This window comes from Elephas maximus, chromosome 13 (assembly GCF_024166365.1).
Source record: "Elephas maximus indicus isolate mEleMax1 chromosome 13, mEleMax1 primary haplotype, whole genome shotgun sequence".
NCBI classification, from domain to species: Eukaryota; Metazoa; Chordata; class Mammalia; order Proboscidea; family Elephantidae; genus Elephas; species Elephas maximus.
Genome location: NC_064831.1, coordinates 59,470,146 through 59,747,299, shown reverse-complemented (window position 1 = coordinate 59,747,299; position 277,154 = coordinate 59,470,146). Strand labels below are relative to the sequence as shown.

At 45.8% G+C, this 277,154-nt stretch overlaps 3 protein-coding genes across 6 annotated transcripts; all 3 read right to left on the bottom strand.

Moving 5' to 3' along the window:
* Positions 1–100,548: 100,548 nt before the first annotated feature.
* Positions 100,549–102,836, bottom strand: RPLP1 (ribosomal protein lateral stalk subunit P1). The gene is made up of 4 exons (XM_049852554.1): positions 102,626–102,836; positions 102,016–102,090; positions 100,906–101,023; positions 100,549–100,667 (listed from the first exon to the last, which is right to left on the bottom strand). The coding sequence occupies exons 1-4, from the start codon at positions 102,695–102,697 to the stop codon at positions 100,588–100,590; spliced, it is 345 nt and encodes a 114-aa protein (XP_049708511.1). The 5' UTR covers positions 102,698–102,836; the 3' UTR covers positions 100,549–100,587.
* Positions 102,837–108,873: 6,037 nt separating this feature from the next.
* On the bottom strand, positions 108,874–138,994 carry KIF23 (kinesin family member 23). 4 transcript variants are annotated; one of them, XM_049906050.1, is made up of 24 exons: positions 138,827–138,994; positions 136,948–137,017; positions 135,726–135,854; positions 129,205–129,310; positions 128,856–128,992; positions 128,564–128,673; positions 127,959–128,129; positions 126,353–126,394; positions 125,530–125,642; positions 125,261–125,382; positions 123,841–123,943; positions 120,518–120,597; positions 120,311–120,430; positions 119,913–120,039; positions 119,445–119,603; positions 117,843–118,000; positions 116,795–116,968; positions 116,315–116,494; positions 115,729–116,040; positions 112,090–112,320; positions 111,076–111,158; positions 110,817–110,895; positions 110,108–110,178; positions 108,874–109,168 (listed from the first exon to the last, which is right to left on the bottom strand). In XM_049906050.1, exons 1-24 carry the CDS (start codon positions 138,835–138,837, stop codon positions 109,153–109,155), a joined length of 2,904 nt encoding a protein of 967 aa, XP_049762007.1. In that variant the 5' UTR covers positions 138,838–138,994; the 3' UTR covers positions 108,874–109,152. The 4 variants fall into 4 exon arrangements, with proteins under 4 accessions (XP_049762007.1, XP_049762006.1, XP_049762008.1 ...); XM_049906049.1 differs by having other exon boundaries at positions 108,875–109,168; positions 110,817–110,898; XM_049906051.1 differs by lacking the exon at positions 126,353–126,394 and having other exon boundaries at positions 108,876–109,168; positions 110,817–110,898.
* Positions 138,995–149,997: 11,003 nt separating this feature from the next.
* Positions 149,998–249,970, bottom strand: PAQR5 (progestin and adipoQ receptor family member 5). Its single transcript, XM_049906158.1, has 8 exons — positions 249,848–249,970; positions 203,385–203,549; positions 180,352–180,479; positions 174,196–174,401; positions 168,912–169,038; positions 160,263–160,359; positions 157,309–157,450; positions 149,998–154,053 (listed from the first exon to the last, which is right to left on the bottom strand). The coding sequence occupies exons 2-8, from the start codon at positions 203,433–203,435 to the stop codon at positions 153,812–153,814; spliced, it is 993 nt and encodes a 330-aa protein (XP_049762115.1). The 5' UTR covers positions 203,436–203,549; positions 249,848–249,970; the 3' UTR covers positions 149,998–153,811.
* Between the last annotated feature and the right edge of the window lie 27,184 nt (positions 249,971–277,154).

Here is a 277,154-nt window from a genome sequence, read left to right as displayed (position 1 = left end):
CACCTCCCACCTAGGCTGACAGACATCACCGCATGGAGGCCACACAACACTAGAAGGGCACCATGCTTCCCTGCCCTAAACTCTGGGTACTGGCCCAGCCCGCCACCAGGCTATTCCCCCAGGGGGCCATTACTATGTAAAAGATGGCACCCAGCAAAGGCTTCTGGGAGCCACCACCCACAGGTTCCAGGCTCCTCCTCTCAGACACCGTGCAGCTAGAGTCTGGCTTCAGTGAGACTCTAACCTGCTGGAGCTTTGCTCTGGAGAGTCGCCACGGCAACGAGAGGTTGGTCTCTGCAGCCGAGTGAGTCAGCAAATATTTATCCAGCACTGTGCTAGCAAATGTGGGGGAGATTGAGTGACTTTGCTGGACAGTCCAATTTTGAAACTTTTTTAGTAATGAATACCCTAATCACAAAGGAAAAAGTGTGTGTGTGCGTGTACACAAGACCCTATTTCTTTCCAGTCCTGAAAAGCCATGAAGAAAACCAAACCGTGTAGATTGACGTGCACAGACTTTGGTACCCCAGAGACTTTTGGGGTCAAATCCCAGCACCACCACTACTAGCCATGTGGCATTAGGCAAGCCACGCTCCTCTCTAGGCCTCAGTTTCCCCCTTTACAATACTAGAACACTTATCCCTGCCCACCTCCTAGGGCTCTTTAAGGATGAAATGAGCTAATGTATAACAAAGAGCTTTGTTGACTGTGCAAATGTTAGGTTGTTCTTTCAATAAACATTTATTAAGCATTTACTGTGAGCCAAACCCTGAGTTAGGCATTAAAAAAATAGAGCCTCTCAAATGTAAACGTCCTGGATTCATTGGGATTCGCCCCTTTTTCTCTTTTTAATTAAAATTCTAAAATTCACATAACGTAAAATTAACCATTTTAAAGTGAACAGTTGAGTGACATTTAGTACATTCACCATGTTGTACAACTGTCACCGCGATCCAGCTCCAAACATTCCCATCACCCGGAAAGGAAACCCCCTAGCCATTAAGCATCCCTCTTTTGTGTTTTTAAGGTGTTACTCTTTAGCTCTTGTTCTGTCCATCTAGGGGATTTCCTGGACTTGATAATATTCCAGTGTCCCACTGGTCACCTATGACTCCAAGCCAACCCCTGGATCCAAACTCAAGCTTCACAAGCTGAAACCCAGACTTCTCTGCCAGCCCTAGGGAAACCTAAGCCCCAAGCCTGCCATTTTTAATTACATCAGGGCTGGATGAGCAGGTAATGGCTGTGTAGCTCAGTAAATTACCTTTCATAAAGAGGGCATCGTGTTTGCTCACGTGCCCTTCTTTCCTGGAATCAGCTCTGTTTGCCAGCATCTCATCTTCCCAGCAGCCTGTGCGCCTGGCCAGCGTCCTCATTGCCACCTCCTCCGCTCAGGTGCAAGGGGAGGGGATGGTGTTCAGGCAAACATTGGACTTGGCCACGTTTGCTGTTCATATCAGGAACCCGATTGGTATTATTGATTGACAGATGCGGGTACCAACTGTTTAGAAGGCTGAGCCCCCTTGGATTGGGCTAGGTGTTTCGGCAAACAGCCTTAATACTGGGCAAACAGGCCCGTTGGAAGAAGTGCCCAGCATGTTAGCAGAGCAAACCAAGCACTGAGCAAACAGCTTAAAAGAATGTGGCCACCTCCACGTAACCTCAACCGAGGTATTGATCCCGCTGGAGGCAGGAGAGGGCCGAGCGGGGAACAGAGAGATACAAACCCCGGCAGAATGTAAATGTTATCTTTAAGCTGCGGCTGTCAGGGCCCTAATGGGCATCTGTTTGGAATTTGTCTTCTTGCAAATCTTTAAATCCAGGTCAGTACCACGCACAGAATTTAATAACAGCTTTTCAGAGGGATCGAGGCTTGAGACTGATTTCATTCCTCATAAGCCCAACTGGGACTTTCCGTTCTTTTTGGAGGCAGCTGCCTCGCAGGGAAACTTTCTGGGTACAAGTCCCAGGCTAGGAAACGGCGAATCTTCTGATATTGGTAGAAGGCTACAGGGAGGAAGAAGAAAATCCAGAAATAAAGGTGCTTTCTCTGACCTCTGAGCTGTGCGCGCAGGAGAGCTGGTCAAGTGGAAAGAATTCTGGAATTAGAGCCAAGAAACCTGAGTCTTGCTGCAGCTGTCAGCTCCAAGTGGCTGGGCCTCCCGTCTTCACCTCTCTGAGCCTCAGGCTGCTCATCTGTGAAGTGGAGAGAAAGCAGTCCCTGCCTTAGCCCTGTCAAAGGCTCGAGGCCAGACAAGCCCACTAAGGGTGGGACTGCAGGCAGTATACCTGGAATATATCATCCCTGTGGAAGGAGGTGGATGCTTGCTGGAAGACCCTTGAAGAATGCCCCTCCTGGGCCTGACACCCTCCAACACCATCACATTACAGTGGAAAGGACCAGCCGTGGCTATTACATGCCATCTAGGCAGGTGACTCCTTGGGTCTGGTTGTTCTTTCCCAGATGATTGACCAAAAGAAGCCAAACCCTTTGCCATCAAGTTGATTCTGACTCCTGGTGACCCCATGCGCTCTTGGTTTTCTTGGCTGTAATCTTTACAGAAGCAGGTCGCCAGGCCTGCCTTCCACAGTTGCCACTGGGTGGGTTGAAACTGCCAACTTTTAGGTTAGTTGTCGAGTGCCAACTCTTTGGATTACCCAGGGACCTAGATGATCAAAAGGGGGAAGGGTATACGTAATGTTTGCAGACTCCTTGAAAAGTTGTTGTTTGTCTAAAAACCATGTTTGCTTGCCTTTTAATATTTCTGTAAAAAAAAAAAAAGAGTTGAAAAAATACTTGTCCCTAGTGTTGCAAATAAGTAAGGTCTACAGCTTCTCCCCCAGAAAAGTCACAGAAAGGAACAGATCCCCTCCCTCACCTTTTCATGCCTTCCCTAGCTGGGACAGATGCCCTGTTGTACTAGTAGAGGCTGGGTGGTAGGAAGCAGGCACCTCAGCCACCCAGCCCCAAACATGAGGCGGCTGAGAACATTCTGGGTCCTGGCACATTTGGAAGACTGATTCCTAGCTTCATTAGAGGCTGTGAGCAGAGTGGATAACCCCAAGGCATTACATGGCCCTGCGTTTTATAAGAGACTAAATGAAGCTTTGGGGCATCTCTGCCCTCTGGCATTTGGTCTCACAGTGGTAAGAAGAATCAGTGAAGCTTGTGGCTCAGAGAAGGGGACATTCCTAGTTTTGATGTGTCTTAAAACAGGCACTTAATGAAGGATGTAGGCAAAGTGGTTAAGAGCTTGGGCTTCAGAGTGGAGCTGCCTGGGGTAAAAATCCCAGCTCTACCACTTGCTAGCTGTGTAGCTTTGGGAAAGCTACCTAACTTCTCTGAATTTCAACATTCCTCTCTGTAGAATGGAAGTAATAGCACATTCCTGAAGGGATTGTTGTAAGGATTAAACAAGCTACTACGACATGTTGACCCCTCAGTGGAGTGCCTCATCCATGGTATGCCCTCTGTAAGTGGTAGGGACTTATTCTTATTTCTGTGATTGGGGGGGGGGGTGGGGGGGACTGGACCCTAGTGAGAACAGCTGTCACTGCCATAGTGTGGCTGTGACTAAGGAGGATGCCCTCGTTCCCAACGATGAGGCCCACCAGCCTTCCCTAGAAAACCTTCCATTAGAAATTAGGTGAGCACTGGGATTTTATCCGCAAGTTTGGGAAGTTTGCTAGGCCCCTGTTGTTGCTTGAATTGGGTCCCGCAAAAATATACATTGAAGTGCTAACCCCCGGAACCTGTGCACGTGACCTTGTTTGGAAATAGGGTTTCTTAAGATGTCGTCAGTTACCATGAGGTTCTACTAGGGTAGGATGGGTTCTGATCCAATGTTGTTGTTAGTTGCTGTCCATTTGGCACCCAGCTCATGGCAGCCCCATGTACAGCTAGATCAGACCATTGTGCTCCATAGCATTTTTTTCATGGGCAGATTTTTTGAAAGTAGATCACCACACCTTTCTTCTTAGTCTGTCTTAGCCCAGAAGTTCCACTGAAACCAGTTCAGCGTCGTAGCAACACAGAAGCCTCCACTGACCGACAGGTAGTAGCTGCACTGGAGGTGCATTGGCCAGGAATCGAACCCACATCTCCCACACGGAAGGCAAGAATTCTACCACTAAACCATCGCTGTCCCCTAAATCCCATACGAATCGTGTCCTTATAAACGAGAAGAGGCACACAGGGAAGATAAGTATGTGAAGACACAGCATAAATAGGATGTAAACTGTAACTAACACGCACACCAGAAGATAAGCTAGATAACTGGGATCTTCTAAAAGTTAAACAAATAAGCTCGTCAAAAGACTTCACCAAAAGAGTAAAAAGAGAACCTACAGGCTGGGAGAAAATTTCTGGCTATGACATATCTGACAAACATTTAATCTCTCAAATCTATAGGAAGATCCAATACCTCTACAACAAAAAGACAAATAATCCAATTAATAAATTGGCAAAGGATATGAAAAGATGTTTCCTCAAAGAAGGCATTCAGACAGCTAACAGGCACATGAGGAAAGGCTAGGGACCGCTTGCCATTAGAGAAATGCAAATCAAAACTGCAATGAGATACCATCTCACCCCAACATTGCTGGCATGAATCAAAAAAACAGAAAATAACAAATGTTGGAGAGGCTGAGGGGAGACTGGTACTCTTAGGTACTGCTGGTGGGAATGCAAAATGGTGCAACCATTTCGGAAAATGATATAATGCTTCTTTAAAAAGCCAGAAATAGAAATACCATATGATCCAGCAATCCCACTCCTAAGAATATATCCTAGAGAAATAAAATCTGTCACATAAATAGACATATGCACACCCATGTTCATTGCAGCATTATTCACAATAGCAAAAAGACGGAAACAACCTAAATGCCCATCAACAGAAGAATGGATAAACCTTGGTACGTACACACTATGGAATATTACGCAACAATAAAGAACAATGATAAATCTGGGAGACATCTCATAACATGGATGAATCTGGAGGTCATTATGCTGAGTGAAATAAGTCAATCACAAAGGAACAAATACCGTATGAGACCACTATTACAAAAACTCATGAAAAGGTTTACACACAGAAAGAAACAATCTTTGATGGTTATGAAAGAGGAGAGGACTGGGGAGGGAAAAGCACTAAATAAACAATAGATAAGCAGTAACTTTGGTGAAGGGTATGACAGTACCCAATACTGGGGAAGCCAGCACAACTTGACCAAGGCAAGGTCATGGAAGCTTCATAAAAAACCCAGAACCCAGTGCCATCGAGTCAATTCCGACTCATAGTGACCCTATAGGACAGAGTAGAACTGCCCCATAGAGTTTCCAAGGAGTGCCTGGCGGATTCAAACTGCCGACCCTTTGGTTAGCAGCCGTGGCACTTAACCACTACTCCATCAGGGTTTCCAGAAGCTTCATAGACACATCCAAATGCCCTAAGGGACTGAATTACTGAGCTGAGGGCTGGGGACCATGGTCTCAGGGGCCATCTAGCTCAATTGGCATAATGTAGTTTATAAAAAAAACAATATTCTACATCCTACTTTGGTAAGTAGCGTCTGGGGTCTTAAAACCCTGTGAGTGGCCATCTAAGATATTCTACTGGTCCCACCCTTTCTGGAGCAAGGGAGAATGAAGAAAACCAAAGACACAAGGGAAAGATTAGTCCAAAGGACTAATGGACCACAATTACCATAGCCTCCACCAGGCTGAGTCCAGTACAATTAGATGGTGCCCAGCTACCACCACCAACTGCTCCAACAAGGGTCACAATAGAGGGTTCTGGACAGAGCTGGAGAAAAATGAAGAGCAAAATTCAAAGTCACACATGCAAAAAAAGACCAGACTTCCTGGTCCGAGAGAAACTGAAGAAACCCCAAGAGTATGGCTTCCGGACAGCTTTCTAACTCAGTACTGAAGTCACTCCTGAGGTTTGCCCTTCAGCCAAAGATTAGACAGGCACGTAAAACAAACAAGAGTACACATAGCTCAGCCGTGTACAAGAGACTAAAGGGGCACGGAGCCCAGGGGCAAGGACAAGAAGTCAGGAGGGGACAGAAAAGCTGGACTAACGGAAATGGGGAGCCCAAGGTCAAAAAGGGCAGAGTGTTGACACATCATGGGGTTGGCAACCAATGTCACAAAATAATACGTGTATTAATTGTTTAATGAGAAACTAATTTGCTCTATAAAGCATCATCTAAAGCACAATTAAAAGAAAGAAAGAAAATGGGCCCGGAAGTTCCAATATTGATGATCCTCCATAAGGAGAAGTCTCTTAGCCAAGGTCCTGCATTTGATGAGAGTCGGCCCCTCCCACTGCCCTGTGTTGCCCCACAGAGCACAGGCAAAGGCCCTGAGGTTCTAGGCTAGCTTTCCTTCCCTTCCAGCTCACTTCTCAGCTCCGGGGGACAGTAGCACATAGCTGCATTGCCATGAGCAAAAAAGCATCAAGTAAAAAGGGAGAAACTTGTTAAACAAACCACTGCTGTCTTCAAAAGTCAAGGAGGAGTGATCCCACTCCCGTGGAGGTAAGAAAATAAAACCCCCTGCTTACTCCACCCCTCCCACTCTTCCCTGATCATTCTAGAACTATGGACTTTATTCTCACTTCTGTTGGGCAAAGCTCTTCTTTCTCAGAAGAGAAGATACTCATTTGGTCTTGACCCACCTGGAGCAAAGAAGAATGAAGAATACCAAAGACACAAGGTAATTATGAGCCCAAGAGACAGAAAGAGCAGCATAAATCAGAGACTACATCGCCTGAGACCAGAAGAACTAGATGGTGCCCAGCTACAACTGATGGCTGCCCTGACAGGGGATACAACAGAGAATCCCTGATGGAGTGGGAGTGCAGCGGGATGCAGACCTCTGATTCTCGTAAAAAGACCAGACTTAATGGTCTGACTGAGACTAGAAGGGCCCCAGAGGTCATGGTCCCCAGACCTTCTGTTAGCCCAAGACTAGAACCATTCCCAAAACCAACTCTTCAGACAGGGACGGGACTGGACTGGACTATAAGATAGAAAATGATACTGGGGAGGAGTGAGCTTCTTGGCTCAAGTAGACACATGAGACTTACACAGGCAGCTCTGGTCTGGAGGAGAGATGAGAAGGCAGAGGGGGACAGAAACTGCCTGAATGGACACAGGGAATACAGGGTAGAGAGAAGGAGTGTGCTGTCTCATTAGGGGGAGAGCAACAAGGAGTACATAGCAAGGTGTATATAAATTTTTGTTTGAGACACTGACTTGATTTGTAAACTTTTAATTAAAACACAATAAAAATTTAAAAATTAAAAAAAAAAGAAGAAGAGAAGATGCTGGGCAGCTCTGCAGACCTGGTAGAGTTTCTAGTTGGGGCAGAAGTGGGTGCCTCAGTCATTGGACCAAGCAACCTTCTAGTGGAAAGGCTGGAAGCTAGAAACCCACCACCCAGGGACTGGAAAAGGAGTTTCTGGGAGTTTTGCCCAGAGTGGATTAAAGAGAGGATGGAGACAGTCCCGCCACCATCAGTTGCTGACCCCATGCGTGTCAGAGTAGAACTGCCTTCCATAGGGTTTGCAATGGTTGATCTTTTAGAAGCAGATCACCAGGTCTTTCTTCCAAGGCACTCCTGGGTGGATTCAAACCTCCAACCTTTTGGTTAGCAGCCACCCAGAGGTCCCTCTGAAGAAAAGCCTGGCGATCTACATCTGGGTGATCACAGCCATGAAAACCCTATGAAGCGCAAGTTCTACCATGCACACGTGGGGTCGCCATGAGTCAGAGTCAACTTGATGGCAACGGGTTTGGTTTTGGTTTGGAGACAACTCAGCCAGAGTGGGCTGAGGATCCCAGAACTCCTTACCTAGTGCCCATTTTGCCTCATCTGCAGAGACTACCACCTTTTGAAACCTTAAGTCATGAGTCAATGAAAGCATTGGGCCCTGATGCTGCTACCATTGGGTCTCCAAGCCATGCCACAGTCCTGCTTCTGAAAACGCAGGCTTGTTACACCGGAAAAGCAGCCCTCTCACATTCACACTTCTCACCCATCACTACACTCATAATTACCAACCGTTTACAGGAAAGACAATTAGACTGAGTCCCCTGCTAACAGAGGTTAATTATTACAAGCCAGGAAAACCAGGAGTTACTGTAAGGCTGGCCCCAACTACCTGGATGCATAGTAACTAGAGCTGCTTCTGAAAACACCCAGGTTAGGGCCGGGGTTTTCAGCTGAGAAGCACCAGCTAATTCCAGCGATGATGGGAGCCACACAGCTGCACCACTGATGAACTGTTGAAAAGGGCAAGTGATCCTGGGGATGCTCAATGAGGGATTCAGCCCGGAAAGATGCCTCTCCGTGCCCAGTGTCCAGCTCTGGCCCGTTCTGCTAAAATCACAGTGCTCTCTTAAACCACTAGACCTTCCAGGTAGATTTCAAAATATCTTCAGAACTTTGTACTTTGAAATGAGTAAATGCAAATATGCACCAAACATAGGATAGGCTCCACGGGTGGGCGAACTGTGCCGTTGCTCAGGGCCCACACTCAGAAGATCCTTTGATGGTTTGGTGCTCTGCTGTAACTCTCTTGAAATTCTTAATAATTTTTTGAGCAGTGGGCTTCAGCTAAAAGTTTTCATTTTGCCACAGTAAACCATTTGCCATTAAGGCGGTTTTGACTCGTGGCCACCCTGTGTGTGTCGGGGTAGAACTGTGCTCCATAGGGTTTTAACAGGCTGGTTTTCAGAAGCAGATCACCCGGGCTTTCCTCCGAGGCATCTCTGGGTGGATTAGAACCTCCAACGTCTTGGCTGGCAGCTGAGTGCATTAACATTTGCACCACTCAGGGATTCCTCATTTTGCACAGGGATCTGCCAATTATGTAGCCAGTCCTACACAGGACGCTAAAAGAAAGAAAAAGAAAAGAAGACAATGAGAAAAAATAAGACACAGGGATCCATACATTAAGCCCCTTTGCTCTCATTTGAGTTAAAACACCCCACTTGTCTAAAATTCTGAGCAAGGGAAAATCTGAGCTGCAGAACGGTGTTTCTGCTTTTTGTTTGAGGAATGAGTTTTATTGCATTAGTGATCTCTGTGAGTGGGTCTGATCCTCTGTTCTCTAAGCTAACTGCTCTCCTCCTGCCCAGCTGTTGCCAGAAAACACCTTTATGATCTGCTGTGTGGCAATCCACGGTCGGGGAGGGCCCCAGCTCTGCCTTGAGCTAGTAGAGAAGTCAAGGTCCCCTCCACAGTTTCCTCCTCCATAAAAAGAAAGGGGATGCGGGGTAGGCGTGGGAGAGTCTAGACCAGCCTTTCCCAGCCTGGCTCTCAGTTGCTCAAAAATGTTTGCCCACAAAAAAAGGTCTCTGTGGCAAAAACAAGTTTTGGAAACACTGTATCAAATAAAGTTAATTTTCTAAACTGCAGGACTTCTCCGAACCTTGAGAGGGTTGATGGGAATTATGAATCTCCAAGACAGGGTGTAGGACTTCCCAAGCTTAACTGACTATGAAAGATTCTAGATTCTAAGGACCTACCCACTCAGGGAGTATTTCCCCTTAGGCCGATGATGCTGGAACCCCAGGGCCGCACAGTTGCACAGGCCATCCGAGGCCCGAGGGGTCCTAGCAAAGTGTTCACATGGTCGTATGTGTAAAATTTGCAAAAGTAAGATATTGTTGCATCCATAATTTTAAAGGAGAGCCCCTAAAATTATATGGATGGTGAACCCCACAAAACGTGGATCCTCCTCAGCACTCTTTCCCACATCTAAAGGCCCCACCCTCCCATCATCCCAAGCATCTTAAAATGCACCCCATCCCCATTTAATAGAATTTAAAAGTGGCTGAGGCCTCAACTTCAAGAGCTGTGTTGACCTTGGCATTGCATCATTTGCTTAATAGACTTTTAAGGAAATATCCTTTCACGTTGGTTTGGCTCTGTGGCAGGACATGTTCAGTTTGGTGGCACCATTTTTGAAATTGCCAAGTTACCGTCATGTTTGTAGGCCCTGGGAAAGCGTGTGGGCCATGAGTCAACAGTATGGTGGACAAAACGGTGCTTCACTTACCAGTGTCTACGGCTTGAGAAATGCTGTCCTAGATTATTTTCATAGTCATTTCTCATTCATAGGAAAAATCAATTCAATGTCTAATTCAGACTAAAGAGAGATTGGAGTAGCGAGGAGAGACCTCTCTGAATTATGAAAATTGAATTTCTAAAGTTTTTAAGAAAGAGCAGGCTTTCTTGAACTAGGTTAACAAGGTGTTATCTAACAAGACCTTGGGGGGTCTGCTTTAAGTGTTTGGACAAGATTGTTGTGTAATTACCTTATCAACTCTATATATGTAAATGAAGGCTTTTAAAGTCCTTGAAAATTGCTCTTGCTCTGAAGTAATTTAACCATGTCCCCTGATGCTCTTCATTCTCTCTCACTTAAAGGTTTCTTTCCTTTTTCCTTCTTTGCTTATCTATTTATGGAAGTCCACCTCTTACAAAGCACTATGCCTAAGGATTGACATGTCATAAGGCCCCGCCCCTGCCCTCCATCAGCCTATTGTCTAAGGCAGAGGCCAGCAATTTCTTCCCTAAAGGGTCAGCTTTTAAATATTTTCAGCTTTGAAGACAATCTCTGTTGCAACAACCCAACTCTGCCCTTGTAGTATGAAAGCCGCCAGAGGCAAAGCATAAGGGAATGAGTGTTGTGTGTTCCGATAAAACTTTATTTACAAGATTACGTGGACCATAGCTTGCAAACCTCTGATTTAATGAGAGCTCCCTGAGTGGCACAAATAGTTTACACTCAACTACTGGCCTAAAGGAAACCCTGGTGACACAGTGGTTAAGAGTTTGGCTGCTAACCAAAAGGCTGGCAGTTCGAATCCACCAGGTACTCTTTGGAAACCCTATGGGGCAGTTACACTCTGTCCTACAGGGTCGCTATGAGTCCGAATCAACTTGACGGCAAGAGGTTTTGTTTTGGTTTTGGTTTACTAGCCCAAAGTGTGGAGGTTCGAACCCACCCAGTGGCACCGCAGAGAAAGGCCTGACGACCTGCTTCAGTCAAGATTACAGCCAAGAAAACCCAACGGAGCAGTTCTACTCTGTAACACATGGGGTTGCCCTGAGTCAGAATCAACTGGACAGCAACTGGTTTAGGTTAATTTTTCTTTTCTTTTTTTTTTTTTTTTTGCCGGGGGGGGGGTCTAATTAGAGAGACAGATGTATAAGGAATTTAGCGTACTAAAGGATAAACATAATTCTGTGCAATAGCAAACGTGCTAGCCAAGGGCTATGGATTGCAGAGGTGAGGGAAGAAGCAATTGATCCCCAGTTTTTTGTTTTTTTTTTTTTTTTTTAGGGAGAATAGAAGCTTCCTAGAAAAGACGTCTGAGTGGATGGAGTTATTGCCTCCTGGTTCAGGCCTTCATTGTTCCCCAGTTGCTTTGTTCTTCTCTGTGGTTCCTTCCCAGCAGTGCTGGGGACTTCTGAGACCCAGCATCTTCTTGTATCATTGATGGGGCTTAGCTAAAGTGGGAAAAGTCCCTGGGTGGCACAAATAGTTAAGCCTCTACTACTAGCTGGGAGGTTAGAGGTTCAAATCCACCCAGAGGCATCTCAGAAGACAGGCCTGGCAATCTGCTTGTGAAAGATCACAGCCCTGAAAACCCTATGGAGCAGTTCTACTCTGCACACACAGGGTCAGCAACTTTTATCAACAAGCTCAAATGGTTGTGTATATTCTGCCTGCAAAATCCCAAACTCTGAGTCAGCATCTAGTCAAATAATGCTAATACTGTAAGAGCAAAACTCTGACACAGGCACTCACTGGGGCTTCAGATAACCATTTCTTGTTTGGGAAATCACCGTGCCTTTGAGGGGATTAGACAATGTAATCTCCTCTAGCACGCAACCTCCGCTCTAACTCCTTTATTGTTCTTCCAGACACTTTCTCTTAGCATTCTTAATATCCAAGTGCCATTTACCTTATTGTGGGTTGTTTGCTCAGGGCTGGGCAAATAAAAGAACAAAGGAGGTTGCGAGCATCACCCACGCTCACAGTGAGCGTGCAGCCTTCTGCAACCCATCCCCTTAGCATGGGCCAAGGTTGCTTGAGGTGCCAGCTATAAAGATGGGGCAGAAGACAAGGTTCTTTCTGAAAGGCTCCTGATAATGCATCTCCCGCTCCACCAGGAACATGGAAAATGATGACACCCTGGCAATAGCCCCAGGTAAATGAATAACTCACCCAGTCTGTGGATGGAGCTGATAACTGCAATGCCCATAGATTGTTGGGGCAGAGGCCAAACCAAGGGATGGCTTAGGGGGGTGAGCTCCCCAGTCATCTCCACCAGCACTTCTTCAAAAAAAAAAAAAAAACTTAAGCCTCCCCAAATTAATATCCCAACTACACGTGAGCAAGGTGTGCTGGCTGTGTACCCAGACAAGCAGCATCCCAAAGTCCCTTCTCTAGAAGCACTCTGGAGCTCCCATTGCCCTGGGGTACACCCGATGGGGGACATTGCTCATGAACCCCCTCGCAACATTTGTATGACCCCCAGGAAGATGTTGCTGTTGTTAGCAGCCATTGAGTCGGCCTCTAACTCATGGTGGTGCCATTCACAAACAGGATTGAACTGCTGTGATTCACAGGGTTTTCACTGGCTAATTTTCCAGAAGTAGACTGCAGGCCTTTCTTCCTAGTCTGCCTTAGTCAGGAATTTCCGCTGAAACCTGTTCAGCATCATAGCCACGCACAAGCCTCCACCTGACAGACAAGTGGTGGCTGCACATGAGGTGTTTTGGTTGGGAGTTAAACCTGGGTCTCCCGCATGGAAGGTGAGAATTCTACCACAGAACCACCAATGTCTCCCTCACCCAGGAAGATACCAAAAAAAAAAAAAAAAAACCAAATCCATTGCCGTCGAGTCAATTCTGATGCATAGTGACAGCAGGAAGATAGAGGAGGACAAATCAGAGAGTGGCTGGACTCAAAACACACTTTTTCTTGGTATATAAATACAGTTAGCACCAGCCAGTGCCCTGTTCCTCCCCTTCTAAGCCTTTCAAGCTCTTCTTGACTTCTAGGAATGGGTACCAGCACCTGCCTACCTCAATTCCTTGCTCCCAGCTGACCTCCCAGCTGACCTCCCAGCCCCTGCTTCTGGTGTTTAAGTTCTCAGCTCCAGTGCTGGAGGCAGAGTGATTGGTCTGACAGAGCTGGTGGTGGGAATAGCTTCTGTTGGTTGACTGTTGGCTGGCTTATGTTACCTCCTTTAATTCTCATACACCCCTAAATTATGTGTGATGATCCCATTCTACAGATAAGGCCTCTGAGGATGGGGAGTTCCATGACATTCCCTAGGCCATCCTACAAAAACGTGGCAAACTGGAACTCAGCACGGGCCTGGTCTGAAAGCCATGCTCTTACCACTACCCCATTGGAAAGCTACAGAAGGTGTGTGTGGGTGTCCCTGAGAGAGAGAAGCAACTCGCATCTGGTAACCACTAATCTACTTTTTATCTCTATGTATTTGCCTAGTCTAGATATTTCATAGAAGTAGGGTCATACAATATTTGTCTTTTTGTGCCTGGCTTCTTTCACTCAGCAATGTTTTCGAGGTTCATCCATATTGTAGCATGTTTCAGAATCTGACTTCCCTTTATGACTGAATAATATTCCATTGTATGGCTCTAGCACATTTTGTTTATCCATTCATCTACTGATGGATACTTGGGTTGTTTCTGCCTTTGGGCATTGTGAGTCATGCTGCAATGCACATGGGTGCACAAGAAGGTATGTTTAACATGTGTTTTGAATGAGAGAACTTAGGAAGTAGGAGAGCATGAGGGGATAAATGGCTTGCTCAGAATGAGTGGAATGACATCCAGACCCATTCCAGGGAGGGACTCCTTTCTAGTCCCCACTTCTGCACACACATCCTTGAGCAGGCCAGAGGATACTAGCCTGAGGCTCTTGGGACACTTTCCACTTCTTGAGAAACCTCCTGAACATGGGGCTCCACCTTGGCAAAGACCAGGTGACAAAGCAGAGTTCAGACACTGTTGTCCAGAGGCCCCTCCATTCCCTGCATCTCCTTTCCACCACCTGGGCTCTTGGACTTATGTCCATGTCCCTATTCTTTGAAGACACCTTCTTGGATTAAGCCAGCCCCATCTCTGACCAACCCCTGCCCACATAACTGGTGGCCTCGCCAGTCTCCTCCTCTCTCCTGCGGCCTCTGAGACTTGGGGTTCTGAGCTGGAGGGCTACTCACAGTTCCAGGCTCAGAGCCAGGGTAGGCCGAATCTGTGCCTGGGCTGGGCCAGGCTGCATGTCCCATGGAGGCCAGAGAAGACATCTACATCTCCAAATGCTTCTTGATGCTACTGTGGGTCCACAAACCTCTCCTCCCAGAAGAACGCCGAGTGAGAGCCTCCAACTCTCTCCCTGCCACAGGCTGCAGAGGGGTCGGGGGTTATCATGATCAGGCACTCAGGGATCTGAGGAACATACTCAGGGAGGGGGTCTTTAGCATTTATTTGTAGATTGGGATTGTAACTGGACTTGGTCAGCGGGACCCCAATCACCCATAGCCGTTTTCCTTCGTGGCCTCTCTGTGCCTTGTCTCTGGCCTCTTTATCAGCTATCACCCACCACCCACTCACCTTCTCAAGGCCTGAGCAACACCTTCTGTGTCTTTGTAGTTTCTGCGGTCTCCACCTCCAGCCTGCAAATGGCCAACCCCAGTATCTTGGTTTCCTAGGGCTTCCACAGCTGGGGGCCTCAAAACAACAGAAATTTGTCATCTCACAGTTCTGAAGGCCAGAAGTCCAGACTCAAGATGTCAGCAGGGCCATGTTCTCTCTGAAGGCTCTAGGGGAGGATCATTCCTTGCCTCTTCCTAGTCTCTGACAACCCTTGGGTTCCCAGTCACATCACGCCAATCTCCACCTCTGTCTCTCTGTCTGTGCCTCTTCTCTTTTATAAGGGCACTACTCATATTGGATTAGGCCCACCTACTCAGTATAACCTCATGTTAACTTAATTGTAACATCTTCAAAGACCCTATTTCCAAGGTCATATTCACTGGTACAGGGGGTTAGCCATCAACACGTCTTTTGGGAGGGCACAATTCATTCCATGACACCCAGCCTTACCTCTCCCCCAAGGTATCATCTCATATTCTGCCTCTGATTACACCTGCCTCATTCTCTCTGATATCTTAATTCCAGCTCCCAAGAGATTGTGTCTGCTTGGCCCAGCTCATGTTTTCATGCTAAGCCACATCCTAGGTCCCTGGCTGGCCTGTGGACTGCCAGCCATGGGTCAGGTGCCCTGCTCTGCTCCCATCCTCTGGGGCTCAGGGGTGGATAAGCCACAAGGATACCAGGGGCAGGTCCTGATGACAGGCATTTTCCCTTGGAAGTGCCCAACAGACTTTCTAAGGCTTGGTTTGCCTGATGGAAAGCCCCAGCTCTGGCCCTCCTACACTATGAGGCCCAGGATAAGTTGCTAAAGCTCCCTGAGCTGCAGCTGTCTCATCAGCATATAAGGAATATACTGTACAAGCAGCCAGCCAGCTTCAGACCCAGGTGATACATAACCAAGAACGCAGCACATGGAACCCCAAGCTGGGTGGTCAGCATTCTGAAACGAAACCTCCCTGCCTTGATTGCTCTCTCACTTCCTCTCCACCTTCCCAGGGGTTACCCACCCTTCAAACTCCTGCTGGAGGCTACCTCTTCCAGGAAGTCTTCCTCAGTCACCCTAGCTTTCCTGGCCCCCTCTCATAACCCCTATCCTGCTTTTAGCCAGACTCCCACCGTAGAGTTTAATGGCACCCTGTCCAACTCCATGAACTCATTATTCCACATGTATTCATTATCTACCCAGACTATAAGCAGGCTGGTGGAAAACATGCCTTCACTTTTAACCCCCAAAGTGCATTGCACAGGACTAGATATACAGCAGGTACCCAATCAATACTTGCTGATATAAATTCCAAGGATATAAAAAGGGTCTAAGCCCAGCTTCCTCCTCTTTTAAAAGAAGGCATGGCCCTCAGTAAGTGCCTGCCTTGCACTGCACTATGTAAGGATTGTACATTTGCCAAAAGCTTGCAACATTCATTATCGCAATTAGCAACCCAGGGAAGTGGGTCGATTACTCCCACAATACAGATGTGGAAACTGAGGAAAATGAGTCAGGGAATTGCCTAAGAACACAGTGGCAGAGCCATAATTTGAACCCAGATCTTGTGACACCAAGCTCATGATTTTTTTCTATTACATGGGACTGTGACCCTTAAAAATTAAAAAGAGTTCAAGGAGTGGCAGGCAGCTTTGCTAGAAAGAAAACTCCAGTCATTGAGGAATATGCAACTTCTTTGCACCTGACTGCAGAGAGAGACCACAGAGAAGGTAAGCGTCCTCTAGACTTTAAGAAGTGGTGGGTTGGAGATAGAGGGAAGGAGAAATGGCGGGAGCAAAGACTTGAAGGAGAGCAAGCAGAAGGCATCTGAGGAAGATGGCAGGTGCTACTGCCTGGCTAGAGTTGGGAGCAAGAGGAGATGCAAGTAGAAGTCAAGGCCTAAAGGGAGTAGTCTGGGCTTGTTGTGGATTGACTTTGTCCCCCAAAAATACGTGTCGTAAATCCCAACCCCTGTAGTGGTTATAATCCCATTTGGGAATGAATGGTTTTCTTTGTTATGTTAATGAAAAGTATTACTCAATCTCTTTCGAAATATAAAAGCAACCAAGTGAGCAAGCAGAGATGTGGGAAGATTGATGCCATACCACTTAAAGGTCACCAAGGAGTTGAGAAAATGAAGCTGAAGAGACAATGACCTTCCCCCAGAGCCTACTGAAAAAGAAAGTCTTCCCCTAGAGCCGGCGGCCTGAATTTGGACTTCTTGCCTCGTAAACTATGAGAAAATAAATTCCTGTTAAAGCCATCCACTTTTCATATTTCTGCTAGAGCAGCACCAGATAGCTAAGACAAGATCCAAACTACAAAGGAGTCTTGACTCCCAAGCTGAGGAAGGAGTTGACAGTGGGAGCAGAGAGAGGAGGTGAAAGATGGGAGGTGGTTTGAGAGTGGCCACTCTGCAGGGCTCAGTGAAGGATCAGATGCGGAGGAGGGTAAGTAAGAATAAGCCAAGATCATTCAAACTCTAAGCCTGAGAGATTGCTAAAATGTAGGTGTCATTAACTGACATGGGGGTGGCATAAATTGGCACTGATTTTGACTGGGAAAGGAAACAGGCAGTAATACTGTTGGGGAAGTGCAAGAATATGTATTGTAAACCCTAACCTCTATGCCTGTGATTATAATTCCATTTGGGAATGGGTTGTCTTTGTTATGAGATAGGATTCCTGTAGAGTGTATCTTAAGTCAATCTCTTTTGAGATATAAAAGAGGTTTAACACAAGCTAGCATGTAGAAATGGAGAAAGAGAGATGTCACCCAGAAGCAGAAGCTCAGAAGAGACAAGAACCTTCCTCCAGAGCCAACAGAGAGAGAAAGCCTTCCCCTAGAGCCGGCACCCTAAATTTGGGCATCTAGCCTCCTAATCAGTGAGAAGATAAATTTTTGTTAAAGCCATCCACTTATAGTATTTCAGTTATCGCAGCACTGGATAACTACGGCAAAATCGGTACAGGAAGAGTGGGGTGCTGCTCTAACAAATACCTACAGTGTGGAAGTGGCTTTGGAATTGGGTAACGGGTGGAGGCTGGGGGAGTTTTAAGGTGCCTAATAGTAAAAGCCTAGATTGCCTTGAAGAGACTGTTGGTAGAATTACGGGCGTCAAAGGCAATTCTGGTGAGGGCTCAGAAGGATGTGAGGAGAGCTATAGAGAAAGTCTCTATCCCGTTAGAGAACACATACGGCAACAGTAACAGAACGTTGCTAGAAATGTAGATGTTAAATGTGCTTATGGCCAGGCTTTCAAAGAAAATGATGACCATGTGATTGGGCAATGGAAGAAGGCGATGCTTTTTATACAGTGCCAAAAAACTTGTCTGAATTATGTTCGAATGTTTGGTGGAAGGTAAAACTTGTAAGTGATGAACTTGGATATCTGGCTGATGAGATTTCTAAGCAAAATCTTAAAGGGGCTGCTTGGTTTCTCCTTGCCACTTACAGTAAAATGCAAAAGGAAAGAGATGGACTTAAAAATGAACTGTGTAAAATGAAAACAGGACTTAAAGATTTGGAAAATTCTGTTGTACAAGCTAAGGACACGTGTCCTAGAATGTTCACCAAGGACATGGCTACACAATCTTTTGTTAAAGAAATTAAGCCTGTGACTGATGAATCTAACCAACTACCACAGCAGAAAGCCCATCAGCTTAGACAAAGGGTCAGAGACAGAAGCAAAGGAAAGACAACTGTCTGCCTCTTGGAATTCTACAGGCAGGAAACAGGCCAAAGGAGCCACATCTGCTGTCCTCTAAGAAAAGAAAAGGACCATCCCTGGAGCAGTTCAGAGATCAGCAGAACTGTTGGAAGATGCATGGGAAGCTGGGCCTTCTCAGTTTCAAAGAGTAGGGCCATAGTCTCCTGGAAATCAAAGGGTAGAGCCACAGCCTCCTAGGTTTTAAAGAGTTGGATCTTCTCCAACTCAGCTCCGGAGTGTGAGGCTGCCGTTAAGGTGTGCCAGGGGATGGGGCCACCACCCAAAACTGAGTGGGTGATGCTGTCATGCCCAAGGGGCAGAAGAATGGGGATGGGGTTGCCACTCAGATGGACCAGGAAGTGGGGTTACCCAAAACCAAGAGAACAGAGTTGCCATCCCAGTGGATCTGAAAGGCAGAGCTGAAGCCCAGGGCTGAGGGGCCTCTACACAGAATCCAGAGAGCACAGCCAACACCCAGAGTCTGGAGGGCAGGGCCTTTGCCTAAATGGTTTCAGAGAAGAGATGGTTATTTGTCAGCCTTGAGAGCCAATGTAAATTATTCTGCTAGGTTTGGGACTTGCTTGATGCCTGTTATCCCTTCTTTTCCTCCTATTTTTCCCATTTTTAATGGAAATGTCTACCTTGTGCCTGTTCTACCATTGTACTTTGGAAACAGAAACCTTGTAGTCTAGACTTCACAGGTTCGTAGATGAAGAGTAATTTTGTCCCAGGATGGAATACGTCTCAGGTCTCATCTATATTTGAAGACCCTCAGTAAGATGGATTGACCCAGTGGCTGCAACAATGGGCTCGAGCATAACAACAATTGTGAGCATGGCACAGGATTGGGCAGTATTTCGCTCTGTGGTACACAGAGTTGCTATGAGTCAGAACTGACTCGATGGCACCTAACAACAACAACTACAACATATTTGATTTAGATGAGATTTTTGGATTTGGAGTTAAGACTTTTAGGATGATATGATGGAATGAATGTACTTTGCATGTGGCAAGAACATGAATTTTGGGGGGCCAAAGGGTAGAATGTCATAGATTGAACTGTGCCCCTCAAAAACATGTGTTGTAAATCCTAACCTCTATGCCTGTGGTGTAATTCCACTTAGGAATGGGTTGTCTTTGTTATGTTAATAAGGCAGAATTAGTGTAGGGTGTATCTTGAGTTGATCTCTTTTGAGATATAAAAGATTAAACACAAGCTCACAAGCAGAGATGGGGGTAGACATGCCAAGCCACATGAAGATTGCCCAGGAGCAGAAGCTCAGAAGAGACACAGACCTTTCTCCAGAGCCAACAGAGAGAGAAAGCCTTCCCCTAGAGCCGGCACCTTGAATTTGGACATCTAGCCTTCTAAACCGTGAGAAAATAAATTTGTTTGTTAAAGCCATCCACTTGTGGTATTTCTGTTATAGCAGCACTAGATAACTAAGACAATCACACCATGTCAAATTTAATAATACCCTGTCATTGTGCACGATCTCATTTTTCCACACGTGCTCATTATCTCCCCAGATTGGGAGCTAGCTAGCTGGAACAAATGTCTTCCATTTTGGCTTCCCCAGCGCCTTGCTCAGGGTTAACCAGGGCACCAATAACTACTGTTGTGGTTGCTGTTGGGTGCCACTGAGTCAATTCTGACTTACAGCAACCCCATGTGTTACAGAGTAGAACTGCCCCATAGGGTTTTCTTGGCTGTAATCTTTATGGAAGCAGATCGTCAGGGCTTTGTCCCACAGAGCCACTGGGTGGGTTCGAACAGTCAGCCTTTCTGTTAGCAGCTGTATGCTTAACCATTCCACCACCAGGCTCCTTCCAGTCATTACTAGTGGGTGTAAATTTTGAGAACATAAACCAAAAAATCAAACCCATTGCCATCAAGTTGATTCTGACTCTTAGTGATCCTACAGGACAGAGTAGAACATAAGTTGGTCTAAACCCCAGGGTCAGTGGAGGGGCATTTTAGAGAGGCAGATATCAAAGCAATATTGTCTCAAGAGCACTTCGCAAGGACAGCCAGAGGTACTCAACAGTGTCCAACAAGGAAACACTCTACCTCTAAGGTGGAGAGCTCCCTGTTGCTAGAGGTATTCAAGCAGAAACTAGACAACAAACTGTTAGTGGCTCCATGGAAGGCTTCTTTGCATTGTGAGGGATACCAGACAGAACAGCTCCTCCGGCCCCCTCCATGTCTCAGACGCTATGGCTCAAAAATGCTGTGAATTTGATCTCCAGCTTCATTGGCATATCCCATTCAGAAATAGCCAGACTGACTTAAAAAAGAAATCTCCGTACCTCCTTCTATTTCTTTCAAACCCTTTAAATGTCAAGTTCCAGACCACTGTGCTGTCTTGCCGGGTGGTTGCATACCAAACCCGTGAGCGCTGGGTTGAGAATAGCTTCGCGCGGCCGGCGTGGCCGGAGGAGGAGTCCGGCTTCGTGCGTTCCTAATGCTGGTCTATTTTTACAGCCGTGAGGCACGTCGCCTCCCCTCGCTGTTCACATCAATATCACACAGGGACGCTGACACAGGGCCATCTGTCCTCGCAGACGCCTTCTTTAGGAGGCGAGGCAGAGAGAACTGGAGGGGGATAGATATGCATATTTGTTCCAAGTCTGAAAATTGATTTGGGGAACGGTCTCAGCCAGACTTGAGCTGACCAGAGACGCTTTGTGCCAATCCCTATCAGGATAGCGTCTTATTTTTTTTACCTCCTCTGAAGCTCAGCCCACTCTGTAGGTCTGTCCAAACTCATGCGTTCACCTGTGGTGTGCCAGCTCTGGGTGACAATTCTTCCACCATATTTGGCCCTTCTGGAGCCGGTGCTGAAAGGCAGGGACTTGCTATTTGCCATAACAAAGAACCACAAAATGGGGGGCTTAAACAACAGGAATTCATTCTCTCATAGCTCTACAGGCCAGAAGCCTGAAATCAAGTTGTTGGCAGGGCTGCGCTCCCTCAGATTTCTCTAAGGGGGAACCCTTCCTTGCCTCTTCCAGCTTCTAGTAGCCCAGGTGTTCTTGGCTTGTGGCGTCATCACTCCAATCTCTGCCTCCGTCTCTGCATGGCCGTCTTTCCTCTGTGTCTGTCTTTGTGTCCTTGCCTCTTCCTATAAGGAAGTCAGTCATGTTGGATTTAGGCCCCGCCGACACCAGTACAATCGCCTCTTAACTCAGTTACCTCTGTAAAGACTGTTTCCAAATAAGGTCATGTTCACAGGTTTCAGGAGCTAGGACTCCAACACAATTGTGGGGAACACAGCTCAACCCACAACATCTGGAGAGTGAACAGTTGAGCACCTACAAATTGTCCAGTTTGTAGCACCTACAAATTGTCCAGTTACCAAAACTGTGAGTCAAACCAGATGGTGTTTCCCCTGAAGGAAGTACCCCCACAATGAGACGGGAAATGAGGGCAGACTTGGGGGCTAAGGAAGGAAGGGCTTCTTGTGTGCTGGAACAGAAACAAAGTGGGGGCAAGGAGGTGGGGGCTTTGGGGCAACAGGGCTGTGAACCCAGAACCTGGCCTGAGCCAGCCCTATGGGAGAGACTCACACTCTGGGGAAGGAAGTCTAGGAATGAATCTAAGGAAGAGCCACACTGGGAGTCCACCCATTTGGTGCTTGTTCTGGACTTTGGTTCCTAAAGTTTTTGGGGGTACACCACACTTTCCACCTGCCCCATCCCCCCACCCTCCACCCCCACATACTGCATACCACTTCTCTTTTGAGATCGATGCATTCCCATCCCTGGTGGTCCTGATGGACCTGTCAATCATGTGACTTTTCCTTCCCTTGTAATGGTCCAGTCCCAGGCCGAGCCAATCAGAATACTCCTCTGAAGCAGACTACAGGTTTAATTCCAGGAGGACAGATGATCCAGGTGTGGCCAATCAGAGGCTGCCCTGAGACATTTTTTGCCAGAGCTAAGAGGGCAGACCACCTCTCTCAACTGTTCTTGCTAAATTGAGAGGATATGAGTCTGAAATCACTAGTCACCATCTTGCCAGCCACATGGGAAGGACCTGCGTGAAGAATAAAGCCAACCAGCAACCACAGAAGCCAAAAAGAATAAGAGAGACCATCCTGATGGCTCTAGCTGACCTCCAGTTCCACCACGCTGAAGCCCAGCCCTGGACTGGCCATTTAAGCAACCAAATACATTCTTTTTTCCCTCCCTCTCAAACTAGTTTGACTCGAGCTTGCAACCAACCACTTTCTGACTGATTTGCACTTAAAACTCCCTTAACCAGGTGGGGCATTAAAGAATAGGGTTAGGGGTTTGTGGGATCACTGCACTCACTTATGACTATCCTCCAAACCCTGAGCTGGAATCTGTACTGGTGCCAGAGGCAGCCAGCAGGGTCCCTGGCCCAGCCCCAGGCCCCCATCTCAGACCTAACCAAAAGAACTACACTCTAGTGCCAGCAGCTAGAGCTAGTAGAGAGTGTGTGAGCCCACCCCAAGCCTCCCCCACCCCCTGCCCCCAGACTTCGGCAGTTCCTGACTTGGCAAGAGTCCCAGCAGCACTGCAGCTTCTAGACCAGTGAAGCATCTTCTGGCCTCAGGTGGCTGCCGCTTTGTTCCAGCTTCAGGCAGGGACGGATTACCCAATAAGCAAGGTGTGCACGGGCTTACTTGTGCTTACTTACTAACCTGTAGTGCAAAATTTCACCTGTTTTTCACCACATCAAAAATGTGAAAGTGTGCACTACAGACTAGTAAGCAAACACAATTAAACCCGTGCATACTTTCCTTACTGGTTAATTGCCCCTGGCTCCAGGAATACATTGGGTGGGACCCTTGTAAAGTTGGAGAATGTCTGGACATTTGAGAGAAAAGGGCTTGAGAGACAGACCAGGCTCCCAGGGAATCCAGGCATGTGGGGGCTTGAGCCCTCTTCTTGTGCCTGTTGCCTGAAGGAGCACTATTTATACCTTACACCATAAAGTCGGACACCCCAGGTCCACTAGACCACAGGAAGAGGTCCCACCTCCAGCCCAGGGAGCACACAGGCTATTGGGTGCATAGAGCTGACACCCATTGAGTGATTCCCATCCCATCACAAGGCAAATTTGGGGGAGGGCATTGAAAGCCACCAAAGACACACAGAGGAAGACAGCATGGTCCTGCCCTGGAGGAGCCGGTGGGTCCCAGTTAGAGGGCAAAAAGCTGTAGCCCAGCGTGACCTGGGGCACAGGGACGGCAGCATGGGGGGAGGGCACCAAGGGAGGGGAGGGAGAACAGAAATTTTAGGTTCAGAGAGAACTCAGTGGGAGGCCCCACTTGGCCCCTTACTGTAACTAGGAAATAACAACCTTCTGTGTCCGTTTGCTGATTTATAAAGTGGGGAGAATAGCCCACTTCACAGGGGTGTGATAGGGCAGTAGAAAATCACTGCCTTCGCTGCTGACACCGGAATCTCTCGTGGGAAAAATCTGTCTTGGTTGATGTGAAACCTTGGCAAGTGCTCTCATAGAAGTAGGGATGCCACATACGGTTGTGTGAGTTACTCACTGGACAAGGGCACCTGTCCAAGGGGATAAGCGGGGGCTAAAATGTAGCCTGCCCTGCACTCTCCAAGCCATGTGACCCAGTATAGGGCTGCACCCAGCCCTGATCCATTCCCACACAGCAGTGAAAGTAGAATTTCTCAATGTAAATCTGATTTCGCCCCTCCCTCCCCAACATTCTGTGGTTCCCCATTGCCCTAGAAAAAAGTCCAAACTATACCGCATGACTTTCAAGGCCTGCAGATCCAACCTCTGTTTGCCTCTCTAGCCCCCTTTCCAGTCATCTACTCCTTGAGCTCTGTTCTCTAGCTGATAATAAGCACAGCCAGGTTAGAACCCAGATTCACCCAACCCAAGTCCCTGCTCTCTGGGGTACAGGGTTAGAGGTGGCACTGGACTAGGGCACAGAGGACATTAGAAGTCAGAAGACTTGGTTCTAATACCGGCTGTGCCCTTACTAGCTTGGTGACCTTGGACAGGCCACATTCTAGCTTTGTAAACCATAAAGTCCAGTACAACCTTAGGATCATTAAGGGATACTGCAATGGGATTATATTACTGCTGTTACATGGGTGTGGGCTGTTCTGGTCCCTTTTTCTCTCAATGGGAACTCTGTTGTGCCTTCTGAATAAAACCTGTAAAATGAAGCGCAATTTGAAATGGAAAAATCCCTGGCCGGAGCAGCTCAATTTCACAAGGCCCAGGACATCAAAGCGGCCAAGGTACCTGGGGATTTCTCAAGCTCTCTGAATAAAATAGACATTCAACTCCAGTAGTTCATTTCCTTAACAAAGATTGGAACGAGCAGAGAAATGACACTGCAGGAATCTATTTTATAGTCGAAGATTGGAAAAATAAGAGGAAATAAATTTCCATCCCTTCAATCTGCAAATTGAGGCTGTTCAACCGCCTGGCCAAATGCAATCGCACATACGTCAGCATGTCACGTGGCCTGGCCAGGAGAGCAGAGCTCCCCTCCAGAGAAGGGGTCTACTCACCCAGGGGTCCCCAGGTTCTTGCTGGCCCAGCCAGGGGCCTAGGGTGCCCTTGACTTAAAGTGGACAGTCCCCCGAGATTTAGGATCTGAGACAGTCCTTTGGGATTTTTCTGGAAATAAGGACCACTGGCCCAAACAATCTCCCCCCAGTAACACTCAGTAGAGTCTGATATATCATTTTAGGTAGGCCTTAAACAGAGGGGAATCCACTCACCCCCTTCTTCCCCACCATTCAGATGGAGAATCAGCCATATAAAGAATAGCCAGCTCCATTACTGATTTAAGAACATACTGATTCTCCAAACCCTGCACATAACAATGCACGACAGCGCCCCATCCAGGCTGTATTTGGTATCTGCTGCTGCCTAACAGATTGCCTTAAAACTTAGTGGCATAAAACAACAGTTGTTATTGTTGAGTGCCGTAGAGTCAATTCCAACTCATAGCGACCCCATGTGACACAGCAGAACTGCCCCGGTAGGGTTTCCTAGGCTATAACTGTACGGGAGCAGATCACCAGGACTTTTCTCCCACAGAGCCTCTGGGTGGGTTCGAACTATTGACCTTCCGGTTAACAGCTGAGCAGTAAACACCCATTTTCTCAGTTTCTGTGGGTCAAGAGTTTGGGAGCAGTTTAGCTGGATGCTTCTGGCCCTCATGGCTTTGTAGTCAAGACGTCGGCTGGGGCTACAGTCATCTGCAGGTGTGACTGGGGCTGAGGATCCACTTCCAAGGCGGCTCCCTCACACAGATGGAGAGTTAGTGCTGGTTGTTGGCAGGAGGTCTGCTTTTCACCACTGCATGAATCTGCTGGAGAGTACTCACAACAAGGCAGCCGTTGTCCTCCAGAGTGAACGATCCAGGAGAAAGCAAGGCTATAATCTCACTTATCACCTCGCCTTGGACGTCACACTCAGTCCTTTCCACAACATCCTCCTGGTTACACAGGCCAGTCCTATCTATTGTGGGAGGGCGTGAGTTCTAGGAGGTGGGACTCACTTGGGCTGTCTTGGAGGCAGGGAATGACACAGTCTACAGCGCACAGAAATCCTCACCAGGATCCTAAGTTGACACATAGACCTTCACGGCAGCATGATTCCAAGTGGCAGGGAGGGGAGGTGCTCTGGGCAGAGGGCAGTGCGAGGGATACACACGGGGTGTTGTGCGGCAGGCAGAAGAGAGGGACCAGACACGCACAGGCAACACGTGTGGATCTTAAAAACATGGTGGCGTGTGAACAAAGTAAAAGACAGAAGGCGTTCCGTAACACTAATCCATTTATATCTATTAAAGATACACGCACATAAAACCGTAAACCGCATTCTGCAAGAACACATACAAAACAACAAGATACCTATTCTTACATGGTAAACGAATTAGAATGGCCGCCTGGATGGGTGGGGTGGGAATGAGCATTAAAAGAAATAAATAAGAAAAGAAAATAAATAAATAGGTACAGGGCCTTATAGAAGGAGTTACCTTCGAGTCAATTCCCACTCGTGTGTCAGAGTAGAACTGTGCTGCATAGGGTTTTCGATGACTTACTTTTCAGAAATAGATCACCAGGCCTTTCTTCCAAAGAGCCTCTGCGTGGGTTCAAACTTCCAAGCCTTGGCTAGTAGCCAGGTGCTTAACGATGTGCTCCACCACAGGGACGAGGGATAATAGAGCACCATGAACTGAGAAATAAATTAGCTCAGCCTCTGCGCCTGCGGCCCAAAACAGCACTTGTACAAGAAAACAGACAACTGGACCTGCAGCTGGGTCACCTAGGTGACACCACCTTGCACACAGCTTCCTTCAGGTGGTGGTTTTGTTGTTGCTCTTGTTTGCATCCAAACCCATCTCCAACCCACTTTCTCTCTAGAGTTCCAGACTCCATTCCCACCTGGGTATTCCACAAACTGAACTCATTGTTGTTATCAATTGAATTGATTACATTTTAATCCTAAACTCCTATTACCTGTGGTTATAATCCCATTTGCAGATGGGTTTCCTTTGTGAGGTTAATGAGGCAGTATCAGCATAGGGTGTGTCCTGAGTCAACCTCTTTTAAGATATAAAAGGAGCAGATTAAGGAAGCACAGATGGAGGAAAATAGATACCACACCACATGAGGTCTCCAAGAAACAGAAGCTGAAAAGAGACAAGGACCTTCCCTCCGAAGCCAACGGAGAAATAGCCTTCTCTTAGAGCCAGCGCCCTGAAATCTGACTCTAGCCTCATGAACTGTGAGAAAATAAATTTCTGTTTGTTAAAGTCACCCACTTGTGGTGTTTCTGTTATTGTAGCACTAGAGAACTAAGACAACTACACACCCTCTAAATCAGCTCTTTGCCTGCTGGCTGTGTCTCAAGTTAGGGCTCTACCATCCACCCAGCCACCCAGGTCAGGAACTGCACAATGCCATCCATCCTTCTGCCCTCTCCCTCAGCCCCAGCCTGAGACTGAGAGGTGCCTGGTAAACTCCAGTTCAAACCCTCATCTCCCCTTTTTAATAGGTGGAGCCTCTTGGTCTGCAAAGTGGGAAGCTGAATGCTACTTGCCTTTATATCAACTAAGACACTTTTGAGTTACAAGTAACAAACCAGCTCAAACTAGTTCCAGCAAAAACAAGCAAACCATTACCAGAGGCTGCAGGGGTGGGAGAGGGAGTTATTGCTTAAGGGATACCAAGTTTCTTTTGAGAGTAAGGAAAATTTTTAGGAAACAGATAGTGGTGATAGTTGTACAACATGGTGAATATAGTTAATGTCATTGAACTGCACACTTAAAAATGGTTAAAATGGCAACTTTTCTGATTTTACCACAAAAGGAAAACATGTCACCAAACCTGGTTTCTATCTCCAGGCTCAGCGTCACGTACTCATGGCTCTCAGAAAGGCTCTCCCCTTGTGGTGACAAGCTGCAGGCAGAAACTCCTCGTCTTGCATCCACTCAGCTTCAAATCCTTGAGGAAAAAGTAAGACCTTGTTCCCCAGCACCACGGCTCCAGCTGGATCATATGATCATCCCCAGCTGAACCAACCACCACGGCCAGGGAAATGTTCTGACTGGCCAGACCTGAGTCACATGTCACACTTCTGCACTGGGAATTGAGTTACCTCCACCAGAAGCACAGGAATGGAACCTAGGGGGAAAATGCTTGATGACCACCATGATGCCATGGGTGTCATGAGGGTGCAGTTAGATTTGTGTCTGGCCTGCAGAACATTCTCAGTAAGTATAGCTACCACCAACATTGGCATTATCATTACGGTATTAACCTTTGGGCATTTGAGCCTACTGATACCCTGAAAAGCTAGAAATTCCAAAAATTAACAGCACAAGCACCTGTAAACCCTTCCTATCCTTAAGAGTTTCCAGCAATATTAAATAATGGCCACTCACTACCACCCACGATTTTCTCCCCTTCCCTAAATCAAAAATCTTTTACATGTCACAACCTTCCAATGAGTTCATGCATTATTTGGCCACGGAGAGCATTTCAATTTTAATTCACGGTCTGTGGTATATATGGTGTACCACCTACTTTTTCCAGCTCTCAAGTTCTTTGGTAGTATACTTTTACCACTGAAAGTATTTGCTACCCTCCAGTGGGGACTTGTGTAATGGTGAAAGGTGAAAGAAAAGTTAATTGACGCAAAATAGCTGGAGTATGAAGCTTGCAAGCGAGGTAATGCAGCCAAGAAATGTGAGTGGGCAAAAATCTTGTCTATTTTGGCTTTTGTACCCCTAGATAAGCCATGAAAGTATATTTATGGTTTCCTGTGTGATAGTTAGTGAGCACTGCTGGGTTTAGTTTTGTTGTGTGTGTGTGTGTCATATTTGAACACCCAGAAGTTCCCCATGTAACCTAATGGAAGACATCACAAAAAAGTCAGCAACCAAGGTTCAGAGGTACGATGGGCAATTTCTAATTATGGGGTTAGAGACCCTCAAAAGTTCTGTCATAAGTATGTAGTACCCAAAAAACCAAACCTGCTGCCATCAAGTCGATTCTGACTCATGGTGACCCCATAGGATACAGTAGAACTACCCCACAGGGTTTCCAAGGAGTGGCTGGTGGATTCAAACTGCCCACATTTTGGTTAGCAGATGAGCTCTTAACCTCTACACCACCAGGGCTCCAACCATCTAGTACCAGATAATATTTCTCAAATACTCTATTACCAACCAAAAATTTAAACACATTCCCTGACTCAGCATGCTTCGGTTAATGAAAACATATGACATCGAAAAAAAAACTCATAGCAGAAAATAATTGGACCTTGAACGGGTTTTAAATTAAAAATATTTTATTCAAGTTAATCAAAATCTTCAGGAAAAGAAGAAACATTCCAGTTTGTGAGAACCCCTGCAGCTCTTACAGTTGGAGCCGCAGACACAAGCCAGGTCCAGGGCTTTACCCAGGGTCTTGTCCCATTCTGAAAATCTTTTCTATGTCAAAGAACTAAACATGAGCTGCTCGGAGACCGAGTGCCTGCCTACACTTCCTCTGAATCCCGTAAAACAGCCTCTTAGGGTGAAGACTTCTGAGTTGGTTGTCTGTCTGGCAGGCTGGCAGGCTGGCTGGTTGGCTGACCCACTGTCTGGCCATCGGCTGACTGACAGTGCAGCCTGGATTCTGGTGGTTGGCAGAATTCCCATCTGTCTGCACAGCCCACATCCCCTAGCCCTGCTGCCAACCAGGGCTTAGGCCCGGTCCATTAGAGACTCCATTTGTGCCATTAAAGGGAACTTCAGCAACAGCTGCCGGCAGCAGGTGCAAAGCCAAACAGAGCCAGGCTCTGGAGAGAAATCTTTTGCTTGTTCCAGCCAGCTGTAGAGAAGTGAGAGGAAAAGAAGTTCTTTCTGAAAGCCAGCACAGAACAGGGAAAGTTTGGTCCGGGCCATTTTCATCATGGAGTCAATCAGCTTGATGGGCCAGCTGGTTGTCCCCTCCACCTCCCTCCCTGTCACAGCAGAGCCTAGTGCCCCTCTGGACAGGGTCTGGGCTGGCCCCACCTGCTCCTCTCACTTCTAAGGAGCCCTGGCCCCACCTCCAAATTCAGACACAGCTCTTTTCCAGAGAGGGGAGGGGCCAGTGGGAGAGGAAGAAAGGAAGAACCACTGAGAGCCTCCATCTAAAAAAAAAAAAAAAAGGGCTAGCAAAATCCCCATCACAAGAACTTTTCGAAGAAATGCTCAGGCCCCACCCAGACCTCCTGAATCAGAACCTGCATTTTCATAAGGTGCCCAGGGGATCCAAGGGCATATTCAAGTCTGAGAAACACTGGTGTAGCTGCTTACTGTAAGGACTCTGGCACGCACTCGCATGTAGTGGGACAGAAGACCATTCCCCTAAAGCAGGGCTTCGAACAGTTTGATCCATCCCTGGCTGAGAATTGCATCTCCACCCCAGATATACTGAATCGGAATCTACAATTTAAACAGATCCCCAGGTGATTCAGGTCTTGTTAAAATCTAGATTCTGATTCAGTATATCTGGAGTGGAAATTCAAATTCTCAGCAGGGTTCAAACCAGAACGAACCAGTTAGAAGCCCTGCACTGAAGTGATCTAACATTCCTCTGCTGCTGTGTTGAAAATGGAAACCCTGATGCCATAGTGGTTAAGTGCTACGGCTGCTAACCAAAGGGTCGGCAGTTCGAATCCGCCAGGCGCTCCTTGGAAACTCTATGGGGCAGTTCTACTCTGTCCTATAGGGTCGCTATGAGTCAGAATCGACTCAACGACACTGGGTTTGGTTTTTGGTTTGTTGTCGAAAATGGAGCCCTGGTGGCACAGTTTGAATCTACCAGCTGCTCTTTGGAAATGCTATGCGGCAGTTCTACCCTGTACTATAGGGTCACTATGAGTTGGAATCGACTCAGTGACAACAGGTTTGGATTTTTGGTTTTGGTGTTGAAAATAAGGAGCCCTGGTGGTGCAGTGGGCAAAGCGATCCACTGCTAACCGAAAGGTCAGCAGTACCAAACCACCAGTGGCTCTGCAGGAGAAAGATGTGACAGTCTTTTCCAGTACAGATTTTGTTGTTGTTAGGTGTCATCAAGTCAGCTCTAATTCATAGCATCCCCATGCACAACAGAACGAAGCACTGCCCAGTCCTGTGCCATCCTCACCATCATTGCTATGCTGGAGCCCATTGTTGCAGCCACCGTGTCAATCCATCTCATTGAGGGTCTCCCTGTTTTTCGCTGACCCTCTACCAAGCATGATGTCCTTCAGGGACAGCCTAGGAAACCCTATGGGGCAGTTCTACTCTGTCCTATACAGTCACTATGAGTCAGAATCGACTCGACAGCAACAAGCTTAGTTTTTTTGGGTTTTGGTCCTGTCACTCCCTGCTCAGAGCCGCCAAGACTCCCCCATTGCCCATAGTAACAGGTCCAAGATCTGTAGCCTAAAGCTCAGTGCCTTTTCATTCAAACCCAAACGTATTTTTAATCTTATCTCCCACCTCTGCCTTCCAGATTAACCCCTTCCTGTGACCCGCCTGGGCCACATCCATTCCCAAGTCCAAACCACTAGCAACCCTACAACTGGGCAAAAGGAGCCCTGCTCTGGATCCCCCTCCTTTATTTGACACCATCAGCCCCTCCTCTGGCTGCGCCCCTCTCCCTGGAGGAAGGAGTCTATGAGGTCAAGGGGGACGTGCCCTCCTGGAGCCCACATACCCACCTCCAGACCATACCCCAATATCTGGAATCCTGGAACTCACTGCTCAAATGGCCCCAGCCCCCTTCCAGGGCCTGTGGAGGCCTCTGCCCCAGGCCAGTTCTGAGGGTCACAGGAGTCAGTGTGCACGCCCCCAGGCCAGCTACTTACAGGGACTGTGTTCAAAGCTTGGGTGTGTGGGCTTGGTGTCCACCTAGCATGGGATGGAGTTGCAGATGGGAGAAGGGGATGGACCATAAGATCTCCCTGCTGTGTCTCATCCAGTATAACATTCCAAGGATTCTAAATAGGAACCTGCCTTCCAGGTCATTATGAAGATATGTGTCCAGATAAGCTGATAAACCTATTTTATTATACAGAATGTGAGCATGAGTTATGACTTTTTAATATTTAGACATATGGTATGCGGCCTCCTTTGTGCTCCTGCCCAGGTCCCATGAATATCCTGGCTAGGCTGTGCAACATCTTTGACCTTGAAGTTCTCCCTGGAATGCTTCCCCCTCCTCCACTTGTTCTATCTGCACCTTAAATACATTCAGGGCCCACGTGGAGATCATCTGTCACTTTTCCCTGCTGTCAATTCCATCTCCTTTCAGCTGGTGCCTGAAAACTTTCTTTTCTGTGAGAAACCCATTCTCTGAGGTCTGGGTGGGGCTGAGCTCTTACAACGGAAATGCTACACCCCAGGAATGAGAGATGGGGCTCTCCAGGGCATCTTTCCAGACTGAGAATCAAGCCAGCATGGACAGAAGCAGAACATGGGGGTGGACCAGGAGGAAGACTAAGTCCAAAAAAACCCAGTGTGAGTCCCTGGATCCAGCCATGCCTGAACTGGTCACTGCTGGACTTCACAATTACCTAAGCCAATAAAAGCCTTTTTTTTTTTTTTTTTTTTAATTAAGCTGATTGGAGCTGGATTTCTGTCACTGACAATGAAAAGAGACTTCATACTAACTGTAATTCATAGAATCATAGGTGTCAGAGCCTGAGGGCCTTGGAAACCATCCAATCATCTTTCATTATTTGATGTGTGAGGAACCTGAGACTCAGAAAGATAAAATGGTTTTGTCACAAGTCACACTGTAAATTAGGGACAGAGCTGAGCCCTATCCCCCTGCATGTCACCTTCCTGGGGGCTCCCAAACCAGGCTTCAGGCCCTCTTCCCCTCAGCAGGATGTGGGAGCCCTGTTCAGGCACATCTTTGTTCCTTGTCCTCCATCTGTTTTATTAGCCTGCTGGTCCCCTGGGTGTAACCTCCAAATCTCCTGAGGGGAGAATGCCAGCCGTCGCCCATTCTGATACCCCAGTGGGCCTAGCACCACGCTTGGCACCTAGTAGGGCTGCTGAGTACATGCTAATTTGCCAAAGGCCTTGATGCCTGAGTGGCTAACCCCACCCTCCTTTTCCACTGAGACCTCTTCTCTGGGTTCACTTTGCTCGCAGCAAGCCTTTTTTATCCAAAAAGCTATTTCCCAGGACATTGTGAGGAACTGCAACCAGAGGGAGGAACAAGGACTACGATGTTGCCTTTTTTCTTTATTTCCTTTTGTTTTCCATTTTCTGCCTGCGGATTTTTCCCCCTTTTTCTTTAGCAGCCCAAGTTGCTAAACTGCACATCGCCAGCAACTCCTGCAAGCTTAGCCCTTAAGTGTTACATTTCTGTAACAGATACTCCATAAGCGGCACTTATCTTCGGAAGGGGGCTGGGAAAGCAAGCTAAAATTATATTTCCATTTCTGTGCCTATGTTTTTAAGCTGTTATTTTAGCATTTCTGACTAGTTCACAGTTGACACCTACTGATGGAAAATGAAATGAAACTCGGCCAAGAAGGAGTCTTCCCTCTCCTCCCCGGGGCTGAGAACGAGCTCCTTTTTATAACGAGACGCAGCTGTAGCCGAGCACAAAGACTCCCAGATTTGGAAATGCGGTGTCTGCAGCCCAATCCCAGCTTGGCCACAAATCAGCTCTTGGACCTTGGGTAAATCCTCTAACCCCTCCAAACCTTGTTTTTCTCATCTGTAGAATGGGGGTCATACCTGCCTGCATAATGAAAGAGCCCTGGTGATACAACGCGTAAGCATTCAGCCGCTAACCGAAAGGGTGGCGGCTCGAACCCACCTGGCAGTTCTGTGGAAGAAAGATCTAGTGATCTGCTTTCATAAAGATTATAGCCAAGATGATCCAATGGGACAGGTCTACTTTGTCACGTGAGATCTCTAGCAGTGAAAATCGACTCGACAGCACCTGACAACAACCTGCATGATAAGGTTACTGTGGACTGACTTGACATATACCAAGAATATGAATGTGTGCTATGAAAATGCTTGGCACGTAGTAGGTGCTCAATAAATGTTAGTTGTTTCTAGGTCTTGTTGTTAGCTGCCCTCAAACCAGCCTGACTGATGGCAGCTGCATATCCAACGGGATCGAGCAGTAAGTAGATCACCAAGCCTTTCTTACTGGTCTGGAAGTGCCGCTGACACCTGCTCACCGACATAGCCACACGCAAGCCTTCACTGACGGAGGGGTAGTATCTGAGATGAGGTACCTTGGGCCAGCACCCGAACCACTGATGCACTTTTTTTTTTTCTTAGCCATTTGGTATCCTTTGGATTGGTTTATGCTCCAGAGTGGTTAAGTGAGTGATTAAATTTGGGGATTAAGGAATCCCTGTTTTTCATGGGCAAGTTAATGGTCTATGCCCCAAATACAGGCTACCCTAAGAGCATGGGGTCAGCTTCAGTTATAACCCTTCAGCAGCTCCCTCATGTCCTGGGGATCCAGGCCAAACTCCGTAACACAACATGCAGCGTGAAGCAACTCACACCTTTCCCTCCTGCTTCACTTCCTGCCGCTTTTGCTCACACGCTTCCATCTGCCCGGTATGCCCTTTGGAGTCCGTCAGTCTGCCTAGCTCCCTTAAGAACAGCAAGACAGAGTTTTATTTCATCCTGCTTTGGAGTTTCCACACTGCCCTGCACCCCCCCCCATTAGGACCATCATCCAGGGTCTTGCTCGTGTCCTCCCCCAGGCTGTGTGTACCTCAGTGGTTGCTCGTGTCCTCCCCCAGGCTGTGTGTACCTCAGTGGTTGCTCGTGTCCTCCCCCAGGCTGTGTGTACCTCAGTGGTATGGATTTTGTCGTGTTCATCTTTTGTCCCTGCAGCTTAGAAAATATTTCTTCAAAGTATAAATGGATTAATCAACAAATGAGAAGTAAGAGAAAGATTCAATAATGTAAAGATAGCAATTCTCCTCCAATTAGGTTATCAACGTGATGCAATTCCAATTCACATTTTGATGAAGTTTGGTATGAAACCTGAAAAGCGAATTCTAAAATTTGTCTAAAGAATAAACTCATAAGAATAAACAAGCTTGAAAACCTGTTCTACTAGATATCAAAATGGGTGATAAAGCTTTATCAATTAAAACAGTTGACCCTCATAGGAGAATTGGCCAATTAATTGATAAACTTGAAGAGTCTAGCTATATCCCTGTGTATATACGTGAATTGGAGACATGCTAAATTTTGGAGCCTGTGGGTCTTGCAAGGGCTTAGAGTGGGGGCTGGGGTGCTAGGTAGAGGCAGCCAGAGGGCACCCTGAGCACCTCAGGGACAGAGAGAGAAGTTTCAGGAGACATGTGGGAAAGTGGTGAAGAAAAGCTTTCTGGGCTCAGATATTACCCAAACACACCCCAGACCCTAGGCCTCCCTCTGTTCAAGCTGCTGTCCAATCCCCACCAGGATCCCACCCATTCTTTAAAAGACAGCCAGCTTCACCACAACCTTCCCCCATCCCCAGCTGATGTATGTCCCACAGCCACAGCTCTACCAAGTCTCTGTCAGCCTGTGAGGAAGGCGCCTGTCCCCCATAGATGGAGAGCTTGGCAGCAGGAACGCGTCTTACCGCTCCGTAGCCCCATAAGGCTTAGCTTGGAGCCTGGGGCAGAGAAGGGACTTAAAAAATGTTTGCTGAAATAAAACTTCACTGAGCTCACAGTTTTCCCTGGGGGCCAGTCCTAGAGTCCCACTGAGAAGTGGAAAATTAATCTTATAAAGCTGTTTCGCTTGGGAGGAAGTGAAGGAAAGAGACAGGGGCTAAAAACACCCCACGGGGACCATGGGACCAGTGTCAGCTCAGAGTTTCGACACAGGAGATCAGGGGCGGCTCTCAGTTGGGAAGGGGGTAGCTCAGGACTTGTCTTGAGGCTGCATTTACTTAACGAGCTCACTGCTGGGCAGAGATGGCATGTTTACCTGGGGTAGCCTGGAGGGCAGCTGATGGAAACAGTGAGTAGGGTGGTTGTAAGCTGCTGCGAAGTCAGCCGAGATTCATGGTGACCCCTATCTGGTCCTGCACCATCCCCCTGAAGTGTTGTAGCCTGAACCGTTTTCTCCATAGGGTTTTCACTGGCTGATTTTCTGAAGTAGATCATCAGGCCTTTCTTCCTAGTTTGTCTGAGTCTAGAAAATCCACTGAAACCCCTTCGGCACCATAGCAGTACAAAAGTCTCTACTGACTGGTGGGTAATGGCTGCACATAAGGTTCACTGGCTGGGAATCGAACCCAGGTCTCCTGTATGGTAGGTGAAAATTCTACCACTGAACCTCCACTGCCTTGGCTATCCAGGTTAACCAGCCTGAAATACATCCCTTCCCCGCTAATTGAAACACAATCCTTTTCCTGGCAGGGTCCCTCACTTGATTTCAGGTAACAAGCATCACAGCCTGGATGGCAAACTGGGCCTAATCCCGGTCCCATCCACTCTGGGTGACCTTGGCAAACCACTTAACCCCCCGGGGCTCCCGTTTCCCCAGCTGTAAATTGAGCACAACCTCTGTGACGCCCTTCATGTGACACATCTCCAGCAAAGCCTGCGAACCCTGCAGCCCACCCCTCGCTCCTCCACGCTCCTCCTCAGGGGCACCGGCACAAAGGGGGCGATTGAGAGCGGGAGCCCTGGTCTGTGGTATCAGGGGCTGGGCTCAGTTCCCGGAGCAGCGCAGACTGCAGCGGGGGATTGTAGGGCAGCCTCCCGGGGGCCGCCGGGAGCGGCGCCGCCTGCCTGAGGAGGCCCCACTCCTGTCAGAATATTAACACCCTGGATGCATTTGTGTGTTACTCATGATTGCGACCACGGTTCCAAAAGGATTATGCAGCATGCATATTTATGAGACAAGCCCAGACAAAGACTACCACATTTTAAAAGATGCAATTATCTCTAAAAAGTTCAGCTTTATTTTCATGCTAATGAATACAATATTTTTAAGCAAACCTAATTGGTTTGCCTGGGCTCCCATAAAAGCTCTCGACTCATTAGAACTCCGAGGTCTCCTTCAAAAGGGGTTTCAGCGGGAGCTTGGGGGCTGAGGAGGGGGCTGGTGCTCAGGAAACACGTTTACAGAACTTTTCAGGCTGTGTGCTGCTGCCCATGGCACCCTCCCCTCCTCAGGCTCCTTGGCTGCTTGAATGGCGAGGCCTCTCAGGAGGGGCCACCCGGCGAGTCTGGGCCCTGGGAACGTAGGAGCATCTGGGGAAACTGAGGACTAAGGGAAACAACCTCCTTTCTCCCTGAGACGAAGAGACCAGTGTCGCTCCCCTTCACTACCACCCCACACCACTCACACACCACCGTCACCAAACCCCTGGCACCCTGGTAGATATTAGAATCCCACCCAGAAACAGGGTCTGTGCCTACCTGGCTAATAGCCAGGGCTTTGGGCTCGGAGCAGAGGGAAAGGGCTCCTTGGACCCAACCAGCTGCCACAGAGTTGACTCTACCTCCTGGCGACCCCATGTGTGTCAGAGTAGAACTGTAGTCCATAGGGTTTTCAATGGCTGATTTTTCAGAAGTAGATAGCCAGGCCTTTCTCCCAAGGTGCCTCTGGGTGGACTCAAACCTTCAACCTGAGGGTTAGCAGTCAAGTCCGTTAACCATTTGCACCACCCAGAAACTCCCCATTCTCAGAAAGTCCTGTGCTCTGACATCCAGTCATTTGTTTTGGCATCACTGGACTTTGGAATTTCACCTTCTACTTTTCAAATTTTCACATCTATTTTCTCATTACAGGCCCATTTGAAGTATGCGTTATTTTCGACATTTTACAACCGAGACAACAGAAGCCCAAAGCCCCAAAGTGAATTTGTGCCAGCCTGCAGGCCCCAGATGTCTTTCATAACAAGCTGGGTACAGGGCTTTCTGTGACGAGGTGCTGTTCTCTTTCCCACCTGAGCCCCTGCTCTGCTTTCCTTGATATCTCAGCCACCTCCCTGCAGTTTGAGCTGGGTGCTTTCCTTACATGTCTGCCTAGGTGCCCTGATTCTCAGCCGCAGGCCCCTGCGTACAGCTGTGCAAGCTGTGCACTGTGCAATGCCAGGGGGTGATGTAGTCTACTAATGGCACCTCCTGGAGTTAGGCAGCACTATGCCCGACTGAACATTCTTTCCTTCCACTGACCTCCCGTGGGGCCATTTGGGGAGCTTGGGCCTATTATTTGCCCAGGAAAGATTTGTGTATCCAACCTGTACTTTCTGCTTGAATAACTCCCTTTAACCACCTCCCCAGGGCTAAAATCCAGACACCTGGTGAAAAGACAGTGTTATTTCAGGAAAAAACCAACAGGCTCCAAAACCAAACCAAACCCATTGCCATCAAGTCAGTTCCCTGTAGGACACAGTAGAACTGCCTCATAGCGTTTCCAAGGCTGTAAATCTTTACAGAAGCAGACAGCCATATCTTTCTCCCACGGAGTGGCTGGTGGGTTTGAACTGCTGACCTTCTGGCTGGCAGCTGAGCACTTCAACCACTGCAGCACTAGGGCTTGTCCAACAGGCTCAGGGAGAAGTAATGAGGGGTTGAAGAGGGCAGAAACCAACAGAGAACACAGGCAACAGGTAAGCTCAGGCCTGGAAATGCCCCAGGCCTGGGGCTGCCAGCGAGTGGCTTTGTGCCTCCGTTTTCCCATTCGTAAACGAGGATGGTATCTGAGGTCTCATCCAGTGCAGGGTTCTGTAGCAGATTTTCTCAGAGAATCATTCAAAGAAACAATGATCTAAAACCGGAATCCAAATATAAAAGCTGAAGGAGAGAAAAAGTGCTGCCATCAAGCCGGCTCTGACTCATGGCCACCTTATGTACAACAGAACGAAACGTTGCCAGGTCCTGCATCACCCGCACAATTGCCGGCACGTCAGAGTTCATCGTTGTGGCTGTTGTGCCAATCCATCTCATTGAGGGTCTCCCACGTCCTAGCTGGCCCTCTGCTTCACCAAACATGATGTCCTCCTCCAGCAACTGATCCCTCCTGATGACATGTCCAATGCAAGGGAGTTGGACAATGTTCTGTTGTGATCACTAAGGTTTCATTGGCTGATTTTCAAAAGTAGATTACCAAGCCTTTCTTCCTAGTCTTCCCTAGTCTGGAAGCTCCTCTGAAACCTGTCCACCATGGGTGACCCTGCCAGTGTCAGAAATATTGGTGGCATAACTTCCAGCATCACAGCAATACACCAGCCACCACACTACAACAAACTAACAGATGGTTGGTAGAAAGCAGAAGGAGGGTTCTACAAGGTAACAGTGTGAGGTGTGATTACCTTACATATGTTCACCCCAACCCCTGACTCATGACACACCCTCAGAGTCACCTCTGGAGGCCAACAGGGAGAGGGCTTGGGGCCAGCAGAGCAGGCAGCAGTCAGGGAAGGCTTATAGAGGAAGAGGATTTTGAGCTGGGCTTTCAATGCCAAGTCAACAAATCAGAGCAGAGCAGGAAGGGTATTCCAGAAAGGTAGCATGGACCCCCAGCAGCCAGGCCGACAGAGAAGTCATGGTGAGCTGAGCGGCCAGGCAGGGGAGCAGGCCAGCTGCTGAGGAGGTTGGGGGAAAAAGAGAACAAAAATTAGGCCTCTGAGGGGTCTGCGGTTTCTAAAACGCCGTAGTCATAACCTCCCGTGAACCTCACAACCACCTGAGAAAAAGACTGTTTTTCCCATTTTACAGGTCAGCATAACTAAAGCCTGAAAAAGGTAAGTAGCTTGCCTGAGAACACACAGCGTGAGCTGGGTCTGGGGCCAGGTCTAAGATCTCAGTCTCCTGACCCAAGCCCCATTATCTTTTCACCAAAATCTGAGGCCAGGTTTACAGGGCCTTAAATAAGAAGATCGTGGTTTGGGATTATAATATATGGGCGATAGGGGGCCCCTGAAAGTCTTAGAGCAGTGGAATGACCCAGAAGACCCCACAGGTAAGCAGTGAGTTGGAAGGCAGGAAGGGTGGTGGGAGAGATGGAGACAGGGGCCCAGTTAGGAGGAATATTATTTTGAGTTTAGTGAAAGAGTAAATTCAAGGATCTCCATGTTTTGCCTGGAGAAGCTGAGCTGACATATTCTCTGCTGGGCCTTCAGTGGTCCCTAGGGAGATGGCCCAAAGGGCTTCAGGCACAAACCACTGACCCAGAGACATCACTACAGGGACCAGCCAAAGCTCAGTGCCAACCTACATTCTCACCCCCACGCCCCAGTCTTTACACCCGCCTAATTGGCTTAGATTTATCAAAGTAATTTTTAAGGGGGAATTTTATATGAAGGTAATTATGCTCAGCTGAACTAATTTTATTAAACAATGCTGTCTTAATGACAAACAAATCTGTTATTAATTTGCAACTCAGCAGCTATTTCATTCAATTTGCCTCGTCAGTAATGAGCCCTGTGGCCAGAAGCAGATAGAAGCCCCTCTCCAGGGAAGGCAGCCTGGCTGGGAGGCCAGACCTGGACCCTGGCCCCAGCTCTGCGTAACTTGGACCGGCCCTTCCCTCGCCAGGCTACTTCTCTCTGTAAAATGGAAGGCTTGGATTAGAAGTGCCCGGGGGAAATGCCCACTCTGCCACTTCAGGGGCTGAAACACTGAATGGACTTCTGGTACTTACTGTGTGCCTCAGTTTCCTCATCTGTAAAATGGGGACATCATAATGCTTTCTCCTAGGGTACTGGAGGACTAATTGAGTTAATACATGTAAAGTGCTTAACCCAGTGCCCAGCACATACAAAACATTGTACAAATGCCTTTTTTTTTTTTTAATTAATATTCCCTGGAGCAGGATGAGGGCTTTCAACAGGCGGGGAACCCAGGGCTCCCGCTTCTTCCAATCCCTACTGCCCTTTGAGTCTGGGTTTCCTCAGATCAGATCCTCTCCCCCAACCTGTAGACAGGCAAAAGACATCACTGTAGACAGCAGAAGGGACCAAGAGAATCAGATTCCAGCCCCTCCCCTGCCTTTGGGTGACTGCCTGGACCATGTCTCAGACGCCAGCTCTCCAAGGAGGTTCCACAGCACTGCCCTGCCTATGTCTCCACTGTCCTAGGGGACAGGCAGGATCACCGAGTGGCTCTCAAAGGTGCAGAGTGGGTCAGAATAACCTGGTTGGGGCTCATAGGGAAATGCTGATTCCTAGGCCCTGCTCCCAAGAGACCTGATTCCACAGATTTTGCCCTAGATCTATACATTCCGGGTACCTTTTGGGAAACCCCGGCCCTCTGGCAGTCCCTTGCATTTCTAAAGGACACCCTCATGTGCTGCCTCTGGTCTTACTGTGTCTGTATCACAGGGGAGAAAAGAATTTCACAAGGTAAACCAATTTACATAGTTAATGGTGAAAGGAAGCAAAAGCCCAGACCCACTGGCCGTCATCCTTTGGACTGCCTAGGGGAGGGCGGGGTGGGACAGTTTGTGCAGCCGTCAGTCACTTAGGGCCACACTGACATGGCGCCTTCTGCGTGCATCTGCCACACTGACCACTGTCTTGGCTGCCGAGAAGCCTGAGCCACTTAAGATTCAGCCTCTCAGTGAGTAGCTGTGAACACGCTGTCAGGGTGTGGTCACGGCAGACACTGGCCCAACCTGGGTAACAGGAGCCCCCAGGCCCACCACAGTGCCTGACGCTCTGTAAGTAGGTCCTCCTGAGAAGGCGTGGTTTGTCTCCTGAAGGCTGTCTTCAATCCCAACATTTAAAATGTGCGTTCACCAGTTAGCCCCTTAACAAGTCCAGAAACTTTTCCACAGAGCCAGCCCATGGAGTCCCTTTACCCGTCACCACAGGGACATTAATTCCAGTGAAGCACATAAGCTGAGGTAGAAAGAGTAACCTAGAACCCCCCAAGACTCCACCACATCTGAGAACAAGAAGCAAACCTGAAAAATTAGATCTGTGCCCACCGTCACCCTCAGAGAGGAGATGAACAGAGGGGTTGGTGACTAGCCCTCTAATATGTCCTCGGGGAGGCAGAGGAATATTACTCACACCCACACGTAAGCCAACATCCACTGCTTCCTTTGGCCTACTCCTCTGAGATGCCCACTCTCCCTCTTCTCTCTCCATCCCACCATCTAAACTCTACCTTTCCTTCCTGTGCAACTCAATCTCCACCTCCTCCTCCCAGAAGCCTTCATTGTGTTCCCCTGCATTTCTCAGCCTCCCTTTGAGTCGGATGGAGACCATGTGACCCATGCCAGCCAATGAAATGTGCCTGGTACTATCATGTGTCTCCTCCAGACTGAGCAGTAAAGAGCTGGTACGCCTCCTCCTTTGGTTACAAGTAACAGACTCCCTGACTAACATGAATTAAGGGCTCTTGTTATCTCATATAATTCCAATTACCAGGTGCTGCCAAGTCAATTCTGACTCATGACGACCCATGCATGTCACAGCAGAACTGTGCTCCATGGAGTTCTCAACGGCTGATCTTTTGGAAGTAGTTAAACAGACATTTCTTCTGAGGTGTCTCTGGGTGGACTCCAACCTTCAACTTTTCAGTTAGCAGCTGAGCATATTAACTGTTTGCACCACCCAGGGATTCCTCCCATGTAATAAGAAGTTCTAAAATAGGCAACCCCAGGGCATCTCACTAATATCAGGAACCCATGTTCTTTCTCACCTTCTGCTCCGTCAGATCCACCATGCCACCATGGTATACTCAGTCTCTCTATCTCATTGTTCCAAGATGGCTACATGATAGTGTACTTATCATCGATTACTATGTAACAAATTTCTCCAAAATTTAGTGGCTTAAAAAAACACTAAACATTATTATCTCACACAGTTTCTGTAGGTCAGGAATTCAGGGGCAGCTTGGCTGGGTGGTGCTGGCTTGAGGTCTCTCATGAGGTGGCAGCTAAGATGCTGACCAGAGCTGTGACTATGTGAAGGCTTAACAGGGCTGGAGAATGTGCTTCCAAGGTGGCTCACTCACACAGCTGGCACATGGGTGCTGGCTATTTGCAGGGGGCCTCAGTTCCTCCCCACATGAGTGTCTCCAGAGGCTGCTCACAACATGGAGGCTGGCTTCCCTCAGAGTGAGCCATCTATGAGAGCAAAGCTATTCTTGGATGTCACATACCTTCACTTCTGTCATAGTCTCTTCATTGGTATAGAGGCACTAAGTGTGGCCCACAGACAAGGGGAGGAGAATTAGACTCGACCTTTGGAAGGAAAGAGGGCCAAAAAATTGGTGGACATATTTTTAAAACTCCCACAAATAGTGCCCATCCTGGAAGAGAAGAAAGGAAGTAAACACTTTTTCCCCCATACCACTCTCTTTCATCAGGGAGCAGTTTTTTTCTCAGAAGTCCCTGACAATCTTTCCCTGTAATTGGCTACCCTGGAGTCACATGCTTACCCTAGACCAATCACTGGCAAAGGAAAGTGGAATTCCATGACTATTTTAGACCAATCATGAAACCTCCTCTAGGGCTGCCCACATTTCTGCCCAAACAATTTTGGTTCCCAGTAGCAAGGGAGTAGAGGAGAATGGCTGTTGAGAAGACAAGCAAGAATGTCTGCCATGTTTTTCTATTGATTGAGGAACTGGGGAAAATTAGACAGTGACGTGGTGGATAATGCACCAATAGGAAACCTGGTTGCTTTATTAACTTTTCCCATACCATCAATCTAACATGAATCAATAACAAGATCTGCTCTGAGAAAGAGGTTTGCTTACTTTGGCCTGAGTTTGTAACTCTTGGGTTTTAGACTCAGAGGACCTGGCTTAGAGTCTCTGCTGTACCCCATATAAACAGCGCAACCCTGAGCGAGTTCCATTATCCTCTTTTAGCCTCAGTTTTCAGATCTGTAAAAGGGGATAATAATAGCTACTTCACAGGGCTCAGACTAATTGAATGTGCTTTGTAATCTACCAAGTCTGTGCTCAGGTGCATTGTAATCAGAGCACCACTTGTCCTGGGTTTAGGTGGGAGGCCAGACACCGGCAGGGCCTTTGTGTCCATTCCTACATCCACTCTTTCTGCCCATGTCTGATTTCCAACCCGCAGTGCTTGGCCAGAAGAGAAGTGGGCACAGAGTCCAAATCCCCAGTATAGAGCCAGAGGTGCCGTTGTAAATGCCTCCAGCCTGGCGCCCCACCCAGCTCAGGAAGCCCCTTCCCCACCCTGCAGCCTGATTTAATATCAGCAGCTGATCTCATTGCTTCCATAGCAAGTTTAATTCGCTGGGAAAGTGAGTTGGTGAAGTTCTAATAACGCAGAGCTGCAAATAATACCGAAGAGAGTTTGCATTATGATAACTTTCCAATTAAAATTGATTAATGCAGGAGAAATGGCAGCAGCAGCGTCTAGACAACATATTACTAAGTCCTTGGAGAGGGCGATGGGAAGGCGTTGGGGGACCGAGGGGAAGCAAGATAAACAGGGGAACTTCATAAGGTGGAGGCACCCCTGTGTGGTGTGGTGTGGTGGGTGGTACCAGGCAGGGATTCCCTATCCCTGATGCCCCTTCTGTTACAGTGCTCCACTTCCCACCATTTGAGAATCCATCTTTTAGGTCTGAAAAGTCTTTTGGTCTCTTACTCCCCTTATTAAAATACAAATGGCACCTTTGGCTTCCGGGACAGGCCTTGGAGCTGGTCTAGCCTGCGGCCACCTGAGAGTACCATACAAGAGAGGGGAAGGCTCAGCTGAGGGTCAGGAGACCAAGATGATAGACCTGGCGTTGACACCTGGGTGGATGTGGCTGGGCTTCACTGCACATCTCAAAAACACTTCCTCTGGGTCTGAACCAGTCACCCTGAATCCTGACCACAGCTGAGTGACCCAAACAGCTACATCAAGAACCTGTGTCCCGGGAACCTGAACTTTGGACCTGAGAAATTCTGGGGTTGGGCACTGCTGGAGCTGGGGTGCATTCCTGTGGCGCTTCCAAGAAAGAAAGAGCCAAAACCTTGGTGGCTGCAGTTCTGGAGCTGCCCGGGCCCCACCCAAGTTCTGGGTCAAGTTAGCCAGCTCTCTTGCCATTCTGTGAGCTGCCCCAGGATCCGTGCTCCTCTTCTTTGCTGAAGCTAACTGGTCACTTTCTGCTGCCTGCCAACAAAGGAACTTTAACGAATGTATCAGTTTTCATCTGATAGGCCTCTCTAAGCCTGTTTTCTCTCCTGCGAGATGGGAATACAACTTACCTACCTGGTAGGGTGATTGTCACCTGTGTTGGTTAAACAATGTGTTAGGTCAGATCAACATTTAGGTCCCTCTCAGCTCTGAAGTTAGGAGATTTTAGGAGTGGGTCCTTGCAGGACTGGGGAGGAGGCTGGCTGGACCACAAGGGCTGGGAACCTGGGAGGCCCAAGGATCCTCAACTTTAGGGCATAACATGGACCCAGGGGGCAGATTAACCAGAAAGCAAGGTACACACTGGCTTGCTTGCATTTACCTACTAATCTGTAGTGAACGATTTCTCATGGGTTCCCTGCAATGCACTTCAGCACCAGCGTTGTGTCTGCTCCCAGCCTCCCCTCTGCCTGGGCAGGCTCTGATTTCTTGCAAAGCTCATTAGCCCCTAAGCAAGTCCCTCGAGGGTGAAGTGCCAGCCACATGCTACCCCCTCGCGGGCCTCAGTTTCTCATCACTTAAACAGGCAAAGAAAAAGGCCATGTGATCAAAAACAGCCACGTGTGCAGAATTTACAGTACAGCCACCCCCCAGTTTATCTCTTCCCTCCAGGATCCCACCATCTGCAGATGGATATTAAGCTACCATTGAAAACCAATGATCAGGGCGTGACAAGAAACTACGGGGAATAAAGATTGGCACTTCATGGATCAATACCCGTTGCCATCAAATCAATTCCAGCTCATAGTGACCTTACAGGACAGAGCAGAACTGCCCTCATAGGGTTTGCAAGGCTGTCATCTTCATGGAAGCAGACTGCCACGTCTCACTCCCACAGAGCGGCTGGTTAGGGTCAACCTTTTGATCAGAAGCTGAGCACTTACCCATCGCACCACCAGGCCTCCTTCACAGATCAATAACCCAGACCAAGCCCAGTGCCGTCGAGTCGATTCCAACTCATAGCGACCCTATAGGACAGAGTATAACGGCCCCACAGTTTCTAAGGAGCATCTGGCAGATTTGAACTGCTGACCCTTTGGTTAGCAGCTGTAGCACTTAACCACTACACCAGGGTTCCCCATGGATCAACAGCCACTCCAATTCACACCGTCTACACACACACAGTCAGAACTGGGTCCAGGGCCAGTCTTGAGGGGACGAAAGGAGAAGTTGTATTCCTTGCACACCTGCTATGGGTCAGGCATTATATTCTCCACAGCCTCCTTAGCTTCATGATTTCCAAGACAGGTATCATCAAGGTCCATTTTGCAGATGATGAAACTGAGGCTCACAGCACTTAGCTTGCCCAAGGTCAAGCAGGGTATAAGTATATGGTCTGTTTGAGCCCAAAGCCCTTTGCCTTCCCTCTTCACCAATGGTTTTCAAACTTTTTCTTTTTTTTTTTTTTTTAAGTAAAAACAGTGTTCTCAAATGCAGTCTCAGGCCCACTGTATGAAAACAGAGCTTTTTGGTTGAACTGCTTGGGGGCTGTATGGCGGGGGTGGAGAGGCACCCAGTCCTGCCCACCCAGCCTCTCTCAGCCCTCCCCTCTTCCGGAACAATCCCTTGGGCACAGACTTGGGACCCCACAGCACCCAGGGTGAGAACTGCTGCTTCTCTCCCAGGAAGGTGTTGTTGGAAGTCCTATGTCACACCAACAGTGCACTCCACTTCACCAGAAAGAAGGCACTTCAGGTTTGGGGATCTAGGTTGAAATTCTAGTTCCGCTGCGTATTAGCTGTGCACGTTTCTCCGCTGATCTGAGCCTGAGTTCCCCCGAGACACAATAGTCCAGCATGATCAAACAGAAAAAAAGTGAGGCACAGGTGTAATTGTAAATTTTCAAGGAGCCACATAAAAAAAAAGGTAAAAAGAAACAGGTGACATCGATTTAATAATATACCTTATTTAACCTAATACATCCCAAACATTATCATTTCAACATGCAATCAATATAAAATAATTATTTATAGGATAGTTTGCACTCTTTTGTGCTTTATCTTCAAAACTCAATGTGTATTTTATGCTTTCCGCACGTCTCAATTCAGACACTAAATTTTCACTGGAAAGACTTGACCTATATTTAGATTTCATAAATTTCATAGTTGAAGAAGTAGGCTCATATGCCCAAGTTGTCCCAAACATGCTTAGAAGTTTTCCAATAGCTGAATTAATAGTTTTTAAATAGAAATTAATTCAAATTAAATAGAATTAAAAATTCAGTTCCTCGGTCACTCTAGCCACATTTCACATGTTCAATAGTCTCGTGTGGCATTGGCTGCTGTACTGGACAGTGAGCTGTGCTCCCTTCCTTCCTGCTTTGGAAAGGAACACTTCAATGACTCATGTCCCCTCCTCAACCATTTCCAACTTTATAAAGGTCAAAATTAAAAAAAAAAAAAAAAAACTAGTTGCCATCAAGCCAATTCCAACTCATGCCGACCCCGTATGAGTCAGAGTAGAACTTGTTCCATAGGGTTTTTGATGGCTGATTTCCTGGAAGTAGATCACCAGGCCTTCCTTCCAAGGCATCTCAGAATGGATTCAAATCACCAACCTTTCAGTTAGTAGCTGAGCGCTTAATACTTTGCACCACCAAAGAACTCCCTTAAATTCACTGTAGGAAGGGATAGGAGAAAGATCTGGAAGCAAAGTCTTTGTGGGCTTACAGGTTTAGGGATGGTTTCCAACACACGCCTTCTGAGTTCTAACTTAGGGTGGTGGCCAGGCAGGTCCAGCTGAGCCTCCACTTTCGTTGCCAGGGGTGCCGACAGCTTCTTGAAGACCTTTGATTCCTTCTCCAGGAGCCTCTAGGGCTTTCTCTCACGCTGTTCAGGTTTCCAGCAAACACTGTTGTCACAGTCAGCCCTCGTGACCACACAGCACCTGAAGAATATTGCCGAATAGCATCTATACTTTTGGAGAATGAGTTTCTCCCTGCTTGTTTCTCAAGCTGAGTGGTGGGTATATGGTTTTGCGCGTCTACAATGCTCCACTAAATTTAATTCCCTCCAGCGATAATTAATGCGCAGCCTTCAGGCCCTTTTCCTGGGCTCCTAAGCCCATGGGGGCGCCACCTCCTTTCTGCACCCTGGGGGACGCCAGCTTCCCAGACATCACTCATGCTGCCTGGGAATGAGCAAGGGGGCGGGGAGCTCTCTGAGGATCCAGAGGGGCACCGGAACCGGAAGTCAGGCCCCTTAGGGAGGACAGGCTGCCTTATGATGCTCAGGGCCAGAATACGTCCCTCCCTGGGCCTCAGCTTCTTTCCCTGTAAAGGAAGCAGTAGGACCCGACGATCTCTAGGGCCCTTTGAGAGTAAGAGAAGTCAGAGGTTTTGCAGACTGAAGAGAAGGTGGCCGGGGTCGCTCGAGTCTGACCGGAAGTGAGGGTCACAGCCGAGGTGCACACCACTCACTGCCCTGCAGCATCTTAGCTTGCCAAAGGAAAACGCCCTCAATTTCCTGCTGCTTGTGACTCCTCAGGGAGCCCTGGTGGCCGGTGGTCAAAGCGCTGGCTGCTAACCAAAAGGTCAGTGGACCCACCAGCCTCTCCAGGGCAGAAGGATGTGGCAGTCTGCTTCCATAAAGATTTACAACCTTGGAAAACCTAGGGGGCAGCTCTACTCTGTCCTATGGGGTTGCTGTGAGTCGCAATCAACTAGATGGCAAAGGGTTTGGTTTTCGTGTGTGTGTGTGTGTGTGTGTGATTTCTCCAACCCCTGTGGCACTGCAACAATAAATTACTTTTACTGTAATGGTTATAAATATAAATCCTTGCTTTGCAGTTTGAAGTACTTTCTTTCACATTCATTTCTCATTTTACGAATGACAAAACCGAGTCCCAGAGACGTGGTCTTACTTGCCCCTAGCTAAACCTGGATTAAACTGAATCCCAGTTCAGCTACCCAAGAAGCTGTGTGGCAACCACTGAATAAGAAATGAGACAGAAAGAAAAAAAAAAAAAAAAACTTGAATCCTATATTATTTAATGTTCCACCAGGTCTAATGGAAATGTTTCCATCAAGAGGTAGACTCAGAATGTAGCAGAATATTGCACAAGTATTTACAAGTAGTACTCCTCTAGTTTTAAAAGGGAAGACCAGCCTTACCCTCTGCTTCTACCCCAGCCCTGTACCCTCTTTTGTTGCTCTGTGCCAAAGCAGTTAGCTGCCAAGAGATGCCAGGCTCACTCCTTCTGTAGCATCTCCCCCATCTGGCTGGTTCTTTTCCTGAGGCCACCCCCAACTTCCATCGTTCCTCTTCCATGTGGGATGCAGGAATCAAAAGACAACAGGTAAGGAATGTTGACAGTAAGTTTAAGTCCGAAAGTTATGAGGGAGAGAAAGATGGAGACAGAGCTAGTAAGAGATGGGTAAATAGAGAAACAGGAAGACAAAGAGTGACAGAGGCAAGACAGCGACAGGGACAGAGAGAATGAAAGAGAGAAGAGGTGAGGCCATCAGGAAAAACTGCCGCTCATTACAAGAAATTTATTACTGCTGTTTGGTCAGCATGTTGCCAGCTAAATTTAATATGGATCTATATACAAAGAAAATGCCTCGTTCTCCAAAATGAATATTTAATCATGCATGGGTCAGGCAATTTCACAGAAGTAATTAAAAGCAGTCTTTTGTTTATTGCTCAAAAATGATAGCGACCCGCTGACCGGAGCTGCAGACCCAGTGACATATTGAACACGTTACCTACTGACATATGTTATTAAAGAGGAATTAAGGAGTGTTTTCTTCACCTCCCCAAGGAAGCTAATCGCTCCTAAGCCCTCCTGTTTGCTCACATGCCGAGCTTAGCTCCAAGGGAGGCCACCTCCCAGATGAGGCCGGAGGGAAAACTAAGCCAGCGCCTCATGATCTACAACCTTCCCCCCAAAATCCATAAATTGAAACAGATGAGATGGCTATTCTCCTCTGATGAGATTTGTATTCTCTGTGGAGATTTCTCACAGAAACCCTGGTGGTGTGGTGGTTAAGTGCTACAGCTACTAACCAAAAGGTCAACAGTTCAAATCCACCAGGCACTCCTTGGAAACCCTATGGGGCAGTTCTAATCTGTCTTACAGGGTCGCTATGAGTCAGATTCAACTCGATGGCAACGGGTTTGGTTTTTCTTTTTTATCCTTTTACATCCAGCCAGTTGCAAAATCCTGTGAATTCTACTCCTGTGGCACTTGCCATGGCCACCCTGTTTCCTCTGTGTCATTGTTACTGTCTTGGCCCACTTCCCAACTGCCCCCTGAAGTCTTGTTCCTCCCCATTCCCTTCTACGGATGATCCTTCCTGGATCTGTGGATCAAAGTACTCCTTTACTCAAACACCTCCCATGGCTCCCCACTGCACCGCTTCTCGCCCTGGCATTCAAAGCTCTCGTTTGTCTGATCCCAACTGACCATTCTGCACCAGCCAGGTTTCTTGGTTGCCAGCAACAGAAAGTGACTTTGGCTGATTTAAGCTGGAAAGAATCTATTAGGAGGACCCTGGAGAGTTCATAAAGTCAATGAGAAGGCTGGCAGCCAGACTTTGGAGTCCGGGCAGCAAAGGGAGAGGCAGAGTTACACATGACAGGAAAGCGGTTCAGCCAGAATGCCACTGCTGGCACCTCCACGACTCACAGCCCCACAGCCTCCATGAATAACCTCTAAATGTCCCCACATCCTCATGTCAGCCTCCAGGCTCCCAAGCCTAGGTAGGAGTGCCCAACTGACCAAGCCTGGTCTTGTGCCTACATCCACATCACCACAGTCTGGGGAGAGGGCAGTCTGTTCCTCTTGGCCTCCGCAGCGAGAGCCAGAGCCCTCAGTTCCCAGACCTGCCCCACAGCTGAACCAGCATCTCCTCCATACCCCATCCCTGCCCAGTGCTCTCCCATCACTCCAGTGCTGCTCCTGCCCTATTGCCTTCGCCTTGCCCTCACCTCCCCATAACCAGCTGGGTCATCCTTCAAATGACCTGAGTGCCCTCTCTTATAGGAAGCCTTCCCTGATTACCTCTACCACCCCCAATCTGGTCTGAGACTATCTGGGCTTCTCAGGTGGCAGTGAGAGCTCTTCACCATGTAGTCAAGCTTTCGAGCTCCTGTGTGACCCTGCTCTTTGAAAACATGAGCCCGTAGAAGGCAGATTCTTCTCCTCTCCCCAGAGTCAAGCACAGAGCCAGCCTGGTGTGTGGAAAGATGCCTAAATGCAGCAGGGTCTGCAGAAGGAAGCTCTGCCCTGTGCTATGTGCTTGTGTCCACCTCCTGGCCACATCAGAGGCCAGCCCAAAATAGCGGTGAGACTGGCCGGGTGTTTTCCATACACACACTTACACTTACCCAGGGCTCTCAATTTCCTTGGCTCACGAGAATCACCAGGGAGCCTCCTTAAATGCTTGGGCCCTGCCTACAGAGATGCTGATGAATAGGTCTGGGGTGGGGCTTGGAATTTGCATTTTAATACATACCCCACCTGTGGTCTGGATGTAAGAAATCCACAAATCACATTCAAGAAACTACACTGGGTTGTCTTGACTCTTTCTACCTTTCACGGCCTCCCCCATCTACCCCTGGCTTCAGTTTCCCCCGTTTTCCACGAGGGTGGACACAGGGCTGGCTTCATGGGCGAGCAACACGTAGAGTCCACACAGGACTCCGTGCTCAGAACTCCATGTTTGGTTTAACATTTGGTTGCCATTGTCTCGAAATTGTTAAAAAAAAAAAAAAAATTTAAGAAGGGGCCTCGCATTTTCATTTTGCACCAGACCTCACAGATTATGTAGCTGGTCCTGGGTGGACAGCATCTGATGGACCCACTCACACCTCTGTGCGGGGGGTTAGTGTATTGCCACTCCTACCATGAAAGAGAAGACAAGGAAAGGGCAATGTTTAACCTACGTGGCTTTAGGCGCCAGTATCCAAAGGAATTTAGGGTGGGGCAACTTGAGATCACCCTCAAATGATAGCACATGGTAACCACTCAAGACTAAATCATGGTCTGACCACAGGGCTTTTCAGGAAAAAGCAAAATAAATTGAACCCACATGCCAGAATAAGCTCCTGACACCAGCAGCACCTCTCCAGACCCCTTAGCAGCCTGTTCTAAATCAATGAGTTATGTTAGCAATGACGACAACAACAAGGCAAAAGCCTATGTAGGAGGAGCGCTGCACTTGATAAGGACTTTTATATGCATATGTTTTTATTGAGGCATGAAGTGCATGCAAGAAGTGCACAGATTTTGCATGGACAGTTTGATAAATTTTTAACAGCTTTATTGACGTATAGGGAGCCCTGGTGGCACAGTGATTAAAGTGCTTGACTGCTAACCAAAAGGTCACTGGTTCGAGCCCACCAGCCACTCCAAGGGAGACAGATGTGGTGATTGACCTCCGTAAAGATTTACAGCCTTGGAAACGACTCTGTCCCATAGGGTTGCTATGAGTCAAAATTGACTCAACAGCAAAGTGGGTTTGGCATGGGTTTTGGTATTGAGATATAATTTGAGATATAATGTGCAACTCGCAATTTAAGGGTACAGTTCAATGGCTTTCAGTATATTCACAGAGTTGCGTAACTATCACCACAGTTTTAGAACATTCTCCTTACCCTAAAAAGAGACCCTATACTCCTTAGCGGTCACCCCCAGCCTTCAACTTTAAGCAACCACTAATCTACTTTCCATCTCTGTAGAGTTGCTTCTTCTGGACATTTCAGATAAATGGAATCATGCAATATGTGGTTCTTTGACACTCCTCCCTTTAAAAGATAGCACCTAATTCTTCTTCCTCGAATGTGGGCCAGGCTTGGGGACTCACTTCTAACAAGTGCATTGTGGAGGAAACAGTGGTGCGTGACTTCTAACCCCAAGTCATAAAGGACACCACCACTTCCACCTTGCTCTCTCCTGGGGCACTTGCTCTGAGGGAAGCCTGCTGCCATGTGCTGAGGACACTCCAGCAGCCTGTGGAGAGGCCCGCGTGGGGAGGAAGAGACCCCCTGCCAGTGGTGTGAACCATCCACCATGGAAGAGGATGCTCCAGCCCCAGTCAAGCCTTCAGAGATTGCAGCCCTGGACTGATACCTTGACTACAACCACATGAGAGACCCTGAGCCAGAACCACCCACTAAGCCACTCCAGGATTCCTGACTTATAGAAACTGTGGGAGATAATACATGTTCACTGTTGTTTTAAAGCATTAGGTTTCGGGGTAATCTGTTACACGGAACTATGTAAATAATATAGCCACCACTGTATTAAGGAGCCCTGGTAGCGAAATGGTTAAGCACTCAGCTGCTAACAAAAAGGTCGATGGTTCGAATCCGCCTAGCAGCTCCACAGGAGACAGACCTGGTGATCTACTCTTGTAAAGATTACAGTCTAGAAAACCCTGTGGGGCAGTTCTACCCTGTGGCATGAGATCTGTATGAATTTAAATCGACTTGATGGCACCTTGCAATAACAGTGTTATGTTAGTAGTGGTGGTAATAATAGTAGCTGAATCCTACCTGTTATCCTTCAAGACCAACCTCATGTTCCACTTCTCCAAAAAGCCATTCAATTCATGAAGCATTTATCAGGAATGGCAAGAGGCCCCATATAACTAAAGCAATGTTGAAAGAGAAGAACAAAGGTTAGCAGTTCGAATCCACCAGCCACTCCTCAGAAACCTTGCAGGGCAGTTCTACTCTGTCCTGTAGGATTACTATGAGTTGAAATCAACTCGACGGGAACAAGTTTGTTTTTTGTTTGTTTGTTTTAGTACAGCTACAGTAATCAAAACAGCCTGGTACTGGCATAACAATAGACACACAGGCCAATGGAATAGAATTGAGAGTCCAGAAATAAACCCGCACATCTGTGGTCAACTGATTTTTGACAAGGGTGTTAAGTCCTTTAGTGGGGAAAAAAGGGTCTCTTCAATAAATGGTGCAGAGAAAACTGGATTTCCACATGCAGAAAAATGAAATCAGATTCATGCCTCACGCCATAAACAAAAACATATTCAGAATGGATTAAAGACCTAAATGTGCTAACTAAAACCATAAAATTCCTAGAAGAGAGAGTAGGGCAACTCTGTCAGGCCTAGCTTTCAATAATAGATCATCTAATATAATAACGAAAGAAAGCATAAACAGCAAAAGACTAAATAAACAGGACCTCATAAAAATTAAAAACTGTTGTTGATCAAAACACCTAACCAAAAATGTGAAAAGACAAGCTACCAATTGGGAGAATATCTTTGGAAACCATGTATCTGTCAAGAATCTAATAATCAAAATACGTACAGAATTTTAACAACTTAACAAAAAGACAAATAAGTCAATCATAAAATGGGCAAAGGACTTGAATAGACATTTCGCCAAAGAGGACATTCAAGTGACCACCAAACATAAAATGCTCAGAGTCAATAGCCTTGAGAGAGTTGTAAGTCAAAAACCACAATGAGATAAACCATTTTACTCCCACTAGGGTGGTTAAGGAGTCCTGGTAGCACAGTGGTTAAGAGCTCAGCTGCTAACCAAAAGGTTGGCAGTTTGAATCCTCGGAAACCCTACAGGGCAGTTCTACCCTGTCATATAGGGTCGCTGTGAGTTGGAATCAACTTGATGGCAATGGGTATAGGATGGTTAAGCCCTGATGGCACAGGGTGAAAGCACTGAACTGCTAAATGAAAGGTCTGTGGTTCGAAACTACCAGTGGCTCTGCGGGCAAAAGACGTGGCAGTCTGCTTGCACAGAGATTGACAGCCTCGGAAACCCTATGGGGCTACTACGAGTAGGAATTGACTTGACGCCAGTGGGTTTGTTTTTTGTTTAGGATGGCTAAGATTAAAAAGAGAGAAGGAAAATAACATGTTGCCAAGGGTGCGGGGAAATTGGAACACTTATCCTTCCGGGTGAGAATGCAAAATGGTACAGCCATTGTTGAAAACAGAGTGGCTGTTCCTCGAAAAACTAAGAATAGAACTACCATATGACCTAGCAATTCCACTCCTGGGTATATACCCAAAAGACTTGAAGGCAGAGACTCAAAAAGAGACTTGTACACAAATGTTCATTGCAGCACTATTCCAAGAGCCAACAGGTGGAAACAATGTAATGCCCATGAACAGATGAATGGATAAATAAAATGTGGTACATATATATAACGGAATATTACTCAGCCAGTGGGAGAAATGAAGTCTTGATACATGCTATAGTATGAATGGAGCTTGAAGACATTATGCTGAGCAAAATAAGCCAGTCACAAAAGGACAAATAGTATATGACCTCAGTTATACAAAAAGACAAGAAAAGGCAAATGTGTGGTTACCAGGTGTAGGAGGGTGGGGGGAAAGGGGGTTAGCAGCAATAGAAAAATCACGTTGATTAAAGGTAGGGTTGCTCAGCCAATTATCATAACTGCTGTCAATAAGTTGTACACCTTTAAAAAGTCGAACTGGCAAAAGTCGTGTAATAGATATATTTACAATGACCAAAAAAGAGTACCTGCTGAGGCTGCTTATGTACAGTCAGACACCTATGGGATTTGGTTCTTTGGTTTGGAGATAAAGGGTCGTGATTTCATGGGACATCCCCGTTAATTGGCCTAATAATGTGTTTAATGCTTCTGTTCTCCCTGCTAGTTCACTGCATAGTGCCTGGGGTCTTAAAAGCTTGCAAGTGGCCATCCAAGGCACAACAATTGGTGTCTATTCATCTAAAGGAAGAAAGAGAGAAAGAGAGCCAGGAACAGGAGGAGGATATGGGATGTGTGGTTAATCGCCTCCATGAACAACTGCTTCCTTTGCCACGAGACCAGAAGAACTGGATGGTGCCCAGCTACCATTCCTGATCATTTTTATCAAAGATTCCATAGAAGAATTCTGATCAAAAGAGGGAAAATGCAGACTTTCGAATCATCATGGACTACAGACTTCCTGGAGCCATGAAGGCTGGATGTGCCCATGAACTTATTGCCCTGAGATAAACTTTAAACCTTAAACTAAAAATATACCCTAAAGTCATCTTAAAACTGAGCAATAGTTTAGTTTACTAGTAACAAAGTTCTGCCTTGAGCATTATGCTCTTTTAAGAGCTATCTGTCAAAAAAAAAATTTTTTTTTTTTTTTTTTTTTTTATGTGGGAACAAACTGACAACAGCAACTCAAAAGATTAGATAGGAACCTTGGGGGCAGTGAGTTTATGTTAATGACGGAGGAACAACTCAGAAAAAGAGGGTGCGAATGGTTGGACTGAAAGAATGTAACCAGTGTCACTGAATTGTGCGTGTAGAAACAGTTGAATTGGTGTATGTTTTGCTGTGTATATTCTCAACAACAATAAAATAAATAAAAATTAGAAAAAAAAAAAAGAAATATTTATCCAAAAAAAAAGAAGGTGCCAATGACTACAGTTTGTCCCCCAGTATCCAATTCCCCCCATTTCTAAACTTATAAAACGCCAAGTTTTATTTGGTCCCTGGGAATAGAAGCTATATTTCCCAGCCTCCTTTGCAGCTAGCTAAGTGTGGCCATGTAAGTAGTATGTACAGCTTCCAGAAAGTGTCCTTAATGGAAGGGGAAACCTTCACCTTCTTACTCACTGGAATGCAGAGATGGTGATTGGAGCAGCCATCCTGGGTTTTAAAGGGATCTTGGGAATGGAGACCCTGAACTGCAGAACAACGAAATAGAGGGAGCTTGGTCCCCCAAACCAGGGAATACCAATCCTGGGCCATGTATCTGCAGCCTTTTACACGGGCGAGAAATCAGCTTCCTTCTTTTTAAGCCACTGATACCTGAGTTCTGCCATGCACAGCAAAGCCTAATCATAAATGAAGGAGGAAAGGATGGGAAAGAAACCAAAGTTTACTATGCATGCACGCACCAAGCCATGTCACATTCATGATTTCACTGAAATTTATATTACATCCCCATGAGGGAAATATGATTATCCCCACATAGATGAGGAAACCAAGGCTCAGAGAGGTTGAATGACTTTCTCATAGAGACACAGCTAATAAGAAATAGAGTTGGAATTCAGAACTAGAAGTGATTTGATTCAAACCCGAGTTCATTCCCTGCACCCCATTTCGTTACTCAAGAGCCTAGGCTAAGTCTGGTTCCGTCTACACCCACCAGGCCGCCCTCTCCGCCCAACCATCCCGCACCCCACTTAACACTTAATCTTGTTGTTGATGGTTCTATTCCCTTTTTCCTCAATGACCCAAAATATCAGCTCCTTGAGGCCAGGACCTGTCTGAGGAGGCTTTGTTCCCCAGCTGTAGCCATTAAAAATCTAATGAAGACTTGTCGAATGATTGATTGACTTAAAAATCTGTGCCAAACACAAATAAAGATGAAAAGAAGGCTGGGCCGGGGCTGGCCTGCAATATTACTACTGCCCATGGGCACCCTGACAGAGGTTTCATCTTGCTGGCTCTTACACTTTCTTTTTTTTTTTTTTAAATATGTATTTTATTACATTTAGAAACAAAAAGAGAAACACAAAATTGCCTTTTATCGGCCAACAAAATGAGTACAGATTCCAAACCTCATTTCAGCGGAAGATCTTTATGGCGATATCTCCTGCTGACCAATTAAATCTAACAAGATGCCTTGGAACCAGCGTGGGTCAGGCAAGGGTGAAATACCAGGAGTCTGCAGAGTGAGTCTTTGAAAGGAGGCGGGGAGGACGCATACCCTGCCTGGGTTTCCAAGTTTCAGGTATAAATAGAAAGGCTGGAATGGTACTCAGGCCCAAAATGGAAGCTGGAGATGAAACGTCTCAGCCACAGAAGCCAAGATCACTGCGGTAACAGAGCCAACAGTCTGGTTTTCCAGAGCTGGCTTCGAGGCCACGTGGGGCCTGGCGGCCAGGACTTGTACAGGAAGAGGCAGAATCTATGACTGACAGGGACTATCTCAAGGTCAGGTAGGACCAACAGCTTCCAGACTCTCCCCTTTCACTGGAACTAGGGTGGCTGGGATTGGTTGCCTCTGTGACTCCGTTTCCCCATGTGTGAAATCACCATTGAACATAGAAAGTCAGATAGAAAGTTATTCAAAAAGTGTCTTTCGGTGCTAACTATGTTCAGCCACATAACTAGCCTGGGGGAAGAGACTTCACATCTCCATGCCTTAGTTTCTGTCCCTGTAAAATGGGGGTAATAATAGCAACTTGCAGAAGTATTTCAAAGATAGAAGGAGATTATGGGCCCTTATGCAGCTTCAAGTCGCTGAATTTCAGGCTTGTTGGTTCTCACCATAAACTCCCTTTTTCTAGAGGAAGTTTCAGGGACATGTGTCCTTTCTAACCAAATGGCCTAAACAATAGACAACAAAGAGTAAAGTGCTGTACATATCCAATAGTTTATGTCCTGTTATGGGAAGTGGTATACCAGTTATCACTGTATAAGCTTCAGGGGTGGGGACCAAGCAGGACATTGCAGTAACAGGGTAGAGGGCACGAGCACTCTGCAGGGAATTTGGTACATCACAGAAGCTTAAGTCCTGGGTACTGGAGGGGCCCTCACCCCGTAGCACCAGGTTCCAAGTGTGGGTCTAGCTGCCCTTCACAACCAGTCGCCTGGTCTCTCTGTTTCTTAGGAGGTAACACCCAATTGTACCTGGCATTCCTTGCTGATACCCAGTTTTGCACACCAGAGATGATGGTTTCTATTCTCTTCCCATTTCTCCTCCAGATGACATTCTTACTGGCCTCTGGGACTCCAGCAACACACCGGCTGTGTTTACAGTGCTTGTAATGGACAAAATTATAGGTGGCCATCCATGACCTGGGCCAACCCTCATACACACACACACACACACACGCAAATACCCTATCCACAGAGATGCAGGGATAATTAAACTAATTATTCAGAGGTTGAAATTAAGGCCCAGGGAAGGTAAGTGGCTTGTCAAAGTCAAATAGTTGGAAGTCAACAGAATTGTTGCTTTCTGTCACATACACCCCCACTCATGATGTGATCCTTATTCCATCACCCCAGGGCGTCCTCTGAGAAACTTTTACAAAGAGCCCTGGGTCTTCTCCTGGCTGATAGCAGAAAGCACAGAGCTAGTGATTTAATGAACATTCAGAATCAAGGAAGGGAGAGTGTTGACATGTCGTGGGGTTGGCAACCAATATCACAAAATAATATGTGTATTAATTGTTCAACGAGAAACTAATTTGCTGTGGAAACCTTCATCTAAAATACAATAAAAAAGAAAAAAGAAAGAAAGAAACATTCAGAAAATTTGGTCCTAAATATTTTTGGGTTTTTTGGTGGGATTTTTTTTCCGAGGGTGGGCCCTGGGGTTAGTCAGGGGTTCAACTCTCAATTCCTCAAATAAGTCATAGGGACAAGTGCTTAACCTGTTCTGGCTTCAGTCCTTCATCTACAAAAGGGAGATCGTAGGACTGCTGTGATGATTAATTGAAACGACTTGTTAACGGCACACAAAACCAAACCAAACCCACTGCTGTCCAGTCGATTCCGACTCATAGCGACCGCAAGGACAGAGGGGAACTGCCCCATAGGGATTCCAAGGCATTAGATCTTTATGGAAGCAGACTGACACATCTTTCTCCTGCAGAGAGGCTGGTGGGTTCGAATCATTCATCTTTCAGTTAGCAGCTGAGCACTTTAACCCCTGCACCACCAGGTCTCTCTAATGGTACACAGCGAGAGCCCAATTGCTGTCATTCTACACCCCCACCCGCACACCCATTCCACCCTGAAAGAATCGGCCTCTGATCTGTCTAAATCCCTTTAAGCCCCAGGGTTTGGTTCAAGGGCACCTTGCTTCTCTTGTGATCCCAGTCCACCTTGATTCCTTTCTTCCCAGGTTTCCTCTTATATTTCTGGTCTGCAACACATGGTTCAGGTGTTCTTTATTTGCCAAGTGTGTTTTGCTTTAATAACTAAGTTATAAGGTCCCATGAGAAAGGAGATGACATCTTTTCTTTAGATCAATTGCGCACGCTGGGTACACAGTAGATACTTAATAAATATATGATTCAGTCTTCTCCGTTTCTTGCCTTCATTGCATTTTTTTAGTTTCCTGGATTATATCATCACTGATGTGATATTGAATCAAATCCAACCTAGAAGAGCTTAATAGCAACCACAACCTTGAAGACTTTTTTGCACACACCTTCTTCTAGCTTGTGGCCGAGAATGCCAGATGTCCACCAAAATCCCTTCCCCTTCCACCAGGATAATAGCATTGTAGCCAAGCACATGGTTGCCTAGCTATGGACCACATGTCCCAGATGCCTTTGCACTAAGTGTAGCCACATGGCCGGTTCTTGTCAATGGAATCTGAGAAAAGACAGTGTGTGTCACTTCCTAGTCTCCTCCACACTCTCTCCTGCTCACAGGCTGGCATGGTGATGTCTAGAGTGTGCTTGGAAGCCACACGTTCAACAGTTGAGCTGCCATCAGACTGGGTCTCCACATGACCAGAAGAACAACCCACCAGTTTTGAATGCTCACCACGGAACTGTTACTCAAGAGCGGTATCAACCAAAAACCCACTGCCATTTAGTCGATTGCAACTCATAGTGACCCTATACAACAGAGTAGAACTGCCCCATGAAGTTTTCAAAGAGTGGCTGGTGGATTTGAACTGACAACCTTTTGATCAGCAGCCAAGCTCTTAACCACTGCCACCAAGGCTCCAAGAGTGATATATACACCTATATTCTTTAAGCCACTATTTTAGGGTCTGAGCCTACCCTAACTAATACTCAGGTCAGTCGTTAAAATGCTCAACAAAATCGGTACCAACCACCAAGCTCTGATACTGAGGCTTCTCCAATCAAAGACATGTTTATCTTCATTTCTTTTTTACTGTTACTTACTAATCACGATAGAATGCACCATGAAATTTACATTAAATACACGTGTTTTAAATTAACTTTTAAGTCCAAAAATTAGGGCCAGGTATATTTACTCCAGATTTTTTTTTTCTCTCTCTCTTTTTTTTTTCTTTTGGTGCTGACTTCCCCAGTATTGTGTGCCATCTTTCCCTTCACCAAAGTTACCATTTATCTGCTATTTAATTAGTGTCTTCCCCTCCCCACCCCTTCCCTCCCCTCCCACCCTTTCCTTCCCCTCCCATCCCTTCCCTCCCCTCCCTCATAACCATTTACTCCAGATTCAAGGCCAAGATTGGAGAACTAAGGAGTTTTAGTACAGAATTATATTTCCAAGTGGAAACGACTTTTTAAAGCTTTGGTACAGAATCTTGTCCAGGGCATCTTCCATAACTAAGTTATAGGTTCCATATCCTTATTTACCGTCCCAGAAAGCACCACTAAATCAATGAGGCTTGAGTCCCCTTGATAGAAACCATATTGCCTTTCCCCGGTATGTTATGACCTCATAAGTCATCAGTGATCCTTCCCTTTACTACAGGTTCTTTTCTGGCTGATGCCTCTCCAGCAAGGAGCTTTGTGGGGAGAAACCATGCCCTGTGTTTGTATTCAATAAAGTCTTGGGGCTCCTCCCTTTAGGGGAGAGAATATCTAAGAGTTTCAACCCATGCTTGTTTCTGCAGGTTAGTTGTTGCCCCAGACTTCTTGTCGTCCCCCCCATCCCCCTCCCCATCTGCCCTGTCCCAAAGCTGCTCTCAAGACTGCAGCCAGAGGGACCATCCTGAAACATACCATCAAGTGGCCAGCATAGTGCCAGGCTCCTAGTAGGTGCTCATTAAACATGTTCAGACTAAATTAGTGATTAAATTATGAATCAGTTGTTTATCAACAATAACCACAAGGATAACAGGCATGAGTTCTCTCTAAAATAGAGACTAATAATATGAAAGCTTGTTTTCCTTCTGACCAGCAGAAGACCCTCTTACCCTGAATTTTCTCATCTGAGGGTCATCTGCTGGTCAACAAGAAGACAGGCCTTCAGCTAGTCTCTAACTCCAAGCCCACTGCCCTTTCGACACTGCCCCAAAGGCTGGCCATTCTGTAAATACCTTTACATAAACTATTTGAGGAAGAGCCTGAGTGAGCCATCCCATAGCAGGAAGCTATATCATACTCAGCCGGCCATGTTGCCCCTCCAGGCCTCAGTGTCTCCGTCTGTAAGTAACACACTCTTCCAGCTCTAACACTGATTGAGTGTAAACCAGACATCCATCCTCTTGGCCTCCTTCCTTCCCCTTTCCCCCTCTCTCCCCTGCATCTGCCAGGCAGGCTGGGCTCACCTTTTGTCTGGGAAACAGCTGTCCCTGGGTTCCCTTCTAATATATTCAGTCCCGGTTCTTTCTGACTTACAAAGACCTGCCTGCCTCCCCTCCTAATGTCTGACTTACATTCTGTTCTATTCACTTCTTGGAGGAAGATGGTTCTCTCAAAGGGTCTGCTGCTGACTTACCTCCCCCTAGAATAAAAACTCTGTGGCCCACTCCAGGCAGGCCTCCTCCCTTGCTGAACTGACCAAGGCCAAGCCTTGCCCACAGAGCCCAGCTGGTCTGTGTTTGGGTGGAGGGCAGCTGAGCCCAGGGGGCAAGAAGGGACTGCCGTTAAACAGAGTGGTTTCATCATATCACTGGGATGAAGGGTCCGTAGCCAGTATAGAGTAGTATGGCCATGTTGTTGTTGTTAGCTGCCATCGAGTTGGCCCCTGACTCATGGGGACCCCATGAACAACAGAACAAGACACTGCCTGGTCCTGTTCCACCCCCTTGATCAGTTGGGGATCAGATCATTGCAGTCCACAGAGTTTTCATTGGCTGATTTTTCAGAAATGGGTGGCCAGGCCTTTCTTCTTAGTCCATCTTACTCAGGAAGCTCCACTGAAACTCATCCGGCATCACAGCAACACATCACACAAGGCTCCACTGACAGGCAGGCAGTGGCTGCTCATGGGTGTATTGATCAAGAATCGAACCCCGGTCTCCCAGTCTCCGCATGGAAGGTGAGAATTCTACCACCAAACCACCGAAGCAGTATGGCCATACCAAAAAAAAACCAAACCCGTTGCATCAAATCAAGTTGTTAAACTACTGAAATATTTCTATACCAGTTGGTAAATAGCCATTGCCCCCAGCGTCATCTCCAAGTCCCCCCACAGCCCCAGCTAGCCTGCTATGTCCCATCCAAAACCAAAAACCAAACCCAGTGCCGTCGAGTCAATTCCGACTCACAGTGACCCTATAGGACAGAGTAGAACAGCCCCATAGAGTTTCCGAGGAGCACCTGGCGGATTCAAAGTGCCGACCCTCTGGTTAGCAGCCGTAGCACTTAGCCGCTACGCCACCAGGGTTTCCCTATGTCCCATATCTCCCTGGAAATGGGGAGCTGTGAGGATAGGGACAATGCCCAGTCACCCACTGCCATCGAGTTGATTCTGACTCATATACGACAGAGTAGAACTACCCCGTAGGGTTTCCAAGGCCGCTTCTCTATAAGAAGGGGACTGCCACATCTTTCTCCTGCAAAGCAGCTGGTGAGTTCCAGCCACTGACCTTCCAGTTTGCAGCCGAGCGCTTAACCACTACACCACCAGAGCTCCCTGCAACAACACCCACTAGACTATTATTCTGGATTTCATGTTTGTAACATTTGTCGGCTTCTTTAATTTTTTATTTTATTATAATTTACTAAAACTACTCTTAATTAATTGCCATTGAATCAACTCCAACTCATAGTGACCCGTGTGTGTCAGAGTAGAACTGTGCTCCATAGGGTTTGAAGTGGATGAATTGGTTGGAAGTATATTGCCTGGCCTTTCTTCTGGGGCACCTCTGGGTGGATTTGAACCTCCAACCTTTCAATTAGCAGTTAAGTGTGTTAACCATTTGCACCACCCAGTGACTTATTATCTTATCCTGAATAAGTATTCACTTTACACTTAATTTTGTATTCATGGTCTGTATTGTTTTCCTTAAAGACAGCCACAAAGCTACATAGCCGTCAAGCCCTGCGAAGCCTGAACTCCCTGCCCCTGGTGATTACTGGCCCTGGGAGAGTGGACGATGGAGAGGTTCCCACACCTGGGGGCAGAGCATCCACCATACTCTCCCCCTTCCATCCACATGGTCAGCTCTGCCCTAGGAAGCTGTTTCCTAGATGATACTAGCTTAGACCTCATCTCTCCAGTTCCCAGATGGCGCCAGCACAGATGACAAAGCAAGCAGAACAAAAGAGAGGTGACAGGCAGAACTAGGGCAGTGGGTTTGGGGAAGTGACAAGGGGCTCGACAAGCTGTTGAGACCCCAAGCTCAGAGTGCCAGATGCAAACTGTCCAGCTAGCGTGTTTTGACAGCATCAAAAGAGTTGGTCCCTAAAAATAACCCACTGAGCACAGTGAGGTGTGTCTCACCCTGGACCAGACTCCGAGTGGGGCTCTGGGGGGAGCCCTGAGAAGAAGCTGCCCCCCAGGGCAACAGGAGCGGCATTCATCCTCAAAGATTGAGTCACCTAAGCAGCGACAACACCTGGAACGCAGGTAGACTTCCACCCGTCTGCACACTCGGAGCCCAGGGACCCAGGGACCCTTCAGATAGAGCAGCCTGGCCTCAAGTCCACACTACACAGGGCGCCATGTGCTTGACCTTTCTGCCCCAGTTCTTCCTGCAGCTGGGCTGAACATAATTGAGTCTGTGAACAAAGAAAGATGCCAGCTACATGAGACAGGAGAGGACTTTAATGTGGGACACCCAGGGGGCTCAGGGCAGGGAAGGGGTTATCACCCCTCCCCAGCAGGGCAACCCTCAGCCCAGTTGTCCTCTGGATGAAAATGAAAGAGACCAACTCAGTTATCTCAAAGGCCTTTTCTGCTTCAATTTTCTCTCACTAGGGAGATGCCACACCCTGCCCAGGGCCTTGCCCTCCCATGCTCCCTCCTAGGTTCCCAGCCCTTCATCCTCATACTCCAAACCCCCACCTCTAAATCCATAGTTAAAATGGGCCACAGCCCTGCCCATCTCAGGCTCTGCCCTGAGGAATGACAGCCAGAAATCCACTAAACTAATTACGGCATGAAAGGGGTGCAGGTCATCCTTTCTATTAGGTTTTGCAATTAAAAAGGAGGCAGCCAGCTTGGGAACAAGGATTATGTCTGCTTTCTTTCACCATTGAATTCCTAGCACCAAGCACAGGTCTGACACATTGTAGGTGCTCAGTACATATTTGTTGGTTGGATTGCTGGCTGGCTGGCTGGCTGGCTGGCTGGGTGGGTGGGTGGGTGGATGGGTGGATGGGTGGATGGGTGGATGGGTGGATGGGTGGATGGGTGGATGGGTGGATGGGTGGATGGGTGGATGGGTGGGTGGGTAGGTCAGAGAAAGAAAGGAAGGGAGGGGGAGGGAGGGAGGAAGGAAGGAAGGAAAGAAGGAAGAAGGGTAGGAAGTTGGATGGATGGGTGAGGGGGTGGGTGGGTTGGTAGAAGGAAGGAAAGAAGGATGGATGGATGAATGAGTGCATGGATGGACAGATGGACGGCAATCTCAATCACTGCAATGGACTGTGCAAGGCTGGGATGGGGAGGAACAGAAGAACTTAGGACCCTTCAATTTGTACTTTCCAGCAAAATGTCCACTCTGTCCCTGAATCGTAATGTAAGTATCTCACCGGTTAATTTTCAAGCCAGCTCTTTTCTATCCCAAAGGGTCCCTTTGCCTCAGAACCAGCAGGATGCCAACCCAGCACCCAAAATCAACGCAACACGAGTGGAGAGACTCAGCTGGCTGCATGCAGTGCATATTTTCTCAACCTTCTGGGGCTAAATATAAAGCAGTGAAAATGAAAAGGAGCTAGGGAGGGGAAGAAAGGACACATCGGGAGACTTAACTGGAAGGAGAAATCAAAGAGGGACCAGTCACCAGCTTATGTTTAGCAATAAGCAGGATAATCACAAAGGAAATTAAAAGCAAGTTTCCTTAAGGAGGAGAAGGGGGTGGGAACTATAATTGGTTCCCTCTGCTCTGATGTCCCGGCACCCGCCCTCCATCTGCACCCAGAGGAGACGGGATCGGAGGTCGGGGACTGATCCACCAAAACGCTTCAACTCTTCCCGGCAGTTTTGAAATGCAAACATGCTTGCGCGCACACACACACACACATACACACACACACGCAGTCCATCCATGTGATTTAAAATACTCAAAGCTTCTTAGGGGACTCTGAGCTTCTGTTCGGGTGATGGAAGAATTTGGGAACGTGGTAGTTGAACAACATAATGAACGTGTTTAATGTCACATGGGAAGAGTATTGAAATGGCAAATGTTCTGTTCTCTGTACATTTACCACAACAAAAGAAGGTGCACATACATTACTACTTCGTAAATTTGATTTAATATTTTGATATTTTAATACAATTGGATTTTTTAAGATTATATACACACATACATGCACATATATGCATACATGCCTATATACGCACACCTATATGCAGATATACACATATATGCATATGGGTATGCGTATATGCTATGTGTATGTATATATGTATATGCACATATGTATGTATGTGTGTGTATGTAGTTATGTGTATATATTTGTATGTATGTATGACAAATCTCAATATGGGGTTTGTCAGCAACCAACAACATTGACTGAATGTATTATATATGCATGTAGGTAATTTTTTTTTATATGTATTTAAATATGTAGGTATGTATGTATGACAATATGGGATTTATCAGCAACCAAAAAGATCTCTTGAAAGTGATGAAAAGCAAAAATGTCACTTTAAGGACTAAAGTGCACCTGACCCAAGCCATGGTGTTTTCAATCGCCTCATATGCATGTGAAAGCTGGACAGTGAACAAGGAAAACTGAAGAAGAATTGATTCCTTTGAATTATGGTGTTGATGAAGAACATTGAATATACCATGGACTGCCAGAGAAATGAACAAGTCTGTCTCAGGAGAAGTGCAGCCAGAATGTTCATTAGAAGCAAAGATGGCGAGACTTCATCTCCTGTACTTCGGACATGTTATCAGGAGGGACCAGTTCCCAGAGAAGGACATCATGCTTGGTAAAGTAGAGGGTCATCGAAAAAGAGGAAGACCCTCAACAAGATGGATTGATACAGTGGCTGCAACAATGGACACAAGCACAGCAACAATTGTGAGGATGGCGCAGAACCAGGCAGTGTTTCATTCTGTTGTACGTAGGGTTGCTATGAGTTGGAACTGCCTTGATGGCATTTAACAACAACAACATCGATGCCACTCATACAGGTGGACTCAGATGATTCAAATGTGAGAGTGAGATAGTGTCAGAGCCAGAGAGAGACAAAGAAAGAGACAGAAAGAGACAAGAGAGGCTACCTGGTTTCCTACCAGCTTCAGGGCCCTTGTGAAGTTGTCCTGCCTTTGTGTTCCATGACCCATCCCTCCATTCTTCCAATAAACTCGCCCTTTTGCTTTAGCCAGTTTCAATAGGTTTCTGTCACTGGCAACCAAAAGCGAGCTAGCCAAGACCCATTCCTTGACTTACCAGCTGTAGGACGGAAGGGTAGCAGTACTTAGGGGATTCCCCTAGTGAGGCCATGAAGAGGTAGGGAGGGTGCATGGAGCCTGCTGGGCTGTGGCAGTAGCTTTCAAACTATTTTCTTGGGGCTGTGAGGCTTATGGAGAGGACCCCAGGGGTCAATCCACGTTCTGTTCCAGCTAAGGCTTGGTTAGAACAAAAGTTCCCATGGCTTTCCTTCTTTTGAATCACCCCCGCCCCCCACCGTCCCGGACTACAGCAAAAGGCACTGGCAGGCAGTGGAGATTGGATGGTTTCTAGTTGTTCACTCTCTCTCATTCCACTTAAAGAAACAGAGAGGGAAACCGCATCTATTATTTTAAGCTAAGTCACAGGAGGCTTCATTTCAGGGTCAAGAGGAAGAAAGCCGCCATGTTGCACAACTCTGAGTGGTGTTATTCAGGCCATGGTCTGGTGAAGGGTACCCCTGGAGTTGCCTAGTGCTGGGGGCAGGACTGGGGACTGGCTCTTCCTTGTCTGTTTACCAGGAGACCCCCTGGGGGCCCGTACTCCCCAGCCCCCACCTTTTCCCCTGGGGAATGGGCAGAGGAAGAAGCAAGTTCTGACCCCGACAGGTCCCACTGGCAGGAATCTGCTTGTGCTAGACCTTTGCCAATGGGCTAGGGAAGGAAATAAGGAGCTGGAAGGCCAGGTGGGCAGCAAAAGATAGCATCACCAGCCTGGGACATGGAGAGCAAGGAAGAGCAAAGGCTTCGTCCTTGAAATGAAAGCCCTCACCACGGAGAGGTAATGCTAGATGCTACAGAGGCCCCGGAGGTTCCTCCACGTAGGCACTGTGAGCGGCATGGAGTACGAGAGCTTTCAGTCCTAGAGAGAACTCCCAGAGACTGCTAATCCAAGTACCCACTTCCCAGCAGAGGAGGCTGGAGGCCTTGTCCAAGACCACACAGTAAGTAACTTTTCATCTGGCCTTGTCTTAGGACAATGTCCCCCAAAACACCAGCTGGGTCTATCCCCAGGTTACTGAGCAAAGTGTCTGAGGACTCAGGCCCCTTCTTCTAAAGGATTGCAGGGTACATTCACCCCTCCCTTCGCCCCAACTTTCCCAGCTTCAGGAACCTGAGGTTTGCTGCCCAAGCCTGGTCCAGGACTTGGCAGCCATCTGGCCCTTAGGGCATTGTGCGACAGTGGGAAGAGCAGTCCCAAAGTATCTCTGACTTGGCTCCTCTGTGTGACCTCGAGGAAGTCGCTTGACCTCTGGTTCAAGGTCTCCTCATCTGTACAATGGGATAATACAATCTGTCTTGCCAGCATCTCAGACCATGAGGATTAAATAGGATGGTCTGGGGTTACTGCAACGAGGCAGGAAGCCCACACAGGTGTCAGAGATGGGCGGTGATTCCTACTACCTGGAGCAGAGCCCTGAGCCTCACCTGCCAGGTGAGGATTCCTGGTAACCCACTGACCTCTTACGGAATTCTCTTAGAACAATTTCCCTTTCCTGGCTCCAGGCACAGACCCTGCACACCAATATGCAGGACACCCCCATCTTGTGTTTATGGGAAAAGGGGGTCAGGGGCCATCTTAGCTAAGGCTTCCAACATGGAATCCCATACTGCCAGGGACCCACAAAACGTGGCCCTGGGACCTTGAGGCTATTACCAAGATTTCCAGAAGTCTGCTGGAAAGTATTTCCCCAGGTAAATTCAAGGGCCAATTTGCTCTGGGCTAGAATATTATTTCAGTGGAAGGTAGTACCCATTTTCTCATGTTGGCCAGAATCTCAGTTTGGGAATTGCAGATGTTTGAGAATTACAGGTATTTGGGAATTACAGGTGTAATACTGATTAATACTGATGTGCTCTCTAATTAACTATCATTTAATAAACGAAACTTGTTTGATAGGAAGACCTCTTTTCAAAAGTTACTATCCCCAACAATTCCACTTTTAGGTATTTCTACTAAGGAAATAATTATGAATATATGCAAAGATTTATGGACAAGAGTGCCCATCACTACATTGTGTTTAAAAGTTTTAAAAAGAGAGAGAGATCAACAATTATTTCAGGTCACAGTGCATTCAAATGATGAATTACATGCAATCATTAAAAATCACCTTGTAGGACCTTTAATGACACTGAGAGGTATTGTTGGCATATTGTTAAGTCAAAGAAAAAAGTTCCAAAACAGAACATATACTATGATTCCAATTTGTACATCAAAAAGAAAAATTATACCAGTGTTAACAACCGTTACTCAAAAGGAACTGTTTTTTTTTTTTTCTTCCTATACTTTTAAGTTTTCTACCAATAATATGTAGGATTTCCATAATAGGGGAAAAGAGTATAAATGTCATTTTGGGGATCTCTGAAAGGGTTCAGTGGTAGAATTCTCGCCTTCCATGTGGAAGACACAGGTTCGATTCCCAACCAAGGCACCTCATGAGCAGCTACCACCTGCCTGTCACTTGCTATGATGCTGAACAGATTCCAGCACAGCTTCCAGGCTAAGACTGACTATGAAAAAAGGCCTGGTGATCTATTTCTGAAAAATCAGCCAATGAAAACCCTGTGGATCACAACGGCCCAAATTGCAACTGATCATGGGGATGGCGCAGGACTGGGTAGTGTTTCCTTCCAAAAACTCAGCCATGAGTTAGGATCGCCATGGGTCAGGGGCTGATTCGACAGAAGCTAACAACGGCAAGAAAAAAATATCTAAAAGTTTTCTTGCAAGTTAAGAGTTTGCACTGCCAAGCCCTTCTACCCCACTTGTAACACAGTGGCTCACCAGGGTCTCCATCCCATACCCTCTCATTGCTCCAAGGGTTAGAGACTAGAAGGAGCTTGTGGTCCATTACCCACCAAGCCTGCCCTTCTGGGGATGGGAGGTAGGGACAGGGGAGGGTCAGCCACTCCTCTAGAGTAGAGGTCAGAGGAGCAGCCTGCTGGGCCCTATCCCTCCCTATGTGAGGTCAGAGACATGGCCCCACAGCCCACGCGAGTCTCTGGATGAATATGACAGCAACAACAACACCTAACATCTATTAAGCACTAACCTTGTATCGTTTAGGAAACCTGGTGGCACAGTGTTTAAGAGCTATGGCTGCTAACCAAAAGGTCGGCAGTTCAAATCCACCAGACACTTCTTGGAAACCCTGTGGGGCAGTTCTACTCTGTCCTATAGCGTTGCTATGAGTCGGAATTGACTTGATGGCGATGGGTTTGGTTTTTTTTTTTTTTTTAATACATCATTTAAGGAGCCCTGGTGAAACCCATGTGAAATTGTTTACTTCAGGTTAGTAAATTAGCACAAATAAGCCCATGCTTACCTTGCTAACTGGGTCATCCGTCCCTGTCAGGGACTGTAAATTTGAAAAGAGGCTTTGATTCAGTAGGAAGGTGCTGTGGGGTTGGGAGAGAGACAGATGCCAGCTATACCTGGAAGCAGAATCTCTGATGTGCTGAAAAAATGTGAAATTGTTCACCACAGATGATCAGGTAAGCAAGGTAAGCACCGGGCCTACCTTGCCAATTGGATAATCTGTCCTTGTTTCCCAGGTACTAGGGCTCAATTTCTGAAATTCAGTTGTGGGTAAGTGATCATTTTCTTTTTAATAAATAAAGCATCCACATACTTTATATATACTCTTTTATATATATGATTCATTTCATAATTCAAAGAAATGGATATAATTACATGGAATACAAAGAAAGAATATATATCAGTTAAGGAGCCCTGGTGGTGCAATGGTTAATTGCTCAGCTGCTAACCAAAATGTCGGTGGTTGGAACCCAGCAGCCTAAGACAGTCACCATTAGAATGAAGAAGTGGAGTGTGGTCTCTTCATCCACGGGAACAGCACGCAGCAGTTACAGGGAACCAGGTGTCGGCACGATGCCTCTCAAAGTTAGTCATTGAGCTTTAGAGATTCAACCTTGACAATTCTAGAATCCATTTGCTCCCCTCCGTCTCCCCGCCATTTCTCTTATCATTTGTGTTGGACGATGCAACAGACACCTAACCAGGCTCCCTGCTCCACACTGACCCTGAGAGCCACCCAGCAGCTGGAGGCTTCTATCTAAGGTACAAATCTGACCTTGTCTCTTGGCTCCTTAAAACCTCCACTGACTCTCGTTGCTGGCAAGACGAAGCCCCAGTGTCTTACCCAACCCTCATGATTCACCCCGCCAACACTTCCACCCAGCCTTGTGGGCTGTTGGTGGTCCCCAGACTTACCAGCTGTTCTGCCTTCATGCCTCTCTCACATGCTTGCTCCCTTGGCCTGGAGTGACCCTTTCATCTTCTCGACCCCCTCCCACACGCACCTCAGCAAAGTGGATCAGCCTGGCAAAGGTCCATACCAGCCTTTCAAGGCTCAGCTCAAAGATCATCTCCTCAGGGATCAAAACAGAGGGTCCTGGACAGAGCTGGAGAAAAATGTAGAACAAAATTCTAACTCACAAAAAAAGACCAGATTTACTGGCCTGACAGAAACTAGAGAAACCCCAAGAGTATGGCCCCTGGACACCCTTTTAGCTCAGTAATAAAGTCACTCCTGAGGTTCACCCTTCAGCCAAAGATTAGACAGGCCCATAAAACAAAACGAGACTAAATGGGCACATCAGCCCAGGGGCAAGGACTAGAAAGCAGGAGGAAACAGGACAGCTGGTAATGGGGAACCCAAGGTCGAGAAGAGTAAGTGTTGGCATGTGGGGATGGCAACCAATATCACAAAAAAAAAAAAAAATGGGTATTGTTTAATAAGAAACTAGTTTGCTGTGTAAACCTTCATCTAAAGTACAATAAAAAAAATCAACTCTCCCGTGAAGAATTTGCAAACTACCCCACACCCACCCACACCCCCACTATCCCGCTCCCCAATAAGGGGGAGCTGCCCTTGTTTTGCTTCCTCCTATGACCAGCCCCGCCTCACAGTTCCTCTTCTCTGGAGAAACATCACTTCCTTCAGCCGAAGCCCACCCTGAGCTGCCCATGGCACTGATCTCCTTCAGCTTTCCCATCAGCTGCTGTGCTCTGGATGCATGGATATGGGTGAGAGGCTGGTTCTCTCACCTAGATACTGCTGCTGCTTCCCGCCTTAACGACTGCATCACTTTCCATAGCTGTCTCCCTATTTCTTTCCTCCACATCCCTGCACTTCACCAAATGTGCTCAAAGATGCAGGAGACCAGACTGGTGGGGGTCATCACATGAGAGCTTCTGGGAGAAACCCAGCAGGCTTCGCCTCAGCAGTTGCCGTCAAGCCGACTCTGACTCACGGTGACCCCGTGTGTGTCAGAGCAGAGCTGCAACCCACAGGTTTCAAGGGCTGATTTTTCAGAAGTAGATCATCTGGCCTTTATTCAAGGCAACCCTGGGAGGACTCGAACCTCCGGTCTTTCCGTTAGCAACCAAGTGTGTTAACTGCTTGCCGCACCCAGGTTCTCCAGCTCCAACCTGGAAAGGCCAATTAGGCGGAAGCTCAGAGCCAAGCTCCCATGTCCTCCATCACTTTCCCACAGTGATGTCCCAGAGGTTCAAAGAGAATCATCTGAGGATGCAAAGAAGGTGCCATCACAGAGGGAGGAGGAGAACCAAGAGAGCAAGGTCACCCTGCTGACCAAGGAGGGAAGAGGGATGTCACTTGCTACAGAACGCTCTCATCGGGCGGGTCTGTGTGAAAGCCAGCACAAGGCCAGCCTTGCAGACAACGAATTAGAAGTATCATCCTCACCCCTGGACCTTACCCAAGTGACTTCAGGCCTATATCCTTGTACAACTTTAAAAAAAAAAAAAATCTTTATAACAAACAACTCTTTCCTATAGAAAGTTGATCCTATTAAGAGAAAGCCTTTGCCTGGCAAGCACAGTGACAGGTTTGTGTGTGCGTGTGCAGGCTGCAGCAGCAGAGCACTGAACTGCTCTGCAAACAGGAAAAGAATGTGGACATTCGAGGTGGGTGGGGGTGGGCACCAGCCATGGAGATGAGGAGAGATAGAAACCAGTACGGTGGTGGAAGGTTAGGCAGTGTGTGGGGCAAGGAGCAGAGTCAACGTGTTAAAGCAAGCAAGACCACTATGTGGGTCTAATCACTCGTCAGGTGATGCTTAGTGTGACCCCTCGCCCCAAATGGTTGGGAGGGTCCACCATGCTTACACATCTTCATGTGAGTGGGTCTTTTGAGTGCAGGACAAGAAAGGTGTGATGATTTCAGCTCTGGGTTACTGTGGAGCGAAGAAGAGTGTTCTGAGATCTGCGTCTTGAGAGCATGGGGTTCCTCAGGGGGCTGCAGAAATCTTCGCAGGGGCAGAGGGGGTTTGGGAGTCCCTGTGGCTTGGAATGGGGGCTCAGGCCATTCGTATCTAGATCTGAAGTGACCCCAGCTGATATGTGGGTTGTTCTTGTTGACTACACAGCATCCACACAATTAGAGAAAAACGTTGACCTCTCCAAAGTACGCCTCAAACCCTCTAAAGTATCATTTCCTGAAGAATACATGAATAACCCCTGGATGCCCTTTTAACTCAGTACTGAAGTCACTCCTGAGGTTCACTCTTCAGCCGATAAGCCCATAAAACAAAATGAGACTAAATGGGCACACCAGCCCAGGAGCAAGGACAGGAAGGTAGGAGGGGACAGGAAAGCTGGTAATGGGGAACCCAAGGTTGAGAAGGGGAGAGTGTTGACACGTCATAGGGTCGGCAAGCAATGTCTAGAAACAGTATGGGTATTAATCGTTTAATAAGAAAATAATGTGCTCTGTAAACCTTCATCTAAAGCACAATTTCAAAAAAAGAATATGTGAGTAAGTGCACCCATTTACCACATTGTCAAAACAAAAATCAAACCGGTTGCCATCGAGTCCATTCCAACTCACGGCAACCCCATGTGGACTCAGAGTAGAATTGTTCTCCGTAGGGTTTTCAATGGCTGAGATCACCAGGCCTTTCTCCCAAGGAGCCTCTGGGTGGATTCAAATCACTACTAACCAAGCCCTTAACCATGTGCACCACCCGGGGATTCCTACTGCGTCACATAGGGTGTGTAACATTCTCTTCCTTGTACTTGGCCATGGACCATCGTCACTCAGAGGTGGAAGAGTCCACAGAGATAATCCAGTTGAAAGCCCACTTACAGATAGGGTGTGGAAGTTCAGAGACAGAGAGTGACCTTCTCAAGACCACACAGCCCATTGGTGCAGAGCTGAGGCTCAAATCCAGACTTTCTGCCCCAATTTGGATTTCCCCGCCTCCCTAACGTGAGGCACAGCTGCTTATGAGTTAGGCTGAAGCCAATTTGGATTTGAGGCTATTTCATTAAAACACATCCTGGGAGTAAGAATATGGAGACAATGAGGCCTTGTTTCCAATGTAAATCTCCAAGGCCCAGGAACTCCAAACAAACACATTCCTGAATCTTTGCCACTGCATTTAAAACTAGGGTAGAAACGTCCTAAATGGGCTTTTTCTCTACAGATCAGAGAATTACAGAACATGAAGACTGCAAAAGATGGACTAGTGGGGTGCTTCCCTGCCCAAACTCCCCAGCACCTGAGAATCTGAATGCTTTTTCCATGCAGCTTAAATTTACATGGAAAGATAATAGATGGGTGTTTTTACTAGCTTCTTCAACCAACACAGTAAATATTTTTAAATCTCCTTCTCACTTCTTTTGTCAGAGAAAAACACCAATAGGCATTAAAATGAATAAGATTACATGTTTTGTAAAATATCTAATTTATTGAACTCATCAAGAATTCTTCAAGAATAGAAGAATGTTGGTAAATATTGAAGCTGGGTTCAGAGTACACGTTGCTGGGTGCCATCAAGTCAATTCTAACTCACAGTGACCCTATAGGATGTAGTAGAACTGCCCCATAAGGCTTCCAATGCTGTGAGTCTTTTGGAAGCAGATTGTCAGGTCTTTCTCCTGCAGAACCTCTAGGTGAGTTGGAGCTGCCAACATTTTGGTTAGCAACTGAGCACTTAACTGTTGTACCACCAGGGCTACTTGCTCTCATTTTAAAGATGCAGACATTGAGATTTGGGATGGGGTCCTGCGGGCACTGCCTAACCACGCCATAAACTGGTGGAGGCGGCAACTACATCTCATTGATCTTTGTCACATCCACCTTACACACATGCATGCACACGTACACAAGCACACACTCACGGCACTCAGAGTATGCTGCGAATCTCATACCGACCACACACGCTTCCAGGCTGTGAGGTTGCCGTCTGGGAAGCTCCCTGCCTCCAGGACAGTAGTGGGGACCCCCATAACACTGCATTCATCCTGCTCTTCTGCACTCGCCATGTGCTTTTAGGATTCCTGACTACGCATCTGTTCCCCCAGCTACTCTCCAAACTCTTTGAAGGCAAGGACGAGACTGGCCCTCTCTGGGTCCCACCCTACCAAATAGGTGCTCGGTAAATAAATGCCAGATGATGTAAAAGTTAAGCTGGTAGCATTGTGAGCTGGGAGTAGAGGTGGGGAGGAAGACGGGAAAGAAGGGAAGTGAGCTGGGGAATGGAGCCAGATTCATGCTCCTTATCTCCGCTGTGCTGCTAATTACCTGTGGGCCCTCAGTTTCTCCATCAACAAAATGAGAATAATAAACTTTACTCTGCGGAGTTGTGGCGAAGACAAAAGATGGCGGATGTGCAGTGCCTGATACATAAATTTAAAAAAACTTTGCTGTCAAGTCAGTTCCCGCTCATGGTGGCCCCATGGGTATCAGATTTGGACTGTGCTCCATAGGGTTTTCAACGGCTCATTGGTCAGAAGTAGACCCCCAAGCCTTTCTTACAAGGTGCCTCTGGGTGGATTTGAAACTCCAACCTTTCAGTTAGCAGCCAAGTGCATTGTAACAGTTTGCACTGACCAGGGATCCCTTCCTAGTGACCCTATAGGACAGAGTAGAACTGCCCCATAGGGTTTCCAAGGAGCACCCTGGTGGATTTGAACTGCTGACCTTTTTTGGTTAGCAGCCATAGCATTTAACCACTATGCCACCAGGGTTTCCCCCGGCACATAATAGGTGTTAAATAAAAGGCTGCTGTGACTATAATGATGATGCTGAGATGAAGACAACCGTGGTGATGACACCTGAAGGAGAGCTTCGGGCAGAGGCAAGTATTCTGAGCAGCTCCCCTTACCCCTCCCTCCAGTTCATTCAGCCTGCTTGGTGGGGGAGGGGAGGCGGGCCAGGTAACAAGAGAAAGGGTTACCATGCTGACTTTAGCCAAACATCTGAAATTCAGAATCTTTTAACAGAAGTGGGGGAAGAGAGGAAATTCACAGGTATTTAGTATTTTTATTTAATCCTCAGGTCAGCCTGTGAGCAGGGTGGTTTCATGCCCATGTCTCCAGGAAGGAACAGAGCACAGAGTGGTTAAGTCGCTCACCCAAGCTCGGTGCGGGGTATGTGTGTGTGTGTGTGTGTGTGTGTGTGTGTGAACTGTTGGGATTTCTGGCATTTGATGCAGGAGGTATTCCTGGGCTCCCAGATACTCTTCTTATTCTCTTTAACTCAAATCAAATCCTGGAAGCCCCTCCTAGCGCACTCTCTCTGGGGATCAGTCCCTGTGCCTTTGTTTAATGATCAACATGGTTCCAATGCAGGCTGGCCTGGTTCACCTTGACCTGGGCAGGCCTGTTTGGAAGGTGGGTAGAGGTACCAGAGCTACCTTCTCCCTTCCCTCTGACCAGTCAGAGGATGCCCTTCTCTCTCTTCTCCAGGCCTTGTGACTACCTGGAGCTCAACTCTGAATACTTGGCCCTAATAGATGTTTCCCTTCCCTTCCCCTTCGGGACTGTCTTAGTCTAGGTTCTGAGTTCTCTAGAGAAGCAAAGCCAGTGAAACACATATATAAATATATAGAGAAAGATTTACTTCGAGGAAATGACTCATGCAACTGTGGAGGCTAGCAAGTCCCCAATCCATGGGTCAGGTGGCAGGCTGGAGGCCTCTTCTGGCTCACAGGGTTGCAGGGGCTGGTGAATCCAAAATCTGCAGGTCAGATGGGTGGCTGGGAACCTCTGCAGGCTTACGTCCCAAGAACTAGACGTGAGGTGACAAGAAGAGTGCAGGGTCAAGAAAGAAGGAACTTTGCCAGAACACCCGTTTACGTACTGGAGGCAAGCCACACCCCCAAGTAAATTCCCATTTCAACTGATTGGCTGTTCACATTAGATCACCACTGAGAATCACAGCCTAGCCAGTTGACACATAACATTAACCATCGCAGGAACCCTTAAGCAAAGAGCTGAGAGGGGCTCAGAGAGCAGAGAAGGGGCTTGCCAGACACCATGAGGCAAGAGAAAGAGCAAACCAGATGCAAATCCCAGCTCCCTACTTACCCTCAGTGTGACACTTGGTTGAGTGACTTCACCTCTCTGAGCCTCAGTTTCCAACAAAATGAGAAAAACGGTGGCTGCCTCAAAGGCTGCTGGAGAGCCTTTAATACGACCCTGTGTAGAAAGTACCTGGCCTATAAAAATAGCAGACAATAAATGTAGGCTTCCTATCTGTCACCCCAGAGCCCCCCAAGCTTTGTCGCTGTGACCTCTGTCATTTTGCAGCACTGCCGATAGTGATTGATATTTCTCTATAAACTGACTCACTTTTAAAACTCAATTTCACTTCCACAAATAGAAAGGCAGCCTCACTGGAAAAGCATTTATTCATTTGTTTAATCAATATTTATTGAGTCTTCATTCTGCACCAGGCCCTGTTCTGGGTGCCAGGGACACAGCAGTGAACAAACAACCCTCACCCTGACCCACACACCCAGCAGGGAAGCAGACAGCAAGCAAAAAGCCAGGGAGTGGTATTAGGTAAAGATATGCACTGTGAAAGGAAATAAACCAAGATCCAGGGCTTGACAGAGATGTGGAGTGGGAACTCTGCTTCATTTTGTAGGGCCAACAGAAGCGGATTTAACCTGAAGCTAACAGAGGCCACCATCTAACCCAACAATCACACTCCCTGGTATATGCCCTAGAGAAATAAAAACTGAGGTTCACACAAAAACCTGTACACAATGTTCATAGCAGCTTTATTCACAACAGCCCCAAACTGGTTTGTGCTTGACTGCTAATCTAAAGGTCTGCAGTTTGAACCCACCCAGTGGCTCTGTGGAAGAAAAGTCCTGGAGATCTGCTTCCATTAAGATTACAGCCAAGAAAACCCTATGGTGCAGTTCTACTCGATAACACTCAGAATCACCATGAGTTGGGATTGAGTTGATGGCAACTAACAATAACATAGCCTAAGCTTCAGGGCTCTTCACTTGCTCAGACTCTTTCCTGTTTCCATCCTATGTACTTTCCTACTAAATTTTGTATTCACAATTCTGTGTTCTTTTTCCTAAAGAGACCTCTCAATAATTATATAAGCTCAGGTCCCACAAACCTGGCTCTGTCCCTGGTAGTCAGCAAAGGCCTCTCCGAGAAGATGACATTTCAGCAGAGACCTGAATATATAGAAAGTAACCATTAAAATGAGCAAAATCAAATTCTTAGACCTGAGGGAGGTGAAAAGATTCTGAAAAGGCTCTAATCTACCTGCTTTGTTGAATTGAAAGAATGCATTTGAAATTACATCTCAGGCCAGGTTTCCAAAGCAAATTGAGCATGAAGGTTTCTATATTTTCCCTAGACCTCCACCCCATCTGTTGGCTTAAGCCAGCCTGGGAGGCAGAGCAAGAAAGAGTGGGAAAGCCTGGAAGGATCAGAAGCATCAGTGGGTTTTGGGTGTCAGGGATTGGCTGGGGGCAGAGACCAGTGGGAGGAAGAACACCAGTAGGAGGATAGAGCCCAAACAGACAATATCAAGTGATGATGAGGATGTGGAGCTACTGAAACTCTCGTACACTGCTGATGGGAATGCAAAATGGTACAGCCACTTTGGAAAACAGTTTGGCAGTTTCTCGTAAACACATATTTACCATATGACTCAGCGATCACACCCCCTGATGTTTACCCAAGAGAAATGAAAACTTATGTTCATCTAAAAACCTGTAAAGGGATGTTCATAGCAGCTTTAGTCTTAATAGCCAAATACTGGGAACAGCCCAAATGTCCAATACCAGGCGAATGGGTGAACACATTGTGGTCTATCCCTACCAAGGAATATCCCTCATCAATTAAAAAAAAAAAAAAAAACTATTGAGACATACAACAACAAAGATGAATCTCACAGACATTACGCTGGGTGAGAGAAGCCAGCCACAGAAGAGTTTATCTGTAGGATGACATTCTAGTTATAGTAACAGGAAGCCATTTGGAGATGAGGGAGGGGGCATTGGCTGCAAAGGGCACAAGAGAACTTTCAGGGGAGATAGAAATGTTCCCTGCCTTGATTGTGATACATGCATTTGTAAAAACTCATTGAACTGTACACTTAAAATGGGTCCATATACCTTAATGGAGCTGATATTTAAAAAAAGCACACCACACCACATTGTCCACTGGAAAGATCCTCCTTGAGATCAATCATCCACCCCTTCATTTTACATGTCAAGAAACTAAGGCCCAGAGAGGGGAGTGACTTTCCCGGGTCACACAGTGAGTTAGGGCAATTGTATGAGTACCTAAAATTCCTAGAGTGCTTTCCCAAACCCCCTCTTACCTGGTGCTCGTTGTAGCTCTCTGAGGGAACACACAGCACTATCATTAGCCCCATGTTAGAGATGAGTACACTGAGACCCAGGATGCTGAAGAGGCTTGCCCGAGGTCACACAGCCAGCTTCACGATGACCTTCCCTGCCTTGGCAGCTGCTGGCAGAGCAGCAATGCAAACCTGGGTCCTGTTTTCAAAGCCCAGCTCTTCCCTCTTCCCCACACATCTTCCTCACACATTGAGGGGGTGTAAACTGGGAGACCCTCCTCTGAAGCCAGAGGACCCAGAGCCCAGCACGGAGGTGGGGAGAGCAGTGTGGAGCACTTGTGAGCTTGTGATTTGGGGCTAGGAGCTGCAGCAAGGAGGTGCTTCTGCTCCCGGGCAAAGTGCACAGCATGCTGGGAACAAGTGGTGGGAGACCGCCCTGGCTTTGCCCAGAAAGATCCTGTTTCCCTGGACGCTTTTTCCAGCAGAGCCTGCCAAAAGAGATTAAGATCACTAAGAGCAACACGATTTAGCTGAGAGGAAGACTAGTGGTTTCTGGGGTGTTTGTCTCCCCAAGAAAGGCAGTTTGTTTGGGATCCAACTCCAAGCCTTGGAGCTGAAACTGTGCCACAGCCCACTGGAGTTGACATGAGGGGACAGAAGGCACCTGAGGCAGGGAGAGGGCAGGGGGTCTGTGAAGGTTAAGGTTGTGTGTCAACTTGGCTGGGCTATGATTCTCAGTGGCTTGGCAGTTTTTTTTTTTTATGTAATGATGTAATTATCCTCCATCTTGTGATATAATGTAATTATCTCCATGACATGATCCGATGTAATGAGCCAATCAGTTGTAAGGGGAGTTTCCTCAGGGGTGTGTGTGGCCTGCAATCAATCCATATGGACGTTCTGACAAAGCTCACTGGCTTTTGCTCACTCAGATTCTATATCTGGCTCATCATCGTCTGACCTCCAGTTCTTGGGACCTGAACCAGCAGCTTGCCTACTGATCTTGGTATTCATTAGCCTCCATAGCCTGTGAGCCAGCAGCCTAACATCCGACCTGCTGATCTTGGGTTTGTCAGCCCCTGCAGCTACGTGCGTGAGTCAGGAGAAAGCCTCCAGCCTGGTGCCTGACCCACGGGCTTGGGACTTGCCAGCCTCTATAACCACATGAGCCATTTCCTTGAGATATATATATACACTTCACTGGTTTTGCTACTTTAGAGAAACTAGCCTAAGACAAGACCTCTGGCCAAACCTAACACAATTGAGACTTCCAGAGTCCTGAGAAAACGATGCCCCACGTAAGCCATGATTCCAGCACCTCTTGCCAAGGGTGACTCCATTACAAACCGTCCCTGGGCTTATTTGCTGTAGAGTGGGAAGGGGCATGCCCAGTAGGTGGAGGAAGGCTGGCTCCACAGGGTGGTAGTGACCAAGGAGGGAGAGAAGAGTCACCTCCAGAGGCACCCTGGAAGAAAGGCCATTGAAAAATCAGCCACTGAAAAACCCTGTGGAGCACAATTCTACTCTGATACACATGCGGTCACCATGAGTTGGAATCGAATTGAAGGCATCTATTATATCCCTTCCTGCCCACTTGTATTAATCAACTCTTGACACAATTTCAGACCCTCTTAGCTCGTTTCGTAACCCAGCTGGCCCTGCGGTGGCCAGTTCCACACAAGCTTTGCTCGGTGTGTGAAGGTGGTTCCTCCTCCCACACCTACAGCCTCTCTCATCCTGCTCTGAGGCTTTCCTGACTGAGAGGAAAGGCCACCCAGGAAGCCAGTTGGTACCCACGCCTATACAACATGGGGTAACCGCATAGGGAAACCCTGGATCAAAGGAGAATGGATAAAACTGGTCCCTTCTTCTCCAGCAGACAGTCCTGAGACTCCTTCCATAGGCTTCTCAGAAGGTCCCATGGAACGGAGCAGACAACTCCATCTTGCGTCCTCATATCAGTTACCCCCTTCCCTGTTCCACCCACCATCCCTCACTCAGGCTTCCTGGGAATCACATTCTTTTTTATTTTATTTTATTTATTTCTGGTGGCAATATATACAACCAAACATACACCCATTCATAATTTCTACATGAACAGTTCAGTAACGTTGGTGACATACTTCACATTGTCACCACACTATCTCTACCCATGTTGATTCATCACCACTAATTTAGGCTCTCCTCCCCTTAAAGTTCTCATCTGTGCTTTAGACTAATTGTTGTCAGTTTACACTTATAGAGATAATTCTTTACAAAAGGGCTATGCTCAGGCAAACATTCTTTATTAATTTGGCTAACACTATGGCTTAGTTTAACATTAGCTTCATGGGATGGTTTCAGTTCAAGGTTTAAAGATTATTTCTGGGCATTAGATTTTAAGGTTTTCTCACATTCAGTGGATCCAGTAAGTCTGGTTTCCACATGAGTTTGAAGTTCTGTTCCACACTTTTCCTCTGTTTGATCAGAATCCATCTATTGGGTCCTTGATCAAAACATTCGGTAATGGTAGCTGGGCCCTATCCATTTCTTCTGGTCTCATGGTAATGCAGGTGGAAGTTTATGGAGCCAATTAGTCCTACAGTCTGTTCTGGGAATCGTATTCTCAAAGAAAACTCCTGCTACATAAGCCATTGACCTGAGCTCTGCTTTGGGGGGCACCCAAGCTAAAATACCCCCCTTCAGGGTGAATCTGCAGTGCCGCCAGGATAGAGCTCCCCTGTGACCTCAGGCTTGGCTTTTCCCAACCTCCCAGCCTCCGCCTAGCTCACACACCCATGATTTGACCTTGCTCCAACACCAGGGTTGGTCCCCATGTTGAGTTCTGTGAATCGCCACTTGGTTGTGTTCACTAAGAACACCTGGGCCCTGCCTTTGCAAAGGCAGAGTCAACACGATATATTAGTTACTTACTTAGAGGTTGATTTGCTCAAGAGAAAAGTGGCCAATTCACCAAACCTGTCTGGTGGCCCAGATTTCCACGGGCTACTTCAAGCACCTGAGATCCTGGTGTGGAGCCCAGAGTCACCACCCAGGTGCCAGTGAATGCTGGCTCCCAGCCCAATTCTGACACAGCACTGGGTGACCCTGGACAAGTCCCCAAGCCTCTTTGTATCTTCCCAGTAAACTTAGGAAGGATGAGACATTCCCTAAGGTCCTCAGAGCTCTGGCCAGAGGACAGTGCTTTCTGCTGTGCTCAGACAAACCAGAGTTCAGACGTCCCTGCAGAATGCCCCCTGGTTACCATCCTGCCGCAGAGAACACGTGTATTGAGAGAGCTCAGTACGATACTTCTTGGCTGGTATTTACATAGGAGGAAAAAGTATGTTCATGTGTCCAAAATTCAATATAACATATTTCAACAAAACAATGTACAGGAAAAGAACATTCCCAATGCAATTAGTAAGGTGCCAGAATCAAGTTATAGGCATTTTGAAAAAACTGTGCCTCTTGGCTGCTGCTGGCACTCAGAGAGGCCAGATGACCGTGCACAGAGTAACTGCTTGTTAGAGTTCACATTGTTTGGTGACCAGGAACCAAAGCTTTAAGCATCTTACAATCTAACACGATCATTGTTACCTACATGAACATTTTACTGTATTTTAGTAGAGTTTAGGAAATTGGTTAAGGAATTTGGAGTTGAAAAGTAACAGTATAAATTTTCCCCTTTAAAAACAATGGGAATGCAATAAATAAAAGGCAATATGGCTCCGGAAGTGTCTTCACAGAGAACATCTCCTTTTCAGGAATAGACTGCTGACATTGAGCCAGAGGTGCGAGCCATCTTCCCCGTTTTCGTGGTAGGTGTATTGCTAGAACATGCAGGTACGTGCAAACCTTGCAAATATCCTTGGTGTTCATTACTTAAAGTGGAGTTACATTTTTAGCTCAGATAATCATCTACATCTATGTCCTGAGAAGTCGGAAAGCCGCATGGAATGAAAGACAGTTCTTCATGGTGAGATGGTGCCATGCGTCTAACATTCCTGGCTCCTCGCAAGCCCCCATCTCAACGGAGCAACAACCGGAAATACCCTCCATATTTTTACACGGCACCTGGGGGTATGACCCCCTTCATGGAGAAAACTGCTCTGGAGCCCGCGGTCACCACATAAACTTAGGTGGGTGGGGATGGGGCGTAGGAGCGGGGGTTTTTATTACCCATTGAAGTTTTCAAGGACCCCACCATTCTTTCCCTGGGCTTTTTTAAAACCCTTTCGTGCCCAGTGGTACCTAAGTACCTCTCTGGGGTTCATTGGTGAAGCTGCTGCATCACTGATAGTACCTGCTGCCACCAAGCAGGGACCCTTATAACTGTTTGAAACCAAAGGAACAAGCGTGTACCACAAATTACTGTTTTTACAGGGTACTCTATGAGGTGTCTGAATTTTGGGTAGGGAAAATAGATATTCTGACAATTTTTATTTGTTATACATATGAACCGATAGATTCTGGTGGGGACTCTGGTGTATAATTAGTACTTCATACACACCACTGAACACTTAGGATAGGCTTGTGGGAGGCAGACAAGGAAAAAATCCATTCCACATACCAAAAATTCAGAAGCACTCAGTGATTCGGCATGCTTCCATTAACAAAAACACGTGGTATCAACAAAAAATTCAAAGCAGAAAATAATTGAGTCACCAAAGGGTTAAAAATTTGAGCTATCATTCACATACCATAAAAACTCATCCCTTTAAAATGTTACAATTGAGTGGTTTTTATTATATTCACACAGTTCTGCAACCATCACCACTATCTAATTTTAGAACATCTTCATGACCCCCAAAAGAAAGCCCATACTCATTAGTAGTCACTCTCCAGTCCCCCCACCCCAGCCCCTGCAACCACTAACCTACTTTCTGTCTCTATGCGTTTACCTGTTCTGGACGTTCCATATAAATGGATACATGGCCTTTTATGTCTGGCTTCTTTGACTTAGCAATGTTTTCAAGGTTCATCTATGTTGTAGTGATGAACCAATACTTGATTCCTTTTTATGACTGAATAATATTCCATTAGATGAGTATACCATCATCCGTTTATCCACTCATCAGTTGATGGACATTTGTGTTATCCACTTTGTGGCTATTAGGGTTAATGATCATTTGTGTACATGTTTTTGTGTAGACATCTGTTTTTAATTCTCTTGGGTATATACCTAGGAATGGCATTGCTGGATCCTATGGTAACTCTATGTTTAAATTTTTGAGGAATCACCAGGCCATTTTCCAAAGTGGCTGAACTATTTTACAATCCCACCAGCAAAGTATGAGGGTTTCTCTACAGCCACGCCATCACTTGTTATTGTTTTTTTTTATTGTGGCCATCTCAGCAGGTGTGAAGTGATATCTCATTGTGGTTTGGTTTGCATTTCCCTAATGATTATTGAAAGCGCCCTGGTGGCACAGTGGGTAAGCGCTCAGCTACTAACGAAAGGTTGGTGGTTTGAACCCACCCAGTGGCTCCAAGAGAGAAAGACTTGGCAATCTACTCTGAAAAAAGATTATCTACTCCGTCTTATAGGGTCCCTATGAGTCAAAATCACTCAATGGCACCCAACAACTACTAGTGATGTTGAGTATATTTTTATGTGCTTATTGGCCATTTGTATATCTTCTTTGGAGAAATGTCTTTGCCCATCATTTAATTGGGATATTTGTCTTTTTATTGTTGAATTGTAAGAGTTCCTTATATATTTAGGACTTGTGACTTATCAAATATATGATCTGCAAGTATTTTCTCCCATTCTGTCAGTTGCCTTTTCACTTTGTTGATGGTGTCCTTCGAGGCATGAAAATTTTTAATTTTGATGAAATCCAATGTAACTATTTTTTCTTTGGGTGCTTGGGTTCCATGGGCTTTTGAACCAGTTGTTCATTTCCTCCCTGGGCTAGGCCAGGGAATGGAGGCTTCTGTGATTTGAATGGAGACAACAGCCTTCCAATTTCAAAGCCTTTGTGGGAATTCCATAAATAGAGTTGAATTTATCTGGATAAAAGCTCTATCCCTGTTTAAGTTCAAATTCCTTCAGAAGGGGCAGCATCAGCCTTATCATTCATTCACTAAAAAAACTTTAGTCAACTCTGACTCATGACAACCACATGTGTGTTAGAGTAGAACTGTGATCCATAGGGCTTTCAGTGGCTGATTTTTTAGAAACAGCTTGCCAGGCCTTTCTTCCAAGACCCCTCTGGGTGGACTGGAACCTCTAGCCTTTCAGTTAGCAGCCAAGTATGCTAACTGTTTGGACTAACCAGGGACTTCACCAGTCATTCATACCTTAGGGAAAACTACTCTATCAAGCCCTTTTCTAAGCATAGACCAGGCTGGGGGATTGGAAAGAATATGGGGAGCCTGAACCCTGGGGACTAAGAAATCTTGGGGGCACTACACAGGTAGAGGGACACAGGAGGGGCAAGCTGGACAGCGAGGAAGGCCAACGTCTCCTCTTTGGTGAAAGAAGCCAGCCCGAATGGTGTCTTCCACAGGCCTTAAGTGGGAGCACACCTGCTCGTACATCAGGCCTCACTTTGGTTTTAGGCAGTGGAGGGCCCTGAAAAATGTGTGTCTCCAGTATGGGGACAAATCCCTAGATTGCTGATGGTAGGCCGAGTGACAGGGAACTTGTTGCTTATCTCCTGCAGCCTCCCACCTCCCACCCCCCCACTGCAAATGGAGAAATCGAGGCCCAGAGAGGACAAGGCCTATATTCCAGGCAACACAGGCCTCAGCGAGGTTATAGCACACAAGGCACTGGGCTGGCTTCCCCCAACCTCAGCAAGCAGTGGGATCTGGAAATAAGCAGGGCCCTGGGGGCCCGGGCATAGGTCAGGCAGATTTGCTTGGGCAGAAAAAAGAGCTGCAGATAGGCCAATGAGCTGGAAGGTGAACCCCATTGTTATGGATTGAATTGCGTCCCCCCAAAATATGTGTTGTAAATCCTAACCCCTCTACCTGTAGTTATAATCCTGGTTGGAAATGGGTTTTCTTTGTTATGTTATTGAGATAGTATTAGTGTAGGGCGTGTTTTAAGTCAATCTCTTCTGAGATATATAAGTGATTAAACAAGCAAGCAAGCAGAGATGGACGAAGAGAGGTGCCAGACCACAGGAAGATCACCAGGAGCAGAAGCTCAGAGGAAACGAGGACCTTCCCCAGAGCTGAGAGACAGAGAAAGGCCCTGAATTCAGACTCCTGGCCTCCTAAACTGTGAGAAAATCAATTCCTGTTTGTTAAAGCCACCCCCTAGTGGTGTTATCATTATAGCAGTACTAGGAAGTTAAGACAAGTTAAGACACCCATCGAGGGGTCCTGGTGGGGCTCAGAGGAGCAGGAAGGCTCCAGACCCTGTAGGGCAGGGGGCTCACTTCCTTGGGGCTGGCCTGCCAATCTCATCTCTTAATGACAATAACTGCTGCCCTTCATTGAGTGCTCAGTACATACCAGGCACTCTGCTGAGAAACCTACATGCATTGACTCTCATAAGAGCCCTGAGAGTGATGATAATTTTTTTTGAGGAGGCCACTGAGGCTCCAAGAGGTTAAGTGACTTGCCCAGGGTCACATAGTTAGATAAAGCAGAGCAGGGTTTCAAATCCAAATCCACTGACTCCAAAGCCAGGGCTCATAGGTCCCGTACTGACCCTGATTTCTGGAGACCCCTCAGGGCTCTCTGCTCTCAGGTAAAATTTCCCTGGGTGGACGGGTGGGCTTTTGGCCAGGCTGGCCTAACCCAGGCTGAGCTTTGCTCAGAAGCCAGAGTCCTGGGCCTGTGTCCCTGGGAAAGCGCGTCTCTTGGCTGATGTCACAGCGCCCCCTGCTGCTCACTCCCACTCAGTCGACAAGATCGTTTGTGCTTCCCCATTAAAACGCAAGAGATCTCCCCATTACCTGAGACTCTGGACGTTCCCCGGATGAGAGCCCCACTCTCTCACTAACTCCCCTGTCCTCTTGAAAGCCCTTCTGGGCTTTTCCAGGAAGCAAAAAATAAAATAAAAGGGAGGGGCAAGAACGTTTATTCCTTGGTTTGTGCTCAAAGGGGCCTTAAAACTCACATCTTCCCACACTCCTTTCACGAAACAAGCAAGAGGAACTCTGGATTTTGTATCAGACACTGGAGGTCAACACCCAACTCCACTTCTTCATAGTCCTGCAGACTTGGGTAAACTGAGTCTCAAGTCCCTGGTCTGCAAAACGGAGGCCAAGTGCCTCCTTCTCTGCTAAGAAGATGAGATGGTGGACGTCTAGGGCCCAGCAAGGCTACCCAATAATTGAGCTCCTTGCCTTCCTGAGCCTCAGTTTCCTCATCTTCTGATGTTTATCGGGTGCTTACCTGGTGTAGTCACCTGGCCTTCACCTGCATTACCTGACTCAATTATCACAGTAATACAAGAGATGGCTACCAGCTTAAGATAGGGAAACTGAGGCTCAGAGGACTTAAGCAACCTGCTCAACGTCACGCAGCTGGCAAATGTAGAGCCAGGATTCCAACCCAGGCAGCCCAGCTCCACGTGCCGGGCTCTAACTACCATACCACAGTGCCTTCTGGTGCCAAGATGGACAGGACAGTGCCTTGTAAACTCTGAAATGCAGAGTGTGTACAGGGCTGGGAGACGTAAAGGATGAAGAAATGAGAAAAATCAGTACTTAGAAAAATGAGGCTACAATGGGAAGACTCCTGGGGCTTGGGTCCTTCTCAGCAAACTTCCTGAGTCAATGAACTTGGTCATTTGGACGGAGTCAGCTGTCAGCATGACTGGTGGGAAGGGTTTGCCCTTCTGGAAAGGGTGGCGTTTCCCAGCCTCACAGGAACTGAGAGAATACAAGGCATGGTGGGGCTGCGATGATAATGAATGTTAGCATTTATTGACAGTCTCTATAGGCCAGGCACAGTACTAGGGCTTTATATGGACAATCTTATGTAATCCCCCAATAGCCCTGTGGGGTAAAATTTGCCCCCTTTACACTTGAGGAAACTGGGCTTCTGAGAGATTAAGTGACTTTCCCAAGGTCTCACAGCAACTAAGAGGTGACATCAGGATTCAAACCCAGGCAGCCTGACTGGAACACTCTGCTATGTACCCAGGCTGCTCATAGTTTCACTGCCTCATGAATAAAGCCCCTGTAGGGGTCCTGCTGGTTCCTGCCATCTCCGTGGGGATGACCTCCCAGTAGTTCTCCCTGGTGACTCTGCTGTCAGCTGAAGGAAGAAGGAAGGAGAAAGCCGTCTTTGTCTCCAGCACCCACCCCACCAAAAAAAAAAAAAAAAACTGTCGTCTTTGAGTGGATTCTGACTTATAGTGGCCCTACCGGACATAATAGATCTGCCCCGTAGGGTTTCCAAGCAGTGCCTGGTGGATTGGAACTGCCGACCTTTTGATTAGCAGCTGAACTCTTAACCACTACGCCACCAGGGTTTCCCTCCAGCACCCAAAACCAAAAAATAAACCAAACCCACTGCCGTCGAGTCGATTCCGACTCATAGCAACCCTATAGGACAGAGTAGAACTGCCCTGTAGGGTTTCCAAGGAGCGCCTGGCAGATTCGAACTGCCGACCTTTTGGTTAGCAGCTGTAGCACTTAACCACTACGCCACCAAGGTTTCCCTCCAGCACCCAGGAGATGCCAAAAAGAGGATATCTGGAGAATAAACAAACTGGTCTTGTTCAAAGGATGGATTATCTGTGTCTCTGTCGCCCCCTCCTGCCCCATAGGAGAACTGCACAGGATCACAGTCCTTGGGGCAGCCACCAATGGAAGTCTCCATTTCAGAGTTGAAGAAAGGGGCCACAGGCAATGCTTCGCAAACCATTTGTGACCAAGGACAGGATGTTTTGTTTTTGTTTTCAACTTCCACTCTGTCATCGTGGACCAATACTTTTTATAAAATGCAAAAAAAAAAAAAAAAAAGAAAAATCAAATGCTTCTTGCATGATGCATCCATGTCAAATTGCTATAGAAGCTTCTATGTGTTCTCCATGGCTCTGGAGCCAGCCACCTCCAGGGGCTGCATCCCACCACCAGGCAGCTGTGGCCAAGCCGGCCGAGCCGCCAGCCTGGGCCCTCCTAGCACACCACATGGGGCCCACACACTACTCCAACATTTGGGGAACAGGGGGTGTAGGTGCTCCAAACGCAGAGCCAGGAGATGAGGGAGGCTTGGCAAAGGCACACACACAGTGGTCCAGCCCTGCCACATGCCCTTCAGTGTTTCCTTAACATCACCTCTGGAAGGTTCTCTCTCCCACCCGCCCCACTACCCCACCCCTGCTGAGAAGCCAAGTCACCATTCTCCACCATGGCAAGACCCCAGCCCATGCCTCACCCCCACTGCTGGACGTTTGATGTGTCCCAGGTGTGATGGCCAGCCCCTACCTTTCCACCAGGGACTTTCAGGGAGGTACCAAATCGACCACCTTTATGGCCATCAGACAAGAAGCCAGGCTGTGTTACCACTTAGCTGTGTGGTCATGGCACACTGCCTCCCCACTCTGCACTTCTCCTTCACAAATGCAAAAAGGAGGCAGGTGGATATTCTCTGAGGTCCCTTCTAAGTCTACCAGGCTGTGCTTCTCTGGGAAGATCCACTGCTCGCCCTCCAGTAGGGCAACAAGCCTAGCGCACAGGAGAAAAAGAGAGCCGAATGGAAAGGACGTTATTGTGTAATCCTGCAGGCTGCCCTCAGCACCTTTCCAAGGTCAAGGAGGATCCTTGGGCTGGAGAGACCAGAGGAGGCATCTGAGCAAGGAGGGCTTGGAGGGCGGGCAGAAAGGACACCATCAAGGGGAGAGGTGAGAGGGGCCAACTGAGTGAAGCCATCTGCTGGAACTGAAGGAGAATGTGAGGATAGTGAAAAGAGGCCCTCTGCACATTGACCAAGGCATTGGTGGTTCAGTGGCAAAAGTCTCGCCTTCCACGCGGGAGACCCGGGTTTGATTCCCAGCAAACGCGCCTCATGCACAGCCATCACCCATCTGTCACGGAAGCTTTCATGTTGCTGTGATACTGAACAGGTTTCAGTGGAACTTCCTAGTCCCTAAAACAGACTAGGAAGAAAGGCCTGACGATCCACTTCTGAAAATCAGCCAGTGAAAATCCTATGGATCACAATAGTCCCGTCAAGGGGATGGCACAGGACCAGGCAGCGTTTCGTGGTTCCTTTGGGCATGGGGTCGTCATGAGTCAGGGAGCGGACTCCAGGGCAGCTAACAACATCACCACATTGGTGGCCCCCACACAGGTGCACTCACCCTGTCTCTGGGCCCCCACCCTCGGCTCTAAGTGGGGGTGGGGGCCCAACTGCTGGGAAAAAAGCAAACAGCTTCTGAACAAGGAGAGACCGCTTTCCACCCCTTCCCAGCCAAGGTGAAGAGGCTGAGAGTTCGTTGACAGAGGAAAGAAGTAATCAATTTTTCATTCCCCAGTGAAGGAAGCAGAGTATCTCGGGATGTCAACAGTTCCCAGGCAACAAAGACAAACCAAATACACAGTCCCCTCACCTGAAAAGCTGTTTCCTCTACAAACATCAGCTGGGCTGGGAAGGCTGGGGAGGGCGGGGGGAGGCAGGTGAAACCACTTGGCAGCCACGCAGTCTGAGTCAGACATTGGGGGTTTGCGGTTGTCTGCAATGACCCTATTAGCAGATCTTGTCAGACTACGACTCAAGGCAAAGCTTGACTTTTGAGAGGGTTTGTGCACAAGATGTCAGAGCCAGGCCAGAGAGATCAGCTTGAGTAGTTTATTCATTCATTAATTCAAAAAATATGCTTAGCGTGTTTTCAGGACCTTGCTCAGGCCTGAGGCCACAACCCGAGTTTTAAGGAGGTCCCCGTCTAGCTGGGGGGCAAGCATGTAGGCAAGAAATGAGAAAAACACCGAGTCAGAGAGAGGAGTTACCTGTCCCAAGGCCAATTAGGGGCGTACTTGAACCCACAGCCCCAGGTTCTTTGCCGCAGGACTAAGCACCTAGAAATAGGTTCCAGAAGTGGCTGGTTCAGACAAAGTCTTGTCCAGAATTCACATGGGAGCCTTTCTAGAGTCTTTCAGCAGAAGTTTTCAGATACATGGTGCCCGGCTACCATTACTGAATGTTTTGATCAAAGCTTCCATAGCAGAATCATGATCAAAAGAGGGGAAATGCAGGACAGGATTTCAAATTCTCACGGAATCCAGATTTCCTGGAGCCATTGAGGCTGAAGAACTGCCAAAACTATTACTGTGAGAAAATTTTTAAAACTTAAACCAAAAATATCCCTGGATGCCTTCTTTAAACCAAACAACAGTTTAGCTTAGTGAAGAATGTCTGCCTTGAGCATTGTACTCTTTTAAGAACTATCTCTATGGGATCAAATTGACAATAGCAACTTGAAAGATAAGATAGGAACCTTAGGGGGCAGTGAGTTTATGTTAACTTGGGGGGGATAACTCAGAAAAGGAGGGTGAGTGGTTGCTTAATCAAAGAATGTAATCAATGTCCCTGAACTGTACATGTGGAAATTGTCAAATTGGTAGATGTTCTGTGGTGTATATTCTCAACAAGAAGAAATTAAATAATTCTTTTAAAAAATGTTAATCAATTTTAAAAAAAGTATTCAGATACCAAATCTAAAACCTAAAAGGAGATCATTATAATCTCTTATGGTGCATAGATTTTGTGATTTTCCACTCTCGGGTGATTTTAACCAAAACAGGAGGAACAGCCCTTCCTGCACACCCCTCCTGGCATGGCGTCAGGCCTCAGCGCTCCCAGCATGTCTCCTTGTGTTTGCTTTAACGTTTCCCAGTGAATGTCAATGGAGACTCAAGAATAAGTCAACATAGGTCCTCACAATAAATGCCAAGGCTTGTTAGCAGAGTAAACCGTGTGTTTAGCCTGTCTTAAAAGAATCTTTGCTGAGTAAACAGAAAGAAGGCTTTACTTGACAGCAAACAGAGCAAGGAGCTTAGGCATGGCTGATGCCAGGCTGGAAGGTGACTCCACAGGCATAGGCCTCAGGGTCTGTCTTCAGGGGCCCTGGGAGGGGAGCTGGGACTGTCATGTGTGAGCCAGAGGCGTCCTTACAAGCCCTTCATGCCAAGGTGAGAAAACCAGGGGCCAGAGAGGGCACAGGGCTCATTTAACATCACCCAGCCAGCTGAAGCAGAACCCAGCCCTCTCTTACCCAGCAGCCCCTGCTCTCCCAAGCAGACTTTTCTCTGGGTGAGGAGGCAAAACTCCACACTTGGGAAAATGCCTCAGAAAGTAGGACGTGGAATCCATCACATCTGCCCTGGGGTGTAAAGGGATGCCAGGAGAACGTTCATATTTAGAGAAGGCTACAAGGAAATGACGAAGTCCTGGGTGGTACGAATGGGTAACACGCTCAGTTGCTACCCAAAAGGTAGGAGGTTCAAGACCACCCAGAGGTGCCTCAGAGGAAAGGCCTGCAATCTACCTGTGAAAAATCAGCCACTGAAAACCCTGTGGAGCACAGTTCTCCTCTGACACACATGGGGCCGCCATGACTCGGAATCAACTCCACGGCAAATGGTTGGTTTGGTTAACAAGGAAGGAAGCAGGAACAGTGGCATTTCAGACAGCAGTGAGGAGGGTGTTCTCAGTCCAAACAGCTACCGAGTCTCCGTCCCTACATGTTACGATGGATTCAGTACTATCGTTAGTAGTAATGGGTAGGGAAACAAGCCTTCACGGCTTCTGAGCTTCTGACCACACCTTATAACTTCCTTGATGGCTTTATTTACACGAAGTTCTCATTTTTCCAAGTAAGCAAATATTATGGTCTGAAATCTTTGCTCCCTAAACTAGTCAGACTCAAAATCCCAAGTGCAACTACTGACTTAAAATCACCTCAAAGAGCTTTTTGCAATTAAAAAAAAAAAACTTCGACTATTCCACTTTTGATTTAATTTATGGACTCCTTGCCTCTTTCTCAAAAAGGATTTGCGGGCATAAATCAATGCACAAATATGAAGTAAAATCAATAAAAGAGCCACAGAAATTTTTAAAAAGAAAAGATCAGTACAAAGAACAGGAGGAGGAAGCAAATGCATTATCTATTTGGGTCAATTTAGTTGCTAAGACTGGTCATCACACCTGGCGCTCAGATATCTCGGCAGCCGAGGCAGGTGGACAGCGTGATAAGCTAGAGAGAGCATTCGCTATTATAAAGGAGGAGGGCTGCCAGTTCACTATTACGAAGGAGGAGGGCTGCCAGTTCACTATTACGAAGGAGGAGGGCTGCCAGTTCACTATTATGAAGGAGGAGGGCTACCAGTTCACTATTAGTATAAAGGAGGAGGGCTACCAGTTCACTATTATGAAGGAGGAGGGCTGCCAGTTCACTATTATGAAGGAGGAGGGCTGCCAGTTCACTATTAGTATAAAGGAGGAGGGCTACCAGTTCACTATTAGTATAAAGGAGGAGGGCTACCAGTTCACTATTAGTATAAAGGAGGAGGGCTACCAGTTCACTATTATGAAGGAGGAGGGCTGCCAGTTCACTATTATGAAGGAGGAGGGCTGCCAGTTCACTATTAGTATAAAGGAGGAGGGCTACCAGTTCACTATTATGAAGGAGGAGGGCTGCCAGTTCACTATTATGAAGGAGGAGGGCTGCCAGTTCACTATTAGTATAAAGGAGGAGGGCTACCAGTTCACTATTATGAAGGAGGAGGGCTGCCAGTTCACTATTATGAAGGAGGAGGGCTGCCAGTTCACTATTAGTATAAAGGAGGAGGGCTACCAGTTCACTATTATGAAGGAGGAGGGCTGCCAGTTCACTATTATGAAGGAGGAGGGCTGCCAGTTCACTATTAGTATAAAGGAGGAGGGCTACCAGTTCACTATTATGAAGGAGGAGGGCTGCCAGTTCACTATTATGAAGGAGGAGGGCTGCCAGTTCACTATTATGAAGGAGGAGGGCTGCCAGTTCACTATTAGTATAAAGGAGGAGGGCTACCAGTTCACTATTATGAAGGAGGAGGGCTGCCAGTTCACTATTATGAAGGAGGAGGGCTGCCAGTTCACTATTAGTATAAAGGAGGAGGGCTACCAGTTCACTATTAGTATAAAGGAGGAGGGCTACCAGTTCACTATTAGTATAAAGGAGGAGGGCTACCAGTTCACTATTATGAAGGAGGAGGGCTGCCAGTTCACTATTATGAAGGAGGAGGGCTGCCAGTTCACTATTATGAAGGAGGAGGGCTGCCAGTTCACTATTAGTATAAAGGAGGAGGGCTACCAGTTCACTATTAGTATAAAGGAGGAGGGCTACCAGTTCACTACTATAAAGGAGGAGGGCTACCAGTTCACTACTATAAAGGAGGAGGGCTGCCAGTTCACTATTAGTATAAAGGAGGAGGGCTACCAGTTCACTATTAGTATAAAGGAGGAGGGCTACCAGTTCTAGAAAGCATACACACTCTCCAAGGAGATGAGGCCCACTCATCCAATGAGCCATTTCCAAACTTGGCCACTATGGGGCAGCACTGAGCCAACATGTGGAAAAAAAATTCTCTTAAAAATTCCTTTTTAAAGCAAAGCCATCCAGCAGGTACGCAATTCTGGGGCTAAATTTTAAAGGAATTTTTCACATAAGGCCTTATTTAGGGGACAGTAATGACACAACACGGAGTCCCAGGGTGGCACAGAGCACTCGACTACAAGCTGAAAGGTTGGCTGTTCAAATCCACCCATAGGCGCCTCGGAAGAAGGCCTGGCAATTTGCTTCCAAAAGGTCACAGCCTTGAAAATTCTATGGAGTAGTTCTACTCTGCACACATGGGGTCGCCATGAGCTGGAACAGACTGGACGGCAACGGACAACAACAACGACTCAACAGGCTCCGCAAGCTTCACAGCAAAAGCAGAAGCGGTTTTCACGTGGCTGTTTCTTCCAACAACCCTGGAGAAGAGCCAGGGCATACCACGGTACCAGAGTGGCTCCGTGACGTTCTTCTTTGTTTTTGGACCAGAAATGAACTTGAGCATATTAAGAGGAAAAGTCAAGTGTGCCAAGTAAATTACACAGGAGGCAAGATCATATTAAAGTGCACTTGCTTTCCTCTTGGCTGGGTCACTGGTGAGCACACAAACATGTCTTTCCTTGCCAAGGCTGTGTGCTGACACGCTCACGCCGGGGCCAAGTAATTCCCCCACCCACCACTCTCCCATGAGAAGTCCGTTCATCCAGAGCCATTCCTACGTTTGGCCACTATGGGGCAGCACTGAGCCAACTTCTGGAAAACAAATTGTTAAAAAAAAAAAAATTCCTTTTTAAAGCAAAGCCATCCAGCATGTAGGTAATTCTACCAATCTACTAATTGCATTAATCTTGCAAATCCAATATCTGACCACCCCCATAAATATTTAAAGGATGTAAAAAAAAAAACAGCCCAAGAGTAGGGATTATTTCTGATTCCCTTTTTAATATTTTAAGCATCAATTCATCGTAAGATAAAACCCACTGTCGTCATCGTAAGATAGCAAAAAAAAAAAAAAAAAGCTAACATTTTTTGAATAGGCACTGTGCTAAGTGTCTTATATGTACCATCTCATTTAATGCTACAAGAATTCTATGGGGTAGGTATCAGATTACCCCCATAATGCATATGAAGAAACTGAGGCACAGAGAGGTTAAACAACTTGCCCCAAATCACACAGCCCTATTTAGTGGCAGAGTGGAATTTGAGTCAACTCAAGCAGTCTGACATCAGAGCATTTAACCCTGCATCCCAGAAGACCTATGGGATCTCACAGCCGGGAGAAGTATCTAGTCCACCAAAAAAAAAAAAAACCATTGCCATCAAGTCAATTCCAACTCATAGTGACCCTACAGGACAGAATAGAATTGCCCCGTTGATTTCCAAGGAGCACCTGGTGGATTTGAACTGCCGACCTTTTGGTTAGCAGCTGTAGCTCTTAACCACTATTCCACCAGGGTTTCTGCATTTAGTCCACAGTCCCTCCCAAAGCAGACAGTCTTCCCCATTCCAACCTCAGCCCAATGCCCAGCACAGTTTTTCCTTATTTTCCTTATTTTGAGTTAAAAACTATCTCACAATTGGTCAGAATTCTTCCTTCCAGTGCTACTTGGAATAGAGCCTCCATTCCATATTTTTGAAAAATTAAAACTAATGTTTTTTAATTCATAAAAGCAAAGCAGGTTCATGGTTTTTGAAAATTCAAGCACTATGGAAGTGGTAATTTGAGACGGAAAAATCTCTGTCTCCAATCCCTCTCCTCAGAGACAATCACTGTTAATTGTCACTTTTGAGTACTTCCTGATATTTGCCTTACACAGAAAAAACATATGCGAATTTTTCTTTTTTTTATCCATATGTTGCGTTAGCTGCCGTTGAGTTGGCTCTGACTTATGGCAACCCAATGTACAGCAGAACAAAATGTTGCTGGTCCTTCACCATCTTCATGATTGCTGGCATGCCCAAGTCCATGACTTCAGCCACTGTAATTTCGAGTGTCTTCCAGCCCTGGGGGCTCATCTTCCAGCACTATATTGGGCAATATTCTGGTGTATTCCATAAAGTTTTTGTTGGCTAACTTTCAGAAGTAGGTTCTCAGGCCTTTCTTCCTAGTCCGTCTTAGCCTGGAAGGTCTACTGAAACCAGCCCACCATGGGTTCCCTTCGGGTATTTGAAATACCACCAGTGGCATAGCTTCCAACGCCATGAAAACCTGTTGCCATCAAGTCGATTCCAACTCGTAATTCTATGAGTCCAGCACCACATCGACATGCAAATCCCCACAGTACAACAAACTGACAGGCCAGCTCTGCAAAGTCGTCTACAGCTTCCTTTTCCACTTAACAAACTATCTTGGATATCTTTCCATGGCAGTGCTCCCTGCTTGTGACTGCAGGAAAGCATCAACATTTCTGCAACCCACTTCCTATCATTCACTTTTTTTCTGTTACAATGTTTCAATAAAATTGTACATGTATTTATAGGACCCGCCAGCGAAATTCCTGAGTAGAAGGTAAAGGCTGTTTTAATTTTGAGATAAGAACAAATTACCTTCCTTAAAAGTTGTAGCAATGTGCATTCAAACCAACAGTCCATTCCCCATTGTTTTGTATATATGCCCTATTACCTAACTTTTTTAATCTTCCTCCAGCATGTGAAGAAAAGAATGTGAAGGCAATTATTAATTCACTCACTCATTAACATATTCATTCATTCTTTCAAGCAATGTTTATTATGCATCTTCCACATGTCAGGTACTGTGCTAGGAAACTAGTTGCCACGATCTGAACTTCTAATGCCCCAGCGACTAAATCTATTGTCCAACCCTCAAAAACACAGCCCTGTGGCAGGAACCGATTTACCAATCTGCCTTGCCCCGTTCCCCATGGTTAATGAAAGTGCTGGAATATCCTGACATACAGGTTTTTCACAACAGACTGGTTGCCTTAACCGACTAACCCAGAGGCTAAGAAACCAAGTAAACCATCCTTAAAACCTTTCATTAGTGGAACTGAGGCCAACGGACATGCGCAAGACTGAGGACTCGCGCGCGCCCCCAGTGGCCAATACGGTTCAGCGCAATCGAGTAGTTCTTGTTTCCTGGGCAACATTCAGCTACTAGCCCCGCCTCTCCCTCCGAGCGCGGACGTTGATTGGCGAGCGGCAGGCTGTGAAAACCTGAGCGCGGGCGTACAGCGTCCCTGCCAGTTAGGTGCTGGGTTTTCCGCGGCGTAGAAGCCCAGAAAACCATCCAGAAAGAAACCTGGTCTCAGGCTTCGAGTTTTCAGGCGTCTTCCCTCTCCTCCTAGGCGATGCACCTGACAGTAGAGGCCGCCGGGTCGCCTCGCGGTTGCTTCTGTCATTGCATCTAATTCCTAGTTGACCCCAAAGTCCTGGCTCGAGCATCTCCTGGAATCTTCACTGATGCGCGCTGAGGCTTATTCGACTCCCCGTTATGTCCGCGGGGGCCGGGTCCTGCCGCTTTAAAAAACCCTCCGCCCTCGAGTTGATCCCGACCCAGAGGACAGAACCGAGCTGCCTCCTAGGGTTTCCAAAGCTCTATGAAGGAGACTGTCACATCTCCCACACGACGCCTGGTGCATTCCAACCACCACCTCTGCTACCAGCCAAGCGCTTAACCGCTATGCCAGCAGGGTCCCCTCCCGTCGCTTTAGAATGAATGTGTGAGACCAGACCTGTGCCTCCCTCATCTTGGTGGGAGCTCTCACCGTAGGGCCTGAATATTTGTATCGGGAAAACCCGTAAGGTGCGTGATAACGCAATTACGACCGGGCTTGTGTTGGGTGGCAGGCTGTTTTACCATACGGTGGAAAGAGCATTTACCTGTCCAGAGACTTGGGTTCCAGTCATGGCTCTGCTCATCTTTGCTGCTGAGCAGTTTCTCCCGTCTGGGCCCTAGTTTCCTCACGTGTAAAATGGGAGTTGGACTCTGATAAACATACACTGATACCACAGCATACCAGACACTGTGTAGAAAGGTCAGATACCGATCAGAAAATCAGACAGCCCTGGCCCCTTACAAGTTGTTATGGAGTGGGAGACAAAATACAAAACAACCCATCAGACACGCAATTACACGTTTTTAAACAGATGGGACAAGGAGCGCTGTGCTGGGTGGGATTCCTGAGGTCTGAAGGAAGAATTAACCGCCGCAGGAGTCAGTGACTCAGGAGAGGCTACACAGCAAAGGTTTTCTAGAGTGACACACGCTTTTCAGAATGCTTCTTTATTAGACTTTTTAACACTGAAAGCAGTCAGAGAAGCGTCAGAAATTAATCAAGTACAACTTAGGAGACTCTTTGGAAGCCTGCTACTTCAGCAAGTACGTCAAGGCCCCCGGGCCTCTGCCCTAACATTAAATCCTGGATATTGTACATAACACAGGCACCAAGTGCACTGGCGTTTAGTGAAGACTGTAGATTAAAGCCAGTCAAGGTCTGAATTCTATTATGTTTCTCTTGCTCTGCTCAAACCTTTGTTCTTTCCTACTATCCCAACCAACCCTTAGATTTTCTGTCCCTCCCTTCCAGGACCCTGAAGGCCATTTAAGGAACTTGAAGCGGTTCAGCAGTGACCAGTGAGTCTTGCATGTCTTGGCATTTTATAAAGTGAATCAATTTCCATTCCATGCTATTAACTTCGTTAGTTTCTCAAAATACACATCTGAATTCTGCTTTTATCTCGTTGGTGCAGCTGAGAACTTAACTGAATCTTCCCCACTGCTTCAATATTGCTGTGAAAACCGAGCATTTGCTCACTAGGTATGAATTAAACCCTACGGATGCAGCAGCCACCAATCTACCAGAGGGTCCTCAGTCTGCAGATCCTTCCTCCCCCCAGCCCTGTCCTCAATACTGTAACTTGAGGAGATTGTGTTAAGATCTCCCATATGGGGATGGGGACAGGAAAAAAACCAGCTACTATGTCATGGCAAAAGAGGCAAGACCATCATTGCAGGCCACATTACCAAATAGCGGTAAGATCAACAGCAGCAAGGAGTTCAGGTTTTTATTGAACACGTTACAAAGGGGTTTAGTCAAAAAGACCAAAGCCCATGTCATCATCAGACTCTTCAGATTCCTCTTTCTTTGCTTCCACTTTCTTCTCCTCAGCTAAAACAGAAAAGAGTCAAAATCACATCTCAGTGTTTTAAGCTCTGGTGATTGTGCTCCAGACCCTTCAACTTACACAGCCAAAGTTACCCCCCGCCCCCCGCCACTGTACTCAGCACCACTGAGCAATGCCTCAGGTTTCAGGGTTTCCATACATCATCTCCCTGTAGCGATCTTCACCACATGACTATTTGTTGCTCTCCACTCTCCAAACAGGAAAACTTCAAAAGCTTCCTACCTGGGGCAGCAGCAGTGGAGGGGGCAGGTCCTCCGGCTGGTGCAGGGCCAGCTGCTGGGGCAGGTCCACCAGCCCCTACGTTGCAGATGAGGCTCCCAACGTTGACATTGGCCAGGGCCTGCGAGATGCACAGCATAGATAAAAACACACAGTTCTGTTCCTCTCATTGTATTACTCCACTGGCGGAAAAAAAATACTGTGTCTCCTCCCAACTTAAGAGTGGTCTATTCCCATTTTGTCTGCTAGTGAACACATTTCTAGTTTGACTTTTTATCATCAAGACTCACTTTCCCCTGCACAAAGCTCAGATTTAAATAAGCTGTTTTAACTTGTTGGCAGGGAATTCAAGTTTCCCCAAACACTCAAACCAGTACTCTTTCCACAGTACCATGTCTCCTCAATTTTCAAGTCACAATGCAAAGAATTAGGGGCCGTTATTACTTTCACCTGCCAGAGGTTAAGTGACCCCTACAATGGCAAGCAGCCACTGCCAAAGCACCTGGGGCAGGAACCCAGTCTCCACTAGTCTTTTATATCCCTAGCACAGTGTAAGTGGTCAATAAATCCTATTTCTGTTAAACCAAATACAGGGTCACTAGGAGTGAAACTGACTCGGACAGCGCTCATCATCACACTAGAAGGACTTGCCGAGAGTAACAGTGAGGACACATTTTAAAAAGAAATTACCTGGTTAAGTCTTGTTAACCCTGGTTTGAGAACAGTAGGGAAGAGAAACCAGAGTCTGAGATCAAGAGACAAAACCACACGAAGCACGATTAACTGAAACCTCAAGAGAATTATAAAGACAACACTGCAGTGAAAAAGGGGGCCTGCTGACATTTGGTGTGGAAGTCCCCTGGCATGTACATCCGCCCTAAGAAATTAGTAAACAATAGTCTTCCCCACGTTGCTTTAAGTCACTTACCCACCACTGCTGTCGAGTCGATTGCTACTCATAGCGACCCTATAGGACAGAGCAGAACTTCCCCATAGAGTTTCCAGGGAGCGCCTGGCGGATTTGAACTGCCGACCTCTTGGTTAGCAGCCGTAGCACTTAACCACTACGCCACCAGGGTTTCCTCTCAAGTCCCTCGGCCGCCATCATCTTACCTTTGCAAACAAGCCAGGCCAGAAAGGTTCCACGTTTACACCGGCCGCTTTAATGAGGGCATTGATCTTATCCTCCTAAAACAAACAAAATGCCAACCCGTCAGAGAACAAAATGTAGCTTTCGTGAACGTCTCAAAATACTGCAAATCACAAGACTCTTTAAACTCTGTACGATTTCGAGCAAGCGAAATGCACCTGCTCCGGCGAGCCAGGGACACTGCGACGCTGCCCAGCTCGCCGCCGCCACTGCACAGGCTGCGACCAGTAACCTGCCCGAGTCACACAGCTATTTCAAGTTACAAGAGACGGAGCGGAGCGCTCTCCACACCGCGCCGCCTCGCCGCAGGCGGACTACACGAGACCAAAGGGGTTCAAGGCCATCAAAGCTTTAAAAACCCACCGCGTCCCGGAACAAAACCCGGAGCGGACTCAACGCCAGGCGCCGCGGAAGGTTTGAAAGATTCTCAAGGGCAGCGAGCACGGCGGCCAGCGCAACCCAGACCCTGCGGGGCTCCCGCGTGCGCCCGCCCGCCCCGACGTCGCCCGGATGGGCCCGCCCGGTGGGACACGTGGGGAGCAGGCCGCCGCCGCCGCCCGGGCCCGCACTCACCGTCACGGTCACCTCGTCGTCGTACAGGATGAGGGCGGAGTAGATGCAGGCGAGCTCGGAGACCGAGGCCATGGCGCGGGAGTGCTGGGCTGGCGGGTGCCGGGCGCGGTGCTAGTCGCCGGATGAAGTGAGGGCCTCACCCCAACGCGGCCTTAGCTTCCTCGGAAGGACCGAGCACCTTAACGGCAGCTGAGGAAAGGGGTCCGCGCGCTTGCGCGCAGCGTCTTATAGCGGCCACGCGGACCAATCGGCGCGCGCACTTGGCGGAAGAGGCGGAGCGGGAACCGTCGGCGATGATGGCTCTAAAGCGCCTGCGCGCATCGCGTGACGCAGTTGGCGTGTTCGAACAGTTGTCAAGCGGGGGCGGGTACACACTCACTTCGTTTTGATAAAACTCAGGGCTTCTGAACGTTAAAAATATTTTCAGGGCGTCGTTCCCTAGGTAAATGGACTTCACCTCTATTGGTTTGACTTAACAAGAGCTACTGTAGCCCTTGTAACACTATTTAGATACTTATTTATGTCACCAGCCAGTCTCTTCCGGCAGATGGTGACCTCTGGGAAGGCAGGAGCTGTGTTACATCTTGGAAGCCCCAGTGGTTGCTCCGTGACTTTGTAAGTAAATATAGAAGGAAAGAAGAAGCTTCCAATTTAAGACAGCTGTAGCATTTGAGAGTCTACTTACTGTGTATTGATCCACACACTGGAAGGATTCATTTAATCCAGCAATAACAGAAAAGGTAGGTACTCTTTCCATTTTACAGCCGGAAAAAAAAAAAAATTTTAATTTTATTTTGGGGAAACTGCTTTTTTCAGTCAGTGCAATTATCTCGTAATCATCCCTGACCAAACTGTATCAGACTTCACCTCTTAGGATCCCGCTTGGGAAAATCCTAGCCAACAGTGGTAAATACCCCAAAATTTTAAATATATAACCTTTATGTTGCTACTGGAATGTGTCGCATGTTGGCACAATCACTTTGAAAAGCATATTGGCAAAACGTGATTAAAGTTGAAGATCAGCATAGCCGAATCTCAGCAATTCCAGTCCTAATATCTATCCTAGAGAAACTGTGGAGTGTATATATACACGGGGGTCCAAATACAAGGCTGTTTCCTGAGCACTATGTGCGTAAGTTAAATTGGAACTACTGTCTTTCAGCACGGTTATGGGTAAGTGTGGAATAGCATAAAGCAGTGAACATGAGATTTGTCAATATGGATAAATCTCAAAAACACAATTCAGTGAAAAAAAGCAAGTTGCACAAGGAATCCAAGTACTTAGGCTCCATCCATCCCTTAGCCATATGACCTAGAACAGAGTACTTTGCTTCTGTACAGTGCGAATAATGACGGCCCTCTTTGTCTTCCGCTGGCACAGATCAAATCAGATAATTACTGAAAAGTCCGGAAACTAAAACACTAAACATAAGGTATGATGGCCTCACTCCCACTCATTTTTCAGTTTGTCATACTGTGGGGGCTTGTGTGTTGCTGTGATGCATGAAGTTATGGCCCCAGTATTTCAAATACCAGCAGGGTCACCCATGGTGGAGAGGTTACAGTGGAGCTTCCAGACTAAGACATTAGGAAGAAGGACCTGGCGATCTACTTCTTGAAAAAAAACTGGCAGATGAAAATCTTATGAATAGCAGTGGATCGTTTTCTGATATAGTGCTCTAAGCTGAGCCTCTCAGATTGGAAGGCACTCAAAAATACAACTGGGGAAGAGCTGCCTCCTCAAAGTAGAGTCAGACCTGAATGATGTAGATGGAGTCAAGCTTTCAGGACCTTCATTTGCTGATGTGGCATGACTCAAAATGAAAAGAAACAGTTGCAAACATCCATTAGTAACTAGAATGTGGAATGTACAGCGTATGAATCCAGGAAAATTGGAACTTGTCAAAAATGAAATGGAACACTTGAAGATATTCTAGGAATCCCATACCCAGTGTCATCGAGTCGATTCTGACTCATAGCGACCCTAGGAATCAGTGAGCTTAAATGGACTGGTGTTGGCCGTTCTGAATCGAACAAGCATATCGTCTTCCTCTGGTGAGAATGACGAAGAGGGACAGCATTACATCCATTGTCAAGAAGAACATTTCAAGATACAGCTTGAAATACGGTGCTGTCAGTGATGGGATAATATCCATATGCCTACAAGGGAGAGCAGTTAATATGACTGTTACTCATATCTATGCACCAGCCACTAATGAAATTGATCAGACGTGCAATCAAGATGCATTGATAATTACCGACGATTGGAACACAAAAATTGGAAACAAAGATGAAGGATCCGGAGTTGGAAACTGGGCTTGGTGATAGAAACGATGATGGAGATCACATGATAGAATTTTGTAAGACCAACAACCTATTCACTGAAAATACTTTTCTTCAACAACATAAACAGCAGCCCTCAACATGAACCTCACCAGATGGAATACACAGGAATCAAATTGACTATATCTTTGGGAAGAGATGATGGAGCTCAATATCCCCCGTTAGAACAACACCGGGATTGACTGCAGAACAGACCATCAATTGCTCATATGCAAGTTGAACTTGAAGAAAATCAGAACAAGTCCACAAGACCCAAAGTATCACCCTGTGTATATCCCACCTGAATTTAGAGACCATCTCAAGTAGAAATTTGACACATTGAACGCTAATGATCAAAGACCAGAGGAGTTACAGGATGGCATGAAGAACATCAAACATGAAGAAAGCAAAAGGTCATTAAAAAGAAAAACCAAAACGAATGTCAGAAGAGACTATGAAACTTGCTCTTGAACACACAGTAGCTAAAGCAAATGGAAGAAATGAGAAGGTAAAAAAGCTGAACAGAAGATTTTGAAGGGCAGCTCAAGAAGACAAAGTATTAGAATGAAATATGCAAAGACCTGGAATTAGAAAACTAAAAGAGAACACACTCAGCATTTCCCAAGCTGAAAGAAGTGAAAATTCAAGCCTTGAGTAGCAGTATTTAAGGATTCTATGAGCAAAATATTGAACGATGCAGGAAAATGAAAGGAATACACGGTCACTATACCAAAAAGAATTGGTCTATGTTCACCCATTTTAGGAGGTAGCATATGAACAAGAGTTAGTGGTGCTGAAAGAAGTCCAAGCTGTACTGAAGGCATTGGCAAAGACAAGCTTTCAGAAATTGACAGAATACTAGTTTCAAAAACGAATGCAATGCTCACTTACCTACCATGAAATTTGGAAAACAGCTACTTGGCCAACTGACTGGAAGAGATCCATATTTGTGCCCATTCCGGAGAAAGGTGATCCAGCAGAATGCAGAGGTTATCGAACAGTATCATTAATATTACATCCAAGTAAAATTATGCTGAAGATAATTAACAGCTGCAGCAGTACATGACAGGGAACTGTCAGAAATTCAAGCTGGATTCAGAAGAGAATGTGGAATGAGGGATATATATCGTTGCTGATGTTAGATGGACCTTGCTTGAAAGCAGAGTACCAGAAGGATGTTTACCTGTGTTTTACTGACTATGCAAAGGCACGGGACTGTGTGGATCATAACAAATTATGGCTAACATTGCAAAGAATGGGAATTCTGCAACACTTAATTGCACTCATGAGGAACCTGTACATAGACCAAGAGGCAGCTGTTCGGACACAACAAGGGGACACTGCACGGTTTAAAGTCAGGAATGGCATGCGTCAGGGTTGTATCCTTTCACCATGCCTGTTCAGTCTGTATGCTGAGCAGGTATTCTGAGCTGGACTACATGAACAAGAATGCAGCATCAGGATTGGAGGAAGGCTAATTAACAACCTGTCATATGCAGATGACATAACTTTGCTTGCTGAAAGTGAAGAGGACTCGAAGCACTTACTGATGAAGATCAGAGACTACAGCATTCAGTATGGATTACACCTCACCATAAAGAAAACAAAAATTCTCACAACCGGACCAATAAGCAACATCATAATAAACAAACAATAAGTTGTCAAGAAATTTCATTTTATTTGGATCCAAAATCAATGCCCATTGGAAATAGCAGTCAAGAAATCAAACAATACATTGCATTGGGCAAATCTGCTGCAAAAGACCTTTTTAAAGTGTTAGAAAGCAAAGATGTTACTTTAAGGATTGGGTGTGCCTCACCCAAGCCTTGGTGTTTTCAGTCACCTCATATTCATGCAAAACCTGGAAAATGAATAAGGAAAACCAAAGAAGAATTGATCCCTTTGAATTACGGTCTTGGCGAAGAATGTTGAACATACCATGGCCTGCCAAAAGAACGAACAGATGTATCTTGGAAGAAGTACAGCCAGAATGCTCCTTAAAGGCAAGGATGGTGAGACTGTGTCTCACATACTTTGGATATGTTGTCAGGAGGGATCAATCCGTGGAGAAGGACATCATGCTTGGTAGAGGGTCATCAAAAAAGAGGAAGACCCTCAATGAGGTAGACTGACACAGTGGCTGCAACAATGGGCTCAAGCATAGCAACAATTTTGAGGACCAGGCAGTGTTTTGTTCTGTTGTGCATAGGATCACTACGAGTCAGAACCGACTTGATGGCACCTAACAACAACAATGTGAAGTTTATATATGTATTACTAGTTGATGTCAAGTAGATACCTACTCATGGTGCCCCGTGTGTTTGAGCGTGGAACTGTGCTCCGTGGAGTCTCAGAAGCAGATCGCCAGGCCTGTCCTCTGAGGTGGATTTGAACCGCCAACCTTTCAGTTAGTAGCTGAGCGCTTAATCGTTCACACCACCCAGGGACTCTTACATATGTACTATTATTATTGGAGCCCTGGTGGTGCCATAGTAATAATGATTTGACCAGACAGTCCTGTTTTGTAAAACATCAGAAATTGCCAACTAAAATTAACTAGGGCTAAGAAAATTCTAGACTATAGATGAGATATAGTCATTAGCATAGCAAAGTAAGTAAAAGGGCTTTGATGTCAGGCTTGTGCTTAAGTATCAGTTCCACCACTGACACCATTTCCAACTTTGGGGTCCTTGAGCAAATCCTAACTCAATTTCTTTACCTATAAATTATAGATACCTGTACAGGATTCCAGACACACAGTGAACACTCAGTAAACCACAGCTGTTCTTTAGGACTATTTGAGAAAAACGTTAATTGTCCATGCATTTCCCTTTACTTTTTGTAGCCCAAGGACTTAGTAGATTGAACATAGTATTCCTTAAAACATACTTCATCGCCCCAGATTCCTCTATCATAGTAAAAACTTACTGTGTATTAACATACGTATCTTTTCCAAAGAATAAGTAATATGCCATTTAAAAAATTATGAAATAACCCAGAAGTGGAGACTAAACCCTGCTGCACCTGCTGAAACAGGATTTAACCTTTATGGGGTGGGGTTGGGTGGCAGTCGGAAGTAGTCCAAACACACCTCTCAAGGATATTGCTTACTGTTACATGCTTAGTGAAAAATGTCGGTTTTGCCCTTTTCCTTAATCTCTAAATCTGCTTTTAGCCAAAACTAATACCACACCTTCAGCATTAATGAAAAGCTGATTTTAAAAGTATAATTTTAGTAAAAGAATAAACTCCACCTCAAGATCTCCAGATTTAATCAGAAAAAAAAATTCGGCGTCATCCGTACATGAATGAATGATTTCACTGTGCTTTCTGACCATACATTTTCTAATTTGTGTTATCCCCAAACCACATTTTTGTTTAAATGTCTAAAAGAGCATATTTAATATGTATATACTATTTTTGTCAAACAAATGACATTGTCCATTTAACGGCCAATTACTTCATACTTTTGCTGCTTGCTTTTCATTCATCCCACAGATACCGAGTGCCAGCTACGTGCAGAGGACTCCTCTGGGTGGTGGAGTAAGTGGTGAACGACCCCCATAACCCTCTAGTTCTTGGTGCTTTGTTGTTAACTCTTTTGGCGTGTCTAACTGTCAGAACTGTCAGAAAGTGAACATATACATGCAAAACTCAAAATAACGTCCTAAAATGGTCTTATGATTGGCCAGTCACTGACATCTTTATTCTGAAAGTTTGAATTGTTAAATATGTCTAAAGTGCATTCTTACAGCTAACCAATAGCAGCATTTGTTGTTTATAAAAACCTTAAATATTGAGACCAGAGCTGGAAAAGTCACAGTGAAAAATAAGGTGTGATCTAGATATATTCTTCTTGAATCACCCAAGACAAACACTTGCATGAATTAGTTTATATGCATACAAGAAATATACAAAAAAAATAGCATTATAAAAAAGTTCATACAGCAATGAGGAAATGGGGTCTCTGTCTCTCTTAATATTAAATACGGCAAGGCATATAATAGAAAAAGGTCGGTGAGTACTAGATGTCTTTGGAACCTAGGGGAAGCTTTGACGTAGGCCAGTGTGTGCTACATCCCTGGTCTGCGGTGCTCCACAAAGCTGGAGTTCCACAAGACGACTCAGAAGAGTGCTTTTGGCATGGCTTTGAAGAAATCACCAACACAAATAAAATGTTCTTTTGTTTCTGGGACTGTGTCAGCTTATGGCTTCTTGCGCCTGAAACATAAAAAGCAGCATTTGGTGATGAATGTTGCAATTACTGACGTGTTCATAAAACTGTATCTTTAGGAGAGCTTTGAGAATTCCTATTTTATCTTAAGGAAATTCACATCCTTCTGAGAGAGCAGGTAACTTGTAGTATAGGCTTATCTAGCATTAAATTTAATAGAAATCAGGACTTACCGTCTCTGTCTATCCTGTCTTTATGCTTTTCCAAATTCCCTCAGGAATGCGTGTGTTAAAAGTACACACATAGGCTTGTATAGGAGATATTTCAAAAGAAGGGCTTTTACTAAAATATGGAAAAATAGGCCAGACTCCGGAGTGTGTTTAATAAACCCTTTGCTGTCAAGTCGATCCCCCCTCACAGTGACCCTAATGGACAGAGGAGAACTGCCCCATAGAGTTTCCAAAGAGCGCCTGGTGGATTCAAACTGCCAACCTTTTGGTTAGCAGCCGTAGCTCTTAACCCTTCCGCCACCAGGGTTTCTGAGTGTCTTTAATAAGGGGGTAAAAAATGCGACTCCTTTGCCTACCATAAATTTCACCATTCGGCTTTATTTACTGTATTGAACATTTCTTGCTGTAACATGATCAAGAGACAGGTCAGGAAAGAATGAATGGCACTAAATTCCACAGTAGAGCCTTGAGCCTTCCTTCATTACAGGCGATCTCAGCTCAGCCTCTGCAGGCCTTCTGAGCGGGCCAAATATCAACACTGTCCATCACCTCCTGTTCTTATCACTCTAAATGCTTTTATCCAACCCTTCCGAGGCTCTCAGCACTGCTGCTGCCTACTGCTGTCTTCCCAGCTATCCCGAGGTGTAAACAGAAATCCCTTCTTTCCTCTTAAAAGCAAGTGGTTGGTAGGGAGAAGACGTGGTGGTGGGAACATAGAAGAGGGCAGACATACACAGCAAGGCTCCAGCTACTCACTTGGGTTGTGCGTGATGCTGATACCCAGGTCCCAGCTGAGATCCCGCTCTCATCTCCACAGCCACGGAACACTGACAGGAAAAACACAGAGAGGAAAAGATGGCTCTTCTCAGCTCTTTTTAAAGAAGAGGCTCAACCAAGATGAAAGCCAACCTTGCTTTCTATACTTCAGCGAAGATGCCTATGTTAAAACACCAGTCAGGTACTTGCAATTTGTTTCTGACAAAGGCCACATCCTGGTAACTTCTCTCATTTCAAACGAGAGGAAGGGGAGTTCTTGAGAACGTCACTGGCCAGGGCTGGAACTTGGCCTCCTCGCCCCCACAGCCCCCACCTTCCCATGCTTTTTGCACATGAATCTCTCATCAGGAACACCACAGTCACCAAGGGAATTCCCAGCAAGCTGCTTCTGAGACGATTCTCATCAATTTGATGTGAATTCTTGTTATTCTAGAGTGATACTCTCTGACTCAGCTCTGTGGCTCTGTCCCTGTGCACAAACACAGGCTTTGAACGGCAGAGCCCCATCATGGCCAGACCTAAACAAATACAAGGCATCTTCAAAAGTCTGGTAACTAACAAGCCTATAAGCTGCACGGCACCAAGAGACTGTACCTCAGCTTCTTCAAAGAGCATAATAAGCTATAGCTGTGGGGGTTAAAACATGACACCCCAATTTCTATGAAGCAGATATTTAATGTACCCCTACCCTTGTTTCTACATCGGTCCATTCGCACTCTGTACCATCTGGCTGGGCAGGTGCTTCTGTGGAAGATCTCCGCTTTCGACTACTGAAAAAGGGGAAACAATTATTTCTGCCTAGGAACAGGAAAAATATTAGAAGGTGGGAAATACTATCTACAGCCCTTTGGATAATGAATGATAAACGTTACAGGGTATTTTATACCTTAAGAGAGAGCAGCTAAGAAAACAACAGCACTGTAAAGACAGCTCTGATGATCACTCACCCACTTTGTGATTCTTGTTTTAAAGTCTCAATATCAGTAAACTGAACAGATTGTCCACCACCCCTTGTTTTATAAACATCACCCTAAAGCCAAGAGAAAAGGTCACTGTTACACTTTGATACATCCAAGTAATAAACACACATAAATATTTCAAATTGATCTCAAGGTCTGCTGTTTTATGGAAACTCCCACCCACAAAACCAGATGGTACTTGGGACTGATGAGGCTGTACTATGAAAATCCTTTAGAAATTTAAGTGTTTATCTCTTATTAAATAAGAGAAGTCAATACAATATAATCAGTAGCATTTATACTTGCAGGAAAAACAGTTCCTTTTTGGTCAGTCTATATTTTAAAAACTAAACTGTACTAAGGATCAAGAAATCTGCCAGAAGCTTCTAAAAGTCCTAAGGTATTGTATTCTCTGGGTGGTGCACCCCTATATTCACTGTCAGTACTGTAATGATAAGAACCGTCCTCTAAATTGAATTCGAGATGAAAAGCTCCCCACCTCCAAGTCTTGTGTTTGACTTCCCTGATTATTGACTTGTTGATCAAAAGAGCATTCTTCCAGCGACAGGCAAGTCTCCTGGGACAGCGCTTTGCATGGCTCAGTTCTGAGTCATTGTGACAGGTCACATATTAATGTGGGCATTGAACTGACGGTAGAATTAGGAGCTCTTTGCTTAGGTTTACTTTTCCAGACGGGGTTAAAACTAAATGTGCAGTAATTAGAGAGCCAGTGTATTAAAGATCTAGCTGAAGTTCCTCTCACAAACCTGAGAATGGAAACCCCATACAGAGGAAAACAAGCAGATTTCGTCCCAGTTTAGTAGATCACAACTTAAGCCACTGTTTTGGTTTACTGCTAATAAACAAAAGTTACATCAAATGCCCATTTATGTTGCAGCTGACACTGCCTAGTGTCAATGGAATAGTAGGGCAAATGCTTTGTATTTTTTTGGTTAGTTGACTTTTTATGTATTTTTTCCTCCTGTGTAAATTTGTTTTTACCTTAATTAGTTTAGTTTCAATCTCCCCATCGGAGGCTAGTTCCTGGTGGGTCAGCATGTACTTGTCACACTTAGCTAGAGCCTTTTCATTGGCAACAGATACTGTGATGGCATGAGGGACATGTGGCTGCATGACTGTTTCAGTTTGCACGTTAGAGGCAGGCTTATGATCTACCCATCTGTCCCCTGCAGAGCGTGATCGTCTGTGTCGGAGACGAACTGGTGGTGCGTTCTGATCAGATTGAAAGAGGAATCAAGAAACAAGCATAACCCAGAATTAGTTCAAGTGAATTGTTAGAAGTGCAGCAGGTTTGGCTGTATTAATTGATGACAACATCAAAACACATGTGCAAACATTTTCAAAAGCTAAATACGCTACTCAGGTAATTTAAATGTTCTCTTTGCGTTTGAGCACAAAAGCAACAAGTATCTTTTAATACCAGCTTGTATTTTATATATATATATATATACACGTATACATATATGTGTATATATATATATTTTTTCCTACCAAGGAGCTTCCCTTTCAAGACACAGAATGGAAGGAAAAATTCTAGTAATGCTGCTGAGTCTTTCCTGCGAAGGTGGTATTCAGGACAAATAATTCATTTTGCATCCTAAATCAAAAACCAACATTTGTTTCTGGTATTATGAGGCAATCTACTAAGTCCACAACTCTTTTAAAAGCTTCAATAAGATCCATAAAAGCCCTAAACTTATCACAGACCTCTAAACAAAAGACGATGACAATCCTTACACAAAGACAGGGACAAAAAATAATAAAAGCTGACTAGGCTAAATTTTTTTTTAGCTAAATAGTACAAAATACTAAAGAGCATAAGGTATACTAAGAACTCAATATATGAGACAATTACAAGAATATAAAGTGCTTCTGAGTACTTCAGTTAATTCTTAACATTTCAAAATAGAACATGAAAAGTTCAAGGTATAGTAATGGCTAAAACATAACTGAATTTTTCCCCTAAACATTTCATAAAGATTCCAAGGTCCCAGTGAAGAACGTAGTGTATCAGTCTCTCCCATGCAATAAAAAGCTAGCTGCTTCCAGTCAAATGTCATATAAATCTGGGAAACCCAAATGTAGCACATTCAAAAAAACCAAAGCAAACCCACTGCTGTCGAGTCAATTCCGACTCCTAGCGACCCTGTAGTTCAGAGTAGAACTGCCCCACAGAGTTCCCAAGGAGCGCCCGGTGGGTTCAAACTGCCGACCTTTTGGTTAGCAGCCGTAGCACTTAACCACTACGTCACTAGGGTTTCCTAGCACATTCAGCCTAAGAAAATATCTTTACATAGTTAATAATTTGAAGCAATTAGTTATCTTTGGAATATTGTGAACATCATCTGTTTATAAAACTGAAAATAAGTGAAAAGGTCTGTCACAGCTGAAATCCTTCAAAGTTGGGCAAGTATCAAGATTCATTTTCAAAATCCATACCTGGAGAACTGCAGCATTCCCCTCTATAATGACAAGATACAGATGAAGCACTAGTGACAGCTCAAATCGTTACACTGTAAAACACGGTCGGTCTAGTTTGCCACTAAAGATGGCTGAGCCTCATAGCAAGAAACTTTCCATTCTTAAAATGGTTCCATAAAAGCTGAAGAAAAAGTCTGGCTCTTGTGATCTAACATTTAGCAAAGGCAATTGTTTTCTTGAATACATTTAGGAATATATTCTGAAACCAGCTTCAAAGCACCATGCAGGGACTTTTCGGGAAGATGTCTTTACAGTCTACTAGTATTTATGAAATAAATGATGTTTCAAATTTCTTCTTCACTGAAGTATATAAATTCAGTCCACCCAGTGTAATTTTTGACAAAAAAAAACTGAGATGCTTATATGTTAGTCTTATAGTAACTTTTCTGCTGCACTTCTAAAGAGATTTTGATTTCGGGCGCGAAGTTAACAGATCTCCAGTAAATCCTCTTAGGTATTTCCTAGCCAAATTAACTGTTACATTACATTAGTGTTGACCAGACACAAGCAGGCCTGAAATAGTTCTCAGTCTGTAAACTTCATGAAATAAGGGGATTTACTGGAGTTGATCAGAAAGACCATTCACCATCATTTGTTCCCTAAAAAATGTTTGAGGCAAAATCAACACAGTGAAGTACTTAAGAGATTTTAGAATAATCTGTTGCCATGTTGCATATTTTAGCTTTCATCACCATCCCTTAATCAGGAGTGTGGGCCACATTTACAGGCCTGAATTATACAAGAAAATCTACAGCAAATATTTACTATAAGATTAATTTGTCTAGAGAAAAAAATTCTAGATGAGCTATGTTTTTACTAAATGTAAATTCACAGTATCAACTTGGTCCGTTTATTCAGATTCAAGGGAAAACTTTAATCCTTAACAACAAAAATGTAAGTGAATTTGTTTAAACACCCTTGAATGAGGCAGAGCCCTTATAAATTTGGATAAAGCAACTAAAACTGAGATTAGAAGCAATTTTTGGACATCCAAACCTTCAGTAGTTACAAAACAATAGGCCTGGCCTCTTAAAACAGTCAGTGTCATGAAAATTAAAAAAAAAAAAAAAAAAAGGTAAGGGGACGATTTTATACCAAGGAGATTAGAGACATAATGACCAAATGTAGTGCATACACCTTGATAGGATCACGGATTGAAAAAGGGAATTTGGGGGACAACGGGGAAAATGTAAATATGAACTGTATATAGAAGATACTTATGAACTGTCTTAAATGCTGTAAGGATAGTGGTTATGAAGGAAAATACCCTTACCCTTAAGACATGGGTGGTAAACAGTTTAGGGATTAAGTGTCATAAAGTCTATGATTTACTTTCAAAAGGTCCAAGGAAAAAATGTATATACAGCGATAAAGTGACAATTGGTAAATCTGCATAAGGGTCACATGTTACTGTAGTAGTTTTTCAACTGTGGGTTTGAAATTTGTCAAGATAAAAGACTGGGGACAAAATGATCACTGTGCAATAAAAGTGTACAAAGGAAAAAAAAAGACTGGGGACAACAGTTTAAAAAACAAAAGTTCAAGAACAGGAAAATAATTTGGAGAAGACAAAACCCGTTGACATTGTGTCAATTCTGACTCATAGCAACCCTACAGGACGGGGTAGAACTGCCCATAGGGTTTCCAAGGCTATAATCCTTGCGGAAGCACACTGCCACATCTTTCCCTGAGGAGCAGCCAGTGGCTTCCAACTGCTGACTTTTCGGTTAGTAGTTGAGCGCTTTGACCACTGATACCAGGGCTCCAATTTGGAGAAAGGGAACCAAAAGAAAAAATACTCAATGTGTACTCTGATTTTGATTCACTGATTTTGTGCACTACTCAGTAGCTTCTGCAGCGGAAAACCATATTGCCTTGGGACGTGCCAGATGGAGCTAAATTCACTGAATGCAAAAGGCATTATTTCTGTTCCCAAACACGTTTGTGCCTTCTCAGATGAAGAGCCAGGCCTCAATTTCAGGGTGACTTGATTCTTTGAAATTAAGATAAAGACTAGACCTTGTTTGTATTGGAGGCCCCCCCTCCCATCTTTCCGTTGAGCTTTCTGAACCAAGTTATAAAAAAACATAGTAGATAAAATCTGTTGCTTCAATGCTTTAAAACAACACTGGCACTAACCCTGCAGCAAGGATCCTCTTCTATTTCTATCTCCTTTCTGAATGTAGGAACCACCTCCCTGCCTTCAGTCCAGTACATCCCTCGCCTTCTGTCTGACACGATACAAGTTTTACTTTGTCCTGGCTCCTGCTGCCTACGCCTCGCAATAGATGTGACATTGAGAGGCGAGTTGTACGGAGGAATTTTCTGCTCCCATTCCGAAATACAGGAAGCTACAGAAATGCTGCTGCAAGAGTTAGAGCGCCTATGTAGTTGTGGCTGGCTCATGAGTTGCTGGCCGTTGGAAATCTGAGCAATATAGTTACTAGAAAGCTAAAAAAAGTGAAGAGAAATTAATGAACAAGGCTGAAAAACTGAGAAACAATTCATTACTTTTCTATAATTTTAGCAAGTGAAGACAACATTATAATTATACTAAATTATTCAATTTGTGCGCTAAATTTGTATTGTGCTAAGTTTAGAAATATTTAAAAATAAAAAGCTAATAAATAGTATAAAAATAAAAATTTATATCTGCACCGAAAGTCACTTAAGCAAAGCAGATTTTCTCTAGGACTAAGTTACCGCAAAGCAGCAAGTAACTTACGGGCACTGGCGATGGAGACACCGGTCTTTGTGTAACTTTTTCTCGGTCCCGCTCCCGAGAGGGTCTCTCTGGCTTTTCCGTTTTGGGTTCGGTAACAATAGCCTTCAGTTGTTTCAATTTCTCATCTTTGACCCAGAGTTTATTCTGCATCTCCAGCTGCTTGGCTGCTACTCGCCGCTCCTACAAGTGATCAGCACCAATTCATGCCCCAATTCAGTCACAGCAGACAAGGCCCGGGCTGCCCAGTCGCTGTATTCCTCAAACTGCCAGCTCTCCAGTCCTTCCCGAGAGCTAGCTGTGCTTCAGCATGCTGCCTAACCTCTCCTGGATTTTGAGGATCGTGAGATGAACTCGGTAGTGGCTATTACTGCTGGCACCATCAACACCCTACCCCAAGTATAAGGATTCAAGAATTTAAACTAACTACAATTTCGAATAAATCGTCCAACTCAGAGATAGACATACAAGAATGACACTTACGCATTCTTTCTCCCACTTCATTGTTGTTTCTGTCACCATGCCTTGCAACCTGGCCTCTAATCTGCGCTTGTCAGAAAACTGTCGCTGAAGTTTCTGATTCTGGGTTTCAAGTTCCTGCTGCAGATTGCGCTTATCTTCTTCATAAATAGTGGTCGTTTTCTCTAAAATCTCAATCTGCAAAGGTAGAGCGTTATGTTCCACAGCTGGTAGGTACACATTCTCTATAGCTATAACACAGCGTCTGTCTTAGTTTGCTTATACAAGCATAGGTCTCGGAAGAAAAAGCACGTTTTCTCCTCTAGCATTTCATCTGTATTTCCACCTCCATTCCTAGAAATAAGAACCTATTAGACAAGTTGCTCACTGGAAGACAGACTTGACTTTCCTCTAAAATTAAGGCCTAACATTTTAATTTTCTAGGTTATTTTCAGAATAGAGAAAACTGCATTGAGATTAGCTGTGAATGTGTACCCCAACCCCTGAATGACCCCCTGTAAACGAGAGAATGAGCCTGTGTTACACACGCTGCAACAGTCCCCGACGAAACAGTAGTTCCTTCTGCCGCACAGGAAGGGGTTAATCCTGAGTTTATGCTCTTTTACAATCTGATGTGGAAGCCCAAATACGGATCTAGTTAACATTCACTGAGTATCTGTCAGACCCAACACACTGTGCTGACACTGTTATTTCATTTAATCATTTATTTCATGTGATTATTTTAGAAAATATACCGAGGAAATATTTCTAATAAATCAACAAGCAAGCCATAATTAAAGGTGAAGTCTAGAAAGTCCTGTAGAAAGCTCGCTTGTTTGGGCTGGGGAGCATTCTCTTCAGTTGCTAACGTCTAACTCACAAAGCAGGCCTGTGTATTATCCCTGTTCTCCCTTTCCTGCTTTTCACACACATCTCCTCTTCTTTGGGATGGGATAAAGATGAGCAAATAACCAAGTGATGACTACAGTAAGCAGCAGTCAGAGACCACAGAGCAGCACAGGAGACCAGTGTTAAACGGCCAGCACATAGTTACAATAACGCCAAAACAAACCTTATATTCTAAAGTTTTGTTTTTCTTTTCCAGCCGTTCTAATTCCAATTTCTGTCCTGAGATCACCTTTTCTTTTTCATTTAGTTTTCCTTGAATGTAGTTTTCTTTATTTAAGACAGCATTGTCAAATTCTTGTAACAAAGCTTTAAAAGTAACAGCTGAAACAGAGGCACATGGGCAAAGTTTTACTCCAAATCCAAAATTACCAACAAAATAAATTTTTATTAGCAGATACTTTATAACCTATCATGGTGACCCCATGTGTGTCAGAGAGCTGCATTCCATAGGGTTTTCAATGGCTGTAATCTTAGGAAGCAGATCGCCAGGCCTTTTTTCAGAGGCACTTCTGGGCAAATGCAAACTTCCAGTGTTTCAGTTAGCAGCTGAGTGTTAACTATTTGCACCACCCCGGGAAGAGAGTTACAAACATGGAAAATAAGTTAGAATGAATTCTGAGGGGTTGGACTGCAGTTAGAGGTAGCTGTGTGAAGTCACAGGTAGATAAATCTGCTGCTGGGTGGCTTCATTAGCAGCCAAGTGCAAACCATTTGTGCTACTCAGGGACTTTATGGTGTCACTGTGAGTTGGAATTAACTCGAAGGCAACGGGTTTGGTTTTGGTTTTTGGCGTGTATGTATATACATGTGTATGTGTGTGTGTGTGTATAAAAAATATGGCCATTCAGCAAATCTCTATTTGAAAATCTGGCTATAATCAGAAAACAAATTTGAAAGGAAATCAGGGATTTGATTCTCAAGTCTACAAAAGAGACATTCAGTTTCGCTTCTTTTGGGGGATGGAGGGGAGCTAAGTCCTTCATTTTGCACTGTGGCCACCCCTTCCCATCCTGTATGACCCCTTTACTCCAGGCAGGACACCTGCTTCAGGACAACAGATGTCAGCTTAGAAACAGCACTAGATTTGGGATCAGACCAGAGCTCACCTCTAAGTTAGACCAGAGTTGAAATCCCTGGTATACCACTTACTAGTGATGTGACTCGGGGCAAATTATTTAATTTTTCTGAGTGTATTTCCTCATTTCAAAATGGGGGCTTAAGTACCACCCACCTCACAACTTTAAGATCAGAGTGCATTAGTGATGACAGGAATAGTAGGCACATTGACTGAGCACTTACTGTGTACCAGTTCTCAATGTTCTGCGTGATTTTCACACTTTATCTCATTTAGCCTCACAACCACCCCTGAGGTAGGAACACTTAATATTATCATTTTGCAGATAGGAAAAATAAGGAATATAGAGATTAAGTCATTTGCCCAAGGGCACAGTTATTAAGAGGTAATAGGTCAAGTGCCTTGCAAATATACAACTACTAGGAATTAAAAACAAAGTAGCTATTATTGGCAGTGCCCATGGGAGGGCACACACACACACCCTTTTTCTTTTGTGTTACCTTCCAGGAATACAAAAGGAGCTGTGGAAGATACCCCTCCTCAGTCTCCTGAAACATTGCCTTGAGCACTATAGAGTACAGAGACAGAATAACCCCTTCTTAAATACACACCCCACCACAGAACTGAGATTCACTGCAAAGCCCTTCAGTTTCTGAAGTGGAAATGATGACCAACAATTTTTGCTCTTACATTGTTTGTTAAACTCGTCAATCATTACTTGTCGTAGGTGATGTCGTTTCTCTAAGGCTTCAATCAGCCTGGGAAGTGTCTGCTCGTCGTTGATATCCAAAATTTCACAGGATGGTAAAGGCGGAAAACTCTGCAACACCACTTCTGTAGCCAGTGGTTCTGTATAGAATTATAAGAAGTTATAACAGTTACAAAAGCTACACAGTAGAGAAAGAGCTTATTTAAACAGGTTTAACACTGTTTTCCAAGCCCCAGCCCACGTAACCATGTAATTTCTTCTCACAATCACACCTCCAACAAAATGAGAGGCATCGTAAAGTATGTAACAAGAAAAATCTCATTTATACTTGGGTTCAAATTTTTTGCACTTGGTTCTTAAAAGGATTGAAGCAGACGGTTCTCTTATGTGGAAAAGACTTAAAAAAACGAGCCAGTCAATGGTCAAGTGATAATACCACTAAGTCATACCATCTCCAACTGGACCGCCCCGAGCCTGGTTTCTGAGTCGCCTCCCAGGGGTTAAGCCACAGATAGCCTTGTCTACTGGTCTTGCTACTTCAACTTCTTGGGTCACTTCTGCAAATCTCATTACTTGCTAAGATACAAAACAAATGGAATTTTTTTTAATGAAGTCTTGCTACTTCAACTTCTTGGGTCACTTCTGCAAATCTCATTACTTGCTAAGATACAAAACAAATGGAATTTTTAAAACATAAGCATATCCAAGTCCTTCTTCAGAAATGATCAGAAAAAGGAACATAGCTTGGGTGTAAGTTCACAGTTCAGAATGTCATTCTTTGTATCCAAATAACTGTTTTCCCTACAGAAACTATGATACTTTAGAGGACAAATAAATTTAAAATTACCAAGCTTTCTTCATAATCTTCAGCCTTTGGATTCACACACACAATCATGCGCACTTTCCCTTCCCCGTCAAAGTAGTTCTTGAACAGATGGGTTAACTTGGAATCTCGATATGGAACCATCTATAAATACATTCAAATCCAAACACATAAGGCAAAAAACGCACACAGATGAAACTATAGAAATGATTAAAGAAGACTGTTGTCTACCTTGTTAGTTCCATACATTTGGTTCTCTCTGAGGACTTCCATACATGTTCTCAGCGTCATCAGTGACTGATTAATGTTACCTGACAGAAACACATAGAAGACATTTGAAAACAACAATCTAGTAGTTAAGGTATGTTCTGTTTGCCTATAAAAGCTATACTTCATAAAACCATTAGGTGGAAATTACAATAACAGATTGTGGTAGCTCTATTTAAAGAGCTGTCCATGTGCGGCCCAGCTCTTTCAACAGCCGTATTTCAGGAGAAGTTTTTTTTTTTTTTTTGAGATTCTATTAAATGGATTCTTATCTGAATGAAATGTTAGACTTAATGATCAGTGAGATTTCTTCCAAATTCTAAGAAAGAGGATATTAGATGCAGATGTTTAATATCCTCATATTAAAATATTGTCTGAAATATGACCATTTCAGGCTAGCGTTGACTCCAAGAGAGATTGCCCTTCCGCCCCAGAGGGGTTACTGCTGTTTCTAACCATCAGGTATCTTAGGAACCAGCTAACTCCGTCCCATGGACATCTGAACAAGGATTTCTTAGGAACCCACCCAATGCCGTCGAGTCGAATCCGACTCATAGCGACCCTATAGGACAGAGTAGAACTGCCCCCACAGAGTTTCCAAGGACTGCCTGGTGGATTTGAACTGCCGACCCTTTGGTTAGCAGCCATAGCACTTAACCATTTCGCCACCAGGGGAGGCATGATTAATTCTAACCACTCTTGTTTGGATTTCTGAGCAAAGGCAAGTCTGACTAATCAGCCAATCCTCCAGTAATTACAAGGTCTCACCAGCGTAGACCCCCAAAATACTTAAGAATTTGTTTATTTTGGAACATTGATTAAGTCAGCTAACTCTACCATTGCTTTTATCCTTGGCCACCTCCCAAAATATAAAACTTATCTATACACCCCATAATATTTCCATGGCTCATGATTTCTGTTCCTTGGCCCAAACTCCCAGTGATTCTTTCCTCTCCCAGTGTGCTATCAGGAACCCATGTTCCTGTCAACAGATACCTCTACTTCCTCAACCCTCTCGCAGAATGATCCATTCACCTCCCTCCCTTAACGGCCAGGGGTCCTTAACCCAGGGTCTGTGTTGTCCATGGGTAGATTTCAGGGAGCCTGCATACTTGGATAGGGATATAAATTACATCTTTATTCTCTCTGACCCCTAACTTAAATTGAGCAGTTCCTTCAATTATGAACCCAGGCCAAAAAAAATCTACAGTAGTACCTGTGGTTCTGTCAACAGAAATTTTAGGCTTTTTAATAGCACATTCCAGTTTATTGCAGATATCTCAAGATAGCTATGTTCTTCCATACTTGAAAATTGTGTAATTGGACCTGCTGCAAGGCTATTCAAGCTCTTATTATAATACGCACATAAATTATTATAAAATGAGTTTTTTAATATTTTTAAAAAGTATTTCAGTATACATAATTGGTTGCCTTTGTAATTCTATGTATTTTATGCTACACGTGCAGAATTATTCCGAGAAGGACCCACAGGCTTCCTTCCTGCTTCCGTGGCACAAAAAAGGCTAAGAAGCTATGCAGCGTAACTGTGTCTCCCAGAAGTATAATGCTCCCCCCCCCCGCCCCCGCAGCCCTGTAGCCCTTTTGAGTGAGGCTGCTTGTTTTCTAAAGCCAGACATTCTACAAGGGTGGCGAGCACAGGGAGGCAAGCAGCCTTTTCCTGGTTCCTTGCTGTTGCCTTCAAATGTTCCTCCTACAAGCCAGCTCCCAGGTTAACCTGGTATCTGTCTATAAGGATTGTCACTTTACCATGCTGGCATCAGCAGGCCCTATCCTCATCAACTCCAGTATAAACCTTCATCTCCCTGTTCCACTTTAGATGCACAGCCATGCTCAGGCCCTGAACTGTATCGCTTAGAACCGCAGCACCTCTGCAAACCGAATGCCTGTCATCGCCCCAGTCCCAATCCATTCATTCTGGTTTTCTCACTCTAACTCCTGTCACACCTATCCTTCACCCATGGTAACACTGATAGTCCTTCCCATTTTCTCCCAAAAGCATCCTTCAGGCTTTTACTTCATTCTCAATCCAGCTAAACTTCATTTCTCATCAAGGTTAATCCTACCAAAGGCGCCTAAGTGAATTACTAAAAAAGCCTCCTAAACTGTTCTTCCATATCTCCTTACTTGTTCCTGGTAAATTCATGTTCTACACTGGCAAAATGATCTTCCTAAAAGACTAGTCCTCCTCTGATTTTAAAGGAAAGTTATTTAATATAGTAGAAAGACCAGCTTGAATTTGAACCCAGACTCCGGCCTTCGGAAAATTATTTAACCTCCCCCAACGAATTCCCTCATCTGAAAAATGGGGATGAATCAATCCTGAAAAGTCAGAACCAAGACATCAAGCCTATGCCTAGTACATACTATGATACACACTAGACCCTAGACCGTCAATAATAGGTAGCCACCATTATTCCTTCGAGATAAAATTCAAGGTCTTAATATGATAGACAAGGGTCTTTATAACCCTGCCTTATTCCCCTACCTGAGTGCTCACCCACATCTCAACCCACACCTCCACTTCGGCTAAGCTGAGCTGTCATACTCTCTAAGTGTCTTCCTCCCCTGGCAACGATGCTGCCCTTAAACCCATCCTTCTTCACATAGCTCCCTGCTACTCTAAGTGTCAACTCCATGAATGCTTCCAGGAACCCCCTCCCTAATCCCAGAGGAGATCAGACCACTCTATTCTACTCTCACAGTGCCCTGGGCTCTCTCACATCACATTCCACTAGTCTACTCACTGCCTATCTCTGTACTAGGCGGGGCTCTCAAGGCAAGGCTTCATCCTTTACATCTGTATTCTGGCACACAGTAGTATTCAATAAATGTTTGTTAACCTAAAATACAACATACATGGCTGAATCAAATCAAAGATTAAAAAAACATAGATTTTCTTCAGTTGGCTTTTGTGTGAAAAGATATTTTTCCCTATCTCCAAAAGCTGATTCTTACCACTATGAATATTTGAATAACTGCTAAGTCATTTAATTTCAAGGACTCAGTAGTGACCTATAATACTATCAAGAGATACTAACAGACTCTGTCAATATGAATATATATTTAGTCAATGTTCCTCATTCTTAAAAAAAATTAGATCAATACCAAAACAGTATTGCTAACGAAATAACATTGACCATTCAACTTAATCTCTAAATGATCTAACTGAAGACAATTATGTTTAAACTCCCTATCAATAAACAGATGAACTGGCACTGCAAATTTCCGACAGCTGCAGCAATAAATAAGTACTATGCTTTATTCACCGGCTTCCCGTAGTCTGTTCCCTTCTGCTTTTGTCCGGTTGGTTCTTTCACTTCCCGCAAGATCTACCAAGGACAATTGGCTTATAGTGATTTGTTCTTTTTCCTGAAAGAAGATCATAAAGCCAGTAACGTGGGTTATAACTTGTTTACAGTGTTTAAATAGATCCAGAGGAACAAATTATTAAATCACATGAATACAACATTTGTATAATACAAAATGCAGAGAGGCAAAGGATGAATGTTTTGAGGAGAGTTTGCTAAAAGTATAAATAAAACGCATGACATTAATGATCACATGTGTATTGCCTGGTCTTCTACATTGGACTGTAAGCTCCATGAGAGCAGGGACTGTATCTGCCTTCCTTACCACTTTATTTCCAGCTCCCTGCACAGTGCCTAGCACTTACCAGGAACTCAATAAATATTTGCTGAATAAACAGTCTAGAACAGCGATATCCTAAATTTTTCTATAACCAGTTTAATAATTTTATAACAATTTAATGATTTCGTAATACTCTTTATGATTTTTATAATGAATGAAAGTCAAGACGTTCATAAATGTTTTAATATTCGATGTGATTCAAACGAAATCAAGTGTATATGGAGGCTTGCGTTATAACCATGTTCTACCTACCATTTAAAAATACTGGCACTCAATTAACAACTGTGAATGCATTACCTCTTTTAAGGCTCACAACCTAGGGGGTAAGGTTCTGTTACAGGTAGGTCAGAACGTGAGTAAACGCACAGGAACCGGGACTTCTGGCAGTCCTCACTCCAGAAGCAGCATTGAAACTGGCACGCTGTACCCTCTCCTCTCGCCCTCTGTAAACCTGCACAACTACAGCTCCATGATGTAACTTGAATGGAATTACACTTCAATAGCTTGAAGTTATTAAGTGACTTATATTTGGCCTCCAATGCTATTACTAATTGGTGTAAGCCTTGTAGCATGACAAGGCCCAGCAGCAAGTAGTGATCAACAGATGGGCCCTCCCTCCTCCCCGCCACGGCCTATCAGCCAAAAAGACGAACAGTTTAGAACCCAGGCCACCTCTGGAACTCTATACCCTAGCAAGTTAATTGGTGACCTTTTAAAACCATTAACTGAGTTTCCTCTATAAAATGAGTCTACGGAGATAAAATAATGAATTACACATCCTTCTCCTTTTATCTCCTTTATTAAAGAGATTTATAAAGCTTCGTAAGCCTTTCTCACAGCAGAATGCCAGGTTCTGAGGTCTACTACCCTACTTCCTAAAACTACACTATTTCATAGTACAAACATACCAACAAAAAAAGTTACCACCTACACATACATTAATTCTAGAGCAATCTTTCCTGCAATGAAACCTCCCTGATTTAACTACAAAAATTAAGGATTCAGTTAGAACTAGAAAGACGTCACACACAACTGTACCTGTAGGACATTATCTCCGTCTGCGTCCAAGGGAGCCTGAACTAATCTAATGTTGAACACACTATGGGAACGGCTGGACTCACGATTCAAATGGGTGTTAGCAATACGCCTCTTCTTCTGGCCTGTGACAGAGAAACCACTGATCAACCCTGAGCTGAGGCATTTCACCATACATGCTTTCCATTCCTCAGAAAGGGCTGCTGTCGAATTGTAGTAGCATCTCAGAATTACATTTGTTATTTTAGATTTTTTGTAATTCTGTTTCTAACCTCTCCAGAACACTTCAAAAGCCTCCTCAGTAGATTTCACTTCAACTTCTGTACATCCTGCAACATACATGTTGTGGTTCTTATCTTCACGAAGCAATTTAGATTGTGGAGGTCTAAGAGAAAAAAAAAGTTAGCGTCCTAAATTATGAGATTCTAGTATCTTCACTTAACACAAGGACTAAAAGGACTAAAAAGAATGATCCATTCTTAAAATGAGACTAAGGTTAAGACAGACCCCAGAGAAGTGTTAAACTTTAATAAAATAAGAATACAGTCAAGATTAGTTACATAACAGGGTAACAGGAACCAATTTTATTTTAAAAGTTTGTTCTAACTCACAAAGCACATTAAACAACACTCACTAAACAACTAGAGACCAAAGCAGCATTACAGGAACACCACATGCACGGGTTACGAAGCAAAATCTAGCTTGTTTCCTAATTTTAAAAGATCAGCAGATAGAGCTGATTCTGACCTCCTCAGCAAAAGTAAAATAATGATAATAATAATTCGAAAGAATTTGGCATATACCAGGAATGGCAGTCCTTTTAAAGTGGCCTGTCAAGTTTTAGTCTGTGTGGTAGGATGAGGGTGGGAAAGGGTGCTGCTTGTTTGGCCTCAGATCTTGCAAATAGTGGAGGTAGGACATTTTCCAGCTGCCATCATAGATGCAGGCAAGATTTTTCAGGAAGCAAGGAGGGGCTTAGAGGAGGTAGCAGCCAGCCCACTGCCAATGACAGACAATCGACATGCAAACACGCTACAGATGCCAACTACTAGTATAACTGCACCCTTCTCCCTAAGAGCCAGCCCCATCACATACATAAAATCTGTGTTCCTCATGGGAATGCTGCCACTGTTCCACCTACCAAAGGAATAAGGTATAAGTTACTGTTTCTACAGTGGCCGCCTCACAGCAACACGTTCAGTGCAGCCCATGTGACAAGGAACTGCACCCTTGTAAGTTCATGCAGGGGGTTACCAGAAAGGTTACAAGGTGCCTAAGACACATTTGTCAGCCTTCCTTTTGTACAACTAAATGAAAACCATGAACGTCTCCTTTAAAATTAATCTCATTGAGTACAAACTAAACAAAAACTTGGCTCATGCACAGAAATAAAACCGGTTGGTAGCGATGAATGATATCAAATATTTAGAAAAATAAGTAAACACACACAAAGCCAGAGTCAACACAACTGATACTTTGAAAGTAATTGGTTGGATACAAAACCATTGTTTCATGAGTTCTGTGTCATGAATTTCTCTATAACCTTACCCAAGAATCTCTTTCTTAAATACCAGCATTCCAAGGGTACATAAAGATAGGTCGCTTCAGGATAAGTCCCTTTTGTTAAAGTTCTCATTTGCGGAAGGATTAAAGAGAGCAAAAGCACAAAAGGGAACAAAGTCATCCTTCATATAAACTTGTAATCTAAATACTATTAAATCTGGTTTACTTAGCAGTTTTGTAATCATTTCCCTAATTAATGCAAATGAAAATTCAGGGACTCAAGATAACTACACCAAAATGTGACTTAGTAAGAACCACAGAAATACTTTTATCAAGTGTGGCCTCAACCAGTCTTTAAATTGCTGAATGTAAATAGAAGTGAATATACCAACATCAGTTCTCAGTCTAACGGTTTTGTAAGTCCAGCTATTTCCCCAATAATGTTTCATTAGGCGTATACACAAAGTCAAATATAAGATACAGGTCAGCACATTATTTATGTGCTAATAGACCCTAGTGAAGACGGTATTTAAGATAACCTAAAACTCTGTCTTTAGAACACAGCCAGCAGCTAGGGAACAAGCTACTAGTACTAGACATAAGGTTCCTGAGTCAGCAGTGGCCCAAATGCAGATTTATAATTCCTGATGTCAGATATAGCTGGTCTTCAGTCCCAGCAGGGTGAGACCCTAAGAAATCTAGGGAGCAGTAATTTAACTCTGCCTCTCACAGGGGATCTGTGTTAGTTGTACAGACAACAGTTTTAGGCTCTATTATGTACAGATCACTGAGACGCAAGATGGTTACAGAGGCTACAAACTTCCAAAAGCTAGTGTCACGTTTTTCAAAGGTAGCCCTTTCATAGCTCATTCGTAGGGATGCTTTCTAATTCATTAAGATCCTTCTCAAAACATAGCCCAGGGCCACAGATTTTCAAGTTATTCCTAAGATGGATATTCGGATCACTTTTTTCCTTCAATGCCTTGTCCCACTGGTTCCCTAATACAGCTGCATGTATTTAGTTAAAAAGACACACTGAGCACCAACAACTACGTGATACACAAATATCATTTCATTCTGACAACAACCCTCAAAAGTAAACATCACCCCCTTTACAGATGAGGAAACAATGGCTCACTGAGATGAAATGACTTTCCGGAGGTTAATCAGCTAAGAAGGGGCTCTCTTCACTACTTACTTTGGCTTTATGGGATCAAATGGCACCTCTTCCAATAGATCATATATGTAATTATTATATATTTCAATATAAGAGACAAATACGCCATAAACACTGTCTTCATCAATTTCTTCTGCTTTGCAAAATTCTTGTACAGTTATCATATCTGCAAATTCTGGATCTATTTGTCGTCTGGAAAAAAAAAAGTCAAAAAAGTCTGATCTTTTACATTGTGAGTCAATATCAAAAGTAGATGATGACCCTATGGGGCATCTAAAAGATATAAACGATTTGCCATTACAAGCAGAAACGCACAAAGCAACTTTATTCACAGTCACCACCCCCAAGCAGCACGCTGTGTCCTCCCAGATACACAGCAGTCTTGGACACCCTGTCCCCACCCAGAGTGGCACCGTCTCTAACCAGTGATTGAATGGCAATGTGCTCCAAACCAAGAGAAAATACGAACAAATAAACTTAAGAACATTCTTCAGCTTTTACCGCACTAAAGTCAACTGTCAGACCAACATCTCTATTTATTGTTCACCATTTCCTATGCCCAAGGAAACTACCTGACAAAATCCTGTGCCCCTTAGGCCAATGTATATACAAATGTAAGTACTTACTTGCTAGATGGAGTCTTTGGGTTGGGCATGGCTTCCCTTTTCTGACGTTCTAATAAGGCATCAACCTCACACTGTATATCCATGCTATTCCTATCATTAGATTTAAAAACCTGAAGTGGGGCAAAAAGCAGACCAAGTTTCTTAGACTTTGACTTTAATAAGAAGCATATTTAACATTTAGTTTACAAAATGGATCCAGCGCTTTAGTTCTTTCTTAATACCATTGTATCCATAGGATTCTTAGTGCCTGTGCTGGTAAGTGAAATGGTCACAACACAAAATAATTACTTACATATCGTTTAGCTTGAAACAACCCTATACTGTTAAAGATCATGTCCAAACAACGAGGAAGCAGCCCTCCTTCCCCAGGTGAGCCAGTCATTGTGTGAGTTTTTCCACTTCCGGTAACACCGTATGTAAAAAGAAGACCTGCAATGTAGCCAGTCACAGTCAGTCAAATCTTAAAAGTTCTCCCCATATAGTTATTTCTTCATTGTATTAAAGACACTAAAAATTAACCAGCTCAAAAAAACAGGATTAATACCACCTTAACAGTTCTGAATTTAATGGCAAACATAAATCAGTCAAAAAGTTTTATCGGAAAGGGGGAAAAAATCCAACAAAAACTCCAAGAATCATACCATTTTTGCCATGAAGGAGGTCATCCACCAAGGGGTTAGCAACAACATCAAAGAGCTCCTTCTGGGTTGTGTGAGTACCAAATACTTGCTTAAATGAATACTGAGTCTGTGGAAAAGGAAAAAATGAAACTTGCATATATGGGATTCTGCTATATGTAAGTGAGAAATAATATTGGTTCCAACTTATTAAGAAAGTTCTTTATAAACATGTAAGAGCTAAACACACAAGCAATATGAATGCCTTTAAACTTGGAGCCCTTTGTTTCTTAACAACTCTCTAAAAAGTCATGACATACCTAAATTTTACCACTTACAAATTGGTAAGTATTTTCAGTGGCAACTATAGGGAATGTAGAAAATCTTAAGTCCACAAATGCTTCATAAACCAAGGCTGATTTTGTTTTAATGAAGTGATAAAGAACATCAAATGGTATCACAATGAGTCATAGTCCTAGATTTGTGAAAATCTTCAAGCATTATTTCACACACTATTTTACTTATTTTTCTTTATAAAGGCATCATTTAAAGTAGCATAGCAGGATAAAACCAAGTGTTTTGATGTACTGCATTTTAAAACCAGAAATAAGATGTTAATAATCTTACCTCTAAATTCTTATACAAAATAAATTCTGACTTTTAAGAAAGCAAGGCTACTTCAATTGTCAAATATTTTTCAAAATAAATTATAAAGTATAATTATACTGAAACTGCCTCTGAGGCTTCTCCCTGCTCCGCTGCAGTTACTCCACCTCGCAGCCCGTCAAACCTTGGTTTCTAACTGCAGTTTGGCCGGATCGCACGGCAGCCCTAACTGCCGTTTGAATTTGGCACCGGAATCCCACGTGTGGGCAAACCAGGATCTTGGCACATGCACAGGACCTGAAGAGCAGTGGCCCTGAACTTGACCCCGGACTTCAACATTGTTGAAGAGGAAAATGTTCTCCAGCACACTGCTGCACCCAAGCCCATTTGTAAAGCTAAAAATTCCCTTGCTTTACAAATGACCCAGCACCAGGATCTCCAAATATGGACATGGGAGGGATTGGGGTGTTGAATTTTGGGCGCAAATCCTGCCTCTTGGGGACTGGCAAGCATAAAAGCTCTAAGGTCCCCTGGGGCAGGGAGCGTGTGGTCTTTCAGCTGCTAGGCCCCAAGTTGCTCCTTGTTTTCGTAAACAATAAATTTCCACTTTGTTTCCCTTGTAACTGGTGGTGTGGCGCCCATCTTATTTCAATTTGCTAATAGGACAGGACAAGAACCCTCATTGGGTTAAAATACTACCAAAAACATTACCAAACTCCCATTTGGAAAATTAGATTGGGATTTTTTTTTTTTTTTTTTTTTTGTACTTTAGAAGAAGGTTTACAGAGCAAACTAAAAAACAAACTAGCTTCTCATTAAACAATACACATATTGTTTTGTGACACTGGTTGCCAACCCCACATGTTAACACTCCCCACTTCTCAACCTTGGTTTCCTATTAACAGCTTTCCTGTCCCCTTTTGCCTTCTTGTCCTTGCCCCTGGGCTGGTGTACCCCATCTTGTTTTGTTTTATGGGCCTGTCTTATCTTTGGCTGAAGGGTGAACCCTAGGAGTGACTTCATTACTGAGCTAAACGGGTGTCCAGGAGCCATACTCTTGGGGTTTCTCCAGTCTGTCAGAGCAGTAATTCTGGTCTTTTTTTTTTTTTTTTCTGAGCTAGAATTTTGTTCCACATTTTTCTCTAGCTCTGTCCAGGACCCTCTATTGTGATCCCCATCAGAGCAGTCGGTGGGTGGTAGCCAGGGCACCATCCAGTTGTGCTTGTGCTGGACTCAGTCTGGTGGAGGCTGTGGTAGTTGTGGTCCATTAGCATTTCTTTTAGTTAAATTAAAATGTCTTAATTGCCAAGGGAATGGGAGCCCTTTTATTTCTATTTTTGTTTTAATAGATTGTACATTGCAGTTATTTCTGCAGGTTTCTTGAATTTCCTGCAGTTTTTGTTTCATGAATTTCAATGCTAAGTTCTTTGGTGCGTGAGTATATAAAATTTAATATGGTTTATAGCTTTGTCAAATGTTCACCTTTATCCTGTTTAACATCCTTTACCTTAAAATCAAGCTGCTCTGATATTAATATCATGAACCTTTGTTTTAAAAATTGGCAGTTTTATCCCTCAAAAGGAGACATGTATAGACTAGTGCTTAAATATATAATAGTAATAACCAACACTTAGTTGGCACTTACTATGTCCCAGGCCCCTTCCTAAGCACGGCATTGAATCATTTAATTCTTACAACCTCTGATGTAAATACTACTAATTATTATCCTTATTTTATAAGGATAATAGAAGAAACAGGTTAAATAACTTGTCCAAGATAATATATCTACATCAGCTAGGCAAACTCCCACCTTTGTGAAAGTTTTTATTCTGATTCCATAAGGCAGCTTTACCGTTCACAAAAAAGAACAAAAAATCTTGGGATTAAAAGGATACACACAGAATGGTGCTGAGAGGTTGAATGGCTGACCTCCAAGTCCTCATGAACAAGCCCCCCCTTAACAGGTGAAGATAACTGAGGCCCCCTCAGAGGAGGAACCTGCCTGAGCCACAAGGTAAATGGTATTAATGCCATTTCCAGTCCAATGTATTTCATTATTATATAATCTTATATTTCCATTATACAATACTGCATTATTCCGTCAGTAGTAAGAATTCTTAATCTCCACCAAACCTATTCTAAATACTTGAAATTAATTCTAACAAGTAAAATTCAGTAAGTCAGTTTTCAACTATTTCACATCCTCAAAGCCCTGCTCCTCCGTGAATTCTTCCTGGACTATAATTTATTTATTTTCAATATATTTGTCCTATTTATTGAGCATCTGACAACCAGGACAGATAAGGTACATATCTTCTTGAAGATTACATTGTAATGGGAAAGAGAGACAAAATTACATTATAATGGGAGAGACAGTAAATGAGTAACTATAGATTGTGGTAAATGTGGAAATACTCAGGGTACAGACCAAGGGAGAAGAGAGGGCAGGGTGCTACTTCTCATAGGACAGACAGGACAGGCCTCTCTGAGGTAACAAGCTGAAACCTAAAGATGAGGAGCTATCCGTGCTAAGATCCAAGGGGAAGAGCAGGCCAGACAGAGCATTAAGTGCCAACACGACCCTGAGGCAGGATTCTGCCTTATCCAAGGAACTCAAAAGATTGGATGAGTCAGAGTGTGGACAGACAGGTGGATTATGCCTGCCTTTTTGCCCAGTTTAAAGACTTTATTGCTTGAAAGTTTTTAAATAGGAAAAAGATGAGATCTGACTTACATTTTTAAAAGATCACCCTGGCTGCTCCACGAAAATAGATTAAAGAAAGTGGATGGAAATGCTTCACAGTGGAAGCAGGCAGTCCAGGTAGGCGTCAGGTCTTGTCAGTGCTGCTCAAAGCAAAGTCAGCAAACCAGTGGCTGCCAACTGTTTTTTGTTACCAATGTTCGAAAAGATAATTACAGAAATCTAAGATTAAATGTGTGGAAACTTTTGTAGCCATTTGACATTGCTGCAACATCCGTGCTTTCCATCTCCCGGACAGATTATAAACAGGTTCAGTGTTGTCTAACTAGCATAGTTAGTTGTGGCAAACATTTATAAAAGCATCTGTCTGTAATCATAAAGAGGCTGTTCTTCCACCACAGATAGTTTGAGAAGCACTGGTCTCAGTGATGAATAGTGGAGCTCAGACTAAGATGGTGGCAGTGGAGATAGAAAGGACAGTTTCAAGATACATGGGAGTAGAACCGATAGGATCTGCTGATGAACTGGATATGAGCAGCAAGAGAAAGGCTGGAGCAAGGTTTCTGGCTTGAACAACTGGACAGATGTAAGAAGAGAAGACACAGGAAGAAGTGACTTAGAGGAAGAAATATCAAGAATTCCTTTTTGGAAACAGAAAATAACAAATGTTGGAGAGGCCGAAGGGAGATTGGAACCCCATATGCACTGCTGGTGGGAATGCAAAATGGTACAACCATTTTGGAAAATGACATGGCACTTCCTTCAAAAGCTGGAAAGAGAAATATCATATGATCCAGCAATCCCATTCCTAGAAACATAACCTAGAGAAATAAGAGCCATCATATGAATAAACATATGCACACCCATGTTCACTGCAGCACTGTTCACAATAGCAAAAAGATGGAATCAACGTAGGTGCCCATCAACAGATCAATGAATGGATAAACAAACTACGGTACATAGACACGATGGAATACTACATACACAATGATAAAAACCGATTCTGAGAAGCATCTCACAACATGGATTAATCTGGAGGGCATTACGCAGAGTGAAATAAATCAATCACAAAAGAACAAATATTGTATGACACCACTACTATAAAAACTCATGAAAAGATTTACACAGAAAAAGAAATAATCTTTGATGGTGACAAGGGAGGGAAGGGATAGGGATGGAAAAAAGCTAAATAGACAATAGATAAGTGATAGTTTAGGTGAAGGGTAAGACAGTACAGAGTACTGGGGAAGCCAGCACAACTTGACGAAGGCAAGGTTATGGAAGCTCCATGGACACATCCAAACTTCCTGAAGGACCAATTACTAGGCTGAAGGCTGTGGGGACCATGGGTCTCAGGGAACATCTAGCTCAATTGGCATAACAGAGTTTATAAAGAAAATGTTCTACATCCTACTTGGTGAGTAGCATTTGGGGTCTTAAAAGCTTGTGAGCAGCCATCTAAGATACTCCACTGGTCTCACCCCATCTGGAGCAAGGGAGAATGAAGAAAGCCAAAGACACAAGGGAAAGATTAATCCAAATGACTAATGGACCACAAGTACTACAGCCTCTACCAGACTGAATCCAGCACAACTAGATGGTGCCCGGCTAGCACCACAGACTGCTCTGACAGGATCCACAATAGACGGTCCAAGACAAAGCTGGAAAAAAAATGCAGAATAAAATTCCAACTCACAAAAAAAAAAAAGACCAGAGTTATTGGTCTGACAGAGACTCGAGAAACCCGAAGAGTATAGCCCCTGGACACACTTTATAGCTTAGTAATGAAGTCACTCCTGAGGTTCACCCTTCAGCCAAGGATTAGATAGGCCCCTAAAATAAAACAAGACTAAATGGGCACACCAGCCCAGGGGCAAGGATGAGAAGGCAGGAGGAGACAGGAAAGCTGGTTATGGTAAACCCAAGGTTGAGGAGAAGGGGAGTGTTGACATATCGTGGGGTTGGCAACCAATTTCGCAAAACAATATGTGTACTGATTGTTTAATGAGAAGCTAGCTTGTTCTGTAAACCTTCATCTAAAGTACAATTAAAAACAAAAACAAACAAAAAAAAGAACTCCTTTTTGGACTACGGCAAGCTACAGCTGCTAACCAAAAAAGGTCGGCAGTTCAAATCCATGAGCCACTCCTTACAAACCCTATGGAGCAGTTCTACTCTCTCCTGTAGGGTTCCTATGAGTCAGAATCGACTCCACGGCAACAGGTTTGTTTTTTTTGGTTATGTGACATCCAAGCAGTGATGACAAGTAAGTGGCTGGATATTGGAGATTAGAGCTAGAGAAAAGACTAAGACTAGAGATAAAAAATGTCATAGTTATTACCATATAATTGACCTTTAAAGCCATGGGGAAGTGTAGCTAGAGAAGAGAGCCCAGGATGAGTCCAAGTAGGTATTTAGAGGTTGGAAAAGGAAGAGGAAAAGGAAAAGGAAGCAGCAAAGGATGGCCAGTGAGAGAAGAGAACGTGGAGAGTTGGAAGTGGAGGCAGGAGACTGCTCCTGGAGGGAGGGTGCTGCTGAGAAACAGACCATAATGAGGACAAAGTGTACATCATATTTAGCAGCAAAGAGGCCTTCTGAAGAGCAATTTCACAGTGTGTGGGCAAAGGGGTAAAAGGAAGTTAGAAAATAGAGACAATAGCCCAAATCTCTACTTTCTGCATTCCCATACTTCACCCCTCTTCAGCACACCCACCTTTCTGCCTTATTTACATGACGGTTACTGGTTGACCATCTGTCCCCACGACTAAGCTGTAAGCTCCATAAAGACACTATGCCTTACTCCTTTTTAAAAATCTCCCTCTACCCTCCAGCCACTAGCTTAGTACAACATATCTGTTGAGCTGAATTGAGCTCACTTTGCTCAATTTTGCTAAAAATACTTAAGAGGTTGATACAAATATATAATGCCTATTAATAAATGTTATTTTAATCATGAAATTACATATATATAAGTGGCCTAGCACAATCATAAATCATTCCATAGTCAACTATTCCTGGTAGACATTCTAAAAAGCAATAAACCCCCAGTACAAGAAATTATCCTGTAAAAGCAATCCACTAACTCCAGTATACCAAAGATGTGTCTGTACATCCCATAAACCAAAAACACTTTAGATCTGGTGAATGTAGTGAATGAATTTTGTTCAGTTAAAAAATGGAAAAGTCATTCAGGAAGCAACATTTCAAGTAAAGACAACTTGGTTCCAATAGGAATTACCTCCTTATAGTCTCCATTTCGGTTTAGTCTATAACCCTCAGGAGTGTGAAGCTGAACGGTTGTGTTATTGATCACTTCTATGCAACACTCTTGATCAGGAAAGCTCAGTGGGCGCACCCTACAGTATACCTGAAAAGACAGGAAGGTACTTAAAGAATGAAGGCTGACTTCTGCCTTCTGATTTTTCATTTAAGCTGCCCATCCATTCACTCGACATTTGTTCTCCCAATTAAGACAGCTATGAAAACTCAAATCCACTACTCAAGATTGTCAAATGCAAACAGATACATTAGATATGACAGATTTAAAATGCACATAAAATTTGATAACAAAAGCATCAAATTACACAGCTTCTCTTCAGTATTATATTGTGTACAAATAATAAAGTTATTACTAATAACATAAGAGTCACTCTAAAAACCAACAAGCTATCACACAATGAGAATTATTTTAAAAGCTGTTAGAATTCTTCAGAACTGGATGCCAGCTAAAACTTGCCAGCGTAACCTAACACTTAATGCACCAATAAGTAAGTGCAAGATTTGAAATCTGTGGTCGCCTTGATCAGTGATCGGGCTGAGGAAGACTTACTCAGCTGCGTGTAAAGCATTGGTTCTCTCAGTTCCAATCCAGAGACAACCTCCAATGCCAGTGAGGGGTAGATTTAAAATACCTCAGACAGACTCCTCAGCAAACCAGCCCTCTTTTATTTGCCATTTGCTTTTAAAAGCAAGTTCCCAAGCCTGAAACTAGTGAAGTACTTGCTATTATGAGCAGGCAATACACTGAATTAAGCTATTCTAAGTCTTTATGAAATTTGGTCCAAGAAGCATGGAGTCTGGGCTTTCCTTATGAAGCCTTCCATCAGTTATTGTACGTAACACTAAAGATGGGAGACGTTCACCCAGGCAGAAAGATCCCCCCTATGGCAGGGCGCATGAACCAGGTTGAACAATATTTGTAATTATCTAATTCCTCAAATTATAATTATAGGAGGCATGCAATTGACAACTGAAGATTCCGTTTTATTGGACTAATGAATCTTACACAGAAACAAAATTTCACAGCTAGAACCCGCCTTACGCAATTTAACAATCTTTAAGCTAGCTAAATGTTTTTTGACTCCACTTCCATCTCTCTTCTCTCAGTCCTTCCCAAGTGTACCCCAGACAGAAAAGAACTGAAGAGAAAATACACACATAAATCCACAAAGCAACCTTACCCCAACTGGGTCTTTGAGATTCGTCTGGGATCCTTTCTTCACAAGAGGTTTCCTGGGTGTCTTAGTCCTCCTGATGGATCACAGATTAAAAAAAGTTTCAGTTCAACACTGACATACAAAAACCTCATCTTTAGTTTATACAAATACGACCTTCCTAGGGTTTATAAAATTATTCTGTAGCAGTTCCAAAACACTGTTCCCCCAAATACCATGAATAATAATAATAATAAATTCATGAGTAGGAGGGTGTTTGTGGCATGAGAAATCCAAAAATAATTAAAATTGGCTTAAAATACAGTTTTGGTACTTACTCTTTGATTAGTTCTATATTTCAAACAGCTTGCATACTTTGTTGAGCAACAGTTTTAGAGGTACTACAAATTTGAAAAATCTACGGTAATTGACCACACTTATGTGAGCATAAGGACACACTGCGCCAACAGCCATTGGCAAGGCAGAATGACAAGCAATTAACTTCAAAAAATTATAAAAATGCGGATAGAGAAATTCATTCTTTCATCAAGATTTATATCTCTACTTTCAAGGAACAACTGGTCATTGAATTCTCAAAACTATCACCCTTTATGACCAAACTGTGGTCCCAAACTGCAAATTTCTTGCTCTTAGAACTTGCATTAAAAAAAAAAGTGCCATAGGGACGATAGAAAAAAAGATTAATTGGATGTATTTCTCCATTTCTCTAGCATGCCAATTTTCCCCACGTTTATCTATCAGCTAGATGAAAATTTAACACCGAAATTAACTAAAATTTATGGACTTGGATTGTAGATTATTAAAAGATTTTTCTCAACATTTTCCCAGATGAAATGGAAGCAAACTAGAGTTATTATGAGCAAAATATTGTGGTAGGCTTATTTAAACTAAACATTTGATTTTGCTTTTTAAGATCTTGGCTTTGGTCTCTAAATAAAACAAGTTGCCTTCTGCAAACAGCTGGCTAAATGATGATTATAAACTCAACCCTCTTCCTTGCCCAAGTACTTCTTTAGGCAGTATCGTCAAGGAATTAAGTTTTCTAAAAATATTCTGTCACCTACTCAGTGAAGAATGTGGGCGTGGGTGTTTGTGTATGGGGGCGGGGGTTGTCTGCCGCCAAAAAGAGAGCAAAAGCAACTGGCCTCAGTCTAAGGTGCGGGTCCCGGCCTCACGGCCACGGTGCTAGGCTGCGAACAGCACGCAGTGCCCACGAAGGCCAGGGCTCTCTAGGGGCTGAGACCACCCAACCGGCCCCCGACTCCCGGAACACAACGCTCAGCTCGACGGTCGCCGGCAGACTCGCACTAACTGTGCACAAAGCGATCTGAAAGGGTGGGCACTAAGGAAGGAGAAATCCCCAAACCAAACCCGTTGCGGTCGAGTCGGTTCCGACTCATAGCGACCCTGTAGGACAGAGCAGAACCGCCTCAAAGGGTTTCCAAGGAGCACCCGGTGGATTCGAACTGCCGACCTCTTGGTTAGCAGCTGAGCTCTTAACCACTGCGCCACCCGGGCTCCATAGAAGGAGAAAAGGAACCTGAAAAAGGGTTGAGGGAGGCGGTTGCGAAGCCAGGTGGATGGCAAGTGGCTAAGGGGAACCGGAGTCACAGCCCAGAAGCCCCTGACTTCGGGCCGACCTTTCCGGGCCGCTGGAGGCCAGGGCGGGGCAGTGGGCGCCCGGCTCGGTTAAGGTGGGAGCCGGGGGGCGCCGAGGACCCGGCTCCGCGCCTGGCCCACACCCTGAGCGGCCCCACGTGGAGGCTCCCACTTTGGGGGTCGCGGACCCCGCCGCGGCGAGTGGGGACGCCGGCCCCTCACGCCCTCCCGGCCCCGGGCGCCCGCCCAGACCGCCCGCCCTCCCTGCTCCCCGGCCCCTACTCACGCCGGCTTCATGGCAGCAGGCTCCGTCCGGCCCCAACGCGCGCGCGGGTCGCCGGGCTCGATCGGGCGGGCTGGCGAAGACGGCGGGACGCGGGCCGAGCCGCGGGAATGAAGGGCCGGGTCAGTCGCGTCGCTCCGTCAGGCCCGTAAAGCCCAGGTAGGCTCGCGCCCGGCGCATTTCAAACGGGCCAATCAGCGCCCGGCCTCTGGTAAGGGGCGGGGCCTCCGAAGACCAGCAGCTCTGCCGGAAGTGGCGCTCGTTGCCTAGGCGACCGACGCTGAAGGGTGGAGAGGCGTCAGGGTTTCAGGGCTGGAGGGCTGGAGGAGAAACCTTAGATGTTAGGAAATCCAGCCGCTTCCATTTCCCGATGAGGAACCGAACAATTACTTTTCTACAGGAGAAGTCCAATGACAGGCCAATTCCGGGGTTGATTAGGAGATCAGCACCGCCGTTCCGGCCCAGGCGCGTCCTATTCTCGTGCTGTGCCCTCCTCAGTCTGAGGCCGCACTGCCTTCCAGGTCACCACAGCATCTTGGCTTCCTTTCTCTAATTCGCCCCCGGTTCTTCTTCTCTGGTTTCTCCAACTCTTTCCTATATATACATTATTTTATGAAATTCTGTATCGTATTTATGTGTATGCCCTGGGCATAAAGATGGGGGAAAAAATGGCTTCCTGCCCTTGAGCAACCTGCAGAGCCTGCTCTTTTCATAGATGAACTGACCCCATTTTCAACCTTTGTCCCTAAACTGCTGACTATCAAATACGCGCCCACATGTGTGCTGTCTTGGAACTCTAGTCGCTTCTCTTCAACTTCCTACAAGAACACTGCGCTCGTAAGGATATTAGTCTACCAGCTCCTCTCCAGCCGACTGTGACTCATGGCACTCCATGTGTGTCAGAAGGACTGAGTTCCACAGGATTTTCAATGGCAGATTTTTCAGTACATCGCCAAGCTTTTCTTTCTAGGGGCCTCTGGTGAAATAGAACCTCATACCTTCTGGGTAGCAGCTGAGAGCGTTAACCGTTTGGGGACATCACTGGTAAAGAGAAAAACAAAACCCGTTGCCACGGAGTCGATTCAGACTCATAGCGACCCTATAGGACAGAGTAGAACTACCCCATTGGCTTTCCACGGAGAGGCTGGTGGATTCAACCTGCAGACCTTCTGGTTAGCAGCCAAGCTCTTAACCACTGCGCCACCAGCGCTCCTCTGATAAAGATAGACGTAATTTAATATCCTTGGCCCCTCTTGTTGGACATTGAGGTGGTTCTGCTCTTTGCTATTACAAACATCTCTACAGCGAATAAGCTTGTAAATACATGATTTTATACAAGTAAATCTGTAGTGGAAATTCTTAGAAGCAGAATTGCTGAGTCAAAGAGCATATGTTTGTGCAGTGTTTCAAAGATATTGCCAAATTGTCCTCCATAAGGGTTGTCCAAAATGTACACTCCCACCAGCCATGTATGAGACTGCCTGCTTTTCCACAATTGTCAGACAACAAAGTGTTATCAAACTTTTCAGTAGATGTTAATCCCTAATATGTGAAAAAAATCACATTGGGGTTTAAATTTTCAATTCTCTTATGAGTTTGGGTGTCTAGTCATATGTTTGAGAGCAATTATGTTTTCTTCTCTGTGAACTGTATTTCTGCCCTTTCCCCCATTGTTCCACTGGGTTGTTTTGTTGTCCCGTTTTTTGTTGTTGTTCTGATTTGTAAAAGTTCTTCTTTGATCAAGGAAATTTGTCCTCATCCAAAATATGAGTTCAAATATTTTTCTAAGTCATATTTTGGTTTTTATTTTAATTTGGTTATGTTTTGTGACAGCTTAGAAAAAATGTTAGGGTAGCCAAATTTATCGGTCTTTTATTTTATGGCTTGGTTTTTGTGTCAGACAAGGAAAAGCCTTTCCCACTCCAAGATTATTATTTTTTTAATCTTCCATATTTTTCCCCAGTACTTTCATTGCTTTGTTTTTTATGTTTAAGTCTTTGTCCATTAGGAATTTATTTGTTGTCAGATGAGAGGGTGGGATCTGTATCATTTAGGAATTGGGCTTGACTGCTGGTTGTTATTACCTGCCGTCAAGCTGGCCCCCATTTCATGGCAAACCCTACGCGCAACAGAACAAAACACTGCCCAGGAGGCCTGTGCCATCCCCACAATCACTTGCAGATAGAACCTTTGTGACCCACAGGGTTTTTATTGGCTGGTTTTCAGAAGTAGATTGCCAAGCCTTTCTTCCTGGTCTGTCTTAGTCTGGAAGCTGCACTGAAACCTGTTCAGCAGCATAGTAACGCACCAGTCCCCACTAACAGGTGGTGGTGGCTGCACGTGAAGTAAAACTGGCCAAGAATTCTACCCCTAAACGAGTGCCCTCTGGCTGCTAATGAGTCACCTCCTAGTGGCTCCTTAGCCTGGCTTCTACTCACCAATATCACCACCTCTTTGATGCTAAATCTAATTGCTCCCTACCCTTATCTTACCTGACCTCTGAACACCACTAAAAGAGTGCCCATTCCTTTCTTCCCACGCCCTTGTTTTTTTCTCCTAGCTCTCTACCTCTCTTTCCCAGCCTCATTTGTGATTTTTCCCCCCTCACTTAAATGTTGTAGCTCAGGGCTTTGACCTGGTCACTAGCCATGGCCTGTCCCCAGGCAATTTCAGCCACTCCCATGGCTTCACATACCATTCACATTTGCTCTTCTGAGCTCCAGACCCATATATCCAACTGCCTTCTAGATGTTCCACTTGCCTGGCCCACAGGCACCTCAGATCTATCACATCCTAGTATCTTCCCCCGAAGAGACTAGGCTTCAGTGGATGGCATCACCATTCACCTGTTCAAACCAGAGTCTAAGGTACCATCTTAGATGTATCTTTTGTCTCTCCTGCTTTAACATTCAATGAGCAAATCCTGCCAATTCAACCTGCTAAGTAGCCTCCAGACATCTCCACTTAGCTGCATCCCCTTGGCCACTACTATCTCTGGCACAGATGCCTACAACACTGTTTTAACAGGCCTCCCAGATGCCACCCTCCAATCCATTCTCAATTTTGCAGCCAGCAGACCTCTAAATCACAACTATAATCATGTCGCTCCCCTGCATGAAACCCTGCAGTGGCTGCCCATCGCTCCAGACTCTCCACAGTGTTCTGTAGTCCTTCCTCTCCGGGCCCACCTGGCCCCTGCACCCCTCCAGCTGTGTTAACTACAGTGCCCCAGACACACTGGGCTCACACAGCCTTTCCCCTGCTGCCATACTCTCCTCTCTGCCTTCCTCTGACAATGCCTCTTTATCCTCAGTTCTCAGCAGATCCTTTGCCAGACCACCCTGCTCTGGGTGCTGGACCCCTGTTGTACGCCTAGGACCTCTGCTGTATGCCCCAGCCCCCTGCCTCCCCAAGTCACTGCACTCATTGATTTACTTCAGAGGTCATATCCCGATGTGCAACTTCAAAAAACCAAACTCACTGCCATGGAATCAACTCCAGCTCATTGCGACCCTGTAGGACAGGGCAGAACTGCACCATAGGGTTTCCAAGGCTGTAAATCTTTACAGAACCAGACTGCCACATCTTTCTCCCATGGAGAGGCTGGTGGGTTTGAACTGCCGGCCTTTTGGTTAGCAGCCGAGTGCTTGACTACTGAGCCACCAGGGCTCCTCATAGCGACCCTATAGGACAGGGTAGAGCTGCCCCATAGGGTTTTCAAGGAGCAGCTGGTGTATTCGAACTGCCAACCTTTTGGTTAGTAGCCTGGCTCCTAACCATTGTACCACCAGGGCTTCAATTTGCAGTAAGTATTTACTTATTCCTGTTCTCTCTCCTCTGTAGGATTGTAAGCTCCACAGACCAGGCCTGTTTGTTGACCAGCTTATCCCTACGGCCTCACTATATGTCACTGTTACATCCCCAGTGCCTAGCAGTATAGTTGCTCCGTAAACGTATTGAAGGAATGAGTGAATTCATCCCTTCCCTTCAGAGCACAGCCCAGTCGAGGACCCGATTACATTGCACCGACCCCAGCTTGTCTTCAGGACCATTTGTTCTTCCTCCCTGGCTTCTACCCAGTGGCCATGACGAGCTGCCTTCTAGTCACTTCTGGCTGTGGCGCCCCATGTGCGGTGGAGCAGAACTGTGCTCCGCGGGGGTCGACGGCTGGTTTTCAGACGTAGATCACCAGGACTTCCTTCGGAGGTGCCCCTGGGTAGACTTGAACACCCAGCCCTTCAGTTAGCAGTTGAGCACATTGACGTTTTGTATCACCTAGGGACTCCCCCTCATTTCCACCCATGTTAAAACTCTTAATTTTCTTAACCCATGCCCCATTGCTGTCGAGTCTATTTGGTTTGGAATTTTCTTAAAAATCCTAATTTTATTATATCACTTCTCTGTTCAAAAATGGTCAAGGGCTCCTCACAAACAGGTAAAGAATTTATATTTTCCCCAAACGAGTTAGCGATCCAAGCCGGGGATGAGGGCAGAAGAGGTGTGGGGAAAATACTGGAAGGTTGTTTTTAGTCAGGTGTATTGAGGTATAATTTACAATAGAGGGAAATGTAACCTTTTTAGGTGTTCAATGTGTTTTGACAAATGTATACTGTCCTATAATCACCACCACAATTAAATGTATGTTTTCATCACCCCAAAAAGTTTCTGTGTTCTGCCCCTTTGTAGTCAGTCATGCCTCCCTAACCCCAACCTTGGAAAACACTTATCTATTTTCCTTCCATATGGTTTTGCTTTTTCCAGAATGTCTCTTCTTTTACTCAGCAATCTCTGCTTTTGAGATTCGTCCATGTTGTCGCATGTTGTTATTGTTAGGCGCCGTCGAGTCGATTCCAACTCATAGCCATCCCATGTACAACAGAAGGAAGTACTGCCCAGTCCTGCGCCATCCTCACAACTGTTGCTCTGCTTGAGCCCATTGTTGCAGCCACTGTGTCAGTCCATCTCATTGAGGGTCTTCTTCTTTTTCACTGACCCTCCACTTTACTGAGCATGATGTCCTTCTCCAGGGACTGGCCCCTCCTGATAACACGTCCAAAGTACATGAGATGAAGTCTCACCGTCCTTTCTTCCAAGGAGCGTTCTGGCTGTACTTCTTTCAAGACAGATTTGTTCAGTCTTCCGGCAGTCCATGGCATATTCAGTGCTCTTCACCAACACTATTATTAAAAGGCCTCAATTCTTCTTCCGTCTTCCTTATTCATTGTCCAGCTTTGGCATGCATATGAGATGATTAAAAATACCATGGCTTGGGTCAGGCCTACCTTAGTCCTCAGGGTGACATCTTTACTTTGCAACGCTTTAAAGAGGTCTGTTGTAGCAGATTTGCCCAATGCAATCTGTCATCTGATTTCTTGACTGCTGCTTGCATGGGCGTTGTCTTCTTAGTCATCTAGTGCTGCTATAATAGAAATACCACAAACGGATATCTTTAACAAAGAGAAATTTTTTCTCTCACAGTCAAGTAGGCTACAAATCCAAATTCAGGGCTTCAGTTCCAGGGAAATGCTTTTTCTCTGTGTCGGCTCTGGAGGAAGGTCCTTGTCATCAATCTTCCCCTGGTCAAGGAGCTTCTCAGCACAGAGACTCTGAATCCAATGAACATGCTGTGCTCCTAGTGCTGCTTTCTTTATGTTACAAGGTCGCCATGTCTCTCTGCTCTCTTCTCTACTTTATATCTCAAAAGAGATTGCCTTAAGACACTGTCTAATCTTATAGATCTCATCAATATAACTGCGATTAATCCATCTCATTACATCATAGCGATAGGATTTACAACACATAGGGAAATCACATCAGATAACAGAACGGTAGACAATCATACAACACTGGGAATCATGACCTAGCCAAATTGACAGATATTTTGGGGGGACACAATTCAATCCATGACATTCTACCCTTTGGCCCCCCAAAACTTATGTTCTTGCCACATGTAAAACATATTCACCCCATTATATCATGGCAAAATCTTAATCAACTCCAAGTCCGAAATTCAAAAATTCTTCTTCATCTGTGAAATCTGGAATACAAATTACCTGCTTCCAAAGTACAAAGGCAGAACTAGCACAAGCTAGACATTTCCTTTACAAATGGGAGAAATTAGAGAGAAAGAAGGCACAACAGGCACCAAGCAAGTTGTTGTTAGGTGCCATCGAGTCAGTTCTGAGACATAGCACACTATGCACAACCGAACGAAACACTGACCAGTCCTGCGCCGTCCTCACAATTGTTGTTATGCTTGAGCCCATTGTTGCAGCCACTGTATCAATCCATCTCTTTAAGGGTCTTCCTCTATTTCAATGACCCTCTACTTTTACCGAGTATGATGTCCTTCTCCAGGAACTGATCCCTTCTGGTAACATGTCCGAAGTATGTGAGATGTAGTCTCGCCAACTTTGCTTTTAAGGAGCATTCTGGTTGTCCTTCTTCCAAGACAGATTTGCTCATTCTCTTGGCAGTCCATGGTATATTCAATATCCTTCACCAATGCCACAATTCAAAGGCGCCAGTTCTTCTTCAATCTTCCTTATTCATTGTCCAGCTTTCACACGCATATGAGGCGACTGAAAGCACCAAGGCTTGGGTCAGGCCCACTGCCATGGATTGAATTATGTCCCCCCAAAAATGTGTGTATCAACCTGGTTAGGTCGTGTACGGTTGTCCTCCATTTTGTGATTGTAATTTTATGCTGGGAGGATTAGGGTGGGGTTGTAACACCACTCTTACTCAGGTCACCTCCCTGATCCAAAGTAAAGGCAGTTTTCTTGGGGTGTGGCCTGCACCACCTTTTATCTCTCAAGAAATAAAAGGAAAGGGAAGCAAGCAGAGAGTTGGGGACCTCATACCACCAAGAAAGCTGCACCAGGAGCAGACTGCGTCCTTTGGACATCAGATCCCCCCTCCTGAGAAGCTCCTCAGCCAGGGGAAGATTGAGGACAAGGACCTTGCTCCAGAGCTGACAGAGACTGAAAGCCTTCCCCTGGAGCCGGTGCTCTAAATTTGGACTTGTAACCTACTAGACTGTGAGAAAATAAATTTGTTTTTGTTAAAGCCATCCACTTGTGGCATTTCTGTTATAGGAGCACTAGATGACTAAGACACTCACCTTAGTCCTCAGGGTGACATCTTTGCTTTTCAACACTTTAAACAGGTCTTTTGCCATCTATTTGCCCAATGCAACATGTCTTTTTATTTCTTGACTGCTGCTTCTGTGGGTATTGATTGTGGACCAAAGTAAAATGAAATCCTAGACAACCACAACCTTTTCTCCATTTATCTTGATATTGCTTATTGGTCCAACTGTGAGGATTTTAGTTTTCTTTATGTTGAGGTGCAATCCATACTGAAGGCTGTGATCTCTGATCTTCAGCAGTAAGTGCTTCAAGTCCTCTTCACTTCCAGCAGGCAAGGTTGTGTCACCTGCATAGTGCAGATCCTGGTGCCGAATTCTTCTTCATATAATTCAGCTTCTCAGATCATTTGCTCAGCACACAGATTGAATAAACATGATGAAAGGATGCAACCCTGACACGCACCTTTACTGACTTTAAACCGTGCATGTTGCTGCGTATGTAAATAATTCCCTGCCTTTCTACTGCTGAATACAGTTCCTAGCTACTGTGTGGGTGCCCCACAGTGCATTCATTTGCTAGTTGACATTTGTTGCTTCTGCTTTTTGGTGATTATGAAGAAAACTGGTATGAATATTTGCATAGAGGTCTTTGTGTGTGGACGCGTGATTTTATTTCTCTTGGGTGAGGTTGCCGATCTCGTGGTAAGGGTATACGTCTAGGAGAAGCTGCCACTTGTGACTAGGAGGACGTTATGTGAATCACCGAAGAAGAGCTGACACTACGCAGATTTGAAACCCTGAATTAACCCAAACATCCAGATGAGCAAGTCCAGCTGTGGGGGTTTAATAGCTGCCACTGATGAGAAACTGCTGAAGCCAAGCGTTTGAGGAAAAGTGGTGAGGTGGGGACAGGACTGCCTGGGAGTCAGGGCACACCCAACACCCCCACCTCCCCCCCACCCCACCCCCAGCCCTGCTGTTTGCTCCGTGGCCTGGGAAACTGTTTACATTCCAGGCCATGTGACTGTCTCCAGTTACCACCTGTAAGATGAATGTTGTAGTTAGGTGTCATAGAGTTGATTTTCAACCCATAGTGACCCTATGTGACAGAGTAGAAGCGCCCCGTAGGGTTTTTCTTGGCTGTAATCTTTACGGGAGCAGGTCACCAGGTCTTTCTCCCGCAGAGCCACTGGGTGGGTGGTTGGATGTTAATTAACGTGTTATATACTCAAAAACGTATAGCAGTGAGGATAGCAAGACATTGTCTCACATACTTTGGATATGTTATCAGAAGGGACCAGTCTCTGGAGAAGGACCTCATGCTTGGTAAAGTAGAGGGTCAGTGAAAAAAGATGGAGTCCCTCAATGAGATGGATTGACACAGTGGCTGCAACGATGGGCTTAAAAATAGCAACAATTGTGAGGATGACACAGGAAGGGCCAGTGTTTCATTCTGTTGTACATGGGGTGGATATGAATCATAAAGAAATAAAATGAACAAACTTGGGGGTGCGCTGCTGTAAAATTGGATACATAAGAAACAAATGATCTGACCCATATTTCAAATGAATACCGTACGCCCCCGGGGGTGGGGGGAGGTGCAGAGAGGGGATAACCAACCTAAGTAATTTAGACTATTTAGACAACATGCCCTCAGGCTCAAGACAAAAAGAACTTGAAACAGATATTGAATTCTAATTAGTAGGCTTTTTTGCCCAGGCATGGGTTAGTAATTCTTAAGCAATATTCTCTACATCCCAGGATTAAGTAAAAATGTTGTCAATAATGAGAGCCGGGTTTCCATGTGTGGGAGAAAGTAGTTACAAATACGGAAAATGGGAAGTATAGATGAAACCTGGGACGCTGGATTGCAATTAGAGGTATCAGCGTGAACTCGTGTTCAGAGATAGATACTCGTTGCTGTCGAATCAATTCCGACTCACAGCGGCGTATAAGACAGAACTGTTTCCTAGGCACGGCTGGTGGACTTGAACTGCCACCCTTTTGGTTAGCAGCCATGCTCTTAACCTCTGTGACACCAGGGCTCCAGATAGATAGATATAAGCATGGATGAAGATGTATGTGAATATATATATGCACTCTTAACATATATGTTCGTATGTACATACATGTTGTTGCTGTTAGTTACCATTGAGTTGGCTCCCACTCATGGCAACCCCACATACGACAGAATGCAAAGTTATCTGGTAATGCACTATCTTCAAAATCTTTGGTATGCTCCAGTCCATTGTTGTGGCCACTGTATATTTTGAGTGCTTTCTAACCTAGGGCGTTCATCTTCCAACAATATATTGGACAATATTCTGTGGTGAAATACAGGGTTTTCATTGGCTAATTTTTGGAAGTAGATCACTAGGCCTTTCTTCCAAGTCTGTCTTAGTCTGGAAGTTCCACTGAAATGTGTCCATCATGGGTAACCCTGCTGGTACATGAAATACCGGTGGCATAGCTTTCAGCATCATAGCAACACTTGAGCCACCACAGGACAAAAAACTGAAATAGGTACTTGAGTCCACACTGAGTGACATACATACACACATACACTCTTCCTTACAGTAGAAAGCCAACTCAAACATAGAAGAAATTATGAAATTAGAAAAAATTTGGCAGCCATCATAACCGATTCAGGTAAGAATTATCAATGGATACTAAAACTAGTGGGTGAAAGTTTGAGGAGCAAGGTATTTATACAATCTCAAAGTATCTTCCCACAACTTAATAATTACAAAAAGAATGATGGAAAACCCTGGCAGATACCAAATCAACAAAGCTGACATTGCTAATAATGGAACTAAGTGACGTCACGTACCTCCTGGTATCAGGCACTAAGACACCATCCCTTCCGTGACATTCCTTCCAAAAGTGTAATCTGAACCTAACCGTAAGCATCCCACACATCAAGGAACAGTCTATAAACTAGCTGGTCTATACTTTTCAAGAATGTTAATGTCATGAAGTACAAAGATTCAAAAACTGTTGCAGGTCAAAGGAGACTGTCTTAGTCTCTTGGTGCTGCTATAACAGAAATACCAGTGGGAGGCTTTAACTCAGAAATTTATTTTCTCGCAGTTTAGGAGGCTAGAAGTCCACGTTCAGGCACCTGCTCTGGTGTAAGGCTTTCTCCTTCTGTCAGCTCTGCGGGAAATCCTTACCCCTTCTCAACTTCTGTGCCGTGGTTCCTCGGCGATCTCCATGTGGCACGTACCTTCTCCTCCATTCATGCTTGCTCCTCTGTGCCTAATCTGCTCTTTTTGTATCCCAAAGGTGATTTTGCTTAAGACACACCCTACACTGATATGGTCTCATTAATATAACAAACCCTACTCCCAAATGGGATTACATCCACAAGTATAGGGGTTAAAAACAAAAAACCCAGTGCCGTCGGGTCGATCCCGACTCAGTTAGGAGTTACAATACCTATTTTAAAACCCAATACTGTTGAGTTGATTCCGGCTTATAGCGACCCTATACAACAGAGTAGAACTGCCCCATAGGGTTTCCAAGGAGCAGCTGGTGGATTTGAACTGCCAACGTTTTGGTTAGCAGCCAAACTCTTAACCACTATACCACCAGAGCTCCTTTACATATTTTGGCGGGGGAACAATACAATCCATAAAAAAGACTAATGAGGCCTGAAAAATGAATGCCATACATGATCCTGGTTTTTTTTGTTTGTTTGTTTTTTGCTATGTTGTTGTTGTGTGCCATTGAGTTGACTCCAACTCATAGCGATCCTATAGGACAGAGTATAACTGCCCCCATAAGGTTTCCAAGGCTGTAATCTTTACAGAAGCAGACTGCCATATCTTTCTCTCACACAGCAGCTGGTGGGTTCAAACTGCAGCAGCTGAGCACTTAACCACTGCATCACCAGGGCTCCTTGGCCTACACATATCAGGTATGAAATAAATGTTCATTGACTGATTAACGATGCACACTTGTACAGGAATCCATTTCTCATGGTGAATAAACGTGCTTCCAGTGTGGTAGGTGAAACAGAACCAAATTAAGTGAGAAACAGGAGAACATTATTACAATAAATAAATTTTATTTTTCTCACACGGTTCAAGAAAACCAAACATTAGTGAAACCTAGAAGAGCATCTCTGAGTTTGAAAATGGGTCTTTACCCTTTCATCCATATAGACTGTTGACTAGAAAATCAGAAACCAACATTCAACTAATATAAAGTGTTGTTATACAGTGTTAAGAGGTGTTTAATATTGAAAAGGGTACAATGGCTAAAATGTTTGAAACACAATAGATCCAAATGAAGAGTTTCCCCAACATCTGACACCACCATTCTACTCCACTCTTCCCTCCCCAGAAAGTTTCACAGAACAGCTTCCACAGACACACACACACACACACACAAACACACACACACCCCACTTTGAGAAAGACTGCAGTAGACTAAACAGTTAAATCACTTTGTACTCAAAAGACCCCCAACTTTAAAAAAAGGGGGGCTCAATATTAACAAATTCATTTCTTTGGAAAGAAGATAGAGAGTCTGTAAAAACAGCAATGGAAAATGGAACCCTTCAAAGAATTAAAGGGAGATAATGTTGGCCTGAATGGCCTCATTCAAACACACTCAAGTTTTTTTTTTAATGATAAAGGTATTTAATTATCTTACAAAACATAAAGTTTGAAGGTAGGTGGTTCCAGGGTTGGTTCAGTAGTTCAACAATGTCTTTCACACCAGGCTGTTCCCACTCTTTTGCTTTGCCATCCTCATCAGCTTGGCGTTTTTGGCCTTAGGCTTGTTGTCTCATGGTTGTAATATGGTTGCCTTGTTCCAAGCATCAGATTCTCAAATGGCAGAGTTCAAATACAGTAGCAAGTGGGAGGCCAGGCTGGGAGGAGACCATGTCCGCTGGGATGTTTGCCAGAACAAGTCACATGGCCACACCTAAATGCAAAGTAGGGGGTGGGAGTCGGGGCTGGAGATCCAGCACTTTCCACCAAATAACTCAAGACTATAAAAAAATTTATGGAGGAGATTAAAGTTTGTTGGACAATTAGACGTCTCCGTCACATAATACAATCAGTGGTCTAGTATAGATGCATACAGAAGACACAGCCAGTTAATTCTGCCTTGAAAACCAGTGGGAGATTTCGCAGAGGACACGATCTTTTAGCTGAGTCACCAGGTGAGAAATCCAGAGGAGATGGTGTGCAATGACACAGAGGGGTGGAAGAGCTTGTCAAATTATTGCGCAGTTTGTATTTTCTTTTTTTTTTCAGCTTTAAGTGAAAGTTTACAGCTCAAGTTAGTTTCTTATGCAAAAATTTATACACACATTGTTATGTGACCCTAGTTGCTCTCTCTATAATGCGACAGCACACTCCTCCTTTCCACCCCAGATTTCCCAAAACACACTCAAGTTCTATCATAACTATAATGTCTGGTAAAATCTGAGAGGAGTGTTTCTCAAGCAGGGGAAGGGGCAGTGGCGCATCCCATTAGAGTGTGCCTCCCCTCAAGGGTCCCTTTTGAGACCACGCCATGGGGAGCAATTTTTACCAATGGCAGCGTGGCCATGGCCATCTCCTCTTAGGTGTATTGAGACATTAAAAAAAAATTTTTTTTTGAGAACCACTGCATTAAAAGTCATCTTCCCAGTGAGGTCTTCAAATGACCTTTTTGACTTGGGCAAAAACTCTATCCACATTAGACTTTTGATGCCTATTACTTAATAATGATAATAGATTTGAACTCATTCGCATTTCACTTTAAATGCTTCCAAATCAGTGTACTGTAAACTGTTTTAAAATTTTAACTTGTGACGTTCTCTAAAAGTGTACAATGGGGCTAAAGTTTGCCAGCCTCATAAAAACATTACAGAATGCCTGATTGTTTTATTCTCTTGATTTAACATTTTATTTTCATCATGCAGCATGATGAAAAAGCAACATGAGCAAAGATTAAATCATCTAAATGTCCTTTAAATTAATCATCCATTATCTGTCAACTATTTAGCTAAACTGAGAACGTTATTTTATTACCTAGAAGTGAGAAAATATAATGGTGATTATGTCTTTGGCATTACAGAACAGGGTATTTAAGCTTGGTACATTTTTCACCATTAAACTGAAGTTACAGTAAGATGAAGTAGAAATCCACAGACCCTGGCTGGTGTATAATTCCACTAACAGTGTCAAATCGTTGTCCAAAAAAAAAAAAAAAACAAATTTTGTACTGCAGCTTGCAATTCATATACCCAAATTTACCAGCCCACATAGTTTTATTTTATCAGTCTGCTTTTCCTAGAGGAAGTAAGCAGATAATAAAACTAATGAACTCATATTTCTTGACCACTCTCATCTAATATAAATTGTTACTTCTCCTTGGAGGATTGGATGATGAGCTATTTATAAGGCCATTCCAGGGTCTGGGCTGGTTAATCGTAGAAGCAGTATTCCCAGATATGGGAGTGTTTCTGAGTCAGCACTGTGGGTCCTGCATTGTGACAGAGGGTTCCTAAGTCACTAGCAAGTGCAGATCAGGGGAAGGGGTGATGGGTCTCCATTAAAAATGGTTTGCCTCAGCATTTCTGTCCTCCCTGAAAACACCATGAAATACTGAACTTTAATTGGTAATGCAACAGATGAGAAAATACTTGGTGTTTCAGTACTATTCGCAGAAGAAGGCTTCTGAACATGAAGTGGGGATACAGCCTTGGGTGTTGAGTTGCTGAAACTTAGATGAATCAAAATAAAGCTGATAGGCCCAGTGCCTTCTGGAAGGCACACATTTCTTCACGTCTGGCCCCCCTATATTAAAACCACCAGGGGGACGTGGTCTAGTGTAGATTTCTCTAAGAATCTACATTTCAATCTATTGAAGCAGAGCCTCCTGGTTTGGCCCAGGTATCTGCATCTGTCACAAGTTCACCAGGTGTTTTTTATTCACAGTAAAGCCTGAAAATCACTACATTCGCCCATATCTCTGGCAAGGTCTTTAGCGTTCTCTTCACGTGAGTGCAAAGTTTGGCAGCTTATCTGAAATGCTGAAGCAATACCAAATATATGACACCCTCAGATATAGCACTTCCTTGGTTCCAAGGCGGCAGATGACCATAACAGTGAATATGAATTCAGCCAATCCCCACGGTAACGCATTTTTCCTGCACTGCATAATACTTTACAGCAGCAAACTGGAACCAAGAAACAGTCTAACAGAACATACAACACCCAGCTATTGGCTGTGGACTTCTAAGAAAAAACTTCTAAACTCCAAATCCTTAATAATGTGGGAACTTCCACTTTGAAAGCAGAATGAATTTGGGGGTGGAAAAACGGGGGCCTCTCCTATTTATTCCTTTCACTAGGTAAGGAAGAGAAGAAGACCCCTCCCCAAACCAGGTCTCCTCATTCCAGAATACCTCCCAGCTCAGGACCCCAGTCCCCAGGGCCCCCACTGACACAGGTCTCTCTCTCTCAGGTGCTCCCAGGGACCTGGCCTGCTCATTCTCCCCCCAAAGTAGCCGGCCAGCCACTGCCGAAGCTCTCAGGAGAAACTTTGCAACATGAGCTTGACCCAATGGAGCAAGTTCCATTTTCAAAGACTAATACGAAGCTACAGGGTGGTGTGCTTCATCCAACTGCGTTTCAACAGAATGGAAAAACATGTTTCAAATGAATTTAAAACTTAACACAATATTCATGATTTGCCTTAAGAACTTGTTCGAACCCGTATTCCCCTTTGAAAATCACACACAGAATCAGTGCACATGACATGAACTCACTCACTCACTCACTCACGGGAGCCAAGACACCAATAATTACGGATATTTTAGGCCATTGTACCAAGTACGATGGTTAGGATGTTGCAGTTTAATGGCATCTGGCACAAAAAGCTTATGGTCTGAATCATGTTTCTTTTTTATGTAATTCTGGCTCAGGAATCCGATATAGAGCAGCTGAGAAATAAAGTATGTTGCTGAGGCTGAAGATGATACACAGAAGCATGGCTCCAGTGATCTGGACCAAAGAAAGGGGCCTGGAGGAGGCCAGCAGCCATTCCTTCCTCAGGGTCTTGTCCAGAAGTATGGCTTCCATCTGCATGTGCGTGGCCAGGATCACACACACATGAAACAGCTGATGACTGTGACCTACAGCAAACACACAAAAGGCCAGTAGATCAGCCATAAAAAGGAACAAAGGACTAATACAAGCCACGGCATGTATGCTAAAAACATCATGCTAGGCAAAAGAAGCCAGACGCTGGGTCACATATTGGATGATTCCATTTATATGAACAGGCAAACCCATAGAGACAGAAAGTAGATTGGTGGTTGCCTCCGGCACGGAGTGGGAATGAGAATTAACAGTATATATGGACGGCAGAGGTCTTACTGGGATGGCGAAAATATTCTAAAACTGATTTATGGTGATGGTAGCACGATTTGGTACACTTAAACACTAAAAACAAGAACAAATCACTGACTGAATTGTCTACTTGAAATGGGAGAATTGTATGATATGTAAAACATGTTTCAAAAAAGTTATTTTAAAAATGTAATGTGAGAAAAATAAAAAGGCCATCAGAGCAAGCCAATTTCATTTTTAAAACAACTTAGCCACTGGTCCCATTCTGTAGATGAAAAAGGTAGGCACCATGTTCTGCGAAAGGCTATCCCTAGAGAGCCAGTGCGGATCAGCTCAGATCCCAACTTCAGTGTCAAAGGAGAAGCCAGCCTGATTGGCTGTTGGCCACTTACCTACTGCTGGTTAACCACAGACATGACCAGGAACCTTTCCTATACGATGGCATGCTGGACCCAGCTCACCTAGCGCCAACCCACAGTGGGTGGGAGCCTGAGAGAGAGTGGTAAGAGTGGGCAGGGACATGCTGATTTGGCAGTTGGTGAGAAAGAGAGTCCTGTGCCCAGGAAAGGGACCACTTTGGGAGACAACCTTCTGAAACTAGGACTAAGATGAGAAGACCACATGGGAATTGAGTAAGGATTCTCCTTCAGTTAAAAAAAAAAGGTCAGTATTATACCTCCAGGGCCTATGCCAGAGTAAGCACTCAATAAATGAGCCCAGGAATGGACCTGCCTGGCCACCTGCACTATGGAGCAGAAGCAGAGTCAGGAATAAGGGTATAGGAGGCTGAAAACTCTGCAGTGGATGTCTGATGAGTTCCTTATAGCAGGGAGCTCCCAGCATCTGGGTCTGTGCTCCCCAGGAAGAAGGTGTACCTGGATGTACCACCCCAACCTCACTCAAACTGTACTAATAGGCTGCATAAGATTCCCAGATCTGTGTGGGATGCAGCAACATGGTTTCTTGTCCAGCAAAGAGCTGTGTTCTCCAAGGGCACAGCCTCCAAGGATTGGCTGCATTTGCCAGTTGAGGCTCAAGCCTGCCTCCATTTGAGCAGGAGAGAAAAGAACAGGGAAGGCCGTAAGTATTGGATGTATCTGAAATGTGGCAGCAGCAGGAAGAGTGACTTCAGCAATCCTGCCTTACAGCAATAGAGAGGGGATTCCTGTGGGCCAACACCAGTCATTCCAGTGCTAGCACTTTCTACAGAGGCTCATGGACTAGCCTTGGAGAGGGAGTCCCATCGCCAGCCGACTAAGCCTACTGAAGAACTGAAAACCTCTTGTTAATGGCTTGTCTGATTCTGATGCTGTCTAGCAAATTGCCCCCCATAGGAGTGTTTTTCTGCTCTGTACCTGTAGGCCCAAGAGAAGGTGCTACAGGCAAATAAATGAAATGTTATTAAGAAGCCAGAGAGCTGGAAATAAGGCCCAGAACTAGTTTTCCTGCAGCCCCTCAAGACCTCATCCATGGCTACCTCTGCTTAACCAAAGCAGGTCTAGGGAGGAGGGTTTGGTGTTTTTTTTTTTTTTTTTTTATTGTATTTAAAGTGAAAGTTTCCATATTGAGTCAGTCTCTCATACAAAAATTTATATACACCTTGCTATATACTCCTAATTGCTCTCCCCCTAATGAGACAGCACACTCCTTCCCTCCACTCTATTTCCGTGTCCATTTGGCCAGCTTCTGACCCCCTCTGCCCTCTCATCTCCCCTCCAGACAGGAGATGCCTACATGGTCTCATGTGGGTACTTGAGCGAAGAAGCTCACTCCTCACCAGTATCATCTTCTATCCCATAGTCCAGTCCAAACCCTGGCTGAAGAGTTGGCCTTGGGAACTGGTTCCTGTCTTGGGCTAACGGAAGTTCTGGGGACCATGACCTCCAGGGTCCTCCTAGTCTCAGTCAGACCATTAAGTCTGGTCTGGTTTAGTGGGTTCTTGCTTCCTCCAATTCCCTCGCCTCTTGTCCTCCTTCCTTTCTGAAATCTGCCCTATAAGCATTTTGCTAGTTGAAACCCCTTCTGAAAGCAGAGAAGAAAGGGAGAAGACCCTAATCAGATCCAACAAAGCAAAGGTGGCCACAGTTCGTAGGAGGGGGAGGAGAAGGACAACCATGGACAAGATCGGTTTGGGGAGAGCCAAGGTTCCTGACCACCAGGTGGAGACAATGACTGACCCTTCAACTCCTAAAATAGCCTATCCTAGGAACATTCATCCCAAGACTCATCAGCATCACCCAAAGTGACCCTAGGGCGCCTTCTCCCCAGCCATCGCAGAGCCAGGGTTGGGAGTCATTCTGCAGATCCTTGGCCCACCTTCCCTAGATAAGGTGGCAAAGAACTCTGCCAGCAGGTGAAAACCCTGCAGCTCCTATCCCTTCCCTTGACCACATGCTTTTCAAACTTCAGGGAGCTCAGGTTCACCTGGAGAATCACGCAGGCTCTATGACTGTGGCCCCATCCCAGAGCTCCTGGTTCCAGAGTTCTGGAGTCGGGCATGAGGATCTGCACGTTTACCAAGTTCCCAGGTGATGCTGAGGCTGCTGGCCTGGATCCCACACCTGAGACCCACTGCTCTACCATAACCCTTGGCCCCTCGTGCCCACCATGAACAAGACAAAACAGACACGTTCCCCTCTTCTGCACAGCCCCTTGCTATCTGGTGCCCTTACTGCCATCTGCACCTGTCTTTCCTCAATGCTCATTTAACATGGTTTCATGCTGTAGGTAACAATGGGGCCACTCCTGGCCTCATACCCCATAGGAAGACTTTAGGGTGCTGGGCTGCATCTCTTCTCTGCCTTTCTCCATCCTACCTGGCAGCGCATCAGCTGCATACACCTTGGCTCTGTCACCTTATGGTGTCACTCCACCTTGGCCTGTGCCTGGAGAACTTGGTGAAAGGCTTAAAACATGTGTCTGGGACAGCATCTCTCCCTGCCCTGCCTACCTCTCTGCAGCTGGGTGTGGTGGTGTCAGGGATGGGACCTCTGTCCCCATTCAGCAGGGCCTGAGCAGCAGGACCACTATGCACTCACCGATGTAGTCGAAGCGTCCAGGAGCCAGGCGCTCGGGCAGATGTGCAGAGTAGAGGAACGAGGCCAGGAGGGTCATGGCCATGTGCTTCTGATGGTACATGCTGGCTTCGTTCTGTGCGCTCTCCCCTGGGAACAGGAACAGCTGCAGGTATTTAAAGAAACATCAGGTCTCAAGTGGAGGGCATGCCTTAGGAAGGCCATCTTTCTTCTCGTCACCTGTAGCTGAGACCATGGGGGACTCTGTCATCCACACATCTTGTACACATACATGGACTTCAAGGCCAAGGCCCTCACTTCCTAGGGTCTGGGGCTCGTACGAGGGAACTCTCAGGGAGCGTGTGGGCAGGTTTCTTATTCTGACTGTGACAGGCTGAGACCCAGGCATTGTATTTGAGTTTCCTCAGTACTCGCGGGCAGTCCTACTCCGTCCTACAGGGTCGCCATGAGTTGGAATCAACTTGACGGCAATGGCCTTATTATTTATTTATTTTTTTTTCAGTGTTCATGAGAGCCTTTTGGGTTATTTAATTACAAAAAAAAAGGAAGGAAAGAGGGAAGGGAAGGAAAGGGTTACAGAGAAGAAAGGAGCGGAGGGAAGAAAAACCCTATTACATGCACTGCCACCCTTCTTTCTTGTAATAAAATGTGAATGTGGTAAAAAGTGGTATATTTGGCATTTGGACTCACTTTTAACCAGCACATTCACAAGACCGATGCTCCTAACTAAGACTTTACCAAACAGTTGCCGTTGAGTTAATTCCAATGCATGGCAGTGCCAAGTGTGCAGAGTAGAACTGCGCTCCACAGGGTTTTCAAGGCTGTGACCTTTTGGAAGCAGATCACCAGGGTCTTTTTCCAAGATGCCTGCCTCTGAGTGGGTTCGAACTGCTAACCTTTCAGTTAGTAGCTGAGCACTTAACCCTTTGCACCACCTAGGGACTCCTAATTAAGACTATAAGGCCTAGAAACCCCTGGAAGGCCTCCTGAGACATCAAAAAGGATTAATTTCAGCCATTACACTGCGTTAACCTAAGTACGGTTTTTGTAATATTATTATTACAAACAACAATAATAGCTTCCACTGAGGGAGGATGCTAGGCCATGCCCTTCATTTGCATCACTTCCTTTGAGCCTCAACAATAACCACAAGGCAAACTCTAAAAAAAAAAAAAACCAAACTTGTTGCTGAGTCGATTGCAAATCACAGCCACCCCATATGACAAAGTACAACTGTCCCATAGGGTTTCCAAGGCTCTAATCTTTACAGACGGAGCCCTGGTGGCACAGTGGTTAAGCAGTTGGCTGCTAACCGAATGGTTGGCAGTTCAAACCCACTAGCTGCTCTGCGAGAGAAAGATGTGGCAGTCTGGTTCTGTTAAAAAAACAAAAAACCAAGCCCGTTGCTATGGAGTCAATTCTGACTCATAACGACCCTATAGAATAGAGTAGAATTGCCCCATAGGGTTCCCCAGGAGTGGCTAGTGAATTCGAACTGCCGCCTATTTGGTTGGCAGCCACAGCTCTTAACCACTGGGCCACCAGAGCCCCTCCTGCAAAGATTACAGCCTGGGAAACCCTATGGGACAGTTCTACTCTGTCCTATAGGGTCACTATGAGTAGGAATCAACTCACTGGCAATGGGTGATCTTTACAGGAGTAGACTGCCACATCTTTCTCCTGTGGAGCAGCTGGTGGCCGGTTAGCAGCCGAGCACTTAACTACTGTGCCACCAGGTCTCCTGGACAAACTCTAGTATCCCCATTTTGCAGGTGAGGAAACTGGTCCAAAGTGGCTAAGTGATTTGCAAACCACTAGTAAGTGGCCAAGTCTGGATCTGAATCCAGCAGGCTGGTTCCGGAGCCGTGCCAGTAACTCTATCTAGAATTAGCCCTCTCCTCCTCACTGTCTGGGCCAGTGCCCTGCAGCTGAGGGCCAGAAGTCCATGCAGCTTAGAATCATGCAGACTGAGTGCACAGGAGACCGGCTTGTTCTTTCTGCTGTGTTTTTCTGTGCTGGGCCTATGCCCTAGAGGAAGGAGTGGGGGAATGGGCTGCTTATCCCCATCTCTGGGTCCCCCCAGGCCTATGCAGCTGGGGGAGCCGGCTCAGTCTTCCCATCACTCCTTGGCTTGGCTATATGGACCTCACGGAGCAGACTTACTGGAAGGGGAGGAGAACTCCTTCTGAGCACTAGCTGTGTGCCAGGCACTGCTGAGCCCTTCAAATCTGTTGTTTTGCTTGATCCCCAGTACCCCCTATGAAGGGAGGGGTGCTAGCCTCATTTACAGATGAGGAAACAGGGGCTCAGAGAGGTTATGTACACTGCCTGAGGTCACAGAGCCAGTGAGCAGTGGGGCCAGGATTTGAACTCAGGTCCACGTGACTTGAGAGTGCATGGATTTGCCCCCTTCTTATTCTTCCTTCTACACCCTCTTCCTTCGTGTTCTTCATCTAACTCCTGTCCGTCCTTTAAGGCCTCCAGCCACAACCTTTTTCTTCAATAATGCATGCATTAGATGCTTACCCTGAGTCAGCTGCTTACATGTTAACACTTTTAATCCTCCCCACACCAGCTGAGAGGAGGTGTTATTATCATACCTATTTTGCAGATGAGGGAAATCAAGGCATAGAGATGGGAGATAACTTTCCCAAGAACTTGCAGCGAGTATTAGAGTCCCTCTCCTGAACCCCCAGCTGCCTCCCTTGCCCAGCCCTCCGTGATTGCTCCGGAGCCCCAGCCAGCACTGGCTTCCGGTGCATCTCGTTTTGTTTGTTGGGGCCTCTGTGGGTGCCATTTCTGCAGGTACCTTTACGGCAGCACCTTTGTCCTAATTCCTCTGTGTGTCTACAGCACCTAGCATGGTGCTTTCCCCCCCCAACCCCCACCCCTGCCCCAGGAACTCAGGAAAGAACTGGTTCCCTGGTGTCACCAGGGAGTGTAGCCAGGCCTCTTACCCTGTAGAAGATGGGGAAGGAGTCCCAGGTGTAGGGGTAAGCAAAGGCGAGGATACGAAGGATCTTACAGAGCCTGGGCTTCTGGATTTCAAGAAACCTAAAGGAAAGGGGGAAGAAATGAGAATGGAAAGAGTTTCAGCAGATTAAACACACACACACAATAAATACACTGTGTTACACAATACACAGTTGCACAGTGGAAATAACTGAGGGCCATTGTAATCAAAAAAGGACCAGTATTTTTGCATAACCTCCTGTGGCCAGCAGGTCTCTACCAGCCTTTCCAATTCTCCTGCCCCAATGGAAGGGACTCAACCCCAGACGTGAAAAGATTTCAGGGGACAACATTTCCTGACTCCACGAGAAGCAACAGTATCGGTGAAGCCAAGGAGGAGGCACTGGGCAGAAAGACCCTTCAAGGGCCAAGTTACTTGACTGCCAAGGAAACTTTTAACCATCCGATAAGCAATGGGACAAGGAGACGAGTAGGGCAGCAGGGTGGCCCCAAAGGCACAGACACCTCGGACTGGACAGAGCATGCTGTGAAAGTTAAGATGCACCTAACTAGTCAGAGCCTCCCAGGTATTTCTCAAGGAGAAGCTCCGGGATTCAACCAGGCATTTCGTTACTTTGAAAAGGTTCTGGGAACATTCAATACCTTCCACAGGCACGCTGTCCTAGGGAAATTGAGTGAATGTGAAGTCATTCTTTCTCTCCATCATGCCCCCCCCCCCACAAAAAAAGCCACCTTCAATCCAAAGACAGATGACGTCAACTTGAAAGGAGTGGTGCGACTATCTAGGAGAGAGGCCGGTTGTCCCAGATGGGACATGCCGGGGCCTCAGCTGGTCTGTGGAGATGGGGCAGTACAAATGGACACCGAGAGGACATGGGAGGGCCATGGAGGACTCAAACTGAAGAGTTGTCCACACAAAGCCACAGCCCTGAACCTGAGGCTCAGGTAAGGAAGTGCTCTAGTTGCCCAAACTTTACCACCTTGAAGTGGGCTGGTGTCTACTTCAATATGGCAGTGCATGGCAGGGGCCTGGGTCCCTGGCGCCCACAGGGCTGGAGGGCGAGCCCAGAGACTCCAGCAGCACAGGTTCCAAGTAATGCTAAGGTGCTAACGTTCTGGGAGAGGGGGACGCTGTTCAAAAGCAGCCAGTGGATGCAGGGGAAGCACTTAGGCCCCTCCCAGCCTCAACCTACAGGTCTGCCCCTCATGGAACATTCCCGTAGGGATGGGATCTGTGTCCTGTTGCCACCACTGTCCCCAGGCCCTCTGTCCCAGCCCACAAGTCTGCCCTTTCTCCCTTAAACATGACCTGCTGCTCCTCCCCAGCCCCGGCCCATTTCTCCGTGGCCAGGCTGCTCCTGTCTCCTACGTCAGTGCAGCCCCTTGACCATAAACACCGCAGGTGCACCACAGGCTGCACCTTCACCTCCAGGCAGTGAGAACTCCAGGGCAGGAGTGGTCTGCTCAGATCTGGATCGCCCCTGCCCCACTCAGACACCTGTCTAGCCCGTGGGCATTCTCCAGGCTGCTGTTGTCCATCCAGTCCCTGAGGCAGCAAGCACAGGCAGCCTGATGAAGAGCTGGGGTAATAGGCCACCACAGTGGGCCATGTGAAGCCCCCCAGCCTCCTCAAGCCCACCAGCATGTTCCTCCTCCTTCCCTGACCCAGCCTGGGAATCAGAGAAGCACAAGGCAGGCGCCAGCTGGATAAAGAAGAGGAAGTTCAAGGAGGAGGAGGAAGAGGAACAAGGGACCTTAATTCATCATCCCCTCAAACAAGAATCACAGCTGTGGACAAAACACAAACCCCAGAGTGGCGGGGCACCACAGAGCCATGATTTAGGTGACTCAGCATGGAGTGTTGGACCTGGAGGGACTGGGTTCCAATCCTGGCTCTGACATTCATGACTGTGTGACCTGGTAGGTCACGGAAGCTTTGTGAGGCTCAGAATCCGTGTATATACCACAGGGGTAATAACTGTACCTCCTCCCAGGCTGGTTGTAAGGACTGAATGAAATGATACTCACAAGGTGTTAGAACGTGCACAGCACAGAGTTAAAAAAAAAAAAAACAAACCCACTGCTGTCGGTCGAGTCTATTCTGACTCATAGCGACCCTATAGGACAGAGTAGAACTGCACCACAGGGTTTCCAAGGAGCACCTGGTGGATTTGAACTGCTGATCTCTTGGTTAGCAGCCATAGCACTTAACCACCACACCACCAGGGTCTCCACATAGAGAGTCCTTACTAAATGGTAGCTTTTTAAAAAACTAAGCGTTGTGAGGATCCATTTTCTCCCTCTCGCCACCCTGTAACTATGCTGGACCAGGAAATACAAACAGGAAGGAACAGACAGGTGCTGGGTGGTTTGCCTAGTGTCAGATGAGCTAATAAGAGGCAAAGCTAGGATTTAAACCCAGGCCTGCCTCACTCCAAGTTTCACGTTCTTTCCGGCCTTATCAGGCTGAGCAGCCTCAGACCACTGCCTTCATCCATCCATCCACGCCCACCTACCCCAGCAGCCCCTGCTCAGCCATGGCAGGCCCACTCCCTCCTTCCACATGTACTGCTGCCACCACCGCCTGCAATTTCCAGGTTAAAAGAGGCTCGTTAAAGCGTGCTCCTTCTGTGGCCACTTACACGGAGGCTGGCTCTGGCTGGTCAGGACCATCCCCCAAAGCATGGGTTTCCTGCAACTTGAGACAACATTCCGCCTGGCCTGATTAAGCGCTTCCCCAAGGGCAAACGGACCAGCCTCTCCACTGCAAAGCCGAGTCTATAGAGGAAAAAGGAGAAAAGGCAGACCAGGAGAGAGACAGCAACACAGAAAAAAAGGCAGAAGGGCCAGCAGCTAGAAAGGGGTCTCCCACTACTGAGGTGCAATTCTAAATCCAACCACAGGGTGTCGCCACAGCCAGCGATTCAGGGAGCGAAAGGCAGGAGCCACAGAAGCCTACAAAGCAGCCCCCCACCTCCTGCCCCCTAAGTCTCCAAAGCCCCCTGCTTATGGCAGTCCTTGCAGCCCCACACTGAGGGGCTACTTTGGGGGAGTGAGGCCTCCACTGCCCAGAAGGTTGGCGGGACACACTGGTTTCAGAAAACACCTTCATTCAGAGAGGGTCGATTCAACACTAGTCTGTCATAAAACCTTGCAAATCTTGTTGCAACAAACCTGGAAGGATTAGCGATTGGGATTCTGGAACTAGTGCTTGAAGCTAGTGGGTCTTTGGCTGTGACTCTGAAAAGTCTTCACTGCAGAGCCATGGAGGTGGGGGGTGGCTGGCTACAGATGTTTTGTTGTTGTGTGGATGGGTAGCTTCCTATTTTGGAGAATTGCAGAAACATGGCTATTTCCACATGCCTGCCCACAGCCCAGGCACTAGCAGCACCTTGCCATCTGGCCGAGCTCCCTGGCCTCAAGTTCTGTCCTAGAACCTTCTATGCCCAGCTCTGACCCTCCAAGCCCCCTTCCAGGTCTGCTCCGTGCCCCCCACTCTGAACCACCATGGCATTATCCCACAACACAGCTCATTCCTACCAGGAAGAAATTCATCTCTCTCCCTCACAGCGCTGAGCACAAGGCATTTCACTCAGCAAGTATTTGTCCAAAAAAATCAATGGTCGGATGCCTTGGATGGATGAGTGACTACAGGGAATTGTGACGTACAGCAGGCGCTAACTTTTCTAAAGGAGGTGAAGGCTCCTTCCTGGGCTTTGTGGGTGATCAACAGGGATGAGCAGGCTGGGGTCTCCCTCACCCTACCTTGTTCCAAGCACCACAGAGAGTCACGTAGCCTCTCGTGTCCCCTCTCAAATGCCCCAGAATGAGAGAGCAGTTTTCTGGAACACGTTCATATGAACTAAATTCCATGATACCAAAAACCAGTTGCCATGGAGTTGATTCCAACTCATGGCGACCTCGTGTATTACAGAGTAGAGCTGCTCCACAGGGTTTTCTTGGCTGTAATCTTTATGGAAGCAGATCACCAGTCTTCCGTGGTGCAGCTGGGTGGGTTCAAACTGCCAACCTTTAGGTTAGTAATGGAGTACAAACAGTGCCACCCAAGGTTCTACTGCATGGCCAGTGGCCATCAAGTTGACTCTGACTCATGGCAACCCAATGTGTGTCAGAGTAGAACTATGCTCCATACGGTTTTCAAATGGCTGATTTTTCAAAATAAATCACCAAGCCTTTGAGGTGCCTCTGGGTAGACTCCAACCTCTAAGCTTTTGATTACAGCCAAGTGCATTAACGGTTTGTACCACCCAAGCACTCCATTCCATGATAATAAGAACCAAGAGATCACTCAGGGGACTACAAAGTTTTGTATGTTGAGATTTACCTTAATGGTGTGTGTGGTAATAGAATGAGTGCAGTTACAAACATCATCTTCTGGTAAGCATTTCGAAAATTCATGGTCTCCTGTGCTCCGGGAAGGAGAAGGTTGTTCTCTGGCCTCTCTGGCCACACCAGGGCTGACAGAACAGGAGAGCGGGGTAGAGGTGGGGCTTGGAGGAGGAAGACGGCAAGGAGAGAGATCTTGGAGAAGACACTGAAGCGCTGCTTCCTCAGGTCTGAACGTGGTGCCTGGAGCACAGCAGCATACAGGGAATGTCAGGTGGGTGGATGGATGGAAGGAAGGAAAGAAGGGAGGGAGAAAAGAAGCAAGGAAGAAGGGAGGGAGGGAAGAAGGGAAAGAAAAGGAAAGAAGGAGGCAAGGAAGGCAGGAAGGGAGGGAAGGAAAGAAGAAAGGAAGCATGGATGGATAGATGGATGGATGGGTGAACAGATGGATGGATGGATGGATGGACGGACTGAGCCCAGAGAACATCATCTCAACAAGTGTGGACACAAGCTCAGAGGTGGCAGTGATTGGCCCAAGGCCATACAGCAAGTCTGAGTGGAGCAGGACTGAGACCTGGGACTTGAGTGGCCTATGCCCTCCTCCCCACCTGCTTCTCCTGCTCTTAATGGAGCCATTTACTCCAAGCATACAAGTCATCGTTCTTACTCCTCAAACCAAGGACAGGAAGTGAAAACAGACAGGACGGGCCTTGTAAGATTGGGGAAAACCACAAGCATGGGAAGGGAAGACAAGGTGAGAAGAGAACCAGAGGGGCCTGCAGAAGGGAACACCCCACCCTTCCTTTGGCGCTGAGAATATGGTGGTTACCCCTTCCTCCCTTCTGGTCCTGCACAGCCCCAGCCCTGCTTCTGCAGTTGTTAACACACCTAGAAGCCCCTTAAGGCATGGAAGCTGAGGCCATGGGACTTCCCTTCCTAGGAAGATTATTGTCCTTCAAGAGCAAAGGGCCAGCAGTCCCTGGTGGAGCACACAAGGTTCTTCAAATCCCCAACCTCCCTTCGCACCCTCTCTAGCCACTTTCCCCTTCCCCGCCTCACAGACTTTGACAACTATAACACTCCTTGCTGCTTCTCATCCCATCCCATCTTCTCCAGCCTCTCACCCTTGTCCAGACTGTTGGCTCTGCTAGAGTGGTCACCCTCAGTCATTCAGTACTCAGTCCCCGTATATCCAAGGAGGTATTATTTGGTATCATCATTAGTTAGGTTATACTCTGTTCACTCTAAAGAGAGTGATGGCTCCATCCTTGGCTTCCTGGGGGAGCTGTGATCTGCTTCTCCTGCTGCACTGGGTGCTCTGGGAGGGCAAGGGCTGCACTTCACTTCTGCTGAAATCTCCAGGTCTTAAAATGGCGCCTGGAGCACAGCAGCATTCAGGGAATGCCAGGTGGATGAGTGGGTGGGTGGATGGATGGAAGAAAGGAAGGGAGGAAGAAAGGATAAGTGATAGATGGATGGATGGATGAAAGGATGGATAGATGGAAGGAAAGGAGGATAAGAAGAAAGGAAGAATAGGTGGATGGATGGATGGATAGATAAAAGGATGAATGGAAATAAGGAAGGAAGGAAGGGAGGGAGGCAGGGAGGGAGGGAGGGAAGGGTAAAAAAGCCACAGATGTGCCTTATAAATAAAAAGAATCCATCACATTGACAAGACAGGGTTCCAAACATGGGCATTCAGAAGATTCCTGGCCAAGCTGCCTTGCCAGACAAGCTGACCCAAAGGCACCAAAAAGCCCATCCATTTTTTCTGAACAAGCAGGAAGGACTCCTGGCTAGAAGAAAACGATTCGCCCTGGTGGCTTATAGGTGATTCATGAAGCTTAACAACGACAAAAAGCAGCAAGTGTTCACGGGAAAGCGGTTCTGGGTCATTAACCCTGGGGACTGTTTCTTTCACACCCAGGAAGCCTTCCCTGCCCCCTCAGCCAGCAGAGCTCTCTTCCCTCTGATCCTACATTCCAAACACCTGAGCTAAGTGGCCCTGCAGGAGCCAACCACACAGGGACAATGACTGGTCCAATGAGCAGATCCAAGTGCCTGGACCACAGCCCAACCATGCACCCACACACCCAGGCCCACTGGGCTGTTTTTGCCTGCCTGTTGCCGTCAAGTTGATTCTAACTCATAGCAACCCTATAGGACAGAGTAGAACTGCCCCATAGGGTTTCCAAGGAGTACCTGATGGATGACAGCCACTGACCTTTTTATTAGCAGCTGAGCTCTTAACCACTGCACCACTGTGCTTCCTCCCTGGCAAATACACTCTTTCCTAATGTCCCAGTTGCTTTTTAGAGTAGATCTTTTAGAAAATTTATGCCCATATTCACAATTTATAAATAACAATACCTCAAAAAGGAAATGTACCCCTCTTATATTTCCTTTCTCAAAGAGAACCCATTGCCATCAAGTCAATTCCGACTTACGGCAACCCTATAGGACAGAGTAGAACTGCCCCATACAGTTCCAAGGAGCAGCTGGTGGATTCCAACCGCCAATCTTTTGGTCAGCAGCCGAGTTCTTAACCACTACACCACCACGGCTCCAAGCGGTTTTTAGCATAGTTATTTTTCTATGTGTGTTGGGCCTTCCCTCTCCATCATCGGTGTAGCCCTCACAGCCCCTGTGGAGCTTAACAAAGAGCTTTGAATTGCCAGAGTCCTTGAGGAGTTGGGGGAGAAGGAAAGAATAACCCTATGATGTCTGGTTTTAGCTTCCACTCTTGCTGGTCAACCCCACCTCCTTTCAGCTTTAGGGGAGCTTTACAATCCCCAGGAAAATGGAAGAGCGTGTTTACTCCCCACCCTACCCTCACTCCCAGGCATTTGCAAGGAACGAAGCAACACAAAAAATGGTGCTGAGACTGCACCTGGAGACAGAACTTCACACCACACTCCCAGCCTGTCTGGGATCGGGAAGCAGAAGGCAAGCTGGGGCAAGAATTCCTGACACTGTTTAAGAATCTAGCCTTCCCATTAAAAAAAAAAAAAATGCACCAGTTTGTCAAGTTTGTGGAACATTCCTGCTTCTCTCTTGGCCCTGCAAAATCTAAGTGTCACCAGAGAAAGCTGGAGCTGAAATCATTCTGGAGAAGTTGCAGGGGCATGCTCCTTCTTGCCCGTTTTTCCTGGAGGGTGGCATGGAGAATGGAGGATTGCAAGCAATAATGTGCTTTTGAGGCCTCCAGTGGTCCTAAGTAGGGAGATTCAAACAAGCCTCTTGGAATTGTGGCCCGGAGGTAGGCTGGGGATTGGGATGGGGGTACAACTCAGGTGTGACCTGCCACCAAAGGTCCTCACCCCAGAAAGTACCCAACACCTTAGTACCATCAAGGCAGCTGTCACTCCAACACAGCCATGTGTGAGGTTTTCTAAGTCATACAGAGAAATGGAACACTGGGCAATTCACCTTTACAAACCATGAAAAAGCCCAAATCTGTTGCATCGAGTCGATTCCGACTCATAGTGACCCTACAGAGCAGAGTAGAACTGCCTCATAGGGTTTCCAAGGAGCAGCTGGTGGATTTGAACTGCCAGCCTTGTGGTTAGCAGCTGCGCTCTTAACCACTGTGCCATGAACTGAATAAACTAGAGTTCGGATTCCTATAACAATGCCTCTTGTACTTACATTCCAGTGAGCTTTTTGAGTGAAAGGAAAAGACAGAGGGAATTAGAGCCAATGACCTAGGCGGGACTCCTGGCCATGCGGCTTCCCCTGGGAATGTGTCAGCCATTGTCCAGCATGTACGTGCAGAGGCAGGCCCCCAATGACTATTAATGGACCACCTATTTACAGGGTACCCCAGCCTGTGCTACGTGCTCTGGGTATATTACCTGTCCTCCTTACATTGCCTCAGAAGGTAGATGTGCTGCTCCCATTTTACAGATAAGCAAACTGAGGTTCAACAAGGATAAGTGAGCTGCCTAGCAATAGGGCCAGCTCCATAATTTGCGAGTCCAGTACAAAAGGAAAATGCCAGGACAAAAATTATTAAGACAGTGACAGCAGAGCGTTAAACCAGGAGCAGGGTCCTTCTGAGCATGGGTTCCTGTGTGCCTGGCTGCACAGGTCACACACCATGAAGCCAGCCCTGCCCAGCAACAGGAGATCCATCTGGAACTGAGTCCCAGGCTCCTGACTGCCCTTTCCACTGCTCCCTGCCTCGTGCTGAGCCGCCTCTCCCGCTGTTCCTTCCAACAGGCCATGCAGCTGCATGCTAGGTCCCCCCCCCCCCCCCCCCATCAGAGATCAGAGAGGCCAGGTACCTGGAGTAGCAGGAGAGGCCGGTGCTGATGATGGTGTTCAGCACAGCCAGGGCCACGTAGTAGTCATGGAAGGTGGTGCACACCAGCGTGTCGGGGAAGGTATATGCAGAGTAGGCAATGGCTGAGCCTGGGAAAGAAAGACCAGCCTTGGAAGAGGAGCTGGGACTCAGTACCACCTGGCCCCTCAGGAAGACTTTCCCAGCACCTGGCCCAGCCCTCACCACCCCCAGCACCTGGCCCAGCCCTCACCACCCCACAGACCCACAGCAGTCTTGCTTCTGCATCCCTGTTTGTGCCATTAGCTTCCCAGAACGTCCTCCCCTCTCTTCTCCACCTCCCTAAATCCTATCATGAGAACTTAACCATGGGCCCTGCATTGTCACAAGGGCTTTACAGATTTAACTCACAGACTCCACACATACAACAACCTTCTGGCAGATGTCCTGCACTAATCCTCACTTCACAGATGAGGAAACCGAGGCACAGAGAGGTTCAGTAACTCACCAGGGTCACACAGTTAGAAAGTAGCAGAGCCAAGCTTCAAACCCAGGCAGCTTAGGGTCAGAGTTTCAAGCTCTTAACCACAGGCTATCACTCTCGATTACGGCCCCAGTGTGCTTGGCTTTACTCTCAGAGTAGGGACTCTTCACCTGCCCCCAAAACAAAGGGGCTCCTTGTGGAAAGATCAATATTGGAGGCAGGGGGGCCCTTGCCATTGTGGGGCATATCACATATGGTAGGCTGGGTATAAGGAGTTTTGTTTTAGGTTGGGGGTTTGTGAGACAAGGTTACCTAAGAACATTCTAGAGACCTATTTGCTGAAGCTTCTGTTTGGAAGAACAGGGGAGATCACGGTTCTTTCCAAAGGGCTCAGGTGTACTTCACTTGGAGAGAGGGGCCAGGACCCAATGCTCTCTAGGTGCCCTTGCCTGCTGAGGTTCCCTCCAGGAGAGGAAGCCCAGTCCTGTCAGCCCAAAACCAAAAAATCCTATTGCCTCAGGTCGATTCTGATTCATAGCTACCCTATAAATGCTCCATACGATTTCCAAGGCTGTAATCTTTCCCAGAGCAGATTTTTCTCCTGCAGAGAGGCTGGTAGGTTCAAACCGCCGACCTTTCCGTTAGCAGGCAAACACTTAACCACTAAGGCACCGGGGCTCTTTCCTGTCAGACCAGAGTCACATGTTATCACAAGAAGATAAAGAACCCTGGAGTCCTAGCTCAAGGCTGAAACAGGCCTCGGGCCGGGACAGTTCAGCCTCTGCCTTTCATCCTATTTGTCAGCTGGAGTCTAGTGAAGGTGATGATGCCCCTGGGGCCACACAGGGAGAAGGGCTGCAGGCCGCCATACCTATACATGTTCTCCCTCTTCGGTTGGGAGCTGCCTTCAGGGAAGAGACTAGCTCTTCTCTCTGCCTGATGCCAGGACCTGGGAGCATTCACTGTGTATGCTGACTGGGAGCCAGCTATGGGCAAGGTGTATGCCAAGCTCTGTGGGTAATACAAGAGGAAGGGAGCCTCAGACCCTGCCAGGAACTGCAGCAGGAAGCAAAATGATCAGAGACTGGTGGGGGGGGGGAAGTGGCGGGCAGGAGGGTGAGGTGGGCTTTCAGGGCAGGTGGAGGACCAGGCACAGGAGCTGTTCTTGGAACCCAGCCCCAGAAGGACACCAGGACTCTAACAGGGGCAGGAGGGCAGGGGGACCTTCTAGGACACAAGCAGATGGGTGCTGGATTAAGGAAAGTAAACTTCCTCTTTCAGCAATAGGGAGCCACTGAGAGTCCTTGAGTGAGGGATTCATACGACCAACAGCTGGTAAATGTGCACAGGATGGTCTACAGGGAGGAAGAGCTGGAAACTGGGGAGGAATCTGGAGAAAATGCCATGCCGAAGGGATTAGGGGCTTGGACAAGGGTCGTAGGAGTAAGAATGGGAAGGGGAAGGAGGCTATAGAAGATGGAGCAAATGCAAATGTCAGAGGAAGAATCAGTAGGTGCTATGAACTGACTTGACAGACCCTCCTTGCTTTCATGTTTATTGAGTACTTCCCAAAGTCAAACACGGGGCTTCGGGCTGGAAAACCAAATAAACCAAAAACCAAACCAAACCCGTTGCCGTCGGGTTGCCTCCAACTCATAGAAACTCTGTAGTACAAAGGACTACCTCATAGGGTTTCCAAGGAGCAGCTGGTGGGTTCGAACTGCCAACCTTTTGGTTAGCAGCCGAGCTCTTAACATTTGTGCTACCAGGGCTGCAACAGGAAAGGCAGATCTCCTGTCCTCAGGGAGTGGTTCCCAGCAGGGGAGAGAAATGAAGGAGTCGCTGATAAAGGCGGGATCAGAGCTACCATGGAGGTGGATCCAGGCCTGGGGGCTTGGAGGAAGGTCCCAGAGCAGGGACCAATGAGGTTCCGGGGCTGAGCCTTGAAAGCCCTGCGGGGCGGAAGGACAGTATACAGGGTCCAGAGAAGGAGGATGCCATGTTGAGTGGAGACAATGGTGAGCTGAGTGAAGGTATGGGGCTGACAGTATGGATGGGTTCAAACTCTGGCTCTGCTGCGTGGCCCTGGGTAACTCATCTTCACCTCATTTGCTCACGGAGAACAGGGGTACGATAGTGGTGCCCACCTCAGGGGATGGCTGTCAGGGGAATGGCTGATTGAGCACCAGGCCCTGCCCTCATGCCTCACTAACATAAGCTCATTGAACTGCGCTAACAAGCCTATGGGGAAGAAATCGTGCCGATTTTACGGATCAGAGAATTGAGGCTTGGAGAGGATAAGAAATGTGCCCAAGAGCATACAACCATGAGGTGGCGGTGGCGGGATTTGAATCCAGGCAGTCTGGCTCCAGAATCTGGGCCCATCAGCACTGCATTATGCTGTCCTCAGTGACATATGTCACATGCTCCACAGGGTGCCTGCCACAGAGTGATTGCTTCAGAAATGTGTGCCCTTGTCATACATGGATCTGGGGCAGATGATGGAGGCCATGTAAGCAGCCAGGCGAAGGACCCTGGACTTCATCCTAGGCCGTGAGGAAGGAGCCTTGGAAGGCTCTAAGGGGAGGGGTGGCAAGGTGAGAATGTTGCAGAAACCTCCGTGGGTGGCTGCGTGGAATACAGGGAGGCAGAGAGGGGGGCTGCTGTAACAGCTCAGGTGAGAGGTAGGACCAGATTGGAGGACTCTGCATGAGTCTCAGCTGGACTTGAACCTGACTGGATAGAACCGTGGAAGTCAGGAAGGGTGGGGGAGGAGGAACTGGGTCTTGGAAGACCAGGTGGGAGGGAGAAGTGCTAGCCAGGAGGGACATCACAGGAGAAGGAGATGGGGGGCAGGGACTGGGAAGGTGCCAGCAGTCTTGGCCCACAGCTTGGACCTCAGGTGAGCCGGTTAAACTAGAGATGGGAGCTTGGGAGCACCTTGTCCAGAGGGTGGGCATGAAGGGGATCGCCTGGGGTAAGGAAGAGGTCCAAGGATGGATTCTCTACCCGCTCACCTATAAGGAACAGCAGAGGAAGGGGAACCAGCAGAGGACAATAAGTGAGGAGGGGCAGGAAGACGGCCAGAGGGCCAAAGAAAGAAAGGGTGTGGAGGAGGACTGAGGGGCCCCCACATCAAAGGCTGGCAGGTGATCCCAGAAGATGAGGCCAGAAAAGCCTGCATTGATCCTGATGGTGTAGGGGAGGCTGGGGCCTTGGCAAGCACCGTCTGAGTGAACGGTGGGGACCAGACAGCAGAGCAGTGGGAAGCGAGAAGTGAGGTGATAAGGACAGTGCAGTGCATGTGTGTATGTGTGTGTGTACATGCATGTGTCTGGAGGTGTGTATATGCATGTGCACATTGTCTATGTGTGTGTTGTGTGTGTACATGTGTGTGCCTGTGTGTATGTGTGTGTGTGTGTGTGTGACTTTCAAAACACTGTGAAGGAAGACAGAGAGGAGCAAATAGGATGGAGGTTGGGCCCTCCCCGTGGACAACCTCTTGGACGAGGGAAGGCGATGACTTGGCAGAACAAGGAGGAAGGAAGAGGCTAGAACTAGGGTGCCGGGGGATGGGAAGATGTCCAAAAGAGGGAGAAGAGAAGAGGAGGCGGGGTAAGGGGCATCACAGCTGGAGGAAAAGACAAGGAACTTGGAAATGTTAACACCCAGCTTTATCAGCTTTGGGCTCACCATTCAATTCCTGTGGGCCTTCACGCATCTCTCTTAATTCCTCTAAGCGTTGGGGCACTGCGTTCATGACCCCACCCTACATCTCTACTGGGCACGACAGGGACCTGCACTGAGCATCTGGAGTCAGTTCATCCTGGACTGTGAGAGCCGGCTGTTAAAGTCTCAGAAATCTTTCGAGCCAGTTATTAAAAAGCCATCCTCAGAACTTAAACTGCGTAAGCTTACATTAAGTAAATTACATTCACAAGAGAAGCCGTCAATTTGCTTCTACGATACGTACGGAAACCCTGGTGGCGCAGTGGTTAAGTGCTACGGCTGCTAACCAAGAGGTCGGCAGTTCAAATCTGTCAGGTGCTCCTTGGAAACTCTATGGGGCAGTTCTACTCTGTCCTATAGGGTTGCTATGAGTCGAAATCAACTTGACGGCGGTGGGTTTTTTTTTTTTTTTTAGTACCTGTAGAGTGGACTTACACAGTTGTGCATACATCTTCCCAACGCTCCACTCAATGATTTCCTATCAGTAGTTTCCAGCCAGCCAGGGTGGGAGTATTTACACCAGGGACATCAGCAAACACTGCAAATTGGGGCTCTCATCCCCAGGGGTTTTTAGTGCACTAGCTGGCCGTCTCCTGTTGTTATCAGTTGCCGTTAAGTTGATTTCTACTTATGGCAACCCCGTGTGTGCAGAGTAGAACTGCACTCCATAGGGTTTTCAAGGCTGACCTTTCGGAAGCAAACCATCAGGCCTTACTTCTGAGGTGCCACTGGGTGAGTTGGAACCACCAATCTACCTGACGGTAGTCCAGCGCCTGACCATTCACGCCACCCAGGGGCTCCAAATCACAGGGTTTTCACTGGCTAACTTTCAGAAGTAGATCACTAGGCCTTTCTTCCTAGTTTGTCTTAGTCTGGAAGCTCCAGTGGTGAGCCATTTACTAGCACATCTTTGGAGAAGTTTCTTACAAAACACTCATAAGGCACCTACCAGGAACACTGATATTTCCACGACTCTTCTGCAAACTCGTGAAAGCCTTATAGCGACCCCAGGTCATATGGGGGGAAGGGCCAAATGGCCCAGTCCAGGGGAGGGTGACAGCTGGGCCTCACGTACCCAGGCTGAAGAGGTTGACGGCGCCATAGTCCAGGAAGTAGCAGATGTGTCGGGCATTCTTGGACATAGAGCTGAAGGTGTGTGCACAGCTGGATGCAAAGGGGTACACGCAGCTGGTACCCATGTACACAAGCAGAGGCCAGGAGTAGCTGTCATTCTGGACATCCGTCACATACAGCACGGTCACAAACCTCCACGTGAAGAACCTAAAACAGAGCATGGCCCGGCTCACCCTCTGTGGCAGGGGGTTCTCTTATCTGCCTCTCTTCTGTCTTCCAAGCCCCTGGGATGACCAATCCCTACTTGTTCTCACTTCTGTGAAATGCCATGAGCTAGGCGAGGGGACGGGTCCTTTTTCACTTGGGAGGCAAGAGGTTGGGAATAGGCAGAAGGGACATAAAAGAGCCTTTAGGGTTTATCTCTTTCTTTCCCCTCTCCTCTTGCAGCATCTTGCCCAAGTGATTCTCCAGCCTCAGTGTGCATGCTTGCTTCCAAGGTAACTGTGGGCGTTGGAGAAAGTTCTCCCTCATTGAACTGGAATCTGTCTCCACTGATCAGCCCTAGATCTCCCTATTAGGACTACAGACAATAAGCCCATCAAGATTTTTAAGGCAGTCTTCACACACACTCCCTAAACTTGAACTTCGCATTAAATAACCCCAGTTCATTCGACCATTCTGCACATGATCAGGATCTGGACTCCTACCATCCTTGTGGTTTGGCTTTGTCCCCTCTAGCTTGCCTGTGTTCCATTTGCAGGAAGGCTCCTCGCACAGAAGCCATGCCCAAGTGGGGTCTTGAAAGTCTAGAGGCAACAGAACTATCTTCTCCCTCCTCTTCCACAGTCTTCCTCCACTAAGACTGCAATCGTTTTTCTGAGGGGCCGAGTCCCACGGCAGTCTCTGAGCCTTGCACAAATCTCCGGGCTCCATCACAGGCAGAGATATGGCACAGATCTGCATCAGACCTGTCTAACCTTTAACCCACGCCTGGAGGCCTGGCCTGTAGAGCTCCCCATTTCCACAAGCTGCTCCTAGCAAATGGCTTTCCCTCTCCCACTAACTCCTCCAGGGAAGGAGACTCCACGAAGCCTTTCCAGAAGGAACTTCAGGAGCATTGCTAAATTCTTCTGGCTACGCTAGAGGGCTTTTTCCTCCTGTCCCAGCAGAAATAAAGCTTACAGATCTCCTGCTTCTCAAAACATATTCCTTGGAGCAAACAGTCAACAACTACTTAAAACAAAGGTGAGAATGTAAGGGGGCAGGGAAACTAGATTAATGAAAATGGAACAACCAGAATAGAAATATTGAGAATGCTCACTTGTGAGGAATGCAACCAATGTCTGAACAATTTGTGTAGAAATTGTGGAATGGAAACCTAAACTGTTGAGTAAACCTTCACTGAAAACATAAATACTACGTAAAAACAAAAAAAATCCTTTTGTTAGCTCAAAATTATTCCTTGGTGGTATTGTTGGCTGCCATTGAATTGGTGCCCGATTCATGGCGACCCCATGCACAACAGAACGAAATGCTACCTGGTCTTGTGCCATCCCCCAAACTGGCTGCAGAACAGACCATTGTGATCCATAGGGTTTTTCAATGCACGAGCTAGTCATCTCCTGCTGTTAGTGGCCGTTAAGTTGATTTCAACTCGTGGCAACCCCGTGTGTGCAGAGTAGAACTGCACTCCACAGGGTTTTCAAGGCTGACCTTTCGGAAGCAGATCAGGCCTTACTTCTGAGGTGCCACTGGGTGAGTTGGAACCACCAATCTATCTGATGGTAGTCCAGCGCTTGACCATTCATGCCATCCAGGGACTCCAAATCATAGGGTTTTCATTGGCTAACTTTTGGAAGTAGATCACTAGGCCTTTCTTCCTAGTCTGTCTTAGTCTGGAAGCTCCGCTTAAAGCTAACCAGCATCATAACAACACACAATCCTCCATTGACAGGTGGGTGATACCTGAGTATGAGGTGAACTGGTCAGGAATCGAACCCGGGCCTTCTGCATGAAAGGTAAGAATTCTACCACCAAACCACTACTGCTCCACCCCCATTTCTTAAAAACCCAAAACCAAACTCGTTATTATCGAGTGGATTACAACTCATAGCGACCCTATAGAACAGAGTAGAAGTGCCCCACAGAGCTTCCAAGGCTGTAAACTTCACAGAAGTGGTCTGCCACGTCTTTCTCCCACAGGATTCAAACCACCCATCTTTTGGTTAGCCGTTAAGTGCTTTAACCACTGCACCGCTAGGGCTCCTTTCCCCATTTCCTTAGGGCACATTAATCCAGGCTTTCCCAAACCCTTCCTGCTACCCCCTGTTGCTCCACTGGAATCCTTCCTCAGAGCCTGCACAGAGTAGGGGTGCTGTGTGCAGTGAGTGTGCCTCGGCCAGGTCGAATGGGCTACAAAACAGCTACAAAATTCCCCCATAGGAATCCTCGCAGAGGAGCCCAAAGACTGCCACACAAGGATGGACAGGGCAGCCCTCTTTGTAGTGGCACAGAAATCCAAACAGCCTCAATCAACTCTGATTCATCCATAAAATGGAATACCATGCAGGCGTTCAAGTCTGAAAGAGGTGCAGGTGCTGCGTGAGCAAGGTCTCCATGCTCTACTGCAAAGGGACAGAGCACCGGGACAAAAGAACCAGGGGCTGGGGATACACATATGTCCTACGTGCTCACACACCTCCCAGCAGAGCTCTGGGAGATGGACGAGAAGTGGGTCAACCTATGGAGAACATGGCACCTGGGGAAGAAACTGACTCCGTTGCCTTTCACTATGCTATAATTTATTATCACGTATACTTTTTACAGAAGATTTCAAAGGGCAGCTCGAGAAGATAAGTAAAGTATTACAATGAAATGTGCAAAGACTTAGAGTTAGAAAACCAAAAGGGAAGAAGACGCTCGGCATTTCTCAAGCTGAAAAAACTGAAGAAAGAACTCAAGCCTTGAGTTGCAATAGTGAAGGATTCTATGGGCAAAATATTGAACGACACAGGAAGCATCAAAAGAAGATGGAAGGAATACAGAGTTACTGTAGCAAAAAGAATTGGTCAGCATTCAACCATTTCAGGAGATAGCATATGATCAAGAATCAATGGTATTAAAGGAAGAAGTCCAAGCTGCACTGAAGGCACTGGCAAAAAACAAGGCTTCAGGAATTGAATATCAGCCGAGGTGTTTCAACAAATAGATACAATGCTGGAGGCACTCACTCTTCTATGCCAAGAAATCTGGCAGACAGCTACCTGACCAACTGCCTGGAAGAGGTCTATATCTGTGCCAATTCCAAAGAAAGGTGATCCAAAAGAATGTGGAAAGTTATTAAACAATATTAATATCACATGCAAATAAAATTTTGCTGAGATCATTCAAAAGCGGTTGCAGTAATACATTGACAGGGAACTGCCAGTAATTCAAGCCGGATTCAGAAGAGGACATGGAACATGAAACATCATTGCTGATGTCAGATCTTGGCTGAAAGCAGAAAATACCAGAAAGATGTTTTATTGACTATGCAAAGGCATTTGAGTGTGTGCCATAACAAATTATGGATAACACTGCAAAGAATGGGAATTCCAGAACACTGAATTATGCTCATGAGGAACCCGTATATAGACGAAGAGCCAGTCGTTCCAGCAGAAAAAATTGTGGTTTAAAATCAGGAAAGGTGTGCGTCAGGGTTATATCCTTTCACCATACGTATTCAATCTGCATGCTGAGCAAATAATCCGAGAATATATACAGAAGAATGCGGCATCAGGATTAGAGGAAGACTCACTAACAACCTGTGTTATGCAGATGACACAACCTTGCTTTCAGAAAGGGAAGAGGACTTGAAGCACTTACTGATGAAGGTCAGAGACCACAGCCTTCAGTATGGATTATACCTCAATGTAAAGAAAACAAAAATCCTCACAACTGGACCAGTAAACAACATCATGATAAACGGAGAAAAGATTGAAGTTGCCAAGGATTTCATTTTACTTAGATCCACAGTCAATACCTATGGAAGCTGCAGTCAAGAAATCAAAAGATGCATTGCATTGGGCAAATCTGCTGCAAAAGATCTCTTTAAAGTTTTGAAAAGCCAAGGTGTCACCTTGAGGACTAAGATGTGCCTGACCCAAGCCATGGTGTTCTCAATCGCCTCATATGCATGGGAAAGCTGGACAATGAATAAGGAATACGGAAGAAGAATTAATGCCTTTTAATTATGGTGTTGGCGAAGAACATTGACTATGCCATGGACCGCCAGAACAATGAACAAGTCTGTCTTGGAAGAAATACAGCCAGAATGCTCCTTAGAAGTGAGGATGGGGAGACTTCATCTCATGAGTTTTGGATACATTACCAGGAGGAACCAGTCCCTGGAGAAGGACATTACACTTGGTAAAGCGGAGGATGGATGAAAGAGAGGAAGACCCTCAATGAGATGGATTGACACAGTGGCTGCAACAATGGGCTGTGAGGATGGCACAAGGCAGTGTGTTGTTCTATTTTACATAGGGTCATTATGAGTTGGAACCAACTCAACGGCACCTAACAACAACAACAACATACTTTTTACAAGGAGCACTAGTGGTTCAGTGGTTAAGACCTCGGCTCCTAACCGAAAGTTCGGTGGTGCAAACCCACCCAGCCGTTCCGTGGGAGGCAGTCTGCTTCTGTAAAGACTACAGACTTGGAAACCCAATGGGGCAGTTCTATTCTGTCCTATAGGGTCACTTTGAGTCCGGATTGACTCGACAGTAACGGGATACTTTTTACCAATGAGCCCAGGTGATGCGATGGTTAAGCACTCAGCTGCTAACCAAAAGGTTGGCAGTTGGAACCCACCCAGCGGTTCTGCAGGAGAAAGCCCTGGCAATCTGCTTCCATAAAGATTATAGCCTAGGAAACCCTAAAGGGCAGTTTTACTCTATAAAATTACATGGGTTGCTATGGGTCAAAATCAACTCAAAAGCACCTAATGACAATATACTTTTTGCCTAAGTGAAAAATTAAAGCAACATATTATAGTCACTTGGAGCAGGACTATGTTGCCACCCTTGAGTGGTCTGCAGACCTGGAGCTTGGGGCTACCACCTCATTACAGCTTGCATGGCTCTACCGTAAGCATGGGCTCTCTCTTCACTCCACTGGGGGGTTGCTGGAACCAAACGGCCTTCACTGTTTCCTTGCCCTTGGCCTGTCTTCTGACTTCAGGTCAGGTAAGCTGACCCCGCATGGAGCACTTGGGCCTTCCTGAGCACTATCTCCCCTCACAGTCCTCCCTGAGTCCCTCCTACTCTCCTAGATTCTCAGCACGATTGGAGCGGGAGTCCAGAGAGTAGCCTCTGACACAACGTGGTGGGTGATGTAAGCAAGTCACCCCTTCTTTAGGCCATATATATGTCAGCCAATGGTGGCCTGAATGGGAGAGTGACCTGGATGGCCTTTGAGGTCCTTCCAGCTCTGACACACTATGAGGTCTTTCCACGTTCTGACCTCATCTCCACTGTCCACTCAGTAAGCAAAGTTGTGAGGCATGTGAAATTGGTCTTCTCCCCGCCTTTCTCAGGGAGGCCTCTCTTCACCTTTGTGCAGCTCCTGTTGCTGTGTGAGTGCTTCCCAGAGCCTCCCTCTTAGCTGGCTTCCGCCTGAGAAAGTGCCTCCAGAACCATCATGGGGCGTCCACAGAGCCGTGCCTGACACCTTCACCCACATCCTCTCACACAACCCTCACAGTGCCCTGGGGAGGGGTGACAATCACTCTTGCCTTGCAGATGGGGACACGTGAAGCTCAGAGAGATGAAGTGACTTGCTCAGGTTGGAGCATTTTAACCAGGGCTTCTAGAAGACCCAGAAACCATCCAAGACTGAAGGAAATGAAAATATCACCCGATCAGGGACTGCAGTATGGGAGCAGGGCAAGTCTGGGGGGGCTATCAGGAGCTCATTGCAGTGACAGGCCCCAACATCTCCCACCTCCATCACACACACCCAGCTCCACCCCCATGCACTGGTTTTGGTGGGGGTGGGGGGAGGGCAAAATCCCAGCTCAGAGTCTCGGCCCTCCCTAACGCAGCGGTGTTTCAGAGAATCGCCAGTTTCTGAGGCTCCTGAATGAAACAGACTGGTCAAGGGGGCCCGGAGGTACCAGAAGGGCAGCAAGTGAGTCCAGATGTTGAGGGTCTCATTGGTCATCTGGAAAAGGCTGAGGAGGCAGGCAGCGGCCGAACTCTGCGGGGGCCGGTAGCCAAACAGGATGCCCTGCTCATGGAACACCTGCGGGAGAAGAACGGGTGCCAGTGAGGGCAGGGGGCGCAGGGAGTCTCAGGAAGAACAGCTCCGTGGACCTCTGGTGTTCTCCCAGGCTGTGCACTGGGAGCCTGGGGCACTTGACCCCCAGTCCCAGGCCTGTTGACCTGCTGTCCGTCCCCTCTCCCTCCCCTCTCCTTCCTTCCCTCTCTCCCCACTCCTTCTCTCTTTCATTCCCTCCCTCCCAATCTAAAATCCCTTGTCCTTCAAGAAGCCTCCAGCCAGCTGCAGGAGAGAACGCAAGGCCCAGGCTCCCTCCCCAGAGCTAGCCTTCCTGCAGCCCAGACGCACTTACTCTGGGCATGAATGTCACCTAAGGATCTGGTTCCATACCCTCTGCATGGAGACCACAGCCTGGCCTTTGGATGCCTCTGTAGTTGGCTGACATATATGCTGTCTGTCTGAGCCAACAAGCCCCAGATGTTAGGGGCTGGTGGGAAGATGGCTGCAGAAGCTCCCCCTTAGCCCCCTGCCCTGGGGCCAGGGTATATTCACCAAGGTGCTTCATAAAGGCCTTTTGATGATGAGGATTATGACACCGATGACTGGGCTGGAGGAAGAGGAAGTAGCTGGCCCCAGCAGTGCCATGCAAACCACTCCCATCACATGCGGCCTACTTGGCGAGTCCCTCAAAAAACACACCAATGAGAAACTCAGACTAGTCAGGTAAAATTCGGGGTAATTATTATGAAGACAACCAGGCACAAGGTAGAAAAGCTCAGGATGCAACAGTAAGTGAAGGAAAGTGGACTGTATAGCGTATTACTGCCATTTATAGGGGAACTGTAGGAACTGAAGCAGGCATGGTGGGCGGAGGCTGGGAGATTTGTGGAAAAGTGAAGAGTTCGGTTTGTTAAGGTAGTAGGATCACAGGACACATTTTTTTTTTCTCTTTGTGTTGATTTAGATCAGGGTTTCTCAACATGGGGTCCACTGTCATTTTGGGACGAATAATTCTTTGTTAGGGGGCAATGGTGGATCAACAGTAGAAATCTTGTCATCTGTGTGGGAGACCTGGCTTCAATTCCTAGTCAATGCAAATCATGTGCAGCCCTCACCCAGCTGTCACTGGAGGCTTGCTTGTGGGTTGCTACGACACTGGACAGGTTTTAGCAGAACTTCCAGACTAAGACAAACTAGGAAGAAAGTCCTGGCAATCTAGTTCCAAAAATCAGCCAGTGAATGAGGTCTGGGGACCATGGTCTCAGGGGACATCTAGCTCAATTGGCATAACAGAGTTTATAAAGAAACTATTCTACATCCTACTTTGGTGAGTAGCGTCTGGGGTCTTAAAAGTTTGTAAGCGGCCATCTAAGATACTCCACTGGTCCCACCCCGTCTAGAGCGAGGGAGAATGAAGAAAACCAAAGACACAAGGGAAAGGTTAATCCAAAGGACTAATGGACCACAACTACCACAGCTTCCACCAGACTGAGTCCAGCACAACTCTACGGTGCCCAGCTACCACCATGGACTGCTCTGACAGGGATTACAATAGAGGATTCTGGACAGAGCTGGAGAAAAATGTAGAACAAAATTCTAACTCACCAAAAACAAAAACAAAAAGACCAGACTTACTGGGCTGACAGAGACTGGGGAAACCCCGAGAGTACAGCCCTCAGACACCCTTTGAGCTCAGTAATGAGGTCGGCTCCTGAGGCTTACACTTCAGGCAAAGATTAGACAGCCCTATAAAACAAAACAAGACTAAATGGGCACATCGGCCCAGGGGCAAGGATGAGAAGTCAGGAGGGGACAGGAAAGCTGGTAATGGGGAACCCAAGGTTGAGAAGGGGGGATGTTGACATGTTGTGGGTTTGGCAACCAATGTCATAAAACAATATGTGTATTGTTTAATAAGAAACTAATTTGCTCTGTAAACCTTCATCTAAAGTACAAAAAAAAAAAAGGAAAAAAAAATCAGCTACTGAAAACCCTATGAACCACAATGGTCCAATCCTCAATAGATCATGGTGATGGTGCAGGGCCCGGGAGAATTTCATTTCTTTGCTCATGCGGTTGCTGTGAGTTGGGGAGAGGCTCAACAGCAGCTAAGAACAAAGCTTTGTTGTGGGGGCTGTCCTGCGCATTGAAGGATGGTTAGCAGCATCCTTGCTCTCTACCCACTACTTGCCAGTAGAACCCAGTAGGTACAACCAAAAATGTCACCAGGTATAAGGTCAAATATCCCCTAGGGGCAAAATATCCTCCAGTTAAGAACTACTGATTTAGAAGAAGTTATAATCTTGAAAGGTAAATTATAAATAAGTAGGTTAATCAAAGTAAATAATAATAGCAACGATAATATTAACAATCATCATATAAACCGGGCCAAAACAGATTTTAAAGCTTTCTCTCTGATTTTCTAGGGCTGTGGAGAGTCCCACCGTTGCCACCCATCTCTCATTTGGGTTACTAACGTTTTAGTTTAAGAAAGGCTCTTCAGTCACAATATATAACACAGCTCGGAATCTCTTGAGTTCTGAGTCAAAAGATCACATGAAACAGTGGAGAGAGTAAAGGAACACCAGAGTAAACCACCACCCGTCTGTCAGTTTGTCATACTGTGGCGGCTTGTGTGTTGCTATGACAACGGAAGCCGTGCCACTGGTATTTCAAATACCACCAAGGTTACCCATGGTGGACAGGTTTCAGTTAAACTTTCAGACTAAGATAGACTAGGAAGAAAGGCTTGCAAACTATTCCTGAAAATTAGCCAGTGAAAACCCTATGGATTACAGCAGAACATTATCCAATATAGTGCTAGAAGATGAGCCCCCTAGGTTGGAAGGCAGCAGTGGACTCAAGCATGCCAGCAATCATGATGATGGCGGGGGACCTGGCAGCATTTCCCTTCTGTTCTACTAGGGGATGCCATGAGTTGGGGCCGACTCAACAGCAAAGAGTCAAATCTGAAGTGCCACGTGGCTTTGAGCTGGACCACAACCTCAAGACCCCAGTGTCCTCCCCTATAAAACGGGTTGCTTTGGCTAGCTGGATGGCAGTTAAGTTTCTGTCCAGCAGGGGCTCTAAGTTTTAGAAAAACTCTTAGTTCAATTGTGGGTTAAACTGGTCAGCTTCGGGGGAAGGGGATAATGAAGTTGGTTCATGGTCCAGTGAAGAGATACTATTTGAATTAGGTTTGGGGCTTAGCTAATAAAAGCGATTTGTTCCAGTTTTTGAATCACAGTTGAATTCTGCTGACGTTCCTGGGTCACTGTGGACGGACTTCTATAACGGGCAGCGTGAGTCTTGGCTCTCAGCTTCCCACCCCCAGGGCTGGTGACAGGGAGGCAAATGGGCTCGTGTCTTCGGCCTTTGCTCCACGTGGAGGAGGATGTGCCTGATGGCATCCCCAAACAGAGATGGCTCCCCAGGAGCCCCTCACTGGGTCCACCCTTCCACCAGGCACGTGTCTTTCTTTCTTCCTTAATTAAAGCACGGACCACTTGCTGAAATGCAGACTTCAGAAAGGAGCAGTTGTTATTAATGACTCACTCCTTCATATGAATGAGTTTAGCAGATTAAATATGGTAGCAGCGCTTATGAAAAGGGGCCAGTGAGAGTAGAAGCCCCTGGAGCACTGGATATCAGAGGGGAGGAGGCAGGGTGGGGGCTGCGGAGGAGCTCAACCCCATGATGACCACAGGTGGGGGCAGGAAGAGGAGACCACCTACGATTTGCCCAGGGTGACTAGTGTCCTTCTCTTTGAACCCTGGCAATCTAGGGAGCAACTGGGGCTAGGGTGATGACCTTAGTCAAAGCCAGAGGGGAACAGGGGAGTTGGAAAATAAATAAACCGGGCATTTTGTCCACACTGAGGAATCTGGCCCCAGGTATGGGGTGTATATCGTGTTGCTATGATGCCGAACACGTTCCAGAGGAGCCTCCAGACTAAGGCAGGCCCTAGCCTAAAGAAAGGCCTGGCGATCTACTTCTGAAAATTAACCAGTGAAAGCTCTGTGGGTCTGATACGTAACCAATCGTGGGGATGGCGCAGGACTGGACAACATTTTGTTCTATTGTGCATGGGGTCATCAGGGGTCGGGGGCTGGCTGGATGGCAGCTAAACACAATAACGACATCCTCCCACCAAAAGCAGGCTGGACCCAGATGAAAAGAACCTGCTTCCCTGTGAGTCCCGGACAGAGCGGAAGAAAGATGTCAGAAAAAAAACCCAAATTTACAAAAAAGACCAGACTTACTGGGCTGGCAGAGGCTGGAGGAACTCCCGAGACTACAGCCCTAAGACATCCTTCTGACCTGGAACTGAAGCCATTCCCGGAGACCACCTTCCAGCCAAACAATAGACAAGCCCATAAAATAAACAATAACACCCAAGAGGAATGTGCTCCTTAGCACAATGTAGAGATCAAAAGGGCAATATTTGCCCAAAAGCAAAGATGAGAAGGCAGGAAGGGGTAGAAAATCAGGACGAAAGGAAACAGGGAGCCCAGGGCGGAAATGGGGAGAGGGCTGACACATTGTGGGGAATGCAACCCAGGCCATGAAACACTTTATGTGCAAACTATCGAATGGGAATCTAATTTGCTCTGTAAATGTTCACCTAATGCACAATAAAAAAGAAAAGAAGCTGCTTCCTTCTGACCTGCTATCCTGAGAGCAGGCATGGATGAGATGCCCCACATCAACCATGCAATTGGGAACGGTTTAAAGCTGCCCCTCCAAAAAGGATGATACAGGCTACAGGATGGATGCAAGAAAGGGAGACCCCTCAGGCCCAGAGCGGCGATGCTCTACCGTAGAATACAAAGGCTGGTCTGCCACCACCCTTCCCAGCTTGACCATCAGCTTATGCGGCACGTTGCTAGTCCTGAGTTCTGCTCCTGCTCTGAACTCTGAGCTCAAGGACGGGGGATGACTCCTCATCCTCCCACTCTGGTCCTTAGCAGAGCAGAAAGGAGGTTTTACGGAATGTGTGCTGTGTAAAGAGGTGGCTTAACCAGTAAGCATGGTGTGCACCGGCTTATAGTAAGCAAGGTATGCACGGGCTTCATTGTGCCGACTTACTAACCTGTAGTGCACAATTTCACATGGGTTTCCCCACATCCTTATGTGAACCCATGAAACTCATGATGCAGTGAAACTGTGCACTACAGATTAGTAAATAAGCACAATGAAGCCCGTGGGTACCTTGCTTATTGGGTAATCTGTCCCTGTACATAAAACTAAACAATAAGCTAAACGTTTGAAAACAATTTTGGATTCCAAACCCAGCTTGACCCCACAAGGCAAATTACAGTCATTGCCTTAATAAGTATCCCACAGCTCAGCCTCGTTTCTAAGCACCACCCATGTCAGCAGGACAATTTTGAGTGAAATGAAACCACATCGTGAGCAGCCTATTCTTCAGAAGTGAGAACCCGCATGCACACGGGATGCAAGGGCACATCAGCGAATTTTCCCACTTAGATGCTGCAGGGGGCTCAGCATCCAGGAAAGGCTCCCTGGCCAGGCCAACACCTGTGCACCTCTTCTCTAATGCCTGGAGCCCCAGCCTGACAATGTCAAACCTTTAGTTTTTCTAGCTATTAAACTGCACTGGGCGGTACAAACTGTTAATGTGTTTGACTGCTAACTGAGAGGTCAGAGGTTCAAGTCCACCCACAGGCGCCTTGGAAGACAGGCCTGGCAATACGCTTTCAAACCCCCATGGAGCACAATCTTAGTCTGACGTGCATGGGGTCACCATGAGTTGGAGTAGACTCCATGTAAAACGGTTTTAAAGCGCAAATCACCATGGGAAAATAACTGGGCGTTTCCTGCTAGTGAAAAGAAGAGCAGATTTTGATCCAGGGAAAAGGGGAGAGGCAGAGTGGGATCAGGAGGCTGACTGGCAGGCACTATTAGTTCGGTACTTCACATTTCATGTTCAAATCTCATTGCATCCTGTCAACAGCCCTGTGAGGAAGAGCCTGTTATTTTTCCCATTTCACAGAAAACAAAACTGAGGCTCTGGGAGGTTGGGGCATTTACCCAAGATCCCAGAAGAAGAGAAAGCACAGCTGAAACCTAAATGCAAATATCAGACTCCATTTCCCTGGCTCCTTTGACATTATTACTGCTGCCGCCAAGGAGAGCTCTGTGGGAGACGAAGATCTCGCCCCTTGGCCTGTGGTGTGATATTGGCCCATTATGAACCTCTCCAGGCCTAGGTTTCTCCCTCTTTAAAGTGGTGAGGTTGGATGACAAAGTCTCTAAGCCAGTGCCTCGCAGACTTTCACTCCTCCGTAGAGCATCCGGGGATCTTACTGGCATTCATTGGGGCTGGGGTGAGAGCCTGCATTTCTAACAAGCTCCCAGGGGTGCAGATGCTGCACCTGCCTCTGGCCCCAAAGCCCAGGCTCCTGCCTCGGCACTGTGCTGCCACCACCCCGCCCAGAATTCAGTTCATCACGGAACAGGAGGTTCCTCTAGGTAAGATGGACATGAACACAAAGACATGGGCCCGAGCAGGCCTGGCAGGCAACAGTGAGCCTGGTGGGGAGTCTGGTGAGGTGATGGGGAACAGAGGGAAGGAGGGGAATGGGGAGGGAACAGCGGCAGGCCATGGATTGCAGCATCAATTATAAACTGCCATTTTGATGTGCCACTGAGGTGGACCCTAATCTATCGTCTCATGCAGGACCATGCTTAGTCCCAGCAGGACAGAGCACTTGAGGTCTCAATTAAAAGAGCATAAAACACTTGCGCACAAAAGCACATGCAATTACAACAACTGTTAGATGCTGTCGAGTCAGCTTATGTCATGGCGACCTTATGTACAACAGAACAAAATGCTGCCTGGTTGTTATGGATTGAATTGTGTCCCCCCAAAATGTGTGTCAACTTGGCTAGGCAATGATTCCCAGTATTACAAGTTGTCCACTATTTTGTGATCTGATGTGATTATCCTATGTGTTATAAATCCTAACCTCTGTGATGTTAAGAAGCCAGGATTAGAGGTAGTTACGTCGGTGAGACAGGACTCAATCTACAGGATTAGCTTGTATCTTCAATCTCTTTGAGATATAAAAGAGAGAATTGAGCAGAGAGGAGAGGGACCTCATTACCACCAAGCAAGAAGTGCCCAGAGCACAGCACATCCTTTGGACCCTGGGTCCCTGCACTGAGAAACTCCTAGACCAAGGGGAAGATTGATGACAAGGACCTTCCCCCAGAGCCGACAGAGAAAGAGCCTTCTCCTGGAGCTAACACCCTGAATTCAGACTTCTAGCCTCCCAGGCTATGAGAGAATAAATTTCTGTTTGTTAAAGCCATCCACTTGCGGTATTTCTGGTATAGTAGCACTAGATAACTAAGACACTGGTCCTGTGTCATCTTCGTGATTGTTGGTATGTTTGGGTCCATTGTCTGGGTCATTGTGTCAATCCATTTCATTGCTAGTTTCACTGATCTCTACCAAATAGGATGTCTTTTTCTAGCAATTGGTCTTTCCACTAGAACTATAAATAGATTGAATTAATAGCCAATAATTGATGGTATTAGACAATGACAGGTAAATGCCAATTTAGAACACTGGTGTGATGTTCTTAAAAAAATCATGTGCCTCATATTCAGTCAAGCATAAGGATGCTTTTCATACTTACGGTCACAATATTTATAGAAGTTGATGGTAAATTTCTTCTAGCTGAATATGTAAAATGGATAAAAAAAATAATGAAAAAGTTGCCACTACCTGGGATGAAGGGTTCAAGGAAATTAATAATTGAATGGGCAATAAAGTAAAAATAAATAAATAAATAAAATATTTTTTCAAAATACATAAGGAGCCCTGGTGGCAAAACAGTTAAGCACTAGGCTGTTAACTGAAAATTTGGCAGTTGGAACCTACTCAGAGGCTCCACGGAAGAAAAGACTTGGTGATCTGCTTCCATAAAGATTACAGCCAAGAAAACCCTATGGGACAGTTCTACTCTGTAAAACATGGGGTCGCTATGAGTCGAAATCAACTCCGTGACACCCACCAACAACAACATCACTCGGTTCAGATAGAGTATAACAGGTAGAAAAATCTTGTTGAAGATTAGCATTACACACAGTGTTGACCTACAGAAGATGAAAGCAAGGAAACAGAAATACTGGAACATTCCATTGGTTCTACATTTGCTGCAAAAATGCAGTTTTTAATTTAAGAACTGGGAGAAATGATTTTTCAATTGTAGGTATTGATTTAAAAATCTGCCATGGGTAAGGTTATGATAACAGAATACCATGGTTGGTAAGGAAAAAGGTATACAAGTCTGACGTAGGCAGAATGTTCTACCCCCATGTTCTAATATCCAGAACCTGTGAGTATGTTAGGTTATATGGCAAAGGAGAGTTGAAGTTGCTCATAGATTAAAGGTATTAATCAGCTGACCTTAAAATAGGGAGATTATCTGGATTAATCAGGTGAGCCCAATGTAATCACAAAGGTTCTTAAAAGTGGAAGAGGGAGGCGGGAGTCAGAATAAATGTAGTTATGGAAGAATGGTCGGAAAGATGCAATGGTGCTGACTTTGAAGATGGAGGAAGGTTGCTGCTAGAAGCTGGAGACCTCCTCTAGAGCCTCCAGAAAGGACCACAGCCCTGCCAGCATGTTGGTTTGGCCCAGTGAGATCCATGTTGGACTTCTAATCTACCAAACTGTAAGACAACAAATGTGTGTTGTTTTAAGCTGTTAAATTTGTAGTCATGTGTTACAGCAGCAACAGACAGCTAATATGAGGTCAGAGCTGGACCAAAATCCAGAAGCATTCTTAATGCTGTGTACTGCAGGGCATGATCTGAATTTCTTACTAGGCAAATGGATGACGTTCTTTGGAACAACTCAAAGATCGTATAGGACATTTTCCAAATCTTCCCCAGCACGGGACATCTTGCTGAAACCTACCCAGCTTGACCTTAAACTACTCTCATTCACGAAATGGAACTGCTGAATAAATGCCATTGGGCAATTAGATTTAATTTAGACAGAAAACAAGAAGACCGGAAAAAAATTAGCAAAACAACAGAAGATTCTCAAATACAGAGCAAAGTCCATCTTTGCTGGGAAATGAAATTAATCTTGAATCTGAGCTCTCCACAGGTATTTGGTACGAAATATTGTATAAAAATGTGAGCAAGAGCCTGCAAAAAAAATTCTAGGTTTGGCTATTTCACTTTTAAAGGGATTAAAATTACATATTGATTTTTAAAAATACATGTAAGATTTTTTGAAACCAAAGGAACCACAAGTGAAATATGCAACAAAAGTGACACTCTAATAAAATAAAATTTGGAAAAAGGAAACAAAAATGTCTGTGGATGATGAAGGAGAAGATTCACATACAAATCATCTTGAAATCAATTTCTAATGAGGTTATTTTCTGGCCAACGTAGTCTGAGGTATAATTTTGATTGAGCAAAATATTGCTATTTTCAATTTTCTTTATAATATCCAAGGGTTGAAAACTTGGAAATGAAAAAAAAAAAAACTGAAAAAGCGCTATGTGGATCTAGATATTGCTTCGACAGTGAAATAGCAATATAAGTGATAGCAATCTATATGATAAAATCAAAATATTCTAAGTCTGTAAGCCTCATTACAGTGTTTGAACTTGATATATAAAATTTATGGTTCATTTCTGAATGTGAGTGTGGCTTTTAATAATTCCAATTGCTCTAACTTAGCAGAACCAAGTTTCTCCCAACAGAAATTAATTTAAAAGACTAAGAACTCCAATGACTCAAGAATAGTTGCCTAATTTGACATCTCTGTTAATAGCACAAATTATGTGATAATGTTGATTATAACAATATGGCTCATTTTTTTTGCTGAAATGAAGGCAATAAAAATAAATTTTATGTACTAAACATATAATAATTTATGAAATATGTAGGTTTTTATTTTATTACTCACCCACACATCACTAATCCTTTAACATAACATCCAGACATGTGTAATAATAATTAAATTTAGCTGTCTTCGATATTTTGCTTACTTTAGCTAGATAAAAATCATCGGTTTATACAATTTTAGTCATTGTAAAGGTATATGTGTCAAGGTAGGAGAATAGAAATATTTTACATAACTTCATTTGTAACTCTAAAATATTTAGATATATGGTCTCTTTTTGTCTCTTGATTCTGTTTTTTCTCTTGATTAAGACCCAGCATACGTTAGGAGTAGGCCTGGATTCATTTAATCATCATGAGAGCACTACAAGATAGGTGCGTTAGGCTGGGTTCCCTAGTCTAAGCGTATAAATATATATACAGAGAGACTGGTATCAAGGAAATGGCTCATGCCGTTGTAGAGGCTGGAACATTCCAAGTCTGTGGGTTAGGATAGAGGCTCCTCTTAATTCACATAGCCACAGGGGCTGACGAGCCCAAGACCGGCAGGTCAGAGAGCAGGGCTCTTGCTCACAGGCTGCAAAGATGGATGAATCCCAAGATGGACAGGCAAGACCACAGGGCAACTGCTAGCTCAATCCCAAGAACCAGAGGTCAGACGAACAGTAGCCAGTGCTGCAGGATCCAGCATGAGCAAAAAGCCCATGAGCCTTGTCAGAATGTCCACTTATATTCAATGCAGGCCACATGCCCAAGGAAACTCCCTTTCATCAGATTGGCTACTCACAGCAGATTCCATCATGGAGGTGATCACAGCATTATGTGACTGTCAAACCACTGAGAATCATGGCCCAGCCAAGTTGACACACAACCTTAACCGTCACAACAGGTATCGTCAACCCTATTTTACAGATAAGAAAGCCGAAGCTCCGCGCGATGTAGTTTCCAAGGCTATAATAAATGGCAGAACCAAGAGGCAAATCTTAGTCTGTTAGATTTGGAAGTCCATACATGTTTCGCTGTATCCAACCTAGTGGAACCAGGAATTGCTACCAACATATTTTATGGAAATTCTAAATGTTATAAAAGTTTTCAGAAGGAAGCAATCCCCGACCCAGGTGATGAAGGAAGGACCTGGAAGAATAGGTGGGGGACTTCTGATTCTGGTAGAATGATGGTCAATCAGATATCCTGAAGAATCCTTCTGACTAAAACAAAATGCTGAATAAAATATGCATCATATGTTGGAATATACATGATCACATTTTAAATGTATCACCAAGATGGCACAAAAGTAAGGAAGTCACAAGGCCCCCAAACAAAGTGAAACCAGGAACTCTCTGCGATAAACCACTTTCACCATCAGCTTCTGCTGCCAGATTCTGTAAACAAGAGACGAAATCCAAGGTTCATCAAGGCAATGGACCTAACAGGAGACTTCTACCAATAAGCAAATGAGAAATAAATCCTACCGAGTAGAAGGTGACCGCAAGAAAAATTGTCTCTCTGTACCCTAGTACTGGGTGAATGAGAAAAACAAATATCTCCTAAGAATTCATAACTATCAGCTAGTCTTCCTGTGGGTTTGTGGCCCAAATCCACACTACCTCTGTGGTCCAAGAAATCTCAAGTGGAAATTTTAAAGTGGTTACAAATAGAAAATGGTCAAAGTTTTGTAACTCCCTCAGGCAAGTAACAAAAGCAAATGCAAAGTCTCCCTGAAGGAGTTCTACTTTATTACAAGCCTCAAGGAGGACCCACAGATAAAGTTCCGAGCAAAATTAGTAGGGGAAAAAATGCATATATATATACATACACACACACATATACATATATATACACAGTCATGGAAACAAAACATCATAAATGAGAAACAGTAAAAATGGTAGACAACAGAAATCAAAGAACCCAGATACTGAACTATTAAACAACTGTGTTCAATATGTTTAAAGAAACAGAGTTTAAACATATGAACAAAAATAAGCAGATTTGAAAAAAACCTAATATAAATCTTAGAAATTAAAAATTGACATTGAGAAGTCATTGAAAGGATAACTAGCAGATTAGACGTAGCTGAAGAGAAAGTTAGTCAACTGAAAGTATATCCAAAAAAAAAAAAGTATCCAGAAGGCAGTCCAGAAAGATTGAGATAGGAAATATGAAAGTGCAAGTAAGAGACTTGGAGAATAAAGAGAAAAATACAATGGTTTTGATATAGTATTTGAAGCTGATAAATTTCTAGAACTATTGAAAGTACCAAACCTCAGATCCAAGAAGTTAAGTAGGCAGAAATAATTGGTGTTCACCAAATATTTCATGTGCTTTCATACATTTCTCAGGGTTTCTTGCAGTTACATTGAGGCCATGTGAATAGTTCTGGCTAATATCACTTCTAGGCCAAGATAGTTAAAAGCACTATATCTCTTGTAGTAGACAGTGTGATGCACTACCCTTCATAACTGCCACACTTACCCCTTTACAGGAATTGCTTTTGGCCAAAGTATAATGTTGCCCCAGTTATACTCTCTCCCCAGGGGCAGCCCACATCCAATGATACAAAGTCCTGGCCTCATTTTCTCATTTGGAACAACTCTGAAAAGCCAACATAATGTAGAATTCTCTGTGTGATCGTTGAGGCTTCTGATGCAGCTTCTTCTACCCGATACTGTTTCTCTCACTCCTTACAGGTGATGATCCCGAGAACACTCCCCAACAAACTTCCTGTACACAGAACTACATCTCAGAGTCTGTTTCGGAGAAACTCGTCATCTTTCTCTCTTTCCATTCTGTGGCGACTTTGAAGGTGCCATGTTCCAGATGATGCAACTACAAGATGCTAGATCGTTCATCTGCCTGGGTCCCTCACAATCCCCATTGACTACTAAGCTATATAATGCAAGTTTAAAATACACCTTTGTTATGTTAAGTCATTGAGCTATTAGGGGTAACTTTTTAACACAGCATAGCTAGCCCTTCTTATTTGGCACAGTTATTTGTTAAAATCGCTACGGTAACCACTAAACTAATAGATATAGAACATATTTATAACATATTAATTATAAAACAAGTGGAGGGAGAAACTATAACACGAAAGTAAAATGGAAAACAAGAATATAAAACTAAATCCATTGCTGGTGGAAATGCAAAATGTTAGAGCTGTTGTGGAAAACCGTGTGGTGGTTCCTCAAAAACGTAAAACTAGATCACAGTTTAGGAGGCTAGAAGTCCGAATTCAGGATACCAGCTCTAAGAGAAGGCTTTCTTTCTCTGTCAGCTCTGGGAGAAGGTCCTTGTCATCAATCTTCCCCTGGTCTAGGAGCTTCTCAGCGTAGGGACCCTGGGTCCAAAGGCCATGTCCCACTCCTGGGTCTTCTTTCTTGGTGGTAGTCAGGTCCCTCACTCTCTATTTGCTTCTTTCTTTTATACTCACAAGAGATTGACTGGAGATACAACCTAATCCTGTAGATTAAGTCCTGCCTCATTAACATAACTACCTCTAATTCCGCCTCATTAACATCAGAGAAGTTAGGATTTACAACACATAGGGTAATTACACGAGATCACAAAATGGAGGAAAACCACACAATACCGGGAATTATGGCTTAGCCAACATGACACACATTTTTGGGGGACACAATTCAACCCATAACAAACTCAAAAGATTAGATAGGAACAGTGAGTTTATGTCAATGAGGATGGAACAACTCAGAAAAGAAAGGTGAGAATGTTTGCACAATTCGAAGAATGTAATCAGTGTCACTAAATTGTGTATGTAGAAGCTGTTGAATTGGTGTATGTTTTGCTGTGTATATTCTCAACGACGAAATGAATAAAACCTAGAGAAAAAAAAAAGATACAAAGAAGAGACAACTAAACAGAGAAAGTAAGACAAATAGGAAGCACTTAGATGATAGAAATAAAGGCAACTATATCAATAACCATTATAAATAAACAGACTAAACTGTCCAAGTTAAAAGAAAAATATTGTAAAACTAGATAACATTCGACTATATGATGCTTACAAGGGACAAGATGAAAACATAAGGCCAGGAAAGGAGAAAAAGTCAAAGGCAGAAAAGAGATAAACCAGACAGATGACAACAACAAAACTGGAGTCACTATATTAATATCAGACAGACAGATTCTAAGCCAAAAAGCATTGCTAGAAGTGTATGGAGACCAAAGTTCATTCATGGTTACCAGGGGCAGACTGAAGGGAGGGAAGGGCAGGACTCACGGCTTAAGAGACACTGACTTCTGTTAAGGGTGATGGGAAACTTGGAAATGATTCATGATGATGGTCGAACAACATGATGAACGTAATTAATGTCACTGAACTGTACACGTGAAGAATGCTGAAATGGCAAATGTTTTGCTACATGTAGATTTACTACAATTGAAAAGAAAAGCTTTGCTAGAGATAAAGAGAATCACACCATAGTGATAAGAACTTTGCTTCGTCAGGAAGATACAGCAATTGTAAACTTGGATGTAACCAGAAAACATTGGCCTAAAATATATTAAGCTAAAATGGACTGATCTTCAAGGAGTAACTCACAAATCTACCATCACAGCGTTAGATTTAAATGCAACTCAGTTATGAATGGATCGAGCAGGAGAAAATTAGAAATAATATAAAAATACTCGATCATATAAACATATGTGGAATATTACCCCAACAATTAGAGGCTATATACATTCTTTTCAGGCACACATAGAAGATTTATGAAAATTGGTCATGTGCTAGGCTATAAAGCTAGTCTAAACAAATTTCAAAGATTGGAATAAAAGAGGGCATTCTCAGGCCACAGGCAATTAACTTAAATAAATAACATTAAAAGAAAAACTCCAGACATTTGGAAATCAAAATACAAAAAAAAAAAAAAACACTTCTAAGCAATCACAAGTCATAAAAGAAATCAAAATGGAAATTGGAAATTGATCAGAACATAAGAAATCATAATAGAAATTACTTAGAACGCATGTGGAATGCAGTTAAAACAATACTTACAAGGAAATATATATCCTTAAATGCTTACGTTAGGAGACAATGAATGAAAATTAACAAGTGAGTTATTTAACTTAATCAGTTAGAACAGAAATAGTAAAATAAACGCAAAGCAGGAAGACGAAAACAAAACAGAATGGCAGACATTAATGACATAGAAAAGGTATAATAGAGAGGCTCTACCAAGCCCAAAACTATTTCTTTTCAAAGACCAAAAAAGACCAACTGACAAGATTAATCAAGAAAAGAAAGTACACATACACACACGCAGACATGATCATCTCAATAGACAGAGAAAAGCATTTGAGAAAATCCAATACTCTTTCATAGTTAAAAAAAAAAAACTAAAAAATAGGTATAAAGGCCATCTATGAAAAACCCACAGCTAACATACTTAATGGTAGAAGATTGAATGCTTTGCCCCTAAGATCAGGGAACAAGACAAAGATGTCTGCTTTCATCGCTTCTATTCAATATTGTACTGGAGGTTCTAGCAAGGGTGACTAGGCAAGAAAAAGAAATAAAAGACATCCAGATTAGAAAGGAAGTAGTAACACTATTTCTATTTGCAGAGACATGAGCTTGTATACAGAATACCCTAATGCAAGGTTAAGTACTCACTTGCTAACCAAAAGTTGGTGGTTCGAACCCACCCAGGGTCTCCATGGGAGAAAGACCTGATGATCTTAGCCTGTAAAGATTCCAGCCTAGAGGGGCAGTTCTACTCTGTTACATGGGGTGGCTGTGAGTCAGAATCAACTCAACAGCACTTAACAGCAGTGGAACCACTAAAGACCACTAAAACCAATAAACAAGTTCAGCAGGGTTGCAAGGCATAAAATCAATATGCTAAACTCAATTGTATTTCTCTACACTAGCAATGAGCAATCAAAAAAATGAATTTAAGAAAACACTTCCATTTATAATAGCATCAAAAAAACCATAAAACAGGAATAAATTTAACAAAAGAAGTGCAAGACTTATACACTGAAAATACAAAGCACTGTTGAAAGAAATTAAAGAACATCTAAATAAATGAAAAGACATTCCATGTTTACGGATCAGGAGGCTTAATATAGCTAAGATGGCAATACTCTTCAAACGGATCTACAGATTCAATGTAATGTCTGTCAAAATCTCAGCTGCTTTTCGTAGAAACTGACAAGCTGGTTCTAAAATTGCTGTGGAAATGCAGGGGACTCCAAACAGCTAAAACAATCTTGAAACAAAAGAACAAAGTTGGAAGACTCACACTTCCTGATTTCAAAACTTATTACAAAGCTACAGTAAATAAGACAGCATGGTACAGGCATAAGGTTACACTTATAGGTCAATGGAATAGAACTGAGTCCAGAAACAAACCTTTATATTTATGGTCATTGATTTCCATAAGGGTGTCAAGACGATTTAATGAGGAAAAAATAGTCTTTACAACAAATGATACCGGGACAACTGGGTATCCATGTGCAAAAAAATGTACCTGGACCTCTATCTCACACCACATTTAAAAATTAACTAAAAAATGGATCATATACCTAAATGTCAGAGCAAAATCTATAAAACTCTTAGAAGAAAATATAAAAGCCTTTGTGAACTTAGTTTAGGCAATGGTTTCTTAGATATGACATCAAAGAAGCACAAGCAAGAAAAGAAAGGATAATATCAAAAGCCAAAACTTCTATGACTCAAAGGAAACCCTTAAAAAAGTGAAAAGACAGCCCAAAGAATGGAAGAAAATATTTTCAAATCATACATTTGGTAAGAAATTTGTATCTATTATATATGAAGCACTCTTACAACTCAACAACAAAAAGGCAAATAACACAATTAAAAATGGGCAAAGGCCACAGTAATTAAAACAGCCTGGTACTGGTATAATAATAGACATACAGATCAATGGAATATAATTGAAGTCCAGAAATAAATCCATACATCTCTGGTCAATTCGTTTTGACAAGGGTGCTAAGTCCATTAAATGGGGGAAGAGTCTCTTCAATAAATGGTGCTGGGATTTGCACATCAGAAGAACAAATCAGGATCCATGGCTCACACCATACACAATTCAAAATGGACCAAAGACCTAAATATAAAATCTAAAACCATAAAATTCTTAGAAGAAAATGTAGAGGCAAGGCTGTGGGACCTTGTTTTTAACAATGTATTCTCAGATTTGACAACAAAAGCATGAGCAGCAAGAGACCAAATAGCTAAATGGGACCTCATAAGAGGTCTTTCTGTTCATCAAAGGACTTGATCAACAAAGTGAAGAGACAACCTACAGATTGGGAGAAAATTCTGGAGAGCTACATACCAGATAAGGGTCTAGAATCCAAAACATAATTAAAAACTATAACTTAACAAAAAGATAAACAACTCAATCAAAAAATGGGCAAAGGACTTGATCAGACATTTCACCAAAGAGGATATCCAAATGGCCAACAAGCACATTAGAAGATGCTCAGTGTCACTAGCCATTCCAAAAACTCAAAAGTCCATTGTCATCAAGTTGATTTCCACTCACGGCAACCCTATGGGACAGAGTAGAACTGCCCCATAAGGTTTCCAAGGCTGTAAATCTTCATTCCTCTATGACAAGAAATCTGGAAGAGAGCTACCTGGTCAGCCAACTGAAGAGACCCATATTTGTGCCCATTCCCAAAAAAGGTGATCCAACGGAGTGCGGACATTATTGGACAGTATAATTAATATCACATGCAAGTAAAAGTTTGCTGAAGATAATTCAAAAGTGTTTGCAGCAGTACACTGACAGGGAATTGCTAGAAAGTCAAGCTGGATTCAGAAGAGGACATGAAATGAGGGATATCATTGCTGATGTCAGATTGGATCATGGCTGAAAGAAGCCAGAGAATACCAAAAAGATGTTTTATCGCCTATTCAAAGGCATTCAAATGTGTGGATCATAACAAATTATGGATAACTTTGCGAAGAATGGGAATTCCAGAACGTGTCTGTGCTCATGAGGAACCTGTACGTAGACCAAAAGGCAGCCATTCGAACAGGACAAAGGGGTACTGCATGGCTTAAAATCAGGAAAAATGTGCATCAGGGTTGTATCCTTTCACCATACCTAATTCAATCTGTATAAAAAATTATTGTTTTTATACAGATTGAATTAAGTATGGTGAAAACTGGAGTATATGAAGAAGAACAAAGAGTAAAGCTTGGAGAAAGACTCATTAACAACCCGTGATATGCAGATGACACAACTTTGCTTGCTGAAAGTGAAGAGGATTTGAAGCACATATTGGTAAAGATCAAAGACTACTGCCTTCAGTATGGATTACACCTCAACATAAAACAAAAACCCTTACAACTGGACCAATAAGCAACATCGTAATAAACGGAGAAAAGACTGAAGTTGTCAAGGATTTCATTTTACTTGGATCCACTATCAACGCCCATGGAAACAGCAGTCAGGAAATCAAACGACATATTGCATTGGGCAAATCTGCTGCAAAAGACCTCAATAAAGTGTTGAAAAGCAAAGATGTCACCTTGAGGACTATGGTGCTCTTGACCCAAGCCATGGTATTTTCAATCGCCTCATATGCATGCGGAAGCTGGACAACGAATAAGGAAGATCAAAGAAGAATTTATGCCTTTGAATTACAGTGTTGGCAAAGAATATTGACTATACCAAGGACTGCCATAAGAATGAACAAACCTGTCTTGGAAGAAGTACAGCCAGAATGCTCCTTATTAGCGAGGATGGTATAATTTTGTCTAATGTACTTTGGACATACTATAAGGACAACCAATCTCTGGAAAAGGACATCATGCTTGGTAAAGTAGAGGGTCAGTCTCAAGGAGATGGACTGACATAGTGGTTGCAACAATGGGCTTAAACATAGCAACGATTGTGAGCATGGCCCAGGACCGGGCAGTGTTTTGTTCTGTTGTACATAGCATCACTATAAGTCAGAATTTGACTCAATGACACATTAACAACAACAATGTACCCAGCCCTGTTTTCAGGCACAGGTAGAGAGAGAACTGTAATTGAGTCGGCTCCAACTCAGGGCTACCTTACGTACTTATGATGACCTTATGAAACACTGCCCGGTCCTATGTCATTCTCACAATCGCCAGCATGTTTTAGTCCATCATTGTGGCTATTGTGCCAATCCACCTCACCAGTGGTCTCCTTTGCCCTCAGTGGCCCTCTACCTCACCACGCATGATGTTCTTCAGCGATTGATCTCTCCTGATGACACGTCCAAAGCAAGCAAGTTGGATAATATTCTGTTGCAATCCCTAAGGCTTTCATTGGCTAACTTTCAGAAGTAGATTGCCAGGCTTTTGTTCCTGTCTGTCTTCCTCTGGAAGCTCCACTGAAACTTGTCCTCCATGAGTGAGCCTGCTGGTATTTGAAACACCAGTGGCATAACTTCCAGCATTATAGCAACACGCAAGCCACCACAGTACAAATTGACAGAAGAGTGGTGGTTTTTGGCACAAGGGAAACTTAAAAATGATGAGGCAAATACCTAAGTCCTGCTTTGTAAGGGAAGAGAAATGAGAGACTGCCCTTCCCAGGAGCAACCTATAAATCAGGAACGTGCCAGGAGCTTCCCCTGATTCTAACCCTGGCAATGCCGAGAGGTGGGGCTCACTGCTCCCTTGTGATGGATGAGGCTCAGAAAGGGTACTGCAGTGGCTAAGGCCACACAGTTGGTTGAAACACAAAGGGAGAGGTGGCCATACAGGGCAGCCTGCAGTGGTTCCAACCAACACCTGAGGGAACTAAGGGAAGGGAGACAGCACTTTCAGCTCTGTGCATAAGGAAGCCAGAGAGGGAGAACTTAGGATGAGGGAAGGAAAGCCTTCTTCAAATAGAAATCATGAGACGTGACTGGTGAATTGGTGGGGAGAATAAAAACACCATCGGTGTGAGTAAAGAAGACAGTTCATGGATGGGAAATCATGGAAGAGGTGGTAGGGGTCAGGCCTATGAAAGCAGTGAACACCACACTAGGGAGTCAGGACCTGAATCTGTGAGCAGGACTTCAAAAGTCTCTTCCAACACTACCTCTGGACAGTGCCCTGGAGAGCATATACATTGACCTTGAGTCAATTCCAACTCATAGCGACCCTATGGGACAGAGCAGAATTGTCCCATAGGGTTTCCAAGGAGTGACTGGTGGATTCGAACTGCCAACCTTTTGGTTAGCAGCCGAGCTCTTAACCACTATGCCACTAGGGCTCCCTGGAGCAAATTAACAATAATAATGAAAGCCAAAGCTATTGGTTGTTCACCATGGGGCTAGTCGTGGCACATAGATTACAGCCATTCTTGTTTTGAGGTAGTTAAACTCATTGCTGTTGAGTCAATTTTGATTCATATAACCCTATAGGACAGAGAAGAACTGCCCCCATTGGGTTTCCTAGGCTGAAATGTTTACTGGAGCAGATTGCCAAATTTTTTCTCCTGCAGAGCTGCTGGTGGGTTTGAACCACAAACCTTTTGGTTAGCAGCTGAGCGCTTAGGCACTGGGCTACCAGGGTTCCTTTTATAGTAGTTAAACTCATTGTCATTGAGCTTGTTCCGACTCATAGTGCCCTACAGGACAGAGTAAAACTATTCCATATGGTTTCCAAGGCTGAAATCTTTTTTTTAATTTGATTTTTTTCAATTGTACTTTAGGTGAAAGTTTACAGACCAAACTAGTTTCTCAGTAAACAATTAATACATATACTGTTTTGTGACATTGGTTGCCAACCCCACGCCATGTCAACACTCTCCCCTTCTTGACCTTGCTTTCCCCATTACCAGCTTTTCTGTCCCCTCCTGCCTTCTCGTCCTTGCCTCTCGGCTGGTATGCCCATTTAGTCTTGTTTTGTTTTATGGGCCTGTCTAATCTTTGGCCGAAAGGTGAACCTCAGGAGTGACTTCATTACTGAGCTAAAAGGATGTCTGGGGGCCATACTCTTGGACTTTCTCCAGTCTCTGACAGACCAGTAAGTCTGGTGTTTTTTGTGAGTTAGAATTTTGTTCTACATTTTTCTCCAGCTCTGTCCAGGACCCTCTGTTGTGATCCTCAAAGGCAGACTTTTTTACTAGTTAAGCTAAGCTATCGTTTGGTTTTAAGAAGATTTCAGGGGATATTTTTGGTTTAAGGTCTAAAGATTATCTCAGGGCAGTAGTTTCAGGGTTTCATCCACCCTCCATGGCTCCAGAAAGTCTGAAGTGCATGAGAACTTGAAATTCCGTTCTACATTTCCTCCCTTATTAGGGTTCTTCTATAGAATTGGCTGTGATTTTTACGGAAGCAGGTCAACAGGTCTTTCTCCTGCAGAGCAGCTGGGTGGGTTAGAACTGATGACGTCTCAGTTAGCAGCCAAGCCCTTAACCATCTGCACCACCAGGGCTCCTTCCTAACCAAAACATAAACCCCTTAAGGGCAGGACTTACATGCAATTATTCCCTGAATCCCATACAGGGTAACATCTTGCACGTCAATAAACATTTCGTGAGTAAATGAATCAAAGAATCACACTGTGTCCCCAATCACAGCCACTAATGCTCTGTGGGCGGAACAATCCAGTGACACTCACCGGGAAGAGAGGCTCCTCACTCTGAGAACGGGGGCAGTGCTCTGCTCAACAGCCTCGGGGGACCCGGCTTCATTCTTAACTTGTTACCTGCCCAGTCCCCATCGCATCCCAGTCCCACCCAACAGCTCTGCATCGCTTCCCCCCAATGCCATCTTACTTGAATCACCTCGCTTCATACAGGCGTTAAGGGAGAGAGCTTGGCAGCGTGCCTCCTTCTAATCTTCCTTTCACGATGCTGAGTTCTTTTAGGAACTATTTTTTTTTTGCGGAAAGTCCTAAGTTCCTAGCAATCAGCTGAGTGGAAATTGGACCCCAACTCCCTGGGTGATAGCCTCCAAATGAAGCTTCCCACCATGAATGAACACTTCAAATTCTTCGGTCAGAAAGGAAATCTGACATCAAACAGGGGTGTAATGAAACAATGTTTTCTTTGCAAGGCAAGGGGGGTGTACCAGCTCTCCCTAGCTCACACCAGATGGTCTCATCTAAGGCTCATTAGAGCAGATTATCAATCAGTCACATGTGATTCAGAAGCGCACATTCGGGATGGCCACATGCGCACTCCCAGGTCCAGGAGTCCATTAAGGGGCTGCGATAAGGACCACTCAACAACCCTCCTCTTCAGCTCAACCAGGCCCAGGCTGGGCCTCCTGGAAGTCACGTGGACAACAGCAAAGCCATGCCCTGAGCTGACTTCACTCCTGACCTGTTTTCAAGAACCCACCAGAAAAAAAAGAGTTGCCATCAAGTTGACTTCAACTCATAGCAGCCCTATGTGTGCCAGAGTAGAACTGCATCCCATAGGGTTTGCAATGGTTGATTTTTCAGATGTAGATCACCAGGCCTTTCTTCTGAGGCACCTCTAGGTGGACTCGAACCACCAACCTTTCCTTTTGCAGCCAAACTTGTTAACCATTTGTACCACCCAGGACCTCCCAAGAACCCACAGAAGGGTTCTAAAAAAAAAAAAAAAAAACTTTCCCTTGCCACCCAGCTGCTGCTGGCTTCATCTCTTTAACCTACATCTCTAATCTCAATAATGCTTCTGGATAAAATACAGATGTTCCAGGGAATACCCACCCGTTGCCGTTGAGTCGATTCTGACTCATAGCAACCCGATGAGACAGAGTAGAAACGCCCCACAGAGTTTCCAAGGAGCGCCTGGTGCATTTGAACTGTTGACCTTTTGGTTAGCAGCCATAGCTCTTAACCACTACACCACCAGGGTTTCTGTTCCAGGGAAGGGGTACATATTAAACAGATTTAGGATCGCTTCAGTTTCCAGGCTTGGTGTAGGTGGGGGAAACAGGAGACTCTATTTAACCCAAGGGAGTCTGGGAGGGGATCATTGACGAGAAAGGACTTCTACACACCAGATAGGTTGCAGACAAGCAGCCACCTCTGGTCACATCCTGGAGCCCAAACACTGGAACAAAGAGAGCACATACCTGAGGGATCTGGTCGATGCTGAGTGGCCTGGGGAGCTTTAAGCTCAGCATCTTGAAGCTGGGCTGGGAAGGCCTAAGGGTGACACCCGTTCCCCCTCATGAGGCCTCGCTCAAAGTTCTGACATGGCCTGGGGTGTCTCTGGCCAGCTGGTGCCTGCTGCTTCCCTGAAAAAAGACAGAGTGAAGAAATCCAGTCAGTCTCAGTCTACCTCTAGCTAAATCAGGACCGTCAGATGTTTAACTATTGACCATATGCTTCTTTGTGTTGGTAAAACTATCAGACTGCTAAGTCATTCACTCTAAGAATGCTGGAGAACAAAGCCCACTGCTGTTAAGTCGATTCCAACTCCTAGTGACCATATAGGACAGAGTAGAACTGCTCCACACGGCTTCCAAGCAGATTGTCACATCCCTCTCCCGCAGAGTGGTTGGTAGGTTCGAACTGCCAACCTTTCAGTTAGCAGCCAAGCTCTTTAACCACTGCACCTCCAAGGCTCCTAGAATGTCGGCGGGAGCAATTAAATCAGGAAAACCCTGTAGATCACAATGATCCCATCTGCAACTGATTACAGGGATGGTGCAGAACCAGGCAGTGTTTCATTCAGCTGAGCATGAGGTCGCCATGAGTCAGGCGCTGACTCAACAGTGGCCAGCAACAATGACAACAAATACGCAATCCTAAAATTTTAGAGCTGGAAAGAGCCTTAGAAGTCACCCAATCCTTTCATGTTACATATGGGGAAACAGAGGGTCAGAGAGGCTGAGTAACTTCCCCAAGGTTGAACAGCTATTTGAGAGCTGGGCTTCTCATGCCCTATTCTCCCATACGCTGCCACTGGGCAACCTTTATCACACACACAAGTCTGCATCCACCCAGTGGGCGGAAGAGGACGCTGAGATGTGCTCCAGCTCGCTGAACGAGAGAGAGGTGGCTTTTCCAGACTGAACAAGGCAGACAGGACAACTCAAGTTGGTTGCCCTGAGACACACAAACGACACAGACCAGGCAAACCCAGGAGCTTGCTGGAGACAGAGCAACTTGGCAAAGTAACGAGGTTGCTTAACTACGGGATTAAGATGGCTTAACGGCTGCGAGTGATGTGAACTTGAGAAAGCCAAACTCTCAGGAAAGGCCCAAGAGACAGAGAAATACCAACTGGGTTTGCCAAAAAAAATACAAAGTGTAGTTGTCAAACTGGGAATTTGCCAAACGTAAGAACGGTTCCTTTGTATGTGGCACCAAAAGTTCAAGCAACCAAAGGAAAAAAAAGACAATTTGGACTTGATATAAACTTAAACTTTTGTGCTTCAAAGGGTACCATCAAGAAAGTGAAAAGATAACCCACAGAAGGAGAGAAAACATTTGCCAATCGTGTGATAAGGAGCCCTGGTGGCACAGTGGTTAAGAGCTTGGCTACTAACCAAAAAGTCGGCAGTTCGAACCCACCAGCCGCTCCTTGAAAACTCTATGGGGCAACTCTATTCTGTCCTATGGGGTTGCTTTTAGTTGGAATCAACTCACAGACAACAGGTTTGGTTTTTTTGGTTCTATCTGCTAACTTGTATCCAGAATATAGAAAGAACTCTTATAACTCAATAATAAAAAGACAACCCAATTTAAAAATGGGCAAAGACAGTTTCTGTTAAGGGTGACAGAAAAATTTGGAAATGAATTGTGGTGAAGGTTGTACAACATTGTGAACGTAATTAATGTAACTGAATTGTGCATGTAAAAAATGTTGATTAGGAAATGTTCGTGATATATATATTTACCACAATTTTAAGGCTAAAGGTCTGAATAGACTTTTCTCCAAGGAAGATATACAAATGGCCATAGGCACAGAAAAGACTCTTAACATCATTAGTCATCATGGAAATGCAAATCACAATCAAGATGAAATATCATTTCACACCCATTTGGATGGCTAGAATCAAAATGTCAGATAATAACAGAGGTTGACAAGGGTGTGGGGAAATCAGAACCCTCATTCATTGCTGGTGGGAACATAAAGTGGTGCAGCCACGTTGGAGAACAGTCTGGCAGTTCCTTAAATAGTTAAACATAGAGCTACCATAAACTATTTTAAAAAACCCACTGCCATCGAGTCATAGCGACCCTGTAGAGCAGAGTGGAACTGCCCGCACAGAGTTTTCAGGGAGTGCCTGGTGAGTTCAAACTGCCCACCTTTTGGTTAGCAGCCGTAGCACTTAGCCATTATGCCGCCAGAGTTACCGTATGACCCAGCAATTCCATTCCCAGGTATATACACAAATGAAATGAAAACACATATCCACACAAAAACTTGTATACAAATGTTCATAGCAGCATTATTCATGACAGTCAACAGCTGAAACAATCCAAATGTCCTTCAACTGACGAACCAATAAACAAAACGTGGTATATTCATACAATGGAATATTATTCTGCCATAAAAAGGAATGAAGTTCTGATACATGCTACAACATGTATGAACCTTAAAAACATTACACTAAGTCAGTCTCAAAGGACCACAGATTATATGATTTCATTCATATGAAATGTCTAGAATAGGAAAATCTATAGAGATAAAAAGTAGATAAGGAGTTGCCGAGGACTGTGAGTGGGGGATAAAGATAGCAGAGTGGTAGCTAAAGGATATGAGGTTCCTTTCTGAGGTGATGAAAAAATTGACTGGTGACAACTGCGTATATCTTTGAATATGCTAAAAACCATTGAATTGTACACCTTAAGTGGGTGAATTGTATGGTATATGAATTACACCTCAATAAGGATGTTAAAAAAATTTCTCTCTATCCCCATTATCGCTGGACCAAAGTCTACCACCTCCTTAGAGCCCTCCCCATAGTCCTGATCAACCAGTGGGTACTTTCCCTGCCTCTGAAGTCCCCAAAATGGTGCCCGGACCTCTCTTGTGGCATCAACCACCTGAAATTAAAGCCACTGCCTAGGCCTGGTGTCCCCTGTTGGGGAAGATCCTCTTGTGAATGGTTGAAAACCCAGTGTGTTTGCCTGGCTCTTTGGCCAATGCTTAGGTAATAACGCAATGCTGCTCATCCTCTGAGCTTAGAGGTGCTTTTGTTTTGTTTTGTTTTGTTTTTATGATTTGTTTATTTTTGCTTCGTATTATAGTTTTTATGTTGTATATGTTATTGTCTACAACTATCTAGCAAAATACAATTAATTTATGTTTCACTGTCATGGATGGTTCTTTCTAAAAAACACTGAAGTAAATGGGCCATGGTACATACACCTTTGGTGTTTTTGGTTTTCCATGCCAAAATTTTCCACATAAGTCCCTTGATTTAGACTCCCAAAAGTACTGCTAATTCACCTAGTGGCAGAACAAGAAGTAAAGACGCAGTACCAGAGGAAACTGAAGCACATTTGAAAAACCTCAAACAATAATGGGAACCAAGGCTGGCACTACACAGACCTCCCCACCTCAGTCCTCTGGGTTCCCCTGGATTTAAATCAATATCATGGGCAAGAAAAGGAAAACACATGGCCCCTGTTCTGACAGCACACATTTTCTATGTAGGAAGACCAGATTAACATATGCAAAAATGAAGAGTAATATACAGTACTATAAGATTTGCTTATTTCTTCATGAGACAGTATTTATTGCATTTTTGTCATGTGATCAGTAGGGTTAAGGGGTTAATGTGTAGTTTACTATTCTCTATGTGCTTAGGGGAAAAGGTGAGATTTTAACTTACCTTACAAATTGAGTAGGCTCAATAAATGATGCTGGGACAACTGAATATCCACATGCAAAAGAATGAAGTTGGATCCCCACCTCACACCCTATACAAAAATTCAACTCAAAATGATTTTGACTGGGCAATAGTTTCTTAGATATGACACTTAAAGCCCAAGGGACAAAAAAAAGGAAACAGGCAAGTTGGACTTTATAAAAATTCAAAACTTTGTGCTTCAAACCATATCTTCAAGAAGTGAAAAGGCAATTCACGGAACGAAGGAAAATATTTGCAGCTCATATATCTGATATCCAGAATACATAAAAAAGCTCTTACAACTCCATAAGAGAAAGACAAATAACCCAATTTCAAAATAGGTAAAGGTCTTGAATAGACATTTCTCCAAAGAAGATATGCAAATGGCTAATGAGTACATGAAAAAATGTGCAACGTTATTTGTCATTAAAACACACTGCTGTTGAGCCTTTTCCAACTCCTAGTGACCCCGTGGGGTTTCTGAGGCTGTAAATCTCTATGGAAGCAGATTGCCACATCTTTCTTCCGAGGAGTCACTGGTAGTTTCGAACTGCTGACCTTTCAGCTAGCAGTGGATTGCTTTAACCACTGTGCCACCAGGGCTCCATTAGTCCTTCAGGAAATACAAACTGAAACCACAACATGATGTCACTTCACACATACCAGGATGCCTAAAATGAAAAAGACAGACAAGCTGCTGAGGACATAGGGAAAACGGAATGCTCGTACATTGCTGGTGGGATTGTAAAATGGTGCAGCTGTTTTGCGAGACAGCCTGGCAGTTCCTCAGAAAGTTAAACATAGAGTAACCATATGACTCAGCAATTTCACTCCTAGGTACTTACCCATGAGAACTGAAAACATGTCCACACAGAAGTTTGCACATGAATGTTCATAGAAGCATTATTCATAATCACCAAACAGGAGAAACTCAAACACCCATCAACAGATGAATGGATAAGCAAAATACGGTATTTTCTTCTAATGGAATACAATTCAGCCACGAAAAGGAATGAAGCACTGATGTATGCTATAACACAGATGGACCTTGAAATCATGCTAAATGAATGATTTAGCCAACACTTGATATTATTCTTGCTTTTCAGCTAGGAAAAAGAATTCTATATTTTACAGACAGAAAAACTGAGGGGCTGAAAACTTAGACGACTTGCTCAAGACCATACAGCTAGTAGGGGTAGAGCTGGGGTTTGATTTCTGGTCTTCCTGAAGGTCCGTGGAGGGAAGAGGGGGTGGTGATGCTTCATGGAGTGGCTGGCATGTGAGTTGAGGACTGTGGGTTGCATATAGACTTGGCAAACGACCCAAGAGATTGAGACTTCACACTGTACTACATAGTACCCGAGGCTATGCCCCAAAGACCATTTTTGGAGACGGGGGTGGTGCTGGTGGCTAGGAGAAACAGGGAGGTCACTTCTATCCCTATTTCAACCAGAAGATGTCCACTTTTTTCTGAATTATAGTGGAAACATAGTTGTGCAAGTCCTCTGGTGGCAATGTGGTTAAGAGGAGCTACAGCTGTTAACCAAAAGGTCAGCAGTTCTTATCCACCAGCCGCTCCTTGGAACTGTATGGGGCAGTTCTACTCTGTCCTATAGGGTTGCTATGAGTTGGAATTGACTTGATGGCAATGAGTTCTCTTTGAGAAAGGAAATATAAGAGGGGTACATTTCCTTTTTGAGGTATTGTTGGTTCAGCGGTAGAATTCCCATCTTCCATGTGGCAGACCCGGGTTGGATTTCTGTCCAATGTACTTCAAGCCCTGGCAGTGTAGCAGTTAAGAGCTTGGCTGCTAACCAAAAGGCCAGCAGTTCGAACCCAAGAGCTGCTCCTTGGAAGCCCTATGGGGCAGTTCTACTCTGTCCTATAGGGTCGCTATGAATTGGAATTGGCTCAATGGCAACCAGTTTGCTTTTTTTGGTACTTCAAGCACAGCCACCACCTGTCTGCCAGGGGAGGTTTACGTGTTGCTACGATTCTGAACAGGTTTCAGCAGAGTTTCCAGGCTAAAATCAGCCAGTAGAGGCCCTAGAGATCACAATGGTTTGATCTACAACTAACCATAGGGATGGCACAGGACCGGGCTGTGTTTTGTTCCATTGTGCATGGAGCCACCATGATTCGGGGCCAGCTCAACAGCAGCTAAACGACAACAAGCTTCTTTTTAAGAAAAGAGTTGACTTTGATTAAAGGCCATTAAGTCCCAGCACAAAACACTTGGACTTAATTTTTCTTTCCTGCTGAGAAAAGGCAGAAGATACAAAGTGTTCACAACAGTGTGCATAACCCAGATGCTAAAGAATAAACTTCTTTGCTAACTAATCAGGTAAGGCAACTCTCAGGTAAGATCAAACTTGACTCTGCTGTTTCAAAAGTGGAAGATTTCTTGTGGCATATTTTCCTATCATTCAAAACAAAAGGGCTCTCCCGCTATCCTTTGCTATTTTGCATTTATAATGTAAACCTTTATGTTTGCCAATAATGGCGAGGCATCCACGGATGATCACGAAAAGCCATAAAGCCCGGCTGACGATGCCTACGCATGCCTGTTGTTAATCATTTCAGAGATAACTGAACATAAAATGAACTTGCTGGTCTTTTTAGCTTCTTCTCATCACAAGCCAAGTTCTTAATTTCACCAATACTATAAAAACTCCAGTGTGATTTCAAACAGCGGATTGGTTTGTTGTCTCTGCAGAGGTCTAAAAATAAGCTTGAATAAAACAAAAGGGCTTCCGGGAGTTCTTAAATCTAAATACCAAGTGAAGCTTTGCTCTTATTTCAGTAGTATATTAGTGCTCCAGATAAGATTTCATTTAAAAATATTTCTTTTAACAGCTGAAAAAGGTAAATGGGCTGGAATACACTCTTGAGGCCCTGCTGAGTTCTCCTGAAATAGCCTTAAACAAAAATAAAGGCGAATGGTAACAACAAAACCACCATCAGGAGCTTTCGGTCCAGGCCTCTTAGAGGCAAAAGCAAACAAAATTAATAAGAGGTGAAATTTGTACTTGGCTACCTCACCCCTCTCTGGCCAGGACTCCCCCACAAGTAAACTTCAGCCTGTTATTGTTTTAGTTGCCGTCAAGGAGCAGATCACCAGGTCTTTCTCCAGCGGAGCTGCTGGGTGGGTTTGAACCACAAGCCTTTCAGTTAGCGGCTTAAACTTAGTCTGCATGCTGTGCGTCCCAGGCCTTGAAGGACACAGTCAGAAAACCTTACCACATATGTTCACCTGTAATGTGACTGAATATAAGCTGATGGGCAACTTTCCCACTAAATTCTAGGATGCAAATGAGCTAATAGTTTCTTTATAACATTAATTTCTTAATTTAGTTTTACACACATATTTAGAGTCCCTTACTATAGCCCCTATATTAATTTTAAAATATTATTTTTCTGTTCCTATCTCATAGAAATAAGCATATTCTAGATTTTCATATGCATCTTTGATGACAGTATCTTCACAGCTACCGTCACTTTTTGGAGTCCCCTAACACAGTTTAAGTGGAAAAGGCTCTCACTTCCATCAAAGTTGTTGCAAATCTACACTTTTTGAAGCTGTGTTTAATGCTGCGGGCTGGAAAACTCATCCCAAGTCACAAGCGTTCGTTTGCTATTATGACACTGTCTGCAATTTGCTTTCAAAGACTTCCATAGTATGATACAAAAATGTTAGTTTTAACCTATACCTCCCAGGGGTGGCCAGTTAGCATTTGAAAAGCTAACCGTAAGCTCACACTCCAGAGGGCACAACTTTGCTTCAGTTGGGGTGGTTTTTGATCAACATCAGAGAGTTTGTAACTAAGTACATTGAATGACATCGCATTGGTGAAATGACTGCAACTAAAGATAGGTGAAGGTGCCCTGATAGCTCAATGGTTAAGTGCTTGGCTGCTAACTGAAAGGTCAGCAGTTCAAACCCATCAGCCACTCCATGGGAGGAAGACCTGGCAACCTGTTTCCGTAAAGATTTCAGCCTAGGAAACCCTATGGGGTAACTCTACTCTGTCCCATAGGATTGCTATGAGTCAGAATCAACTCAACAGAACACAACATCAACAACAGAGACAGGTGAGCTGGTAAAAAGTGTTGCACAGGTGCCCCATTATTCATTGGCTTGATCCAACTAGAAATTCCACCAATTGCGCTGCATGGCTTTGGAGCCACTTCCCAGTCTGTGCAGCCCCTGAGGGCATTTCTTTTTTTCTTTCTCTCTCTCGCTTTTTTCCTTTCTGTCTTTCTTCATTTCTCAGTTCTTGTCTCTTTATACTTACCTTCTTTTCCTGTCTCCTGAATACCTGGCGCTGTGTGACATCTATACCCCCTCTAGCCAGGCTATCCTGCACAGCCTGGGAGCTACTTCCCTGGTCTTCACAACCACATCCGTGGGACCCCTGGGAGCTTTTCTTTTTTTCCAAATTTTTATCTGGTTATTTTTTCTTTCTTTTTCTCTTTTTGTTTTTGTTTTTCTACATCTCTCAGTTTCTCATCTCTCTACTCCAACACCAAGCTCCCTTACACCCTTTTGGTATGTTTGTTTTTGGCTCCTGTCTCTCTCTCCTCTTTGCCATACCCCTATTAGCTCCACAAATCACAACCTCTCCCCTCTTTCCTGCCTATCTGCACCATGTGCTGAACATCACACCCCTGAGCAGCACAGGCACAGCCTACCGGAACCTGCCCAGCACTGATTCCCAGCTCCCCCGTCAGCCCTAGTACGTGCCACAAATGACCCAACCCAGTTCCTCCCCTTCAGCTGGACCTGCCCATTGGGGTGAAAAGTATTGCAACCACAGACAAGCAAACAACAAAGAATGCACAGCCCACCTGCTCAGACATAACCAAATAAAACAAAAAAACAGGATGAAACAAACAGATCTAAAATCAATAAATGAAGAAAATAACTACTGAATGTCCCAAAGACAGCAGACAATATCAAAACATATTAAAAAACAGGACAGGGTGGTTCCAGTAGGTGTCCAAAATAAAATACCAAATGACTTTCTAGTAGAAGAAAAGGCACTAGAACTACCTAACAGGGAATTCAAATCTCTAATATTCAGAGCTATCCAAAAGTTGAAGCAAAAAGCAGACAAAAATGAAGAAAAATAGACAAATTCATGGAAAATACAGGCCAAAAAAAAAAAAATGGAAGAATTCAGGAAAATAATACAGAAACAAAATGCCAAAATAAATTCACAACTAGAAATCATACAAAAACAACAATTTGAAATCCAAAAGATAAACAACAAGATTTCAGAAATGGACAGTGTCATTGAAGGGCTGAGGAGCAGGTTTGAAATGATGGAAGACAGGATCAGTGAAATTGAAGAAAAATACTTGGATACAACTGTTTGAGGAAAAACCAGAAAAAAAAAACGTAGAAAAATGAAGAAACCCTGAGAATTATGTGGCATACAATCAAAAGCAAAAATTTGCGAGTGATTGGAGTTCCAGAACGGGGGAAGAAAACTGAAAACACAGACAGGATCATTGAAGAATTGCTGACAGAAAACTTCCCTAATATCATGAAAGATGAAAAGCTGATCATCCAAGAAACCCAAAGAACTCCATATAGGATAGACCCTAAAAGAAAATCACCAAGGCATATCATAATCGTACTCGCTAAAACCAAAGACAAAGAAAAAATCCTGAAAGCAGCTCGAGAAAAACAAAAAGTCACATACAGAGGAGGAAAAATAAGACTAAGCTCTGATTATTCAGCAGAAACCATGCAGGCAAGAAGACAATGGGATGACATATATAAAACCTTGAAAGAAAAAAATTGCCAACCAACAATAATATATCCTGCAAAACTCTCATTCAAATATGATGGTGAAATTAGGACATTTCCAGATAAACAGAAATTAAGGGAATATGTAAAAGCCAAACCAAACTTACAAGAATTATTAAAAGAAATCCTTTGGTCTGAGAACAAACATCAGACCACAGTCTGAATCTAGTATGCAAGATTGTACCAGCCAGATACCAACGTAGGAAATGAACTCTCAAGGACTATCCAAAACCAAAAAAATTCCAACAGGGAACCAGAGAGGTTAGTCTGTAAATGACAAGAACATCACAACAATAAAAGAAGGAATAAATGGTGTAGGTATAGAACTTTCTAATGGGGAGGAAGGCAAGGTGATACCAAGTAATAATAAACTGGTTCAAACCTAGGAAATAAGGGTAAATTTCAAGGTAACCACAAAAAAGTTAATGAACCTACTCATCAAAGTAAACAAGAAAAACATAAAGTCTCAATAAAAACAAAAGAAATGAAAAAGAAATCCACAAGCAAAAGGAACTCAGCACAGGAGAGTAAGAGGAACAAAGGAAATGTCAGCACCACAAAAAAAAAAAAAAAAAAAGAGCACTACAAAATGACAGCTATAAACTCACACCTATCAGTAAGTGCACTGAATGTAAATGGCCTACGTGCACCCATAAAGAGACAGAGAGTGACAGAATGGATAAAAAAACAAGATCCATCAATATGGTGTCTACAAGAGACTCACCTTAGAAACAAAGACGTAAATTTATTAAAAATCAAAGCATGGAAAAAAATATATCAAGCAAATAACCACCAAAAAAAAGCAGAAGTGGCGATACTAATCTCAGACTTTAAAACAAAAGCCACCATAAAAGACAAAGAAGGGCTCCATATAATGATTAAAGGGACAATCCACCACAAAGGCTTAACCATAATAAACATCTATGCACCCAGTGACAGGGCATAGATATTTATTACATAAAAAAAAAATACATAAACTCTAACAGCACTGAAAAGAGAAACAGGTGAGCTCCACAGTAACAGTTGAAGACTTCAACACACCACTCTCGGTAAAGGACAGAACGTCTAAAAAGAAACTCAACACAGATACAGAAAAGTTAAAAGGCACGATCAGCCAACTTGACCTCACAGACATATATAGAAAACTCCACCCAACAGCTGCAAAGGACACATTCTTTTCCAACGCACATGGGACGTTCTCCAGAATAGGCCACATCTTAGGCCACAGAGCAACCCTCAACAAAAGCCAAGAAGAGAAAAAAAAAAAAGAAAGAAATTCTGCCAAAGCGTGCCTCTAGGCAGCCTGAGCTCTTAACCACTGTGCCACCAGGGCCGCTACAAACAGATAAATAAATACCTGTAGTAGGTACTATGAAGAACCCCAGTGGCTCAATGGTTAAGCACCCAGCTGCTAACCCACCTAGCAGCTGTGCAGGAAAAAGACCAGGAGATCTGCTCCCATAAAGATTACAGCCTAAAAAACCCTACGGGGCAGTTCTACTCTGTCACATGGGGTGGCTATGAGTAAAAAATCAACTTAATGGCACAAAACAACAACAACAGTAGGTACTATTACTGCTATTGCTACTATACTAGTGCAGCTAATATTACCACAAATAATAACGCATTCAGGAGAATGGGCAGTCAGCTGCAACAACTCCTTAGGTGGGGGTTTTCCATCTCAGGCCCATGCAAATCTATGGATGGGGCTCAGGGAGTCCATAAAATATAAAATTGTGTGTGAGCCTACACGTGTGTGCATAGGTGTGTACATGTGTGTCCATGCAGCCGTGTGTGTACACGTGTGTGTATTATATGCCACTGTGGGCAGGGCAATAGCTTTCATCAAATTTTCAGCAGAGTCTGTGACCCAAGAAAGGCTCAGAACCCACAGCCCAGTGCAGTGCCTGGTGAACAGAAGTAAAGCTACATCCCCAGGGTAACTTGGAGCCCAGATGAAATCTTCACGCCAGGCCAGGAATTGCTGGGGAAGCTCCAAGCTGGCAGGAAACAGTAGGACCTTCTGGGTCTAAGTCATGTCTATCGGTGAATGAAGGGGATGTTTCTTCCAGAAACCTGCTCTTGCCCCTGCACCTTGGAACTGGTCCCACTGGCTGGGAGAGGCATGCCCCCAGCCGGTGTGCTCCAGAGTGAAGCCAGCTCTACAGGCTGAACCGGCCTTGCCCTCGGACACAGGAAACATCCACATGCACGGGAACAGAGCCCAACCCACAAGGGCAATGGGGCCTGGTTCTCACCCATGGACCAGCTCTCCCTTCGGCTGGGAGCAGGGCAGGGATGGGGAGGAAGGCACCTGGCAGGAGACCATCAGCAAACTACTGAGCCAGGGGTGAGCACAGGCTGGGGTAATGGCCAAGCCCAACCCCATCCCCTGCAACTCCTGGGGGGGTCTCTCACTCTGGCCAGGCTTCATGCCTATCCCCAAGCGTCGACTATCCTCCAAGCCTCTGTCTACTTCTCTACAGCTTTTCAGGCCCAGCCCACAGTCCACCTCCTCCAGGAGGGAAGCCTTCCCCAGTTACTCCAGTCCCCACCTTCTCTCCTTTCCCTGAACTCCTGGAGAGTTAGCACATGGTTGACATAAGAGCTTGGGGGTCAGAGAGATCTGAGTGTCTGCCCTGTCTTCTCTATTCACTAGCTGGTGCCCTTGACTTTCTCATTCTTGGTCTCCATAGCTGTAAAATGGACTTACTGAGAGTACCTAACTCATAAGCTGCATGAGGATTAAATGCAGCAATGTACATAAGGGTCTTGCACAAAGCCTGGCCTTCAGCAACACAGTAAATGCTAATTATTATTATTAGCTTGATTACATATTGTCCATCATTGTTCTTTGATTCTTTTAGGTATGGTGGTTTCGGTTTTCACAATTTAGCCTCCTTGAAGACAGAGCATGGATCCATTTTCATATAATAGAAGAGGCGCTATAAAAACTTCTTGACTGTTCTACTCAGAGGCCATTCATTTATTCATTAGTCCATCCATCCATTCATACATCTATGCATCCATTCATTCATCCATCTGTGTATCCATTCATCTATCCATCCATTCATCTACCACCGACCCACCCAGCCACCACCCACTCATCCATCCATCCATCCATCCATCCATCCATCCATCCATCCATCCATCCATCCATCCATCCATCCATCCATCCATCCATCCATCCATCCGCCCATCCATCTGCCCATCCATCCGCCCATCCATCCACCTGTCCATGTAGCGGGTACACTGTGTGCCAGGCACTCTATTGAGAGCTAGGAATGAAGGGCCATAAATCACAACTTGAGCTTTGAAAGAACCCCCCACTCAACAAGAGAGACACACAAACCAGTGGCCAAGGTGGTCAAATGCTACAAGAATGATGAAAACAAAGTTGTATGAAAGCATCTTGGAGGGGAAACTTCATGTTTGGGGGAGGGGTATGAAGCAGGGGAAGGTTAGGGTAAGGAGATGACATTTGAAAGGAACTTAAGTAATCAGAAAGAATCTGTCATTTTGGGAAGGGGAGAGGACACAGCTGGTAGAAGGAACAGCATGAATAGAGGCACACAGGCGTGGTCGTGCATGGCATGTCACAATAGCAAGTTACCTCTTTGGACTCTATATTAGTGTCCTATTATGGCGAGACTTAGTCTCACATAATTTGGACATTTAATTAGGAAGGATCATTCCCTGGAGAAGGACGTCATGCGTGGTAGAGGGTCAGCAAAAAAGTGGAAGACCCTCAACAAGGTGGATTTGCACAGTGGCTGCAACAATGGGCTCAAAGATAACAATAGTTGTGAGGATGGTGCAGGACTGGGCACTTTTGTTCTGTAGTACACAGGGTCCTTATGAGTCAGAACCAACTCAATGGCACTTAACAACAACAACATAACAACATCACTGCTGTAGCAAACCACCACAAATTTAGCAGCTTAAAAAATATCAATTTATTATCTTATAGTTCTATAGGTCAGAAGTCTGGCACGGCTCTCACTGAGGTAAGTTAAGGTGTCAGCAGGGCTGGTTCCTCCAGGGGAGAATCTGCTTCCTTGCCTTTGCCATCTTCTAGAGGCTGCCTGTGTTCCTTGGCTGACGGCTCCTTCCTCTATCTTCAAAGCCAGCGGTGGCCAGCCCAGTCTTTTTCACAAGACATCACTCTGACTTTTTCTGCCTACCTACTTTCACTCTAAAGGACCCTTATGATTACACTCGGCCTACCCAGGGAATCAAGGATAATCAATTTTAAAATCTGCTGATTACCAACCTTAATTCCATCTATAACCTTAATTCTTCTTTGCTATGTCAGCCAACATATTTAAGACAGGGAACACAGGGGCCCCCAAATTTGCAAACAAAGTAACAGGAAATGGGCCAGGGGGCAGAAACAAAGCCATTTCCCAAAACAGTGGTGCAGGGTATCAGAAAACAGCCCACAAATTTCTTTAAAGTTGTCTTTCAGAAGCAGCTGGGTAAAACCAGCCCCAGGGACACGTGCAGAACATCCACCTGTGACCGCTGTGTGAGTTTCCACCAGTGGCAGTGAGGGGCTGCAGCTGCAGTTGGGGAATTGAACTCAGGGAGTGAGAGACTGCGCAGGCGCAACACCCCATAATAAGTCCTGCTATGAATCCTAGTGGCCTTTGGGGCAGGAGCCATCTTAGAAAACAGCTACGTGTGCACTGTAGTTAGCATATCCCCGCCTATGCCTATGAATAAACATGAATCTTTTCCCACCCCCAAATTTTTAAAAACCAGGCAAGTCTTTTGTTCTGTGAGACGGGGGTAAGCATAGCTTAGGCCCTCCTCATCTCCGCTTGCAAACTTCTTCAATAAAGTTTTGCTCGTGTGGAAAACTCTTCGTGCCTTACCTGCTCATTCTTGACCAGTGAGAGGCAAGAGCCTTATTCAATTCTGGTAACATATTCACAGGTTCTGGGGAGTAGGACATGGATATCTCTAGGGGCCATTGTTCTGTCTACCCCAGGCTCCTTTGGCAGAATGGAAGGTATGTCTTCTCTTCTGGCTAAAGTTGTTGAGGAAGTGTGTGCATACAGTGCTGGTGGGAGGGGACCAGGGTTGCCATGGGAGCAGCCGCCTAAGCAGGAGGCAGTCTGGGTTGATTTTCCTTCTCAAATATTTTCTTATGCTTGCTCATTCAGCCACTTTCCCGAAGGAGGGTGCTGCTATGGGCAGGCAGGGGAGGAGAAAGATGGAGATGTGGCCCCACCTCACATCTCCTTTCACTGTCCCCTCCCCTCTCCTGCCCCATAGGCCACCCAGGTCTGCACGCAGGGTTTGCCAGGTGCACCCTGGGCCTTCTTTCTGCTCTGCTTGGGGAGCAGGGCTCAGGCCCCACACTGAGAACCTCACAGAGATGCCTACTGATCAGGCGTACCTACCACGCAGGTGGGAGTGAAAGGGCAGGGATGACTTCATCTGAGAAGGCTGCAGGGACAGACAGAGCACTGGACTCAAGACACCTGGGTTTCAAGTCCTGTTCTGCCATGCTGCTTCTCTGGGGCATTGAGTAAATGCACTTCCCTGTCCTGTTCTGCCATGGTGCTTCTCTGGGGTATCGAGTAAACTCACTTCCCCTCTCTGGGCTTCAGTGTTTCCACTGGTTAAAAAAAAGGGCCCTGGACCAGCTGAGCTTGAGACCTCAGCATGGGTGTTCTATGGAAGCATTGCTCCCTCCTTTAGCCCTGGAGACCCCATCTCATTCCTGCTGAGGACCCAAGCATCCTCTCCCCCACAAACTGTGTTTGCCCTCAACTCTTCTCTCTTTCAAACTGTACGTCCTGGGACATCTCTCCTCTCCCCACAGCTGCTGCCATCCTGAGTTCCACCCAGACCTCCATCCTTTGCCACCCGTTCTCTCCCAAGCTCCTTGTAAGCTACACCCAAAGCATTTTCCCTGGAAGCCTCAGATCCAACCTATGTGCAGGCATTTATTCAATACTTAGTGAGTGGATGCCAGAAATACTCAAGGACACATCCTAGGCATTGGGTGAGACTTAGGCTTCTGAGTTAAATATCTGAGTGCCTCAGGATGCTGCTTGTTTTTGTTAGCTGCCATTGAGTTAGACCCTGACTCATGGTGACCTCATGCCATAAAATGAAACAGAATGAAATGCTACACAGTCCTGTACCATCCCCACTATCGATTTGTGGGCTGGACCACTTGGGAATGGGTTTTCTTTGTTATGTTAATGAGACAGTCTTAGTGTAGGATGTGTTTTAAGTCAATCTCTTCTGAGATATAAGAAAGAAGATTAAGCAAGCAATAAGGAAGCACAGTTGGGGGAAGAGAGATGTCACACCACATGAGATCTCCAAGGAACGAAGAAACAGAAGGAAATGAGACCAGGACTCTCCCATAGAGCCGACAGAGATTCAGGAAGCCTTCCCCCAGAGCCGACACCCTGAATTTGGACTTCTAGCCTCCTAAACTGTGAGAAAATTAATTTCTGTTTGTTACAGCCACCCATTTGTAGTATTTCTGTTACAGCAGCACTAGATGACTAAGACAGGGGAAACTGCTGAATAATAGGTCAGGGGGTTTCCTTTGGAGTGCTGAAAATGTTCTAGAACTAGATAGAGATGGTGGTGGTACAACATTGTGAATTGTACACTTTAAAGTGGGATTTTATGTTATATAAATTTCACCTGAGTAAATTATTTTAAAAAACCAAACATGGGGGGTGAAAAAAGCAGCCACGTCTTGAAGGAGAGTTGAAACTACACATATATTTGGGAGCACAGAGAGGTGACTTTCAAAGCCAGGGAGCACCTGAGACCCGCTGAAGGAGGGGAGCACAGACGGAGGATCCCCAGGGATGAGGAAAAGCCATGTTTATTGGATTTACGGGCAAAACAAAGTGTGTGTGTTGGGGGGAGGGTAAATAAACGATTCACCCAGTACCTCAGTTTCCTTGACAGGGAAAGATTGGGAGTTGAGGTGTGAGGAGGGGATGGACAGGCTTAAGGAGGGTGGAAGTTGGGAGATGATGTTGCGGGGTGATGCTTAGGAACCAGCCAGGAGAGAGGCAGGGAGCTAGGGCTGGTGCTCATCCAATTGGGTTGGGTTAATGCAGTCCCCTGTTCTCCCCTGCCCTGGAGCTGGGAGCAGAAATAGAGAGTGGACAGGAATATGCTTGATCACTTATTATTTATTCAGCAAACGTTTGTTGAATACCTGCTGTGTGTCCAAGGATATGGTAGGATGGCGATGGAGATGTGGAAAAGACGGCTCCACCCCTCAGAAGTTCACATCCCAGTGTAGGTGACCAACACTAACAGTTCTCACACAGCACCTCTGATGGTAAACAGTGGGTAGAGCCAGATGCTTCCATGGGAACACAGAGTAGGGGTAACCTACTAGACGGTCAGGAAAAACATCCTGAAGAAATGAAGCTCCAGCTAAGTCTTGAAGAGTATGATGGCTAATTTCATGTGTCAGCTTGGCTGGGCCGTGGTTCCCAGTTGTTTACCCAAACACTCAGCTGCCAACCAAAAGTTTGGCAGTTCCAACCCACCAAGTGACTCTGTGGGAGAAAGACCTGGAGATATTCTCTTATAAAGATTACGGCCTAGAAAACCCTATGGGGCAGTTCTACTCTGTCACATCGGGTCACTATGAGTTGAAATCAACTCGACGGCACCCACCAACAACACAACAAATAGGAGTGCAGCAGCCCCCAAGGGAGAGAGTGCGATCTAGCAGAGGGTACAGCAGGAGCAAACGGATAGGGGCAGGGAGAGAGTGTACAGCACAGGGAACTGTGGGTAGTTCAGTGGAGTGGCAGGTGCCAGGGCAGAGCCTGGAGAACAAAGAATCAGTGTGTGCCACACCTAAGGTGCTGGACATGATGCAGAGGAAAGCAGGGGAGCAGGACCGGGGGACGCAGACATGGTGATGGGGGAGAGCTGGTGAAGGCTCACTGGTGACTTCCAGGGTGAGAGGAGGGGGAGGGAGGGAGAGATGTGGAGATGTGGAGAATTCTGAGGTGTGGGGACAAGCTAACATCAAATCCTGGCTCCCTCATTTTTGGGGTTTTATCACTGTGCACCCTAAACCATCTCAATCCTGCATGGATGCTCCCTCTGCCCTTGGTTTATCATTTGCTTGAAAACAGACTGATCCCCCTTCAGCTCTGACCCACCTCCTGGCTAGAGTTGTGGCGAAGGGCATTCCATGTTCACGAGGGCATGAGGTTGCCATGGCGACCTGCCAGCTTGGCTTTAGGACTCAATGTGTGGACTGAGCCTTTTCTTTGTCCCAGCTCTTCTGCTTCTGGATATTTACTGCTAGGTGATTACTGCATACCTGAAAACAGCTGAATATAAAATGATATTCTTTACAGCACGTTGTAGAGAAAAATTGGAAACAATCCTAATTCCTGGCACCAGAGAGCTGGCTGAGTAAGTTACGGTACATATGTTACAGACCTGTGGGAACAGACAGAGGCATGTACACCAGAGTTCATGGCAACACTATTCACAACAGCCAAGGGTGGAGGCAACCTAAATGCCCATCAGCAAATGAGTGGCTAAACAACATGCGCTACATACATACAATGGAATACTAGAAATGAAGTCTTGATGCATGCTACAGTCTGGATAGAACTTGAAGGCATTATGCTGAGTAAAATAAGTCAAACACCAAAGGGCAAATATTGTACGACCTCACTTACATAAAAAGACAAGAAAAGGCAGAAGTACGGAGAACAAAGTTGATTAGTGGTCATCAGGGAGGGAGGGAGGGGGACGGGGGAGTTAACGGTGACAGAAAAACTGCATTGATTAAGGGTAGGGTTTCGGGGCTAATTATTGTAATGATGTCAATAAGTTGTACATCTGTAAAAAGCTGAATTGGCAAAAGGTGTGTGAAAGATATATTTACAACAATGACAAAAAAAACGTAGGTGCAGAGACTGCTTATGTACAACCAAATACCTCATGAGATTTGGTTCCTTTGGAGGTTTAGGGTCATGGTTTCATGGGACATCCCAGTTAACTGGCCTAATAACGTGTTTAGTGCTTCTATTCTACCTCCTAGTTCCTTCAGTAGTACCTGGGGTCTTAAAGCTTGCAAGAGGCCATTCAAGGCACAACAATTGGTCTCCATTCACCTGGAGCAACAGAGGAAAGAGGAGAGTGAGGAATAGGAGGAGGAAATGGAACGTGTAGCTAACTGCCTCCGCGAACAACTGCCTTCTTTGCCATGAGATCAGGAACTAGATGGTGCCCAGCTACCACCACTGAACATTTTGATCAACGATTCCGTGGAAGAATCCTAATCGAAAGGGGTAAAATGCAAAACAAAATTTCAAATTCTCATGGACGTGACTTTCTGGAGCCATGAGGGGCTGGATGAACCCCTGAAACCACTGCCCTGAGATAGTCTTTAAACCTTAAACCAAAATTATTCCCTGAAGTCTTCTTAAAACCAACAACAAATTTAGCTAAACTGATAAAAAATGAGCTGGAATCGATTCAACAGCAACGGGTTTTTTGGTTTGGTAAAAAATGTCTGCTTTGATAGCCTCCGGACACCCTTTTATCTCAGTACCGAAGTCACTCCTGAGGTTCAGCCTTCAGCCAAAGATTAGGCAGGTCTATAGCACTAACAATAACACACATGAGGGACGTGCCTCATAGTCCAATCATGTGTATGAGACTAATGGGCACACCAGGCCCAAAGCTAAGGCGAGAAGGCAGGAAAGGAGAGGAAAACCGGACGAATGGAAACAGGGAAACTGGGGTGGAGAAGGGAAGAGTGCTGACACATCGCAGGGTTGGCAACCAATGCCTGAAAACAATTTATGTATTAACTGTTTAATGAGAAACTAATTTGCTCTGTAAACTTTCACCTAAATCACAATTTAAAAAAAAATCTGAATAAACAGACTTAAATGTTTTTTTTTTTAATGTCTGTCTTGAGCATTATGCTCTTTTAAGAACTATATGGGATCAAATTAGCAACAGCAACTTGATGGATTAGATAGGAAACTTAGGGGGCAGTGAGTTTGTGTTAATGGGGGAGGAACAGTTCAGAAAAGGAAGCTGAGAATGGCTACACTACTTGAAGAATGTAATCAATGTTACTGAATTGTATACATAGAAACGGTCGAACTGGTGTTACGCTTTGCTGTGTATATCTCAACGACAACAAAATAAATTTTTTACAAAACAGTAATTTTTTTTTAAAGGTGATAAATGGAGTCCTCCAACCCTTGGCCTATCTTGGCGACATTAGCTATGTCAGCCAACCCAGGGTTTAAACTTGCCCACATGGTACTGGGGTTTCCTCATATACTCCGCTGAGAAGCTCACTCTAAGACTTTCTCGCTGTGCCCTTGCCCCACTTGCTGGTCCAGGGCAACACTGGCCTCGTGGTACCCCATTCAGGGTAACTGGACCCAGGTCCTAGATTCTGACAGCTCATGCATTTGGAAAAGCCACCACATTCCCATGAGCCTAAGGTCGAAGGAGGTCTCTGAGTGGTGCAAACAGTTTGCACTCAACTGTTCACATAAAGGTTGGTGGTTTGAACTTACCCAGCAGTGCAGCAGAATAAAGACCTGGCAATCTGCTTCCTTAGAGATTACAGCCAAGAAAACTATACACAGCAGTTTTATTCTGTAACGCTTGGGGTCACCATGAGTCGGAATTGACTTAACAGCAACAGGCTTAAGGCTGGAGGGGGCTACCTCAGCATCACCATGGGTGAAGGTGCAGGGGGGCAGGAGTGCCCTGCACTGGAAGCACTGGAGGTCATCGGTCATTAGACATATACTGAGCACCTTCTGTGTGCTGGGGACTGTGCCAACCCTGGAAATTCATGGAGATCAAGGCAGACACAGGTCTGCCCTCATAGGGCACCTAGTCTAGTAGGGGCTAGGGCTCCAGGAAGGGCTTAGAAATCCAAGTAACTCCTCACTGTTCCCATAAGGTTCTGCTCTCCTGACTCACCATCCATACTCTATGCTCATACAAGAAAACTATAGGGTCCTCTCTAGAAGGTTCCAAAATATCCCACTCCTTAGCATAATTCTTAAGCCCCCCATAACCCACCCGTTCCCATCTCACCTCTCACCAGCTTGGCCATGCATTTCCTGTCATTTGTCTTGTCCTTGAACACTAGGGACTGCCACACCTCTCTGCCTTTGCTCCTGCCATCTGCAGGAGTGAGACCGCTCTTTCTGGCAAAATTCTACCCATTCTTCAAGACTAAATTGAAATATCCCTTGCTCCATGGTGCTTAACCAAAACCAAACCAAACCCACTGCCATCGAGTTGATTCTGACTCATGGTGACTCTATAGGACAGAGCAGAGCTGCCCCACAGAGTTCCCAAGGCTGTCAATCTTTACGGAAGCAGGCTGTCACATCTTTCTCCCGCCAAGTGGCTGGTGGGTTCAAACCACCAACCTTTCAGTTAGCAGCTGAGTACTTTAACCACTGTACCACAAAGGCTTTTCCATGACGCTTTCTTGGGCAAAATTAGCTTCCGCCCTCCTCCCAATCCCACTGCATGCAGCATACATAGTTCTACTCACAAACTTCACGGTTAAATGCCAGGGCCCTGGCTACCCTTAGGTAGAGACAAGTCTGTCTTGTTCATGCTTTGCCTGTGGGGACTGGCCCAGGGCTGGGCACGGTGTTACTTTTCATTTCATGAGTGTTTGCTGAACGACTGAGTGACCTCTGCTGCCTACAGCACTCTGAACTCAAAAGCAGGGTCTGGCCTAGTTCCTAGCATCTTCCACCTTGGGGTTGCCATGCTCTATTCATGAAGACTGAATGTTAGTGCCAATACTGTTTATTTTCACAGGTCCAATATTTTCATTTCAGAGTTAAAAAAAAATGTATGAGATAACTAGGGAATTTGAACATTGCATATTTTAAGATAAATTATCCATTCTTAAAGTGTGATAATAGTACCATGGTTATGTCTACAGAGCTCTTTTCTTCTAGAAAGGAGTCCCTGGGTGGTGCAAACAGTTAACGTGCTCAGCTGCTAACCAAAAGATTGCAGGTTTAAATCCACTCAGAGGTACCTCAGAAGAAAGGCCTGGCAATCTGCTTCTGAAACATCAGCCATTGAAAAAGCTGTGGAGCACAGTTCTACTCTGACACACATGGGGTCACCATGAGTTGGAATTGACTTGACTGCAACTGGTTGGTTGCTTCTAGAGATGCACGCTGAAGTAGTTACAGATGAAATGATACGATGCCTTAGATTGGCTTCAACGTAATCCGGTTGGGGTGGGAGGACTGGAGAGGGGGATGAATGAAAACAAAATTAACCATGAGTTGATAATTATTGAAGCCAGGTATGGATGTTCATCACACTCCTCTCTCCATTTTGTGTATGATTTTTAAAAGAAGACAGTAACAATGTCAAGAAAAAATCTGCAACGTGAAATATGTCTTGAGTCCTGCTCAGACATTATATGGCAGCAGACAAAGCAACTCTCTGTTGCAAGAATAATTATTACTCTATTCACAGACTTCCCAAACACAGAATATCAACATGACAGTTTTGAAACTGATACAGGAAACTTTGCATCAGAATCCCCATCTGAACGAGATAAACTTAAAAAACTTAAACCAGAAATGCTTTCGAAACAAAAACTAGGATGCCTTATAAATAAAAGCCTGCAGTCCCTAAAACAAACAAACAAAAAAGTTGAAAGGCCTTGTCAGTGTATCTCACAAATACATCTTCTCGCCATTCTCCAACTCGGGTAGAGTCGGGAAAAGCTTTTTCCAGAAAATTTTACAGGAAAAAAATTTGTGCCATGTGACATGACATACTTTGATTTTAAGGTTCTCCTCTAAAAGGGATCAAATAACATTTCATCTTCAATTTTTCAAGACTAATTTCATTTTGTGGTTTTGAACTATGTAGCTTTTAATGTTTTGAATACTTGTTACTTATTTTATCTGCTAATAACAAACCAGAAGGATACTGTATATTTTTATAAATTTACATTTATTTGATGTTAGAAATGTTACATGATCATCAAATGCTTGGTTTCACTGATTTAAAATTTTTTTATCTTGAATACCTTTTTGTTATTGTCGTAAATACACAGGTAGCAAAACATTTGCCCTTTCAACAATCTTCACGTGTATAGTGACGTTAAGTGTGTTCACCATGTTCAACCATCGCCATCAACCGTTCCTGCATTTTTCCCTCACCCTTAACAGAAGTTCAGTGTCCCCTACCTGTCGCGGCTTCTTTTCCCCTCCCTCCCGCCCACCCCTGGTAACCACATATAAACTGTAGTCTCTATACACTTGCCTATTTTCAGTGTCTAAGTGGGATCATACAATATCTGACTTATGTGAATATCTTTCTACGTAATACAAATATTGATTTCAGTGTTATGTGAAATGCATAGTGTAATGGCCCTCGTTGTCAGCCCAGCGCATAATCACCATTTCCACAAACTGTCAGAGCTGGAAGGGGGGATGCTGAGCATCTAACCTAGTGGCTCTCAACCCTGGAAAGATGTTAGAATCACAAGAGAGCTTTATCAGTTCCTGGAGCTCGGGCCCATCACGGCTCAATTACGCAGATTCCCGGAGGGTCAGATGAGGGCAGGTAGGACCCAGGTGGGATGCAGAGCACAGCCACGATTGAGACCACTGAGGTTCTAGTCCAGGTGAGAGAACCCAGAGCCAATCTGCACTGAATCCTGCAGACCCAGAGCCACAGCACCTGATGCCAGCCTGGTCATTTCTTCCTTTGCACCACATAGATCGCTGGCCCCTAGGGTGGGCATAGCAGGTAGGTTCTCCCTCAAGGCTGCAAAAGGGTAACTTCCAGCCAGGTGGTTGGAAGGTGAATGTAGGCCCTGACCACTCAGAACGTTTGATGGGCCTTCCCCACCTCAGCAGGGAAACATCCAGGCTGCTGGGGAGGCACAGTCCTTCTCTACTCCCCAGGGAGGGCATGGTCCTTCTCCACCTCCCTGACAAGTTGCTAATCTGATGAGAAACTTAAGTCTGAGATCAGGCTGGCAGCCTGTGGGAGGGAGCCTGCTGGGCAGGAGAGGGAAGAGGGGAGACCCAGGGAAGACTTGGTGTGAGGCGAGCTGAGATGGCACATGTGCTGGTGAAGCCACCCTGGGGGTCTGGAGGAGGCCAGGAGCTCCAGAGGGCAGAACAAGACCCCAGACAGGAACTCCTGGGAGGCGGCGTTAGCTCAGTCCACAGAGGCACTATCCTTGTCCCACCAGGGGACGGGCCACTTCATGGCACTGAGCTCCTACCCAGAACAGCATCTGGGGTGCTGACTCTGGGAACAAAAACCAAAACCAGTTGCCACAGAGTCTATTTCAACTCATAGCGACCCTACAGGACAGAGCAGAACTGCCCCATGGGGTTTCCAAGGAGCAGCTGGTGGATTCAAACTGCCGACCTTTTGGGTAGCAGCCAAACTCTTAACTACTGCACCACCAGGGGAGAGGGTTGAAAACCAGGGTGGATACAGGGGCCTGGAAAATCTCTTTAGCAGAAAGCCCCAAACCCATCCGTGCATCCAAATAAGCCATGGGGCCCTTTGCAAGCTTTCTGAGTCCAAATCCCTAGAGTGTAGTCTGGGACTGTGCCTGGTTCACAAGCTCACGGCGATTCCCACGCATGGCCCCACCGGGGAACACCTACCCTGAGCTTTGAGGTCTCTGGATGGTACAAACAGTTTGTGCTTGACTACCAACTCAAAGGTTGGCCGTTTGAACCCACCCAGTGGCTCTGTGGAAGAAAGGCCTGGCAATCTGCTTCCGTTAAGATTACAACCCAGAAAACCCCATGGAGCGGTTCTATTCTATAACACATGGGATGGCCATGAGTCAGAATCGACTCAGCAGTAATGCGTTACCCTGAGCTTCTGGGATTATTTATCCGCATTGCGCCTAGAACCCACCTGGGGAGACCAGATACTCACAGCCAAGAGCCAGCCCTCAAACCCACAGCTGGTGAAAGCAGGCGCCCTGGGAGGAGAGATGGGTGACGAGGTGAGTTTTAAACTCAACTCCACGTCTCCTGAGTGAGCGTGCTGGGCAGGGTGTGAGAAGCCATGGCTGCCCTCAGAGGGCACCCCCTCTTTCTGAGGAGACAGACACAGTAACACTGTAGGCGAGCGGTCGGAGGGAGTGCCAGACCTGCCACTTGCGTGCCATTTGGTTGTTTCACAGCTGCCTCAAGTGCAGCAGCCCACAGTGGAATCATTGTCTCACCATCACAGCGCGCTTTGTCCTTTATACCTTCGGATGCCCTTACCCTCCCTCCTTATCTGCCTGGAAAATTCCAGCTCACCCTCCAGTCTCTGCCCAAGCCCTGCTTCCTCAGCCTCCAGTGCCTGACCTGGCCTCCTGTCTGCCCATTGCCGGGCCCCTCTGCACCCCTGCTGTGCCTCAGGCAGAGAGGAGGCTTCTGGGACATGTCTATTCCCCACCCAGGGTGGCAGGGCTCCTGCCTTGCTCGCTGGTGAATCTCGAAACCGAGTGCAGTGCACGCCACGCTGGGAAGCGCTCAGAAAATACCTGCCCAAGTACTTGAAGGAGTTCCAAGAAGGGCCTGGGCAGTCAAGGAAGGCTTCTGGAGGAGGCAGCACTGGACATGGATCACAAAAGAGGAGGGATTGAGTTTCCAGGGAGAGGACCTTTAAGAGCAAAGGCCCAGAGCAGGAAGCAGCTCGGCAGAAGGGAGCTAAATTCAGAGAGGACGGAGGGTAGAGCTCAGTGCAGGGGGGTCCAGGCAGCAGGCCAACACCCACTGCCTCCCTCCCCCACCCCACCAGGTCTCTTCCTCAGACCAGTGAGCTCAGAGTGACCTTCCAGGTGACTGGCCGCACCTCCCTCCCTGGATGATCTGCATTCATGAGAAGGTTTTTCTTGGCAATCATTAACTGAGTCTCACCCGCTGGGCCTGGGGGGAATTGTTAAGGGATGAAACTGGTGGGTAAGCCATTTCACATAATTATTACCCCAAGAATACACCCCACAGGTGAGTGGAAACGGTGAGAGGCAGCTGAGAAGCCAAGGAGATGTGAACTGGCCTGAGGAAGAAGGTCACATGGACTGGGGGTGGGGAAGGGGCTGGCACATGCCCAGACCCTCAGCCAGGTCTGGCGGGCACTGGGGTTAGAGAAGGACATAGGGCCCAGGTGAGAAAGGGTGTGACTTGCAAACTGCCCCGCAGTCAACAAGAAGCGAAGCTGGGCTGAGAGTCTAAATGAATACCTCTAGTCTCCTTGACATACAACTGTTCCCATCTTTGAAATGGGATCTGGGCTTTGGACTCATTTCCATCTGGCTTTGAGTCCTGAATTCTCTCTAGGCCTCTCTTTCCTCATTGTAAAAAGGGGATGATGATGTTGATTTGAAACCCCTTTTATTGAGCAATCAATCCATTCCCAGAGTCCCTAGGCGGGGCAAAGAGTTAGCACGCACAGCTGCTAATCAAAAGGTTGGAAGTTTGGGTCCACCCGGGCACCTCGGAAGAAATGCCTGGCAATCTACATCTGAATAATCAGTCATTGAATACCCTATGGAGCAGTTCTACTCTGACAAAAATGGGGTCACCATGAGTTGACATCGACTTGATGGCAACTGGTTTTTAATCTATTTCCAGCCCCTTTTGTGTATTTTACATCCCATTTACTTTTCACGATATCCCCCTGGATAGGCACTTTTATAACACCGGAATGACTCTTTGGCCTGATGGGAGAATTAATACACACACATGTGTAAGTACTTGGCACACAGTTATTGTTGTGTGCCAAGTCGAGTTGATTCCGACTCAGCAACTGTGTATGACAGTGTAGAACTGCCCCTTGGGGTTTCCTAGGCTGCAGTCTTTACAGGAGCAGATTGCCAGGTCTTTTCATCTGCAGAGCATCTGGTGGGTTTGAGCCGCCGCCGACCTTTTGGTTAGCAGCCAAGTATTAACTGTTGTTCCACCAGGGCTCCTGGTACACAGTAGGTGCTTAATAAAGGGCAATTGCTGTTATAACTGTGTTATGACTGAGGACATTCCTTCTGTGGCCTGCCACAGGCTGCAAGATACACCGCAAAATTTATTCTCCTTTCTCCCTGCTGAGACGGAATTCTCCCTGCTAACCCAATGTCACAAGTAACACATTCCACAATATTTGAGTGCAGCAGCGAATTAAGAGCCCCAGTGGCTGAAATGTGACACAAGGTCATTACTCTAGCATTATTAAGTAGAGGTTTTTTTTAAGGGCTAAGGCAAAATGCATTATTCAAAAACTCACGAAGAATGGGAATAATGACCCTCTAAATCAGCCCCCAAGAACGCTTAGCCAGAACTTGGGGAGGTGTAAACAGTAACCCCTGCCTTCCCAGGCAGGCTTCCCGAGCCTCCCAGCACTGCCTCGGGCTCCAGGCTAGTAGCGCTGGGGCTGGACCCCAGGTCTGCTATGCATGGATCCCAGGCGACAGTGGGGTGGGGAAGAGAGCTCCTGACTCCAGCTGTCCCCAAGCCCAAGTCATCCTTCCTGCCCTCCAAAGCCCCAAAGCGATTCACTTTGCCCAGGGAGGAAAAGTCAGGCTTCTGTAAGGAAAGTGGAAACATCACCTCCATACTTAAGCCACCTCTCACTAACACGTGTCCCCACAGTGCCCCGTGCAACATCATAAGCACATGAAGCAGGAAGTCCTGTCAAAGCTAAAACACACGCGGAGCTTCTTCTTGTCGTTACTAGTTGTTGTCAAGTTGGCTTTGAGTTATGTTGCTGCTGTTGTTGGGTGCCATCAAGTAGGTTCCGACTCACAGCGCCTATGTACAACAGAACAAAACACTGTCCAGTCCTGCACCATCCTCACAATCGTTGCCATTTTTAAGCCCATTGTTGTAGCCACTGTGTCAATCTATCTCCTTGAGGGTCTTCTGCTTTTTCGCTGACCCTCTACTTTACCAAGCATGATGTCCTTCTCCAGCGACTGGTCCCTTCTGATAACATGGCCAAAGTATGTGAGACAAAATCTTGCCATCCTTGCCTCTAAGGAGCATTCTAACTATACTTCTTCCAAGACAGATGTGTTCGTTCTTCTGGCAGTCGATTATATATTCAATATTCTCCGCTAACACCATAATTCAAAGGCATCAATTCTTCTGACTCATGGTGACCTTACATACAACAGGATGAAATGCTGCCTGGTCCTGGCCATCTTCATGATTGTTGGCATGTTTGAGCTCAGTGTTGCAGCCATTGAGGCAATCCATCTTGTTGAGTGTTTCCCTCACCTTCCCTGGCCCTCCACTTTACCAAACATGACGCCCTTCTCCAGTGATCAGTCCCTCCTGATGACATGTCCAAGGTAAGTAACTCGAAGTCTCAGATAATATTCTGTGATCCATAGGTTTTTCACTGGCTAATTTTCAGAAGTAGACGGCCAGGCCTTTCTTTCTAGTCTTTCTTAGTCTAGAAACTCTGCTGAAACCTGTCCATAATGGCTGACCCTGCTGGTATTTGAAATACCAGTGGCATAACTTCCAGCATCATAGCAATGTGCAAGCCACTGTGGTATGACAAACTGACAGATGAGCAGTGGAATCACGGAGACAGGTTGCTGCATTTCTTAACCTTGGGAGGTCATGCTGGGCTGGCATCTGTGTAAGGAGATGGAAAATTGGTCCCCTCTGCAGTGTGGGTCTTGAGGCTGGAGATGGTACACTTAGAGATTCACTTCTTTGGGCCTTGAAGACAAGGCCTCAGGAAAATTGCAACATTCAGGGCGAAGGGGAGGCGTAGTGGGGATTCAGCAGAATTATTAGGGAAATTTTTTTTTTTCCCTCTCACTTTTCATAGAGGCCTGGATCCTCCTCCCTGGGCACAATAACTGGTGGCAGCTGGGGCCTCAGGGGGTAAGTCAGAGCAGAAAGGAGTGGAGGGACAGAGAGCCAACCGTGTTAATTCCCATCATAAACAGTCTGTAGGGAAAGGCGCAGTGGGCAAGGGGTCAGAAGACCTGTTCCAGCCTGACTTGAACTGTCCCTGGGAAGCCCAAGTGGCTTTGCACAAGCTGTGTGGCCTTCCTCATCCCAGCAGGAAAAAATGGAGATGGCAATACCTGCCTTGTCCCTGAGGTCACGTTAAATAGAGCACCCAGCATGCAGCAGGCACTCCATGAACACTGCTGAAGGCTCCACCGAGCCCCACCCAGGGGCCTAAAACCCTCTGACGAGCCCAAAGAAGCAGGGATCATTTAACCCCCAGAGACTGAGTCTAGTCTCAATCCTTCTCACACTAACTGCACACTGAAACAAGGACTGGGAGCCCAGAAAATGCCTTTCTTAAATGGTTTTGTTTGGAGGAAGAAGGCCCATTAGTCAGGAGAAGTGCTCCCCTTTGAAAGTCAAATCTGGGGCTCTGGACAATGAAGGTTTTCAGGAGCACACCCAGGCCTGGGGAAGGCCCAGAGGCTGTACTCCCTCCCTCCCCTCCAGCCTGAAGTCCAGCCAGCCCGCTGGCCACTGGAATTCACTTCTGGAGACTCTTCAGCACTTTTCAAGCTCTTAAGGAAATCCTGAGGCTGGTGAGCTAGGACTTCATCTTTAAGAGGAGGAAATCGTTCAGACAATTGGTCTCTATTTTTCTGGAGCAACAGAGGAAGAGGGAGAGTCAGGAATTGGAGGAGAAAATGAAATATGTGGCTAATTGCTTCCATGAACAACTGCCGCTTTTGCCATGAGACCAGAAGAACTGGATGGTGCCTGGCTACCATTACTGAATGCTTCGATCAAAGATTCTATAAAAGAATCCTGATCAAAAGGGGGAAAATACAGAACAGGATTTTAAATTTTCTTGGACTCCCAACTCTCTGCAAACGTTGAGGCTGGATGAATCCCTGAAACTATTACTATGAGATAATCTTTAAACTTTGAACCTTAAACCAAAAATATCCCCAGAAGTCTTAAAACAAAACAATCATTTAGTTTAACTAGTAAAGAATGCCCGCTTTAAGCATTGTGTTCTTTTAAGAACTATCTCTACGGGATCAAATCGACAACAGCAACTGAAAGATGAGATAGGAAACTTAGCGGGCAGTGAGTTTAAGTTAACAGGTGGAGTAAGAATTCAGAAAAGGTGGGTGAGAATGGTTGTACACCTTGAAGAATACAATCAGTGTCACTGAATCGTACATGTAGAAAACGCTCAGTTGGTGTCTGCTCTGCTATGTCTATTCTCAAAAACAACAAAAATATACACATACATATTTTTAAAAAGACAAAAATGATACTTCCAGAATGGAGGTCAGGTGGGAAATCGAGGCCCAGAGAAGTCAGACAACTTGCTTAGGATCACACAGCGAGCTGGCCACAAGGTTAAGTCCAGAGCTCACTTTTTGACATTCCTTCCCCATCTTGGTGCTACAACCTAGAAGCAACATTCCAGCAAGCGGGCATCTGTTGGAATAGGAAGAACTGTCTCTGGGAGGAAGGAGCAGATGAAACTGAGCCAGACTGAGAAGAAAAGGAGAGAGGAAGGCAACAGAGGGCATGGCCTTCCCGTCCTTCTCCCACCCACCCCACGGCCTCTGTTTAAGCCAAAATTTTCATCTTCCTTCATGCAATTTCCTATTTCCCCTCACAATTTTTTTTTTCCAGATAATCAAGTTCTAGGGAGGACGTGCACCAGAAACATCCAAGAAACGAACAATTTAAGTCCAATAAAAATATCTGGAAATAAAGCCCTCCCTCTTGGTATCCTTCTTCTCAGCTGTTCCATACCTCCACCTTTCCCCAAAGAAAGAATTCTTTTGCTAATCCAGTACGCTTCCCTACCCTTCTACCTTTCTGATACCACATGAACAACATCCCATCCCTGGGTGAGCTCAGCTCTCTGCCTTCGCTCCCTCAACTTTCTGCCACCAAACTCCTGGCACACAGCACCTCTTCTCTCCCTTCTGTCTGTTACAGAAGCAGAGGCGTGCCCCTCCTGCCTGACGCCAATCCCTGGTCCCATTCTGGAAGTCACTCCAATGCTTCCTCAAGAACCTCCATGCCAGAGATACCCCTCTCCCTAGCGACATTCATAATTCTCAAAAAAATGGCAGCAACACAAAGTGCTCCTTGTGCATCAGCAAAGCCAGCACATGAATGACCAACTGGGAAAACAACACTCATCGTTTATATTCCAGGACCCCTGGTTGGCACAAAGAGTTAATGCACTTGTCTGCTAACTGAAAGGTTGGCTGTTCGAGGCAACTCAGAAGAAAGGCCTGGCAATCTGCTTATGACAAATCAGCCATTGGAAACCCCATGAAGTGCAGGTCTACTCTGACACATGTGGGGTCGCCATGAGTAAGGAATTGAGTGGATGGAAACTTCTTTTTTCTTCCAGGCAAAAGGCTAGCTTCCCATATAAAGGCGCCTCCAATTTGATTAGAAAAAGGCCAACAAAATGGACAAGACATACGAACAGTCAGTCCACCGAAAAGGAAATACAAGTGGCTCTTATATCTATGAAAACATATTCAACCTATTCATAGCAAAAGAAATGCAAATTAAAACTAGACTGAGAAACAGTTTTTCTTCTACCAAATTGGCAAGTTTCAGCAAGTTTGATAACGCTCCCTCTTGGAGGGTGGGGAAGAAACAAGCATCCTTGTGCAGTGCTGGAAAGGGTGTACAGCCTCATAAACTCTGTAAAGAGCAATTAGCCAGTATCTTTCCCAAAATACAGGAAACACTGGTGGCGTAGTGGTTAAGTGCTAAAGCTGCTAACCAAAGGGTCAGCAGTTCGAATCCACCAGGCGCTCCTTGGAAACTCTATGGGGTCAGGCAGCTCTACTCTGTCCTATAGGGTCGCTCTGAGTAGGAATTGACTCCACGGCACTGGGTTTGGGTTTGGTTTTTTTTTTCAAAATACAAATGCACACACCCTCTGATCCATTGATTTCACTTCTGGGGTTTTCTCCTACATACACACACACACACATCTACATTTGCAAAATGGCCAAGGTACAGAGTGATTCGGTAGAACACTGTGATGGCAAAAGACTGGAAACAGCCTCCATTACAAAAAACTGGAGATCAGTTAAATTAGGTGGCATCTGTGTGTTGGAACACCATGTAGCTGAGAACAAGAATGGAGACGCAAATGCTTATCTGTAGTCAGGTCTCTTTTCTGAGGTCCGGGTCCCACTTGGATTAGATTTCATGGTTGGCACAAATGGCTTGTTCTTGGCTACTAAAAGTTTGGTGGTTTGAACTCACCCTGCAGCGCTGCAGGAGAAAGGTCAGGTGATCTGCTTCCGTAAAGATTACAGCCAAGAAACCCCTACAGAGCTTGGTTCTACTCTATTACACATGGGGTCTCTATGAGTCAGAATCAACCCTATGGAAACAGGTTTGGTTTTTGGTTTTTTATCTCCAACCCAACATGCCCAAAATGTAACTCACAAGTTTCCACTCAGTTTCATCCTCCGTCCCTGAGAGGCCTCCTTGCAGCCTCACACCCAAACCCATTCAGTCTTCAAGTCCTAGCTGTGTTCTCTCTTGAATATCACTAGAATCCATCCACTCTTCCTCACCTTCCCCAAGGCTCCCCTAATCGAAGCCTTCTTCCTTGGCTACATCAACCTCCTCAGTGGTCTCCCTTCATGCTCTCTCCTGCCTCAGGGCCTTGGCACATGCTGCAACCAGTGCCTTGAATATTCTCCTCCCCTCCCCACCCTTGATTTACCTTGATTAATTCTTATCTATCTTCTAGAACTCAGATTAGCCATCATTTCCTCGAGGAAGACTTTCCTGACCCCTAGACCAGTGGTTCTCACCTGGGGGTGACTTTGTCTCCCACTATCTCCCAGGGGACATTTGGCAATGTCTGCAGATATAAAAAGGTTGTCACAACTGGGGTAGAGATACATGTGTCGCTGGGGATGCTGGTAAACATTCTGCAATGCACAGGACAGCGGCCCACAACAGAATTTATCTGGTCCAAAATGTGAATAGTGCCAAGGTTGAGAAACCCTGCTCTAGGCTAAGTCGTGTCCCTCATGACACACTTTCACAACATGCTCCATCTCTCCTGTATGCCACCTGTTGTGACTGTGATTAGATCTTCAACTGTGCACAGGTACTGGACAGGTTCTATTTTCTAAGCTTCGTGGGATGCATAAAGGAATTAAAGGCACTGGGTCATGTTCATCTCTGTATCTCTAGCCCCAGAGTCCAGCCATGAGCATACCCTTGAGCTTGGCAGTAGAAATGGGTGGATTGATATGAAAAGCTCAGGGCAGGGGTCAGACCATACTGAGTCAAAGCCTCCAACTCCACTGGGCCCTTGTGCCATCTGGCAGTCCTTCATTGCTCTTGCCCTTGGCCAGCTTCTGTTCCTGTACCTGCAGCACCTAGCTCTGTATAGCCTCTGCAAACTCCTCAAACCTTCCTCTTGGTTCATCTCCACCCAGGTGGTTCCTCAGGCCCCTTAAAGCCAGCCAGGCTTGGCATATCCCCTGGTCACTCTGTCAAACTGCTGCTCCTCCTGTAAACTCAACCAGACCAAGGCACTGCCACTCACTCAACTGCCAAGCCAGGAACCTGGGCCCCTGCCTGGCCTGCTCCTTGCCCCCTTGTTCAGCACATCCACCCATCACGTGGCTACCTGGCTCCTCGGCATCTTTCAGACCTGCTCCCTCTGCTCACCCCAACGATAAGGGTTCTGCGCTCCCCAGTTCCCTTCCACTTGGTCATCTTGCCTCCAGCCTCCTTCCCTTCCAGTCTGCTCCCCAATGCTCCTAGTTATGTCCTTCTAAGATGACAATTAGCCCCAATCACCTCCTCATTAGAAACTCCTTCAGTGCTTCTCAGCACCCACAGGGTCGGGCCCAAGTTCCTTAGCCTGGTCGTTAACCCTCCAAACTCCTATCCTCCCCTCCCATGGCCTCACGTCCAGTCACATCCCTCACAGCCCCAAATGCAGATACCACTGGGCCACTTGTTGTCTCACCCCACAGTCTAGGTGTCTTCTCTGCCCTTCCGTCTTAGTTTCCTAGTGCTGCTGTAATAAAAAAAAAAATACCATCACAGTGGCTTTAAAGCACAGGAGTTTATCTTCTCATGGTTTTGATGGCTAGAAGCCCAATCAGAGCATTGGCTCCAGGGCAGGGGCCTTACTGTCGGTAGCCTCAGGAGTGCCTTGGCATCCGGTGGCGTTCCTTGGCGTCTGTCTTCCCCCGCACGTGTCTGTGTCTATTTCGCTCTTTATAACTCAGAAATGATGAGGTTTAGGACCCACTCAATGCTGGTATGAGCTCATCAACATAAAAGAAAATTGCTATTTCCAAACAGAGTAATAAGTACAGGTACAGAGGTGAGGATTTCAACCCATATTTTGGAGGGACACAGTTCAATCCACAATACCTTCCCTCGCTCCCTTTCCCTTGTCTTGCCTGGCCTCCCCTTTCTCTGCTGACTAGAGAGCTCAAGTTCATCCTGAAAACCTAGTTTAAATACCCCTTCCCCACCACCGCCTCCCTAGCCTAATTCGTCATGCCCCCAGCCCTCCCCAATTCCCTACAACGCAGGCTGGAATGGCTCACGCCCTCCTCTGTGTACATGGGGACGTTAGTGGCATGCGGAATGACAGGCTGGCACCTCGTCTACCCTGCTAGACTGAGAGCTCTTACAGGCAGGGACTATGTCTACTTCGCTGCTCCTTCTCCTGCATCTAGCCCGCAGCGGAGAGCAGGGCTTCTTCAAGGATGACAAGAAGAAGTAACCAAAACCGATGCCCGCATCCTAGAAGCGTTTCTTAAAAGAATGAATAACCCAAACCAATCGTTCTGGGGACCAAGATGCATCAACAAAGCCCCTCCCACCCTCGGAGAAGTGAAATCTTCCCCCCATGAAGCACCAAGGCCAGAAGGGGCTTCCGTGGACAAAGTTAATCAACAACTAACTTGGAGGAACAAACAAAGTAAAACCAGGGTGAGCAGTGCGGGCGTCACGTGCCTTTGGTCTAAAGCCATCATCTCTGTCTGCTGTCCTTCTGCCTGGTGGGTGGGCTGATTCACTTCCTGTGTTCCTCCCATGACAGCGTGAGAGAGGAGAGCAGACAGAAGCCAAGTCCGCTGGGCAAGTGCAGATGACTAATCATGAAGGCTGCCTCATGCTGGAGGACCAATGATCTTACTGTGTGGGCCAAGACCACAGGCCCGCTCCCCACTGCCCCCACCTTCTTACATAACCCAAGGTCTGGAAGGCAAAGATAACATGGCTGTGACTCTTAGTAAGAGGCCCAGAGCCTGCCCTTTCCTCACAGCTCACATCCCACCCTCTAAGCCCTTGGATACCCTACCCACTGCTTCCTAGTTTATGTATGGCCCACATTTACAAAACAGGAGCTGAAAAGAGATAAGTGTCTTCCCAGTCCTGAGGATAATCATCAGAGGAGTCTTTAAAGATCATCTAATCTAGCCATGTCCAACCAGAGGTGATTTTTGCCCCAAGGGACATTGGCAGTGTCTGGGAGACATTTCGGTGCAAATGATTAAATGGGCTTGGCTGCTAACCAAAAGGCTGGAGATTCAAATCCACCCAAAGGCTCCTCAGAAGAAAGGCCTGGCAATCTACTTCTGAAAAATCAGCCATTGAAAACCCTATGGAGCACAGTTCTACTCTGACACACATGGGGTCATCATGAGTTGGAGTTGACTTGATGACTCAATGACTAGTTTGGAGACATTTCTGGATGCCAAGATGGAAGGGAAGGGGATGCTATTGGCATCTAATGGGTAGAGACTAGAGATACTGCTAAACTTCCTGCAATGCAAGCAGCCATCTAAGATGCATCAATTGGTCTCATCCCAAATGGAGCAAAGAAGAATGAAGAACACCAAAGACACAAGGTAATTATGAGCCCAAGACACAGAAAGGGCCACAAAAATCAGAGACTACAACAGCCGGAGACCAGAAGAACTAGATGGTGCCCAGCTACAACCAACGCTGTGACAGGGAACACAACAGAGAATCCCTGACAGAGCAGGAGAACAGTGGGATGCAGACCGGAAATTCTCATAAAAGGACCAGACTTAATGGTCTAACTGAGACTAGAAGGACCCCAGAGGTCATGGTCACCAGACCTTCTGACCTTCTGTTAGCCCAAGACTAGACTCATTCCCAAAGCCAACTCTTCAGACAGGGATTGGACTGGACTATAAGATAGAAAATGATACTGGTGAGGAGTGAGCTTCTTGGCTCAAGTACACACATGAGGCTATGTGGGCAGCTACTGTCTGGAGGGGAGATGAGAAGGCAGAGGGGGACAGGAGCTGGCTGAATGGACATGGGGAATACAGGGTGGAGAGGGGGAATGTGCTGTCTCATTAGGGGGAGAGCAGCTAGGAGTACTAAAAAACCAAAAACCAAACCCAGTGCCATCGAGTCGATTCTGACTCGTAGTGCCCCTATAGGACAGAGTAGAACTGCCCCATAGAGTTTCCAAGGAGCACCTGGCGGATTCGAACTGCCAACCCTTTGGTTAGCAGCCATAGCACTCAAGCACTACGCCACCAGGGTTTCCAGGAGCACATAGCAAGGTGTATATAAGTTTTTGTATGAGAGGCTGACTTGATTTGTAAACTATCACTTAAGCACAATTAAAAAAAAAAATTCCTGCAATGCTCAGGACAGCCCCCTACAACAAAGAATTATCTAGTCCAAAATATCAATAGTGCCAAGGTTGAGAAACACTGATCTAATCCAAGCCGTCCCTTTTACAGATGCGGTAACTGAGATCCAGGAAGTAACAGGGCCAAAGTTACACTCGGTTGGATACAGTCAGAATTAGAATCCAGGGAGCCCCACCGGCCACAGCAGCCTCCAGCTCCCAGGAGTTCAGTGACCAATTCAAAGACCAGTTGTAGCGGCTGATGGAGTGGCTGAAATTGGGGCCCTGGGAACTCGAAGCCCATGGTATCTGGGCTCTGTGCCTTTGGTAGGTTCCAAATGAATCCCGCCAAGGACAGCCTGAGCACCCAAGCCACTGGGCTCCTAGATAATCAAAGGGGGAAAATGTCTTAAGGGTCTGTGGTGTGGGCAGGCAAAATGCCCCATCCTTGCTTAGGCAAAAACTCATCATTAAAGTCCCTTCAGTCCAGAGCATGTTGGAGGTGGTCCTGGCCTGGTGTCAAGGCCAGAAGTGAGGTTAACTCTATAAGGTAAGGTCTGGCTTAGAAGATAGCATGTGGTGGAAATTAACCTTGAACCACTGCTTTGGGGGACACTGTTCTTTTTCCAGGAAACCCTCATGGCATAGTGGTTAAGTGCTATGGCTGCTAATCAAAAGGTTGGCAGTTCGAATCCACCAGGCCCTCCTTGGAAACTCTGTGGGACAGTTCTACCCTGTCCTATAGGGTCGCTAGGAGTCAGAATCGACTTGATGGCAATGGGTTATGGGAATGGGCTCTTTTTCCTAGTTGGCAAAATATCTCTCTCTCACCTGTTGGCTCCTCACTGCCATCCTGCATAATTTCAAAATAATGTCTACAGTTGCCCTCACTCTGTTCCCCAAGAAGCCAATACCATGTCCTCTAACCATGGGTCAGACACCAAGGCACAGTTCCAGGCATCAGAGCTGATGGTACAGCTCATGAAAGACTGACTCATACCATGTCACAACAGATGTACTTTTCCATCCACTGTGGCTAAAAAACGACCAAACTTGTAGCTGATGGTGGTGATAAAGAGAAGGTCAAGGTCAAGAATGCATGAAGCTATGTGTCAGGTCAGGGCCTCACCTTCTTCAGAGGAAGGAAACCCATAAGGGTGGTTGGGGAGGAGGATAGGGGTGGGTACATACAGTGACCTGGGACATAGGAGGAGGCAACATTACAGGTTCATTTTTCAGGTAAAGCATTGTCATTGTTCCCTCCACTTGCCTAGTCCCCTTCCTTCCTGATTTTTCTAACAAGCAAGCAAACTCTTACACATCCTTCAAAACCCAATTTCTGGGGTCCTTCCCCTACTCCAAGGTTCAGGTAAATTCCAACTTTTAATTTGGCAAATCACAATGACAATGAAAACAGATGTTGGGGTCAATAGCAGGGCTTGTGAAAAAAAACCCAAAACTTCCTAAGGCACTAACATGTGGGCCTGCACAATGTTGGTTCCTCTGTGAGGCCACCTCGGCCATCTTGGCCTCCAGGCTCTCTGCCCCGTCTATGTGGCCTAGTTGGTTGTATTGAGGCAGCATGGTATAGAAGCTAAAGGTTCAGGGTCTGCAGCCAGACTGCCTGGGCTAGTAGTTCTGGTTCCCTCTTCTCCGAGTGTCATCTTGGGCAAGTTATTCCACCTTCCTGAGGCTCAGTTTCCTCATCTGTAAAAGGGAGATGATATACTAGTTTCAGCCTCATGGGGTTATTGTACACATCAGCTAATGCATGTAAAGTGCTCAGGATAGTGCCTGGCACACGGCTGACTTTTACTGAATGCTTATTACTATTGATAAAAATGCAGCAGAGGCCCACTCCAGCCAATCACAAAAGAAGGCATTTCCCTTAAGTATGAAAAGAAGAGATGCCTCTAGGAACTTTAGCTTCCAGCCCCTCATCTTTCATCTATGCTCTTGTAATACCTGCCTTGGGATCTCCCTGCCCCCAGGTCCCCCCCACACCCCAGTGTTCTCCATATGACCCCAGAGTTTTGCCTTGAAATATTAAGTCTTATATATGTGGTCGAACTATCTGTGCTATTATTTGTTTTATAAGCCTGTCTTATGTTTGGCTGGAAGGTGGATTCAGGAGTGGCTTCGGTCCTGAGTTAGTAGGGTGTTCAGGGGCCATACTCTCAGGGGTTCCTCCAGTCTCTGTCAGACCAGTAAGTCTAGTCTTTTGTTGTGAATATGAATTTTGTTCTACGTTTTTCTCTTGCTCTGTCTGGAACCCTCTACTGTGCTCCCAGTCAGAGCGGTTGGTGGTAGTAGCCAGGCACCATCTAGCTTTTCTGGGCTCATGCTGGTGAAGGCTGTGGATTATTTGGTCTGTTAGTGCTGCGTGCCATATGCAGTGTGCTCTGTGCTATGTACAATGTGAGGTTTGAGCGGTGCTTTTGGCTGTGTGCAGCGCAGTGTGCAGTGTACTTTACGCAGTGTGCAGTGTACTGTGTGCAGTGTATTGGGTGCAGTGTACTGGGTGCAGTGCTATATGCAGTGTGCGGTGTGCTGTGTGCATTCTGCTGTGTGCAGTGTGCCATTTCTTTCTGCTATGTGCTGTGTGTAGTGTGCTTGTGGTGTGTGCTCTCTGCTGTGTGCAGCGTGCTGTCTGGTGGAGTCCCTGGGTGGCACAAACAGTTAAACACTCAACTATTTGCTAAAAGGTTGGTGGTTCGAACCTGCCCAGTGGTACCTCATGAGAAGGCCTGTTTCCAAAAGATCACGGCCTTCAAAATCCTATGAAGCAGTTCGACTCTGCACACGCGGGGTCGCAATGAGTTAGAATCAAGACAATGGAAACTAACGACAACAATAATTTGCTTTGCAGCTTACAGAGCCCTTTGGACCACTAGCTCTCTCATAAAACAATGTAGATTCTATTGTACCCATTTTACAGATGAGGAATTCGAGGACCAAAAAAGCAAGCTCTCTTCCCCCAACCCATGGCTGCCCCATGGAGTGATAAGGAGAGGGAAGTGATGAAGATTAAAGTTTCCAAATAGATTTCCTGGAAGGATGGGTAAGACCTTGGTATAGAGAGGACAAGGGTCTCTGCATATCTTCTGCCTCCAACCTAGAACACGGCCAAACTGGGCATTTAAGAAGTGCTTTGAAGGTAAAGCAAAAGTCTGTGTATTACCAAAGCCAGGCAAAGACACCACTAAAAAAGAAAACTATGGACAAATATCCCTCACGAATATAGACGCAAAACTCCTAAACAGAATTCTAGCCAACAGAATTCAACAGAATATAAAATACATATATATATACATATATACATATATACATATATACATATATACATATATACATATATACATATATACGTATATACGTATATACTTATATATGTATATATATAAAACATCACGACCAAGTGGGCTTCATACCAGGTATGCAAGGATGGTTCAACATTAGAAAATCAATCAAGGTAATCCACCTCATAAATAATAATTAAGGACAAGAATCACATGATCATCTCAATCAATGCAGAAAAGGCATTTGATAAAGTCCAATAACCATTCCTGATAAAACTCTCAGTAAAATAGGAATAGGGAGGAAATTCCTCAACACAATTAAGGGTATATATACAAAACCAACAGCCAACATTATTCTTGATGGACAGACACTGAAAGCATTCCCCTTGAGAACAGGAGCCAGACAAGGACTCCCTTTATCACCATACTTATTCAATATTGTACTAGAAGTCCTAGCTAGAGCAATAAGACAAGAAAGGGAAATAAAGGGCATATAAATTGATAAGGAAGAATTAAAACTATCTCTATTTGCAGATGACATGATCATATACACAAAAAATCCCAGAGACCCAAGAAAGCTACTGGAACTAATAGAAGAATTCAGTAAAGTGGCAGGACACAAGATCAACACACAAAAATCAGTTGGATCCCTCTACATTAACCAAGAGAACTTCTGAAAAGGAAATCAGGAGAACAATACCATTTACAGTAGCCCTCAAAAAGATAAAATACTTAGGGATAAACCTAACCAGGGCAGTAAAAGACTATACAAAGAAAACTATAAGACACTACTGCAAGAAACCAAAAGAGACCTACTTACATAAATGGAAAAACATACCATGCACATGGATAGGAAGACTTAACATTGTGAAAATGTCAATACTACCCAAAGCAATCTAGACATATAATGCAATCCTGATCCAAATTCCAACAACATTCTTTAATGAGATGGAAAAACTAATCACCAACTCTATATGAAAAGGAAAGAGACCACAGATAAGCAAAGCATTACTGAAGAAGAACAAAGTAGGGGGCCTCACACTCCCCGATCTCAGAACCTACTATACAGCCACAGTAGTCAAACAGCCTGGTCCTGGTACAACAGACACATAGACCAGTGGAACAGAATTGAGAACCCAGAAGTAAATCCATCCACCTATGGACAGCTGATCTTCAACAAAGGATTGAAATCCATTAAATGGTAAGAGAAAGTCTCTTTAACAAATGGTGTTGGCAAAACTGAATATCCATTTGCAGAAAAATGAAACACCCGTACTTCACACCATACACAAAAACTAACTCAAAATGAATCAAAGACCTAAATGTCAAACCTAAAACTATAAAGATCATAGAAGGAAAACAATGCTAGGGGACCTAATATACAGCAAAAATCGATTGCCAAACATAACTAAAAACGCCAAACTGCAGAAGATAAACTAGACAACCAGGATCTCCTAAAAATTAAACACTTGTGCTCATCAAAAGACTCCATTAAAAACGTTTTTTAAAAAGGGAACCTACACACCGGGACAAAAATTTTGGCTGTGACATATTCAAGAAGGGTCTCATCTCTAAAATTTACAGAAAACTTTAACACTGTCATGGGTTGAATCGTGTCTTCCAAAAACATGTGTCAACTTGGTTAGACCATGATTCTCAGTATTGTGTGGTTGTCCTCCATCTTATGATTGTAATTTTATGTGAAAGAGGATTAGGGTGGGATTGTAACACCTTTATAATCCCTGATCCTAGGTAAAGGGAGTTTTCCTCAAGAGATAAAAAGGAAAAGGAAGCGACCACAGAGGGGGGACCTCATACTACCAAGAAAGCAGCGCCAGGAGCAGAGCGCATCCTCTGGACCCGAAGTTCCTCTGCTGAGATGCTCCCAGACCAAGGGAAGACTGACGACAAGGACCGTCCTCCAGAGGTGACAGAGAAAGAAAGTCTTCCCCTGGAGCCAGTGCCCTAAATTCTGACTTCTAGCCTACTGGGCTGTGACAGAATAAACTTCTCTTTGTTAAAGTCACCCACTTGTGGTGTTTCTGCTACAGCAGCACTAGATGACCAAGACAAACACCTCAACAACAAAAAGACAAACAATCCAATTAAAAAATTGGCAAAGGACATGAACAGACACTTCACCAAAGAAGACATTCAAGTGGCTAACAGACACAGGAAGAAAGGCTCGAGATCATTAGCCATTGTTGTTGTTGTTGCTATTAAGTGCCCTCAAGTTGGTTCCAGCTCATAGCGACCCTATGTGCAACAGAACAAAACACTGCCCAGTCCCATGCCATCCTAACAATTATTGCTTGGTTTGAGACCATTGTTGCAGCTACTGTTGAGGGGTTTCTTCTTTTTCGTCATTAGAGAGATGCAAATCAAAACCACAATGATATATCATCTCCCTCCTGGAAAAACGATACTGATCAAAAAGACAGAAAACAACAAATGCTGGTAAGGTTCTGGCGAGATTGGAACTTTTATACACTGCTGGTAGGAATGTAAAATGGTACAACCACTTTGGAAATCTATCTGGCGTTATCTTAAAAAGTTAGAAATAGAACTACCATACAACCCAGAAATCCCACTCCTCGGAATATACCCTAGAGAAATAAGAGCCTTTACACGAACAGATATATGCACACCCATGTTTATTGCAGCTCTGTCTACAATAGCAAAAAGCTGGAAGCAACCAAGGTGTCCATCAACGGATGAATGGCTAAATAAATTGTGGTATATTCACACAATGGAATACTATGCATCAATACAGAGAAGTGGGGAATCTGTGAAACATTTCATAACATGGAGGAACCTGGAAGGCATTATGCTGAGTGAAATTAGTCAGAGGCAAAAGGACAAATATTGTATAAGACCACTATTATAAGATCTTGAGAAATAGTATAAACTGAGAAGAACACATACTTTTGTGGTTACGAGGAGGGGAGAGAGGGAGGGTGGGAGGGAGGGTGGGAGAGGGTTATTTACTGATTAGTTAGTAGATAAGAACTACTTTAGGTGAAGGGAAGGACAATACTCAATACACAGAAGGTCAGCTCAACTGGACTGGACCAAAAGCAAAGAAGTTTCTGGGATAAACTGAATGCTTCAAAGGTCAGTGGAGCAAGGGCGGGGGTTTGGGGACTATGGCTTAAGGGGACTTCTAAGTCAATTGGCAAAATAATTCTATTATGAAAACATTCTGCATCCCACTTTGAAATGTGGCATCTGGGGTCTTAAATGCTAACAAGCAGCCATCTAAGATGCATCAATTGGTCTCAGCCCACCTGGAGCAAAGGAGAATGAAGAACACCAAGGTCACACGATAACTATGAGCCCAGGAGACAGAAAGGGCCACAAGAACCAGAGACTTACATCATCCTGAGACCAGGAGAACTAGATGGTGCCCAGCCATAACCGATGACTGCCCTGACAGGGAGCACAACAGAGAACCCCCGAGGGAGCAGGAGATCAGTGGGAGGCAGACCCCAAATTCTCATAAAAAGACCAGACTTAATGGTCTGACTGAGACTAGAGGAATCCCGGCGGTCGTGGTCCCCAAACCTTCTGTTGGCCCAGGATAGGAACCATCCCCGAAGACAACTCATCAGACATGGAAGGGACTGGACAACGGGTAGGAGAGAGATGCTGATGAAGAGTGAGCTACTTGTTATCAGGTGGACACTTGAGACTGTGTTGGCATCTCCTGTCTGGAGGGGAGATAGGAGGGTAGAGAGGGTTAGAAACTGGCAAAATTGTCACGAAAGGAGAGACTGGAAGGGCTGACTCATTAGGGGGAGAATAAGTGGGAGTATGGAGTACGGTGTATATAAACTTATATGTGACAGACTGACTTGATTTGTAAACGTTCACTTAAAGCTCGATAAAAATTATTAAAAAAAAAGAATAAACATATGTACGCCCATGTTCACTGTAGCATTGTTCACAATAGCAAAAAGATTGAATCAGCCTAAATGTCCATTAATGGATGAATGGATAAACAAACTGTGGTTTGCAATACTACACAACCATAAAGAATAAGGATGAATCCGTGAAAAATCTCACGACATGGATGAACCTGGAGGACATTATGCTGAGTGAAATAAGTCAATCACAAAAGCACAAATATTGTATGAGACCACTATTATAAACAGTTAAGAATAGGTTCTCACACAGAAAGAAACATTCTTTGATGGTTACCAGGGATGGCAGGGGAAGGGAGGGAGAATCGCTAACTAGATAGTAAAAAAAAAAAGATAGTAGACAAGTGTTAATTCTGGTGAAGGGAAAGGCAATACACAACATGGCAGAAGTCAGCACAAGGTTACCAAAGCAAAGGAAGACGCTGAAAGGCACACAAGAATAAAGAACAACTATGGTAAATGCTGGAAACTCTGGTGGCGTAGTGGTTAAGAACTACGGCTGCTAACCAAAATGTCAGCAGTTCACATCCACCAGTCACTCCTTGGAAGCTCTATGGGACAGCTCTACTCTGGCCTATAGGGTCACTATGAGTCGGAATTGACTTGACGGCAACAGGTTTTGGTTTATGGTAAATGCTATTACATACACGATCCTGCAACAAAGTAATAACAAACAATAATTTATGAGTAGATACACAGGTAAATATGCATACAAAACGGGTGAGGGTGGTCAGACAGAAGTACACCCACGTACATACACAGGTATGGCTGTGGTGGATATTTCTACATGTGTATTTGTAAACGCCGCATGTACGCTTATATGTATAAAACAGAGCATATATGGAGAACAGTTACAGAAACTACTTAGACATTGGGACTGAACTACTTGACTTGAAGGCTAAGGACCCTGGTCTTGGGGGACATCTAAATTAATTGGCAAACACTGTTCATAAAGATAACGTTCTATATCCTAGTCTGGTGAGTAGCTTCTGGGGTCTTAAAAACTTGCGAGTGGCCATCTAAGAAACAACTATTGGTCTCTTCCTGCCTGGAACAAAAGGGAATGAAGAAAACTGAAGACTCTTCTGAGACCCGAAGAACTACATGGTGCCTGGCTACCACTACTGACCACTGTGATCAGGACCACTATAGAAGGTTCCAGTTAGAATGGGTAAAAAACGTAGAAGAAAATTCAAACTAAAAAAGACCAGGCTTACTGGTCCGAAAGACGCTGGAGGAACCCCCAAGACTATTGATTGTCCTAAGACAACCTTCTAACTTGAAATCGAAGACACTCCTGGAGGCCACCTTTCAGCCACATAATAAAATAAACAATAACACCTGTCAAGAATGTGCTCCTTAGAACAATCAACTATTTTTCCGTATAGTTTCTGACATTTTCCCAAAACCAAAGATGAGAAGGCGGGGAGGGACAGGGACACCTGAAGAATGGAAACGGGGAACCCAGGGAGGAAATGGTGGGGGCTGGCACATAGGGAGGGTTGCAACCAATGTCACAGAACAATTTGTGTATGTATTATTGATCGGAAAATTAATTTGCTATATAAACTTTCATCCAAAGCCCGACAAAATGTTCAAAAAAAAAAAAAGTGTGTGTGTCTGGAAAAACACACGGGACTTTGGATGTACCTACCACTGGTTTAAAAACAAAACAAAACACTGCTCCAAGTGAAAAAAGAGGTCAAGGAGCTGCAGTGGTGGGGGCTGGGGCACCTTTCTGGTCCAACTTTGTCGAGTGCCCTCTCTGCTCAGCAAGGGAAAGAATCTCTGCAGCTTCAGGTCACTTCATTCCCTTGTTAGGAGCACCTTCTGTGTGCAGACACTACGGCTAGGGCATAGAACAATGCCGGCCCTGCCCTCCTGCTGCTCCAGTTACTTAGCAAGGAGCTGGCTCTCTCTCAGAGATTCCTGACCAGATTTTATTTCTGCTTGGGAGGTGCCCTCTCCTGGCTCACCCCTTTCTCGGGAAGAACCTCAAGGAAGGCAGAAGCAGCAGCCAACCCTGTTGAGCTACGGGCACAGCAGGAGCCTTCTGGTTCTGGAAGACTGTGACTGGAGGTCCAGACCTACCATCTTCTCCAGCAAATTACTTCACCTCTTTGAGTCTTATTTCTTTCTCATCCGCCAATGGACTAACACCTACTACCTCGTGTGTTTGTTGTGGGAGTAAAATGCAATCAGGAACGTGCTCCTGTTAGTAATACCGGCTCTTCTCAAGTCCACCGACCTCCCCCCTTTTGTCTTCCTGCTCCATCCCCACGCTGACCTGAGCTCTCCACCCAACCTGGCCTGGAAGAAGCCCCTTCTGCTGAAAACAACAAGGGTTTATTGCGCTCTTGCCCTCTGTCCTGCGAGCTGTGGCCCACCCTCTCCCCCGCGCCCTCTGACCGTGCTTGAGAAAGGCTGGTAGGGCGCATGGATGGCCAGCTCGGCGGTGGCCCGCTGCGAGGAGGGGCAGAAAGGTGGGAACCCCCGTGGCCCCTGGTCCGCACCTAGTCTCGCTCGGCCCAGAGTCGGAGGGTATATCTGGTCCGAGGAGGCGGAAAGCGCCAATGTAAACATCCCTTAAGAAATCGCCAACTCTGCAGTCCCCATCTAAGGAGTTTGTTTTAAAGGGATGGGGGCGGGGGGTAAGGACGCGAACTTTCTGAAAAGTAAGAGACTGGAAAAGTGAGAAGGCAATCATCCCATCGCTGCGGAGACCCTTCTCCATCCACAGCGGCGCCCACCGTCGCACCGACACCCGGCGCCGCAGGACAACTCGGCGGAGGGGTGCTGGGCTGGGCAGAGGGGTGCCGGGTGAGGGGCGGGCGGCTGCATGTCACCCGCAGCCGCGGTCCCGGCGCAAACTTTCCAAGACCCGCCCTCGGAGCCACCACCCGGGCTCCAGGGAGCAAGAGCGGCGGCAGCTCGGGGAGAGGGTGAGCGTGAACCGGACGGGGCGAGAGGACGCGCGTGGCTAGGGGACTGGCGGGCGGCCGCTGGCCAAGGAGTCCCGCCCTCGGTTACCTGGGTTCCGAGGGTCACGGGGGTCCAGTGGAGAGGGCCCAGGTCGGCTGGAGACAGGGACACTTCTCTGGGGCCGCAGCAGCCCCCAAACACTCGGAGGCTGCACCTGGCCGGACGGGTCAGTGCGCCTACCCTCTCGAGTTCCAGCTCCCGGTCCCCTCCCGCGCAGGGCGGAGCGGCCCCGGGGGAGGAGCCGAAGGTAGTGGGCGTCCCTCCCCTCGCGGGGCCTGTACCCAACAAAGTGCCACCTCCCCGGGCCTCCGTGACCGCCAAAGGGTCACCTCACCACTCCCAGCCTGAGGTGCAATTAAGGCCATGCGCTCACGGGGAGCCAGGACGTGCGCATAGGCCCCCTCACCCCCTGTACCCTTCGGCTGATATACCCCACGCCCATGCCCTCCACCGGCAGAGGATGAGAGCTGGGAGCCCCGAGGCCTTCTAGAGGGCAGGGCCACTGAGCCTGTGGCCTCAGAAAAATGCGTGGGGTGGAGCACACGGAAGGAGACAAAACAACTGGGGACGCGCAGCCCCACCCCACAATGTTCTCTTCCCGGGTGGGAGAGGTTCCCGGCTATTCTTCGTCCCTGTCATCAGTTCCACCCTCTCTCTGGAGTGCCCAGGGCCGTGGTCCTTGCTGCTTCTGACTCTCCTGCAGCTCCCCTTCCCGGGTCACAAGCCCCCAGACTGGAAGGTGCTGGGCTGACTTCCACCACCCAGTGGGCACCGTGATAACATATGAAGACACACAGAGGTCAAAACAGAACCGTCTGGCTCCTGGCATCCAGCCTCTGGGGCTATCCCCCAGGTGCTGAAGGAGGAGGTCGTAGCTACTGCCTGCCCACTCCCCCCCATCCTCCCAGAAAATCCACTCTGGAAAATCCAGTCCTCAGACAACACCCCCAGACCCAGGTGGGGAGGTGGGCAGGACACTTTCTTGGCCCCAGATTGCAGCCCCCAGGTTCTCTGCTCACCCCCTGTGCCCTGCTTTGCCTTGTTTGCCCAGCGTGCAGACAATGGGAGAAGCCCTGGGCTGGGAGTCCAGAGAGCTAGGCTCTATCCTCTGCTTAGCTCTGTGACCTTGGGCAAGTCTCTGCCCCTTTCTGTTTCCCCCTTTGCAAGTCAGTGGGTTGCAGGTGATGATCCCTAAGGCCCTTTTTATGGATACCAAATCCTGCTGTTGGACACCTTGCCGTATTGGGTTTTTCTGTGGCTGTGCATTCTGTAAAGGGGTGTGTGTGTTCCTCTCAGTCTAGGTTACCTTTTCCCCTCAGACCTAAGTTGTTGAAGGGAAAGCTGTTGAGGTTGTGCAGACAGGTAGGCAAGTCATCTGTGCAACCAGAGCTTGATAAGATCAGCTAGACATGAGGAAAAGAGCCCTGGTGCCACAAGAGTTAAGCACTCAGTTGCTACCCAAAAGGTTGGCAGTTCAAACCTACCCAGCTGCTCCGAGGGAGAAAGACCTGGTGATCTCCTCCTGTAAAGATTACAGCCTAGAAAACCCTATAAGGCAGTTCTACTGTGTCACATGGGGTCACTATGAGTTGAAATTGACTCGACGGCACCTAACAACAACAAGCATAAGGAGAGAGGATCCCACGTGCCCTACGCTGCGTTCAAGAGCAGCCTCAGACTGGTCAGCAGGGCCGTGCTCTCTCAGCAGGCTCTAGGGAAGAACGGTACCTTGCCTCTTCCAGCTTCTGCTGGCTCCTCGTGTCCTTGGCTTGTGGCTGCGTGACTGCAACCTCTGCCTCCATCTTCACGTGGCCTCCTTTCCTCTGTGTGTCTTCCCATAAGGACGCCTGTCATAGCATCTGGGGCCCACCCTAAACCCATCTCAACATCCTTAACAAATTACATCTGCAAAGACCTTTTCTCCAAATCAGGTCACGCTCACAGGTTCTGGGGATTAGGACGTGGACGTATCTTTATGGCGGACAGTGCTTTCCTCCTACTGGTAGCAATGGGGTCCAGCAAGGCCAGTTTCCTCCTTTGGTTTTTCCTCCATTTCTCACCTGTCTCAGCTGCCTGCTCAGAGCTTCCTCCAGCATCTTCTCCCATCTGGACGTCTGTGGAGAAGAAAGGAGACTGAGGCCACATGGGAGCCTGGCTGGGGGCACTGAATGGGAGACCGCACCAACTTTAACCCCCTTTCCTACCGTCTCGTGGTCGGACGTGATGTTTCAGTGGCACCCTTCACCCCCCTTCCTCTAACATCTTTACGTCCGGGGGGCTCTATGGAAAAGACACCCCTTTCAGAGAATGTGTTCAGAGAAAGCAACTCTTCTTCCTGCTCGTCTTTCCTGTAAACTCTGCTCCTCTTCCAATGCCCCAGTCCTGATGTCCCACAGCCCTTTGCCGGGGAAGCTGCAGATCTTTGCCTTCCATGTTGAGAGCCCAGACCCTCTGGGCAAATGCCCCTGGGGTAGAGGACCCCTAATCAGGGGTCCTGTCCAGAGACTGAGAGCGGTAGCCTGTGAGAACCTGGCCCATAAAGAAGGTGTGTGGTGGGGAGGAAGCTGAGAGGGAGATGTGGTTCACCTTGTCTGGGACTCCCCTAGGTCAGGGCCAGGCCAAGGAGCCTAGCTCAGGAGCTAGGTCACTGCCTGCCAGGAGAGAGACCAAGAGGGCCAGCCCATCACTCAGGCACCTGAAGGAAGCCGCCAGGCCTGCCCTGTGCCAGGTGGGCTCTCTGGGGGTCAGCACCCATTGAGATCCAGAGAATCCCAAAGGGCCTGCAGGGTCATTTGACCCAAGGAGTAAAGATGCTTGGAGAGCAGCAGAGATGTCCTTGAAGGGACCAGTGGGTGTGTGGTGTGTGCACAGCTGCCTCTGGCTCAGATGCTGAGTTCCCAGGCCCTGGCAGCATCTTTACAGCAGCTGAGGGCCCGCAGTTCCTTTGCAGGAGGGGCTCAGGTATCTGCCTGCTTGTAGGCGCAGCACTAGGGGCTGGTCTTGCAGCTACATTGGTGAAGAAGCACACTTTTTAATGTAGGTAGAGGGTTTATTTGGGGTGACTTACAGGAGAGAGCTGATAGAGATGACGAAGGGGATTTAGAGGTTAATGCACTTGGATGTAACCTAAAGTTTGTAGGTTCAAGTCCACCCACAGGTGCCTCAAGAGAAAGGCTGGACCATCTACTCCTGAAAAATCAGCCATTGAAAACCCAGAGAGTAGACACCTACACATGGTTATCTCCATGTGTGCCAGAAAAGAACTGTGCTCCATAGGGGTTCCAATGGCTGATCTTTTGGAAGTAGATCACCAGGCCTTTCTTCCGAGGTGCCTCTGGGTGGACTTGAATCTACAACCTTTTGGTTAGCAGCCAAGCTCATTGTCCATTTGCACTACCCAGGGACTCCATCAATTATACATTGGTCACATTTTCCTTGGGACTGACCAGATTCTAGCCAGGCCTCAAAACGGAGTGAAGACAACATTTGAGAGATATCATATCATACCTGGTTTTCTCCTCCTCCCCGAGCCCAGCACCAGGCGTGGACGCTGCAAATGCTGGACTTACTGAGGCTGAGCCAGATACTGGGGGTGGGATGGGGGTTCCTTCTGGGCAGCCTGGACATCTGCTCTCTGTCTGAAGCTGCTGTCTCTTCTCCGGAACTAAAGGCCTTTCAGGATTGTCCCAGGCCAAACTTTGCCCCGTGAACGTGACCAGAAAGTTCTTCCCTGATCCCCAGCTCTGCAAGCCCCAGGCAAAACCTTTACTCCCCTCTCTTTCAAGAGTCACAGAAATGTCCACCAGTTTAACCCAGCAATCCTTCACCTGAGAGCTTGTCCTAAGGAAATCATCCTCAGCCTTATAAAAGCTCTTTGAACAAAGTTCCATCATTCTGTCCAATTGCAGGAAACTTGAAGCCACCTAAGTGTCCGGCTCTACCACACTGGTGAAGTAAACAACAGCACACCCATTTTAAAAGCTTATTGTGAGGACTCTATTGCAACACAGAAAAACACTGCTGATGTAGTGATGAGTGCGGAATTATGTCGGGCACTCTCCCAGCTGTGGAACAACTGTATCCGTGTGTGTCCCAGGGCCGGAGGGGAATTGGAAAAGAGAAAAAGCAGAAATGCTCGTTAATGGGTTTTGGGGGATTGTGGGTGATTCTTTTTTTGATTTCTGGTATTGCTGGGACACAGTTTGTGCAATTCATTTTGATCTGAGGATATAATGATTATAATTACTATCATTATTAGCCCTGTGTTCAGGGAAGGTTCTTGAAGACGCCTATTCAAGCACAGGTGTAAATGAGCACAGGTCTTAAAGTGGGCCACCTCCCTGGAGCATCTGCATTTCAAAGAAGACCAGAGCTGCAGACAAACAGTGGCATTCAGACCAGGGCCCATAGCTATTTCACAGCCAGGGAGGCCCTGAGAGCGCTTTAGATAAGCCCCCTGCTCCACACATTCACCCACCAGGCGCCCCCAACCTGCTAAGCTCCGTGTACCCTCCTTGTGGGGCCAGAGAGGAAGGGGACACACATTCCTGGAGAGCTTTCAGGTACTTCAGGCCCCGAGCCTCATGTTACTGGACATCGTTCTATTCAGTAATAATACCTGTGGAGTCAGTATTGTTTCCCCATTTTACAGGTGGGGACACTGAGGGGTAGGGAAAAGTGCTGAGGGTCCACAGCTAGAGAAAGGCAGAGCTGAGAGCTGAACCTAGGTGGGTCTCAGCCAAGGGTAAGGTCTTTCTAACCTCTCTGTTTTTGGATCTTCCCCTAGGTGGAGAGGAGAGGTGGTGACCTAATGCTATTCAGAACCTCCTCAGCGGCAGGCTGGGTGGGGGAGGATACTTCTAGAAATAGGGCTAGGCTGGGATACTGACCCCAGGGAAGAGGGACTTGGCACTGGGGCTGAAGCTTAGAAAAGTAGGGCTGTGGACGTTTTGAAGTTGTGTTCTCAGGAAAGGCTGGAGGAAACCTGGCTGTTTTCTTGGGCCCCACCCAGCTCAGGAGCCTTCGAAGGGCAGCCAGAGTGCCCTTGCTGCTGCCCTCAGGGCTGGCCTGGCGCTGCAGGCCTGCCTGACCAGGGGACGGCTGGTGAACCCTATGGCACACACTATCTGCTCAAGGCATGGACATCCATATTTACAGACAACATCTAGCAGAAGGGGGAAGGCTTTGCTCTGACTTGAGGATTTAACGTGATAATTGTTGTTTGTTCTGTGCCATCAAGTCAATTCCGACTCATAGTAACCTTAGAGGACAGAGTAGAACTGCACCATAGGGTTTCCTGTCCTTGTTGGGTGTTGTTGAGTGGGTTCCGACTCTTAGTGACCCTATGTATAACAGAACTAAATACTGTGCGGTCCTGCGCCATCCTCACAATGGTTGTTAGGTTCGAGCCCATCATTGCAGCCACTGTGTCAATCCGTCTCGTTAAGGATCTTCCCTTTTATCACTGACCCTTTACTTTACCAAGCATGAAGTCCTTCTCCAGGGACTGGACCCTCCAGGTAACATGTCCAAAGTACTCGAGACAAAATTTCACCATCCTTGCTTCCAAGGAGCACTCTGGCTATACTGCTTCCAAGACAGATTTGTTTGTTCTTCTGACAGTCCATGGTGTATTCAATATTCTTTGCCAACACCATAATTCAAAGGCACCAATTCTTCTTCGGTCTTCCTTACTCATTGTCTAGCTTTCGCATGCACATGAGGAGATTGGAAATACCATGGCTTACCAGGGTTTCCTAAGCTGCAATATTTATGGGAGCAGATCACTAGGTCTTTTCTCCCTTGGAATCACTGGTAGGTTTGTACCACCAACGTTTCAGTTAGCAGCTGAGTACTTAACCATTGTGCCACCAGGGCTCCTTAAAGTGATAATAATAACCAGCATTTACCAAGCACTTACTACAGGCCAGGTGCCAGGAGCTTCATATGCCCAACACCTCGTTTAAGGCTCACCAAAACCATGTCTTTCATTAGGCCCATTTTACAGATTGGAAAGCTGAGGCTGTGACTTGCCCGGGACCACACAGCTGGGCCTCCAAACCAGGGCCGGTCCAAAGTTTGTACTCTCACTTACTGTGTTACAACCAGCTGCTGTCGAGTCGCCCCAGACTGATGTTGACCCCGGTCATGGTGACCCATGTGTGTCACAGTAGAACTGTGCTCCATGGGGTTTGCAACGGCTAATCCTTTGGAAGTCGATCTCCAGGGCTTTCTTCTAAGGCACCACTGGTGGGCTCAAACCTCCAACCTTTCAGTTAGCAGCTGAGTGAGTTAACTGTTTGCACCACCCAGAGACTCCTGCCTCTCTTAACCAGAGGGTACATTTAGATTTTCAAAAATTAAACAAATCCACATGCCATTTTTCCTAAAGCATGTCTGCTCTGAGAGTCACCCCAATACAGTGAGGGAAAACTCTGAGAGCCGGAACTCGACGAGATTGCCTTGTCTGTCTGGGTCTTGCAAGTTTGTCTTCTGCCTTTGATGGGTGCAGTCTTACCGCTTTTCTGTCACTCTCTATTTGTGGAAAATAGTCTAGTTTTTCTGCTCTGACAGGTTTCTGCCTTCCACAGGTCCCGGCTTTCAAAGGTTTTACCGTATATACCCTATAGCTAACATTCAAAATATGACTCCAATTCCCATTAACAAGCCAATCTTGAGGCTTTCACGGGATCACACCCCTGAAGCAAAAATGGGATTATTCAAATAATGTTGGGAGCAGGCACTTTGTCCACTGTTCATTTGGGAAATAGGGAGTACTGCTAGTCAATTTCACATAGTGGAACACATTAGACCAGAAGGCACCGCAGAGATCTGTTAGCTATCCTAGGAAACGTCAGATCTAAAACAGGCAAGTCACCTGCCTGGGTCGTCCATGAATTAAGGAATGCATCAGTCTGCCATCTGCTCTGCTGGGGGGGCCTTCCTCCCCCCAATTTTTGTATAACTGTTTCGAAGGCAGATGGGCCGACTGGCTGGCAGCTAAGAACATCTGACAGGTATGCTAGAAATTCCTTTGGGTCCAGCCTGTCTCACACCTACTCTAAAAGGCTTATTTTGTTTCCTTTTAAAGATCCATAGGTCCCTGGGTGACACAGTTTTCCCTTGACTACTAATCTAAAGGTTGGCGGTTTGAACCCACCCAGCAGCACCATGGAAGAAGGCCTGGCAATCTGCTTCCATAAAGACTACAGCTAAGAAAACTGTATGGAGCAGCTCTACTCTGTAACACACGGGGTCGCCATGAGTCAGAATCGGCTGGATGGCAGTGGGTTGGGTTTGGTTTTTTCAAAGATCCAGTGCACTGTCTTCTTCTAACCCTCTGGTCTGACGGCGCCTCGTGGATTGTCTCTGCCCCAACAGAGTGGAAGTTAGCTAAGAGCCGCTGTCACAGCCTTCCTCACCAACAAGTAACTTTCCGAACCACAGCCACGCTTGAGAATGCTTCTGAAATCCCTGCTAAATATTTCAGCCTGGGGAAGGACTTGCTGAAGAGAAGCAGAAGGTAATCGAGGGGTGGGTAAATATTTTATTTAGCCTCAAGTTGGTGTCCTTATTAGAGAACATTAGTGTCTTTATCATAGTATTCCCGGGTCTGATTAGTGACCAACAACCCTTTCTCAGGCTGGCATCAAAACCCCCAGATCAGAAGTTTCCAGGCAGAGCTTCATTCTATTGCTGGCACCTTCAGTCCCTCCATTCTCCTAGCCTGTGCCCACCTTATACCTTCGCTTCCCTGGCAGATCCACACCACCAAGCGCCAATTGGGAGATGGGACAGATTGCATCATCCCTGCTTATGGATGGGGAAACTGAGGCTTAAAGAGTCAGGGACTGCTGGAGGCCAGGCTTCCTCATCAAGATCTGAGCATTTTCTGCCCCACCTTGGGATGCTCAGGGAGGCCCCAGGACAATCAAGGCCCTAATGAGTCCTCCCTTCTCTGAGCTCAACTCCTCTATAATGAATGACTAAAGGGAGCCAGTGAATCACAGAAGAGGGAAGGCCATGTGAATACTGAGGCCTGATTCACACCCAGTCCTGTCAGGCTAGGAGCCAGTGGGCTGGTTGCCAGGCAACCCTGCAGCCAAGTCAGCACCCCACCCACCCGCCTGCCAGGCTCGGGCACTGGCTCCTCATTTAGCCATCTTTTCAGCAGCAGCATCTTTGCCCTCACTCACCACTCCAATTATCTCCCATTCCTGAGGCAGCCTGGTGGGGCTGATGTTATCATCCCACGTCTCAGATGAGGTAACTGAGGGTCAGAGTGGTTGAGCGGTTTGTTCAAGTGCCAACACTTGAACCCAAAGTCCAAGCTCTGTTTGTGACCCTAGATGGCACCCCAGTGCCCACCTCCCTTCCGAATTTCTGATTTCTGGTCTGGCCTCCGTATGCCTGGTAAATGCTGTCTGTGGGGCTGGATTGAAACCATCAGAGTCTCAGTTTTGAGCCTCGCCTGCCTGCTGCCCACTGCACCTGTCGACTGAGATTCAAGGACCAAGGTGCTAAGGAGCATTGTGGGGTTTCGTCACCTCTGGACCAGGACAGATGCTCACAGCTGGGCCAGGGCTCTCAGAGTGGAGGCTTCACCCACTCCTGGTTTCTTTCTTAAGTCATTCTATCTGCAGACCTTGCTGAACATCTGTTCCATGGCAGGCGCGGCACCGAGCACTGGAGACACTGTAAGAGTCTGAATAATGGCCCCCAAAGCAGTCTGCACCTTAATCCCCAGAACCATGTGAGGGTGCAAAAGGGGCTTTGCAGGTGTGATGGAGTTAAGGCTCTTGAGATGGGGAGATCACCCTGGATTATCCAGGTGGCCCCAGTGTAATCACAGCGTCCTTGTAAGAGAGAGACAGGAGGGTCAGAATCAGAAAAGCAGATGTGATGACAGAAAGACAGGTCGGAGTCATGTGGCCATGAGCAGGCAGCCTCTGTCCTTGCTGTTGCTGTTGTCAGCTGCCGTTGAGCTGGCCCCTTCCTCATGGCGGCCCCATGCAAAACAAGAGCAAAACACTACCACGTCCTGTGCATCCCCATCTACCACGTCCTGTGCATCCCCATGATCGGTTGTGGCTTGGATTTCTGTGATTCCCTAGTGTTTTCCTTGGCTGATTTTTGGAAGTAAATCACCAGGCCTTTCTTCCTAGTCTGTCTTAGTCTGGAAGCTCCACTGAAACCTGTTCAGCATCATAGCAGCAGGCCAGCCTCCACTGACAGGCGGGTGGTGGCTGTGTGTCAGGTGCACTGGCTAGAAATTCAGCTGTCTCCTGCTTGGAGGGTGAGAATTCTACCACCAAACTGCCAATGCCCCCAGGTAGCCTCCAGAAGCTGGAAAAGGCAAGGAACAAATTCTCCCTCACAGCCTCCAGAAGGAACACAGCCTTGCCTATGCCATGATCTTAGCCCGATAAACCAGGTATCAGACCTCTGACCTCCAGAACTATAAGACAATAAAGTTGTGTGGTTTTCAGTCACTAAGGTTTGAGAACTTGTCACAGCAACAATAGGAAGCTAATACAGATTTCAAGGTAAATGCAAGGCGGTCCCCAAACTCAAGCAGCCCTTTAGGGGCTGTGGCAGCATCCCCAGGGACCCACAGAGAGATTCTGCTTCCACAGGTCTGGGGTGGGACTGAGAATTTACATTTCTAACAAGTTTCCAGGAAATGCTGGGGCTGCTTGTTGGGGCCCAACTTGGAGAACCTCTGGTGAAGAGCCAAACCAAACCCACTGTCATCGAATCAATTCCCACTCATAGTGACCCTACAGGACAGAGTAGAACTAGAACTGCCCCATAGGGTTTTCTAGGGTGTAATCTTTACGGAAACAAATCTCTAGGTCTTTTCTCCTTCAGAGCAGCTGGATGGGTTCAAACCACAAACCTTTTGGTTAGCAGCAGAGCACTTAACCATTGCACCACCAGGGCTCTTTTGGTGCAGAATAAGCAAACAAAAACCCATTGCTGTCAAGTGGATTCCAACTCATAGGGACCCTATAGGACGAAGTAGAGCTGCTCCACAGGATTTCTTTGTGGAGGAAACTGTGGTGGCCTCCTGGTTAAGTGCTACCGCTGCTAACCAAAAGCACAGCAGTTTGGGTCCACCAGGCACTCCTTGGAAACCCTGAGGCAGTTCTACTCAGAACCATAGGGTTTGCAATGAGTCAGAATCGACTCTACCGCAACAGGTTTGGTTTGTTTTGTTTTTGGTTTAATCTTTGCAGGAGCAGATTGCCATAGCTTTCTCCCAAAGAACGGCTGGTAGATTTGAACTGCTGACTTTTCTGTTAGCAGCGGAACTCTTAACCACTGCGCCACCACGACTCTCTGAAAAGCAGTGGTTCCCAAACTTTAATGTGCATACAACTGTCCTGGGGCTCAGGTTCTCAAGTTCACTGTCCATTGATGTGTTGACGTGTTTATTGTCTGACTCCTGAGCTCAGCAGATCTGTGAGAACAGGACCTCTGCTGTTGTGGTCACTGTGGGGTTCCCATGGCCTGGAGGGGTGCCTGAAATAGGTATGCAATAAACATCTGTTGGATGAATGAATGGATGGGTGAATGAATGAATGAATGCGAAGCACACATTTGGAGCTTGTGAGAAAGTTTTAGGCCAGACACAGTGATGTGGGTGTCTTGGGTGCCTTTGCTGCTGCCACTGATGTGAATGAAATCCCACAGGGACAGAAAGAAGATCAGGAATGAAAAGGGGTGGAAAGGCAATCCTAGGTGGGGGCTGCAGGACAGACAGCAAAGGGGTGGAGAAGGAGCAGCCAGAGGAGAGGGCAGAGAGCAGCCAGAGAAGGATGGAGTTCTTGGAAGGAAGGGGAGTTGGCAGTGTCAAGAGCTGAGCGTCAAAGGGGGCTCCGGATAGGCTACTGGGAGGACAAATGTAAGTGTGTGAGTCATGTTGCGAGCTCTGGAGGACACCAGCTATAAGAAAGGCTGCATGGTTAGGGAGGGCTTACGGCTCAGGCGTGCATTCATTTTTTTCTCTCTACTCAATTCATGTACAGAAGTAATACCGTCTATGTATCTTGGAAAACAATTCTGGAAAATTCTGAAAGGTAAAAAGAAGAAAATGAAATCTCCTATAATCACCATATCCAGAAAAGAGCCCTATTTTATTTTTATGTATTTCAGTCTTTATTTAAAATATGTATCTAAGACACACATACACACACACACACTTTATCTTCAAGTTTGGGATAATACTGTGTATATTTTTAAATCATGTTTCTTTTGCTTAATACATTGTTCCATGAGGATTTTTCATGTGACTTAGAAATGCAAAATATACATTTTGAAGGCTAGAGAGTATGCTTTTGCCCAAACACACCATAATTTATTTATTCAATGCCTTTTTTTTTTAAGTACATTGTTTCATTGTGGCTTTCTTTTGTATTACCCTAAGGCGAATGATGTAAGATGTTCAGCACATTTTCATCTGTTTAGTCGTCATCTGCATTTCTTCTTTGGTAAAGTATCTGTTCAGATCTTTGGCTCGTTTTTTAACTATGTTATTTGTTTTCCTTTCGTTGAGCCCTTCGTATATTCTTGAGACAAGTCTTTGTCAGAGATGGGATTTGTAAATATTTTCTCCCTGTCTGTGGTTTGTGTTTTCATTCTCTGTGTCTTTTGCAAACATTTTTTAATTTTAATGGTCCAATTTATCAATTTTTTCTTTTACAAATAATGCTTTTGGTGTCTAAGATGGCTTTGCCTGACCCCAAGTCACACATATTTCCTCCTATCTCTTCTTCTAGAAGTTTTATAGTTTCATTTAGGACTGCGATCCATTTTGAGTTCATGTTTGTGTAAGGTGTGGGGTTTGTGAGGTCCTTTTGTTTTGCTTTGCAAATAGATGGTCAATGGTCTCATTCATTCACACACCTGGACATGGCACCTGAGTGTGCACCCGGGGCCTCATGCATCCCCAAGCACACCCCGGTGGACACAAGAATAGGTGTGTGTCCCACACTCAAGCTTCACAAAGGGGACAGTGGCTTGGCGAGGAATGCCCTGGGCTTGGGATCAATAGGTCTCTACTCTGTTCCTAGACTGTCCCTGATTCTCTCTTGTGTTCGGTGCCGTGGAGTCGATTCGTATTCATAGCAACCCTATTGCACAGAGCAGAACTACCCCATAGGGTTTCCAAGGAGCGGCTGGTGGATTTGAACTGCCGACCTTTTCATTAGCAGCCTGCGCTCTTAACCACTTTGCCACCAGGGCTCCTAATTCTCTCTGGAACCAGTCAAACCATCTCCCCGGGCCTCAGCTTCCTCACCTGAAAGCACAGTAACCACCCTAGCCTCCTTGGGTTGTGTGAACACTATGCAGGAGGTTCTGGACACACGCAAACCTCCCCTACAAACGGAGGTACTGTCCTAGGGCAGGGAAACGGGCCTGAGCAGTAGTCAAGGATGAGGGACAGGGCTGGCTGGAAGGGGACAGGAACTGCTTGATGGCTTCTCAGGGAGCTGTGTCTCTGTGAAGCCCTGGGAAGCAGCTACTTGTCTGAGGTGAAAAGGGCTTCCATTGCAGCCTGAGAGACTGAGGTTAGACATTGGACAGAACGTTCCCTGTGCTAAGGGAAGCAGTGGAAGGGGTAACTGAGAAGATGGTGGGGAGGGTAGAGTGGGGCTAGGTCTCTCCTGGATGCACTGGCACAGATTTCTTCTCCGTGGCACCCACCTTGGGCCTGACCCAGCTTCTTCCGGCTCTGCTCTTCCTCTGATGCTCTCCTACTCAGGAGCAGCCCCTACTGGCCTGCAGGTGGCGCACTCGTGCTAGGTCAGGAGACAGCTGTGTGCCAGTCCTTGTAGCAGCCATAGTATGAGGCCAGTCTCTGGCCCCCACCCTGTGCCAGTAGACCCTCAAGCTTGGGCCTGCAGGACCCCGGCCTCAAGGGCCTGAAGGAGTCAGGAGAAGTAGTTACTTGACATCCGTGCAAAGACAGCCAACACCCTGGGCCTGGGGGCCATCATCCTGCTCAAACACAGTTGACGGGTCGACCCTGCCTTGTGGACCTTTCCTGGGCTGGGACAGGGGCTGGAGTCCGCAGTGTTTGGTAATGTTTAGGAAAGTCTGCTTGGACTGAGAAAAGCCTAGTTCAAACCCTCTCACTAGCTGAATACGCTTGGATGAGTCCTTAGATTGTTTTCCCACCCTCACCCCCCGCCCCAAATGGATAATCCCTTCTACTTCTTAAGGCTGTTAGGACGTGTGATAAGCACTTAATAAATGTTAGCAGTTATTGTTATTCGGCAAACGTGATGTGTCAAGGCGTCAGGAAAGGTTACGTAAAGGAAGTGTGATACCATTCCTTACATGGCCAACTAGGCCGACATGGAATGTTCTAGAATCACAAGGAGTTCTAGTTTAGTAAAAATACTTAAGATTTCATTAGAATCTTTAAAATATTAAATTGAGAATTCCATGTCTACTGAAGTAATTTTTATTTTAACTTACACTATTTTTCTTATAATTTATAGTTTGTCTCTTTTTTTTCTCTTTAAATTTAATAGGTAATTTTGATATTTAAAAAAACTAAATCATTTCCACGCATCTTCAAAAGATAGTTAACTTTTTGACAATTTACAATTTGATGAAAACACATTTGCATTTCGTACACTGAATATATTTGATTTCATTTTTCACCCCTTAGATCACTGAAAATGAGCACAACCGGCAAACTTGATAGAGCAGTTACGCAAGTGGAGCTCAGGGAAAAAGGCTAAAATAAAAAAGAAATAAAAATTTTGAAAGAGGCAATTTGCTTACATTTTTTAAAAGTGCAAATAGTAAAAGTGAGCGGATTTCACCTACGCCCACCCCACCATCTCCCCTCCCCACCAAAAAAAAACCCAAAACAATTACTAGAATCAAAGAAAGGGACTGAATAAACAGCTAACAACAGAGGTGTTTAATAAAGACAAACACCAATAGAAAACATGGAAGGGTTTTTTTTTTTTTTAATTTTGCTTTAGGTGAAAATTGACAGAGCAAATTAGATTCCCATTCAACAGTTTGTACATAGAATGTTTCATGGCCTTGGTTTCATTCCCCACGGTGTGTCAGCACTCTCCCCATTTCCGGCCTGGGTTCCCCGTTTCCTTTCTACCCCTTCCTGCCTTCTCATCTTTGCTTTCGGGCAAATATTGCCCTTTTGATCTTGTATGATTGATTGTTCCAAGGAGCACGTTCCTTTCGGGTGTTATTGTTTATCTTACGGGCTTGTCTATTGTTTGGCTGGAAGGTGGTGTCCAGGAATGGCTTCAATTCCAGGTTGAGGGGATGTTCTTAAAATAATAAAATTATGTGCCCTGTATTCAGCCAAACAATGTTTTTGTGGGGAGGGGGGAGGAGGGCACTAATGGCATAATATGTGTTTAAAATCTCTAAGTTTAGTAGAAATGACTTTAAATTTGGATGTTAAATAGCCAAAAATGTAAGATAGATTAAAAAAAAAGTGATGGAACAAATAATTATCTGGGATGGAGAATTCCAAATGAGGCTATAAACTTGGTGGGTAAAAAGCAGAAGAAACTGTGCATAAAAAATTGAACAAGGGATTATCGTTTAGTTCAATTAGGTGGTACCAGGGACAACGGCCACACTGACTGACTCACATCTTATATGTGAGTTGTCAGACTACAGGGAGAGAAGAAAACGAAAATTGAAATTCAGGAGTATTTCATTGGTTTTACACCTTTTGTAAAAAGTAAAGGTTTTGATTTAAGTGAGAAACTAAACAAAGAGCTTTCGATTGTAGACACTGACTGTGAAACCTGTCAAGGTACCCCTAGGCTGATGTCACTAGCGTGGCTGTACAGGAAAAAGCATGTCAGCCAAAATGGCCAAAATACGGAAGCGTTCTCTGTGCTGTGTGCGGTGTGCGATTTGAATTCTTCCACGGAAGTGTGGCCTCAACTGTGCCGAAGCAGTGACATTCCTTGGAAGGTTCAATGATTCCATACGACATATTCTGGATCTGTCCCCAGATAGAACAGCTCGATGAAACACATATCAAATTTGACCTCACAACCAGTCGCAGACACTTACTGGGAATGCCAGCGAAATGCTCTTAACACAATCAGATGAAATGTGGACCAGATACAAAATGACTAGAGTTCCGTGAAACAGCAGAATATTCTCAAATAAAGGGCAAATCAGGGTCTTTGAGGCAACACAAAATGATGTTTGATTTGTGCTATCCGTAATTATTTGCTACGAATTGTTGCTTGCTGTTAATAATGTTAGCAAAAGGTTATTTAAAAAGCAAACAGGTCCAAATTTGCTGTCATCTTAAAAGGATTAAAAGGATATTTTTAAATTTCAGAGAAAATGTTTTTGTTGATAAACTGAAAGAACTTACATATAAAATATGTAATAAAAGTGATATTATAAAATACAAAGAAATTAGAACAAAGAAATGAAATGGTCGTACGGCTATAAAGGAGAAGATTCACAGTCAAATAGTTCTATTTATAGGGATTATAGATCAAGGCAGAGTCTCAGCTGAAGAAAGATTTGGACAAATGAACAAAATATTAGTATTTTTGGTTTTCCTTATAATACCCAGCATTGAAAATTTTGAAAGAACTTAAGAAATACTACAAGGATTCCCAGTGCTACATAAAGAATGTCAATCAACATACTGCTTCCTTCATTGAGAAAGTCTTGCTATGAAAAAATACCAGCTGAACCAAACAGTGAGCTTAGGGACATATTCTGTCACAAGCTTCCTATCTCATCATAAACCAGCAACAAGCATTTTATGCACTGGCGTTCTGAGTAGTGTCAAGCTAGATACTGCTTTAAGAGTTGTTGAAAACTCTAAGTGAACCGCCCTAACAGGGAACACAACAGAGGGTCCCCGACAGAGCAGGAGAAAAATGTAGAACAGAACTCAAATTCACATAAAAAGACAAGACTTAATGGTTCCACAGAGACTGGGGGAACCCCAAAACTATGGCCCCCGGACGTACTGTTAACCCAGAACTGAAACCATTCCCGAAGCCCACTCTTCAGACAAAGATTAGACAGGACTATGAAACAAAAAATAATACACGTGAGGACTGTGCTTCTTAATTCAATCAGGTATATGAGACCAGATGAGCAGCTCCTGTCCCAAAGCAGGATGAGAAGGCAGGAAGGGACAGGAACTGGTCTAATGGACACAGGGAACCCGAGGTGGGAAGGGGGAGTGTGCTGTCACGTTGTGGGGATTGTAACTAATATCACAAAACAATATGCGTATAAACTTTTGTATGAGAAATTAACTTGAGCTGTAAGCTTTCACCTAAAGCACAATTAAAAAACAAACAAAAAACTATAAGCAATAGCAATTTATATGGAAAAACTAGAATATTGTGTAATGATTTCTGTGATAATAATTAGCTACATATCAGCTCATTATACTGTTTGAACATGATATATAACATTTATGGTTGTTTTTGGAATCTAAGGTAGTCCCCAATTTATGACATACATGAATTATGACGAATTGCATTTAATGACCTTTTTTTTTTGTACACCTTATTGTTAAAAAAAAAAAAAAAAAATTTTTTTTTTTTTATTGTTAGTAATATGTAGGACATGCAATGTTAAAATACACCTGTAAGTCTATATGCAATGTTCCCAACTCCCAACGACAAATAAAGATTGGATTTATAAAGATACTGGTAATAAAAGGCAATAATAATGAAAACTAAAAAAAGAAAAAAATGAGGTATTCTATTTACGTCAGAACCAACTTACAAAGGAGCTGTCTGAGTGGAATCCCTACGTCAGGGACTACTTGTACTGTTTTAAGGACTATATTGATAAGCCCAGTTGCTACTGCCTCAGCAAATATAAGTTTTTCCACATGGAGTTTAATAAAAAACTGTTTAAGAGCAATTGTCTAATTTAGCATTTTTGCCGAGGGAACACAATTTTTGTATAAGTCTTTATTATAACAACATAATTTGCAATCTTGTTGAAATAAAGGTAGACAAATTTTATGAAATAGTGTGTAAATTGAATATACACATGAATGATTATAAATTATGCATATTTTATTTTATTATTCATTCAAGCACTGCTAGCCCATTAATAGAATGCCAGACATTTAATAATGATTAAATTCAATAATTTTTGATATTTTACTAACTTTCAGTTATATGGAAACCATAGCTCTACTATTATTCTTCAAATTTGTCATTAGGAAAGTATATTTTGTCAAGGTAGGAGGACGAAATATTTTTCTTTGAAGGTCTGTTAGCCCAATTAATATATTTTAAATACTGAGCATATGTAAGGTGGGCCTCAGTTTAAGCTCTTGTCCCAAGCCCCTTGCTTTCTAGTTGATTTGAGCTCACTGCGACCCTATAGGACAGAGTAGAACTGCTCCATAGGATTTCCAAAGAGCACCTGGTTGATTAGAACTGCCGACCTTTTGATTAGCAGCTGAGCTCCTAACCACTGTGCCACCAGGGCTCTGCTCTTGTCCCAGACACCATGAATTTTAGAAGCCAGCCTGAACACCTCTGCCAACTATAACATGTTATACAGACATCTTGTTGTTGGATGATGTCAAGTCGATCTTCAATTCATAATGACCTCATGTGACAGTGTAGAAATGTCTCATAGGGCTTCCTAGGCTGTAATCTTTAAGGGAACAGATTGCCAGGTCCCATGGATTGGCTGCGTTAGCAGCTGAGTGCTCACACCATGGCTATTCCACTTCTTTTGAGAGGCTCTGAGGCATAATGGGAAAATCACTGTTTAAAACAAGAGGACCCACCTTAACCAGATGCCCTCAAGTCAGTTCTGACTCCTGGTGACCTCATGTGTGTCAGAATAGAACTGTGCCTCACAGGGTTTTCCATGGTTGATTTTTCATTAGTGGATCCTCAGGCCTTTCTTCCAAGTCTCCTCTGGTGACTCAAACCTCCAACCTTTCGGTTAGCAGCCAAGTTTGTTCACCCATTGCACCACTCAGGGACTTTGTTATCTACTAAAACCCGTGCAAGAATCAAATGCTCTTGACAAAATTAAGAACAAAATTTGACCCAGGGAATGAAGTTGGTAGAAATAAAGTTCACAAAAGAAAACGCACAATGGCAGAAGTTATCTGTCACCAGTGAAATTTGATATGGACAAAATTTCATCTATGAACCAAATTTCTGATATAAAAATTAATTGGAAAAGAATTGGTCCTGGTGAAAATATTTTCAGTAAACTGAAAGTGAAAAAGGGAGAGCATTGGAAATAGCTTAACTAAGCTTTGTAGAAAATTGATCAAGGAATTAAATTGACTTAATGGAGTCCATTCCGGAAAACCCTTTCCCAAAGAAAATTCATCAAAGTCAGTATAGTTAAGATTTATGTTGGTATTCAGAGCGTCTCCAGTAGATTCCTGGTGGAATTTCCATTAAGTGACAATGAAAGGTAGTTGGTGGTGGAAGCTGCACCCGAGGGGGTATGGGTGTAGAGGTGGGGCTGGGAGGATGTGCCAGGCAGGGTGTGAGGTAGGGTGTGAGGCAGGGTGTGAGGCAGGTGGACCTAGGCACAGTGGAAACAAACGAAGACCGCCTGTTGTGGATGAAGACAGTCCTTCAAAAAGATATGCTGAAGTCCTAACCCCTGCACAGGTGGACGTGCCCCTGTTTGGGGAAACAGGGCTTTTCTCTGCAGACTTTATCAGTTAAGGAAGCCACACCAGAGCAGAAAACCAAAACCAAACCTGCTGCCGTCAAGGTGGTTCCAACTCATAGCACCCCGTAGGACAGAACAGAACTGCCCCACAGGGTTTCCAAGGCTGGAAGTCTTTACGGGAGCAGATTGCCACACCTACTGACCTTTCAGTTAGTAGCCGAGCGCTTAACCACCGTGCCACTAGTGCTCCCTGGAGCAGGGCAGGTCCTACTCCTAGTCCCTTCTGAGTGGCATTTTATAAACAGCAGGACAGACAGGGGAAGAGTCACACCCAGAGGGTAGCCCTGTGATGTGGCGGGGTGGCGGGGTGGGGCATGCATCCACAGGCAGCCAAGGAATGCCAAGGGTCACCCGCTCAGCAGAAACGAGGAGAGAGTCATGGGACTGCTTCGCTCTGGGAGCCCCCAGAAGGAATCTCCACCAGCTGATTTGGACTAGTAGCCTCCAGAAGTGAGATAACTAATTTCTATTCTTAAAGACCACCTACTTTGTGCTATTTTGCCGTGGTAGGCCTGGGAGACTAAAACACCACCCTAATGAGAACAAGCAAGGGCTGCTTACCCAGGGCTGCCACAGCAAGGGAGTCGGCCACCATCCCTTGCGTTTGGCAGAGGCTCAAAGGCAGTCAGAGGAGTGGGAAAGTTTTATAGTAGCAACAACGGAAGGCTCCCGGCATGCCCTGACTGGAGGCTGTCGGCGTGGGAAGGCTGGGAGAGGTTAACTAGAAGCATGGTCTCCTATGAGATTGGTTAAACCAGTCCCTGTTGAAGTGGATTGCCAAGCTTTTGCTCCCAGACACCACGAGGTGACTCAAACCTCCAACCTTCAGGCTAGCAGCCAAGCGCATTAACCCTTTGCATTACCCAACAAGTCCGTTCGATTGATCAAAAAACCAAAAAACACAAGCCACTGCCGTAGAGTCGATTCTCCCGCAGAGCAGCTGGTGGATTCAAACCACCAACCTTTTGGTTAGCAGCCGAGAGAGCGGTTTAACCACTGCACCACCAGGACTCGTGACTGGTTAAAAGAAAAACCAAACCTGTTGCTGTCAGGTCGATTCTGACTCATAGCCACTCTTTAGGACGGGGTAGAATTGCCCCATAGAGTTTCCAAGGAGTGCCTGGTGGATTTGAACTGTTGACCTTTTGGTCAGCTGCCGTGCCTCTTAAACACTGCACCACCTGACTGGTTAGGGGAGCATATTTGGCATTCTCTGGCTGGTCCTAAGGTGGAAGCAGGGGCAAAGACTAGGGAATCTGGCAGTTAATGATCAATTCCTGGCCATTTTGGGCCGATTCCTACAGAGGCGGTTGGTGGCTTGGCTTCCCGGACTGGCCGCTGCTGCTTGTGGATCAGAGCTCCATTTTTACTTATTGTCTGGTCGTCCTCCATTAGTATATTCTGTCTCTCAGCACTTTTGCCATCGAGGGGCCTTTCTCCATTAAGAAACATTAAAAATTATATTTTATGATTGTGTTGGTATAAAGACAGATATAGTCCAGGCCAGATTCGTAGTTTTTACATTCACTATTTTTATTTATTTATTTTTTTCTCTTCTGATTTTAAAAGGAATTAAAATTAAAATATTATTATGGACCGCTAAAAAGCACTGTGGGCGGTAGGCACTGTATTAAGGGATAAAAGGGTCATGGGGCAAGGCCAAGCCCAGGGGCAGCAGAACAGCCTGGGTGAGCCTGGGGTGCGGTGCGGTGAGCCTCAGGGAAGGGAAACAGAGAGGAGCAGCCCCACAGGCTGCAGTGGCCTCTTCTCCATTCAGGACCTTCAGGAGAGCCTCAAGAGCCCACCTAAAACAAGCATCCAGTTCCTGTACTACCTCCTGATATGCGTGGGGCTGCTCTTGGAACAGACTCACTGCGTGGTTGTGTGGGAAGGGGCTGAGTTGTCTGCCGTGGAGGAGGGTCACGTGGCATGTGTTGCCTTCCTAACTCGCTGTGTGGGGCCGGTATTGGGTCCTTCTCTTTAGATCCACCCCCTGCCTGTGTAGAGCCCCTACTGCATGCCAGGCCCTGTGCCCAGGTTCCTGGGGGCTCAGCATTACTAAGGTGGTCTCCCTCAGGGACTGCACGCTAGATCAGTGTAGGGAAGGGTTCTCGGCCCCAGCACTGTCGACATTTGCGGCTGGATCATTCTCTGTTATGGGGGCCTTCCTGTACATCACAGGATGTTTAGCAGTGTCCCTGGCCTCTATCCACTAGGTGCCAGTAGCCCCCCCCCCAAAAAAAACCCAAAAAACCAAACCAGTTGCCTTCAAGACCAACTCATGGCAGCCCTATGTGTGTCAGAGTAGAACTGTGCTCCATGGAGTTTTCAGTGGCTGATTTTTTGGCAGTAGATTGCCAGGCCTTTCTTTCAAGATGCCTGTGCGTAGACTCAAACCTGCAGCCTTTTGGTTAGCAGTTGAGAGTGTTAATCATTTACATCGCCCACGAGGCCCTGCCTCAAATCATGACCCTCAAAAACGTCTCCAGACATTGCCAGTGTCCCTGAGGGAGGGGCGAAATTGCCCATGGTTGAGAACCACTGGCTTAGGGAATGGGTGCTGACAACCAGATCAGAGAGGACTCTGGGAGCAGGGTTCCTTGTAGGGCTCCCTTGTTAGGAACTGAAGACTGGAGGGATGTCAGTCTGGCTGTGCGTGTGGGGCTATCAGGGGTGCTTCATGGAAGAGGTGCTGTTTAACTTGGGCCTCGGAGCTGAGCAGACATCTGGGAGAACTGGCAACAGCATGGGGAAAAAGAACAGAGAGAACTCTTATCAGATAAGACTGACAGGTGCCTGTTCCAGCAGAAATGACTGGAGTTAATTAGTAGGCAGATCTCATTATCCGTTGGAGTGGGGCAGGTATAAATGCCTAGAAAATTCTAAGACAATACAGGAGCTACCCATGGGTTAGATCTAGTCTAAAGATGTGTTTTAGGTGAAAGTTTGCAGCTTAAGTTAATTTCTCGTACAAAAATTTATACGCATGTTGTTATGTGACACATGTTGTAATCCCTGTAATGTGACAGCACACTCCCCCTTTCCATTCCAGGTTTCCCGTGTCCCTCCACCCAGCTCCTGTCCCTCTCTACCCTCTCATCCTGCCCCCTGACAGGAGCTGTACATTTGGTCTTGTGTATCTGCTTGAACTAAGAAGCACACTCTTCACGAGTAGGATTTTATGTTTTATAGTCCAGTCTAATCTTTGTCTGGAAACCCTGGTGGTGTAGTGGTTAAGTGCTCCGGCTGCTAAACAAAAGGTCAGCAGTTCGAATCCACCAGGCACTCCTTGGAAACTCCATGGGGCGGTTCTACTCCGTCCTGTAGGGTTGCTATGAGTTGGAATCAACTCGACAGCAACAGGTTTGGTTTTTATTTTTGGTTTGAATCTTTGTCTGAAGAGTGGGCTCCAGGAACAGTTTCAGTTCTGTGTTAACAGAGCATCTGGGGGCCATGGGTTCAGGGGTTCCACCAGTCTCAGTCAGACCATTAAGTCTGGTCTTTTTACGTGAATTTGAGATCTGCTCCACACTTTTCGCCTGCTCCGTCAGGGACTGTCTGTTGTGTTCCCTGTCAGGGTGGTCATTGGTGGTAGCTGGTCACCGTCAAGTTCTTCTGGTCTCAGGCTGATGGAGTCTCTGGTTTATGTGGCCCTTTTGTCTCTTGGGCTAATATCTTCCTTGTGTCATTGGTATTCTTCATTCTCCTTTGCTCCAAGTGGGTTGGGACCAAATGATACATCTTAAATGGCCTCTTGCAAGCTTTTAAGACCCCAGATGCCACTCTCCAAAGTGGGATGAGGAACATTTTCTTAATAAACTTTGTTATGCCAATTGGCAGTAATCATTTTTTTTTAAATGAGTTTGAATGAATCAGCTTAGCCACAGTCCCCACCATTCCGTATTACCCGTTGACCCAATTATTCATTTCCACAATTTTACCTGCTGGGTTTCTGGAGGCTTGTGAGTTTGTGACCCTGAGCCATTAAATATAAAGAATATAGGGATTTTTCACTTGAGGTTCAGGGACTCTTTCCAGATCGTTGGATAAAATTTAGGGCATTTGGACACGTTAACAATTGTGGGCAGGGACCATGACACTCTGAAAATGTATGTTAAATTCTTTCAGCATTTTCTGATGAAAGAGTCCTTGGCTGTCACAGATTTATCCAAAGGGTCCCCTCCTCCCTCCTAGAAGAGGTCTCGTTTGGCCGGGCAGGGGTCTCAGCAGGGCCCTGGAGGAGTTTTGTGCCATCAGCAAAGGAGAGGCCCCGGGCTGAGTTCTGGCCACCTCTCCGCCTCAATTCATTTTAATTCAGTTCCTGTTTTTCCCTTTGCTGTGGGGTCAATTCTGACTCAGAGCGACCCTAAAGTATAGAGTAGCACTGCCCTATAGAGTTTCCAAGGGGCAGCTGGTGAATTTGAACTGCCGACCTTTTAGTTAGCAGCCAAGCTCTTAACCACTATGCCACCAGGGTTCCTTAATTCGGTTAGTAATTAAAAATGTTAAGGCACAGTGAGAAGCTGCTTACCGCGCAGGTAGGAGCTCCGGATATCACCCGCTGGAGGGCTGGCGTGTTGATTTAAGGCTGTTGTGCAAAGTGTGTGAGTTTGTGAACAAGAGAAAGACCTTCAGTTCACAATTTCTCCTGTCCATTAGGAGGTCACTTTGGAGGACAAGGAGGCAGAGAGAGAGGAGAACTGCAGTCCAGAGCTGGGCGGCAGCCAGGGAGGACACCGTGGTTCACACACCAGCCCTCCACCTTTGTCCCCACCCTGGCTCGGGGTCCACTGGCTGTATCCCTGCTGCCTCCCGGCAAACCACTCTCACAAGAGGATCTGGTCACTTCAATCACACCAAGGTGTAGATGACCGAAAACGGCTTAAAATTCAGTCTGCGTTTTATCTGGAGTCAGGGTTCAGTCCAAAGGCCGAGTGTTTGATTTCAGGAGGTAGCTGGCTAGGAGTCGAGGTCAGGGTGGAGGATAACTTTGGGGAGGGGGTCTGCAAGGTGGGCTTTGGGGGAAAGGGTAGGAGTTCTGTCCTCAGACTCAAATCCTTTTCCTCAACTTGGATTTGGAATTGTTCACTGAGACTCAAGGACAGACAGGGCTTTTCTTCCAGGTGATTCCACCACGGGCAAAGATTCTCCTTTCTTCCATCGAAAGGACAGCCGTTGAGAGTGATTTTCCTGATATCTCTTGCTTTCTGCTACCCGTACCCCCTTGCAGCTTCTGTTCCAGCCTGAGGAACAGTTAGCAGCCAAGTTCTTAACTTTTGTGCCACAGAGCTCCTTGTATGAGTATTGACATATACACGAACACACTGTGTTGTTATCTGCTGCCGAGTTGGCCCGACTCACGGCAACCCCACACACAGCAGAATGAAACACTGCCTGTTCCTGTGCCACGCCCACAATCAGTTATGGATTGGACTGCTGTGATCCATAGGGGTTTTCACTGGCTGATTTTCTAAAGTAGATCACCAGGCCTTTCTTCCCAGTCCATCTTAGTCTGGAAGCTCGGCAGGAACCTACCTGTTCAGCATCACAGCAACACACAAGCCTCCACCGGCAGCCAAGTGGTGGCCGCGCCTGAGGCACATTGGCCAGGAATCAAATCCGGGGTTCCCGCCTGGAAGGTGAGAATTCCACCACCGAGCCACCACCGCCCCCTTCATCTGTAACGTATGCCGTTTTGGGGGGGTCCTGTGGAGCGAGAGCTGTTAGAAAAGACAGCAAACAGCAGGAAGGCGTGGAGAAAGGAGGAAGGTGTCGGAGGGGCTTTCATGCTGGGTCATCCCAAACCTAGCATTCGTGGCCGGGGGAAGCCGAAGAGATGGGTACACCAAAGAGGCTTGATGGCTGAAAAAATCTTTCTGGCTCTGTTCCTGAGCTCTTCAAATCACTTAGTGGAGCAAGTAACAATTTCAGCAGATCTGCTATGGAGCCCACAGGTGAGATGGGCTGAATTTCTCACCTGGATGACATGGGAGAGCTCTGGGGCAGAGATCTGCACCTCTAGTGGCCCACGCTGCATGGGATACCTTGGGCACGATGGTTCAGAACATGGTCTTTGGGGTCAGGCGTACCTGGGTTTGAGACCCTAGTTGGTCACGTAGTTGAGTGATCTTTGGCAAGATGCTTAACCTGCCCAAGTTTGCTTTTCATCGGTGAAGTTCGCGTAACAATGCCTGTTGGGATTACCAAAAGCACTAGAAAGAACGCCTGTGAAGTCCTCCAAGCAAGGGTCCGACCGGCTGTGGGCACTTGGTTGCCATTGTTAACTGCGATTTTTGGCCACCACAGCTATTTTGCCCACCGCTGCTTGTCTTTGATTTTTTTTTCTTCTGCTTTTTTTTTTTAATTGTACTTCAGATGAAAGTTTACAGAACAAACTAGTTTCTCATCAAACAGTTAGTACACACATTGTTCCATGACATTGGTTAACATCCTCATGACATGTCAACACTCTCCCTTCTCAACCCTGGGTTCCCTATTACCAGCTTTCCTGTCCCCTCCTGCCTTCCAGTCCCTGCCCCAAGGCTGGTGCACCCCTTTAGTCTTGTTTTGTTCCATGGGCCTGTTCAATCTTTGGCTGAAAGGTGAACCTCAGGAGTGACGTCATTACTGAGCTGAAAGGGTGTTCGGGGGGGCCATACTCTTGTCTTTGATTTCGGAGAGAGTTGCTGTTCTTGGTTGCAATCGAGTTGATTTCAACTCATGGTGACCCTGTGTATGCAGGGTAGAACTGCTCCTTAGGATTTTCAAGGATTCCTTTTGGAAGCAGATGGCCAGGCCTATCTTCCAGGGTGCCTCTGGGTGGGTTCTAACTGCCAACTTTTTGGCCAGTACTCCAGTGCTTAACTGTTTCTGCCCAGAGCCATCCAGAAGGATGAACATTCCCAGGCCAGACGGTGTGGATTCCGTTCCCAGAATTGACTAGTTATGCCTCGGGGTAGGAACGGGATCTTCTCATCTTTGCTGTCTTGGCCGGTAGCACCTAATTGGTAAGAAGAATGTGTTCAATAAATATTTAGTGAAGACACCTGCGTGACCTTGCACAAGTTCCTTAAGCTGTGCTTCAGTTTTCTTAGCCACCTCCTGGAGTCAGCCTTTCAGAGTCATGGTGAGGAATAAGTGAGGTCTAGACTGAGGAGCAAGGAACCCCGGTGGTGCAATGGTTAGGTGCTTGGCTACTAACCAGAAGGTCAGTAGTCCAAACCGACCAGCTGCTCTGCGGGAGAAAAGACTTGGCGATCTGCTTCCGTAAAGACTGTAGCCTAGGAAACCCTATGGGGCTCTTATATAGGGTTATATAGGGTTCCTATGAGTCACACAACAACAGTTTGAGGAGCAGCTAAAATGGAGCTTGTTCCCTTTCCCTATTTCTAAACACAGGCTAGCAAGAAGCTCCAACTCAGGTCCATAGTATGCTGTGCAGACACTGAGAACTCTGAATATCTGTTGGCGCTTGCAAAAGTTATCCAGGTAATTTCCTCTGGCGGAGGCTTCCAGATGGACATGGAGCCTCTGTTTGTTTCTTGCGGGAGCTGAGAAGGTAAACACCATGCTCCCGATCACTGTGCCGTTGATGAGATCTGGGAACTTGTTTGGGGTTGCCCACCCTATTCAATTGAATTGCAGCTATTTAATTTCACAGGCTTTAAAAAGGAGAGATTGACAGTAACAGGCATTAAATTGGAATCATGCACTCTTGCCATGTGTTTGCTTACACACAAGGGCACCTTCCCCTCCTACCGGAGGCATTTACTTCCTTCTCCAGTCCCCAAAGAGATGAACACTCTTTACTAGATCTTCTGAACTGAAATGGAGCAGCCATTCTTTTTGCAGTGATTTTACTAAAAGCAGACGAGGACAGAGCAAAATCCCAGGAAGGCACCAAATCTTCCTGGCGTTAAGCTCAGGTGCGATGAGCATTGCACTGGCTAATAACATCCTATCAAAGCTGTCTGTTTAATACCAGCTAATGGGCTGCTCTATTTCTGCTCCCAAACGGGACTTATGTTTGTTCTCCTTTTGCTGTTCTCTCTTGCCACTGCTCGACAGCAGCTTGCCTTGCAGTTCTGTCCTTTCACAAAATCCATACATTCCTGGAAAAGGATTAGCAAAGTTACATAGTGTTGCTGCTATTTAACATTCAGGAAATGTGGCATCTACATCGAAGTTATCCATCATTCTCACCAGATGGTAAATGTATCTCTTTTCACTAGAAATTGAGCAGCAAAGATTCAAATTCATCACCAACCCAGCATTTAAAGTTCCATCCGTTTTCAATTTGACATCCTTAATGAGTTGGTATAATGAAAATCAATCTTTTATCCCTCTATTGTTGACTATTTCTAACAGTTACAATAATGCATATTTAGGATTCAAAAAAAATCTGTCATTAAACAAAACCTCATAACTTGCAATTTTGATACACTATATATACTTGTCCTGGATTGAATTGTGTCCCCCCAAATATCTGTTGTAAATCCTAACCTCAATGCCTGTGGTTATAATTCCATTTGGGAATGGGTTGTGTTTGTTATGTTAATGAGGCAGGATTAGCGTAGGGTGTCTTGAGTTAATCTCTTTTGGGGTATAAAAGAGATGAAGCAAGGTAATCAAGCTAGCA

What these genes read in the sequence shown, in the direction of transcription:
- KIF23 (XM_049906049.1), bottom strand. An exon ending in TTTTGAAGTGTTCTGGAGAG is followed by an intron (nt 125,383 to 125,529) that starts GTTAGAAACAGA and finishes TCTCTGTCACAG; the next exon opens with GCCAGAAGAAGAGGCGTATT. An exon ending in TGACGAGTTTAACAAACAAT is followed by an intron (nt 118,001 to 119,444) that starts GTAAGAGCAAAA and finishes CCTCTGTTTCAG; the next exon opens with CTGTTACTTTTAAAGCTTTG.
- PAQR5 (XM_049906158.1), bottom strand. Translation starts at nt 203,435, where the DNA reads ATGCTGAGCTTAAAGCTCCCCAGGCCACTCAGCATCGACCAGATCCCT. An exon ending in CGTCAACCTCTTCAGCCTGG is followed by an intron (nt 169,039 to 174,195) that starts GTACGTGAGGCC and finishes TTTCTTTCCCAG; the next exon opens with GCTCAGCCATTGCCTACTCT. An exon ending in GGCCTCTCCTGCTACTCCAG is followed by an intron (nt 160,360 to 168,911) that starts GTACCTGGCCTC and finishes CCTTTCCTTTAG; the next exon opens with GTTTCTTGAAATCCAGAAGC.
- RPLP1 (XM_049852554.1), bottom strand. Translation starts at nt 102,697, where the DNA reads ATGGCCTCGGTCTCCGAGCTCGCCTGCATCTACTCCGCCCTCATCCTG. An exon ending in ACGACGAGGTGACCGTGACG is followed by an intron (nt 102,091 to 102,625) that starts GTGAGTGCGGGC and finishes TGTTTGTTTTAG; the next exon opens with GAGGATAAGATCAATGCCCT. An exon ending in GGCCTGGCTTGTTTGCAAAG is followed by an intron (nt 101,024 to 102,015) that starts GTAAGATGATGG and finishes TGCATCTCGCAG; the next exon opens with GCCCTGGCCAATGTCAACGT.